We start from the raw sequence: 288,358 nt of genomic DNA on the forward strand, positions 1-288,358 counted from the left end.
GGACGTGAGTCTGAGTGAACTCCGGGAGTTGGTGATGGACAGGGAGGCCTGGCGTGCTGCGATACATGGGGTCGCAAAGAGTCGGACACGACTGCGCGACTGGACTGGACTGAGCTGAGCTGAGCTGAGCTGAGCTGAGCTGAGTTGCAGAGCCCTTGCTCTGATGTTGGTCTCTGACCCAGTCATGTTCCCCTTTGGCTCTGCTGGCTATGCTATGGGATTTGAAGGAAGGTATTGCTACATGCTTATGACGTAGACAGTAACTTTTCTGCTTTGTCATGATGTATCAGGACATCCTAAAAGCCTTTTTAATAGCTTATTTCACCTTTTAATACTAATTGGCTATTTTCCTTTTCTAGAAAGAGCTTGTTTACCTGATTACTTTTTAAAGTTAGATTACTTCTTTCCCTTATTAACAAGGAGTTCATTTTATATTCTAATTACTAGTCCTTTGTCAATTAGATATATTGCGAAATCTTCTCCTCCTTTATTCAGTGGCAACCCACTCCAGTACTCTTGCCTGGAAAATCACATGGATGGAGGAGCCTGGTAGGCTGCAGTCCATGGGGTTGCAAGAGTCAGACATGACTGAGTGACTTCACTTTCACTTTTCCTTTCATGCATTGAAGAAGGAAATGGCAACCTGCTCCAGTACTCTTGCCTGGAGAATCCCAGCAACGGGGGAGCCTGGTGGGCTGCTGTCTATGGGATCACACAGAGTCGGACACGACTGAAGCAACTTAGCAGCAGCAGCAGTTCCTCATTTATTAATTGTCTTTCATTATTTTTCCTTAATGAAAAAGAACTGCTTAATTTTAATGTAGGCATATTTATCAGCATTTGTCATTTGTTTTGTGGTTTTGTTTTTTGTTTAGAAATTCTTCCCAACTCTAGTTCATAAACACATTCTCAAAAGTACTCTTCCAAAAGTTGAAAATGTTGCATTTCACATTTAGATCTGTACTGCAACTGAAATTGAATTTGAAAGTGAAAGTGAAGTCGCTCAGTCATGTCCTACTCTTTGTGCCCCATGGACTATAGCCTACTGGGCTCCTCCATCCATGGGATTCTCCAGGCAAGAGTACTGGAGTGGGTTGCCATTTCCTTCTCCATGGGATCTGCCCCACCCAGGAATCGAACCCAGGTCTTCTTCATTCCAGGCAGATGCTTTAACCTCTGAGCCACTAAGATCTCAATTTTTTTCCATATTGACGTCAATTGCTCCCAAATAATTTATTGAAAAAAATCATTTTTCCCACTTATCGTTAGTAAAACCTCTATAATATATCAAACATCCTTATTTGTGTGGTCTGTTTTTAAGTCCCCTATTCTGTACCATTTACCCATTTGACACTGAACCTGTATCTCACTGTATTAATAACTGTAGCTTTATAATGAAATCTGGATATTAAGTAGAACAAATACCCTTGATGTTCTTCTTATTTACAGTATGTTAATCATTCTCAGCTTTGGCATTTCTACATAAAATTTAGAATCAACTTGTTACATTTATAACAACCTCCTCCCTCTCCAAACAGAAACCCTACTCAGAAATGTATTGGACTTTCATTTAAGTCACAGACCAATAGTGGAAGAACTGACACCTTTAAAATATTGTCTTCCAAATAATTAATATGGTATATCTCTTTATACAACTCTTCTTTAATAACAAATTAAACTTTTTTATTTTTCTTCGTGAAGGTGATACCCATACACGATTATATTTATTCCTTTATAGTGTATGTTTTAATGATGCTATTGATAGTATCGTTTGTAAAAGTTCATTTTCTAAACTTTTTCTTTGTCGTGCCAAACTTCAATTAATATTTTATATTGATCTTTAGATCTAGAAATCTTGCTAAATGAGTATATAAACTCCAATATATTTTTAGTATATTATTTGTGCTTTTCTTCACAATTTTCTGAAACTTATGACAACTTATTTTTCACTTTGTAATATGCATGCCTTTTTTCCCTTGAGTTTTTGTACTGTTTCCCTGTTAGTCACTCAGTCATGTCTTACTCTTTGTGACCCTGTAAACTGTAGTCAGCCAGACTCCTCTGTCATGAGATTTTCTAGGCAAGAATACTGGGATGGGTTGCCATTCCCTTTCCGTTTGTACTGGTTAGGCTTTTCATAATCATACTGAGTACAAGTAAAAACAGGGGGCATCTTTATTCCCAGTCTCAAAGGGAAAAGTTTTAAGATTCTATTAAAAATCTTTTAAGATTAAAAACATTAAAAAATTGTCTCTGCTGTTTGGTTTTTAAAAACAGATATCTCTTATCATGGTAAGGAAGTTCATTCTGTTGCTAGTAGAGAAGATTTTGATTTTACTTAAGTTATGAATCGGAGTTGATTTTATCACTTCCTGTTTGTGTACCTATTGAAGTCATCACATGATTCCCTCCTCTAATCTATGAATATGATAAATTACATTAACTGACTTTCTATTTTTACACAAACTTGTCGTTCCTGGGATAAATCCAAGTTGATTATTCATTCATTCCACAAGTATACACTTTACTCCCATTTTGCCAGGGGCTATTCTGGACATTATATAAATAACCTTGTAAGAGTACCACAGAGAGAAAACTGTAAAAAGAGAAAACAGCAATGAGAAACTGGGATGTTTGAAACTGAGAATTCTCTAAGTATTAACAGAGATTCTGAAAAGGACTGAGGTATGCTATGATAATTAAGTTATTGAGGTTAGGTAAGGAACATGGATCATTAAAAAAGAGGAGGTCAAGGAACTGAGACAGCAAGGTCTCAAAGTGAGTACCTGTGTGAGCATTAAAATCTTCAAACAGTATGATAGAAATAAGGTTGGAGAGAGTGAGTGTAAGCCAGGAGCCAAAATTTTAGGGACTGAGGGTAAATGATCCAGGTCTCATTAAATGACTGCAAAAAGAAGGGATTATGCAGACTGATAATTTGAAATGAAAAGCTTAGGTAGACAGCTGGGAGAAGAGGGAAAGATTGACCTGGAACAGCAGTGAGTCTCAAGGTCCATTTCTGGGGGTAGGGAAAAGTGTGGGAGGAAAAACAGCCACCATTGAAGAAGGCTGGATGGGGAGCAACGTCCTCTGGAGAAAGCCACTTTTCCGCTGAAGTGAGAAAGTGAAGAAAAGTGTTCAGACAAAAAGAGTGGGAAAAAAGGAGTTTCACAAGTGATTGAATGTCAGTTCCAGAAGATGCAGTGGAAAGTTTTCAGATGTTAGGAAGAAGAGAATGTTCAGCTATATGGGGAAAGATGGTTGGAGATGAAATAGTTCTGGGAATAGGGGGTTTCTTGTGAAACAAGAATAGCGAGGGAGATTGGACATAATGAAATTGACTCTGACGAGCTCTAGGTAGAGAGATGAGGCTGAGTTTAGGAGAGCAGAGAGCAAAGTAGAGGGGTCTGGGCTACCTTCTTCACCAATGTTTATGAAAACCTTAGAGACTGGAGAACTGCAGACTTATTCCAATGCAGGGGAAGCTCTCTCCTGACCTAGCCAATAGAAAGGGGTCAAAGCATACTCTCTCTTTTAAGCATATTTATATGTGTGTGTGCTAAGTCATTTCAGTAATGCCTGACTCTGTGCAACCCTATGGACTGCAGCCTACCAGGCTCCTCTGTCCATATTCTTCAGGTAAGAGTTCTGGAGTGGGTTGCCATGCTCTCCTCCAGGGGATCTTCCTAACCCAGGGATCGAACCTGTGTCTCTTAGGTCTAACCTGCCTATCACTAGCGCTACCTGGGAAGCCCCCACACACAAACACACATACATATTTTTTATATATAGATATATAATATTTAGCCATATATCAGTTCAGTTCAGTTCAGTTCAGTTCAGTCGCTCAGTCGTGTCCGACTCTTTGCGACCCCATGAATGGCAGCATGCCAGACCTCCCTGTCCATCACCAACTCCCAGAGTTCACTCAGACTCATGTCCGTTAAGTCAGTGATACCATCCAGCCATCTCATCCTTGGTCGTCCCCTTCTCCTCCTGCCCCCAATCCCTCCCAGCATCAGAGTCTTTTCCAATGAGTCAACCCTTCCCATGAGGTGGCCAAAGTACTGGAGTTTCAGCTTTAGCATCATTCCTTCCAAAGAAATCCCAGGGCTGATCTTCAGAATGGACTGGTTGGATCTCCTTGCAGTCCAAGGGACTCTCAAGAGTCTTCTCCAACACCACAATTCAAAATATGGGACTTCCCTGGTGACTCAGACTATAAAGCGTCTGTCTATAATGCGGGAGACCCGTTTGATCCCTGGTCAGGAAGATTCCCTGGAGGAGGAAATGGCAATCCACTTCAATACTATTGCCTGGAAAATCCCATGGACAGAGAGCCTGGTAGGCTATAGTCCATGGGGTCGCAAAGAGTCAGACACGACTGAGTGACTTCACTTTCATATATATATATAGCTGATTTTGTTTGCTAATATTGTTTTTAAGATTTTTCCATTTGTGCATGTATGTGAAAATATCCTGTAACTGTTCTCATTCAGGTGGGTTTTTTTCTTTTTAGTCTATATTATGGACTGAATGTGTCCCAAAATTTATACATTGAAGCCCTAAACCCCCATGTGACTGTATTTGGAGACAAAGCCTCTAAGGAGGTAAGAAAGCTTAAAATGAGATCATAAGGATAAGGCCCTAATTTGATGGGGTTAGTGCCTTTATAAGAAGAGAAAGGGACCCAGACCTATCTCTGCCACCTGAGAACACATAGAAATGGAAATCATCCGCAAGCCAGGAAAAAGGTCCTCATCAGACACCTAATGAGCTGGCACCTCGATCTTGCATTCCCAGACTCCAGAACTGTGAGAAATAAAATTCTGTTATTTAAGCCACCAGTCTAAGATACTCTGTTAGGGTGACACAAGCTGACTGCTGCTGCTAAGTCGCTTCAGTCGTGTCCGACTCTGTGCGACCCCAGAGACGGCAGCCCACCAGGTTCCCCCGTCCCTAGGATTCTCCAGGCAAGAACACTGGAGTGGGTTGCCATTTCCTTCTCCAATGCATGAAAGTGAAAAGTGAAAGTGAAGTCATTCAGTCGTGTCTGACCCTCAGCGACCCCATGGACTGCAGCCTACCAGGCTCCTCCATCCATGGGATTTTCCAGGCAAGAGTACTGGAGTGGATTGCCATTGCCTTCTCTGACAAGCTGACTAATAATAGTCTATTAACATGCTGAATTGACTTCATTAATTTTTAAAAAATGTTTTTAATTGGATTTTTAAAAATCAGCTGTTTGTTTTTGCTGGTCACACCATTCAACATGTGGGATATTAGTTCCCCAACCAGGGATCGAACCCACACTACCTGCATGGGAAGTGTGGCACTCTTAACCACTGGACCACCAGGGAAACCATGAGTTCATTAATTTTTAAAAATTAAGGTTGGTTTAACTCTTGCACTCCTGGGACAAATACCAGTTGGGCATGATGTATTATCATTTTTATATATTGTTTGATTCAATTGGCTGAAATTTTGCTATGAATATTTTCATCTGTGTTCATGATGAATATTACAGTTTTCTTCTCTTGTTATAGATTTGCCTGCTTTGGGTTTCAAAATAGTATTATCCTTGGGATGAGCTGGGAACTCCCCTCCAATTTTCTGGAAGAATTTTTAATGGATTTTGTATTATTCCTTCTCTAAATGTATGGTGGAATGCATCTGTGAAGATGTCTGGGCCAGGCAAGAATTTACCTTTTGGAAAGTTTTAAACTACAAATTCATTTTTAAAATGGATTTAGGAGTTTTTCAGGTTTTCTGTTCTTCTTGAGTGAATTTTGGTAGTTGTATCTTTCAAGGGATTTGAACAGTTCATCTCGATGGTCAACTGTATTGCCACAAACTTCTACCTGTGGAATCTATACTGATATTAATTCTTACTCTCCTGGAGTTTATATCTTCTCTTAATAATTTTGATCAGTCTAACTTAAGATACCATTGATTTTCTCTCTTTTATCTATTATCTAATTCTTTGATTTCTAATCTTTCTAATCTCTAATCTTTTTCTTTCTCCCATTATATATGTGTTTCATTTACTCTTAGCTGAGGTCATTGATTTGAGCTATTATTTTTTTATCTAGCATAAATATTTTGTACCAGAAATTTCCATCCATATATATTAGCTGTATCCCACAGCTTTTTACTGGATATTTTTATTTTATTCAGTTCAAGATACTTTCTGTTTCCTTTTTTGATTTCTCCTTTGGTCCAAGGTGATATATATAGAGGGGTGTTATTTACTTTCCAAACATTTCGAGATTTCCATGAGTATCTTCCTGTTTCTATTTCTAATTAAACTTTATTCTGGCCATAAACAAGCTTTGTATGACTCTAATGCTTTTAAATTTATGGAGAGTTGTTTTACAGCTCAGAACACAGTCAATCTTGGTAAGTATTCTATGCATTTGAAAAGAATGTGTGTTCTGTTGTAGATTGAAGAGTTATGTAAGTAAGTAGATCAAATTGATTAATAGTGTTGCTCTAGACTTTTATATATTTTCTAATTCTCTATTTTGTTCTATCAATTACTGAAAGAGGACTTAAGATATCTGTCTATAATTATAGATTTGTCTATTTTTTGTAGTACTATCAGTGTTTTTCTTTTTAATGTATTTTGAGGTTTTGTCAGGAGGGGCAGCAGTGAGGAGATACCCCTCATCCAAGATGAGGAGCAGCAACTGCGCTTTGCTGAGGCAGCCATGAAGAGATACCCCACGCCCAAGGTAAGAGAAATCCAAGTAAGATGGTAGGTGTTGCAAGAGGGCATCAGAGGGCAGACACACTGAAACCATACTCACAGAAATCTAGCCAATCTGATCACACGGACCGCAGCCTTGTCTAACTCAATGAAACTAAGCCATGCCATGTGGGGCCACCCAAGATGGGCAGGTCATGGTGGATTGGTCTGACAGAATGTGGTCCACTGGAGAAGGGAATGGCAAACCACTTCAGTATTCTCACCTTGAGAACCCCATGAACAGTATGAAAAGGCAAAATGATAGGATACTGAAAGAGGAACTCCCCAGGTCGGTAGGTGCCCAATATGCTACTGGAGATCAGTGGAGAAATAACTCCAGAAAGAATGAAGGGATGGAGCCAAAGCAAAAACAACACCCAGTTGTGGATGTGACTGGTGATAGAAGCAAGGTCCGATGCTGTAAAGAGCAATATTGCATAAAACCTGAATGTTATGTCCATGAATCAAGGCAAATTGGAAGTGGTCAAACAGGAGATGGCAAGAGTGAACATCGACATTCTAGGAATCAGCAAACTAAAATGGACCGGAATGGGTGAATTTAACTCAGATGACTATTATATCTACTACTGTGGGCAGGAATCCCTTAGAGAAATTGGGTAGCCATCATGGTCAACAAGAGTCTGAAATGCAATACTCAGATACAATCTCAAAAACAACTGAATGATCTCTGTTCGTTTACAAGGCAAACCATGAATCTGAGTAAGCTCTGGGAGTTGGTGATGGACTGAGAGGCCTGGCGTGCTGCGATTCATAGGGTTGCAGAGTCAGACACGACTGAGTGACTGAATTGAACTGAACTGAACTGAATCATATACACAAGCATTTCAGTTTCTTGTATCTTCTTGGTAAATTGACACTTTATCTTTGTGAAATGATCTTCTCTATCCTTCATAATAGTTCTTGCTCTGAATCTACTTTATCTGAAATAATATAGCTAGTTCAGATTTCTTTTGATTTGTAATTTTCATGTTTTATCTTTCCATCATTCTCCATTCAACCCATTCCTGTCTTTATGTTTAAAATGGGTTTTGTGGGAATTCCCTGGTGGTCCATTGATTAGGGCTCAACATTTTCATTGTCAGGGGCCAGGATTGAATCCCTGGCTGGGGATCCTGAAACCCACGCAGCATGTCCAATAAATAAAAATAAAGCAAAATGTGTTTTTGTAAGACACATATAATTGGGTCTTTTTATCTGATCATCTGCCTTTAATTGGATATTCAGATCATTTACATTTAATGATTATTGATATCAGTTCAGTTCAGTTCAGGTTAGTTGCTCAGGTGTGTACAACTCTTTGCGACCCCATGAATCGTAGCATGCCAGGCCTCCCCGGAGTTCACTCAAACTCATATCCATCGAGTCCGTGATGCCATCCAGCCATCTCATCCTCTGTCCTCCCCTTCTCCTCCTGCCCCCAATCCCTCCCAGCATCAGGGTCTTTTCCAATGACTCAACTCTTCTCATGAGATGGCCAAAGTATTGGAGTTTCAGCTTCAGCTTCATTCCTTCCAAAGAACACCGAGGACTGATCTCCTTTAGAATGGACTGGTTGGATCTCCTTGCAGTCCAAGGGACTCTCAAGAGTCTTCTCCAACACCGCAGTTCAAAAGCATCATCAATTCTTCGGCACTCAGCTTTCTTCAGTCCAACTCTCACATCCATACATGATCACTGGAAAAACCAAAGCCTTGACTAGATGAAACTTGGCTGGCAAAGTAATGTCTCTGCTTTTCAATATGCTATCTAGCTTGGTCATAACTTTTCTTCCGAGGAGTAAGCGTCTTTTAATTTCATGGCTGTAGTCACCCTCTGCAGTGATTTTGGAGCCCAAAAAAGAAAGTCTGACACTGTTTCCACTGTTTCCCCATCTATTTCCCATGAAGTGATGGGACCAGATGCCATGATCTTCGTTTTCTGAATGTTGAGCTTTAAGCCAACTTTTCACTCTCCTCTTTCACTTTCATCAAGAAGCTTTTTAGTTCCTCTTCACTTTCTGCCATAAGGGTGGTGTCATCTGCATATCTGAGGTGATTGATATTTCTCCTGGCAATCTTGATTCCAGCCTGTGCTTCCTCAAGCCTAGCGTTTCTCATGATGTACTCTGCATAGAAGTTAAATAAGCAGGGTACAATATACAGCCTTGAAGTACTCCTTTTCCTATTTGGAACCAGTCTGTTGTTCCATGTCCAGTTCTAACCGTTGCTTCCTGACCTGCATATAGGTTTCTCAAGAGGCAGGTCAGGTGGTCTTGTATTCCCATCTCTTTCAGAATTCACAGTTTCTTGTTATCCACACAGTCAAAGGCTTTGGCATAGTCAATAAAGCAGAAATAGATGTTTTTCTGGAACTTTCTTGCTTTTTCCATGATCCAGCAGATGTTGGCAATTTGATCTTTGGTTCCTCTGCCATTTCTAAAACCAGCTTGAACATCTGGAAGTTCATGGTTCACATATTGCTGAAGCTTCGCTTGGAGAATTTTGAGCATTCCTTTACTAGCGTGTGAGATGAGTGCAATTATGCAGTAGTTTGAGCATTCTTTGGCATTACCTTTCTTTGGAATTGGAATGAAAACTGACCTTTTCCAGTCCTGTGGCCACTGCTGAATTATCCAAATTTGCTGGCATATTGAGTGCAGCACTTTCACAGCATCATCTTTCAGGATTTGAAACAGCTCAACTGGAATTCCATCACCTCCACTAGCTTTTTTCAGTGATGCTTTCTAAGGCCCACTTGACTTCACATTCCAAATTCACATTGATATGAGTGGGTTTAAATCTACCATATTGCTATTTGTTTTCTATTTTTCGCATCTGTTGTTTGTTCCCTTCTCTTGGCCTTTTTTTGAACTAATTATGTTATGGTTCCATTGTTTCTCCTTTGCTGACCTATTAGCTATACTTTTCTGTTATTTTAGTGATTTTTATAGTTTATATTATACATCTTTAATTGTCAATTTCCCTCAACTAATATTTTAGCATTTCACATGTAATATAATAATTTTATAACTATACTTTTATTTTTCTTCTCCCTACCTTTGTGCCTTTGTTGACATATGATTTGCCTCTATGTGTTATTAACTCTCTATTTTTTTTAAAGAGTCAATTGTCTTTTTGAGACATTTAAACGCAAGGAAAATAAACTATTTTATATGTAGCACATAGTTACCATTTCCAGTGCTCTGTATTTTTCTGTATAGATTCAAATTTCCATCTGCTATAATTTTTCTTTTGCCAGAAGATCTTCTTTTACAAATGTAAATCTGATAATGTCACTCCTCCGCAAAAACTCTCTAATGAATTCCAATCACACTTAATACAAAATCGAAAATCCTAACCCATGATCTGTTACATTCTATATGATCTGATCCTAAGTTACCTTTCTGATTTAATGTCTCCTCCCACTCATACCTTAATTCTTCCCCAGCCACACTGGCCTCCGACCAAACACATGCTCCCCTTAAAGCTCTTGTACTTGTTCTACCCTTTAGTCACACAGCTCTTTGCCCAAATTATCACTTGTCCCCCTCATTTTATGAAAATCTTTCCTCCAGCATCACGTCATCAGAAAGGACACATATACACTTCATTTCATATGCTTTATCTTACTTTCTTTTCAGAGTTCTTAATGTTGCTTGAAATCATATTGTTTTTGTCGATTATCACTTGTCTCCATCATTAGAATGAAGCTCTATGAAGGCAAGCGTTTTGTTTTATTCACCCGTGTATCTCCAGCACCTTGACAGTGGCATCGGGCATATAGAACTAGCCGAGATAGAAAATTGCTTTCCAATAACTACCTGAGTTAATTTTGATAATCACTATTGTTCTGCATGAAACAAATTCTGAAAAACAGGAAGGCTGGATTCTGGAAAGAATTCAAAAATAATCCACAAGTTTGGCAATCTTGAATTTGGAGTTTCTTTTCTATTAATCTAAATTAGCTAACTTTTAATTTCAAAGCTATAATTAGGATTGTGCCTCAGGGCAATAGAGGGTAAAGAACAAAGGACAAGAGAAGCTTTTTTTCTTCTTAATTATCCTTCATCCTCCCCAAACCCCCAGGTTTACTGAGTACACAGAGGCCTGAGGAAGGAGGAAAGGGAGAGGATGAAGGGCTAAACTTCCCTGGGAGATGAAGGAGCTGCCCATCCCTCCTCCCTCCATCATAACCTACCAGGTTCAATCAGGTTTTAGAGTCCAAGACTTTGGAAGTAGATAAATCTATGAAGCTGTTCCACCTTGAGTGGCTTGTTCAATTATTTTATCCACTCAGTTGACTGGAAATTGAGTGATGGTCAGAAACCTGTACTGTTGGACGCAACCAAGGGACCCAGGGTCAAGGTCTTCTGTCCATGGCCACTCCGCTCAGCTTTTCTGCACCTTGCTAGGACTAAAGGTTCTCACTTGGCATTACACTGCATATCTGCTTAGTTGCTCAGTTGTGCGACCCTGTGGACGGTAGCCCACCAGACTCCTTTGTCCATGGGATTCAGGCAAGAATACTGGAGTGGGTTGCCATTTCCTGCTCCAGGGGATCTTCCTGACCCAGAGATTGAACCTGTGTCTTCTGTGTCTCCTGCACTTCAGGTGGAGTCATAAGGTAACCTCTTGGAATTACATTACTAATATTGGTCCCTAATTTATACCCTAATTAATTTTGGCTTATACCGTACTTAGTCATCATTTCCTGTGACTTATGGAGGTGAATTTATGCTACATAAATTCTGTTGAATGCAAATAACTGCACATTTTATGTTTTTCATCCACAAAAATATCCATAATTATAATCTGAGAAGAAACAATTATAAACTGTTATGGTACTAAATTTTGGATGGGGTTCCATAAGTAAGAATTATCTCCCAAACTCCTTTTATTACACCATGTTATCATAATTTATATATTTTAGAAGTATTATGCAAAATAAATGCAGGAAATAAAAAAGCACTTCACCTGGGATCCATTCTTTTCCATGACCCTGTAATCCACGACTACAATAAGAGCTAGATATTTTGACTACCCTGGTCTTTTACTTACATATAAATTGTCTAAAACCATTTTTATATAGTCCACAGTCCACATTTTTCTCAATAGATTATTTCAAAGATTAAAAAATAATTTATATGAAGCATTTGACATATACTCATCAATAATAAATATTAGTTTGTATTGATTAATAAGTGATGGTATTATATTTACATAGACTTATCCAAAAACTGTAAAATGATTCTCAAGACAATCCTTCCGGTTTTCACAGACCTGAATTATAAGAAATCTCTAGCCAAAAGTACATGTGCTGGAAGATATAGAGTGAAGTAATATTTTTTTGGAAACAACAGTAATTTGATGATTTCCTCAATCTCTTTTACCATCAAAGTATGATAGAAACAGCTTTTATTCGACCACTAAATGTGATTTGGGCCTCCATTATGAGTCAGGTGCTGGAAGTTAGCAGCAAAAACACAGTAGTCTCCCTGATCCCGTTGAGCTTGCAAACTGTCATGAAAGAGAAGTATTAAGCACATGACTTACAAATATGAAGACTATTAAAAATGCAAGTAAGTAACAAACCCCTAAACTAAAGGTGATTTTAGTCAAGAAAGACTTTTTGAGGAAGTAAGATGACTTTTCATTTTATTGATATATATATATTTGTGAGATCTCATTCATTAGAGATTTTGAAATCCTGGGAAACGAAATTTCAAACTTTCATATGTGGTTATGATAATTGTAGTAAAGTCATTTTAAGCAGGGGTTAGATTCTACAGTTACCACCTGATTATTGTATGTAGTTAAAATTACTTTTAGAAATTCATTAAACTACCCCCCAAATTCAGTATATGTGCTAATGCTGCTGCTGCTAAGTCACTTCAGTCGTGTCCAACTCTGTGCGACCCCATAGACAGCAGCCCACCGGGCTCTGCTGTCCCTGGGATTCTCCAGGCAAGAACACTGGAGTGGGTTGCCATTTCCTTCTCCAATGCATGAAAGTGAAAAGTGAAAGTGAAGTCATTCAGTCATGCCCAACTCTTCGCGACCCCATGGACTGTAGCCTGTGGAGATTTTGGAAATCCATGAGATTTTCCAGGCAAGAGTACTGGAGTGGGGTGCCATTGCCTTCTCCATATGTGCTAATATTTATATACTATTGTCAATGTTGAATTTTAACTGTATTCTGTGCTATTGGAAAATAACAAAGGTTAAGAAATTCCCACACACACGCTCCTTTTTGTAAACATTATAAAAAAAAATGACCTTTAGATGAGAATGATACCCTCCGTCAACCTAAATAAAGAAGTAAAGTGAGACAAGCTCAAATTACCAGAAATTGAGCTTGTTCAGGAATAGCAGAGGAGCTGCAACTCGGGAAACACATGCTGTAGCAAAGTTATAGGCAAGTCTGTTGAGGGCTTGGAGGCAAGGAGTACAATGAGGGGGAAGTCCAGCCAGGGTTCGGCAGTAAGTTCTTTGGCATGGGGCAGGATTCTATGCAAACAGTCATCAGTCAGGAGATAGGTCTCCTTCTTCTGTAAATCAGGCCTTTGGGGAAAATCAGCCTCTCAGTTCTAAGTTCCATTTTTGTAAGGACACGTGTGAGATTCTGCATTTCGTAGTCTCCAATTCCATTTTACTTTATTTATTTTTCTTTTTAATGTTTGTTTTTGGGGTTTTTTTTTTTTTTGGCTGTGCATTCAGCTTGCAGGATCTTAATTCCCCCCAGGGATTGAATCCAGTAAAATAAGTAGAATGTAAAAGCACTGAACCCTGAATGACAGTAAAAGCACTGAGTCCTAACCACTGGACCGCCAGGAAATTCCCTCTCCAGTTTCATTTTAGATTGAAATCCTTTCACACCCCCTAGTTACTTATGATGAGACCAAACATAGTCCCTCCAAATTCCCATTCTTTGCTTCATAAATGATTTTTTTAATTGGAGTTTAGTTGCTTTACAATGTTGTGTTACTGCAGAGCAGTTTCTACTGCAGAGCAAAGTGAATCAGCTTTCATAAATGGTTAGACAAAAGGCTCATCCCCACTGATCAATGTGAACAAAACTCTTCTTAACCAAACTTTAGTAATTTTTCTCTTTCCCCCAAGGTTCCTGAACTTTGGCTCACCCTCAGCCAGAGCCAACACACAACCCACCTAAACAGATAGGTCTCAGAATTAAACATCCTCTGAACTACTATCCAATCATACTATACTGTTATCTCGTTTCACTTCTCCCAACCTGGTTCCTTCTAGCCTTGTTTACTCCTCTCCATAAAAGTAAAATCAATTCCTTTTCCTTCACTCTTGAGATGCTCGCCCTTTCCTCATCTTAAACCTTTCGAATACAGTCTCTCCTTACTAAGTCTGGATTTGTTTTTTGTTTGACACCAAACACTGGAAACCAACTCAGTACCTCTCAATAAGTACAATCCAATGGACATGAGTATGAACAAGCTTCAGGAGATAGCGAAGGACAGGGAAGCCTGACGTGCTGCAGTCCATGGGAGCGCAAAGAGTTGGACACAACTGAGCGACTAAACAACACAAATCACGTTTTACCAGCATCTGAAGAGTTTAATGTTTTTTCTCCATTGTTCAACGGATAAAACATGTATTTGGTAATAGAGCACAAAAAATACACGCTTTCAAACATGACAATCACAAGGAAGATGCAGGGATCATGAGAGTCCCAAGAGTAACCAAGACTGAAATAAGAGCAAAGGCCTGTCCTCCATCCCAAGCTCCAGAAAATATGCGCTCACTGATGGAATGGCTGATGGAAATGCCACCGTGATTTTTTTCTTCCTTTTCTTTCCTTTTTTCCTTTTTTTTTGTTCTGGATATATACATATATATATAAAGTCAGGTGTGAGATTCAAGTGTGATATGTCTTCTCCATACTCTAAAACACTATAATAGAAAGGGAGACAAAAGAAAGAAAATACAAGAAAATCTCATCTATCAGGAATCCTTAGAGGATGTGTCACTCTGATATGTTGGAGATTTGCTCACTTAAATCTCTTTGTAGAAACCTTTCTGAATTGCATTGCATATTTTACTGCTTTCTTCAAAAGGTACTCTAAATATAACTTAACCTTTTCTTGGATGATGTACAATCACTGTTATTTTAAAATAAAATTCCACTCTAGTGTATTGCAGCGATGAATGCATGACCTACTGTGGTGCATAAGACTATGTAAGGCTGAGCTTTCTGAGCTCTCTTCTTCCTTTTCATCTTCCTTCCCCTCGCCTCCTCCTTCCTCTTTTCTTTCTCCATTTTTTATAGTAACTGTATCCTTTCTACTGTAAAAAAAATCCAGTATTTTTTCCCTCTGTCACTGTATGTGCCTGTGACAGGAACTCTTCTCCTTCCAAATGCTTCTTGTTATATGCTTTAGCTTTGGGTTGGGGACAGGAGGGAGAATGACAGAAATTTCCATACTTCTAGGACCTGTACCAGAGTATTCCGGCTCTAGGGGAGGGCTCTGGGAGCTTTTCTACAGAAGCGACTGTTCACCTGTGAGCAAACTACATAAGCTTTAGCATTTTGGATCTTTTTGTTCCCACCTTGGTTGTGCAGAGCTCTCTTTATTTCCTGACTTCCAGCCATGTTCCAAACATTGAAAAAGTAAGATATACAGAAAAGAACATCTTAGAAAAACATGGATGATGACAGTCAGGATGAAGCCTTTTGTTTGGAGAATTTGAAGGGACAGGCTAACATATCATGTGAAAATGATTTCATTGGAAAGACCAGTTCCCTTTCAAGTAATATAATTTCCAAACCGGTCATTTTTTAATAGAAAGAAGGATCTGGAAGTATAATTTGGTGAAAAAAAAACTTGACTTGAGGCAGAGTACTTGGTTCAAACTAAAGACCTGACATGCATTAGTTGTGTGCCCTTAAATAAATGATTTATCTATACTAATTTTCAGTTTCTCAACTATAAAATGGAACTAGAAAGACTTGCCCTACCTATACAATGATATTTATGTCAAGAAAAAAAAAGTAATATATTTTTGATGTGGTTATAAGCTGTAAAATATTCAAGTGAGTGGACTAACTAAATATCATCCACCATGAACAAAGAATCTATCCACAAGTTTTCTGTGAGTCTGTTGTAGCCTCCATGGAAGTTTCCCTCCTAATTTTCTGATGATTCAAAGTACCTAGAATAGTGTTTCTCCAATACTGATTGACATGGATTGTGTTAAATTGCACTGTTAATTCCAGATTCCAATTTGGACCCCTGGGGATCAGATGGACATTTTATATTTCTAACAAGTACAACTCACCTGGAGGCAGTTTGCTACTAACCTATCAGTTTGTTAGAACTGCAGAAATCCCTAGACCTACAGAATCAGAATCTACATTTAACAAAATGACCAGGAATTAGTATGCATTTTAATGTTTGAGAGGCCCTTTGCTAGCTTATAGAAATGATGTTCAAAGGTAAAAATGCAAATTCTCAAACCCTACTCCACCCAAACTGCTGAGGTCTCAGACAAAAATGAGGAAGAGGGTTTTAGAAACTGAAAGAAAATTCCTTCTTATAAAGTGGCAGAGAACTTGCTGAATTATGCTCTAGAGTTTTGTGGAAGGTAGAACTTTCAAGCAATGAATTTGGATCTTAGCAGAGGAGATTTTCAACCAAAGTATTAAAGGAGCCACTTGGGTCCTCCTTACTGTTTTAGTAAAATGTGAGAGGAAAAAGTTGAATTAAGAAAGCAATTGGTAAGCATAAAGGAACCGGAACTTGAAAATTTGGAACACGCTAAGCCTGACCATACTGCCAAAAAAATAAAAAGGGAGGGAGGGGGGAGGCTTGTCCTAAAGACAACTCTAGAGGTATGGCTCAACAGTTTCTGGTAAAGGATGTGACTCATGGATTGCAATCAACCATCTCAGCAGAGGCTTGGAAAAGAGATGCAATTATATCAGTGGTGACACTACCAGTTTGGACCGAAGGAGGGGCTGAGAAAGTGGCACAGAATGAAGGAAGCTGTCACCTTGAATTTTACAGGATGGAACCATAGAAGTTTTTGGCTGTGCACGTGCTTTACCCTTCAATAAAAAGGAAGAATGACCCCAAAGTTCATTCAGAGATCATCAGGGCTACCAACTCAGTTTCAACAGGCCTTATGGCCTGCCTAACATGAGGTTGTGACCCTGCCTAAGGGCCCCCAAGACAGGGCCACCACCCTAGTAGGTCCAGAAGGCAGGGCATCAAACCGAAGAGGATTATTCGCAAGCTTTCAGCTCTAACGGTATTTGCCTTGTTAGGTTTTGAACTTGGTTGGGATCCATCATCCCTTTTTCCTTTCCCATCTCTCCCTTTTGGTATAGCAATGTCTATCTTATGCCTGTCCCATCATTGTATTTTGGAAACACCTAGTTTGTCTGATTTCACAGGTTCACAGCTAGAGAGGAATTTTGCCTTAGGATGAGTCATACCTCTAGTCTCACTCATATCCGATTTAGATGATATTTAGATGAAACTTATAGAGTTGATGCTGGAATCAGTTAAGATTTTGGCGGCTGTTGGGATAAAATAAATGTGCGTTGCATGCAATAAGGACATTAATTTGGGGATACCAGGGGCAGAATGGTATGGACTGAATTGTGTCCCCCCAAATTCATCTGTTGATGTCAGTCAGTGTGTGACTGTGTTTGAGGATAAGGTAAAGAGGTAATTAAGGCTAACCAAGGTTGTACGAGTGGGGCCCTAATCTGATGAATGGTTTTATAAGAAGAGGAAGAGATCCTTTGACCTCACATAACTTGAGGCCTATGCACTCGGGAAAGGCCATGGAAGAACACAATGAAAAGTCAACTGTCTGAAAGCTAGGAAGCAGGCCCTCACCAGAAACACTGTGTAACATGATCAGATTTTACATTTAGAATGGATTAGAGGAGAAGAACAAAAAGCAAGTGGACCAAAGAGAATGTTGTAGTCCAGGTGAAATATGACAGTGGCTTAGACTAGGGTGTTGATATTGATAGGGGGTAGAGCTGTGGAGAGGTGGATAGACTCAATGGATATTTAGGAGGAAAAATCTTAATGATGGATTAGATGAGGATTGTCAGGGCTGGCTATTGGCTTGTTCAGCTGAATAAATGATGGTGTCATTTACTGAGATGAGATAATAGAAGAGGACCAGGATTATGGAGGAAAGAACATTCCCTTTAAATTCTGTGTTTACTAGGATGCAAACAACATACACAAGGGGGGCTTTCCTGGTAGCTCAATGGTAAAGAATCCACCAGCAATGCAGGAGACATGAAAGATTCGGGTTTGATCCCTGGGTCAGGAAGATCCCCTGAAGAAGGGCATGGCAACCCACTCCAGTATTCTTGCCTGCAGGATCCCATGGACTGAGGAGCCTGGTGCAATAAGCTGAACATAACTGAAGTGACTGACCTCAGCACAGCATCATACACAAGTAATGCAAATGAATTCTGACTATTTAAGCGCAAGAAAATGGAGAATAAATGCTATCAAGAGCTCACCAAATCAAAAAATTCTGAACCACAAGCCCTTGTAACCAGGCAGGAATCAAAGCAGGTCCAGAAGTTAAAGAACCAGGGGTCATAAGAAATCTTTTAACAAGAATCATCTGACCAGAACACCCTGACACTACAAGAATTATTCCATTATACCACCAAAGTTGAAACCTCATCCTATCTTTATGTATGTACTCCATATTAAAACTTACAGTCCAAGGTATCAGTGTCTAATTGGCTAGTTATATGATCAAGCCTGTCTTCCAGGGCAGACAAAAAGAGGAGCTGACATCTTTAATGTCAGTAGTGGGAGGTGAGGCACTTATCCTTTCCAAGAGAATATTCACTGAGGAATTCCCCAAATAGAAATATGGCTAGATACTAGACAGTCAGAAATAAAATGAAAAATGTACGGTCCACACCTTTGGAAGACAAACATTTATTCATATCCTTTTTCCCAAAATCACACTTCCCCCAGAATTGTTCTTCGTAATACAATTCATTACTTGTACCACAAATACACACTCCTTTTCCAAATGAAGACAGTCCCAAATCTCATCAGTTACTCTATAAAATCACAAGTCTGCAAACTCTGGGTAATGTCCCCTCCTCCTCTAGTTTTATTGTGATATGTATTCTGCTGTTTTTCAGTCGCTCAGTTCTGTCCGACTCTTTGAGACCCTGGACTACAGCACACCAAGGCTTCCCTGTCCTTCACTGTCTCCCAGAATTTGCTCAAACCCATGTCCATTGAGTCAGTGATGCCATCCAACCATCTCATCCTCTATCATCCCCCTCTCCTCCTACCCTCGATCTTTCCCAGCACCAGGGTCTTTTCCACTCTTTGCGTCAGGTGGCTAAAGTATTGGAGTTTCAGCTTTAGCATGAGTCCCTCCCATGAATATTCAGGCTTGATTTTCTTTAGGATTGACTGGTTTGATCTCCTCAGCCTCAAAAGTAAATTTTAGAGTTAACCACTATTATTTTATAATGGAGCTTCCCTAGTAGCTCAGATGATAAAGAATCTGCCTACAATGTAGGAGACCTGGGTTTGATCCCTGGGTCAGGAAGATCCCCTGGGTAAGGAAGTGGCTACTGTTTTATAATAAGCCATACATATTATGCTCTAGAATAAAGCATAGAGGAATTAATTCCACCAGACCTGCAGTTTAGGGCTAGAGAAATAAAATGTGACCTTAAAGGATTGTTTTTCTATTTCAACCCCAAGGATTCCATGACCACTGGCAATAATGCCATTGCAGTCAGCCCATTTCATTCCCTGCTGTCATTACAGTAACCAGGCCCACCAGGCCTCCAGTGGTAAGTGACCTATATGGGTTCTGCTGCCTTAAAGACTCACTGTTCCTACTGAAATCAGGAAATTCATTTCTATTTCAGCTTCTCCTACACACTCCAGAGAACTACTACACTACTTTTGTAATAAGCCAGAGATCCAATCACAAGGTATGTCTCAAAGTCCTAGTGAATAGAATGTCTTCAGGGCCTGCTGGAGGAACATATTTATTGGATGAGTGGACAAGACATCTATAATAAATCAAATCCAGTATTCCAATCTCCCAATTCTTTGAATTATTTTCTTTACCTTATTCTAAGACATGTCTGACACCTCCGTTCATTTGTAAGTCTAGGGTAGTGCTCACCAGCCCAGTTCTTTACCTTCTCATGCCATCAGGAATCTCTGACAAGTGAACTCATATCAATAAATTCAGTCTAATATAAAATTATGGTTCTCCATCTTTGGTTCTATACCTTAAATTTCTATTCTTCCATACGTTTTGCAAATGACTGCTGAAGTAAATTGATCAAGTCCCACAGTCTTTTGATATCTAAGCCTTCTTCTCCCAGATTTCACTTTTATAACTGGTGCCCTGGGGCTTTCTGGGCTTTAACTCTGGATACAAGTCTGCAAATAATTCTGGTTCCCACTAGCAGCATAACTGCCTCATTTAAGGGCTTAGTAGTCACACATTGGGGTTTCCCTGGTGGCTTAATGGTAAAGAATCTGCCTGCAATGCAGGAGTTCGATCCCAGGTTCAATCCTTGGATCCAGAAGATCCCCTGGAGAAGTGGAGAAGGAAATGGCAACCCACTCCAGTATTCTTGCCTGGGAAATCCTGTGGACAGAGGAGCCAGGCGGGCTACAGTCCATCGGGTTGCAAAGAGTCAGACACGACTTAGCGACTAAACAACAACAATCACGTGTTCATTGCATGAATCCTCTGCATCCTCTGATAAATCCCTTCACTTTAATTTATTGTTGGCTGAAGGAAGCCAGTATTGCTTTCTGTTATCTGCAGTCAAAATTTGGAACCAGGAATTAGAAACCAGAAAAGCCATGAACGCCTTTATCATGTTATAGGAAGATAACCCAGAAATCTATGGTATACAGTGACCAAAAAGTAGTCAACTATCATCTTTGGTCACCTGCATCAAGTATGTCCAGTAGGGGTAAAGCTCTGGGGGACAATGTTGCCAGTACCAGTGACTTATTCAACAAATTCAGTGACTGCCAGCGGAAGTTAGGGCTTTTGACAGCATTAGAAATCTTAAAGAAAGAGATGATTAAATACAAATACCTAAAGCTTTGGTCACAGTATGAATTAAAACCTAGGAAATTCCAGTGACTATTCCAGAAGTGACTGTTCCAGTCTGACTAACAGAATCTCTCATCTCTGGCGAAACCTAAGCCAAAATCAGACTTCCACCGTTCCCAATGTGAATTCCTTGGGTGTTGCTACTTTTCAATGTCCATCTATCCAGTTCTCACATGAAAATAAGAGTTGCTTGTTTGCAAGTGGTACCAAAAGAATTTGGATCCTGTTGGGAGACCTCCCCTAAATGCACCTTTGTCCTCAGAAGCAATCCTTACTTCTCTGACTATTCAGGATTGGAAAATAAATAAGAACTGAGGTCACCCTTGAGCTCTTAGAACCACAAAGGACCATAAACAGAAGGAATGATCTGGTCAGAACATAAAAACCACTGCTGCAGAATACCAGTATTGCCATCTAAGGCAATAGGTCTATAAATTGTTTGAGCAGGGCTCAAAGACTTGTGAGTTCATGATTCTCAGCAGACTAGTGTGGACTTTGCTATGGGTCCCCTATATAAAAACCAGTGGAGGTTCTCCTTTCATCTTGTTCTAAGTGCTGAGAGTGTGGCTCTGTGACCAGTGAGAATATTTTCTCTGGTCTCCAGAATTCAGAAGGTCGTTTACCAGTGTGTGTCTGGTGGCCGGTTGAATAGACTCAAAGTCACAAGCAGCATTCTCTTTGTCTGATTGTGCTAGCTCTCAGGGGAGTTAGTCATAAGGGATCCTTGTCCATAAGAGGTCTTTGTCATCTCAACCTTTGTGACTTTGTTAGTACTGGGAAAGTCTCATCCTACTAGCACCTGCCCAGTGTCAAAGACTAGCCAGTGTGTAACTAGAGGTGTTTCCCATCCCATGACAGACTGGAGTCACTGTTTTCACTGCACAAGTCCTACTGCTTAATTTTCTGGATGTTATAAGGGTGTTTTGCACCCTCTTTGGGGGTACCTCTTGCATCCTTGGTAAAGCTATAAATAGGCTTATTAGTTTGAGTTGCTATTGAGATTGGAGTTCCCTCATTCTCAGATGGTAAATAATCTGCCTGCAAAGCAGGAGACCTGGGTTCGATTCCTGGGGTGGGAAGATCCTCTGGAGAAGGGAAGGGCTATTCATTCCAGTATTCTGGCCTGGAGAATTCCATGGACAGAGGAACCTGGCAGGGGATGGTCCATGGAGTCGCAAAGAGTCCACATAACTGAGCAATTACGCACAGCATAGTATTAAGATTAACATAAGACCCTATTGTCAGTGCCCAAATGATGGATTCTTTCAAGTGATCATACTTAAAGGAGGAAAAAAAAAAATAGGGCTCTCTGTCCTAAACAGTTGTCTTGAAGATACCTGTAGAAAGACCAAGTTGAAAAGTGAATACAAAGGAATATAACACTAGCCTGAGGGATTCCCCTAACAAGATGAAATAATAGAAATTAAAACAAAATTAAAGTCCACATACAATGTGAATTCCCCCATTTCCTCAATGAATCCCTTAACAGCTCAAATCCTCCAGCTTTCTCAGAAAATTCCTTAAACATCCAGCTGCTTATTTTAACTTTCCTTCTCCTACAAGACTTACAAGGAGCACTCAAGTCACTCTAGCGCCTCTAGTCCCAAAGCATACAAGTTACTCAGGTAAATGTTAAAAGCCAGTAAGTGAATTTAGCAGAAGCACCCAAGACAGACAGTAAAGCTTGCTTTGCTATCCCTTAAAAACAGCTCCTGCTTTCCAGGGCTCCTCCTGCTTTTAGGCTCTGCCAGCTTCAGGTTTTCTTAAGCAATGTCCTTTGCAGATATGACCTAGACCACACCCCCACCACCAGCACCAGCACCAAAGAGTTCATGTTGCCTAAACCACAACAAGTCTTTTGAATTATAAGACCCTTTTACCTCCACTTTCAGAAGATCCTACCAAATTTAAAGAGGAATTAAAAAGATTAATGGCCATTTGCAACCCTACTCACAAGAACCTTGTTTGGCTGCTAAGGGGTGTTCTTCCCACTCATGATTATACTGTAGTTATCAGACAAGCCAGATGGCCCCCTGGAAAAAACCCTCCTCTCAGAGGAAACAGATGGCCAAAAATTCTCCCAGGCCCTTCTGCAAATGATCAGGAAATGGCTTAACTGGAAGCTGATATTCAGGGACAAATAGAAATACAAGAAGAGGTTTTCTCCTGGAAGGTGAATTGGTTTGAGGTTAAACTGTGCACTCAAACAGAAGCACAGACAAACACCTTTGTTGAATGCTTTGTACAAACTTTTCAAAGCCACACTGCACTAAACCCTAAAGCTCTAGAACATAAAAATCCTCTAATTTCCACCTTGGTAGAAAATTTTCTCCCTGATATAAAATGACAAATTCAAATAGTGTGGTTCAGTGGGTTAACCCACCTCTGAGCATTATGATAAAAGCAGCTCCCCAATTCTTTGAAGATAGATTATAGAAAAGAGAAGAGTTAAAGTCAGTAATTCTTGATTTGCAACTTGAATCTTTAGGGAAACAAAAGCACAACTCTGAGAGCACCTCAAAATCCACTCATACCACTTCTTATTTGCCTTCAGACATTTGCAGGTCTAAAAAATCTAGACAATGACTGTGCAATTGTCCTGCACAGGAGAAAAAATAAGAAAAAATGGAAATAGCAATTGCCCTAGACTTTTGATAATAGATGAATAGACTCCAAAACTCCTAAGAAAAAGCTTACATTCTTTCCCTATCCTATGAAATTATAAATCTTACCAAGTCTTTGAAATAGTAACACCTCAGGAAATAAATACAACACAGCCCCCACTTAATAGGGACTAAAAACAAAGAGGGGAGGCTTTTTAAAATACAGACTGCTCTAGAAACTCCCTTGCCCCAAATCTAGCCCACAGAGCCTCCATAAGATCACTTGTCAAGGGCAAATATAAATCTTAAAAACCTTCTCCATAAATGTTAATAAGAAGCTTTAGCCATCTCAGCAAGGTAACCTTAACTTATTCTGTCCGGCAGAGATATAACTTGAATTCAACTGCTATTTATAAACTAGCAAGTTTTATATTGTTATATTTGATTCATGACTAACTTTTTAGAATAAAAGTTATTTTTTAAAACATTTTCTTTCTTTTTATAAAGTTTATTTGTTATTTATTTGCTTGGCTGTGTTGGGTCTTCATTGCTGTGAGCAGCCTTTCTCTCTAGTTATAGTGTGTAGGCTTCTCATCTCAGTGACTTTTCTTGCAAAGCATGGGCTCTTAGGCACCAAGGGCTCAGGATTGTGGTAGGAGATCTCAGGAATTGTGGCTGGTGGGCTCAAGAATTGTGGCTGATGGGCTGCAGAGCTCAGGTTCAATAGCTGTAGCGTGCAGGCTTAGTTGCCCCCATGTTCTGTGGAATCTTCCCAGGCCAGGGATCGAACACTTGTCCCTGGCATTAGCAGATGGATTCTTAACCACTGGACCACCAGGGAACTCCTAGAATAAAAGCTTAGATCTCTGTGCCCATATGTTTATGTATGTACATTACAGATATGGCATTTTTCTCTATTTTCCAGATGATATTGTCAATTAATTTGTAAAAGAACTCTATTTAATTGGCTTAAATTAAGTGTTTATGAACTAAATGTATAAAATTCTCCAAGCCAGGCTTCAGCAATACGTGAACCATGAAATTTCAGATGTTCAAGTTGGTTTTAGAAAAGGCAGATGAACCAGAGATCAAATTGGCAACATCCGCTGAGTCATCAAAAAAGCAAGAGAGTTCCAGAAAAACATCTATTTCTGCTTTATTGACCATGCCAAAGCCTTTGCCTGTGTGGATCACAAGAAACTGTGGAAAATTCTGAAAGAGATGGGAATACAAGACCACCTGACCTGCCTCTTGAGAAACCTATATGCAGGTCAGGAAGCAACAGTTAGAACTGGACATGGAACAACAGACTGGTTCCAAATAGGAAAAGGAGTACGTCAAGGCTGTATATTGTCACCCTGCTTATTTAACTTCTATGCAGAGTACATCATGAGAAACGCTAGGCTGGAAGAAGCACAAGCTGGAATCAAGATTGCTGGGAGAAATATCAATAAGCTCAGATATGCAGATGACACCACCCTTATGGCAGAAAGTGAAGAGGAACTAAAAAGCCTCTTGATGAAAGTGAAAGAAGAGAGTGAAAAAGTTGGCTTAAAGCTCAATATTCAGAAAACGAAGATTATGGCATCTGGTCCCATCACTTCATGGGAAATAGATGGGGAAACAGTAGAAACAGTGTCAGACTATTTTTGGGGGCTCCAAATTCACTGCAGATGGTGATTGCAGCCATGAAATTAAAAGACGCTTGCTCCTTGGAAGAAAAGTTATGACCAACCTAAACAGCATATTAAAACGCAGAGACATTACTTTGCCAACAATGGTCTGTCTAGTCAAGGCTATGGTATTTCCAGTGGTCATGTATGGATGTGAGAGGGACTATAAAGAAAGCTGAGCACCAAAGAATTGATGCTTTTGAACTGTGGTGTTGGAGAAGACTCTTGAGAGTACCTTGGACTACAAGGAGATCCAACCAGTCCATCCTAAAGGAGATCAGTCCTGGGTGTTCATTGGAAGGACTGATGTTGAAGCTGAAGCTCCAGTACTTTGGCCCCCTGATGCAAAGAGCTGACTGTTTGGAAAAGACCCTTATGCTGGGAAAGACTGAGGGCAAGAGGAGAAGGGGACGACAGAGGATGAGATGGTTGGATGATATCACCAACTCAATGGATATGGGTTTGAGTGGACTCCGAGAGTTGGTGATGGACAGGGAGGCCTGGCGTGCTGCAGTTCATGAGGTTGCAAAGAGTCGGACACAACCAAGCGACTGAACTGAACTGAAACTAAACATACCTAAAACTCAGAAATAGAGAAAATAAAATATGTTTCAAGTTTATATGATTTGGGATAATCTTTGGTAAATAGAAACTAATTTAAGTTGATTTGATTAAAATAGACATGTCTTCAGAGTTATTAAGCATAATGCAGACATACAATTTTATTTTGTCAAAGAAGAGAATAGTACTAGGCTTTCTTCACGTTGTATTTGTATAGGCATATGTCTTAAGTGCTCCAGAAATAGTACAACATACTTCCAAATCCAATATGTTCTAGCATGATGTTATCACTTATAACTCTTAATTACTATCTTAAAATGTATGTCACAGAAATAACTAAAATTTCCTTGACAAGAACCTTGTCATGAACTTTCATCAGATCTTTAATCGTGGGCATTTTAAAGTCTTCTGCATTTAGTATTTTACCCTGATGATTTTGCAAAAATGTTTCATCTTCAGAGAGATTCATGGAAAGGACTCTGACAAGTACTGTAGAATACTGATAACTTACAGATCATACCACCGAATTGGGTAAGAATTTACAAAACTCTAATGGAGAAACTAATGGCTTCATAAAACTGCTAACAAAAGATCAAGATCAACAAGGAATAATTATATGGGACTGAATGAACTGATGAGGATGATTATAATTTTCATGAATTTTTGTTTGAAAAGTTGTTGGCTCCTTTATTTATTTATTTTTTTCTGATTTAAGAAAACATTTCTCTGTTTTCTTTCAGGCTATGGCTAACTTAAAGCAGCTTGGTAAAGTATACTCTTGAGAACAAAGAAAACAATTACTTTTTCTCTCTACCTGATCACTCTAGAATTTTAAAGTTCTCAATGAGCATTCCTATTTTCATTGCAATATAGTTATTTGCATAAGCTCAATTAAGAATCTCTTCTCTTTGCAACAGGACACAATTGAAAACATTAGTCATATTATCAAGGCTTTGACCAGAATGTCACATATAAGAGAGATATGCATAGACTTAAAATTTGACCACACAGCTTTAAGAAACTAAGATAGAATTAATGAAGTCAATAAAGTCACTTGGAAAAACAATCTGATATCTTGCCTACAGGGTTCCTAGAGCTTTATCAGGTGAGGAAGGAAGTTTCAGGAAGTGACAGTTTTAGGAAGCTCAGGATTTGGGGGACCTTAAGAAGAGAGGAATGTACCCATATCTATAGGTACTGCACGCAAAGTCCAGTTTGGCTCTTAGCCGCAAGAGGCTTTATAGAGTTCAATATGAGTCTTTTTATTAAAAGTTCCAGCATATTCCAAGAGCCTATATGGTCATTCACCATTCTTGCTACACATATGTAAACAAGCAGGTCAAGTTTATTAAACTAGAATTATTTGCAAGTGAATTAGTCTTATTGTGGTTCTCTTTGATAGAAATGGAGTGATGATAGGGAGAAAAATTATGTTTTAGTACTACATCTTTGTGGATATCAAAGATCAGTGCTATTAATTGTCTTTGAGGTTTTGTTTTCTACCTGTAAACTGGACTGAATCCTGAATTTTCATTTTCTCCAATATTTGACTACAGCTCTCCAAACTATTATTTCCAAATTGTTCCCCCACCTTTCTGACTTGAAATCATTGAAACCTAAAACTGCCCTTTTTCCTGAAGCCATGCAAGCTAACGTAGGACAACTTGATATAAACTTCAGAGAAATTACCACAACAGCTCATATATGGACAGTCTTTGCACCTGCTGCTTTGTGAACCATTCAGATCATCACAGATATTCAATCCACAAACCAGGAAAATTTATCAAATTGCCACTACTTGCCCTCATCTATCTGAAAATGCTTCGAGTTTGATATCTAGAAATCTTCTTTATTAGTTTTCTGCAGAACTCAGAAACTAGATGTATGATCTACTTCAGTCATTAATCATTGTTTTTCTTTTGTTTCCATAGACATGCCTTCTATTAAATGCCTGAGAGCTAGCACAATATAGGTCTAATTTGGGGCTCCCATTGCAGGAGATGAAAGAGATGCAGAGATGCAGGTTCGAGTCCTGGGTTGGAAAAATTCCCTGGAGTAGGAAAGGGCAACCCACTCCAGTATCCTTGCCTAGAAAATTCCATGGACGGTGGAGCCTGGCGAGCTACAGTCCATGGGATCACACAGAGTCAGACACTAGTGAGCAGGCATACACGTGTTGCATCACCAGTTCCTGAAATGAATTTATCTGAACCAACCTATTCTTAGGAATAGAAGACAGGTTCAATGAGATGGAACAATCTACCAGCACAACTTATGAGAGTGAAACTTCTTGAGAAAGTTTCAAAGGCAGGATTGAAGGTGAACAAAATAGGCTACATCAAAATATGGCACTTTGGCATGTTGATTATTCTTAATTAAAATTATTCAAGAAATAGCCAGTGCAAGAAGAACACTCTGACTCTCTTTGTCTCCCTGAATGCCAGAAATAAATGTCCCATGTGAAAGTGTCCTCCTATACCAGGAAGGTAGAAGGCATTTTTATCACCAGAGATAGGAAATTCAAGGCTGAGAAAGCTATATAAAGAAAGCTTATTACTTCTTTATTAAATTGCTACCCCAAGCCTAAACCCCTTCATTCTGTCAAATCTTCACAAATAATAGTTTATCTAAAAAGTATAAGTTGCTTGCACTGGTTAGTCTCATATTTTTACGAGCTCCTATAAATATGAAATTAAATTTGCTTTTCTCCTGTTAATCTTATCTCAAGTCAATTTAATTATTAAACCTGCCAAAGAAGCTAGAAAGGAAAAGGGAACAGTTTTCCTTCTCTACATAAGAGATGTACAAAAGTGTCATTGTGGTAAAAATTTTAATCTTTTTCCTTTTTGTTGACCTATAACACATGTATTATACTTGTGATAAGCTTATAAAACTATAAAAATGCAAAAGGTAAAAACAATTTGAGTAGAAAATATATAGTTAATAGGTGTATGAATAGTATATGAAAGCAGAAAAACAGAAAATTTTTCAGAATGTCTGGGTGTTTTTTTTTTGAAGAAATACTGTTTTCTGTTTTGGTAGAATTAACGGAACATAGAAGAATCAGATACAGATTCTGCTACAAATTTTATAACACATCCTATTAAATACTTCTGAGTTCTTTAAAAAATTATAATAGTAGTCAATTCTTTAAAATAGTTGAGCTTTTTGAGTTAAAGATCTTGAAGATAGATGATAGGGGAAAGAAAGAAAGGGAGAAAGAAAGAAATAATATAATAGATACAAATTTTACCCTGTTAGTCTTCTCAATGACATTGTGTTAGAATCTGATGCTAGATGATTCTCCAGTTCAGTTCAGTTCAGTCGCTCAGTCGTGTTCGACTCTTTGCAACTCCATGAATCGCAGCACGCCAGGCCTCCCTGTCCATCACCAATTCCCAGAGTTCATTCAGACTCAGGTCCATCGAGTCGGTGATGCCATCCAACCATCTCATCCTCTGTCGTCCCCTTGTCCTCCTGCCCCCAATCCCTCCCAGCATCAGAGTCTTTTCCAAGGAGTCAACTCTTTGCATGAGGTGGCCAAAGTACTGGAGTTTCAGTCTCAGCATCATTCCCTCCAAAGAAATCCCAGGGCTGATCTCCTTCAGAATGGACTGGTTGGATCTCCTTGCAGTCCAAGGGACTCTCAAGGGTCTTCTCCAACACCACAGTTCAAAAGCATCAATTCTTTGGTGCTCAGCTTTCTTCACAGTCTAACTCTCACATCCATACATGACTACTGGAAAAACCATAGCCTTGACTAGACAGACCTTTGTTGGCAAAGCAATGTCTCTGCTTTTGAATATGCTATCTAGGTTGGTCATAACTTTTCTTCCAAGGAGTAAGCGTCTTTTAATTTCATGGCTGTAGTCACCATCTGCACTGATTTTGGAGCCCAAAAAAATAAAGTCTGACACTGTTTCCACTGTTTCCCCATCTATTTGCCATGAAGTGATGGGACCAGATGCCATGATCTTAGTTTTCTGAATGTTGAGCTTTAAGCCAACTTTTTCACTCTCCACTTTCACTTTCATCAAGAGGCTTATTAGTTCCTCTTCACTTTCTGCCATAAGGGTGGTGTCAGCTGCATATCTGAGGTTATTGGTACGTGATTAACAATAATAATTATCTACTATTAATGTATGTTATTGTGTTACTAATATAATTGTATGTTATTGTGTTAATAATATTATTAATAGCTGTTATAATACCTTATACTCATAGAACATTCTCTGATAGACAAACAGTATCTAATTTAATCATCATAACAACTCTTTCAATTAGGAGTCCCCATTATTTTACAGGAAAAAAAAATGGAAGCTAAGTGTTTAAAAATCCACAGAAATCAGAGCTAGTTTTAAAGATAGGTCTTCTGATTCCTAATCCAGCTCTCTTGCCCCTGCATCATTTTGCTTAGTATAAAGTGCTCCTCTAAGCAGTTAACTTCTGGAAACATTTTGGTCACTATAGTGCTGTGAAGTACAGTTAATTTAATAGCAATTTTCCATGTATACAAAAAAATATGAATGATATTACTTATCCATGTTTTACTTAATAGGAAAAAGTGTAGAGTGTAGAAGTGATTCAGAATTTTAAAATCTTACTTTGGTTTGACTACTCAGTAAAAATATATACTTCTCAAGCTGAGAATTTATAGCATTTTCCTCTAGGTACTTGAAAATCTTTTTTGACTTTATACTCTCCACTTACTACTTTTCAAATATTTAATACCATTTTGTACAATGTCAGCTTCATCCTTTTATTTTTACCTTTTTTTTTTTTTTTTTTTGCTTAAGGTATTCCAAGTTCTCAAGATTCTTATAAATGAGTTCTGAAAGGAAAACTTTTTTTTATAATAAATTTATTCAAATATAGTTCACATACCATAAAAGCCACCCATTTAGTGTGTACAATTGTAGTATATTCAGAGTCATGCAGCTATCACCACAATCATGCCCTCAAAAGAAACCTCATATCCTTCAGCAGTGACCTTTCATTATCTCAGGACCCCAGACTAAGGCAATCAATTACTTCTTAAGTAAACTAAATTCTTACTTTAAAAACACTGAAATTAATTTCTTGGTATATATATAATAGAGAGAGAAAGAGAGAGATGGGCTTTAATGCTAAGAATTTTTTTAAAGGAATGGCATGTTAAGGCACCTGATATTTTCATTGTTTGTTGGTTGCTGTTCAGGTTATAATACATCATAATAGTAAAATACATCATGCCCATTTAATATTTGGGAGAAACTGGAGAATCAAATGATTTCAGTGGACGCTCAAAAGCTGTTTATAATCTAACAGCCAGATTGCGTATCTCAAGCTCAACACATTTTAAGCCCAGTAATTTGTAGAAACCCTATATGAGACCCAGTCAGTTTCAGACCATTAAGTCTAATCGATATATGGGTCAGTGGTTTGGAAATCTTCCCTTCTCTTTTCCTATGTTAATTTGAGTATGTCCCTCCCATTCCCACGGTCTCAGTTCAGTTCAGTCGCTCAGTCGTGTCCGACTCTTTGTGACCCCATGAATCGCAGCACGCCAGGCCTCCCTGTCCATCACCAGCTCCCGGAGTTCACTCAGACTCATGTCCATTGAGTCAGTGATGCCATCCAACCATCTCATCCTCTGTCGTCCCCTTCTCCTCCTGCCCCCAATCCCTCCCAGCATCAGAGTCTTTGCCAATGAGTCAACTCTTCGCATGAGGTGGCCAAAGTACTGGAGTTTCAGCTTTAGCATCATTCCTTCCAAAGAAATCCCAGGGCTGATCTACTTCAGAATGGACTGGTTTCATCTCCTTGCAGTCCAAGGGACTCTCAAGAGTCTTCTCCAACACCACAATTCAAAAGCATCAATTCTTCGGCGCTCAGCTTTCTTCACAGTCCAACTCTCACATCCATACATGACCACAGGAAAAACCATAGCCTCGACTAGACGAACCTTAGACCACTATTAATTATACCAAACAATCAGACTACCAGTCACACACTCAATAGATATAATTTGTTCAGGTCCTCTGTGCAACAAATCTGCTTCAACTTTAGCCCCTAAATGAAACTATATGTTGCAAGAGAGTGCTTCAAGTGAATTTTGTTCTATGGACAAAGAACCACAAGTGAACTCCTATTCATTTATAGAGACCAAGAGCTAAGAAAAAGTTCTGCCCTGAAGGGCAATATGAAAGACCAAATATGTAGTGCAAAGAGCACATTTATAATGCAATAAAATTGGGAAGACAAGTGCTGTCGTGTCATAGCTGCAGAGAGTTTCTCCAAAATAGGAATAGGAACAAGCACATGTGGTTTCATTTCACTTTATTTCAAAGTCCAGAGTGCTAACCATTACACCATGGGACCTGCTTTTTTCGCTTTATTTCATGAAAAAGTTTTCACTTTGGCAGAGTAACATATCATAATTTTTCTCATTTTCTGAGTTTGATCTGTCTGGGGAAAATTGTGATCTTTATGGAATATGGAATGGAGAGGAAAAAAACTATTTTTGAAAAAGAAAATAAAGCTATTTTTTAAAATAAATTTCCTGAAAGATGATGCTGTGAAAGTGCTGCACTCAATATGCCAGCAAATTTGGAAAACTCAGCAGTGGCCACAGGACTGGAAAGGTCAGTTTCACTCCAATCCCAAAGAAAGGCAATGCCAAAAAATGCTCAAACTACCCCACCATTGCACTCATCTCACACGCTAGTAAAGGAATGCTCAAAATTCTCCAAGCCAGGCCTCAAGAGTATGTGAACCGTGAACTTCCAGGTGTTCAAGCTGGTTTTCGAAAAGGCAGAGGAACCAGAGATCAAATTGCCAACATCTGCTGGATCATGGGAAAAGCAGGAGAGTTCCAGAAAAACATCTATTTCTGCTTTATTGACTATGACAAAGCCTTTGACTGTGTGGATCACAAGAAACTGTGGAAAATTCTGAAAGAGATGGGCATACCAGACCACCTGACCTGCCTCTTGAGAAACCTGTATGCAGGTCAGGAAGCAACAGTTAGAACTGGACATGGAACAACAGACTGGTTCCAAATAGGAAAAGGAATACGTCAAGGCTGTATATTGTCACCCTGCTTATTTAACTTCTATGCAGAGTACATCATGAGAAACGCTGGGCTGGAGGAAGCACAGGCTGAAATCAAGATTGCCAGGAGAAATATCAATCACCTCAGATATGCAGATGACACCACCCTTATGGCAGAAAGTGAAGAGGAACTAAAAAGCCTCTTGATGAAAGTGAAAGAGGAAAGTGAAAAGGTGGCTTAAAGCTCAATATTCAGAAAACTAAGATCATGGCATCTGGTCCCACCACTTCATGGGAAATAGATGGGGAAACAGTGGAAACAGTGTCAGACTTTATTTTTGGGGGCTCCAAAATCAGTGCAGATGGTGACTGCAACCATGAAATTAAAAGACCCTTACTCCTTGGAAGGAAAGTTATGACCAACCTAGATGGCATATGGAAAAGCAGAGATATTACTTTGCCAACAAAGGTCTGTCTAGTCAAGGCTATGGTTTTTCCAGTGGTCATGTATGGATGTGAGCGTTGGACTGTGAAGAAAGATGAGCGACAAAGAATTGATGCTTTTGAACTGTGGTGTTGGAGAAGACTCTTGAGAGTCCTTTGGACTGCAAAGAGATCCAACCAGTCCATTCTAAATGAGATCAGTCCTGGGTGTTCATTGGAAGGACTGATGCTGAGACTGAAGCTCCAATACTTTGGCCACCTCATGTGAAGAGCTGACTCCTTGGAAAAGACTCTGATGCTGGGAGGGATTGGCGGCAGGAGGAGAAGGGGACAACGGAGGATGAGATGGCTGGATGGCATCACTGACTCAATGGACATGAGTCTGAGTGAACTCCTGGAGCTGGTGATGGACAGGGAGGCCTGGCGTGCTGTAATTTATGGGGTCACAAAGAGTTGGACACGACTGAGGGACTGAACTGAACTGAATTTAAAATTAAGGAAAACTCTTTCTCTAGTCATAGGAAGAAAACTTTTTTCCTTCAGTTTCACTCAGTCAAGAGTATATCTTCTAAAAAAATAAAAGGTTATCTCTTCAAGTTATAAAATTCAAATATATATATACCAGAGTTCTGAAACACCATTGTTGGCCTTCTCTAGCCAGGCTTTCTGCCTGAATTGTTCTTTTCCTGATTCTTCAAGCACTGAGCAGTAATAACACTCTCCTTACATTCAGACTCTGCCATCACTCATCTTTTCTCAAGTTTAAGAAATATAAAGTTGATTCTTTCGTAACCCTTTTGGTCCTATTTTTATAGAGTGAGGAAACACTGTAGGACTCTCTCCCGAAAACCTGGGGCTCTTTCCCCCACTTTTCCTCTGGTGGATATTATTATTATTGGTAGAAATGAAAGTTTTTCCCATTTTATTTTTTTAAATTGGAATATAGTTGATCTACAACATTGTGTTTCTGCTGCACAACAACGTGAATCAGCTATGTGTATACATATAGTCCTCCCGCTTAAGCCTTCCTCTCTCCCCGACTCTCCTGTTCCACACCTACAGGTCATCACAGAACACCGAATTCAGCTTCCTGTGCTATGCAGAAGATCCCCACTAGCTTTCTATTTTACACATGGTAGTGTCAGTTCTGGTCAGTTCAGGTCAGTCATGTCTGACTCTTTGTAACCCCATGGACTGCAGCACACCAGGCCTCCCTGTCCATCACCATCTCCCGGAGTTCACTCAGACTCACGTCCATGGAGTCAGTGATGCCATCCAGCCATCTCATCCTCTGTCGTCCCCCTCTCCTCCTGCCCCAAATCCCTCCCAGCATCAAAGTCTTTGCCAATGAGTCAGCTCTTCACATGAGGTGGCCAAAATATTGGCGTTTCAGCTGCAGCATCATTCCCTCCAAAGAAATTCCAGGGTTGATCTCCTTCAGAATGGACTGGTTGGATCTCCTTGCAGTCCAAGGGACTCTCAAGAGTCTTCTCCAACACCACAGTTCAAAAGCATCAATTCTTCGGTGCTTAGCTTTCTTCACAGTTCAACTCTCAGATCCTATACATGACCACAGGAAAAACCATAGCCTTGACTAGACGGACCTTAGTCGGCAAAGTAATGTCTCTGCTTTTGAATATGCTGTTTAGGTTGGTCATAACTTTTCTTCCAAGGAGTAAGCGTCTTTTAATTTCATGGCTGTAGTCACCATCTGCAGTGATTTTGGAGCCAAAAAAAATAAAGTCTGACATTGTTTCTACTGTTTCCCTATCTATTTGCCATGAAGTGATGGGACCAGATGCCATGATCTTAGTTTTCTGAATGTTGAGCTTTAAGCCACCTTTTTCACTTTCCTCTTTCACTTTCATCAAGAGGCTTTTTAGTTCCTCCTCACTTTTTGCCATAAGGGTGGTGTCATCTGCATATCTGAGGTGATTGATATTTCTCCCGGCAATCTTGATTCCAGCTTGTGCTTCTTCCAGTCCAGCATTTCTTATGATGTACTCTGCATAGAAGTTAAATAAGCAGGGTGACAATATACAGCCTTGACGTATTCCTTTTCCTATTTGGAAACAGTCTGTTGTTCCATGTCCACCTCTAACTGTTGCTTCCTGACCTGCATACAGGTTTCTCAAGAGGCAGGTCAGGTGGTCTGGTATGCCCATCTCTTTCAGAATTTTCCACAGTTTCTTGTGATCCACACAGTCAAAGGCTTTGTCATAGTCAATAAAGCAGAAATAGATGTTTTTCTGGAACTCTCTTGCTTTTTCCATGATCCAGCGGATGTTGGCAATTTGATCTCTGGTTCCTCTGCCTTTTCGAAAACCAGCTTGAACATTTGGAAGTTCACGGTTCACATACTCTTGAGGCCTGGCTTGGAGAATTTTGAGCATTCCTTTACTAGCGTGTGAGATGAGTGCAATGGTGGGGTAGTTTGAGCATTCTTTGGCATTGCCTTTCTTTGGGATTGGAATGAAAACTGACCTTTTCAGTCCTGTGGCCACTGCTGAGTTTTCCAAATTGACTGGCATATTGAGTGCAGCACTTTCACAGCATCATCTTTCAGGATTTGAAACAGCTCCACTGGAATTCCATCACCTCCACTAGCTTTGTTCATAGTGATGCTTTCTAAGGCCCACTTCACTTCACATTCCAGGATGTCTGGCTCTAGGTGAGTGATCACACCATCATGATTATCTTGGTCTTGAAGATCTTTTTTATACAATTCTTCTGTGTATTCTTGCCACCTCTTCTTAATATCTTCTGCTTCTGTTAGGTCCATACCATTTCTGTCCTTTAGCGAGCCCATCTTTGCCTGAAATGTTCCTTTGGTATCTCTAATTTCCTTGAAGAGATCTCTAGTCTTCCCCATTCTGTTGTTTTCCTCTATTTCTTCGCGTTGATTCCTGGGGAAGGCTTTCTTATCTCTTCTCAAACTCGTGCTCAATTACTTCAGGAAAACCTCTCCAGGAACTTATTTATCTCTTTTAGTTCCTTTGTTAATCAAATCAAAAGAAAACAGAAACAAAACACCCTAAGGGTAGCACTAGTGATACACTTGAAATGGAAAGGAATCTACTTGGAGGAAAACTATACCTAAGAGCTTCTACAAACCTTACAACCTTGCAAGTTAGTTTAGAATCTTCCTGAAACAATCATTATATTGCTGCTTCTTCCAGACAAATCTGTCCTGAGGCTCCAACAGTCTCGATAAATAAAACAGTTTCTAATTTAATGCTACTTTGATTACTAGCATTGCAACATTATTTTTTCCAATGTTTTATTCTTCCCTAGGGTTTTAGATCTTCAAAGACTAGCACCAAAGCACCATTTACAACTTTATTTCTATGGAGAGAAATGCTCTAAAATTTCCAAGAGCTATGCCCAAATACTTTGTAGAACACAATGTTTTTCAGTTGGAAACTGCTAATATTGATGAAATGAGTTTTGAAAACAAAAACATTTTTCAACAGGAGCATGTAGGGACAGAGGGGGCTCCTTGATTCAGCCTCTTATTCCTGCCTACCCCTCACCCAACCTTGGCCCCAAACACACACAAAGGTGATTGAAGTTCTATAAAAATAATCTACTACTCAAGCTGTTCCAAAGTAATCTGAGGAGGAGAATAAAAAAGGGCCAGATATATGACTGTAACTCCTCAAATAATTAAGAATATTATTGATAGCTTATTTTATACTTTGGTTTATTCTCATCATAATACATTTCATGTAAAATTCAGCATTGCCAATTGAATTATTGAAATTTCAAGATTAATGTTCACAAATGAACAATTTTTTCATATTTATGTTTTGGTTTTTTAAAAATAAAAGTAAAAACTTATTCTGAACTGGAATTTGAAGACAATTAGAAAATCAGCTATAGGAAGATTTATTTTTATCAAAAATCTAACTTGTTGGAACATCTTAGTATTAGTTATACATATGTTAAATTCTTTCATTAGATTACATTATATTTTTAAATTAGAGAACAAAGAATGTCAAAAAGATTTTTCCATAAAACAAGAAGCACCTTCTAGGAGCTTCCTAGTCAGAAAAGATTTTCGCAATTTAATTTTTGAGAACTTATAGCTTTACAAAAACATTTATTCACCACAGTTTTCATAAAAATATTGTCTATTTTCCTTTGTAATCCTGTTTATAATTATCATTATATTTAATTTTAGCACATCTGTGTAAAAATTAAATCTACCCTTTGCTAAAAATGTTATTTTAGAAACAGAGAAATTCAAGCAGTCAAATAAACTGGAGATTTTTTGTACTTTGGAGGATGTCTCCAACCAAAATCAAGTTTTAAAAAATTACTTGATGCTAAAGATTTTATCTTGAAACATTTTACAAATTGTCAAAGATACAGAGATATAAGCTCTAGAAAAGGAAAAATTAAGAATTAAGTTTGCAAGCAAACTTGCAAGAAGTACAAGGGAGTTGCTTCAGGACTAGCTGGCCATGTAAGAAAACACAGCAAACATCTGAACAGAAAAACTGCACAAAATTCCTAAGGATGCTAAGTTTACATTAGACTATTCATAATGAGAAAACAGCAACTTTATTACAATCACTGCATTCACAAAGATCATCAGTCTTCAGGTAGGCAAGGCAGGGAGTCTGGATTTACAGGAAGTTTTATTATTTGGAGACCAGAACAGTCTCCTTTATTTTTGCTATACACAAGGATACAAAGTATTGTGATTCCAACTGTAGAGTGTGTATGGTTTTGAAATCAGGGCAAAGTCTTATATTTCACTTCTACAAAATGTACATTTTTACTTATTGAACATTCTGTCCTCCTTCCTTACCATGAATACACATGGTTGGTTTTCAGGGTTTTAATGTTGTTGATTTAGTTGGTATGTCTCTTCAAATACCTTCTCTGTGAATTTTTTTAAAACTTGCTTTAGCCCAAATGTGAGCATTCCCACATGTTTTTCTCCTACCTAACACGGACTGGCACCCTTTAATATGTATCCCATAATCAAGCACCCATGCTAATTTCTTGGTTTAACTAGTCATTAAAAGCAGGCTTCACTCTTAATAAATCTGTTTCATAAGAAAAATATATAGTAAGAAAGCAGTCTTAAAATAAGCTATATAAAGGTAAACACAAATGAATAATAATCTTTTAAAAGATTTAAACACAATATTGCTCAGTCATGTCTGACTTTTTGTGACCCTATGGATTATAACCCACCAAGCTTCTCTGTCCATGGGATTCTCCAGGCAAGAATACTGGAGTAGGTTGTCATTTTCTCCTCCAGGGGAATCTTCCCCACCCAAGGATTGAACCCACCTCTCCTGCATCTCCTGCACTGCAGGCAAATTCTTTACCACTGAGCCACTGGGGAAACCCTAAACACAGTATCAGTTTAGTTCAGTTCAGTCGCTCAGTCGTGTCCAACTCTTTGCCACCCCATGAATCGCAATATAGATAAATAAAATTTAAGGTGTTTAAGGGAAAAAATCATCTTTAAGTCCATACACTAAATTTTAAATGTTTCCACTACAGGATATGGGTTAAACTCAAACTGGTTTGATATCAAAATTAAAGAAATGGCGTTAGATTTATAACTTCCTTTCTTCATCACTTTAACATGCACTTAAAAGATTTTATTGCTTCTCTAAAATACTTAGTAACATTAATCTTAATGTTTCTAAATATTTTGTGGTTACAAGAAATAATTCAATAGTTGAAATAATAAAGCATTCCACAAAAGATGATGATAAAGAGACCTTAATTCCCAATGATTTAACTTTCCAACCTATCTACAAGTTGTAGTTTGAAACAAAAATTACCCTTCCATCATTAAAAATGAAAATTACTGTTTTCTTTTTCAGTCCTTCTAAACTTTGTTACCCTGCTTGGATATGCTGCACTCTTCTGGGCATAGAATTTCACAGCAGTTATCCAAAAAAAGAGCCATACAGTTGGCTTTATCGAACAATAATTTCCCATTAACAAAAACTTTCGTTTTACACAAAACAAATACTGTAATGGTGGTTAAAATGAATACTAAAATGAAATCTGTAATAAGGATTTTTAAATTTTATTTTAGATTTTCTCACACAGCCTAAATCCTGAGAAAAACTATGCTGTGGGCACCTTCCTGAAAGGTGTCAGCTGTTTCCTTTCTTCTAAAGACAACAAGCAGAAACATCTAAAATCACCTTTCTAGAGAAGCATGCGGGATAGAAGATAAGCCTGCTATCAACTAGCTTTCAGAAGTAGGAAATGGGAAGGTAGTCAACTTTCTTCTCTTTGATAACCCTTTATTTGCAGAGCAACAGGGGAATTACAAACACGTTTTGCAAAATAATGCTGTCTAAAAGACAATCTCTATTGGACCAACTCCTTATTTCCCTGGAAGTAGTCAAATCCAAGTCAATTTCAACAATGTTGAAATTTATTACTTGAAGCTATGGCAGCATAAAACTTCTTCTTTAAGTGGAAAATATGACCAACTTGTATGAGGTAGGTGACTTTTGAAAGTGGGGGTGGGTGGGGGAGCTACACCACTTTTTTTTTTTTTTAAGGGGAAGAGGATTCAGTCGAAGATTTCGGAGCAACCACAGAACCATTAAGGCTCTTAGGTGATAGGATGTTCGACCAAAGAGCTCAAAAGCTGAGCTCAAGAGCTCTCCAAATCACAGCCTCTCATCAAGGGACTTTTGGGTTAACTGCTACCGAGCACTGGCGGAATCCCTGCTTTGGGTAAAGAAGAGAAACCATGCTTCATAGAGATCTGGCAATTCTTGGCAAGACCCCGTCCTTCTCGGCCCTCCTGGAGCGGGCCCCGCACTGCCAGGCGCAGGTCCGAGGGGGCAGCAAGGAGGTCCTGCATCAGCCCAGGCGCCACCCCCGCAACTCGAGACCAGCCATCCTCTGGGACCCGGGCCCGAGGCCAGAGCGGGATAAACTCCCGGACCCCGGGTCCTGCCCGCCGCCTCCGGCCCATGGCCTCAGTGGAGGGTCAGGCTGCCCGGCTTCCCGCCGCCTCTCCCGCCCGCCTCGTGCCTCAGGGGCCCCGGCAACCTCCCCGCCCCCGGCCGGGCCCCCGCGAGGCTGCGCTTCCCGTAAACTCCCCTCCCGGCGCGGCCCCCCTCCCCGCCTCGGCCCCGCCCCCGGGGGGCCCTGAGCGGCGCGTGATTGGCCCGACCGCGCCGTCACTCTCCGGCCGCGTCACCGCCCTCGTTTCCGACCGCCCGGAGACCGGCAGTGGTGTTAGTGCTCGCCGGGCCGCGGCGGAGGGTGTCGCGCTGCCCTGTTAGCTCCGACTCGCCCGCGGGTCGGCGCGCTAGCCCAGCCGCGCGGTGCTCGGGGCTGCGGGGAGGCACGCTCAGACGCCACCTGGGAAGCGGAGAGACAGCCGGTCCCATCTTCGGGATGAGGAGCAGGCGAAGTTGACGAGTCCCCCACCGTTACCCCTGCTGCGCCTCTCCCGCGCTGCCCTCTGCAAGGAGGTGACCGCGCGCGGCCCTGCTCCAGGTGTGCGCGGGACACCCCGCCCCCGAGACCCGCCAACTTCACCCCTAAGTCCAAAGAGTGGGCTCCGAGGGCGGTGCAGGCAGCTGGACTCCGGACTCCGTGCCGGGGGAGCTGTCCTGGCGGCTCTCGCGGCCGTCGGAGGGTGGAGACCGGTGGAAACTTTATCACCATCCCGGTTAATTACTGTGTTTTTACTGTTTCTCTCCCCGCAGGGGCTGCAGCGAGAGGTCTGTCGCGCGCGCGTCGTTTGCCAAAGGAGCCGCCTCGGGGAGAAGACCCTGAGGGGAGCTGTCTCCCCGGGGGATACCTGCAGCCCGGGCGGGGGGTTTGGGCGGCCTGGATGCCCAGGACGCAGCCCCGCGGCCGCTGACGCCCGGCGGCGGCGAAGTTTGGCTGCTGAGCGGCGCGGCGCGAGGCCACTGGACAGCGGGCGACCCGGCGGCCGGGGCGGCGGGCGCGATGCCCGTGGGGGGCCTCCTGCCGCTCTTCAGTAGTCCGGCGGGCGGCGGCCTGGGCGGGGGGCTTGGCGGCGGCGGCGGCGGCGGCGGCGGCGGCAGGAAGGGCTCGGGCCCCGCCGCCTTCCGCCTGACGGAGAAGTTCGTGCTGCTGTTGGTGTTCAGCGCCTTCATCACGCTCTGCTTCGGGGCAATCTTCTTCCTGCCCGACTCTTCCAAGCTGCTCAGCGGGGTCCTGTTCCACTCCAGCCCCGCCCTGCAGCCTGCCGCCGACCACAAGCCCGGACCCGGGGCGCGCGCCGAGGACGCGGCGGAGGGGCGCGCCCGGCGCGGCGAGGAGGGCGCTCCGGGAGACCCCGCGGCCTCCCTAGAGGACAACTTGGCCAGGATCCGCGAAAACCACGAGCGGGCTCTGAGGGAAGCCAAGGAGACCCTGCAGAAGCTGCCCGAGGAGATCCAGAGAGACATCCTGATGGAGAAGGAGAAGGTGGCCCAGGACCAGCTGAGTAACAGGGCGGGGTTCAGAAGGCTGCCCCCCGTGTACTTAGCACCCCTGAATACAATCGGGGCGATTGACCGGGAACCCGCCGACGCCGCCATCCGCGAGAAAAGGGAAAAGATCAAAGAGGTGAGTGCGCCCAGCTAGAAATCCCTCCAGACCCGCGGTGTTTTTCTGGGAGAAATGACAGACCTTTGAAACTCTTAACTGTGTGATATTACAGTGCGGGGGGTGGGGAGGGGGGCGGAGGGCAGGTCTGTAACATCAGTGTGGGGAAGACAGGGAGGTTTTCCACTTCCACCAGATGCAGTGTCAAAGGCTCTTTCACTTCCCTTTTATTGTCAGAGTAGATGTGACCAATTAGGATCTGAGGTTGAATCCCGTTGTTTTTAACTTGCATGCTCCAGTGAGCATAAACCACACGAAGTAGGTATTAAATACATGGGCAGATCCTGTGCAGACTTCCTCTTCCACTGGCCAATAGGTGGTTAAACGTCCCTGAAAACAGCAACAGTGAAGGTTCCAAACAGCCTTCTAATAAAGCTTGGACGTGGGTTTGGAATGAAGCTTGAATGTAAACGCAAAGCATCAATCACGCATCACAGAAATGTTCCAACAGCAGGCCAGCCCAGCCCGCGTTCAGTCACGTGGCCCCATTTCGCCAGGTGGCATCCTGTGTGTACTTACAGACTATAAAGGTGAAACTTGAGAACTTGTTATCATAGAGGGCACACTGTTGTTTACTTTTCACAAAAAAAAAAAAAAAAAAGATGTAAAAAGCCAGCCTGCTGCTTCTTGCGTTTCTAGTGTAGCTGGAAAGAGTATTCCATGTGATGCAACAGGTTTTCCTCCACAGCAGCACAATGACGACAGACTTAATCTCGGGCAAACATGGACTTTAAGTCTTTCATAATTTCTTTCCTGTAATTTTCGGTTGGAACTGGAAACATATGGTCAGTTTGTGCTTAGCTTGAAGCTGAAGAGGACCTTAAAAATCGTTTCAGACTATCATTTGAAAAATGAACGTTGAAAGGCCCAGAGCCCCAGAACCAGCTAGTGACTGAGTCAGGACTTGAAGCCCAGACTTCTTGTCACCAGGCCGTCTGTGGACAAGCCTCCTTTCTCAGCTACTCTTCCCTGTGAAACTATACCATTCTGGATTTTTTGCACAATCCAACAACTGTAGAAACCATGTTAAAAGCATGTTACCCCAAATTTTGATTCCAATTTCTGAAATACACTATGAATTTTCATTTTTTTTAAGTTTCACAGGGTTTGAAAATAAATGCTGTGTTTTGACATTGGACCAGGTACTCAGGAAAGGAAGCTTCCTGGGTCCCCCCTCCCCCATTTTCAGAGCATAAAAAGAGTTTTGAGGTTGTGAAGAGGTACTTAGCTGAAGTGGCTGCAGATTGGAGGTAGCTTGATCGTTGTAGAATTTGTGATTTTAATATGACTACCAGATGAATTTGGTTAAGCTGTAATTGAGCAAGTTAAGGTGGATTTGGGTCCCTTTCAGGTTATCCTAGGCAGACTGCCTGTAGTCATCCCTCCTGTACCATAGCCCATCAGCCTGTTAACTATGGGACCCTTCCTCAGGCATAAAACCTTCCCAGACTTGGGGAAGTGGATTGTACTCCCTGTGACAACTTCTTTCTAGTTCGCCTTCTCCATGAAACTCTTCTCCCACTCTCCAGGAAGATGGAAAAAAGCTCTGCTTTCACCAGTCATCTCCCTCTCCTTTTCATCTCTCAGCCTCCTTGAAAATATCCCACCAAAACCCATAGATAAATTAGCCCCAAATCTGTATCTGCTTATGTTTTCCTTAAGTTTGAAGCAGTGTAATTCACATTTCATGCTTCTGAATTCCTATGAACTGACAGTACAGATCACAATTGTCCCAGGATATTATTTTAAATATTATAGATCTGTGGATGTGAAAAAGCTATTGGTACCGATTAGTACAGAGTAAAAGTGCATTTAGATCAGAAGCACTGGGGTGGTAGCAGTCAATCCAGGACAGAATATTAACAGTACATGTTCCTCACGTATCTGTTGCTATTAGATCCAGCATTATCTTTGTCTGTAGATCAAAAGATCTTAATTAACCATGTAAAGGAAATTTATGTAGCCTTCTGTATCAGTGTGATGCTAACATCTTTGTACCTGGATGTTTTGAAACTGCCCAGTCTTGCATAAAGTGGTGGAACTAAATGGATTCTTTAAAATTTCATGTTGCCCAAGGGGGTTGTGGAGGTGGGCATAGAAAGCCAACATGATTAGCTTTAGTATTTAGTCAAAGACTAATGGGAAGAAATGGATTATGGTTTTCCACCAGATTAGTTCAGGCAGATGTGTTCGTTTGTAAACCAAAAAAAAGGTTAACTCATGCTATTATAAAACTGTGCTGTAAACATTCAGTTTTAGAGAGGGAAGAGTGGTTGCCCATTATGAATGGACTTCAACTTGATACATTTAGATTCAGTTTCAGATACTATGTATGCCTTGTCAGGAACCAATGGATCTTTGCCTTGATCTTTATTTTTATTGTTCCTGTTTTTTCTAGTTCTTTTTATTTACTTAGGTTCTCTATCACACCTGGAGGTACTAACAGTGTTATAGGTAAAATTTAGAAAGTATTGATATAAGCAAGTCTTGTAACATATTGGGAGCTTGGACTATAATTTCTGAGCCAAACTTTCATTTTGTAAATTTGGTTTAAAAACAGCCAGTGCTTTTTTGTTTTGCCAACGCAGTTGTGTTACTGGTATTGTGGTAAATTTTTTAAAAAATTTGTGTTAAGGGGAAACAGTCTTTAATTTCAAATAGGATGTTTATTGCCTAGCACTCTTCACAAAAGGTGCTAGCTACATGCTTTCTAGTACTGACTGGATGGATGGTAAATATTTGTCATAAAACTTAAAACTGAAATTAGGACATATACCACCCATGAAAACTTCATAAATAAATGAACTCTGGGACTTCCATGAAATTTATAATACATACATAGTACGTATTCCCAGGAGGCTGATCTTTAAGTTGCCCTTAACTGTAAAAAGCAAATGAAGCACAGAAGTGAAAGAGCACCATGGAATTTTTAGAAAAATAGTAATTTCTTTTTCTACCCCAACATTTTTTTAAAAATCAGGAAGCTTTTAGGGGGAGTCTACACAAAGCATCCACGCTATCCTTTAGAATTAGAACCTTAATCCTAATTTAGAGTATGAACTTTCCCCCCCATTTTTGTGTAATTATGGGGAGGGTCTCTGAGTAATAGGGCCTGAAGACAGTCAAACTATCAATGTGATCCCTCCCTTCTTAGACTGGAACCCCCACCAGTCTAAATGGGATGGGAGTGGGGAGGCTGACAGCCAGGTTTGGGCCTATCAAGTATGGTTTTAGGACCAGTTAACTGTTGGGTCACAGTTTTCTTCTCTAGGTTTCTCAAAACAGGCTTTAGTTTTTAATTCCAGAACTGTTACATAATTAAAAGTTGAAAGAAAATTTTCATATTGATAGCTAATGGTGAAGATATATTTTTATGCCTGACACACTAGCCTTAGGTTGTTCATGAGTCTATAATTTATGTTAACTACTGACAACTTTTATTAAAAATCAGACATAGGAATAATCTACCTTGACATATTAAAACAAGGCATTTTTATTTTGAAACTTATTTGTATGAGTAGTAGTATGGAAAATAATATTTGCAAAATAATAAAGGCCACCATTTGAAGACCTGACTCTGAAGGAGCTTGGAAGGCCTTGGGTTACCTTGCCTGTTCAGCTTACCAAGTTCTGAAACACACCAGACATTGAACAGGAGCAAATGCAAGATTTTCCCACTCTTAGGACCTTCCTCAGAGCAAGTAGGTCACGGAGCATTTGTAAAAATTTCTCTCTTTAACAAGTAAATGAATAAATTTAAGATTTCAGCAGTGTAAGTATTAGAGTAGATGCTGAGTGTTGAACATTAATATATGTACAAATGCAGGAAAAGATTGTTAATGGATAATCAGTTATGCTCAGCTCAATTTTCTGTAAGCTACTGATAATTTCTCTGGGAGGAGTATTTTCCTCTTACTGGGTAACTTAACATTCATATAAAGGAGCTCTATATAGGATCTAGAACCTAGTTAATTCAGTGGAAAAGAGGTTAAAAAATGTATTTTCAAGTAAATGCATCTTTATTTCTTAAGTGAGCTAATAAACCACTCTGAGAAATTTATGCTGATGATTCACATTTGTAAAAAGTGTCTTTGAATGAGTGAATTTGTTGGACTTAAGCAGCTTAGTTAACTTATTTGTATTAAATTATATAATAAGCTATGGTAATACAAATTCATTATCAGAACAAGTTTAAAGCATGGGTCTAAAGGTCAGACAGGAGGAAACCCAACAGGTCAGTATGAGTGATGAGGGCTGTATATACATGGGTAGATCAGCACTGCATAGGACCCTTATATCTCATAACCCAGTAGAGAACTTGTGGCCTTTTAAGTCCTTTATAACCTACAAAAACCACAAAAATGTGTTTGTCAAAGGTGAGTTTTGGTTGGTCACTATAGGAGTAGCTCCCCTGCTGGGCTCTGTGGATACCATGAGATGCCTTTCCCCTAAGGAGGCAGAAATGATAAAGGACAAGCCAGTGTTTGGTATTTTAAGAGATTCTTTGGGGAAACTAAGCCTTGACTTTTCCCTCAATGTTCTTTGTCTAATGTCTTGTGCAGTATTTAATAATTGAGCTACCTCTAGTCCCCCACCCTTTACTATTAAATACATTTAAAGGTCCTTTAAACAAGTCTGCCAAATTTTTTCCTATTATCAAAAAATGCTATAAAAATAACTCTGATTTTTGAAAGTAAATGTGCAGTTTAGTTCAGTCACTCAGTTGTGTCAGGCTCTTTGTGACCCCACGGACTGCAGCATGCCAGGCTTCCCTGTCCATCACCAACTCCCGGAGACTTGCTCAAACTCATGTCCATCGAGTCAGTGATGCCATCCAACCATCTCATCTTCTGTCATCCCCTTCTCCTCCTGGCGTCAATCTTTCCAATGTACTCGAAGCCATAAAATATTGTATCTGAATGAGACGTTAGAGATAGCTACCATAAAGGCAGCTGAGACACAAAGATTGCCCTGAAAATCATTTTACTAGTTAGTTAGTGGTAGAGTTGAGCATGGAAGTCCAGTTCTGGTGAATGTTGCTCATTATCTGGACATGACTTGCCTCCTAAGTAAAATGTCAAGGAGGTGTATAAATTGACTCTCAGATTCATTATTTGCAGACACTAATGTCAAGTAACTGCAAAACATGTACAATCCTGTAGTATTATAACTTTGGTCTCATATGAATTACGTTAACTATTGTAATTTTAAAAAAGATCTTACTAGGGTCATGGTTAAGAAGGCCTCTTCCTTTTAAAGCCATCCTGGGAAATTTGATGATATCTTTTTCTCCTATGAAGATACTTGCAGGGAGACAGAGGAATTAGTAATTACTCAATTGGGCATTCTTTTCAAAGAGAGCTAGGGGAGAAAAAAAAAAAAACAGAGGAAAGGGGTGTACCAGCGTGGAAGAGTTCTTTCAAACCAGAAATGTAGGTGCTCTTTTGACATTGCACAATGCATAACAGAAGAATTGAAAGCTAACCTGAAGAAGTATATATTTTTTCTAAATTGTGAATATGTTAACACATTTACAGAGACTTGGAAAATAAAGAGCAATTATATATAGTTCCACTATGTATTATAATTATTTCTAAAAGTAGATAAATTAAGATTTTTAGTTGGTGTTTCAATATCAAACTCTCAAAAATTAATAGAATGGATAGACGGAAAATTAGGATATAGTAGAACTGAAAAAGCGCTATGAATCAATTCAACGTAATTAAGATTTACATAATTTTCACACAACAGAGTACAAATTCTATTCTAGTTCCCATAGACTATAAACCTGGAGACACTGGGACATATCCAGGGACATAAAACAAGATGCAAAAATTTCATGGTCTAAAGGCTTGAAATCATATAGTCTGTTCTCTTATCACTATGGAATTATGTTAGAAATCAATATCGAAAGATACTTGAAAATAACCCACATATTTTCATGTGCAATGTGACAGTTACCAAGAGCATCTTTACTTAGCCAAGTAAAAAGCTTCAATAAAGTCATAAGGTTGAAAAAATGAAGCGGGTGATTGCAGAGAAAAAAGGATTTAAATGAGAAATGAATATCAAAATGAGAAATTAACATAAAAAATACTTAACCCCATGTGTTTGGAAATTAAATGTCTATTTTTAAATAAGTGTATCAAAGAAACCATAACAAGGGAAATTAGAAAGTATTTGTGACAGAATAAAAATGAAAAGAGAAGTTATCAGAATTTGTTGCATGAGGCTGAAGCTGCTCAATGCAACTAAATGCAGTATGGAATCTTGTATAAGGTATGAAAACAAATAATGGATACTAATATAAAGTTTTTTGATATTTGAACAAAATCTTCACTTTATAATACAATGTGATACAATAATACTGTATCACATGTTACTTTCCTGGTTTTTTCTTTTTGCAACATAGTATGTATTTATATTCTCAGAATTGGATTAGAAGTTTCAAGCCTCATTGAAAAAAAATGTTTTTTTTAAAATCACCAAGATAATAAGCTTTCTAGACTATTAGCAGTGATACTAGGTGCCAGAATAAATGGAACTATATCAAAGTTTTGAGTGAATGTAAATTAGAAATCTAGCACTCTGTTCATAGTCAAACAAGCAGAATCAAAATGTAAATTTTTTAGCAAGGCAAAAATTCATAATTTTCTAAATTAAATATATTGTGCATGCTATTTTTGTACATATATGTATACTTTTGTATGTATATATGTATATGTATGTATACATATATGTATGTATATATGTATGTATACATATATGTGTGTGTGTATATATATATGTGTGTATACATATATGTAGCGTCGGACACGACTGAGTGACTTCACTGTCACTTTTCACTATCATGCATTGGAGAAGGAAATGGCAACCCACTCCAGTGTTCTTGCCTGGAGAATCCCAGGGACAGGGGAGCCTGGTGGGCTGCCATGTATGGGGTCACACAGAGTCCGGACACGACTGAAGTGACTTAGCAGCAGCAGCAGCAGCAGCATGTGTACAAAAGCTTTCTGTTACACTTCATGAAGGCTTGAGAAAGAACAACAAAAAAGAGAGATGGAGAAATTGGAAAACATAAACAAAATAGCACTGAATGTGAAATAGAAAAAAATGAAACAAACTACATAGTACTAAAACATAATCTGTAGTCCAGTAGTTTTAAACATGGCTGCTCGTTAGAATCAGGTCTGGAGCTTTGAAGAAAAAAACAACACCTGTGCATTTGTATTTTTCAAAATATTCCAAGATAATTCTAGTGTGCATCTGGATTTAAAAAAGCAAGTACAGGTTTTTCTCTTAAATGGTAGTTTTGGGGATATAGAATTTTACTGATTTCTGTTGATATGGTCTTCCCGGGTGGCACTGGTGATAAAGAATCTGCCTGCCAATGCAGGAGATGCAAGAGATGTGGGTTCGATCCCTGATTCAGGAAGATCTCCTGGAGGAGGAAATGGCAACCTGCTCCACTATTCTTGCCTGGAAAATTCCATGGACAGAGGAGGCTGGCAGGCTATAGTTTATAGAGTCACAAAAAGTGGGACATGAGTGAGCAACTGAGCACACAGTCATGATACAGTGGTATTAAATGAATAATAATGACTCGATGGACGTGAGTCTGAGTGAACTCCGGGAGTTGGTGATGGATGGGAGGCCTGGTGTGCTGCAATTCATAGGGTCGCAAAGAATCTGACATGACTGAGGAGCTGAACTGAACTGAATCACAATAGTGTGATGGGACCAGAAGCCATGATCTTAGTTTTCTGAATGTTGAGCTTTAAGCCACCTTTTTCACTCTCCTCTTTTACTTTCATCAAGAGGCTTTTTAGTTCCTCCTCACTTTCTGCCATAAGGGTGGTGTCATCTGCATATCTGAGGTGATTGATATTTCTCCCAGCAATCTTGATTCCAGCTTGTGCTTCTTCCAGCCCAGCGTTTCTTATGATGTTCTCTGCATATAAGTTAAATAAGCAGGGTGACAATATACAGCCTTGACGTACTCCTTTTCCTATTTGGAAACAGTCTGTTGTTCCATGTCCACCTCTAACTGTTGCTTCCTGACCTGCATACAGGTTTCTCAAGAGGCAGGTCAGGTGGTCTGGTATGCCCATCTCTTTCAGAATTTTCCACAGTTTCTTGTGATCCACACAGTCAAAGGCTTTGGCATAGTCAATAAAGCAGAAATAGATGTTTTTCTGGAACTCTCTTGCTTTTTCCATGATCCAGCAGACGTTGGCAATTTGACCTCTGGTTCGTCTGCCTTTTCTAAAACCACCTTGAACAGCTGGAAGTTCACGGTTCACGTATTGCTGAAGCCTGGCTTGGAGAATTTTGAGCATTCCTTTACTAGCGTGTGAGATGAGTGCAATGGTGCAGTAGTTTGAGCATTCTTTGGCATTGCCTTTCTTTGGGATTGGAATGAAACCTGACCTTTCCAGTCCTGTGGCCACTGCTGAATTTTCCAAATTTGCTGGCAGATTGAGTGCAGCACTTTCATAGCACCATCTTTGAGGATTTGAAACAGCTCAACTGGAATTCCATCACCTCCACTAGCTTTGTTCATAGTGATGCTTTCTAAGGCCCACTTGACTTCACATTCCAGGATATCTGGCTCTAGGTGAGTGATCACACCATCGTGATTATCTGGGTCATGAAGATCTTTTTTGTACAGTTCTTCTGTGTATTCTTGCCACCTCTTCTTAATATCTTCTGCTTCTGTTAGGTCCATACCATTTCTATCCTTTATCGAGCCCATCTTTGCAGTCCATTCTAAAGGAGATCAGTCCTGGGTGTTCTTTGGAAGGACTGATGCTAAAGCTGAAACTCCAGTACTTTGGCCACTTCATGCGAAGAGTTGACTCATTGGAAAGGACTCATGCTGGGAGGGATTGGGGGCAGGAGGAGAAGAGGACGACCGAGGATGAGATGGCTGGATGCCGTCACCGACTCGATGGACATGAGTTTGGGTGAACTTCGGGGGTTGGTGATGGACAGGGAAGCCTGGCGTGCTGCAATTCATGGGGTCACAAAGAGTCAGACATGACTGAGTGACTGAACTCAACTGAATCACAATAGTAAAAGATGTTTATCAGTTTTCACAATCAATAGTAGCCAGACCAAAGGAAAAAAACCCAGATAATTACAGCTGCAAGCCATGATGGAAACATGATTAACCTAACAATATAAAATAATCACATACAATTTGTGGGATTCATCTACCCCGCAGTCTGTGTCTCTTGGTTGGTACATTTTTTACATTTACATTACCTTTAAGGTAATTATCGATATGTGTGATCCTGTTAGCATTTTATTAATTGTTTGGGGTTTATTTTTTGTGGGTCCTTTCCTTCTCTGTGTTTCCTGCCTAGAGAAGTTCCTTTGGCATTCATTGTAAAGCTGGTTTGGTGGTGCTGAATTCTCTTAGCTTTCGCTTGTGTGTAAAGCTTTTGATTTCTCCATCAGATGTGAATCAGAGTCTTGCTGGGTAGAGTATTCTTGGTTGTAGGTTCTTCCCTTTCATCGCTTTCAATATATCATGCCATTCCCTGACGGAGTATATATTTTTTAAAGTAGACATATTTAATAATAGCACTTATCTGTGGGATTCATGAAGTATGACAAAAATGAAGCAGACTCGCAGGTATAGAGAACAAACTAGTGGTTACCAGTGATGAGAGGGAAGGGGGAAGGGGAAATCTAGGGATAGGGAATTAAGAGACGCAAACTGTTAGGTATGAAATAAGCTGCAAGGAGATACTGTGCAACATGAGGAATATAACCAATATTTTATAATAACAATACATGGAGTATAACTTTTAAAAATTGTGAATCACTGTATTGTTCACTGTAACTTATATAATTTTGCATGTTAACTATACTTACCTTAAAAAAACAAAAAGTAGACATACATTTAAAAAGCACCAATCTGGGATCTCTTCACCCAAGAAGGTTCTGGAGATTCTCCGGATGCTTTTACCTGCCCCTGCTACATTCTTTTATAGCAACATGGTATGGTGAGAAGGGCTAGTTTTGGAGTCAGACAAGTTGGGCCTGAATCTAGCTTTTACCGTATATTAGTTGTTGTGACCTTAAGCAAGTTGCTTAATCTGTCAGAGCTTCAGTTTTCTCATTTGTAAAATGGCAGTGATAATCAAGTACGCACTTTCTTGGATCAGAAAGCTTAAATGTGAGCATCCACACAAAGCACTTAAAATGGTATTATTATTATACATGGGTTTCCCAGGTGGCACCAGTGGTAAAGAACTCGCCTGCCAGTACAGGATCCGTTAGACACTCGGGTTCAATCCCTGGGTCAGGAAGATCCCCTGGAATAGGAAATGGCAACCCACTCTAGTATTCTTGACTGGGAAGTCCCATGGACAGAGGAGCCTGGAAAGCTACGGTCCATGGGGTTACAAAGAGTCAGACATGACTGACGTGACTTAGCACACATTATTATAAAGCACAGGGAGTGTATAATACATGTTGCTTGCTGTTGTTACTGTTAGTAGTCACTACCTGAAGCCATCAAGCCAAGATTACATTGTTTCAGACACTGTTTAATGCATCAGGAAAGTGGGTAATGGTGTTTCAAAAAGTTTTCAAAAACAAAGTTCAAAGTAGGTTTGCTTAAAGGGTACATTTCCAGTTCAGGATGATCTTTCAGACAGCTATGATTTTACTGTGTTACTGTCAACTCTGATTTTCTCATGTTCCTGCCAAGTCCAAAAAACTTTTGGTATCCTTAAAAATTGCATGCTTTTTCAGCTTCTGTACTTCAGAATATGTGTGAAAGAATTCATTTGTCTCTTTCTCACAGTCTCATGTGCTTGTTCCTGAAGCACCATCTTCTCAGAATGAGCGCAGTTCTCGAGTTGCCTCCTTAAGCCTTGAAATTGTTCTCCAAGGTGGAGAAGAAGAGGGATGAAGTAAAATGCATTTTAACCCATTTTGTCTTTGGAGGAATATTTTTAAGAAGTGTGAAGAAAATTGTTTTAGATGTAGCAAAAATGTATGTAATTATGATCAATTCTATAATCAGAGCTCAGTGTGTTACCTGGTAGTCAAAATTCACATAAATCAGGTCTAGTTTGTAACTAGATCGTGGCCTTTTTGAGAGCTTTGAATTTAGATTTATTAAGGTATCTGGCCCAGAAGGACCTCGGAGATCCTGAAGCCCATACTCACTTAACATATGAAAAATAGGGCTCTGTGAGCCCTGAGCTCCTGAGATTCCCCAAGTGGGTTTACTACAGAGCTGGGAACTGCCTCTTTAGTTCTCAGGCCGGCTCCGCCTACGATGTCTTGACTCTAATGAGAACATATGCTTTGGAGGCTGGCTGGCCTGGCCCTCCCTCCTCTTCAGCCCTGAATAGCAGGCCGGCAGCTAGAAACCCCACTGAGAGTATCCTAGAAGGAGATGGAAGATCTTTGCTTGGTGAGGCATTGCCTGAGAAAGCAATCCTGGCTAGTTTCTTTGCTCTGCAGAATGCAGAGGTGCTGCCCCACCCCCACTGAGTCCTGTAAAGACTTCTGTGATCATTACATACTTGAAAGAAAACCAAATGAGATTAAGGCTTAAGAGCATTTAGAAGTCACAGCCCTCATTTCTGTCATGTATACTCTGGCAGTTGCTTTAGGCACATTAGAGCCTAGCAGACCTGCAGATAATCCAGACTAGAGATAATGAGATTAAAAAGCCCATGTAGCCTTTGTATTTGCTTGACTTTTGTAACTATCAGTAAAATGCCGCCGTCACTTCCTTTTTAAAAATTGTTAGTCTCTTAGTCTCCCTCCCTCTTAAGCTTAGCAGCAACCTGGTCCCTCATTTGCTCCGATGCACTCTGGTTCCCCTTGTTCTGCATCCTTCCATACAATGATATGCAGGCATACTGTATTAATTTTTATTTGCATTTTTTAATGTAATTATTAGTCGGTCTCCCATTCGATTGTCCTATCTCCAGTGTCTAGTATGAAGGGGCTTAGTATGAGAGTGGGCCTGTAAAGGGAGGGGATAAAAACATGGTCAAGAGCGCCAAGCTCTGCAGGGGTCCTCTGTCCATGAAATTGTTCAGGCAAGGATACTGGAGTAGGTTGCCATTCCCTTCTCCAGGGGATCTTCCCAACCAAGGTATCAAACCTGATCTCCTGCATTGCAGGCAGATTCTTTACCAGCTGAGCCACCAGGGAAGCTCAATAATACAGCACACTACACCCTGAAACAACCTTTGTTGCAACGCTGTTGGGGATATCTGTTTGCCAAGGCCAGGAGTTTATGAGAGAAGGCACAACAGTAATAATGATGGACCTGTGAATAACTGGTTGAGACATGAACTTGGGCCATCCAGAGATCATGAGCTGTTGCTGGGGTCTTTGTACCTGTCAAATCCTTCTTCATGGAAAGGTCTTTGTAAAGTCCTGTGAAGAGCACTTGTTTCTTGTAAGGGATGAGAGGATTCAGACATAGGAGTCCGGGACTCGTGGCTCACACTCGGGGTGGCCACGTCCACCTTCTCTGAGCTGATGTTCGGGGCAAGATTAACTCTAGTTCCTCTTTCACAAGAATATGTGCTGCAACTGCTAAAAGATTGCATTTCCTCACTGTCTGTCTGTCTGTTGGGGCACAAGACAAAAGGACAGATCTGTGGAATGATGAAGGCAGCATAGGGTGTATACCTGTCTCAAAAATCTCATTCCCAGCTGCCTGAAATTTCACCATCACTGCCTCCCTTTCAATCATGTATTACTTCTTAAAGGCTCCTGTTAAAACGATATCACTAAATTTGCCCAGCAGAAATTATTATTCTTTGAGGTTTATCTTAGCAAGGGTGAGAATGAGTTTGTAAAACAAGCAAGTATCTTCCATTGTGTTATTTCATTGTAAAGTAATACCAGCTTAGGAAAGAACATTTTGAAAGTACACAGGAGTAGAAAAAAGGGGGGGAAAATTCTTCATAGTTCAATCACCCAGTCCCAAGCAATGTCAACACTTCCCACCCTAGCATATGTGTTATTTTTTCTTACAATTAAAACCGCACTATGGATACATTTTTTTTAATTTTTCTTTTAAAGTATCATTTTATGATAGCATAATATATGAAATAGAATCATCATAGTTTATTTAACCCTCCCCTGGGACCTGAACATTTAGATTATTTCCAGTTTTTTGTTTTTATCTTAGGTTGGGATAAACATCTTTGTCCATTAAGATTCCAGCTGGTTTTTCATTGCCCTTACCCCATAAGTAGGATTTTTAGTCTTAAATTTCTTATAGGGGAAATGAATAGGTCAAAGAATCATAGTACATTTTGAGGGGTGATTTTTCTTATACTTCCACCTGTAATGTAATGAACCTAGTCTTGACTCTTTTTGATTTTCATGGGTGATGAAACAGTATCACGTGTATTTAGTTTACCCTTGTTTGAGCAGCACTTTTCCCTGTGTTGGTTGACTAGTTGGATTTCCTCATTGTGAAATGTACAGGACAAGGAAGTTTTTAAAGGAGCAGGCTTGGGAATGAAGACAGAGCTTGGAGACCTAAGAAGTGGGACATCAGAGAAGATGGATCCAACAAGCTGGCTAGAGACACATGGGCTCCTGAAGGAGGCAAAGTCCTGAAAGGCAGTAGACAGCATTTTATTTAAAAAAACAACAACAAAATTTGCTTCTTTCCTGGGCTAGATCCCTAGAATTATAAGTAGTCTTTACTGATATGAGTATCTGCCAAGCACACTAGAACAGCCCACTTGCGGTCAGCCAAGACCCAGCCCGCCAACTCGCATTGGCTCCTCTTCACTGTTATCATTGGGTTTTTGCATCAGATATTTGAGGAAGATGCTGGGGAAAGAGAGAGGGAATCTTCTATTTTAGAATTCACCAGGATGGCTTCCTAATATTTTTAAGGTCATAATTGAAGCTCAAAAATAATCCAGATAGAACTTCAGAAGTGACCTTTTCCCCCTAGTGGTTCCAGAAGATGGCAAGTCTTACAAAGCTGAATTCTTACAGAAGAAAAATTAACCGAAGGGAAATTGTTGATAAAATTTCAAAGCAACATACATTTTTATGTTTGAAGGAGCAGGCTGATCTTTTGTATATTAGAGGCCTTTGGTGACTTAAGTAGGATAAATCCACATTTTGTCTAAGGTATTTTGTTTATAGTATAAAAGCAAAGCATGATTATGAAGTTTAGTTTGGGTTTTTTCTTTCTTATTTTTGGCCAATTTCTTTAAATAAATGTGTTTTTAGCCATGCTTTTTTGATATAGTGAGGAGCTGCACATCTCAAAATGTTATTTGTCCTCTAACCTTGATTAGTTCATAAAAGTCTTCCAAATGCCAGAACTGTTTAAATTTCGCTTTGAGTTAACATGGTGAATAACGATGGACATAAACATACTATATTATTTTTATAAATTGTGGTTTGAGATGATAGTAATTTTAGACTGTTTAGGATGCTGTTCTCTGAGACATGTTATTTCTGTAGTCAGCTAGCAGTGTGGAGTGTTATAATGTGTCTAGTCAACTGCAAGTTTTCATCCCATGGTTAGAACTACAGGTTTTCATCTCATGATTAGAAGTGCTTCAGCAGTCCATGTTGTGATTTCAAGAGTTAGCCTGAGTCAGCAATTCTATAAGGCATTCTTAGTAAGTTTATGTAGTAAAAAATGTACTTTATAATTGATGTGCATTTAATACATGGTATATGTTCACTCATATTAAGTATTTGGCTATTCTTCATTATTTAATCCTCCTAGGGGCTTAGTTAGGCTTCCAAGGTGGCCCAGTGGTAAAGACTCCGCCTGCCAATGCAGGAAACACAGGTTCTATCCCTGGGTCGAAAAGTTCCTTTGCAGTAGGAAGTTGTAACCTACTCCAGTATTCTTGCATGAGAAATCCCATGGACAGAGGAGCCTGGCGGGCTACAGTCCACAGGGTCACAAAGAGTTGGATATGACTGGGCAGCTGAGCACGCACACACACAGGGCTCGCTTAACTTAGAATGCGTGATGAAGAGAACAAAGCAGGTGGGGTGGGAGGGGTACAATTGGAGGAGCATAAAGAAACGAAGATGGTTTATTAACTACTGTTGAAAAGCTGCTCTAGCAGTTAGGGCGAGTAAAAATTATGATTTATTAAGTGTTCTATTAGTAATAAGATACCACAGAGGCTGGAAATACTCCTGTTTTCACTTACTCTGAGAGTGCAGAGTCTTTGTGATGTTGACCCTTCATAGTCATGAACCTGCAGCAGGACTGTCCTGTTGAGAGCAGGACAAAGTGCTTCCCCGAATTCATCCACCTGAGTAGCTAACCCTGGGCCTCACCCATAATAGAACCAGTAAATATGTGTTGAATGAATGCACCTTTTTAAACAAGCGTACCAGGAGGAATTGCTTCCCTAGTGGCTCGCTTGTAAAGAATCTATCTGCCAGTGAAGGAGATGCAGGTTTGATCCCTGGGTCAGGAAGATCCCTTGGAGTAGGAAATGGCAACTCACTCCAGTATTCTTGCTGGGGAATCCCATGGACAGAGGAGCCTGGTGGGCTAACGGGGTCCCAGAGAGTCGGACACGACTTAGTGACTAAATGACAACCAAGAGGGGTTACTTAGGTTAAGTGTGACACCCGCCCCTGTTTAATCATGTATTCCAAAAGTGGTGTCCTTGCATCTTTGGAACCTTTGCTACCTGTTCTCAGGGGCTACAGGCCCTTGTCTGGAGGGGAGTTGTGATATTTTAATAATAGTCAAAAGTCATACAGAAGCAGTTCTAAAAAGGGAAACAGCTCTTCTAGTTTCAAAGTTTTTAGAATGATTTATAAAATGAAAAGCTGTATTCATTTCGTTATGTGACTTGTAACTGGCTGGGAAGGAGGTTCATAAAAAAATCTTTTAAGCAGATGTAACATCACTGAAATAAATGTAGATATCTGTAAGATTTTTTGAAGGTCAACACTTGAATATAAAAAGTTCTCTTTTGCTTAAAAGTTAATCTACTTTACATTTACAACCCAGCATTTTGTTTTTCAGGTCTGTGATTTTTAAATTAGGAAATCCTTGTTCATTTGTGTTCTTTATTATCTAAAGTTGTGGACTACATTTAATAAGAGTTGTCATTTTTCTTACATTTCAATTTTATACATGTTACACCCTAATAAAGTTGTTGTGGATTTTTTTTTTTCTATCTCTGCAAAAAATGTTGAGAGACAATGGTGTTTTTATAAATAGTGCCTACAATATCACATTGAAATGAAAACTCATGGGTTAAATATCATTTCCTCTAGAGAAGTTAGAATTTAATAAAACTTTCTCTGTAAGAGGTGTAGTATTTTGAGAAAGAACCTTACTCTTCTGTTTCCCAGTTTCATGTTATATCTCCTGAAAAGTGTTATCTCATATAAATAATTGCATGGTAGAGGCTTTGTGAATTTCATGAATTTGTACACGGTCGCTTTTCCAATTCATTCTGCATATTAGATTCATCTTCCAAAAATATCCCTTCCCTCCTGTTGCCCAAGTCAGAGGTTTTAGTGGGCTTCATTTCCTATGAAGCACTGATTCAGACTTTAGACAGCTTAAAGTCACCTGGAAAGCACATTAGCACTCAGATTGCAAGTTGGTGCTTCCAAAATTTTTAATTCACTAGATCTGGGTGGGCCACATCGAATTTGCATTTTTAACATATTCCTGTGGGTGATGCTGATACTTCTGGTTCCTTAACTAACTAAAGTTTAAAAAACATTGTTCTAGCTGGCATTCATTATCTTCTACAAATCTAGCTCCGTTTGCTGGAGTCACATCCCTTAAATTAGGAAGGATTCTGTGTTTGCTGAAAAGCAAAACTTGCATAGTTACTGTCTCCAAACCACACTCTATTTTATCCTTCTCAAATGGAATGTCTTTTCATTTTCTCAAATTCTATGCCACCATGGAGCTCTCTCACATTCCCAACTTTTACTGGTCTCTGCTATCTCCAGAATCACGTGGCTTTGATAGTTTCTGTCATTGACCTGTGTGTTGCTAATTTCATGGGCTTGGTTAGCTTCCAACTAGAGTCTAAACTCCTCCTCTGTATGGAGACACCTTTTTTTATTGCATAGGTTCATGGCCCAGAATTTAACAGTGGAAGACAGTGTGTCTTAAATATAACCAAAGTAAGAAACAAGTGTATCACCAAAATTCTTTACAGTCTACTCAGATGGTGAGGCTCGATGTCAGAGTAGAAACCCTTCTGAGCTTCCCTTTCCACCTGTGAAATGGAAATGGCGGGTCGTTGCCTTTTGCAGATTTCTTCTAAGAATTAAAGTAGAAGATGAATCTCTACATGATTCCTGGTACATAGCATTAGTCAATAATAGTATTTACTGGCAAGTAGGGATTGATTCAAGGAATGGGTTGAGAAAAGAGGTTGTTGGTGAGAACTGGTTTTGAGAAGCCCCTTCCAGGAAAGAAAAGGAAGCTTGAACTGCAGTATTGCCGTGTTAACCCATAGCTTGTATTTTCTGTTGTTACCTCCCTTCTTAGATGTTATTGCCAAAATCCTTGCTTCCTGTCGTGGGGAAGAAAGCATTCTTTTCCTCTTTTCAATTGTTATCTCACAGAAGTGATACCCATGCTTAGGAAAACCAGGGAGAGGACATCCATTCAGTAGTGGCCAGTTACCTCTGGTTCCTGGTCTGGTGTCACACAAACACTCAGATTTGCGGGGAGGAAAAAAGGCGGAGGAGAAGAATGAAATCTAAAATGCCTTAAAGGCATAGAAAGAAATGTTTTGTGAGCTGAAGAAGCTGAAAATGTTTCATTCAGAGATAGCTACGGGTATAAATTTAGCTCAATAATTAGGCATATGGTGCTTTCATTTAGAAAGTATCTACACCCTGTGTGATAAGATTCGTTGATTATTAGAGCTGCTGCAGCTTTAACTACATCAGCAGCAGAGATTCCTAGAGCATTTAAGACAAGAATTGAAGAGTGAAATGGAAAACGGAATTAATAACTTATTCCTGGTTAGTTTTAATCTGCTCTTTATTAACTTTGTAGTTTATGCCTGGAGGATTAGATTTGGAAACAGAATACCAACTAGTGTTCTTACATTTTACTTTTTTTTATTGGAACATTATATTAAAGACTTTCTGAAGAGTGTTTTGGCTGAATTTAGTTTTAACATAAGCAGTGATATCTAAGTTCTAATGATTCAACCTACAACAATAGAAAACTTTCGATCTATGATATCTATAAGTTTTTTTTATGTTAGATTTTCAAAGCAGAATCTGTTTAATAAAAACAATTGAGAAGTAAAGGTATGCTTGTTTGCCATAAGTCTATTTACTCTACTTTTTTTTCTAGCTTTCCTTTTTTCATGCCACCCCCACCTCCCAGGCCATCTGTTTTTCCCTATCTTAGAATTTAAACCTGTTTGCCATTGGTAGAAAGGAAAATAGGAAAAGTTAAAATCAAGAGGCATTTGCATTGCCCATGCCTTGTCAAATGCTTCTAAAATTGAAAACCAATAAATAATCCTAATTTTATAAATAGGAAAGAGTCCTATTCCAAGATATAACATGGTGTGATAAGCTTAAATACAGAAGTTTAGGAACAGCTGCCCTTAGTGGAGTAGGGAAGAGGGACGCTATTCATCTCTTTCTTTCTTAATGCTTTTTTAATGCAGTTTCTCTAGAATATGCCTGTAAATTGGGGTTTCTGTGTATGTGTTTCTGTGGTTGTAGCTCTCCACCCACCTGTGATCTGGAGAATTACACTCTAGGTTTTTGTAAGGGACAGGCACTAGAATTTGGACATTTAGAAGGGACTTCTGTGGGGACTAGGAAGAAGTTTGATAAACTGTAATACCAGGGTGAGTTAACTAGTTGCAGATTCCTGATCAGGAAAACTACTCTCTGCATGTATGTGTTTTTGATAAGCGAAGGTTTTGACCTAAATCCCCTACTTTGACTTTGATATGGTAATAGAGTTTTAGGATTTTAGGGCTAAGTACACCATACAAGTACTCAGGTATTCGTGTTAGCTGTCTTAACTGAGCTTAACATAGCTGTGTTTTTCTGTCATCCTTTTAACCCGTGCTGTTCATCGTCATCCATCCTTTATTGTTTCCCTCGGAGAGGTGATGCCGATGACGCGGAAGCAGAGGGTAGCGCAAATAGGATTACACATAGTACATGTCACATTACTAGTGCCCTTACTAATCCGGAAGGGACTGTGCTTATCAGCCAGGTCCAAGGAGCACTCTGGCTTCTTGGAACCTTAAGAAGTGGATTCCAGACATTAGCACTGCACACAGACAGATCACCTTTTCCCTGACCTGCCGGCACTCGCTGCTAGGTTTTAGAATTCCTGAGGGAGAAAGCTGTCCAGTTATATGATTGGTTAACATGTTTGTGGGTCTTTGGCTCTCAATGGAATTGCTTGGAAGCTATCTCAAGAAGCAATGCCTTTGATTGATTTGAAATCTAAGGCATCATCATAGTGTTGCTTGAATTTTCCAACACACTGGAGGATTTTTGCAGACAGCACTTTCAGGAGCTGATGTGAAGGCGGTAAACTAAACTGGCATGGAGGGAAGATTCTTCCTCTACTTCCAGGTAGATTACAGCACCTGTACCTCACCTGGAGTATCCTGTCTTCACAAACCCCAGGGGCACAGCACACATTAGTGATCCTAAAAGAAGAGTGTCTGTATATAATGCACTCTGGTTTTCTATCCTCACATAACAAGACCCCAAGTTAGCTATTTCTTTATTAAACCAAATTTTGCCTTAATCCTGGAGGAGGAAATGGCAACCCACTCCAGTATTCTTGCCTGGAAAATTCCACGGACAGAGGAGCCTGGAAGGCTACAAAAAGTCCATGTGGCCGCAAAAGAGTCAGACACGACAGAGTGACGAACACTTTGCCTTAATATTTAAAATGAGATTTTCTTTTTTTAATTGCGTAGTTGACTCAAACCTTAGCTATTAGTTTGCAGGTATGTTTTTGTTGTTGTTGTTGTTGGGTCACTCAGTCGTGTCCGACTCTTTGTGACCCCATGGACTGCAAGTACGCCAGGCTTCGCTGTCCTTCACCAGCTCCCGGAGCTGGCTCAAACTCATGTCCATTGAGTCAGTAATGCCATCCAACCATCTCGTCCTCTGTCATCCCCTTCTCCTGCCTCAATCTTTCCCAGCATCAGGGTCTTTTCTAAGTAAGACCCTGATGTATAAAACTGAACAGTGTGAAAAGGTATGTTTTCCTTATGAATAGCAATAACAACTGTAACATAGCTGATAATTTTCACTTTTTCTCTAGATTTAAAATTGTAATGGCAGTCAAGACTAAATATTTAATAAAAAATACAGCTTCTCAGTTATATTCTAAAAGATGCTCCCTTCTTTCTCCCAATAGAATGCATGTGTTAACTTTCCTTGTTCTGAGAACATTCTCTCCGTAAGTGATTTTCTGTGTAGCTTGATCTATATATAATTAAAACAACCAGTAACTAGATTTTTATAGTCTTCATCTTTGTGTAGATTGTCTCTCCTTTATCTGCTATTTTAATTCTAGAGTGGTGAGATATATGAAAGTAAATTGCATGATACCATTTGTGGAGTATTTACTTCTTGTTAGGCACAGCGCTAACCACTTTCCATGCATAAACTCATTTAATTCTCAGAACAGCCCTGTGAGTTCAGTATTATTTTCCCAGTTTTAGATACAGGAAGTTGAGGGAGACAAGGTCAAGCAGGTTGCCCAGGGTTACAGAGCTCTTGGGTCCCTACCTGGCATTGGACGTGACTCATCTGGCTATCCGGGCACACGTCCCACTCTCGCTGTGCTCCCCACAGTCAGTGGCCCTCAGCCTCCCCACCCCGACCCCCATGCCTTGAGACCCTTGAGGATCTTACCCAGGACTAAAGCCCTGGAACACCTGTGGCAGAGTCACTCCTCTGCCTGAGAAGTATGGAGGGGGAGGCAGGAGTGTGAAGCTTGACACTGTTTCCATCTCAGCTTGTGGCAAAAAGCACGCTGGGGTTCAGGGGATTTTTGTTTTTGTTTGGGTTTTTTATATTTAATTCTCAAAGTAAAACCCATGATCAGTTCATTTGGAAATGCTTTTCTTAAGAGTAATATTATATCCGACATTAAGCATAAGTTAATTAGTGTGTATTAATGTATGTGTGTAGATATTAATAATATGTATATGCACAATATATATAAATACATGATGATGTATGTGTATGTATATAATTATCTAAATAATACTTGACGCACTAATGGAAGAAATTGGGAGTTCTGGAAAGTTGTTTAAATCAAAGTGGAGAGGAAAAGTGGTCCCTGAAAGAAAGTCTGAACTTGCTTCCTTCCTCACTCTCATCTTGGGGCAACTATGACTCCTATAGTTTATTTCTTTTAAGTTTTTTTGGATGTGGTGATGATGTGGTCGTTTCTTTATATTTATTTTGGCTGCCCTGGATCTTCATTGTAGCACATAGGCTTTCTCTAGTTGCAGTGAGTGGGGGCTACTCTCTGGTTGGGGTGGGAGGGTTTCTCATTTCAGTGGCTTCTCCCGTCACAGAGCATGGCCTGTAGGCTCATGGGCTTCAGTAGTTGTGGTGCTTGAACTTAGTAGTTGCGGCTCTCGGACTTAGTTGCTCTGTGGGCTGGGTAGCTGGGGCTTGTGGGCTTTAGAGCTCAGCCTTGGTGGTTGTGGCACACAGGTTTAGTTGTACCACGGCATGTGGGATCTTCCCAGACCAGGGATCAAACCTGTGTCCCCTGCATTGCAAGGCATATTCTTAACCGCTGAACCACCAGACAAATCTTAAATTTTAGAATGAATAATCTTGCAATAACTTACTTTTCAAGAGAGACTTTCCATTGTGACAATATTAAATGAGATGTGAATTTTAAATTCACAATGAGGTTTATTGCCAAAACAGATCTGTGAGTCAGAGTAACACAACACATCATTACTGACTTGACACTCAAGTTTTATATAGGAATGATCACAAAGACTTATTTAATTGATTCTGTGATGATACACCAGGTCCTAGAACACTTTCTAAAAGTATATGCAAGTGGGTCAATGCAGTAATCATACACATGTGAATGTTTTTTTTAACAAATAACCTTAATATCATTTTCCTTTAATAAACTAAGAAATGTTAGCCAACAATGTCCTCATAGAACTATTTAGGAGTACCATGCTGTGCAAGGCATTGGAGAAACAGCAGTAAGCAGGACAGATGGAACCACTGTGTGTCTGGAATCCAGAGGGATAAAGAGCAAGGATAAATGCTTTGGGTGGGGGGGGGGGGGGGACGGATTGCAGAGTGTGGTGGGGGATCTGATAGGGACAGTAAGCTCAGGTTTGGGGGGTTCAGGAATTCTTTCTAAAAGTAGGAAAGGATTAGAGAAACCTGATCATGAGTAGGACCTAGCCCGCTGAAGGGCTGTTTCCTTGTAGAAAATAGCTATTAGGTCCAGCCAAGGAGCTGAATCTGGGACATGGCAGTTGAGAAGAGAATGCTAAGAAGTGGTCCAGAGAAGTAAAACAGAGAATGGATCTTGAAAGGTGTTCAGACTTTATCCTGAGATCACTGGGAGCCATGGGAAGTTTTAAGTTGGGGAAATAATATCAAATTTGCATTTTTGGATAAGACTGGAGTCAGGGGCAAGTGTTAGAAGACTCTGCGGCAATCTAGGTGAGAGGTAACAATGGCCTAAATGCGCAAAAGTAGTGAGGATAGAGTGAACAGGTCCTTGAGATATATTTTTTAATATTTACAGAACATTGTATTTATATTGGGGGTGGGGGGCGGGGAACAGGGTCAAAAATGGTTCTCAGGTTCCTGGCTTGCACAAGAGTTTTGGTGACGGTGATTTGATTTCGGGTGTTCTGCATTAAATGGGAAAGATATCCATGTGGAGAAGGTCTCACAGGCAGTTGGAAGCACCCAGTAAGCCCTGCAAAGAGAGGGGTAAACTAGAGTTATCAATCTTAAGAGCATCAATCTGTGGAAGTAAATAAGTTCCGTTGAGGGTAGAGAGTCCTGTTAGAGTTCAGGGCCTGAAGTCTGAAGAACACAACATGTAAGGGATGCAGAGAGAAAGAGGCAACAGAAAACCTTAGCCATAAACTAGGGTATGACACCCTCGAGCGTTTTTGGATATTTTCTGTTTTAAGTGGTGAGTCTCAGCAGTGTCAAATGTTGCTGAAAGGCAAGAGGGCTGAGAATTTGGGTTTGGTAACAAGCAGGTAGAAGGCTGGAGTGTCTGCAGTGGCCTGTTTGGGGTGGGAGCCTTGTTGTAATGGAGGTAAAGAAGGACAGAGACAGGAAGGCTGCCGTGAGCAGGACAGAGAGATGGGATGGCAGCTGCGAGATGACAACGGGCAAGGGGAAGGCTGAGGAGAGAAACGAAGTAGCCTGCTGGGCCCTGCTGAGCACACATGTGGGGCTAGCGGCCGTGGATTTGTTATGGCCCCATCTGCTCACTTGGTGGGTTTTTCTCTTTTTTGTCCTTTAGCAGGATTCAGCCACTCTGCCATATTTGGGGAAGGTGGGCAAAACAGATTGACCTAGTCTTGGGGTTTCCCTAAGTGTTTGAAACAGAAGATGCATGGTCCCAAGTGCTTTTTTAGAGAATCTGTTAGAGTCTCATGTTTATAAGGATATTAATTCAGTCACCTTAGGTTAGAGAAAATAAGGAGAGAGATATATTATAAAGATAAGAGGAATAACCTCATGGATCCAGGTCAGGTGGTGCACCAAAACCTCAGAGGGCCTGAAATTATGAATCTGCAGGACACTTGAAACCAAGTCTGTTATTCCTCCTGGGCTGCTTGATCGTTTGCAGACATACCTGCTTTATTCTTTCCTCTGCAAACAAATTTACATGGCCAGTGGGTTAAAGGACTGATAGAGGTTCTAAAAAGCATCTCAGAGATTCAGTTCCAAATTTCCAGAATAGAGAATCAGATCTAGCTATAATCAGCTGTGGCCAGGGGGCAGAGAATTGGTTTTTAGCCCCAGCACAGCCAGGGTGCAGAGCCTCTTGAGCGTTGGGGAGAAGAGGGTTGCCTGGCTACACGGAGATCTCCATCATCTCTGCTGCACCCAGCTGCATTTTTCTTATTGGAAGTTTCTCTGTTGTGGGACTGCTTGTTAGAGGCAGATTGGATTTCTGCTGTGTATTCACTACAGAAAGTTCTACTGTCATGAAATTACAGTTCACCAGTATTAGTATCACCGGGACTTCCCCAGCTTCCCCAGTGGCTCAGCAGTAAAGAATCCAGAGACACGGGTTCAATCCCTGGATCAGGAAGATACCCTGGAGGAGCAAATGGCAACCCACTCCCAGTATTCTTGCCTAGGAAATACCATGGACAGAGAAGCCTGGCCAGGCTACAGTTTATAGGGTCGCAAAGAGTCAGACAGGACTTAGAAACTGAGCACACACACAAGTATTAGTATCTTCATATTGTTCCAGTAACTGTGATATAAACCTGCCTGAAAAATACCAGTTCATGAGCCAAACCTTCCCTGAGATGTTCATTCTTTAATAGCCTACCATACTGCTGCCTTGATTCCAAGTTTACAGTAACAAGAAAAAGTCCTAATAGTCATCTTCTTTTGAAATCCTACCTGCCCATCAAAATACAACTTAAATGTTATCAGTTCCACAAATTCTAACCTGTTCCTATCCCCCTTCAGCCGAAAATCATTTGTGTTACTGTGCTCTGATGACCTGCTTTGTTTAATTCTCTATACTATGTTTATTACACTTTTACTGTTAAAAGCAGCACATGCAAGAGAGTGAGATGAAGGAGCTCGTGGCTATGTCACTTATGGACAGCCTTACCCTATGTTAAGTACACAACTCGTTGAGCCTTTCTCATCTGTAAAAGGGAGGATAATGCCTGCCTTCCTTGGATGTTAGGACCCAGTGATGAGTGGATGCAAAACTGTTTGCCTCCACTATGATGCAGATATTGATTATTTAAGGAAATAGTTTGGAGGTTGAAGAACCAGGTTTCTAAAACCCCTATCTACCGCTTGGTAATTTGTGGCATAGAAGTGGGTGGATTACTGTTCTTTCTTGTCTCCAGCGTATCCTGTGCAATTAGGTTTCTTGCAGCTCTGCAACAAATTATCACAAACATAGCAACTTAGAACAATACGAGTCACTCTCACAGAGCCTGAGTGGGCTTGTTTTGGGGTTTCTCTGCACTGGGTCTCATAAGGCCAAAATCAAGGCGCCAGGGTCTTATCTGCAGACGTTAGAGGAGGAGCCTCTCAGAGCTTCATTCAAATTTGTTGCAAAATTCAGTTCCTTGTAACTGTAGCGCTGAGGTCCCCACTTTCTTGCTTGGCTGTCAGCCAGGAGCCTCTCAGCTTCTAGAGGCTGCCTGCCTTCACATTGAGATAACCCCCCATCTTCAAACTGGCGATGTCACATTGAGTGTGGCGAATCTCTCACTGAACCTCTGACTTGTCCCTTTGCAGTATGTATCTCCTCAGTCTCCAGCTGAAAAATGTTTTTGGCTTCTAAGGGCTCAGGTGACTAGATTAGGTGTGCCCAAATACTGTGTATTTTAAGGTTGCTCATCTCTGTATTTTAAGGTTGTCTTAACTATCATTACTATAACTATCATTACATCTGCACTTTCTTTTTGCCATGTGAAACAACATATTTACAGGCCAAGGGAATGAGCCTCTTTGGGGGATTTCTTCTAACCACCCATGGGTATTATGTGTGATCCTGTATGTGGCACTAACTGCATGCAGCCCCTTACATACAAAAGTTACTCACAGCCATTGCTGAATTGCCTGTTGCTATGGTTTGTGATCAACCAAGCTGTTACCTCGGAGATACTTTGTGCCTCAGGTTACGGGTAGAGGAAAGCAAACCAAAAGAAACCAGGTTTTATAGTTGTTTTGTGTATGTTGCTATTGTTTAGTCACTAAGTCGTGTCCAGTTCTTTGCAACCCCATGGACTGTAAAGCCTGCCAGGCTCCTCTGCCCATGGGATTCTCCAGGCAAGAATACTGGAGTGGGTTGCCATTTCCTTCTCCAATGGATCTTCCTGACCCAGGGGTCAAATCCACATCTCCAGCCCTTGTCTCCTGCATTGCAGGCAGATTCTTTACTGCTGAGCCACCAGGTATACCCAACTCTAATTGCTGTATGCAGGTAAACAGGAAAAAGAAACCAGAGATGCATCCACATGTAAAAGAGTATTGGTAAATAAGAAAAATATTCTACTCTTTATTCTTAGAGCTTTTCTTGAAGCCTTTGATAAAGTACCTTATTTTAATTTCATTATCGTTATTTTACGAATGAGTATTCTGAACTCGGATATGTGTAGTACCCAACGTTATAGACTTAAAAATCTTGAGTGAAAAGTATTTCTGATTTGTGTCTGTTCTCCATATGTCATAGCAAGTGTAGTATACGAGTTAGGAGCACAGACTCTGGAGCCAGACTCCTTGGGCTTGACTTCCTTGTTTGCCCCTTATGTGTCCAGTGACCTTGGGAAACTCACTTAACCTCTCTGTAAACTAACTTAACTCTGAAACTAACTTAACCTCTTGGTTTCCTCATCTGTAAAATAAGCCCTACTTCATAGAGTTGTCATTGATGGTCAGATGGAGTTGAGCCTAGTACACGTGCTGTGTAACTATTAGGATTATTGTTCTAATCAAACAGTTTGTTATAATCATTGCTTCTCAACCAAGGATATTTTGTCCTCTCCCCCAAGACAGTGGCTGTCACAGTGGGATTATGTGCTCCAGGCATCTAGTGGATAGAGGCCAGGGATCCTGCTAGAAACATCCTGCAATGCACAGAAAAGCCCCCCTGCAACATAGAACTCTGTCTTCCCAAAATGTCAGTAAAACAGAGACTGAAACCCTGTTTTAAACCAGTGACCTTATATGGTTTTAGTAACACCTTCATTTGCAAATGAGATACTCATGTTTCATTAGTGACTTTTAACACTGAATATCTTCATCCTTGACAGCCATGGAGCTCTGAGTTCTACAGTAAAATAATAATAATAATAGTGTGTTTAAAAAAGATCTTAATCTACTTGTCTATTTTTATATGTAACACAAAGTTTACAAGAATGTGCTTAACCTCTGAATACACAATTAGGTATAAGATATACTTTGTTCTTGTGAAGAAATTGACAGAATTTCTAATTTGCCTAATTTACAAATTTTCCAGTGAGCTTTTTTTCTGGAGATTATAGGAAAGAAATTACTTGAATTTGACTTGAATTTGGATATTAGCTGTTACTATGTATGTTGAACGGAGAAGGCAATGGCAACCCACTCCAGTACTCTTGCCTGGAAAATCCCATGGATGGAGGAGCCTGGTGGGCTGCAGTCCGTGGGGTCTCACAGAGTGGGACATGACTGAAGCGACTTAGCAGCAGCAGCATGTATGTTGAAACAGAGTACAGACAAGATAAATACCCATTATAGCTACCAGTGTAGAATTTACCTGCACTGTAGTGTATGGTCTAGAAAGGCCAGAAACAGTTGCGCCACTGTCATTTTTATTTCTGACTGTGACATAGAGCTTGTGTGCTGTCTTCACTCCCCACCTCCCTCTTACATATGTTGGATGACTTAGAATATGCTTCAGCTAGTCCTTCCTCTCCGTTACCCCCCAACCTTGTTACCTTTACCCCAAGTTTGGCTACTTAAGCCATCTTTCTCACTATCCAGGACTATATTTATCCATTCTCCCTTTTCACAGAATTTGTCCTTTTGATGACTGGGTCAGTTAGTCTTCAACATCTGCGCTGCAACTAGGGTGCAGGGAACTACGGAAACTGACCTCCAGGAGGGAAAGCAAAGAATCTGGGTGCGTTCCCTTAGCCTCCTCTCTGTTGTCTGCCTGACGAAATTGAGAACCACAGGACAGAAACACAACAACCTGCAGCTGTAAATCATTACGGTCATGCTGGGCACCAAGTAGGTACTAGTAGGTGCTCAGAAATACTTGATTACATGATGTGATATACATGCTAAGTATTGGTAAAACTTGTGGTTGTATGTAATAGAAATAGATTTTTCTTGTTGCAATTAACAATTTCTTGGCTCATAAGTGTCAGCAAAAGGAGTGTTCCTTGCAGTGAGGATGACATCCGCTCTGTCCTTTTTTGGGTCATTACATTATGTATTAGGCTTCCCTGGTGGCTCAAACAGTAAAGAATCTGCCTGCAGTGCAGGAGACTTCAGTTCAATCCCTGGGTCAAGAAGATTCCCCTAGAGAGGAAATGGTTACCCACTCCAGTATTCTTGGCTGGAGAATTCCATGGCAGGCTACAGTCCATGGGGTCGCAAAGAATTGGACACAACTGTGTGACTAACGCTTTCACATATTAGGTATTTTGTACCTGTAGAGGTTCAAAGAGAAACACCCAGACACTTCATTTAAAAGGAACAAACAAAATGTTTTTGAATATACACCGTATCAGCCATATTTTGTCTTCAGGGCTAGAAACTGGAAAAAGCAGTTTACAGCAGAATTACACTTTTTAACGTGGTCTTTTGTTAAACTTCAAAACTTCGTTTTTATAACACTCTTTAGAAGTGGTAGAACTGTGATAACTAATTCTTCACAGACTTCATGATGAAGAGGGATTAGTGTTAGGAGTAACTGGCATCCTTCAAGGCTTTGGATCATCTCTGTGACCTCAGACTGTTAGAACGGAGAGCTTTATCCGTCGGAGGCCACCTCGCTATGGACTTAGCTGCATCTTTGAACCTTAAAAGATCAAACTACACAGCAGTTGAAAATGCATTAAGGCCTTCCTTCATTCAGTTTTGAAATGACTGTTACCTGAATCTTATTTGGCCACTTCATAATTTAGAGCCTTGTGATGAAGACATTGTGGAAAAACTCTTTAACAGCTTTACCAGTGAAACTGGTAATAGGGAAATACTTAAGTTTCTCCCTGGAGAATTAGTTGATCTGGGGGAGGGAGACCTTGGATTACAATGAATCAGCATTTACACGTATTCTTCTACGGAAAGGACTGGTAAACAGGCTTAGCTCCACAGCAGATGTCACAGGACCATGCCTCTTGCTCGTGTAGTGTGGAGAATGGCATTTTTTTTGTGATAGACCAGGCCAGTGGCTTGAGGGGTAGAGACAGAGATGAAGATCTCTATCTGGGCTGAAGATAGAGATCATGCTAGGAAGGCAGTTCAAGAACTGTCTACCATTAGTCCCAAGGGTGGAGCTAAGCTGTGAATCCAGGTTTCAAGAAGAATGCCAGCATCGAGGCATATGATAGTAGTCCTGGGTCTAAGCTAAGCAGAGCCTGGGACCCAGAAGTCCAAGTCAGAGGAGAAAACAGCAGGACCAGAATTCCAGCAATTACTAACACTGATAAGACTTAAAACATGACAGACAGCTGTGTACTGGTTAGCCCCTTGTGGACAGGAAGTGAACGAAGCATTGGTCGTGTAGCCATAGGCACGAAGATGCTCGTGAAAGAAATGAGCAGTTCAGCCTGTCTCTAAGGAAACAGGTGGGAATGAAGTTGGGACTTGGCATCCAGAGAGTCTTGTATGGGAGCGGTTGCACCCCGCTGCCCCACTGTATCTGTTCTGGAGTTTGCTCTCTGCCTGGCTGACAGGGGTTGGGTCTGCTTCCTTCTCTGTGAGCACGTCCTACAGGAGCCGGCTAGCGGCTAGCATGGTAAGGCTAAGACTACTGCACCGCCCTCACTATTGCCCAGGGTACCTGTTTACCGGTTATGTGTTTGACCTCTTACTATGTTCCAAGACCTCAGATCTTTGCCAGTAAAATTTTAAAGTGAGTAGTTAGTTCCTAGGAAGGTATCCTTCTAAGACAGGGCTGAGGGAACAGGCAGGAGGGACACATCCCTCACAAGTCCTGACAGAGCATCCTGGGAGAACGTAGAATATTCTCCTGGTTCTGAGATGCATTTTAAACAAGGATATTCTAAATCATAGTAGAGAGTCCTAAGCCAAGGACAGTGTTTTATATTCAGTGCTAGGAAGGTATTTTCTGTCCACAGTAGAAGGTCATACTTCTCTATTTGGAACAACAGTCTTGTTTCCAGAAATGAAGGATATGGAATTCTAATATTGTTCAAACAATGAGAAGAAAATACACAGTATAAAACAGTTGGTTTATATGGAAATTGATAGTTGAAGATCACAAATACATGACCTATTTTAAATAAGTTTTGGTGTAGTTATAATAGGAAAAAGCTGTATTCTTTCATATACACACATATATTTGAGGGCGATGAGATAAATTTTATATTTGAGAGAAAGAAATTGTAACTCAGCTATGATACTCCATAAAAGTAGATAAAAATTAAACATTCCAACTAGTATTGTTAGTTTTACTCACAAAAGCACAATATTTAGTGAAAATACTATATTATGTATTAATCAGAGCCCTTTTCAAGATAAGAATGTGATGCAACTATTAAGGTAATTCAGTTTTTACCACTGTGGATAAATTCTATTATAGAAGATGCCTGAACTAATATTTTGGGATTTTCATCCAAAAATATAATCATCTTCTTTGATAACAGTATTTACTTGAACAGTTTATCCCATTTTGAACAGATATTTTATTTTTTTCAAGGAAGGTGGATGAAAACAACTCAGATTGCCCCTTGAAGTTATTGTCTTCTGGGTAAATCCCGGAACCCTGACTACATAATTTTTCTTTTTTAAACTATTTATGCATGTCCCCCTACTGGTATTTTAAACCTTGAACAAAGGACTCAAGCTGCCATAATTTCTTTGACAAATCATACTATTTACTATTGTGCAACTTTTCTGAACAAACCTTCAGAATAGTTTCAGCTAGGAAACAATATTATGAAAAGAAATAATGCAGAGAAAAACTTCCTATTTCCCCAGATTGGGGGTATGGTATAAGTCCAATTTTGATCTGATCACTCAGGTTTTTAAAACGGTAGTTACTCACATGTTAAATTCATCAGTGATTGGTAATCAGTGAGGTAAGTGACAAAATAACCTTAGTTTGAATTTGAAACATAACAGGGGACTTTCCTAGTGGTCCACTGGTGAAGAATCCACTTGCCAATTCATGGGACACAGGTTTGATCCCTAGTTTGGGAGGATTCCATATGCTGCAAAACAGCTCAGCCCGTGTATCACAACTTCTGAGTCTGTACTGTGGAGCCCTCGAGCTGCAGCTTCTGATCCTACGCACCCTAGAGTCTGTGCTCCACAACACAAGGACCTACCACAATGAGAAACCCACCCACCCCAACTAGAGAGTAGCCCCTGCTCGCCACAACTAGAGAGAGCCTGTGTGCAGCCATGAAGACCCAGCACAGCCAAAAATAAAATTAATTTTAAAAATAAATAAAACATAATGAGGCAGGCTATCGCCATCTCCTCTTCAGGACGATGCCCTGTAGTACGGGATTTACACTCATTTATGGTAGCAGAACAGCCACAGTGGCAGCGCGTCGGCCTGCCTCACACCTCCATTCAAGACAGAAAGAAGGGGAGCAGCAGGGCTGTTGGTCAGCCTTGACTCACGTCTCATTGGCCTGAGCTTTGTCCCATAGCCATCTCTAGCTGTAGAGAGATTAGGGAAACACACATTCAGCTTCTGTAGCTTCTGGACAAGCAGGTAGAAGGAGATTGGGGTGTGGGGTGAGTCAGTCTGCAATAGATAGAATATATATTCATCATTTTCCTGTTTTATTATTGTTTTGTAGTTTAATGAACAATGAAATAAGTTGACCTCTGCTGATAAACTTGGCACTGTTTTTGTTTTTTTTTCCTTCTTAAATCTATGAAGGTCTTTGCCCAATTTTTTAAGCCGTGAAATAGCTGAACAAAATTGGAAGTCATTGTACCCAAAGCTAATACTAAGTAATACCATCTACTTTAACAGGTCACTGAATCTGGTGTACATTTAATTCTGGGCACTTGCCATCCAGCAACTGTAGAATGAATGATGATTATCTCCTTCCAAAAAAAAAAAAAAATCTAGCCTTACCAGAATTTAGAGTTCTAACAGAATGGTTAGAGTAATGCATTTTTAAGCCCAGGGAAATACTGCCATCACTTGCAAAACATCACAGATGATCTTCAACCCATAGAAAATATGGCTTATCGGATGGTAAGGATACGACCGTATTATATGTTAATGCTTGCCTTCACAGTGGTACCACATATAGTCCAAAGTCATTGTTTGCCATATTCAGTATTAGAAACATAGCAGAAGTCTAAATAAACCTGTAATCGAGCATTGGAAAATAATCAGTATTGCTATACTTTTTTGGTAGGTGTTTGGGCAAAAACCTGATGTTTCCAATTTAGGGGAAATTTATAGAATGGTATTGACATTTAAACTCATTCTGAGCAAAACATGTTTTTTCAGTTCTCAATAAACAAAATTACCAGGGTTTTGTTGGTGACAAAATGTTGTATACTGTGAAACCAAGAATAAAGATTATGACCTAACACTGTAGGATGTACAGAAGGAAATAAACTAATATTGTCACTGGAAGGAAATTTTAGATACTACAATAATATGTAGAGCAAAAGTCTTTTTCTGTGTATATAAGGTATCTTTTCCCACAGGGCGTCAGAAGCAAGAGATATTCTCATTTTTATACTAGTTTCTCAATCTGCCAATATATTTAATGTTGCTCTCCTGTGTCAGCAAGGTTTTTAAAAATGGAAAACCTGGAAGATGGTTTTGCATAGCCTGTTTCTGAAGTCTCACTACTGGAAGTTGAATTTATCCAGGATAATTAAATAACTAATAGAAAGCATGCATTATATGTGTCAATAACACATGAGTTAACAGTTTGTTTGGAAACTTATTTGTAAGGCATATTCCCCAGATTTCCTGGGTCACATGTTTAACTCAGGACACTGTACAGGCTTCAGAGTCAGCCTGAATTCAGAGCCTCCACCCTGATGGAGGGCTGACCTTGGAAAAATTACTTAACCTCTTGATTTCTTCATCTGTGTTGATGGGACTCTCAGTGGAGAGACTACTTTCCTTGTAGGATTGTTGTGAAGGACTGGGAGAATATGTAAATGTTTCACATATTTCTTGACATATAAGTGTTCAATGAATGCTGGCCCTTTCTATTATTAAGGATGTTAAGAAAATACCTTTTTGTGACACATCAATTATGAATTTTATGTCTTGCAGAAGCTGCAAGACTAGCTGCTACTTCAAGATTATACTTAGGAACCAGCGTTTTTGATATTTAATATATATAGCTGACATTTCATAGGTAATTTATAAAATAGAACATTTTTATTGGTATACTAGATACTAATGTTTAAAATGGTTATCTGTAGTATACAAAAATTACTTTCATAATATTATATTGTAGACTCTCAAATGACAAGGAGTATCCCAGCTATTTATTAACAATGGACAGTCTTAAGGGTAATTGTTTCAGAAATTTAAAAAAAAATTTCCCTATAATATGTGACATTTTTATAAGCAATATAGTGTGAATTCTACCTTCAAGAAGTAATAATTTACAAAATTATACCAATAATTTGTAATCCTTTAGTTAAGATAGTGATTTCTAGTTTTAATTTGAAAAGGGAACAGTTGTGCCCTGCAATTCTCCTACTGATAACAGCTTTATTCATAATTGCCAAAACTTGGAAGCAACCAAGATGTCCTTCAGAAGGTGAATAGATAGACTGATACATGCAGACACTGGAGTACTATTCACTGGGAGGGATGGGGCTTGGAGGGGAGGGGAGGGAGGCTGGAGGGGGAAGGGATGTATGTATAATTATGGCTGATTTGTGTTGTTGTAGGGCTGAAACAACAACATTGTAAAAATTTGAATGTATATTTAAATTAAAAAAAGAAATGAGGTACTAAGTCATAAAAATTGAGACATAGAGGAACCTTAAGTATATATTTACCAAGTGGAAGAAGTCATTCTGAAAGACTATGTACTATATGATTCCAACTGTATGATATTCTGGACAGTGAAAAACTATAGCGACAGTGAAAAGATCAGTGGTTGTAGGGTGGGGTGGAGGAGAAGGAAAAATAGTGGAGGCCAGAGGATTTTGGGTCAACGAAACTATTCTGTGTGATGATATAATGATGGATACAAAGTCACTATACATTTGCCAAAACTCATAGAATGTACAATAACCAGAGTGAACCTTAACGTAAACTATGGACTTCTGGTGATGGGACATGTCAGTTTAGGCTCACTAATGTAACAAATGTATCATTCAGAAACATCATATTATTAGTATTACTACACGTGTGTGCATAGGGAGTATATGGAAAATCTATACTGTCCTTTTAATTTTGCTGTGAACCGAAAACTGCTCTAAAAAATTGTCTATTAAAAACACATACATATAAAAGAAAAAAAAGAAATGCTGTGTCCTGCAACTCTCCTCTTGATAACTGAAGCAGAACAGGACTCTCTCAGGCAACTCTGCTTGCTTAAGAAAATAAGAAGAAAAGAATGTACATTTTAAAAGGCAGCTATCTCTAACTTTTGCTCATTTTTAGAAAAATTTTGCTTATTTTTTATTATTTATGTATTCTTTCTCATTAATTATATTCTAACTTCATAGTATTTGTAACATTTTAAAAAAGGAGTATTAAAAGAACCAATAAAAAGTTTATTAGTCTTCATGAACTTGACAAATCTTATAAACAGATCCCTTAAAGAGCATATTTATTCTAAAACATTGTGTCACACCTGCAGAAAGATAAATGGAGTGAAAATTTGAAGCTATAGAGTGACACGCATGAGTTAAAAGGATGTTTGGATTGCTTTGTTGTTGTTGTTTAGTTAGTCACTTGCTAAGTCGTGTCCGACTCTTTTGCAACACCGTAGACTGCAGCTCTCCAGGCTCCTCTGTCTATGGGATTTCCCAGGCAAGAGTACTAGAGTTGGTTGCCATTTCCTCCTCCAGGGGATCTTCCCAATCCAGGGATTGAACTCACATTTTCTGCATTGGCAGGTGGGTTCTTTACTACTGAGCCACCAGGGAAACTTATTTTATTACAAATATTAAAACTAAAATTTTTTTTAAAATGTCTTTTGAGAGAAGAGATTCACTGAGAATAGGTTTGTTTTTGAGACCTTCTAGAATAAAACAAAGGTCCGTGGTATCCCTGCAGGGAGTATCGTTTTCTCTTGCCTGCTAAAAGCTCTGTGCTGCTGCTGCTGCTGCTGCTAAGTCACTTCAGTTGTGTCCGACTCTGTGTGACCCCATAGACGGCAGCCCGCCAGGCTCCCCCGTCCCTGAGATTCTCCAGGCAAGAACACTGGAGTGGGTTGCCATTTCCTTCTCCAATGCATGAAAGGGAAAAGTGAAAGTGAAGTCGCTCAGTCATATCCGACTCTTGGCGACCCCATGGACTGCAGCCTACCAGGCTCCTCCATCTGTAGGATTTTCCAGGCAGGAGTACTGGAGTGGGGTGCCATTGCCTTGTAGTCACTGATGATTCCCAGGTTTGGAAAAGCACTCACTACTAGGCCTTTGCCTGGGAACTGCGCAGGGAAGATCAGTTGGCATCTGGCCTGCAAAGGACCACTTGCTAGCCTCCCATTGACCACAAAGGTCTTACTTAGCAAGGATAATTAATGGAAGCAGATTTAGATCAATTTAAAATCAACCAAAGAAAAACCAAGAACTCTGATGCTGCATGTTTGAACTCTGTGGGAAGAGACCACAGTCACTGACCACAAGACAGATATTTTTGAGAAGGGAATAACTACAAGTCATAGACCCTCAGCTGATCCAGAGCTTGTCTGTATAAAGAAAATATTCTCACTAATAAATACTTTTTTCCAAAAAAAAGGAGTGTACTAGATAGTCATATATGAACAAATCTTTTTCTAGCAGCCAACTTTTCAGATGCGAAATTACTATTTCTTAGAATATTTATATTGTAGTCAAGTTTGGAGGGGGCTTGAAAGGGGTGTCCTCTACCCTCTTTCATTTGGTAATAGCACAGACATTTTATAAAAGAGTATCAGAATTTGGTCACAGAGAAAGAACCATTAAATAGCTTATAACCCAGTTCTCTGGGCTAGACATAGAAAAACTGGGTTTTTCTTAGGATATGAGATACTTCTTAGAAACAGGACAATCTGTCCTCTATAAGTGGTGATTAACTGGACTTCTCATTTTTTAAAACTGACTTTATCAGGCATTCCGAGTCTTTTTCAGAAGAGATTGCTGCTCTAACTGCTGTTTCAATTCGAGGAATTAATGTTTAGTAGCCCATTAGGATTCATACAATAGTAGCATTAATAATTACTCTTCCTTTATGTATCTCCTGCTTTCTTAAAAAAAGAAACAACAACACTAAATCGGCTGTAGGAGAATTCAGGACATCTGAATCTGAAGAAAATGTGGTCACACATCTATCCACTCCTTGGTTATAAGGCAGCCTGGGGTGCCTGGTGACTAATTGCACACACTGGGACAAGGAAGAAGAAGTCAGCTTGTGGAGAGGAGGAAAGAAGAGTGGCCACCTTTAGCCCTAGAGGTGGTGATAAAGCTCACGAAATACTGCAGCTGAAAAGATCAGGGGTCAGCGCAGTTGGCAGCTCAGTGTGATGAAGAAGAGTTCACGGTTCTCCATAAATCCAGGGACAGGCAGGGTCGGAGGAGGGCAGAGCCATCTTGTCCACCCTAGTAGCCTACACAGTGGGAGGAGAGGAGTTGGGCTTCAGAGCTGGAGAGAGAGCTGAAGCAGAGGGAACGAAGGTCCTGAGGGTTGAAGGATTCAATGCAGATGAGAAAAACTGGTGCTACTAGGACCCGTCCTGGAGCCAGCTTACAAGTCCAGTTTGGTGTGTGCCCTTCTGCTGCGAGACCCGGCCGTGTCCCTTTGGATCCCAGGTAGGGCTGCCCCCTGTGCCTGGAGCAGCAGGGGAGCTCAGTCTTAAGGTTTGCAAGCAGCAAAAAGTCACGGCATTCTAAGTGATGCAAAAGAAAGAATCAGAATGGGAGAGTTCGCAACCTTGCTCTTTCTCTGTGCTATGCTGGGCCTCTGCTTCCTACTCTGTAAAATGGGGTTAATAGTACCCCAGAGGCATTGCTGCTGCTGCTGCTGCTAAGTCGCTTCAGTTGTGTCCGACTCTGTGCGACCCCATAGGCGGCAGCCCACCAGGCTCCTCCGTCCCTGGGATTCTCCAGGCAAGAGCACTGGAGTGGGTTGCCATTTCCTTCTCCAATGCATGAAAGGGAAAAGTGAAAGTGAAGTCGCTCAGTTGTGTCTGCCTCTTAGCGACCCCATGGACTGCAGCGTACCAGGCTCCTCCACCCATGGGATTTTCCAGGCAAGAGTACTAGAGTGGGGTGCCATTGCCTTCTCTGACCCCAGAGGTGTTAAGGAGGATTAAGTGTGTGGCAGAGCATTACCAGGCTCCTCCCCCAGTGCCTGTAGGTGTGGGACAAAGTTAAGTCACTTTCTTTTTACAGCTTCTGCACTTGTATTTGTGGAATGGTGTAGGATTTAGAATTACAAATGCTTTCTGAAATGGCAGCTTACCTCTCATTCAGCAAGAAGAGAATTGCTGAGAGGTATGTGCATAGTGCTTTATACATCTCAGGTCTTGAGGACTCACTAATTCTGGGCAGAGTCAACACCGATGTCCTGACAGGCCCTGAACGGTCAAGAGCAGGCACTGAGGCAACGTGGGCTGGAAGTGGGCCAGGCACTGCTCCCTGAGCTGGGGGGGGGGGGCAGCCTGGAGGGAAGCGTCATGCCCACAGGCCTGAGAACAGAGTAGTCAGGTCTAGACATGTGCCCTTAAACCTGGGGTTGCAGTGCAGACCGCTGGTCTGTGGGCCATCTGTGGCTCACAGATATTTTTTCCCTTTCACTAGTATACTGTTTTTATTCTAGACCCCTGGAAAACCTAGCTCAAACCTTGAAAGCAAGCTTAGTATTTTTTTTTTTTAAGAGTATTTCTTTAAATGGCTTTAGCCAGGGCCTTCACTCTTGTTTGGCTAAATTCCCCCATCATTTTCAGTTGCCCTAAACCTGGCCATTCTATTTCTGTCTGGCCCTTGAATTTTCAATCCTTCTTCGGAGCCCAAAGCAGAGCAGGGCACAAGCCAGGGAGCTGGCCCTGGACCCAGAACCAACAACTGAATGTATTCTATCCCTCTGTCCAGGGGCTGCTGGGTGAAGTACAGGACTGTGTTGAATTTGGAGTGGGCTACAGTCCATGGGGTCACAAAGAGTCAGATGGATACAGCTGAGCACAGCCACACAAACAGCCTTGTGGAAAGGGAGAAAGCAAGTGTTAGTCGCTCAGTCATGTCCAGCTCTTTGCTACCCCGTGGACTGGAGCCTGCCAGGTTCTTCTGTCCATGGGGATTCTTGAGGCAAGAATACTGGAGTGGGTTGCCATTTCCTTCTGCAGGGAATCTTCCTGATCCAGAGATCAAACCCAGGTCTCCTGCATTGCAGGTGGATTCTTTACTGTCCGATGGAAAGGGAGAGAGAACTGATGTATTTCAGTTTTGGAAAGAGATAAATTGAGCAAAGTGCTGAATGAGTGTTTTAATCTGATACAGGGTGAATTTGGAAGCTCTCATGGCTGGGAGGGTTCTTTGTGCAGAGCGAGGACAGATAGAAGGTGGGTGGACTCGGACCTTGCCCAGTATACCGTCTTAAGGGGAGAATCTTCCCAGGACTGTCTTAGGCGGCATCCTGGTTCCATTTAGGGTAACAGGGTGCCAAATGCAGTAATTGTGGTAGACTCCAGGCCTGCATGTCTGTGAGTGCCGAGTCATACCGTGCTCTGAGTTCTGTGACCTCTCAGTGACACTGACCTCTTCCCTCCCCTGTGAATTTCCCTCCCGCTGAATTGCCCTGTCTGCTGTGTGCGTAGCTCCGTGTCCACTTTCCTTTGCGCTGTTCTTGCTTATCTCTGTTTAAACTCCTGCACCAGGTGGGGCAGTGAGGTGGAGGTCGGCCTGAAAGCCAGGAACACTCTTCAGATGTCTCCCTGTAGCCAGACGTTATCAGATCTGATCTCCTGACCATGATGTGAGGAAGATAATTCTATTCATTTAATTTTTTCATGTAGACGGTAATTTTTAGAGCAGCTTTAGGTTCACAGCAAAACTGAGTGGAAAGTATGGCATATTCTCATAGATCCCTGCCCTAGCACAACCCAATCCTCCCACACAGTTAACATCCTGCACTGCAGTGGGATGTTTGTTTCCTTCGATTGTTGTTTTTAAAGGTGAGAAACTGAGGGTCTGAGAGGTCTGACCGTTAGACAACAGGGCTCCAGCTCCCCCAGCTGAAGCCCGCCTGCCTTGCTCCCTGTGACGGCATCCACAGCACAGAGTCTTCTGGGGGCTCAGTGCTCCTTCTGGTCCTCAGCCTTCTTCCCGCAGGAATGTAGGGAGCCAGGCTGCACCAGGTGAGAGGCAGGGCCGGCTCGATTGTTGTCTCGTGTTCACGAATCTAGACGTTGTTTTCCAGTGGGTGAGCAGGGTTTGGCCAAGCTGTGACTTGATTTCTTGAAGTTTACTTTTTATCTTGTTTCCCTGCTGCCGTGTCCCTGTTCCACCAAAGATTAAAGACTGAGAGAGTGATCCTAAAAACGTTTTCAGTTGAGATTTTGATCTGGATGTTTCAGAAGTTACTTTCATGTGACAAGTAATGTCAAAGTTTGGTGGAAATTACTGACAGGCTTTTAAAATCAGTTTGTTCAAAGCATCGATTGTAAATGTAAATTTAAGAGCGAAGGCCATCAATTTCTACCTTATCAGGGCGGTAGATTCAACACCCTCCCCCTTTCTCCGCTAGTCCTCAGCTGAACCAAGTGTAGCCTTCCATGTCCTTTGAAATAGCTGGAATGTGAGTGTCTCTGAACTGGTTGTTGTTGTTCAGTCGCTCAGTCGTATCCAAGTCTTTGCAACCCCATGGACTGCAGCACGTCAGGTCTCCCTGTCCCTCACCATTTCCCCGAGTTTGTCCAAGTTCATGTCCATTGCATCAACGATACCGTCCAGCCATCTCATCCTCTGACACCCTCTTCTCCTTCTGCCCTCAATTGTTCCCAGCATCAGGGACTTTTCCAATAAGTCAGCTGTTCATATCAGGGGACCAAAATCCTGGAACTTCAGCTTCAGCATCAGTCCTTCCAAAGAGTACTTGGGGTTGACTTCCTTTAAGGTTGACGGGTTTGATCTCCTTGCTGTCTACTGGACTGGTACGTTTGTTTGTTTACACTTAATGGGTATGGAAAGTGGACTCAGATTAATTGCCTCACTTGGAGTCACACCAATGATGGCAGAGCTCAGATATGAACCCATTTTTTAAAATGCTTGTACCTGTGACCTGCTCTTATACATTCCTCCGCAGTAAACAAGAGGATTTTTCTATGAGGACATACCACTGGGCAGTAAGTAAACAGTCTCAGCAGGAAAAGAACCTCATGGAGGAGAGGAAGATAATTCATCAACATTGAGCATTCAGCAGCATTGTTTGCAGTTCTGTAATCCCATGGGCGGAGGAGCCTGGTGGGCTGCAGTCCATGGGGTCACTCAGAGTCAGACATGACTGAGCGACTTCACTTTCACTTTTCACTTTCATGCATTGGAGAAGGAAATGGCAGCCCACTCCAGTGTTCTTGCCTGGAGAATCCCAGGGAAGGGGGAGCCTGGTGGGCTGCCGTCTCTGGGGTCGCACAGAGTCAGACACGACTGAAGTGACTTAGCAGCAGCAGCTCTACAAGCTTGACATAATTCCCCTGGGCACCATGCAAATAACTGACCACCCCCCCACTCCCCCACCCCCGCCCCCGCCGTCTGCTTCCCAGTCTCTCTCTCTCTCCTTGCCTTTCACCTCCCTCATGGTTTCACCCCAGGTGACCAACCACTGGAATCCTTTAACGGGATGGCTCTTCCTCTTTATTTCACAGATTCCTGGAGAAACCGATATTAGAGCTCCATACAGGGCACTTTGACCACACTGTTTTCTCTTTCTTTTCTAACTTTAACGCATAGAAAATCCCATGGGATGAGGAACCCATTTTGAGAAATGGGTCACAGCAGCTTTTGAAATACAGGCAGATAAGCAATTAGTGTCTGATTTTCCCTTAGGGAAAAAAAGATAAGGAAAGTTCATATATATTACAGTAGTAACTCAGTGAGGTTCTATGCCAGTGGTACATTGTATAAATGGTCATGTTTGGCTAAAAAACAGTCTTCTATAGGAAAGCTTTATGCTGTCTTTGAGTCATTAGTAGTACATGGCACAGATTTCCATTCAGACCTGGAGTGGAAACAAATCATCGTAACAATTTTTTTTTTTCTGTTCTTGTATTAGGTGTATTCCAAAAGCTTTTGGATTTATAAAGTATCTTTGAAACAGGAATAAAGAGTTTACCAAATACAGTGCATTTAATGGGAAGACCAAATCGAACTGAGATGTAATCTCAAGGTGTTTCTGTACCTAGTGTTCATGTACCCTGTCTTTTCAGAGGCTCATTGGTTTCTATTTGTGTGACGTGAGTTTAATTGGGCTCAATATAGACTTAAATTCAGTAGGTGTGCGATTATTCACCCTGTGCGCAGGGTGCCACCACACAGGTCATGCTCATGTAATCCTTACATGCATCCTGTGAGGAATTATCCCAGATTTTCCCATAAAGAAAGCCTGACTCATCCATGATCGTGTGAGTAATTGGTAGTCATTGTAAATCAAGTTATTTTCCCTTCAAACCTAGTATACTTTTCAACAAAATTAATTTATAAGGAGGAAAATCTCTAAAACACCATCGTATACACATTCTGTTGATGGTTAGAAGATCAACAATCTGGTTCATCATAGGAAGGGTCTGTTGCTGACTCATCAAAGGAAGTTTATACAGTGTATGATTAATGCCACTGGCTTTGAAGTCAGGCCAACACAGGGATGAACCCTGGCTCCACAGCTGTGTAGAAATGGCATGACTCTGAGCAAACATGTTTGTGTTGTAACTTCTCAAAGTCTCAATTTTTTCGTCTAGCAAACAGTGACAATACAACGTCATTCAAAGAGTGGTAACGAGAATTGAATACAATACTGAACATAGAGCATTTAGTGGAGTACCCAGCAGACAGTACAGATGTTTTGGTAGCTGTTATTACTAACAGTAGTGGTGAGTTAGGAAGATACTTTACTGATATAGAGTGATTGAAGATAGTGCTTTATTATTTGGGGGGACATAGGAAGACTTTCTTATTAATAAAATCGTACTGATCTCACTGAAGATTTTTAGTGATAAACAGCCTGTATATAATATGTATGACTTTAGTGATGCTTTTTAAGATATTTAAAAATACAGAGCCAGATTAGAATATTTCCCCATTATGTTCATATTTTAGTTACTGTTGCTAATGGATTGGGGATAGTGGCATGAATAAATTCTGAACAGGTGAGGGGTCCTCAACCCTTTTAAAAAAATGTATACAAAAACAGGTGCAGTGTATTCTTAGAGTCATTAAAAACATCTGTACAACTATTCTATAATAGTTATACAACTGTTTTGATAAGCTCTTAGAGAATAATTTATTTCCTTGACTATTATTCACTTTCTGCTATAGTTAATATCTAGCATAATAGGTCAGAGCTTAGTTTCTAAGCCAGGAAAAAGTGATTGATTTTCATTATATGTAAGTAAACTAATTTTGTTAAAATTAATAAAATTTGAAAATGAAAAACATATACAACTAATTTACGGCAGAGAGTTTTGGACTTTAAAAACATTTCTAGTACAAGACATCTAGGTTGGGAATATATAGAATTAGCTTCTTTTTTTCATTTCCTATATTTATTTAAAAATACTTCTCCATATAGTCTTGGTCAAGGTACATCAGTGTTTAAAGTAATAACTTTGGATGTCTGTACACTAAGTACAGAGAACTTTTTGCAAGAAAAGGGGGAATTTTAAGTATACAATCCTTATAGATTTTATACATTATGAGGATGAAATAGATAAATGAATGATTTATCTACTTAGACTTATCTATTAAGAATGATTCACCCTTTTATGATAAACTGTCTGTTGCTGGGAACTGACTTTTGAAAATGATATGTATTAATATGTGAAATAAGATTAAATGGATTTAAAAAGTCTCGTTTTGTAGACATACAGGGATGATGTGTATTTGTATGTTATGTGTGTGTTCCAGCTTATTCATACCATTGTCCCCCTTTTAATTATCATCATCCTTTTAACTGAGCAGTGAGTTTTAGTGTATTAACCTTTAGATCTTCGATGTATGATCTATCTTGCAGCAAAAACATCTCAAATTCAAATTATAATCCCATTTTTATTTCTTTTCTCAGATGATGAAACATGCTTGGAAAAATTATAAACGTTATGCCTGGGGTAAAAATGAACTGAAGCCTGTATCAAAAGGAGGCCATTCAAGCAGTTTGTTTGGTGAGTACTATGTGCTTTGGCTCATTCCTGGCAGTAACTTCTCTCCAATCGACTGCACTTGTGGGTGGTGGAGAAAGTCTGTGTGACCCTCCAGATTGTGTTGCTAGGAGACTTGTACACCTGATGGAGTTGTCTGCAGGGGTTGTGCGTAGTGTGTCCTTCAGACATAGCACTGACTGCACTTTGGAACCACCTGCGTCCCTTAAAAAATACTGATGCCTGGGGCACACTTCCAGAGATCCTTATTTAATGGGCATGGGCACAGTATCCTGATTTTTAGCTCCCATGTGGTACATAGCAGAGGAGTATTTGTTGGCTGCATTAACTGCTTCCTGTCAGATAAAAGCTGTGTCTTTATCAATAAGCTGGCCGAGGCAGCCAGCCGCGGTGACCTTCACTGTGTCTCAGTGACTCTCAGCTTTGGCTCTGAATTTCTCTTGTTTGTGAGAGAAAGGGAGGATGGAGTCATCTGTTACATGAACTTCCATTCATCCACTTTGGCATCATTTTATTGCTTTGGGTCCTCACAGCCTGCTTCTGTGATTAATACCTTCTCCACGTATTAATAACATTCACATTGTGGAGGTGCAGAAGCTAAGTAACAGAAGTGTTAGATGGATTCCTTGGGTCACAGAGCTCCCCAGCGCCCTTCTCCCTGAACTCCATTCCTCTTCAGTTCTCACAGTTTCGTCTGTAAGTAACAGGATGAAAGGCGGGGGGAGGATGTGAATCTTGGTCTGATACTTCTGAAATCACCATGGAAAAGGTGATGTTCTATCTTTTAACTGAAGCTGTTATATCGTGTGTGCTGAGTCACTTCAGTTGTGTCTGACTCTTTGCCACCCTGTGGACTTGTAGCCCACCAGGCTTCTCTGTCTATGGGGTTCTCCAGGCAAGAATACTGGAGTGGGTTGCCATGCTCTCCTCCAGGGGATCTTTCTGACCCAGGGATCAGACCTGCATCTCTCACATCTCCTGCACTGGCAGGCAGGTTCTTTACCACTAGCGCCACCCGGGAAGCCCCCTGTTAAATAGATCACATTCTGTAACAACAGTATCAGCTGACCCTAGGTGCCACAGTGCCATTTGTGCATCTTCTCATTTGATCCCTGTTATTACGTGCATTTTATAGATGAGAAATATGAAACTGAGAGAACAGCTTGCCCAGTGCTAGCCATCTACTAACTGGCTGAACTGGTACTTGAACCCACATGTGACTGGCTAAGGTCAGAGTCTGCTCCTAATCACCCCACTATACTTTTCCATTTATTTAGGACTTTGCATTTGTTTGGCTCCCTTTCCAGCACTGTTATTAGTAAACACAAATCTTTGCAAAGTTTATGACCTAGTGCAGAAGACGTATGTACAGATAGTGAATTACCAAAGGACTGGGTGGATTCTTTGAATTGTGGTGTTGGAGAAGACTCTTCAGAGTCCCTTGGACTACAAGGAGATCCATCCAAACCATTCTAAAGGAAATCAGTCCTGAATATTCATTGGAAGGACTGATGCTAAAGCTGAAACTCCAATACTTTGGCCACCTGAGGCAAAGAACTGACTCGTTTTGAAAAAGCTCTGATGCTAGGAAAGATTGAAGACGGGAGAAGGGGACGACAGAGGATGAGATGGTTGGATGGCATCACTGACTCAATGGACACAAGTTTGAGTAAACTCCAGGAGTTAGTGATGGACGGGGAGGCCTGGCATGCTGCAGTCCATGGGGTTGCAAAGATTCAGACACGACTGAGCAACTGAACTGGACTGGGTAGATTCAGTAGATAATCATTGGAAGTTGTGAAAAACAGTGGACACTCTGGTAGGGAGAAGGACATTGCAGGAACAGTTAGGGAGCACTGGATGAGTAGGGGGAAAGGCTGGTTGGTTCATCACAGCAACTCACTTTAGACGTGAAAAGAATCAAACCTGGAGTGGTAGCAGTACATGTGGCTTCAGATAATTCTAAAGTATGTTTGAGGACGTAGTGACCAGTTAACATGGGTGATGGTAAATAAAGAGAGAAACCCAGACACTTTATGCAGACTCAGAGTTCTTAATTTTTTTAATTGCTTACTATAACTTAAAAAAAAATAATTCCAGTTTTGCTTTTATCTCTATGAAAGTTGTTCATACCATTAAGAAGTCTTTTAGTTGTAAATTTGCCATAATCTTTATCGAAGAGATTCTGTAGTTCTGTGTTAATACAGTGATGATTTTTAAATTTATTGTTAAGCCTTAAAAACATTCTGAGTCTTTCAGCATGGAATGCGGAGGTGAATAAGACATGACTTCTCTATTTTGAGGAACTTCACAGACTGAAAGGAGATGCATATATGTAGGAACAGTGGGAGATAGAAAGTGATGAGTGAAAGAGCAATGTAAAGTCTTCCTGCTGAGGGAGTTGAGAGGAAATAAATGAGAGTCAGGCCTGGTTAGGACATGGGAGGAGAGGTTAGGATCAGTCAGAGCTACAGAGAGGGGGTTGAATTCCAGTTTTGAGTAATGGTTTTTTAGAGCTATCACTAAACAATTTTAGATCTAATTATAATTAAAACAGTTTTGTGCAGGTGCACTTTGATGTAATTACATTAAAATTAATATGTGTATTGCTCCTTGGTTTCAGGTCTTTTTTTTTTTTTTTTTGCTAGAGAATGTGATCACAAATGAAATTTCTAAGAGATTTATTTTCTGCAACTCAGAAAAGACTTTAAAGATTAGTGTACCAGTCTATAGCCTGTGATAATTTTTAGTTTGGTTTGATACAACTTTTAGATTGTCTTTCACTGAAGGAACTTTAGACTGTGTTCAATATTCTTATTTACTAATAAATTCAGTATTACTCACTTCCTGTCCAAGGTATGCTCAGTGTGGATGTATGGATCTGTCAAAGGTGTTTTATTGAGTAAATATTTTTCTGATATTTTCAGGTAATATCCAAGGAGCAACAATAGTAGATGCCCTGGATACACTTTTTATTATGAATATGAAAGATGAATTTGAAGAGGCTCAAGCATGGGTTGAAGAAAATCTAAATTTTAATGTGGTAAGTTAAACAAAAGCTGCCTATTCAGTTCTTAAATCTCAGTTAACATGGATAAATTCTCCTGTGGGGCAAATTATTGTGTTGTACCCTAGCAGAAACAAATAATGCAATTTTAAATAGTATCATACTATATTCTTAACTTTCTCTCCCTTCCTTACTACACAGATACTTTTTTTTTTTTGGCAAATTAAGAGTAAGAATGAAGAAATTAATATTTATTAAGACCTACACGTGCCAAGTATTCTTATTCAAGTCCCACAGTAACCCCAAGAAATGAGTATTATTTTCACACCTTCACAGATTAGAAATAAGAGCCTCAGGGCTTCTCTAGACCACACAGATAGTTGTACATCAGAGCTGTGAGCCCCACAAAAGCCTTGTGCTTCTGCGCTGCGCCATGGTGCAATATTGCGACTTTGTTAGATGAACCTTTGTTAGCTAGAACCCAGGGTTTTATATGGTAAGCTGCAGTTCAATGAAAGACCACAAGAGAAATTGAAATAGAGAGGTTTATTACTTAACAGGTCCTGAAAAGGTACATGACTCACCTCCAGGGGCCACACAGGGAGGCCGAGTATGGACAGAGAGGACCTGGGGCACATGCCTTTGTGACGGTAGATCGAGTGCTTCAGGGTTCCGAAGATAAGGCCGAATTGGTCAATTCAAACCAACTTAGTAGGCTCCAGCAAGGTCTTTTCTGAAGGGCACACAGAGGGCGGGCCCTGGGGGTGGGGGAAACATGATCACAAGAGGGAGTCCTACCAGGAACTGACATTTACTTGTGACCCTGGGGCTGTTATCAAGGGCACACTCTTGCCTGAGGGACTGCTGCTGCTGCTAAGTCACTTCAGTCGTGTCTGACTCTGTGCAACCCCATAGACGGCAGCCCACCAGGCTCCCCCATCCCTGGGATTCTCCTGAGGGGCCAGTGTTCATTTAAAGCCCCTGCCAGCCACTTAGCCGAACAAAATGGATGCCGAGTCAGTAATACCGTGAAGAAGCTTATCTGACCACACCATATGCATCCAGCAGCAGCTGCGTCCACTTTCCCGTAAATAAGGCTTTAAACTTTGTTGATTGTAGACCCGTTTTTTTGGCTGTACCACGGGGCTTGCAGGAACTTAGTACCCAGACCAGGGATCTAACCTGTGCCCACTGCCGTGGATGCACGGAGTCCTAGTCACTGGATGGCCAGGGAATTCCCCAAATAAACTTTTATCAGTTTCTATATGAAATATTTTTAAAATTTTGTACACATGCTATCATTTTTAGTAAATCTTAGTACCCACTGTACATCAAGGAAAAGGTTCATAATTATGGGTAGTGAACATTTCGTGATAGTTTGGGACTACATCTTGTCAGAGCAAATCTTATTCCACAGTCCCTCCTTTACCCTCGTAATGAGATTAACAAAGAACTTGTTTTCAGAACAGGAAAAGTTGGCCCTGGTGATTTTTAGTCATTCACTTACATTTGCATCATCGGTATGTTTTTAAGTTGAGTTACATGCGCATACCCACACACATACTTTTTTCCAGATTCCTTTCCATTATAGTTTATTACAAAATACTAAAAAGAGTTCCCTGGGCTATACAGTAAGTCCTTGTTGTTTTTTTTATATACAGTAGTATGTGTCTCTTAATCCCAAATTCCTAGTTTATCCCTCCCCCTTTCTCCTTTGATAACTAGAAGTTTGTTTTCTGTGTCTGTGAGTCTGTTTCTGATTCATAAGTTCATTTGTATCATTTTTTTAGATTCCACATATAAATGATATCATGTGGTATTTGACTTATTTCACTGTATTATGTTTAATCTGAGATTACTTTGCAGAAATTCTTATAAGTCTCTTTCTATCTGCTAAGCATTTGCTAATATCTGTAAATCCCCGTAGCCAGGCACGAGTACCATGCTGTATGTTGAGAATGGACAGAGAAAGAGTGTCTCCCTGCTGACCTCTCTGCATTGTGGAGCTCTTCTCACCAGCACCATCCAGAGTATTAAAGGCAGCATAACACTGAGTCCTTTTCCTGCCTCTTTGAATTAAAAACATATTCCTGTCCCTCTAATTAATTGCCATAAATAGCCCACTTTGGAAATCACTGAGTTAAAGAATCAGATGAGTCTGTGTTTAGTCTGCCTATAACTAAATTTAGAATATAAAAGACACAGTATTCCAACATAAAGGGACCTTGGAAATTGACGTGTTCTGTCTTTTTAATTTAAATATGAAAAAACAAGCTCAAGGATTGAGTGATTTTGTAAGATTCTATGGCTTTTTGGTTGGATATGACCTGTGGTAGCTCAGATATAACCAATAGACCTGAGTTTGAAAAATTAAGGCAATGAACCAAAAGGTTTCTTTCTGAGGATTTTTCCAGTAGTCCTATATGAATGTGAGAGTTGGACCACAAAGAAGGCTGAGCACCAAAGAATTGATGCTTTTAAACTGTGGTGCTAGAGAAGACTCTTGAAAGTCCCTTGGACAGCAAGGAGATCAAATCAATGAATCCTAAAGGAGATCAACCCTGAATAATCATTGGAAGGACTGATGTTAAAGCTCCAGTACTTTGCCCACCTGATGCTAAAAGCTGACTCATTGGAAAAGACCCTGATGCTGGGAAAGACTGAAGGCAGGAGGAGAAGGGGACGACAGAGGATGAGATGGTTCGATGGCATCACCGATTCAATGGACGTGAGTTGGAGCAAACTCCAGGAGATGGTGAAGGACAGGGAGGCCTGTTGTGCTTCAGTTCATGGGGCTGCAAAGAGTCGGATACACCTTAGCAACTGAACAACAAAAGCAGTTCTTTCTTAATAGTATTTTTGCCCTGCCACGTTATTTTTGCGTAAACTCAGCTACCTACTGGTAAAGAACTATGGACTGTCTTCGACTATATATGGAGGAGAGAATGGAGAATGTATTCCCTCCCCATCCTCTCTTCCGGAAAAGGAGGAGAATGAGACCTCGATTTTTCCAGAAGAGTAGACCTTAGTGACATAGGCTAAAGAGTGTCCAGGTTCCTTGTTTGGCACTTATGCCTTTGCTGCCCAAAAGTTTCCCCGAACACTGCAGCAGTTCTTTGCTTTTCCTGTCCAGTGGTAGTCTGAGAAACTCTGAAATCATTTATTTAAAAGGATGAAGCACAAAAGCCTCACACAGTAATAGTCAAGGTAACAGAAGGCAGTTGGCTAGCCTCAGACCATGACCAGGTGACATGAATGTGCTCCATGGACCGTAGGAGCCTGTGAGGAGGCAAAGGGAATCTAATAGGGGCTATCAGGCTATTTAGAACTTACGAAGAGCAAATTCTTTGACTTCCTTGCTTGTCAGGTAAAGGAATTAGACTATCAGTTGAATGATGCCTAAGATACTGTGCTTTGTTTCTTTAAAATTGTATTTTTGTATTTCTGTAAGATTTTCTTTAATGACTTCACAGACTTTTATATAAAATATAATTTAGAACTGTTATTGATAATCTTGGGCTATACCCTTCAAAATATACTTTAAAAACCATAGCCACGGGTCTCAAATTTCAGTTTATTTTACTATTCCTAATGTGAGAGGTCTTGAAACGTATTTTTTGCAGTTCTCTCTTTGAGTATTCAGTCTATGGCGTTGCAAAGAGTTGGACACAACTGGGTGACTGAACAACAACTTTGGGTATTGCTATATTTTTCTTTAAAAATATAAAAGTGTATCAGTAACATCCAAATGATAATACTTCCCATATTAAAATTAATAACACATATAAATTCAGGACAACTATATTGATTTAAAGTGCTCCAGCTGCAGTCTTCTAGTTGGTTTTATTATGTCCCATAAAAGAATCTTTCCTGTATTCAGTTGTTCTACCCAGAGATTCTGGCAATTGTGTCAACAATTATAGTTTTCTTTCTGAAAATGCTGAAAACATTGTTCCATTTATGTAAAGGAAGGAGAAATTGGAAAAGTTAGACAGAAAACTTATTTTTATGGATAGCATATAGTATCATTCCAGCCTGGATAAATTATTGCTTGTTTTCAAATTAATGCTTTTTCCTGATAAGGTATTTTAATTGACAGTATAAAGGTAATGCAAAAAAAAAGTTAATGCATCCAAATTTATTGCAAGGGAAAAATAAGAACGAAACTGAAATAGAACCACTGTTGTTGAGAGTTGTTTTATCTTGTGGTGCTCCTGAGTATAAACAAATCTTACAGTCAAGAATAAATTTCTTTATATGTGAAATATTCAATTTGCATCACTTACAGGTATAAAGTACATGTTTTTTTATTGGTTTATACTGTCATTAACCAAAACTCATTTTCTTTTAATTAAGGCATAGCAAGTTGATGAATCTGCATACTTGGTAGTACAAAGTTCAAATGGCTGTAACAACTGACTTAAATCACTGAGATAATCTATAGGATCGAGGGCTTCAGGTAGAGCTTTGTATTTATTCCAGTTGTCTAAAGGCACAAAGGTCTGGGAAGAAAACTATAAGGGTAGACTCTGGTGGCTGAGTTTTCTGGTTTTAATTCAAAGTAATCCTAAGACAAGGAATCTGAAGCAGATCCTCGGCTACTTATTACTCATTCATTAATTCATGCATGTATTAATTATATACTAATTACCTTTTAAAAAACCTTTTAGTTTGTGTTGGAGAATAGCTCATTAACAATGTTGTGATATTTTCAGGTGAACCCCCAAAGGCATTCAGCCTTATATATACATGTATACATTTTTCCCGAAACTCCCCTCCCATCCATGCTGCCACGTAACATTGAACAGAGTTCCATGTGCTATACAGTAGGTTCTTTTTAGTTATCCATTTTAAATATAGCTATAGTAATTACCTTTTAATTGTCAAGTTCTTACCCTAATGAAGCTTATAGTCTAGCAGGAATAATAGTCAAATTACCTAGCTCAGGCCAGGTTTTTTAGGAAATGAAGAAAGGACAAAGGAAATTACTATTTAAAGAGTACTGAGACATACAGAGTATTAATGCGAGGTGATTTAATCTTTGTGACACATTACAGGGGGTAAGTGGTGTTTTCCCTATTTTTATAGATGAAGAGGTAACTAATTAATCTGCTGCAAATCATGCATTAAGACCTGTGCTTTTTAATAAGATCTGCCTAACTCAGTACCCTGTTTTTAGCGGAAAGGAACTGCCAAGAGTTGAGAAACATAGGCAGCCAAAGAATTTGAGTCCCTCAAAAGTAGGCATGTAATCTTGATATCTCAGTACTCATTAGGATGTATCATTCCATAGGTATTCACTAAAGATTAATGAAATGATGAGATGTTGTTACCTTGTCCTACTTGCTGACAAACTGTGCCAGACTCAGCTAGGAGAGAGTCTGACGTGGAACATGGGTAGAACATGGAATATGACACTGTGCTGTGTCATATTTTTAAATAGTTAGAAATGATCCGCAGTTCAGGTGCAAGTGATGTGCTTGTTTTTCCCTAACCTACTTCCAGAACAGGTTTTTGGTGGCTCCTGATACGGAAGGATCATTAACCTAAGAACAAATGATCAGGAGTTTCATATTTAGGCCTTTGCAAACTCAGTTCTGAACTTCCTCCTCTCTGCTGCTGCTAAGTCGCTTCAGTCATGTCTGACTCTGTGCGACCCTATAGACGGCAGCTCACCAGGCTGCCCCGTCCCTGGGATTCTCCAGGCAAGATCACTGGAGTGGGTTGCCATTTCCTTCTCCAATGCATGAAAGGGAAAAGTGAAAGTGAAGTCGCTCAGTCGTGTCTGACTCTTAGCGACCCCATGGACTGCAGCCTACCAGGCTCCTCCACCCATGGGATTTCCCAGGCAAGAGTACTGGAGTGGGGTGCCATTGCCTTCCCCTTCCTCCTCTCTACTGTGACTTTAAAGAAGTATTGATCACCTAGATCCTTCCATGAGGAATATTGAAAACTGACTTCCATAATGAATTTTATGTCATAGACATTTTCTCCATATAACAATTTCTTATATAAACCCTCAGTAAAAATCAAAACTATATTAAAATTATTATTAAAAAGGCTTTTCCTGCATTGAGGTAAAGTGATATATCTGTATGAGAGGATGAGCTTTGAGAATGACAAAGCTAATGATTAGCTTGTTCCAGACCCTAACTAGCAACACAGTGAGACTGATCTTTGGCAAACACTTGAATTGTGCTTTTTAATTGTAATGAACACCATATGTTTTAGATAACAGAGGTATTGGTAGCAACAGTGACTGTATTTTTTAAAGATCCAGATTATTCTCTTACACAATTGGAATGCCATCCTACTTTTTAGAAAATAAGCTGTAGGGTTCTCTATCTGAAGGTTGTAAATTGACCTCAAGAAGCAAATTGGGATCTCTTCAAGTGCCTGAATGAGTCCTTGGCTTAGGTCCAGAGCTCCATACCATGGAGTATAAGAGAAGTGACCTTTGCCTTAGTATTGCTTTTATAAAAGCTCTGTTTTCGAGCAGCCTTTACAGCCGATGGTGTAGATAACTGAGTTAATTATCCTGTCAAATGGAGCTGTTCAGTGTTTTCTCTCTGAACGCTAATCACTGTCTGCCAGAGGAGATGATTTCGATTTTGGCTATAAGGATACTGAGCTATGATCCCTCTGACAGTAATCAGTGATAGAGTGGACTGCTACTTGAGGGCCTTTCTGGACCTGCTTGGTAAAACTAACCTATTAACAGAGAGAAGAAGGTGATTTGCCTATCTTTGTTGCCCAAAGAATTTGTACTTTGTTCATCTTAAGAGGTCTATCATGTTACTTAAACATGAAGTTAAAAGCTGCTTGGACACATATTTTACTAAGCTATACTGTTTAATATTGTAATTTAATCTATTAAGAGGAAATGTAATCTTTAAGATGTTACTACAACACACACTTTGAAGTACCACATACAAGTGAATGTGTATGCTAAGCCTAAACATAGACAAAGCTTATGGGTAGTTACCTGTCTTGAAAAGTCTAATGCTGTTTCCACTGTAAGTGGATAAAGCATAGTTGATCAGATAAACATAAATATAAGATAAAGCATAGTTGTTCAGTTGCTCAGCCTGTCCCACTCTTTGTGACCCCATGGACTGCAGCATGCCAGGCTTCTCTGTCCTTCACTATCTTTGTGAGTTTGTTCAAACTCATGCCCATTGAGTCAGTGATGCCATCCAACCATCACATCCTCTGTTGCCCCCTTCTCCTCCTCTCCTCAATATTTTCCAGCATCAGCGATTTTTCCAGTGAGTTAGCTCTTCGTATCAGGTGGCCAAAGTACTGGAGCTTGAGCTTCAGCTTCAGCATCTGTCCTTCCAACGAATATTCAGGGTTGATTTCCTTTAGGATTGACTGGTTTAATCTCCTTGCTGTCCAGAGGACTCTCAAGAGTCTTCTCTAACACCACAGTTCAAAAGCATCAATTTCTTGGTGCTCAGCCTTCTTGGGCTCTGAGAGCCTTCTCAGCTCGCACATCCATACATGACTACTGGAAAAAACATGGTTTTGATTATATGGAAAGTGAAAGTGAAGTCACTCAGTCGTGTCCGACTTTGCGATCCCATGGACTGTAGTCTACCAGGCTTCTCTGTCCATGGGATTTTCCAGGCAAGAGTACTGGAGTGGGTTGCCATTTCCTTCTCCAGGGGGTCTTCCTGACCCAGGGATCGAACCCAGGTCTTCTGCATTGCAGGCAGACGCTTTACCCTCTGAGCCACCAGGGAAGCCCACGATTATATGGAAATGTGTCAGCAAAATGACGTCTCTGCTTTTTAATACGCTGTCTAGGTTAGCACATGTTAGTATTAATTAATACTTGCTTGTTCCTTGCTTATAGTTCATTGAGTAGAAAACTGACAGGAAGTTTAGAGGAATAGCTAGGAGAGAAGTATTCTCTGATATTAAGGCTCAGAGTATTAGTCTAAAAAAAACCTAATAATTGGAATCGAGAATAGGATTAAGATATTTAAAATTAAGATATTTCTGGAAATAAAAATTCTTTTCTAAGAAGTCTTTTTCAGTTTAAAGCAATCCAGTCTGTCCTGCTGTATGGAACATAAGTTAAGAATTAAGGAGAATTCCTTAAACTTGATGCAGGTTTGATTCTAAATAATTATCTTAAAGCCTGAAGGTGCAAAGGAGCAATGTATCTATCAAGGAAAATCTGTGCCTCTATAATTCCTCAATCAAAATCCATAGCTGAATCTGTTCTACAACCTTAATTTGTTATTCAAATGGGCAAGCCTGTTATTTTATTTATTAAAATCTATCATCTTCAGTTCAGTTCAGTCACTCAGTCATATCCAACTCTTTGAGACCCCATGAATTGCAGCACGCCAGGCCTCCCTGTCCATCACCATCTCCCAGAGTTCACTCAGACTCACGTCCATTGAGTCAGCGATGCCATCCAGCCATCTCATCCTCTGTTGTCCCCTTCTCCTCCTGCCCCCAATCCCTCCCAGCATCAGAGTCGTTTCCAATGAGTCAACTCTTCACATGAGGTGGCCAAAGTACTGGAGTTTCAGCTTCAGCATCATTCCTTCCAAAGAAATCCCAGGGTTGATCTCCTTCAAAATGGACTGGTTGGATCTCCTTGCAGTCCAAGGGACTCTCAAGAGTCTTCTCCAACACCACAGTTCAAAAGCATCAATTCTTCGGCGCTCAGCTTTCTTCACAGTCCAACTCTTACATCCATACATCATCTTATAATTTGCTTATAAAAGTGAATAAGTTGCTTATAAAAAATGCAACCTAATAAGTTTCTTTGAGTTATTTAAGATACCATCCTGTCTTATAGGAGGAGGTTGAAATATATATGTGTGGATCAGAGACCCTCAATATGAGTGTTAGGAGAATATGTTGCCTCACCAATTTAGGTACAATGCCCCTTATCAGCGCAGAAGCAGTTACGGAACGAGAACACCCCTTTCCCTTGGCAACATAATTCTCGTAAAAGAAAAGGGGAGAATGAGAGGCTAACAGGCAGGAAGGCTAGGGGCCCCCAAACGGAGAAAATAGGCTGCAAGTGTCAGACGTTTTTATCTTTCTCTTAAGCTGCAGGGCTTCCCTTGTAGCTCAGCTGGTAAAGAATCCACCTGCAATGCGGGAGACCTAAGTTCAATCCCTGGGTTGGGAAGACCCCCTGAAGAAGGGAAAGGCTACCCATTCCAGTATTCTGGCCTAGAGAATTACGTGGACTATATAGTCCATGGGGTCGCATAGAGTCGGACACAACTGACTGACTTTCACTTTATTTATATTTGTATATAGCAAGCACATATACACATACTTAGTATGCCAGAGAACAGCAATACTAAGGAAAGGGGTTAACTTAATGTGGAAATTACCAGTCTAAGACACCCTGGGCAATATGAGACTTTAGTAGGGAAGCCTAGTTTTTGCATGATTTTACCTCTTGATTTTAGTTGCAAACTTAATTATACTACATATTTTATTTAATTTATGTGTGATTCTGGTTAAGTGTGTTCTTTGATTCAACAGCTGTTGGTAGAGGAAAGTCAAAGTGAAAGAGCAGTTTTCTAGCCCACATAGTTTTGTGGGTAGACTTTAAGCCGAAAATGTCCAGCTTCCCCTTGCTCATCCATTGTGCATGCAGTTAACAAAGACTGGATCTACTTCTCAAACTGGCACTCACCTGTGTACACTCACTGTGTACTGGACACCATAGAATACACAGGGCGTGTTCCTGAAATGTGACCTTACTTAAAGATTTAGGGAATTTAGTCTCATTTAAAATAAACACAAGCTTCTGTATAGCACAGGGAACTCAGCTTGATGCTCTGTGATGATGTGGAGGGGTGGGATGGGGTCGGGAGGTGGGAGGAGGCTCAAGAGGGAGGGGATATACGGATACATGTAGCTGATTCGTGATGTTGTACAGAAAAAACTAGCACAACATTTAAAGCACTTATACTCCCGTTTTTAAGATTTTTTAAAGATTACATATGTAAAAAAAAAAATTTAGATTAAAAGAGATTACAAAATCTACATTGTTAAGATAAATCACACAAAATTCTAGTGTTACAGGCTGTTTGGGGCTCCCATCCTTCACCTACTGTTCTTTCCCTGCCCAGACCCCTCTTCTGTCATTAGAGTGAATCACTGGAGAAGTTTTAGAGCATCTGAAAAGATGCTGCATTAATATTAATAGGATGCGTATCTTCATTCAAATTTAATAAGTTTATTCTCATGTAAATTAGAATCAAGACATTTATAAAATTGGCCTTAAACCCACAGATTGTAGAAGCTCACTTTGGAAAATCCAGATATTGTATAAAGTACTTTAAGCACAAAAGGAAGTTTGGTCAGGATACTATATTTCAAAAAGAGGATTTGAAACATAACTCACTTATACGGGTATGGGACATGACTCCCAAAAGGATCAGTTTGCATTCTAGTATTTAGAAGATTATGATTCTGCAGTTTCTGATTTGCTATTCATCCCTGAAGAAGCGAGGCCTTATTGGTTTACTTCAGCTGAGGTTTGTCCGGTGTAAGGGCATCAACTCTTTACTGAGTACTTTCACCTGTGCCAGGCAGTGCGTGCAGTGCATGGACTAATAGTGCCCTGTAAGAAGTGCATGGTCCCTTTTTACAAATGAGAAAACCAAGACTCAGAATATGTGGTTTGCCTGGGATCTCACATTTAGCTGTCTCCTGAACCAACCTTTGATACCAGGTCTTTCTGCCTCTAGAGCAGTGTTTTTATAGTCTTTGCCCCCACTATAGCCAAGCAAGATGTTATGTTTTTATCTTCTTAGTCCTTTTCATCTACAGATCTGTAAAGAGTGACCTAAAGTATGTAAATTTCATTCTTCTTACCTAAAGCATAGTAAACCCCCAAATGTTAAAAGCTCTCAAACTTAGGTTTCAAATAAGTTGGATTTAACTTTGTGGGGAAAAAAAGGATGAAAAATTATATATTGGGAATTCAAATGTAGTTTTGGCCCCCAAAAGAAGGTAAATATGATAACTATTGTGTATGACTAATGGTGATTTGACATTCCTGAATGAGAACTTTAAAGACAGGAACACAAGGAACTAGGAACCTGCATGGATTCACTAACAAGCCAGATTTGCTTCTTGGACGGGCTCACCAAACTATTAGATCTGAGAAATTCAAAAGACAAAGCACTGACCTTGAGCAGGGCACTTTGCAAAACCATCTCTCAATATCTTCGGACAGAGGAAGATAAATAGAATTTAGGTTCTAGAACACATTGCTGGATCAATAACTGGTTGAACAGCTGTACCCTGTAAGTGACGGATGTCTTGCTGAAGATATATTTATGATGGTGTTTGACATGGCTCAGTCCTCTACTTTGCAATACGTTATATCAGATATTTATATGAAAGTCCCAGTTATCCAAAGTTTTCAAAGGAGGAAAAGGAAATGTATAGCAAATGAACCCAAAGCTAGAATAAGAATATAAAATCAGCATGCTTCAATAGGCAGAAATGTGGATGACTGTTCTTAGGCTTAAAAACTAAAATCCACAAGTTCAAATTGAGAGTGATAAGATTTGAGGGTTTTATTTATTAGATTTTATTATTAGACATTATTACCTTTAGACATAAGTGGGGCTGTGTGAGCAAAAATAAATTAATAATTTCCTTCCTTTTTCCTTATCAGGAATTTTGTTTAATATTAAAGCTTCTACCAATGTTTGTATGATACTCATTTAGAGGGATACACATCACAGATAAATTATTACTATGTAAAGTTCTCTAATCAAATTATATTAGGTTTTAGGTACATATTACAAATTAGGGAATACAACTAAATGAACTCACCAGAGAGTCATATATTATGGTGGTTTTCCCTAACTCTAACCTAGTTATTGTCTAAGTAATTTTCATGATCTTCCTTTTGCAAGAAATTTTTTGGAAAACAAAGTTGTAACTTAAGCAATTACTTAGCTTTAATTTGTGAGACCCTTACACCTTTTTAGAGAGAACATGTGGAAATTAAACGAAATCACATACCCTTTTTTTTCTGAAAATGTAGACTCCCACTAAAATGTAGACTCCATAATTTGAGGACCTGAGGTTTCATTGCTGTGTCCCTAGAACCTAGGACAGTGCCTGGCACATAGTAGTTGCTTAATAAATGTTTGTTAAGGGAAATAATTTCTCCGAAAATTGTGACTAAGCTCATCTGCTGGATATTGACTCCATATATTAGTTTGCTATTAGCCTTTGTGATTTCGGTGACTGATTTGATGTTAGGCAAAAGTGAACAATTATCACATAGGCCCAATGACCATGTAAAGAAGCTAACGAAAGCTTGGAGTTGAAGCAACATACAAGCCCCTGTGTTCCTATCCTGTTTTTTTATTTTTAATTTTTATTTTTACTTTATTTTACTTTACAATACTGTATTGGTTTTGCCATACATTGACATGAATCCACCACGGGTGTACATGCAGTCTCCTTTGAAGCAAAAGACTTTTGCTTTAGTCTTCCAGGCCTCTCTTGAGTCTCAAAAGGCTGGCTCAAGAGTTAATGATTAGGAAATGTGAAAATGTAGAAGCAAAAAATAGCTATTGGGCCTGGAATGTGGTAGCTATTTAGATTATAAATCTGCCACATAGCATAATCACTGAACTCCCAGTGTCCCTGAAAGATACAGATAAAGGCCTGGCACACATTCTCACATTATTTTTACAGGAAACAGACCCATCCCAGATGAAAACTGCTGACTGTAAGCACATACACCCTAGTCTAGTTGAAACCAGAATATTGATGATGCTTGAAATTTTACCTTGATGCCATCCAATCCTGAGAATGATGCATGAGCTGATCATGCACCCTGCAGTCCCCTCCCTCACACTGCCTTTAAAACCCCTCCCCTCAGAGCCATCGAAAGTTCAGGTCTTTTGAGCATGAGCTGCCCTTGTTCTCAGTAGCATCGTGCAGTAAACACTGTACTTCCCTTCACTGCAACCCAGTGTCAGTGGACTGGCTTTGTTGTGTGGGCAAGCAGACCCAAAGTTTGGTTGGATAACAAAGTGTATCTAACTTTTATTGTAGGTTAGCTGGGCTAAATTATCTATAATAGAATGTAATAGTCAAATATTATGCAACAGTTGTTGGCAATAATTACTAATTATATGCCAGAATTATATGACCATTAATAAAGATACCTGATGCATTATCATGTGAGGTGACAGGAGTGAGGATAACAGAGACCACGAATCAGAGTACTCAAGTTTAAATCCTGATTCAACCACTTACTAGTTGTCTGACCTTAAAATAGTCACAGTAACCACTATAATTTTGTTTCTCCATTTGTAAAATGGACAAAAGAATAGCAGTTATTTCATACAGTTGATGTGAGGATTAAAAGTCATATAAAGAGACTATATGACTCTATAATGCAGGATATAGTACTTCATAAATAATAAAAGCAAGCTATTATTGGTGTATATAACAGCTAATTTAACAAGGTTCAACATATATTATCGCTCAGTGCTCAGTCACTCAGTTGTGTCTGACTCTTTGCAACCTCATGGACTATATAGCCCACCAGGCTCCTCTGTCCATGGCATTTTTCATGCAAGAATACTGGAGTGGGTTGCCGTTTCCTACTTGAGGGCATCATCCCAATCCAGGGATCAAACCCACATCTCCTGCGTCTCCTGCACCGGCAGGAAGATTCTTTACCACTGAGTCACCTGGGAAGTCCAACATATAATCCTCTACTTAGAGATGAAACTTACTCTCAAAGAAATATGACCATCCCAGATCAAAAGCAGTATATTTGAGATCCAACACTAGAACCCAAGCCACTCCAACTTCAGATCCTATTTAACATTCTAGCTGTGCTATTAATACCTAAAATGATGCGGGAAGAGTTATAGAATAATGTTGAACTACCAGCCAGTGTATAAAGAGCCTTTATGGCCAAACAGGAAAATGAGTAAAATAAAAGAACACAGAACAGAATACTAGAATACCCTGAGCCTGTCACATCTGCTAAAGAGCCTCTTGTGGTGAAGGTAAAAGAGGAGAGTGAAAAAGTTGGCTTAAAGTTCAGCATTCAGAAAACTAAGATCATGACATCTGCTCCCATCACTTCATGGCAAATAGATGGGGAAACAGTGGCTGACTTTATTTTGGGGGGCTCCCAAATCACTGCAGATGGTTACTGCAGCCATGAAATTAAAAGACGCTTGCTCCTTGGAAGGAAAGTTATGACCAACCTAGACAGCAGAGACATTACTTTGCCAACAAAAGTCTGTCTAGTCAAGGCTATGGTTTTCCAGTGGTCATGTATGGATGTGAGAGTTGGACAATAAAGAAAGCTGAGCACCAAAGAATTGATGCTTTTGAACTGTGGTGTTAGAGAAGACTCTTGAGAGTCCCTTCAACTGCAAGGAAATCCAACCAGTCCATCCTAAAGGAGATCAGTCCTGGGTGTTCATTGAAAGGACTGATGTTGAAGCTGAAACTCCAATACTTTGTTACCTGATGCGAAGAGCTGACTCATTGGAAAAGACCCTGATGCTGGGAAAGATTGAAGATGGGAGGAGAAGGGGATGACAGAGAATGAGATGGTTGGATGGCATCACCGACTCAATGGGCATGGGTTTGAGTGAACTCCGGGAGTTGTTGATGGACAGGGAGGCCTGCTGTGCTGCAGTCCATGGGGGTCACAAAGAGTTGGACACGACCGAGCGACTGAACTGAACTGAACCTCTACTGAATAGAAGGAGGAAATAACTTCATTTTATAAATATTTTTATAATTGGTATTTAAGAGTCAAAATTACCTATAATATTTACATATATTTGACAGTTAAAAGACAAAGCTTTTTCCTCTTGTGTATAAATTTCTCTGAGCAAGCATATAGGATTGAACAAAATTTAAATGTTTCATGCACTTTTCATGGTGATATTTTTCTCAATTGTATCGTACCATTTACATATGAACATCCTTTATTCTGTTTCCCACAGAATGCTGAAGTTTCTGTTTTTGAAGTAAATATACGCTTTGTTGGTGGACTAATCTCAGCCTACTATCTGTCTGGAGCAGAGGTAAGATGGAAAGTGGCTTATAAATGGGAATTATGAAGTGTCTTAAAATCATATTTTCTATATGGCTTTTGTGGTATCCATTAAATTTTCACATTTTGATTGGCCTCTAGCATATACTGAATTTCTTTTATTATGTACTAATTAAGTGACCACACTGGGAAAGTTCAGCAGAACATGCATGTCAAAAAATGTTAAACAATGCCTTTAAAAAAGCCTGGCTCCATTAGGTTACGTATCATGTGATTAAAACTACAAATTATATATGCCTGTGGACAAAGTCATCAGGTTTAGTAGAGTGGCAAGCTTGTGGATTTCTTTCTTTAAAAATTATTTTAATTTTAGTATATATCCCTGTCACTGAGTCATGTCTGACTCTTTGTGACCCCATGGACTGTAGCCTGCCAGGCTCCTCTGTCCGTGGGATCCTCCAGGCAAGAATGCTGGAGTGGATTGCCATTTCCTTCTCCAGAGGATCTTCCCAGCCTAGGGATCGAACCCCTGTCTCCTATGTTTCCTGCATTTCAGGCAGATTCTTTACCCACTGAGCCATCAGACATGTTAGTATAATGTTAGCTTAACTAAAAAAAATCTGAAATAAAGAAAGCTTGGCAAGTGAGATATAAAAACTAGTATTTAAGAAAATGAGTGAGATATTCTGCTTCCCAGTTAGAAGTCCTGTAGGCCAGTAAGTCCTTGTAAAGTGTTTTGCAGCTCTTCCTAGGTTAAGCTTCATTAATTATCTGCTACTCAGAGCAAAGAAGAAATTTTTCATTTTTAGCTGCTTTTTATCAGTAGATTAAGAAGAGATTTTTATATCATGCTCATGAAAAGCATAGATGCTATTTCCTCAAGAGGCTTTGGGCAACTTTATGAATAACAACCTAAGTGTCCACTAAGAGTCATTAGTGGACCTCACTTTCAATGTCAACAGTGTTAGAAGCTGACATCAAGGAAGAACAGTCACATATTTCCTTTGCGTATCAATCAGCTTTGTGTTAGTCTCAGCAGTCTGGCTGGGGCAGGAGTGGATCTGACCTAGTATACTAGTCCACGTGGTTCTGTGCTCCTTCACACAAGCAGAAGCAGAGCAGTAAACGCTTAATGAGAAAGGCTGCGTTCCTTTGTTCTGTCTCTCAGGCACTTTCCTAGTAATAGCAAAACAGCTTGCCATTCACTTTAGATTTTATTCTGCCATAGAGGTCTTCAAAGTATAGAGAAGGCTTCTACACTTCTCTTAACCTGTCCTCTTTGTGTTAAATCCTGTTCTTCGTTATCCCTTTTCTTCCCTTTTTCTAGTCCCCAATAACTTCAGTTGTTCATTGTGGTTTAGGATGTTCTAAACACTAAGCAAGGGAATCCATAATTTTTAAAACTCCTACTTAAAATTAGCTACTGGTTTTTTACTGAACAAATTTCTGCTTTTAGCATTTGTGTCTTTGCGTACCCAGTGTCTGCATATTCTCTTCCTTTTGATGTGGCATACTTGGTTTTAACTCGTCCTCATTTCTGTGGGGGTGAGACAATTTGGAGGAAATAGGACTACTTCATTGTATCTGGACTCAGATAGGGTAATAAAGCATGCAAAGAGAAGCAGTTATGTATTTCTTCTAAATATTTATCATGTAAATTGGGATACTTTTTCACTCATAATAGTGTCTTCAGCTTATGTGTTTGTTTCTATATATGAGTATTCATATTAGAGACATATATTTATTTACTGATAAAAATATAATACCCACAGATAGTTTGCCTGGATAAAATCATTTGCCTAGGACCTTGTAAGAGTATTTTAAAATTCTATGCTTAGCTAACTGTAGTAAGCAAAAGACCTTAAAGAACACTTCCATTGAAAATAATTATTCTTTTAGTATATATGCTTTGTCCTTATTCATGTGCAAAAAACATTGTGTTAATTTTATCTATATTTTCTGTATTTTAATTTTATGGTAAAAATTAACTTAGCTTAACTTCCTTTCTTATATACTTCTGTGTGTTTATATAGAATATATTTTTAATTTTAGTTCTTAAAGATTCATCTTTAAGATGAATCTTTAACAGTTTTCACTGTTCCCTAAATGTTGGACAGTTGGGTTGTTTTCAGTATTCCTATAGTTTGAATAATGTAGCTATAATCAACCAGTAAATACATTTATTCTTTAAAGTGGGATTGCCAGATGAGAAACAATTAGTATTAAACTGTTTTACCATCATCTCCTGTTTTTTTCCTACCAGTTACCTCATCACTGATAGTTACCTTTCATTTGACCAATGCGCTCAGGAGAATTGGCTGTCAGGAACAAGATCAAGGAAAAATTATTTACCCTAAGTCTGAGCTTGATCTATTTGTTTCCATATCAAAATGAAAAATTAGGCATTCATTTAATAAAAAGAACATCAACATGGCCACATTATGAATTAGTTGGTTTTTGATTGTTGATAAAGTTCTATGCTACACACTTTTATGTAGATCAAGGTATTACTAAGATAGTCTAGGAAAATTCATCTTCCTAAATTATCTCATAGAGGGACTGCTAAATCACCATAATTTAACATTCTCCTTTCGTCGCTGAGGTTCAGGCGTATTCTGAGAACATCTTATAAATCACCTTCAGAAGTATATAGGCCTACATTGATATAAGCTCAAGATTCTTAAATTTATGCTGCAAAAACAGAAGAGAAACCACTGCTTTGGGTTACATGCCTCAGGAAAATTACAGTTAGAAACACTGAGCAATAGTGGAGAATGTCAATGAATTTCTAAACCTACCAAAAGAACGATAGACACATGAAATACATTTTCAAAACTGAAAATGCCCTAGCTCAGTTAAAATATGTTGTAGCATTTTTTTTAAAACCAAGTCACAGGATTTCCAGAGTCTATATAAGGGATACAGATAACCACAAAATGTATAAACCAGTGGGATAAGAATAAGATGAATACCAAACACTAAATAGTATTAAAAATAAAAGAGAGCATTGCTGTATTATTACAAGTTCGAGGGAAACTAAAGTCTTTATTGAAGATAGTAAATAGCCTCTAGAATAGCATTCCCCAAATTATATTCTACAGATCACCTTAGATATGGCAGGATAAATCTGTATCTGTATACATTCTAAAAAATAGGAAAAACTACATCCTATATTTTTTCTTAGAAATTCAAAGTCACAGAAAAAGAAACTAATTTTATTTATCTTTGTGTTTCCCATACTTACTTAACTACAAACTCTTTTTTTTTTTTTAATGTAACATCTGCTAACACTGAGTTACAAACATTGTTTCCCAGAACAAATTTTGGGAAATGTTGATTAAGAGTAACCAAAGCAAAAGTGACATTGAAGATCAGCAAATGCAAAACAAGGCATTTCAAGAGACAAGATACATGTAGAAAATAACATGTATGCCTATATCAAATATTATTGTTAGTTGTACCACAGAAATCAATGGTTGTGCTGAGCAGAAAGTTAAGTTAATGGGATACAGTCGTGTCGCAGACATGTAAAAAAAGGCTGAAGAACAAATTGAGCCTAACACTCTCAAGGTGCCAGAGAGGATCTTTATAGTTGAACAATCACTCTGGGACATCCTAGAAATAATAAATCACTGATTTTTTTCTACCCTTGTCAAGACACAAAGCCCTATCAGAAAGGTCAGTTGTCTGTTTTAGTTAATGTGGCCCCATGAGGGTCTTGGGAAATGAAAGAGAGGATATGATAGGAGTCTTCCATGCGGCTTGAATTCTGTATCCCATGAAGACCAAATATAGATAATTTCTAAACAGGAAATTGAGGCTCTGTTGGAAGGGTATGAACAAAAAATATTTGGGAGTTTTAAAAAAAAAAAAGGACATAATTTCACTATGGTGGATAAGAGGATCAGAGGAAATATACAAGCTCTATGGACACTGATAATTTAATAAAATACTTAGGAAGGCTTTTCCTGATTTGAAAAACTATAAATTGAGAGAGAACATTTAGTACTGACCAGGTATTTCGTTCTCAGAGGAAACATTCAGTTAATATGGTTTAAGTGTGTGAAGTAGAAAAAAAGTCAACTCATCAAAGCTAAAAAGATTGAATGAGCTTCCAGTGAATAAAAGAAAGAAGGGCATCTGCTCCAAGACTGGGGAAACATGTATAATGGATTTTTACATTAGATCAATTTACTCAGATAACCTTTATTTTGAAGGCTGCAAAAGAATGTTTTCCCAAATTAACCAAAAGAAATCCACTGCTCCAGACATACCAGTAGGAAAGATTGCTAAAGAGCTTCCTGAAAAAGAGAAGTAGCTAATATCACTAATTTTAAGAATATCAAGGGGGTAAACCTAAAGGAAGGGGGAAGGATTGTGGAGTGGGGAGGAGGGAAATTAGATTGAGAATGTGAATATAGTGGTAGAAAAATCTATTTTTTTTTTAATCTCATAATAGGATTCAGGCATTTGGGATGCTTACTGGGGCTAGACATCAATTTTGTAGAGTTTATTTAGTGATGTTCCTTACATATACTTTAGATATTAATTTACTATTGAAACTTATATAAAGGAGTATGATAAGCTGAATAAGTAATATTTTCATTTAAAAATGTTTAAGTTAGCAAAATGATACTAGATGACAGTAATTTTGCTTAAATGTGTCATTGTTTCCATGGTTAATGAGTTAAATTGTTTCATGTTGAATATTTTATTAAGATTGGAAGTTTATTTTATACTTTAAAAGGGATCTGGGAGTAGGTGGAATTGATTCTAAAATAATGTACACTTTACTCAAATGAAAATACTACTTTTTTTGTCCTACGTTGAGTTATAGAAATCATCCCTGCTGCTTAACTCAGGTTTGCTATATGTCTCACTCTGTACAGAGCTCTATCCTGTATTTATGATTGTTTTCAAAAGCACAGAAATTTTGTTAGCTATGAGAACTTTATCTCAGTAATTCATGAAAGCAATTCCACAGTGTGCCAATAATTTCAGCTCTAAAACTTATTCATGGCTAATATATAAATGCCCGAAGCTGGTATAGATTTGCATCTGATTGATAAAGATGATAGACCAAACAAGATGATAGGCTTGGCACCTAAAGGAGAGGGAAACTCAGAAAATTAACTTGTTTCTTTATGAAATAGGACTGCAAATTCACATCAGTTAGAAGAGACTAGAATGATACAGTAACAGCCTCAAGAATCCTAGTGGTTTAAAAGAATATGCTCTACCCACTTTCTGTCTGGTGCACGCCACATGGTCTGCCCACGACTCTGCTTCTCATCAACCTCCCTCTGGGGCCCAGACACAGATGGACCAGCTGCCATCTGAGTCATTTGCATTTGCCAAGACAGGAGTCAGGGTGTTGGAGGGTGGGGAGGTAGCAAAAGAAAACCTAGAAAACCACGCAGTGTCTTTTGATGCAGCTGTTGGAAAAACACCTGTTACTTCAGCTCTCTTCTCATTGGCCAAAGCAAGTCACTTGGTCACTGTAACTTAAAGGGTTGGGGGAGGGGATGCAGTGTTACCACCACATCAGTTCAGTTCAGTCATTCAGTCGCTCAGTTGTGTCCGACTCTGCGAACCCATGAATTGCAGCACGCCAGGCCTCCCTGTCCATCACCAACTCCCGGAATTCACCCAAACTCACGTGCATCGAGTCAGTGATGCCATCCAGCCATCTCATCCTCTGTTGTCCCCTTCTCCTGTCCCCAATCCCTCCCAGCATCAGGGTCTTTTCCAATGAGTCAACTCTTCGCATGAGGTGGCCAAAGTACCGGAGTTTCAGCTTTAGCATCAGTCCTTCCAGTGAACACCCAGGACTGGTCTCCTTTAGGATGGACTAATTGGATCTCCTTGCAGTCCAAGGGACTTTCAAGAGTCTTCTCCAACAGCATAGTTCAAAAGCATCAATTCTTCAGCACTCAGCTTTCTTCACAGTCCAACTCTCACATCCTATACATGACCACTGGAAAAACCATAGCCTTCACTAGATGGACCTTTGTTGGCAAAGTAATATCTCTGCTTTTGAATATGCTGTCTAGGTTGGTCATAACTTTCTTTCCAAGGAATAAGCATCTTTTAATTTCATGGCTGCAGTCACCATCTTCAGTGATTTTGGAGCCCCCAAAAATAGTCTGACACTGTTTCCACTGTTTCCCCATCTATTTCCCATGAAGTGATGGGTCCAGATGCCATGATCTTAGTTTTCTGGATGTTGAGCTTTAAGCCAACTTTTTCACTCTCCGCTTTCACTTTCATCAAGAGGCTCTTTAGTTCCTCTTCACTTTCTGCCATCAGGGTGATGTCATCTGCATATCTGAGGTTATTGATATTTCTCCCAGAAATCTTGATTCCAGCCTGTTCTTCCTCCAGCCCAGTGTTTCTCATGATGTACTCTGCATAGAAGTTAAATAAGCAGGTTGACAATATACAGCCTTGACATACTCCTTTTCCTGTTTTGGAACCAGTCTGTTGTTTCATGTCCACTTCTAACTGTTGCTTCCTGACCTGCATACAGGTTTCTCAAGAGGCAGGTCAGGTGGTCTGGTATTCCCATCTCTTTCAGAATTTTCCACAGTTTCTTGTGATCCACATAGTCAAAGCCTTTGACATAGTCAAAAAAGCAGAAATAGATGTTTTTTCTGAAACTGTCTTGCTTTTTCAATGATCCTGTGGATGTTGGCAATTTGATCTCTGGTTCCTCTGCCTGCCTGGGAGTAAATAGTGTTAATGACTGCCCCAGTGGCCACTGACTTGGGTTAAACTGTGTAGCCTTCCCAACTGCCAGGAGAAGCAGAAGATAGGAATTTGTGAGAAGGAGACCTGTTTCAAGGGTTCCCAAACTGGAATTAGCCTGCACCACAAGGAAAAGACTTCCATCCTGTGGCCCTCGGGTAATAAGTAGAGATAGGGATAGGAATAGGAATCATCATAGGATAGGAATACATATCTTCACTAACTTTTCAAGTAAAAGGCTACTCTTCTAGCACATGTGTGCAAAAATTCTGTTTCTCTAAGAAACATCTTCTTTCTAGACTTCTCCTCTAACTTTCCAAATTTCAAACAGCAAAGTTGAAAAACAGAGGTAAAGTACTTTATGGAACAGAAGCACCTGTCAGCAGCCCTGAGTCGTCTGGTGGGCGAGCGGATCGTTGCTCCTTGGCATCACCCTGCTGTGTTGAGCCCTCCTTGTGGACCTGGTGGTTTTCGTCCAGCCACTGTTCTCTTCCGTTAAAGTGTTTCATTAGGCCAGGTATTTCTTGTTTTATAAAACCTAATGTAAAAAATGAGGTAATATGTTTACATTTAGATTTATGTTGAAATGTTTCATAATTTATAATACCTGTTAAAACCAGTGCTTCAAATCAGTTTCATTGCCTGAATTACATTGACATGGATTTCTAATACTAAATTTGTATGTGTATATACGTGAAGTGAAGTCGCTCAGTCGTGTCCTATTCTTTGCAACCCCACGGACTGTAGCCTACAAGGCTCCTCTGTCCATGGAATTTTCCAACCAAGAGTACTGGAGTGGGTTGCCATTTCCTTCTCCAGAGGATCTTTCCCACCCAAGGATCGAACCCAGGTCTCCCACATTGAAAGCAGATGCTTTACCGTCTGAGCCACCAAGGAAACCTCAGATTATGTGTATATATGTGTGTGATTTAAACAAATGCTATATTTTTCCAGGAATATTTCCGTATATGTTTTTTCTTTGAAATTACTATGATGTCCTTTAGAAAGGTATCATGAGGTAGCTATAGCAAGGAATTTTAAATTTAATGGGACTGGTAGAAAATTCCTGAGAATTGGGATAATTTACCATCTGTTGAGTTCATGTATTGAGTGAATCAGCATATGCTATTGAATACCTACTTTGAGGCACTGCACTTGGTGCTGCAGAAACAGTGAACAAGGGAAGTAGTCTCCATTGACAAACATTAATCCAGATGTTACAACGGCCCTATAAAGTAAGAGTGGATATTGTTTTTATCCTCATTTTATATAGGAAGAAACAGAGCACTGAAAGTTAAGTAACTTACCCAAGGGCATACAAAATAGCAGAGCTGGCTTTCAGAGCTGGACAGTCTAGCTTTAGGATACCAAGTAGCAGCCAAACATTAGGGATCTCAAACATAGGCGCTAGAAGTAGGCTCTAGGCTTGAACTTATGAGTCATGCATGGGTGCCCAGTCATGTCTGTGCACCCTAGGACTGTATCCCTCCAGGCTCCTCTGACCATGGATGGAATTTTCCAGGCAAGAATACTGGAGTGGGTTGCCATTTCCTACTCCAGGGGATCTTCCTGACCCAGGGAACAAACCCACTTCTCCTGCAGCTCCTGCATCAGCATACGGGTTCTTTACCACTGTGCCACCTGGGAAGCCCAGACTTATGAGTCATCAACAGCTAAATGATAATTGAATGGATAGAAGGGAATGGGGCTGCTCAGAATATATATAGATTGAAAAGAGATAGCCTAAACATGTAGGCATTAGTGAGAGAAAGGAGCTAGAAAAGGAGACTAAGAAGTTGGAAGTTGTAATCCCAGAAGTAAGAGGAAAACCGATAAAATGTGATTATCACAGAAGCAAAGGGAAAGTGATATTTAAAAAATGAGGAAATATTCAGTTGTGTCAAAGGTTGCTGCTAGGGTAGGATGTCTCAGGACTGAAAAGTATCTTTGGACATAGCTATATAGAGGTCATGGATAACTCTACTGAAAGTACTTTTGGTAGAGTAATAGCATATAATCCAGATTGATTTTGATTGAAGAGGAGATCCTTAAGGTAGCAGAGGGGAGGATTCAGAGGACAACTTGATAGAGTGTTTCCATCTCCGCTGCAGTATGAGAGAACAGAGGAGAAGATAGGCATATGTGTGAGTGCCTCGGCAGATCTGGGGGCAAACATATGAGATATTTATTATCCAATGGTCCTTGTTAACTGTGTGAAGAAGAATTACCAGACAGGGTGTTGCTAAGGTTCACGAGAAGAGAGTAGACATTTCAGATGACTTTGTGTACTTTGAGACTGTCATCCTAGAGAGGGCTGACTAGAGAAACATGGTAGCGTTTCTGGACAGCATCTTGGTGGGAGACCGTGAATTCATGGTGGCATCAGTCCTCAGGAGTATGATACTTGTTTCTCCAGCAGTGCTCAGCAGTTCAGATACAAGCATGGAGAAGGTAGCTGGTTTGTTTTTGTTGAGTTTTGCTAGACGGATGAGACAGAGACATCAAAAAAAGGCATGGACTTTATATGGTATTGTCAAAAAAAAAAAGAGTATTAAAATTATAGACCATGAAGTCCAAGAACAAGTTTGACAGTATGAAAAAAAAAATCAGGTGATTGATAGAAAATCGACTGGTTAAACTGCCTATTTAGTTGAAGTAGGATAGCAGTAGTAGCAGTAATTTAGCAAATAACTAGACATTCTGGAAGTTAAGGCTGTACAGTGGAATGTATAAATAAGAGATCGAAAAAATAGGGCAGTTTTGAGTGATGTCATAATCCAGGATGACATCACAAGGATGAGTGACTAAGGAGATTTTGCCAGAAACTCTGCATGGCTTCCTGTGCAATGTATTTTAATTTAAAAACATAACTGGTCTTAAAAAGAAAAAAACCTTCCAAGCATCAGTGAACTTATTTTTAAATTTCCTAAGATATAAACACTTTACATAATATTTATAAATCCATATGGAAATATGTACTGAACAAAGGTCACTACTTAAACAAAAAGGAGAAGAATATTCGTGCAGTATGAAATTTAAATATATGATTGTTGGGTAAACATTCATGACTGTAGAGCCTTAAGTTAGTACAGATGATTGGAGTTGGCAGTAGAAATGTAAACAAATGCATATTAACTAGTCAGATTTAATGCAACTGTGTACCTGTGCAAAGCTATTTCTTTTCAGCTATAACTAGATGAGATTTTGTCTATGATAACTGTAGTAAATTTAATTGTAGTGATGTGAATTTGTTTTCAATTTCCTTTAGTCCATTCACAGTGCTATAGTGGTATGGTAGAATATCATAAACTAGGTGGCTTATAAACAAGAAACATTTATTTCTTATAGTTATGGTGGCTGGGAAATCCAGGATCAAGGTGCCAGAAGATTTTGGTGTCTTCTGATGGTCAGCTTCTTGTTTCAGAGATGGCCATCTTCTTTATGCGTCCTCATGTGGCAGAAGGGTTGAGAGAGGTCTTTAGGGTATCTTTTATGAAGGCACTAATCTCATCCAAAACCACCTCCAAAAGCCTCCACCTGTCTCCAAATTGTCATCGCATTAGGGATTAGTATTGCACGTATGAATTTTGGGAGGAGAGGACACATTCAGTGTATAGCAAGTGCCTTCTAAAGTAAGTCGTTGAAGATTTCATTTAAAAAGCTTTCTGTGTTACCACTTTATGATGCAGATGTATAGTTTTATGTATTTCTTTAAAGTTTTTCCTTTAAAACATTTTAGAAGATAGTTCATTGACAAATTTTAGGGTTAACTATCCTAGTAACTGCAGCCGTTTCTGCTACATCATGAAGTGTTTCTCCTAGAGAGATCTGTTTATGTATCCCAATCCAGGGATCAAACCCACATCTCTTATGTCTCCTGCTTTGGCAGGTGGGTTCTTTACCACTAGAGCCACTGGAGAAGCCCTTCTCTGGATATACCACCATTAATTTTGCATTTGGAAGTTCGTCTTATAATTTAGCTGAAAATTCTTTTCCATTGATAATAAAGAGAACCTAAGCCTTGAGGGTAATGTTTGTTTTTAACTTACTAATTGATCTTTATTTTAATTTGAGTTATCCAATTCTCCTGAAGCAGTACAAATAATGACTAACTCCAGGGTCCTGCAAAATAAGGAAATCCAAGAGATTTAATAATAGGGCAGAGAACCCAAGAATTTCCTCACAGCTCTTTGTTATAAACATTTTTGTTTTTCATTCATGCCATTAGGTAGACAGTTAGGGTTAGAACAGATAAGTAAAAGAGATTGTCACCTTTTCTTCTAAATTCTGTTTGGTTAATGCATTTATTTGTTTAATATTATTTTAACATATTTAAGTTCTTGATATAATAATAATCACAATTACTCTAATATATAAATTGCTGCTAACTTCTGTTTCAATTCTTACAGCTCACTTGGTATTAAAATTATTAAAAAAAAATTTTTTTAACCCACTGTGTCTCATGAACTTCCTCTGGTCAGGTAGAAAGTATACATATTATTCAATTTAGATTTAACTATTAAATCTAAATCTAAATAACAACCATAGTATGTGTGTTGAGTTTCTGCTATCTAGCCTTTATAGCTATAGAGTGCTATATAGTGCTATATAACTAGACTTTTCGTTACCATCTGAGCTACCAGGGAAACCCAGAATAATATTAACCTGGAGTTTAACTCTCAAAAATGAGATATAGTGAACTTTAAAGCTCTTTCATCTTGTCAGGCTTGCAGTTATTAACATGTTTAGTTGCTTATGGTTCACATCTTCATTCAGCAAATACTATGTGCCAGCTCTGATAATTTTGAGCATCTATTATGTGCCAAAGTGTGTTCTTATATCTGGAGGATTCAGTGATGCACAAATTAGACAAAGTCCCCGCTCTCGTGAAATGTGCATTCTAGTGAAATAAAATATTAAATAAGTTCACAGTATAATGTCAGATAACAGTAAGTGCTATGAAGAAAATACAATTCAATCATGGGATAAAGAGTGACAGAGATGGATGGGACAAGGACTACTTTAGCATGAAATGGATCTCAGATTGGAATGACACCATTGAAGATTGGGAGAAAATAACAATCTAAACAGAAGAACCTAAGAATTCAGTTTATAGTAGATTTCTCTCTTTTCTTTGGAACAGAGAAGAGGAGGAGGACAGTGGTAGTGATGATAATGGTGGTAGTAAGACCATTATCTTCGGGTTATTGTATGCCAGGTATACAGTATCAATACTGGAGAGATTTCATGAACTCCGTATTGTAGCTACACTGAAGGTCTGACTGGCTGATTCCTGAGTCATATAGTAAGTGAGAAAACTGGAATTAGACCCTGCTCTGTCTGCACAATGACCCTATCCACATATTCCCAAATCCAGAGTTACCACAATCTTCCTTTCTTATTTACTTGGTTATCAGTTCAGCATGTAATGAGCCAGCTGCAATCTTCTGAAACCCATGAAATCTTCCACTTTTCTGAGCAACAAGGAATAATTGATATATGAAAACTAAGCTATGATATGATCCAATCATATTTGAAAGTATGTGTTCATCATATTCATCTCTTTTTCCAAAACAAACTTTTCCTTGAATTTTTCCAAATAGTTCTTTGAGTTGCAAGTGTTCTCATTTCCTTCTCCGTGGTTTTATTCTTCACTCTCTCACCTTCTTCCTCAGAATAAAATATATTTTGAGAACCATAGTAGTTGAGAGCACTGAATGATGTACATATATACAATTTAGAAAAAAGAATAATTACTTTCAAGTTTTGAATCATATTTTTTGATAAAGAAATATGAAGGGAAAAGGTAGTACATTGTCATTTCAAATGAAATTAAAATAGTTTGGCTTTATTAACACATAAATTGTGAAGGTTTACCAATACAATTGAAATGCTTTTATATAATTAGAGGATTCCAAAAAGAACTTAGAAATAGCTCATAAATCTACCATATGTTGACAACACTTTAATAAATTTCTCCTGACTGAGAATAAAAATTTGGAATACAGTCGCCTACTTGCTTTTTATATTAGACAAAGAGAAGAAGGAAAGCTCATATTTATTGTCATATATCATAAAAGTAACTGCAAAAAATGATTAAAATATCTACTTCTCACAGTCATTAAAGATGTGCAGTGAACCGTTTTCTAGTAGGTTTTCCTTCCATTAAGTTAATTGTTGTCACAAGATAAGACTCAAAACCAGGGCCCTTGAGTTAAACTAAGATTAGATCCAGGGACCTGACATTTCTCCAGTTTTTCCTAGGAGTTCATTCCATTATGGAATTTCAGGATGCTACTTCAAATAATGGGGTTTAGCCAGTGCTCAGATAAATGGGTAGTTGCCACACTTTCAAAGATTGCCAGCCTCCTGTCACCACTGCCTGGCATGCACTTCCCTCCAGTATAGGTTACCTGTTCAATGCATTCTCCCCACTCACATATCCAGACAGATGCAGAATGATCACTGACTTCTCCCTATACAAAGTCACAATAAAGTAGCAACACTTCCAACTTCTTTCTCCCCCTCTTTCTTCCCTATCAAATTAGCAAAGACTAAAAACATGTTAATACTCAATTTGGTGAGAATAGGATAAAAATTGGCTCAACATTGCTGAAGGAAATGTAACTAGATTTAGTTGCTCCATAAAGCAATTAAGTACTATGCATAGAGGAAGATCCTTACTCTAAAGGCATTTATTTAGTTCCAGTTATTCAGCGTTGGGGAATCTACCAAAGGAAGTAATCCAAAATGTAATCTTATTATGCCAAAGCAGTTAATGAATGCATTTTATATAAACAGTAAAATAGGAAGAGACTCTGCAATATCCAACAGTAAAAAAATGGTGGAGCAGTTCATGGAATGCTCACATAATGTCATGTTGCGCAACCATTAAAATTTATGCTTGTTAATTTATTTGATGACAGATATTGACAAACAAAAGACAAAATTTAATGTGTATATGATTGTTTTTGATTCCCATCACCCATTTCTGGCAGCTACTATTCTGATCTCTATATTTGTGAACTTAGTGTTTTTGTTTGTTTCTTTGTTTTCAGCTATAAAAAGATAGAATAACTACATAGGGCATTATTCTTAAATGTAAACAATATTTGCTTATGATTGTTACGATCTTTCCCATGTCTTTTTGTGTTGCTAATCAGATTTTTCAGAGTGACCTAGTAGTAATCTTAGGATCAGAAAAATATTAAAAGAAAATTGCAATAAACTTGAAAAAAATCCTTACCAAACTTTTCCCCCTAAAGTTCTTCAGGATTCAGTTGTTCTAGCCTTTTTTTAAATTTGACTATTTTTAACTTTTCTTATAAGAATCCAGCCTGTGAAGTCTTGAAAGTCACCTTTCTCCCTTTCTGACATCTGTTTCATAAAGAAAATTACTTTACTCAGTGATAATTGAATTTCCTTCTTTATAGTCAATTTATAGATTTCCATTTCAGATGGTGGATTTATTTACAGCAACATCTATTAGATGCTAGTATCATCCTCAGTTCACATGGAAATGGAGGTAACACAAAGTTTAAGTAAACAGATTGGTCATCAATCCTTAATCTTTATATTTTCAAAAGCAGTTTAAAAAGACAAAAGCTGATTATAGTAGCAAGACTCTTTTGTTACACACGCCTATCTAAAGTGATACAAAATAGTATGTACAGTATTTCATACTCTTAAAAAAATTCATTCATGGGAAATCTCTGCATTTTCCATCCTCAACCATTTAAAAGTCAAAAGAGTGGAATTGCTTGTGATTATTATTATAGATTCAGTAATAAAGTTTGTGTTCATTACTAGCAAAGAAGGAAATCTGGAACTCCTGAGGCATTTGGCTCAATCTGTGACTTTGTCTTTCTCTACAGGATCTAATTGAAAGAAGGTATTAGGGAAGACAGAGCAGAGAGCCTTTTTCCTGTTGTTACAGCAGTAAATATCCTTAAGAAACTTCAAAAACATGCATGCTTGCTTGAAGAAGAGAGTAAGAGAAAAGCTGTTCAGTAATGAGCCAGGGAAAAAGGAAAACCTTGTCTGTGACGTAAAGAAAGTGACTATAAAAAGGGGAGCGTATAGACTACCAGACACTCGTGAGACTTCTCAGATCAAAACCTAGACTCGCTTTATGATGGAAACCCAAGGTAATTAGAAACTATTTCAAATTTGTAATATTTTCCTTTGTTTTTCAAAATCTAAAGCAAATGTGACTATATGAATTGATAGAACTTGCTTATGGGTACAGAGATACTGGCAGTTTCTATATTTTTAAAATACTTTTAAAAAATGTTTGGAGGAGTTTATAGATGTGATGAAAAGCCAGCTGTCTTCTTTCATTCACTCTCTCCTCACCCTAAAACTCTGCCTCTCCTTCCATTTATGAGGATTAGCTGCTCCCTGTGACCCTGTAATAGGAGTAGACGTCTGTGTAATGATCTGAGGCTCTCATTAGTTAAAATTGTATTTCTCAGGAAAGTTGCTACATTTGGCGCCTACAGGTAAACCATCTGTAAACAGGAGGCTACTTGAAATATTCATTGTTTGGGAGGCATCTACCAAGTAGGCTTAAGTAGCTCATATGGAGTGGAAGGAACGTTGCTCTTAGAATCTGGAATCCTGGCTTCTCAGACCCTGATTAGTGGTTGCCTCACTGCATTACCTTGAACAAGCCATTTTATCACTTTCAGATTTTTTTTTCATAAATTTGCTGTTATGGAATGGGAAATAAATGTCTTTTAAGTATCCTCTAAATGCAGTGTTCTGGAGCTATGAAACATGGATTTTTCAAGTTCATAGAATGTTGTAAATTGGAGGAGTGGGTGTGTGGGAGAAGTTTCCTCCTCATAACTCACAACTTCTTAACTTGTTTTGGGGTGTAAATTCAGTAACTCCTTCTGGTGAAATACAGATTTGTGCTTCGTAGGTTATCCAGATATGTAAATACCTGGGGGTGTAATAGAAATAGGAACGTTGGGCCTCTTTATGCTCTGGAAAAAGCTTGTGTCCTACGGAAGATGAATTGGCTGGTTGATAGTGGAAGGGAGATGCTAAGAATTAGAGAAGCTCTGCAAGGAAAACAAGAAACTTCTCTAGACACAGAAACAGTGAGGAATATGCGCTGGTTCTTATGAACACCCACAGTCTTAACTCCTCCCTTATGCAAAATTTGAATGCAGATTGCTTTTCATTATAAACAGAGCTCCCGTTTTAATGACAAACTCAAAGGCAGTTCTGGCAGCTGTAGCAAGAATGAGAAACAAGGATTTATACCCAGCAAAACTGACTTTTCAGGTGTAAAGGGCACTGACAGAGTATTATCTTCATGCAGAAACTTGGGGAGTATTGTTTCAAAGAGCCCTTCCTGACGAAATATACCAAGCAACAAGCTTCAGACAGCCGAAGAGCATGCATCATGAGTCCATTTTTGTGAAATGTCAGAAGTCGGCAAATCTGTAGAGACAGGAAGTAGATTAGAGGTTGCATGGGACTGAAGTGGTTGGAGGAAATGAGGAGTGACTGCTAAAGAACATGGTGCTTCTTTGGGATGGGTGATAAAAAATGTTCTAAAATTTGTTGTGGGAATCAATTTAGTATGACTATACTAAAACCACTGAAATGTATACTTTAATGGGTAAATTATATGATGAAAATGTTAAAAAGAAAAACACCATAGCTCTGAAATTTAATTGAAAATATTAGTAAGAACTTAGGAGATACTATAGCTTAAAATATATAAATATGTGTGTGTATCCCCTGAAAAGGCCTGGAAACAGTGAAGTATGCCCAGACTGGGTGTTGAATTCTGATTCCTTGCTAACCAGGGCTTCTGAGAAATGGCTGAAATAAAAAACGTACAGTATCATTCTGAAACATCAAACCATGTCGAACTTTGTCCATGACAAAGACACGGACAAAGACTACGAGAGCAATGTCAAAAGAACCCAGGGGCTAACTTAAAAGAGACTCCCTCCTTCAAAAGACGGACATTTTGAGTTTCGGTATAAATAAGAAATATAACAGATTAACACCCACCAAATACATTTAAGTCTGTAAGTTCTTAATGATATTAAAAATCAAAAACAATTGGTCACCTTCAAAGCATGAAAGGAAAGCAGTTTATTACCATGAAAATTGGTAAAAAGAACCAAGCCTTTGACTTGCCTTTCCTATGTGAACTGTATCACAGGAAACCGAGCGGTAGATAAGCCAAGTGTCTTAATAAAATTATTTCTGTTAATAAATGAAAGTGACCCATTTTTGCAACTCCTGATGAGTTAATGGATCCAGGCCATGATTATCAAAGCTGCTGACTTCTCGAAAGCAAACCACATACAAACCTCCTGATAAAAGAACGTATCACCTAGAACCTTGTCAAAGGAACCAAGACTCTGGATCCAGCTTGTAATTTGTCAGAAACACTGTGAGAAGAATGTATTGAACTGTACTATACATGTGCAGAATGAGGCTCCTAGATTTGCAATGACTTAAATTTGTCCAGATAAACTAAAAGAAATGAAAGGGGAAAGGGGGCAGCTTATGGTTTAAAAGAGACCCTTAAGTAGTTTGTGTGTGTGTTTTTTTTTAAGTGGGCAAGACTGACTATAGGGTCTAAGGATGTGCTGTTGGTTGATAAAGAAATGTTAAGAATAAATGCCAGGATGTGGTTACTTTTGGAGAGAGAGAAGGAGTAATGGTTGGAACAAGGTACACAGATAGATGGCTTTTAATGGGGCTCACAGAGCCCTGTTTCTTGACCTAGATGGTAATTACTAGGCTGTGTGTCTTTAGTTATGCATTCTGTAGGCATGTGTGTTGTGAGTGGGAAGATATGTTTACACCTCTGTGTATCTTTAGAATTTAAATATGCTTTAAACATATCAATAATAAAAGAGATTACCTAGAAGAACAGTCAAAGCTTGATGGAATCAATTTTGGATCTTGGGATCTATTTTGGATCTCTTTCTTAATTGAAAGAATATTCTTTATTTGAAAGAATATTTAATGTATTTGCATTAGCTTGATGTGTATACATTAGAGAGCATATTTCACATATAAAACAAGCATAATTCAAGTGTAAAGTAAATGTAAATGTTCTATACAGGCTTCCCTGGTGGCTCAGTGTTAAAGAACCCTCCTGCCAATGCAGTGCTGCTGCTGCTAAGTCACTTGAGTCATGTCCGACTCTGTGAGACCCCATAGACGGCAGCCCACCTGGCTCCCCCATCCCTGGGATTCTCCAGGCAAGAACACTGGAGTGGGTTGCCGTTTCCTTCTCCAATGCATGAAAGTGAAAAGTGAAAGTGAAGTTGCTCAGTCGTGTCTGACCCTCAGTGACCCCGTGGACTGCAGCCCACCAGGCTCCTCCGTCCATGGGATTTTCCAGGCGAGAGTACTGGAGTGGGGTGCCATTGCCTTCTCCGTGCCAATGCAGTAGGTGGGTTCAATCCCTCGGTTGGGAAGAGCCCCTGGAGAAAGAAATGGCAACAGACTCCAGTATTCTTGCCTGGAAAATCCCATGGACAGAGGAGCCTGGTGGGCTACAGTCTGCGGGGTTGCAAAGAGTAGGACATGACTTGGTTACTAAACAACAACAACAAATATTCATTCTATAATACTTGTCCTAAAGTGCTGATTGAACAGATACTTTGACTTACAGCATTCATCTTTTTATTTTATGAAACAGATTGTCCAAATAACTTGAAACAGTTTTTCATTTACCAGTTTTAGGTTTGGTAGTAAATTTTCTAGTCATAAACATACTATATACTTAACAGGATGTACTATGATATAAGGGCTTCCCTGATATCTCAGCTGGTAAAGAATCCATCTGCAATGCAGGAGACCCCAGTTTGATCTCTAGGTTGGGAAGATTCATTGGAGAAGGGATAGGCTACCCACTCCAGTATTCTTGGGCTTCCCTTGTGGCTCATCTGGTAAAGAATCCACCTGCAATGCCAGAGACCTGGGTTTGATCTCTGGGTTTGGAAGACCCCCTGGAAAAGGGAAAGGATACCCACTCCAGTATTCTGGCCTGGAGAATTCCATGGACTATATAGTCCATGGGGTCGCAAATAGACACGACTGATGACTTTCACTTTCACTATAACATATATAGAGAACACTGAACAATTTTTTAATTAATTCGTTTCTCATTCTACAACAAATGTGATTTTTTGTCCAGAATTGTGAACAACACTTAGTTTCAGCAGTGTGGAGAAGTGGTCAAGACCATAAACTCTGGGACCAGATTGTGCATTCCAGTCTCTTTCTCTGCTTCTTGCTGGCATTGTGTGAACATAATTAGGGATGATAACCTTTCCCACCTCAGAAGCCTTGTAGAAGGATAGAGCAACTTAGTAAATGCAGACATTCAGAAGCGTCCCTGGGATATAGTGAATTCTACATAGGCATCAGGTGTTTATTACTTGGCCAAGATCATTTATGCAGATCAGTCTTTGGGAAATTATATGGCTGAAGGCCCACTTAAACTTTCTCATTCCTAGCATCCCTGAACTTGAGAGTTCTTACTAAATGTGTTTTCTCAGAGGTTCGCATCCTACTTAAGTGACTTCTTACAGGACAGAAATATAAACAAAGCACTTTGTTCAGATTTTATCATCTATGTCTGCATATTTGCTTACAGTTAGCATGTTAGAGGTAAGTTGGGGTGAAACCTCTATATTCTTTTTATCGTGAAATGTTATCGATTCACAGTGTAAGTATATATTATTGCAAGAGCTATAAAAGAGGAAGATATTTAGGAAAGGAGGAAAAAGGCAAAAAGGAAAAAAGGGGGGAGGAAAGAAAACAACTCACGGGGAAAAGGAGTGGCCTTAAAACACTTGATTTGCAGTCTACTGAGATGCATGGGGTCCATGATCATAATTAGCTGTGTGATTCTTTTATTTAACTGTATTTGTATTTTTTAGTGAAAAATGTTTATCGTGATTTTTTTGAATGTAAGAAATTATTCAACCAGCACAAACCCAATATGTTTGATCCCTCCACCCCAATTCTACATTCTAACCAATCGTTGATAAGTAAAGCCTAGCCTTTGGAAAGGCCTTAGGAAACCTAAAAATATTTATATATTTAATTTTTCTAAGTTTTCTAAGGAATCTAGACATCAAGAAATATTTACATATGTTCCACTAGTTTTCATTTCTTTCTTGTTGATTTCCTTATTAAGAACTTTTTTTAAAAAGGCCCAAAATATATTTTGAGAAAGCTGAACGTAAATCTTCTTCCCGTTGTTCATATGCATTTTACAAACATTTTTCAATTATGTGATTTCAAATCTATGATATTGGCATAGTTCTCACAGTTGAAAAATAGTTATTTTATTGTTTTCTACTGTGTCTGACCTTGTATGACAAGTCTTACCCTAAAACGGGGATTTTTTTTAACCTGTGAACTACCAAAAACAGATACAAGAGCTATTTTACGTATAAATGACTCTTTAAAACAATACTATAGTGTGCTGATTTGCCTCAGAGTCTGTATGAAGAGAGAGAAAACTAATAAATGCTGTGTTGTTAACCAATAATTAGATTCTCAATGTGGTGTAAAGTACTCACAGGAGGTTCATTCTTGGCCTCATAAATTTGACCATATCTTTCCATTCTAATGCTATTAAGTGACTTAGAGACATGGCTTAACAGTAAAATAAGCTCCTAAACCACAGTGGCAAGCACATAAGACTGAAATTATGCCATGATGACTGCTATTCGTTTAGGAGTTGGCTGTCCCATTTGCTCTTAAATATCAGGCAAGCAGCAAATGGAGAATTGGCTATTAAACTGCAGATTCAGCATCACGTGGCTTAATACCTCTTCTGTTTGCTAAACTTGAAGATTATTAAAGATTTTTTTGCTTAGTTCACTACAGAAACAGTGTACATCATACCCATGGCAATAAATATTATTATTCATTCCAATCAATTTATTTCCCATTCTTATTGAATTACCAGAGTTCACCTAGTTCAGTGCTTCTTAAACTGTGCTATGTATCAGATTTCCCAGGAAACCTTATTAAAATGCAGATTTGTGGGCCCCACTGTTAGGGGAAGCACACTGATTGAAACCACCCACCCTGGCCAGGCACCATAGTAACTATTTGCATGAGTTGTTTTATGACAGGAGATCCTGATAAGTAATACGGAACTAATAAGCTACCACCAACTGGAAGAGTTCGGGAAAGGTCTAAAGGAGACACCTCATGTCCATCCACTTCCCAGAATCCCTCTCGCTGGCATCCATCGTGGCTGAACGATGCATGTGCCACCAGGAAAGTCTCTGAATTAGAATGATTGGCCAAAGACCGCCTGGAAACTAATCCCATCACCATAAAACCCGACATTGCGAGCCACGCAGCAGAGCAGTTCTCCTGGGTTCCCTTACCCTACTGCTCTCCACCCGGGTGCCCTTTTCCACTAAAATCTCTTGCTTGGTCAGCAGTGTCTCCTTGGACAGTTCTTTTACAAGTGTTAGACAAGAGCCCCCTCTTGAGGCCCTGTAGGGTCCCCCCTTCCCACAACACCACTATCAGAGTTTCCGATTCTGTAGATCTCAGTGCAGGGCTGCTAATTTGCCTTTCCCAGGCGATGCTAATGCTGCTGATTTGAGAACCTCTGACCCCTTGCAATTAATAGGATTCCTCTTTTTCAAAAAAATCAACTAAGAAAATAGACATCCAAATTTGGCCTTCACCATTGGTAAGGAAACCATGTCCTAATTTGCTAGATAAAGAATTGGTAAAGATAAAGAATTATAATAAAGCTTTTTTTTCCTGAAATCTGATAAGCATCGTATCAAAGGAAGCATAAGCTATTTGGGTTTTCGTTTATATTAAGGACAACTCTACTTGAATAAAGCAAGCAGAAGAACCCTGTTATAATCCCCGTGGAATATGTGACACTAATTTCTATCATTACTCTAATTTATAATGAAGATCTTTTAAGAGCCTTTTGAAATCTTATTTCCTCAAAGTCCAAGATCTGTGTTGGACCTGGCCAGAATTTTTGTTTTTCTTCATCTATCTCTAAGAAAGAAATAGTTTCTGTTTTCTAACCCTTTAAAAGAGACATTTGTTTTTTCCTAGGATTCTCAGTCTTTTGTCTTCAACAGTACTGCCTCTTAAGTGACTCAGGAATGTCCCACTCTTACTGTTTTGTTACAGATGAAATTTTCAACATAGATGTCAAGTTTTTTTTTCTTTTGAACTTTTTATTTTGTGTTGGGGTGTAGCCAGTTAACAATGTTGTGATAACTTCAGGTGAACAGTGAAGGAACTCAGCCACACATACACATGTATCCATTCTCATGTTGGGTTTCTCTCATAGCTCAGTTGGTAAAGAATCTGCCTACAATGCAGGAGACCTGGGTTCGATCCCTGGTTCAGGAAGATCCCCTGGAGAAGGAAATGGCAACCCACTCCAGTATTCTTAGAGAATCCCATGGACAGAGGAGCTTGGTAGGCTACGGTCCGTGGGGTTGCAGGAGTCAGACACGGCTTAGCAACTAAACTACTATTCTCATGTCAAGTTTCAACCCACTGCATTGTTCTTTGTTGTTTAGTCACTAAGTCATGTCTGACTCTTTTGGGGATTGCTTTTGTTTCATGTTAAATGAACTTGACTCCATTTCCTTTGCATCTTGATTCTGTGGGTCTGCTGCATGGCCCTTCAACTGGACTGCTTTATTCCTCTTTTATCTTTTGATTGCCGTGTTTTCTCCACGGTGCTTTCTCAGAACTTTGAGTCTCACTTGTTTTCCAGCTTCTTCGAGATATTGTTTAACATTGTGTAAATTTAAGATGTACAAAGTGTTGATTTGATCATTTATATATTGCAAAATGATTACTACAGTAGGATTAGTTAACACCTACATTCCATCACATAATTATCATTTTTTTGTGGTGAGAATATTCAGCATGTTTCTTAGCATGTTTCAAGTATATATTAATAATATTGTGTTGTTAACCATAATCACCATACCATACACTAGACCTCCAGAACTTACTCATCTTGTATGCCCTTTGATCAGCATTTTCCCACTTTCCCATCATCCCACCTGCCCCCTTCCTCTGTTGCTCTGAGTTCAGCTCTGTAACATTCCACACATAAATGATATATAGTCTTTCCCTGTCCATGAGTCTCTCTAAAAGACTATTTCAATGTTTTCTGTTGGAGCTAGTTCTTTTTACAGATCTAATAGGTCAATTCTTAACTCCTGTAGGTGATTCCCATCTAAATGATAACCTTCAAGTTGTTGACTAGTCACACAGACACACAAACGTATGTGTTCAGTTTAGTCTAAAGCTGAATTTGAGGTCTTCAAAAACACCTAAATGGTAGCCTTCTCTACAGTTTTGTACAGTAGTTTTTCCACATATCTGATACCTTTGCCAATTTTGCATGGTCAGACGAATGGCAAGGATTTGTCTGATTACTTTGTGAAGTAATGCAACAGTATTGTACTTGTCTTCATTGTCTTTTTTATTTGGAAAGGAAAGTTTATTTTGGATGCCAGCAACTGGGGAGGAGGGCAGACTCCTGCCCAAAAGCCAACTGCCCTGCCTCCACCCACCACCAAGAAAACAAAAAATCACGGGCAAGCGCTCTTACAGATGGAGGGGGAGGGGGCTACACGTAGAAACAGTACACTCAGCTCTAACAGTAATCTTGAAAAATTGGTCATGCAGGTGCTGGTTTGCCCAGTGTCGTCTTGATTGTTTTAAGTGTAATTAATCTTCAGTTCCAGGGTCAGTTTGTTCCCTTATCTTCGAGGCCAGTTCTCGTAATGGTGGTGCCTTCCATCGTGGCCACAGTCTGAACATTGTGTAGTTAACCTCCTCCACCTGTTGGGGGTTTCAGTATCTTTACAAGACAACTCACAGGATATGGCTCGGAATATTATTAGCCTTTGTGAAGATACTAAAAGTCCCTGACTATGCTTAATGACTAAACTATTATTATTTGGCATCCTTTGACTATTTTCCTTTATTTCTGCATTTTCATAATTCTCTGGTAAAGCTTATCCTTCGGCTAATGATTTTCCCCTAAAGACAGGTGGAGGACATGCTGAGGCAGGACCATAGCCTTCTGCTCTGCTTCACATTCTTGAAGCACAGCTTCTGCCATTAATACCTTTAAAATATGTATCCATTTTCTGTTTGAAGAAGAAATAGAAGTTATTACTTTAGCCTCCCCTGTGTATCAGAAAATACTACTCTGAATATTTTTCGACTGTCACTCTTCAAAAGCAAGTGTCCGAGTCACTGACCACAGCTTTCTTGTTTAGTTTTGTGTTCCATACCTTGTGAAACTTGACATGTAGTTCATAGGCGTTTAATAGCTATTTGTTGAATAAATGACTTGACATCTCTAAAAGGTCAAAATTATAGTACAGGTTCCTTTTAGAATGCTCATAATTTAGAAAGTTTAAACTATGTTGAAGTGTGTATCTGTGTGTGTGTCTATGTGTGTAATCATTTTTAAAACATTCACATGGTACAAGAGTGGCCACAATTCACAAGATGAATTATGTTTTGTAGTGTTATTATTTATGCTCATATTTTAAAGAGGAAGTGCCTCCCAAATTATTTCAGTTTATATATTCAAAAGTCTTCTAATAAGAAAACTGTTGAGTTACGTGGCATTTTGTATTCTGATCTGTTAATACAAGACATTTCATTGAATTATTTATGGTACTGTAAGAATATAACACTGATCTATTAAAAACACAGTAGTGTTGTCCTGAAGTAGGATTTATAAATATATTTTTAAATCTCTTCATTTAAATGAAAATTATTTAATGCTTGATGCTTTCAGTCAAGTTAGTATAATCCGGGGATTGGCAAACTATAGACATGCTCATTCATTTACATTTTGTCCATGGCTGCTTTGACCCTACAACTAGAGTTAATGAGTAAATGAAGGAGCACATGCCCTCTGACCAGAAACTCCACATGCAAATATTTAACCTGAGGAAATAATCGTGCATATAGATAAGTATGTACAGGGATGTTTATTCACTACTGTTTGCAACATCTAGACAGTGGAAACCTAAGTGTCAAATGGTATGGGACTTGTATCTAAGTTCTGACATATCCATACACCTGTATACAGAAATCTATTCATTGATATAGAACAAAAGTCAACAACCTACAGCACAAATTCACTCTGAGACTTGTTTTGTACTACCAGAGTTAAGAATGGTTTTACATTTTTAATGATTATTTTAAAAAATCACGACATGAGATATGTGCCTGGCAAAGCCTGAAATACTTACTGTCTGACCCTCTACAGAAAATGTTTGCTGACCTCTGATGTTGAATGATGTATTTAATGTTGATTAAGTTGCTGGGGATGAATTTAAAACATTACAAAATAGTGTATATGGAAAGATGCCATTTCTCAAAAGAAATGCAATCAATTTAGAAGAGAGATAGTTAAGATGTTAACAATAATTGTGTTTGGGTGGATAGGAATGTGGTTATTCAGTCACTAAGTCATGTCCAGCTCTTTGCAGATAGGATTAATGGGGCTCTATTTTTTGTTTATTTGTCTAATTTTATGATTTTTCAATAATAAAGATAGTTTTATTGCATGATAAGAAAATTAAAATTTTAGATTTTGGCATGGGAAAAGGAATAGAAAAAAGAAATTCTCTTGAGTTCTAGAATGCAATTGTATATTTCTCTATTTCGTAGACAAGGAAACTGAGGTTAAAAGAGATTAATCACCTTGCTTTGAGGGACGCAAGCATAAGACAAAAATAGCACTGCTTCCAAATCTTGTACCCTTTGATAAGTTAAAATGTTCATCGATCAACTGACATGAAATTATGCACTCTGTGCCCACAGGTACTGTGGAGGTATCCATGTATAATAAATAAAGGCAGGTCATGCAGAAATCAAAAAACACTAGATTAATGAGAATAGATGCACAACCAGATAGGTTTACATTTGCTTAGATAAAATGAAAAAGGAGTGGCTTCCATTTTGCACTTTTTTTTTTTAACCAAAAGCAAAACAAAATCTATGGAGATATGGGTGTTTAGTTTACTTTGCAAACTTGTAAACTATTACTCCTAAATAATATACTAATTAATTGCTTTTTCATACCTGTAGAGTTAGTAGTTCAAATGTAGTCATCTGACAAAGAAGAGGGCATGTTTCCTGAAATTCACACCCTGCACCATAAGAAGAGACGTTTGACTTATCCTTAAGCCCTGGTACAGACAGCTGTTTACAAAAATTAGTCTGCAACTTAGGGGAAAGCAGACAGTTACTGTTGCAGGCTGTTGTAGTAAGAAGTCTTCATTGTAATTAATGGATATCTAATAACAAAAGAAACAGTAGAGTTATAGAAAGCAGACAAAAGCTCAGCAGTTTTTTGGACCATTTAGTGTGTGGGCAAAAAGTCTAATACGCTTCCATTTTCCTGAAGGAACCAGTGTCTAGAGTGAAGAACAATGATAATGGTAACTATTATGCTCTTTAAAAAGCATTTATGCATTTAATCATATTTAATCATCTTGTGATCTGCAAGAATGATCCTTACTCATATACTTAGAAACTAAGGCAAAGAGGGGGTTAAGTGAGTTTTCCAGCTCAGAGGTCCCCAACCTCTAGGATCTAATGCCTGATGATTTGAAGTGGAGCTGATGTAATAATAATAGAAATAAAGTGCATGATAAATGTAATGTGGCTTGAATTATCCTGAAACCATCCTCCTCCTCTCCCCTCCCCCAGTCTGTGGAAAAATTTTCTTCCATGAAACCAGTCCCTGGTGCCAAAAAGGTTAGGGACTGCTGCTCGAGATCATACAGCTCAGTCAGCTGATGACCAAGAATTAGATCTTCTAGCCTCAACTCATGTGATGCTGATGCTGAGTCATCAAGACAGGATTTGTGTAATTGCACTAAATCAAAAGAGCAGATAAACATGTTTATAAAACTGAGACAAAAAGGTTAAACTATAAATATTTCAATGCTCTTTAGAAGTAAGATTCAGTATCTGGAAAAACTCACTAGCAGAGAATGCCTCATAACTCAAAAATGCCAGAAAATCACAATGTATTTACTTGGATGAGGCTCTCATTTTCTTTCTCTTTTCTTTCTTTGGAACAAAGGTTTCTAAGCCTGGATTTTGTATATTTCAAGTGATTTGTGAGGTTTACCTATAAACATAATAGTAAACCAAACAGTTCCTATTTTAACACTATGATTTTACATGTTAACAACCTTTGTGTGATGGTTCACACAAATTCTTTTAGAAATAATAACCAGATAGGGTTCATGTTTTCATAATTTCCTGTCTCTCTGTTTTCTTTAAAAAAATTTTTTCTTCTTGATGCAAAATAGTTCAGGAACTATTTGACATGCTTCTCCTTGACATGCTTACCTAATATTAAATACACAATAAACTGTGTATTTTCCAAACATTATGTTGGCAGCTTGCCGATTTTTTAAACTTAAATTGAGTTGGAAAGATCAGCTCAGAAATCTATCTTTAAGCCCTATGTAATGGCTCGGACTGTTATACTGTTATTTATAACAGTTCCTGGGCCAGTGCTTTAGGAGTTAGAACATCTAGATAACACAATCTGTCGTACACCTCACAATAATTCTAAGTGTGAGAACTATCTAGCCATTGATTTTCTTCTCCTTTACTGTGCATTTTTAACTTTCATACTGAGTGTATGTTAGAACATATACCTTTTGATTATCACACTATTTCCTCTTTCCCAGTCCCTGCCACATTTATCTCTACAACACATGTATACTTTCTTCTTAAGAAAACATTATTTTAAAAGGACCCTAATTACTTCTCAAGGTCTTTCCTTCACACAGACAATGTAACGTTTCTCGATGTTGTCATTTATGTATCTTTGCCCTTACAACTAAAAAAAGCTCCCAGTGAGAACCACCGCCATTCTCTCTGCCCTGTCTCTCAGAACCCTGATGACTGAGAAGTCCTTCCACTTGTAAATGGGAGGAACCAAGATCAGAAGTGTTGGGACTTTCTTGACCCAACTGATGTGCCCTTTTAACCACCCTTTAACTTCTGTCCCTGACAGTTAAGGTCATTAGCCTGCCTGCTTTCATCCGTTTCTGTCTTCTCATTTTCTAGACCCTGTTAATCTTCGCCTCTGGTCAGACTCCTTCCTCTCCCCTTCTGCTGTATCTCCCGTCCTCCACGATATTAACCCAGAGTGTGCACAAATATGTGCATACCAGCCCCCGAATGAATCCACATCTGCACCCACAGAAGCACCATCTTCAGTCTTCTCTCCCCATGACCTAACTCAGTCTTTTTTATTCCCCTAGTTACAGCCTATATCACTGAGTTTATTCTCTACTTCTGTGTTGGTTTGTACGGTTGTTTTCTGGTGTGTATTTTATGTTTATCTAGTTTTATATAACTGACTTGCCTTTCTGGATTTAAGCTTCTTGGAATCAGGGGTCTTATTTTTTCTTGTGTATCTCCCTTATCGCCCTTACCACACTGAGAAGCATGTAGTAAGTTCTTCTTAAGTTTTAAACCCACTTCCTGTGGAGCAGAAAAGTACCTTAGAAAGTGTCTTATCTAGTGCCCGCATTTTACAAAAAAAAAAAAAACTAACTAGAGAACTGAAATGATGCATCTTTACTGTGACAGAGCAGGTAAGTAGTAGGCCCTGAGCTAGAACTCAGGCCCTGTTCAGTGTGTCTGCTACCAGGCCACCCTGACTATGGCTTACGCTCAAGAAAAATACAGGACCACTTCTATGAGTAGGTGGCATTGGTTTCTGCCAGCATGGATGCTAGTGACGTCTACCTTGAACAATAGCCTGAAGTTCTTCCAGTATGTCTCCCCATTTTTCATCTTGCTCTCTCAACTTTGTAAAACCTTCCGTGCTAGAGAATGAGATTGAACCTTCAGGAAAAAATCAGTATCAGGATGCAATTTTGTTAATTCATTTATCAACATTTATTTCATTTTGACAAGGGGATAGTATAAAAGCAAACTTTAAAAAGTTTCACTAGCTGTTACTATTTCATAATAATGATCTTTTAAAAGCTGGCTCAGCTGGTAAAGAATACGCCTGCAGTGTGGGAGACCTGCATTCTATCCCTGGGTTGGGAAGATCCCCTGGAGAAGAGAACGGCTACCCACTCCAGTATTCTGGCCTGGAGAATTCCATGGACTGTACAGTCACAGAGAGTCAGACATGATTAAGCGACTTCACTTGCAAGTCTAAAAATGCCTGTTCAGTAAGAGCATTCTATGGCTAGATTTTTTTTTAATTTATCAGAAAATTTTTCTTTTCACTCAAACTTTGTGCTTTAGAAAGTCAAGTCTAAGATAGAGTTATTCTTTTTTGTTTTAACCTGTGATTATAACCTGTTAAAACCTGTGGTTCTTCTTTGTTATAACCTGTGATTATTGGTAGGTTAGTATGCATATCCTTGTTATATTCAGTACACAAGTTGGGAAGATGTTAGTGCTTTAATTCTGCAGAAGAATGAAGAAGTGAAGAATACATTTTTCATCTAATGGCCTAGAGGCTAAAAATTGAATTGTACTGAATCACAGGGAAGAAAGAACAGTTGATAACAATTTTAATCTAATTAAATTTATAAATTTTAACAATGAAGTTCAAAGTACAGTTTGACAAATACAACAAATAATTTAGAAAAACTTCAGTTTAGTGTTTTGCTTAATTGTAGAGAGAATGCAAAGATTAGAAAGAGGCAATGAAAGATGTGTACACACTGATACATAAGGGACTCACAGGGGCGATCCCCCCAGATCAGAAGAATTACATGTACCTGGGATGGCATGAAACTGGCATTCACTTGCCTGTAGTTCTAACCAAGCCATCCCACTTTCGAACATTTAATTAGGGGAATGGGGCCTCTCTGAACCTCAGTTTCCACATCTGGAAGCCAAGATTATGTAACTAGATGACCTTTGATGTCCCTCTCAGCTCTAAATTTCTCCTGGATTAACTATTTTTATATCTTTATTCAAATATTTAAACCTTTCCATGTTCCACTCTAAATTCAAAAGCCAGAGTAGCTCAACACAGTAGCTTATTGGTTGAGTGATTAAATTTGGCCCATATTATATGTGTTAATCAACTCAGCTAATGATATGTGGGTTATTTCAGTTATTTTAAGCCAAAGATATTTATGAGATCAACGGCATCTTGTGCTGAAAGCTTTATGTAGCAGAAATGAGTAATAGGTAAACTCTGCTTGTACTAATGGGGAATTAGTGTTTGATCTTTTAACAGTGAAGTTTGCAGCCGGAGCTTTTAAAGAAAGGCTTTTATATTAATTGTACATTTCAAATCGAAGCATGTCTGAACTGAAACTGGTTCTTTCTAGAGCCGTCTGTTGTTACTCATTTCTTCTTTCCTTATTCTTTGCTCTGGTGTGTAAATATTCTTGTGCAGTTCTTCAGGGATCTGCAAACTAGAAAGGCAAAGAAAGCCATACATCTTGTTTACAGCCTGTCTAATCCTATCTGTAAGGGTAAAGTAAAAAGATAAATGTTTTTATTTGATAGATTCTAAAATCTGAAATTTTCTAGCAATAAGACTGTGATGATGTTATTTAAGCATAATGAAAATATACAGTTTGGTTGTAGTTATTTTGAAATTCTTAACTTTAGACCATAAATGTTTTTATTTAAATCTATTTTTTAGTTACATGCTTGAAAGATTATTTCAGAAGCTACTTCATAATATTTTACCACCCTTCTAGTAAATTTTATTAGTTTTGAATTTTTTGATGTGAATATAATCAGAGTCTCTATAATGCAGAATCTTTTTGAAGATTCCTTTTGGGTCATTAGATATCTGCCCGTTTCAAGCTGATTGCTGCAGGTTACCCAAGGACATATTTAGTTTTAATGGTCTTTTTTTTTTTTAAGAGTATGTCTTCTATTATCAGCACAGATTACATTTTATTACCTGTCATTTTTCATCTTTCCCTCTTAACTTTATAAAATCCACCCTACCCAATGTAAGTACCAACAAACCAAGATTGACTAAGAATTGGGTGGCACATTAATACTTTCTATCTTTATAAAAAAAATTATGATAGTTTTGCTTTTTTGCCAGTTTCATTTTAATATTAGCTTTGTGACTTCTGATGCTAGTTTTTTCAGGAATAAGTCCAAACTAGAAGTTACCAACCGCGCTCTCTTATTTCGGGAAACTGAGATCAAAATGGTTAAGTGGCAGGCCCAGGCCTGCTACTGAGCCATAGTAAAACCCGTCCTGGGACCTAGTGCGGGCCTGGGTCCAGCGCACCCTCCATCGTGCCTGCCGCCTGGGAAGAGGCACTGAAGTACCATTTAGTGTGCTTTCTGTGGTCTTTTACTCTTGAGCACATTAACTAAGACGTGCTAGTTAAAACTTAACTGCCCTTCAGGATGATTTGTGACATTGCTCCTTCATTCTTTTAACAGTGTTAACTTTGTAAGCTAAATTGGAATTTTATTAGTCACCATTTTGGGTAGAAAGATATTCTCTTTGAGAATCTGGATTCCTCCTCCAAGTAACTAACCTCTCTTCATGTCTCAAGAGGAGGTAACAAATCAAACGTTAAGAATTGGAATTAATTTAGGCTCACATATGATTTCATTTAAAGTATCAATAGGTTAATTAATGTTTTCATCCAAAAACTATTTTGTAATTGTGCCCAACATAGAGACTGCAGAGTACTTGATATAATTACTTGTAGACATTGAAGATGATAGAAATTCATGGAATAGGACAGACACTTTGCAGACACTATAATATTAGTGGTTTCTCATTAGAGTGCTCCAGATATATTTAATATTTGATTGATTCTTTCCTTTATTAAATGAACATTCATTGAGGACCAGCCACGTTGCTGGATACTAGGTGTATACGTACAGCAAGGAGGAACCAGACAGAAGTCCTGCCCTCATGACATTTACATCTAGTGGGGTTGTCAGTCAACCAATCAGCAAGCAAATAAGATAATTAGAGTGTGATAGTGGGATCAAAATAAGGTGATATGATAAATGATGAGAATGGCCAGCTTTATTTGGGGTTTTTAAGAAAGACTTCTCTTAAAAGGGGACTTTCAAGCAGTTTCCTGAAGTTAAGGATGAAACAGGTATACAAAGAGCTAGGAAACGGGCATTGCTGCCAGAGAAAACAGCAAAGGCAAAAACCTTGGGATGGGGAAGGTTGCTGTTTCCTTCCTGTATGTTAACTAAGATTATAAATGTCTTCCCACCTACTACTCATAGGAATACTGTGGCGATATCAATAACTTGAATTTGGGTTGGATATGTATAATAGGTAGTGAAGGAGAAACGGAGATTTTTTTCTCTGCTTTTGAAGAAGAAAAGTACTTGAGGATATAAGAGAGTAACACAGGAAAACAGAGATCTTGCCTTCTGTAATCAAATGCTGCACTGGCTGATGCCAGTTGTCAAGCAGAAGTTCACTGAAGGTGTTAGAGAATTGGGTGAGTTTGGATTAGCCAACTGGAGGCAGCACTGCATGTTTTAGGATGAGAAAACCGTGTAAATAAATATATTAAGCTGGCATGATACATGCATATGGAAGATAGTTATGCAAGAGGATGAGAGTGGTAACTGACCTCATTATGGTAATCATCTCACAATATCTACATGTATCAAATAATCATGTGTTACATCTTAAACTTATACAACGTTGTATGTCAATTATATCTCACTAGATCTGAAGGAAAAAAAAAATTTTTTTTAAAGATACTAAGGTAGACTGAACTTGAATGAGTACTTGAGACCCTGAAGACTCAAGCTGGAGCCAGGATGGCCTTTGTAAAAACGGAAGATAATAGATGGTCGGATTCATAGAGGTCAGTAGATTAGCCAGTACATTAGTTTTTGAATTGATGTTTTACACGACAGAGGGAATCATGATAGTTTCTTGAATAAGAAAATCACATGGTAAAAAGAAAAACATGGTAAAATAGATAGAGGCTAATGGCGATAGGATGAAATCCTAGAGAATGGGGACCTAGGTAGGAAGACCTTTGCTGCCATGCCCCTGCATTGTGCCTGGTGATGAAAATATGGACTGTGTTCACATCACGGAAAGGAAATGAGCCATAAATGAGATGTTTCTGGGAACTTCGATGTTGATGTTTAATAACCGAAAGGTGATGAAAGTCAGAATGTGTGCTCTCTCATGCCCCAGGGACTGGCCCAACAGTAGTGTCAGTGATGGAACTAGGGAAGCTGGCCTTGGACATGGCTATCCCCATTTTATAGATGGAGAAGTTTAGGCATAGGTAGATTAAGCAGTTTGCCCAAGATTACCCCATTTGAAGAAGCAGAACTGAGATTCCTGCACAGGCATTGTGTTTTCAAAGCCCGAGCCCTTAACTCCCAAGCCATATGGCTATAATATCCGTGATGGTGTTTTAATTACAAGTCTGACTTCCAGTCTTATGTAAGTTTCTTGTAAAGGAGTTAATTAATTAACAGTTTTAAAAGTTGGGTGGAAACTAGAAAGTTGGCAGATGGCTGGGCAGTGATTGGATAATTCCTTACAGCAGAAGAGAACTTGGAATTCTCCAGACTAAGAGACTGGAAATAAAGAATATACCTTTTGGCTTATTTTCTTTCTCTTCCTCTCCCATTCACTGTCAGCTGTTGAAACAGGAAATTGTCCACTTGAAAGAGTTACAATATTCTATGGGGAAAATGATATCTCTATTTCTTTAGTGCCTTATATACTACAAATGTCTTTGTCCTCATTTGTATTCCAAGAATGCTAGTTTACCTAAACTGACTGTCAGCCAAATTCTTACATTAAAACTCATTATTTTCTCAACTTTCATTACAGAGTAGGAGTTAGTTTCCAAAAGAGTAGGGTTTCAGAAGCAGCATCGATATTGATATCACTGGATTCTTCTCCGTCCGGAAGCCCCAGTGCCTAGACTTCTCTGTGGGGGGCTTAGGTCTTGCAGCAGGAGTTCCAAGGACTGGAACCCTTGCCTCTGGAGAAGCCATAAAACGCTTCCTTGACCATGGCTTTAACGAACCCCTTCCCAGGCTGGGAGAGGACTTGGCTCATCCTCCATGCTTTTCAGGGTTCCCGCAGCTTTTCTCACATCTCTCTTGTTTGAGGAAGAGACAGAAGGAAATAGTAAGTTCCCAGCCCACCACACTCAGTCATACAGCGTGGCAGGGAGAAGGGACAGGGCATCTGCTAGCGGCCACAGCTCGAGCAGGGAATGCTGCAGCAGTCCTTCCTTCAGTGAATAAATTAACTCGGTGCTTTTCTTTGGACCTAAAACTGTGACTGGCTGTCGTTTAATCAATCTTCCTAAAGCACAGTTCTGATTAAGTGAACTGGCTGCTCAAAACTTTCAATATTTTTCCGTTTTAATGGAATAAGACTCTTAGCCTTATATTTATGACCCTTTGTGATTTGGGCCCATGCTGTGCATACCAGACCTCATTTACCAGTATTCCCTCTTGGCTCTGGACAGGGAAGAGAGCCTGGTCCATTTCTTCTGCAGGCCCCCCACTTGGCTGCATCAGTGCTTAATACTGATGCCTTCACAATGCTCGCTCTCCTTCTCAGCCTGTCTCTAGAATTATGAACCCCCCATCACATGCTGCATACAATCCTCATCTAAATGGCATGCAGCCTTGCTGAACTCATCGGAACTCTAAGACGACTTTATGTCAGGGTCTGTGTGTCAGATATCTGTTCATACATTGCTTTCTTTACTAAATTCTGAGCAGAATTTGTATCTATTTTAACTTTGTATTTTCCATGTCACCTGCACTTAACCATAAGAGGAAGTTAAAACTGCAGAGGGCTAAGAGGACTTAGAGATTATTTGTAGGATAATATATCTTTTTACAACTTCTCCCTTCTCTGTGCCCTAGTAAATAAGTGAAACCAGAACAGGACCAGAACGTCTGATGGTTCTCCCCTGGGTATGCACATTGGAATCACTTGACGTCACAGGTGGTGCTTTAAAAAGTTCTGATCTGGGAGCCCCCAAGCCATAGAAATTAGAATATCAGGAGTACTACCAAGACATCAGTATTATTCAGATCTCCTCACATGAGTCTAATGTGCAACCAGCATTAGTAATAAATACTCCACAGCACAGTGGCCCCTGGACCATTCTTACTTTCCTGGGTAATTCATTAAGTTCAGAAACTTTTTTTTTTTAATGTTAAGTAGAAATATACTCAATGTGGGGAAGTAGAATAGCACATTTTGTTTTTCTTACAACAGTAGCTTACTTAACTGTTTAACTTTTCAGATATTTCGAAAGAAAGCAGTGGAACTTGGGGTAAAATTGCTACCTGCATTTCAAACACCCTCTGGAATACCTTGGGCACTGCTGAATATAAAAAGGTAAAACTCTTCATTTCAACAACATGTTTTAAGTTGAAATAGTCAAGATTGTGGTCTAACAAACATACATCAGATGGATATTTACTTGAATGGTGTTGGTGACTGATACCATTGTAAGTCTTGGCATACGTCCTTGTGTTGGAAGTTATTAGTGTTTTTCAGTGTTCCATGGGTTCCCATCATGGGATCAAATGACCTCAAGAAAGTCATCCACATGAGACATGATTCAAGGTTTTCACTGTTTCATGGTGACATTCTATCACTGATACTGTCTCTCCATAAATTCCAAAAACATCGCTTTATCATCAAAGCATTTCACTCTCAAAAGAAGCCAGTTCCTAGATCACTTCCATCAATTAAGCTGCTGGTCAGAGGCATTGCTAAGATAGAACGTGTAGATCAGTCAGCATAATACAAGGTGTAGATCAGCACATACAAGTGGAACAACCACGCGACGAGCTAAGTGTAACTGAGACTGGATACATCTGAGGCTGCTCACCCACAGTTGTAAGGAGGGAAGGGAACTACTCCACTGACCCAGATCAATCCATCCTCCTCATCCCATGTGCGTGGAGAACCCTGGCATGCCAAGTTCATAGGAACGTGGCCCCAAGAAAAACTTGGGCTAAACCGAATTTCTTATATTCTCCCAGGAAGTATTAATAGTTTGAATTTTCATGATAGCCTGAGCATTTTGTAAATAGTTTTATCTTAAGCTCCCTTCCAACTCCTTCTTCCCCATAAGTAAGTAATTGCATGTGTCTCTTTGTGATGATGATAATGACAGCTGTTTGTTCATCATAAAATATGAAGTGTTGTGTAGACACTTTACCACATTTAATCCTCGCAGCAACCCAATAAGGTCAGTACTACTGTTATCTCCATTTCACTAATCAGGAACTTGAGTCACAGAGACAGTTATTTGCCTAACACCATGCCGTGTGTAAATGGTAGAGCCAGAGTACTCAGATGCATGGATTCATAGGCAAAAGTTAAATGGCTTTCTTATGTTAGAAAAGCCAAGAGGATGCACAGGGCAACTTGGCAAGATTAATGCACCTTTTTCCTTAATTATTTATTTTAGTGACATTCCTTCCTAAAATTAATCATGGAAAATCATGAAATTAATTGGCTAATGTATCAGTTAAATGTCATGCTCTGTCTGTATGTTATATCTGTACCTTGAAATCACCCCGTACCTGTCTATAATTTTATGTATGTGTGTGTGTCTCTGTCTGTGTAAGTGCATGTGTTTGCGGCAGAGGCAAAGGTGTCGAGGTGATGAGACGGGCAGAGTTCACGCCCCTGGGCCATGTTAAGTTGAAGTTGCTTTCTGTTGTATAACGTGGTATCTCAGGATTCATTCTTCCCTTTGGGTTCCTCCGGTTTTCTCTGTTAGCTTGGGGATCATGGCACATGTTCCAGTGTCTTAAGGTGGAAGTGGGTATATATGCTTGGCTTGAGCAGCATGGTATTAGAGATCTGTGAGCTTTTTATTTGGCTCATGTAGATCACCTATAATACTGTCTGTATCCTCAGACTTTGTATTCAGATAGTATACAGATAGTATTCAGACCTAGAAACTTCTCTGATACTTGAAAATACGACCTAGTTATGAAAACTTGGTGCACATTTAACACATGTTTTCTGTACCCTCTGAGAGGAATGATATGGGCACAATAACCCACTAACTTAACTGGTTACCAAGAGACCTGGTTCTAAGTATGTACATGGATACTAAGTCGCTCCAGTTGTATCTGACTCTGCGACTTCATGGACTGTATCCCACCAGGCTCCTCTGTCCGTGGGATTTCCTAGGCAAGAATACTGGAGTGGGTTGCCGTTTCCTTCTCCAGGGCCTCTTCCTGACCCAGGGATTGAACCTGCATCTCTTGTGTCTCCTGCGTTGCAGGGAGGTTCTTTACCCGTTGAGCTGTCGGGAAGCCCAGGATGCTATAAGGGTAGTTCTTATTGCTTTGTGGAAGATAATGGAATTAGATAAAGGCTCTTAAAACTAATTGAGGTGTGGGCCTACATCTTTGCAAAAGTTAAGTCAATTATTATAAGGTGCTGATATCATTTAATTAGTTCTAGCCTCTCTTGAAATACTTATAAGAAATTAGATTATTTTAAAACATATTTAACTTAGTGTCTCTTTTTATAGCCAAGAGGATTTTTTTCCTTAGTTAAATCTATCTTTTGTGTACAGTGGAGATATTTTTCAATGCATAAAGGAATATTTCTAAAAACTATTCAGTACTGAATCCTTTGTTATCTTTATATCACCTGAAAATTCATTAACTGGGGCTTTACCTTTTTTTATCAGAACTTATTTCAAATTTACAGTATTGTACATTATTTTACAGTATTGTACTTTAGAACTTATGTTTGATTTTTAAGTATTACAGGAAAATTATTTTGATTCAGAAATAATGTGCCATTTCATTTATGTATTCTGTGATGTTTTCATGTTGAACTAGAGGAAATTAGGTAACCATTTTACAGCTGACAGGAACACTCTTAACTTCTTCCTGGCAACCTGTATGAAATTTTTATTATTTTATCCACTCTCAATCTCATTTACTAAATAGCAGTGACTTACCCAAATTTACACAAGAAGTCTTGGCAAAATTAATAGTAATACCAACCCCTGAAATTCATCCTACCCTTTGCCCAATCAGCTTCATTTATCGTCTTGAAGAATTTTCTCTCTATGGAACAAAAACAGCATTTGATATTTATCTGCAATAATTACATTTCAGGATGTGTTACTGATATCACCCAGTGCATATCTGCTGTTTTCTCTGAATCTCTGTATTTTCACAATATGGGCCAGAGGACAAAGGACAGCAGGTTTGGGGCTTATTTTCTAGTTTTTTGCAGCCTGTCACCAGTGAAGTTTCAAAAGAGGTGGGAAAAATATATCTGGCAAAATAATATTTTCTTAATTACCTTCTTAAACTTAGGGAGTATCAATGGAAGGACGCTCAAGAGGAAATAAAGTGTTCAAGAATGCTGTTTAGAATAGCTATTCTCATATTCTGATATTCACAATATTCACTATTGACTGGCTTTGAAACTCTCGGCAATAATTATGATGGGAGAGGCACAATGTGCTGTCTGTAACATAATTCTGCTCTTCCATCTCAGTTTTGAAAGTAGTTATGGAGGCTACTCTTTGCCAGAACCTATAGGTTAACAGAAATGTGAACTTACTGGTATTATCTGTTCACATTCCTCTAGTATTTAGGTTTTACCAGTTTGAACTTAAGGCAAGCAGTATTTTGAACTGGGGAGGTTTATGTATTTGGAGCCAAAACACCAATAAACCGAATTAGATTTCAGTATTTCTGCAAACTGAGAATACCAGAGAATCTAAATAATTTACGCATATCCTACATTAGAAAGTCTGTCCCAAAAAGTCTATTCACAAAAAAAAAAAATTAAATTATCTCTTCTGCTACATCTATAATGAATTCCTAATTCAAGAGTTGCTATATGAAGTTGTGAGTTAATTGAAACTATGAATTGATAGTAAGTGGTAATTTGATGGAGCAAACACCTGGGTGTTACACAGAGTACTTGATTAGAATAACATGCTTGCTTCACCAGTACAATAGTAGAATGAGAATGCATACATTATGTAACACCTCTGGTAAAAGGAAAACATTGCCTTTTTCACAGATTAGATTTTGGTAGAACTCAATTTCGCTACTGTGAAAATGTCAAAATTTGATGTTTGATCTTGTTAGTACTACTAGTAAGAGACTCTATGCATTTTTTTTTTCCCAACCTAAAGAAGAAAAATCACTTCTGTGGTTTGTAAAGTCAAATGTTTCACCATTTCCATATTTCTAGTTATAATTTAAGCCTAAATAGGATAAATGTAGTAGTTTGAAGTTTGAGTGTTCTTAATTTTAAAAAGTATGGTTAATATTCCTGTTACTCATTTATATCACAGAGCATATAGTTAGGGTGTTCCTAGTGATTATTCTGTCTTTCCTGCGAGTTAGTTTTAGTTTATGCTGTTCCCTCAGTTGTTTCTCTTTGTGGATTTTCCTGAACAGACACTTACCTGGTGGTTATATTAGGTTAGCAGGTCAGTCTACAGCATGCGCTTTTATTGCACACATCAGGGAAACGTGCTGGCGAGTGACTGATCTCTACTCCAGTTCTCATTAGTAAGCGAGGCTACATGTGTTAGTCACTCAGTCGTGTCCAGCTCTTTTTGACCCCATGGACTGTAGCCTGCCAGGCTCCTCTGTCCATGAGATTTTCCAGGCAAGAATACTGGAATGGATCTCCATTCCCTTCTCCAGGGGAGCTTCCCCATCCAGGGATTGAACCCAGGTCTCCTGCATAGCAGGCAGATTCTTCACTGTCTGAGCCGCCAGGGAAGCCCAAGCAAGGCCATGAATGAGCCGCAGCTCCCTCACCTGTTTTTATTTCCTGCTTTGTAAAGCTTTATTTACTGACTACTCTAATTATCCAGCACAAATGTATACTATGTCATTAGTTACATTTTAGCTTGTATTATAATAATTAAATTGCAAATTGCTTTACTTTAACAGAACTGGGGGCTTAATTAAGAATAGTACATAGCTTAATGTTTTCTAATAGTGAAACATTATCCTTTATGAAGTAGGTAGTTTGTGTAGGGTAATAAACCCCCATTTGGGGTTTCTTAATACTTTGGTGGTATAAAATGCTTGAATATTAAATCATAATTAGTTTTAATAGACACAAACTATGAAAGACAGACTAATCAGGTTAAATATTTTAAAAAGTATTTTCCATATATCTCCCTGCATTTTTACCTGACATTGATATATAAACATCTACATTTTAAATTTGCTAACCATTTTTTAAAGTATCTGGTTTTAGATTTGAAAGAGGTATATTGTTTTAAAATGAAGCAGAATACAATTCTATAGTTTAACATCATTAAAAAATTTTTTTAAATATCAAGAAACAAATTTTCTGCCCTGAGGAAATCAAACTTATTTAATGATTTGCTAATATTCTAAGAAGCAAAATAGTACTTAGTTATCCTAGACATGTTTTGTAGCAGTTATATATCCTAAGTATCAAATTAGAGCTATATCTTACAGTTTATCTTTTATATGTTTTATGGATCTGTTAAGAATTTGAAAATAAGTTCTACCAACTCTAGAAAAGTAAAAAAGAAGTTAGTCTTTCCAGGTATTTATGCTAAACTAGGTTTTTATTTTCTCTGATTGGATATTTTATTGGGTTTCCCTCTTTTATCTGTTTTAATTCATTTGGCCATTTATACTCATCTGCTTTTGAACTGTGGTGTTGGAGAAGACTCTTGAGAGTCCCCTGGACTGCAAGGAGATCCAACCAGTCCATCCTAAAGGAGATCAGCTCTGGGTGTTCATTGGAAGGACTGATGTTGAAGCTGAAACTCCAATCCTTTGGCCACCTTATGTGAAGAGTTGACTCATTGGAAAAGACCCTGATGCTGGGAGGGATTGGGGACAGGAGGAGAAGGGGACGACAGAGGATGAGATGGTTGGATGGCATCACCGACTCAACGGACATGGGTTTGGGTGAACTCCGGTAGTTGGTGATGGACAGGGAGGCCTGGCATGCTGCGGTTCACGGGGTCACAAGGAATCAGACACGACTGAGCGACTGAACTGAGCTCTTCTGAAAATAAAAATAACCATATTTTGAGGTTTGAAACTTACATGCATGAAGTTACTAATATCAGACATCAAAATATCAAAGTTAAAGTTGCTACTTGTTAAGATTGTCAGTATAGCTCTTCAGCTCAGTTCAGTTCAATTCAGTTGCTCAGTCGTGTCTGACTCTTTGCAACCCCATGGACTGGAGCACACCAAGCCTCCCTGTCCATCACCAACTCCAGGAGTTTAGTCAAACTCATGTCCATCAAGTCGGTGATGCCATCCAACCATCTCATCCTCTATGGTCCCCTTCTCCTCCTGCCTTCAATCTTTCCCAGCATGAGGGTCTTTTCAAATGAGTCAGTTCTTTGCACCAGGTTAGCCTTGGATAATTCATTTATTTGAGTTTCTCTTCTCTTAAGTAAAACTAAAATAGCCACAATAATAGTATCTGTCCTGATGATCTCATAAGGCATTTTTTGTGAAAATCTAGTGAATTAATATGTAAAAGATTAGTCATTGCAGAGTGCTGTGAAATAAATATAAATTGAAATTATTAATTTATGGCCTTGTTTTAAATGTTCATTATAAAATAATGTGTGTATAGAGCAATAAAATAATACATAACTAAAACTGACTTGGTTTTGATGCCTTTTTATGATAATCTTCTGTTTTTAAGTCATTCAGTGCTTCTAATCCATTCTCAAACTCGAGTCCCATTTTCTAGGTCAGAAATGGAATTGGTATTAGTAGAACCAGCTAGAAGTGTGGAATGTGTCCCCATAGTCCATGTAGGATTGTGGGGGCTTTATGCTCCAACATATATTATTTTGAAAATTATTTTAGAATCAGTCTATAGGGTCAAAACCCAGATACCTCTCTCAAATTATATTTATTGGTGAATTTTCTCTTCTAGAAAGAGGAACTGTTCAACCTATGAGGTTTAAGAAGCATGTGAGCCAATAAAATGTAATGTTATTTTCCCACGTCCCACATGCCAGTTAGTGCTTAATTAATATGACATGAGTCTATGAAAATGTGTATATATTTCTGCTAGAAACATCCACATAGCCCTATTTTCTAGTTCTTAGGCTGTCCTACTTCTAGTAAGGGTCTGACTACTGTAGTTATGTTCTCTCAGTGATTCTCAGCCTTCCCTGTGCTATAGACTAACCTGTGCATTTTTTAAATATCACTGCCTCTCTACCCTCCATTCTGTTTCAGTTGGCTTAGAGTAAGATCCTGGCATTTTTTAGGCTCTTCAGCCATTCCATTATTAATCTAGGTTTGAGAATTACTGTTGGAAGTCTAATATTTTTATCCTAAGTATAGATTCATTTCTGTTTTCAGTTACCTTTGGAAACCTTTCCTTCCCCATTGATGGCCAATTCAACTATTGAAATAAATAGACAATTGATTTGAAAACACCCAGCTGTAACAGAGCAATGATTCTCAACATTTAGAGTCTGTATTAATTGCTTAGCATGCATACGTGTTCAGTCTTATCCAGTTCTTTGCAGTCCTGTAGACTGTAGCACACCAGGCTCCTCTATGGGATTCTCCAGGCAAGAGTGCTGGAATGGGTTGCTATTTCCTCCTCCAGGGGATTTTCCTGACCCAGGAAACAAACCCACATCTCCTGCGTCTCCTGCATTCACAGGCAGATTCTTGACCACTGAGCCACCTGGGAAGCCTCAAGAATTGCTTAGAAGGCTTGTTAAAACTCTTGTTGCTGGGCCTCACCCACAGAGTTTCTGATTGGGCAGGTTTTTGGTCAGGTATGATAATTTACATTGGCATCACTGATGCAGTGGACATGAACTTGGGCAGACTCCAGGAGGTGGTGAGGGACAGGGAAGCGTGGCGTGCTGCAATCCATGGGGTTGCCATAATTTGGCAACTGAACAACAACCAGGTCTCAGCTGATGCAGAGGTTGACTGATGCTTCTGGTCAGAGACCACACTTTGAGAACCACTGTAATAGAAGAATTGACTGAGACATCCAAGCTGTTTAGATTCTTAAATCTCAGAGCTGCTCAGAGGGGCAGCCAATTCCAAATTTCCATAGGGTGAAAGTGAGGGATTGGGCCAGGAGGGCAGGGGCGGGGAGTTCTATGATTAATTAACTCTTGTTAATAATTGCCCAGTATTTTCACTTATCCCCAAGCAGTTTGTTGCTTCTTCTGGAAAACAGCTAATTCCAAACATTAATTACCAAAAAAGAGTTTATCGCCTGTGTCCTCTTGCAATATATATTTTTTAATCCTGTAAGACTACAAAGCAAGATTTGGGCCATTTTAGCATAGAAGGAGGAAAGAAAGGCATTTTTAATTAAGGAACTCAGGGCAACTGTAAAAAGAAGAACCTTCTTGTTGCTTCAAGGCAAAGCAACTTTATTAACAGCAGCTGGCAACCAGTTCTTGTACCTGAGGACATTCCACACCCATGAAAAGAGGCTAAGGTTATCCTTCCACCAAAGGAAGAGGGAGTCTAGGCTTTTTCTGAATCATTTAATCCTCTCAGCTTCAGATCACTAAGTCCATGCCAGGTACTCAGTGGCTTGACCAAGCTCAAGGCATTTATTTATTGCAAGTGGACAATAAGGGTGGCAGCACTTAATTTAAATGCACTTTGTGTATAGCCTCATTTATTGGGACTTAAGGGACAAGCAATCCTGAGCAAAAGATGCTTTGCTGTTTCTTAGTCACACATTCATTGTGAGGCAGACGGAATTCGAAGAGCCTAAAGGAAGGCAGACTGTTCCCTTTTATCCCATTCCTCTGGTCATAATTGAAGTTAATGCCCAGGTAAATGGGGTTTTCAGTGTCTTTTGTTCCCTGGAGGAAGAAGCAGGTGTAATCTGTCTCTAAACACAGGCGCTAACAGTCCTCCTAAGCTCTCCACATCACCCACCCTCTTTCTCCATGAATCTGCATCTGCTATAGACCGCCTCTGTGTGCTTCTGGTAGGACAGGAACAGAAAAATAACCTGTGAATGGAATAAACTGGCTATTTTACCCAACCACGGTAAGAGACACAGGTTCAGCCCCTGGGTCGGTTGGGAAGATCCCCTGGAGAAGGACATGGCAACCCATTCCGATATTCTTGCCCGAGAATTCCATGGACAGAGGAGGCTGGCGGGCTATGAGTCCATACAGTTGCAAAGAGTTGGACATAGCAGAAGTGACTTCGCATGCACGCACGCATGGATCAGATATTGAAAAAATATTTTTTGTCTATTTTCATAATGTCCTGCCTCTAAAGCTCAATTACAGCAAATGCGTAAAGTCCAGAAATGTATCAGAGGTGATGTGTAGGCAATTTAGAGACAATCTATCCTACGAGGATTGCTTAAAGCCCTTAAAAAAATGACTTGTGGTGTGTAGGAAGTCTGTTAAGAGACCTTCCTCACTCTTCTATTTTAGGCAGATAGATTATTGGTAAAAATCCATGGAATTGGATGGTTAAATATGACCATGACTTTCCCCATAGCATCTCCACCATTTAAGTGGTTAACGCACCAGGAAATTTTTGTTTAAGGGCAATTATAGTTATTTGAATGCAACAAACTCAAAGCGCCTTTCATCTCAAGATTTTCAAATGCACAGAACTAGTGTTTTGCAGATTCAGCTTTGTTCACTGTGTTCACACAATTGGTGGCAAATCAGCTTTGGCAATTTGAAATGTATTCTGTGTACAGAACTTAGATTAGGAACAAGTCAGAACACATAATTCATAGGGTGCCTTTACAAGTCAGCAGTGGAATAGTTTTCTCAAGGAGTTACAATCCCAGGTTTTTAATGAAGCAGCAATCAATTTTCTTGTGATGAATCTCAAGACCAGGCTCATGTTGTTAGTGTGGGGCAGACCTTTCAAATATCTAATAAAGTTTAATTTAAAAGTTATGAAATTGTTTGAATAGGTATTTGAAAATCAGCCTAGGTCTCAAGGTACTTTCTTAGACCTTATAATTGTTAGTCACTGTAGATATTCAACTGACCACATTGAATCTTTGAGTCGAAATTGGAAGATCAATATAAAATATTTATGCTACAGCCAATAATTTTTAAAGAACTCGCAATCTTGGTGGATACATTAACCACTCCAGGTTTCTTGCTTATGCAGTAATAGCTGTAGGTTGATCTGTTCTGAAAACAGGGATGAACAATAATTAATTGAAGTCTCTTTTATTAAATGGAAAAGTGATGGAGCAATAGTAAGAATTAATTGTAATTTACTAATCTAGAAATTAATATGCAGCTGGGCCTGAGTAGAGGCAGTGCAATTTGGAGATTTAGCAATCATGACAAATTATCTTCATCCATAAGGTGTAGAGTTGCTAGCTTTCCATTATTTGATTTTTAGTAACAGACCCAGTTTCAGGAAGACTTTATATGAATGCTCATGTTGCCCTTTTATCCTGGAAATGTCAATTGGAGTCTGGCATTATTAATTAAATCTCACTCTCCCTCTTTGTCATGTCATGCTATAGTTTTTATGGAACATTTGTACGAAACAGTGATTACTGGTAATTGACCTGCATATGTTGAATAATCTTAAGATGCTACTGAGTTTAATGTACCTTGTAAATTGAGAGGCTTCCAATTAAGTCTAGTTCTTAAGATAATCACTTTCAAAACTAATCAAGTAATAGGACATTAGTAAAGCTCTTATTGACTTAATTGTGACAAATTAATAAACAGACCCAGTGCAATTACTATAATGGCTTTATCAGTGAGCAGTTTTTCCAAAAATTTAAGCATAAATCTATTCCATCCCCCTGGAAGTACAATAAAAGTTACATAAGCTATTTTAAGGTGGGTATCATTCATATAGCTGTGTGTGAGTACACTGTACAAAGAGCTTGGATTTTTTGTGTTTCTTTCTTTTAAAATATGATTGCATTTATTTCAAAGGTCAGTGAATCTACTTGCCAAACCCTTAAAGCATATGATTTTATAAATGATCTTCTATATGCTTTGGACAAACCTATTACACGTTCTTGTGTTCTCTCACTTCTATTTTCTGTGCCTAGACCCTGGGGTTGGTACTCTCTCTCCTTGGAGAGCTAGGGAATGTCCTGTCCCACTCTCTCTGTCCCAAACTGCTGTCAGAGTGGTGATTTTTTTTGGCTAGCACTCTGCAAATGGACTCTGAAAATAAATGAATTATGAATTACATATGTGCCATAATTTTTTAGTATCTGACACTGCGTTTCTAGAACTTGGCTGATTGTGTGTAAGAAAATGGCAGCAGAAGGAATAGGAACCTAAGTCCCAATTCTGCTACATTAACAGTGTGATTTATTTCTCAAAAATACATCAAACTATATGTTTAAGATGCTGTGTTTACTGAGTATATTTTTATTACAAAATAATGGGATCACATCTCTTCTTTCTCTCAGCCTTGGCTTTCTCATTTCTTAAATGCAGTTAATAAATAGTTTCAATTTTACAAGGATAATGTTTATGACAGGCCCTTAGACTTTTGAGAAGTTGGGGGTCTTTTAGATACAAAAGAGGGGATCATTATGGAATTTCAGAACCCTGACATCTTTATGGTAGCTGTCCATGTCACTTGTGTTTAAGTTAGGAGAGAAGAATGGATTTTCAAGTAAACGAGTGTATGTCTTTTTATGTGTGTGAGTATAATATGTGTATATCTGTGTGTGTGTAGTTGCTAGGTCATGTCTGACTTTTTGCGACCCCATGGACTATAGAGTCCATGGAATTCTCCAGGCCAGAATACTGGAGTGGGCAGCCTTTTCCCTTCTCCAGGGGATCTTCCCAACCTAGGGATCAAACAGAGGATAGAGGATGCATCACCAGATTGGGTTTTGACCAACATCCAGACTTAATCAGCACGGGGAAGTCCAGTGTCAAAGCGCATCTGGAGTTCTGATTGGGAAGACAGTTCCCAGGCAGCTCATCCGCTCCCTGGGTGAGACTTCTCCCCACAGAACCCATCCATGCATGTGTGCTAAGTTGCTTTAGTCATGTCTGACTCTGTGTAACCCCGTGGACTGTAGCCTTCCAGGCTCCTCTGTCCATGGGGTTTCCCAGGCAAGAATACTGGAATGGGTTGCCACACCCTCCTCCAGGGGATCTTGCTGACCCAGGGATCTAGCCCATGTCTCTTATATCTCCTAAACTGGCAGGCAGGTTCTTTACCACTAGTGTCCCCTGGGAATCCCTTAAAATTCATCAGTTCAGTTCAGTTCAGATGCTCAGTCATATCCAACTCTTTGTGACCCCATGAATTGCAGCACGCCAGGCCTCCCTGTCCATCACCAACCCCTGGAGTTTACTCAAACCCATGTCCATCGAGTCAGTGATGCCATCCAGCCATCTCATTCTCTGTCGTCCCCTTCTCCTCCTGTCCCCAATCCCTCCCAGCATCAGAGTCTTTTCCAATGAGTCAACTCTTCCCATGAGGTGGCCAAAGGATTGGAGTTTCAGCTTTAGCATCAGTCTTTCCAGTGAACACCCATGACTAATCTTCTTTAGAATGGACTGGTTGGATCTCCTTGCAGTCCAAGGGACTCTCAAGAGTCTTCTCCAACACTCTCCAACAGTTCAAAAACATCAATTCTTCAGCGCTCAGCTTTCTTCATAGTCCAACTCTCACATCCATACATGACCACTGGAAAAACCATAGCCTTGACTAGACGGACCTTTGTTGGCAACGTATTGTCTCTGCTTTTTAATATGCTATCTAGGTTGGTCATAACTTTCCTTCCAAGGAGTAAGCATCTTTTAATTTGATGGCTGCAATCATCATCTGCAGTGATTTTGGAGCCCAAAAGAATAAAGTCTGACACTGTTTCCACTGTTTCCCCATCTATTTCCCATGGAGTGATGCCATGATCTTCGTTTTCTGAATGTTGAGCTTTAAGCCAACTTTTTCACTCTTCTCTTTCACTTTCATCAAGAGGCTTTCTAGTTCCTCTTCACTTTCTGCCATTCCTCAAACAAGGGAAATATTAATAAGGCTTCATAATAATTGTCATAATCTGGGACCACAAAGCGGAGAAGGCAAAAGCAACCCACTCCAGTAATCTTGTCTGGAAAATCCCAAGGACAGAGGAGCCTGGTAGGCTGCAGTCCATGGAGTCACTAAGAGTCGGGCATGACTGAGCAACTTCACTTTCACTTTTCACTTTCATGCATTGGAGAAGGAAATGGCAACCCACTCCAGTGTTCTTGCCTGGAGAATCCCAGGGGCAGGGAGCCTGATGGGCTGCCGTCTAAGGGGTCACACAGAGTCGGACACGACTGAAGTGACTTAGCAGCAGCAGCAGCAGCAGGGACCACAAAGGGAAGTACACAGTGGAACTGCCCAGCTGAAGAAAGGTTATTTTTAAGTTATGGGATACTATAAAATAAGGGCTAAAATTAGGGCTAAAATTGTGGCAGTTTCATTCATCATGAGGTATAAAAATTATGGTTCCTTAATGAGAAAAATTAATGTGAATGATATATAAATATATCACTTTTAGCCATTTATTTACATGTAATTTTGTACTGCACAATTATGTCTGTACCATAAGTCCATGGTTTTTAAGCTTTTCTGCTCTCTTATCAGTAATATATTTTTGAGCACTTACCCCAGAGCATGTATTTTTACTTATAAATTTTATTTGCAAATACCAGCATATTAATGTCCTGATCACTTTAAAACACTCCAAAAAATAAAATTGTAAAAAGATACAGATGAGGAAATAAATTTTTAGTTATTTTTAGTGAGTCATATGATTTTTTTAATTCAGTTTAATGCTTGTGATACAGTAAGTGATTCAAAGTTCTTGTTCTGTGTTTATTTCAACTTGGTTTTAATTTTGTCCAGATGGAAAAGATTTAAAGTTGTGTTGATGAGAGAAGTGTGGTATTGGCTGATCTAAAAACATGATGCTTGTTTTAAATCCTATTCTTTAATTATGCAAAGAATATTCTTGTAACTCTGCTGGAAAATTTCAGTATTTCTTGTTATCTTTTCTTGCAAACTAATAGAAAATAAGAAAAACCTCTGGAACTCTTCCTTTGGAAGATTCTAAAGCAGGATAGCAAATTCCATTCTCAAGTTTGACACAAATTTTGATCAATTTGTATAAATTTGCTGTATTTTTTTATGAATTTTAAAGGTGAGTCACAGTCACACATTTTCATAAATTTCCAATTTCAAGATGATCTTTTCTTAGAAAAACTTTCTTTCAAATTCCGATTTTTTTAAATTCACGTCAAATGTTACTTTTATCTTCAAATGATGGGTTAAGCATGTTTTCTATTTCTTTTCTTCCATTTTCTTTCTTTCTGTTTTTTAATTATCTGGTAGGTAGCAAACTGCAAACAGCTACTTATACTAGAAAACATCAGCAAATAGGGACACGTTTCTTTTGTGAAATGTCGACTCTTGATTAAATACTTTGCCTCAAGACAATCAAAAAAATCTCTTGTTTAGTGTGGAATATTTGTGTGGTCGCTTTCCATCCTTTTACAAACTGTTATGATATTATCATTTTTCTACTGTGTAGAGATCTCGAATTTTAAAATTAACTGCATCAATGTCATTCTGTGCTCATAAATCCCACTACACCCACAGTCCCTGAAAGCTGTAGGACAAGCAAAGGACCCACTGCCGACCTCTCCTCATTTTGGAGTCTCTATGGAAACCCCTGAAAATCTCTTATATGAAACCTTTTACATATGCACCAAGGGAGGGGAATAGTGTATATCTGAATATTTAATTTAATAAAGCTTTTTTCTTTTAGATAAAAAATTTAGAAACAGCAGCTTTGATAGTTTCTTCCTGCACTCTAATTAAGAGTTTTGCATTCTGCTTCAAAGGCCGCTGCCATAAACAATAAATGTCTAAATGCCATTTGCCTTTATCAAGCCTGGACCAATGTCCTATCATTTGGCAGTTTATAATGGGCATATTGTCTTAATATATTAAGTGGACTTTGATCCTGTTTAGATTACTGTTGAGAATATTTTTAAAATTGGCTTCAAGAGAAGTTCTAAATTGCTTTAACTAGATCTAAATATTATAAGACTATATAATCTTGTGGTATTAATTTTCTCCACTTTAAAGTGGGCCAACCATGGAAGTGTGCCTGAAAAAGTTGTTAATTAGATCAAGAGCTTTTCTTAGGTGAGTTATTGGTTTTAAGATGAAATAGGTCAGAAAGTGCTTAAAGACATTAATCTTTAATATTGATTAGCTATGCAACAAAATGGCTGAAGGTATAAGTCTGTACTGACAGAGTGGTATTTTTAAATGAAAAACATATATAGTGCTAGTATCCAAAATTTTTACAAGAGTCAAAGGACTTCGAATTATAGATTTCACTCATGCGAGTTTCTGAGGATTATAAGGAGAAATGATTTCGTGTTTATATTTTTTAAAGAAATTTTTAACATTGGAATTTATAGATCTATTAAGAATAATACATTTGCTTTTTCAAGTTTTTCCAAAGACAGTAAAGCCTAGGGTCTCTTTTCAAACTAAAGGTGCTACAAAATTCATTTATTATTTTGTTGATCCTAAAGGAAAAGATGTAAAGGGGAGGAGATGGGAAGCAAGAGGCATTATGAGTGTATAAGCTACAGGCCACCGGACAAGCTAATATTAATGCCTTATGCTTCTGCAGTTCTAAGTAGTCTACAGAGGAGTCCCAAACAAGATGTATGTTTTAAATTTTTCACTAATGTGATTTAATCTAGTCTGGCACAGACATAAATATCCAATTCTATAATTCAGATTTCTTTTTGAAATAGTTAACAATTGGAATAAAAAGAATTTTTTTTTTTTCAGGAAAAAAGAAATAATTTCACGCTTTCAGAAAGACAGGGAATAGAAAACTGTCCTGATATTTTACTGCCATTATAGGCTATCACCGTGTTTGTCTGTTTGTGCTGTATTGATCATTGAGCACTTCCTGGCTATTAAAAGTGTATTCATTGGGTCTGATAGAATTCCACATACCTCCCAGAATGAAATTTCACCAGTACCCTACTATTAGAACTATATCTTTTGTTAAACTCACTTTCACTATTTAAAGATAAAAGTAAATGTAAATAAATATAATCTTCTTTCTAAAGAGTTAAAATGGAAAATTATATGCATAGCATCTTTCTTACGTGGATGAAAGAGCTAGGATTATGTAAATCTTCCCTCAATCCTCTTTTAGAGTAAAGAATCTGTATTCTTTTTTTCCCAAAGAAAAGAAATTATGTTGCAAGTAGAATCAACTGAAAGACATACTTTGATAAATTACAGGAATATATTTTTAAGTCTTAGGTAGAACCTGAATTCTTTTCAACCCTTTTTGTTACAAATACACTTTCTTCTCTTCTACCATCTTAGTTACTCTTCTCCTGTATGTCCTCCTCATCTTTGTGATAATGTCAAAATAATCAGAATTTGGAACTACATTCATTGAAAGTCTTAGGGGTGTAGAAAGGGTGGAAGCATTTTTCTGTGGCTCAGTCTCTCCCTGCCTCTCTTAGTACAGTGTCCAGGCCCTCCGTGCAGTGAAAGAAGTCTTTGCGTCCTCTCTTACATTGTCTCTTCAAGGCAACAGTCTTTTCCTCTTCATCTTTCGCACCACCTACTTATTTACACCTCACCCTCCCCACTCCGTTGAGATGTTATGATACTTGCCTATGAGCCTTCTCTGGATAGAAACATCTGGATATTCTATTGGTAAGCCGTAGATTTATGGCAGTAGCCATCCTTTGATCCACATCTCTAGCCCAGTCCTCCCTACAGAATGTAATCCCTATATCCTGCTGAGTGCCAGATAGCTCCTAAACTTAAATGTTGAAAGTCATCTGCATTATTTCCCTACACCAGTGTCCCTTCCAGACTGACCTTTTGTTACACCAGTAACCTCAGTGCATCCCGAGGACATCTTGAAATACTTATTCTGATGGTTAGTCTGTCATCAGATCCCATGTACTCTATTTCTGTAATATTTCTGACCCCTCTCACAGCCAGGTTCCCTTCCCATTATTTCATCCCCGCCCCCCTGCCCACTCTCACCAGCGCTCGGTCAGTTCAGTTCTGGTCTGGAGCAATAGGTTTGGAAATACTCTCCTGGCTGACAGTCTCTCTTCCCTCTAATTAGAGTGCATGCATGTTATCTATCATAGCTAGAGGAATCTTCCCAAACTGTTATCCGTCTACTCTCCACACTTTCTCCCCTTACTCAAGAATCTTTAACAGCTTCCCAAGAACCGTTCAGTTCAGTTCAGTTCAGTCACTCAGTCATGTCCGACTCATTGCGACCCCATGCACTGCAGCACACTAGTCTTCCCTGTCCATCACCAACTCCCGGAGCTTGCTCAAACTCATGTCCATCAAGTCAGTGATGCCGTGCAACCACCTCATCCTCTGTCATCCCCTTTTCCTCCTTCCTTCAGTCTTTCCCAGCATCAGGATCTTTCCCAGTGAATCAGTTCTCATCAGGTGGCCAAAGTATTGGAGCTGCAGCTTCAGCATCAGTCTTTCCAATGAATATTCAGGACTGATTTCCTTTAGGATTGACTGGTTGGATCTTCTTACTGTCCAAGGGACTCTCAAGAGCCTTCTCCAATACCACAGTTCAAAAGCATCAGTTCTTCGGTGTTCAGCTTTCTTTATGGTTCAACTCTCACATCCATACATGACTACTAGAAAAACCATAGCTTTGACTATACAGACCTTTGTCGGCAAAGTAATGTATCTGCTTTATAATATGCTGTCGAGGTTTGTCATAGCTTTCTTCCAAGGAGCAAGCATCTTTTAATTTCAAGAGCTGTAGAGCTTTTCTTCAAATAGGTATTGTGCTTTCAGACCCCCATGTTTATGTATATTTCCCCTTTGCCCGAAAGGGCCCTCTTACCCTCAACAAAACTCTTGACATTTAAAAAATTTTACTGAAATATTGTTGATTAGCAATATTGTGTTAATTTCTGCTGTACAACAAAGTGGCTCAGTTATACATATGTGTATTTTCCTTAGTCTTTTCCATTGTGACTTCTATCACAGAATACTGAATATAGCTCCTTGTGTTACACAGTAGGATCTTGTTGCTTATCCATTCTACATATACTAGCTTGCATCTGCTAATCTCCACACTCTCAATCCGTCCTTCCTCCCACTTTTCCTGCCCCTTGGCAACCACACATCTATTCTCTATGTCTGTAGGTCTGTTTCTGTTCAATAGATACATTTATTTGTGTTGTATTTTATATTCCATATATAAATGCTGTCATACAGAATTTATGTTCCTCTTTCTGACTTACTTCACTTAGTATAATAATCCCTAGGTCCATCCATGTTGCTGCAAATGGCATTATTTCATTCTTTTTATGGCTGAGTAGTACCCCGTTTATATGTATACTGTGTCTTCTTTGTTCAGTCGTCTGTTGATGGACATTTAGGTTGTTTCCAAGTCTTGGCTATTGTAAACAGTGCTGTCATAAGCAGAGAGGTGCATGTATCTTTTTGAGTTATACTTTTGCCTAGGTATGTGCCCAGGAGTGGGATTGATGGATCATGTGTCTGCAGTTTTTAAAGGGCCAGTTACATTACTTATTCTGGGGAAGATTTTTTTTTTTTTTTTTTTTTTGGTTCCTTTCTACCTTGTCCCTTCCCCACCCTGGACAAGTTTAATCACATTCCTTTCTTTGTTCTCCTAACATTTTGTTTCTTTCTACAAATACAAGCTATACCACTTAGTTGTGAGATTTCTAATAGTTCTGCCTGTGTGCTGAATGCATAGAGATGAAGGCTCCACAGTGAACTAAGAAGTAATATGATCATTTTCCTCCCCTAAAACAAAAAATGGTACATAGAGGTATAATTACCAAAAGTGTCTTTTTGGTCGATCTCTATTGTGTAAATATGACATTAATTATGTAGTGAAAAATAGTGTAGGCAGCTTTTTACAAAATGGTGTTTCACTGTGTACTTTTTTTCCTGTTTTACATAGCTAGAGAAGAGATTGAGGCCATCCCACCATCTAAACCTTAAAAACTGGTATACCAAGTTCAGTGATTTATCTAAATAACGTTTAGATTCTCTTATTCTGGCATGATCAGAAAACAGGACTCATAGGAAGGATTTAAATTATATCTGCATACTTCAAGGATATAAGAAGAATGGGATGGAAGATATTTGGTTCAGTTAGGCTGATTTTAAAAGCTCAAAAGAGAGGGGATATGTGTATACATATGCCTGATTCATGATGTTGTACAACACAAACTAACACAACATTGTAAAGCAAAAGCAATTATAGTCCATTTCTAAGAAAATAATAAAATCTGTGGAAAAAAGTAGAGAGACTGCCTTGCAAAAATATTCTTCATAATTTTTTAGTGGGAAAGCATTTTTAATTAGAAGATGAGGTAGAAAGTAAGTTCTGTTAAGAATATGTATAGGCATGAATCTGGCCCAGTGCATCTGAAATGATCAAAGTGGAATATCACAGTGCAGTGTGGCAATACTCACTGTTAATCACTGTGCCCAGACTGTGGTCCAGCACAACATTTCTCTTGCCTTTGCCTTTCATATGAAAAATTAAGACTCAAAAATACCATCTTATTTCTTTATCCAGTAAGACTCTACTTTTCATGAGCATTTTGATAGGCTGTTTCTAGGGTTCATGATCAGGTGAAATAAGTTCAGTAATGCTTTGGCAAGACAAGAAAGTAAGCAGGCTGGTGCTGAGCAAGCACAGAATTGTAGAATCAGCAGAAGGACCATGTGGTCCAAGAAATATCCTTGTGCTTGTTATCTGAGGTCCAGTTATATATTTGTCATAGTCACTATAGTCATATTAAACCAGGGCAGCACTGGTGCAGAGAACCTGCTCCAGGAAAGTGGTCTGAGAACTAGACCTGTGCTTCCATTGCGGTGAGTTAAAGGAACCTGCTCACTTACTCAGCAATCATCAAGTGACCATCCTCTTCATTATAGATCCTGGGCTAGGTGTGAGTGATGGATTGGTAAACACAAACACATTCCTGGTGACTCTTAACAGAATTTACAGTCTATGGGACCAACAAGCATTAATTAATCACAAACACAATTAAATTTCAGGGAGATCGGAGACAGTTATCCTGAAGAAGTGATTTTCAAGGTGAGATCGAGGGGATGTGTAGATGAAATCTAGGGGAAGAGGAAAGAGTGGACCATCCAGGTAGTGGGGCCCATGATGGAGAATCTCCATGTCAGAAAGGAGCAGGGTAAGGCTGAGATGCAGAACAAAGGCAAGGCTGCCTGGAACCCAGAGCAGCATCTGGAAAGGAGCAACAGCAGGCTCCTCGTGGGAGTTTCATGTTTCTCTTGATGTCAGTGGGAAGCTGTGGAAGATTTTAAGCAGGATGAGCTACATAATGGGGCTTGAGCTTAGCTGAGTTAGATTTACTGCTCTCCTTGTCTTGAAAGCCATAAAACATAGGACCAAATCGTGCCCACTTACAGGAGCTGATAGTTTGGGATCTCTATATTTTCCCTCTTTCGTATTTAACTTTTCCCCAGAACACAAACCTGTGAAGTAAGTCCTGCATGTGGAGGTTCACAGTCAGTCACGTGTTAGTCACTCAGTCATGTCCGACTTTGCAACCCCATGGACTGTAGCCTGCCAGGCTCCTCTGTCCATGGAATTCTCCAGGCAAGGATACTGGAGTAGGTTGCCAGTCCTTAAAATGCTGGGAACAATTTTAAACTTGATCTTTTGTCATTAGTTTAGCCATCAAGCAACAGTCTCCAAGATTTCCATTCAGTTGAAATAATCTGTGAAATCAGGTTATTTACAAGGGACTGCTACCAAAAACGACTTGACTTGAGAGAAAAAGCCTGTGTTTGACACCACTAGCGAATTTGTATTTTTCAGTTCTGTTTACTCGTTTCGGTTAGTCAAAAATGAAGACTGAAAAAAGGAACCTGTTCCATTTATTTGTAGAAGAAACCACCATAGTGGGTTCAGATTCAAAACTGCTGTAGCTTAGGATGAGTCCTGCTACCAAAAGCCTAAACTCAGAAGGTGCAGGTCTATATGCATATCTTTATCAGCTCATCTTACATATGTTTAAAATAGATAAAGAAGAGGGAATTACATGAGTTGAGAATGTGGCAGAGAAGTAGGACTGCAGAAAAATGAGTGAAAGGTTTATAAAAGATGTAGCATTCTTTTCTGGTATTGGTAAAGCACTTTTCCTCAGAGACCGTAAGTGTGTGCTGTTGATTATCAATCAAAACTGCTTGCAACTCAGCCACATTTGTGAAATTTATATCTTTATATCAGCACAGCAGAATTTATTGATGTTATGTTGATAGTAATATCAAACTGTGTTTCACAGAATATAATGTCGTGAGATATTAATAGGTGATCTGTGAAGAGAAAACAGCTCTGTAGGTGAATGTAAGCAGTATGTTACACAGCCTTCCTCGCTGTAAACTTCTCAGAGCAGTTAACTAGGGTTCAGGCTTTTTATAACGTTGTTTCCCAGACTTCTTTCACTTGGAACCTCTTTTATCCAGAACAACTATTGCCATTTCTGATCTACATTTCCTGTCTCCAGAATGCACTTTCGTAAATTAGTGATTCAGATGAATGTTGTTACATGTTCCTCACATAGTCATCTTGATAAATATATCATTACTCTAGTATGATAAACTTATTGCCCAGAATATATTTGGAAATGAATTGAAATGTCATGTACTATTCATTTATGTTAACTACTAATGAAAGTAACATGTGTTTAGCAATATGAAATCTTAATCTCAAAAAGTACCCACTGTAGAAAATTAGCCTTATTGCTTATATTTATGATGCTTTCTAATTAAAAAGGAACAGACTCATATGTTTGCCCTCAGTGAGAGGTTTGAACCCTGGAGGTTAAAAGGTATAAGATTGATACAAACTATATTTCATTTTCGTCTATGAGTAGGTAAAGCATCTGTATTTTTATTTAGAAAAAATGTAGTATTGCCTCCATGTTTGTTTTTTAAAACTCTTTAGATTTATTCTCAGTTTCCAGTAATCCTGTGACTAAGATATTAGTTTAACAATTAGTTTTCTAAGAGTCTTGAGCTTCCCAAAAAAATCTGACTTATTTTATAAGAAAAATTTAAGGTGTATTGTTCCAGAAACTCTTCTTCTGAATTACAGTTACTTTTTGTGTGCTAGTAATTTATTCCATGATGCATTTTTGAATGGTCAGTTAAGATAGTTGAGTTTCTCAGCAAAAAAGAAAAAAAAAAAGGTATTAAAAGTGTCATTAAAAATTGTTTGGGAATTATCAATATATATTAAAGAAAATCCTAAGTCAATACCACAATATCATGATATTTTCAAAGTGTAATCATTTTTATTGACCAGAGCTTTGGATTCATTGTAAACACATGAAATACCAGTAGTGTTAGAATGAAGTTAATCAGATTCTTTGCTTCTGAACTAAAGATAAAACTTTCTTCAATTAAGTTATCAAGGGATAAATATGCTGGCAAACAATCAATAAGTAATTACCCCAGAGCTATATTACAAGGGTCTCTCTGAACCATGTCACTTACACAAGTCTAGTACGTTTAGTATTCCAACATTGTCTAACATTCAGTTGAATATGTTAACCTAAGAGCGAGAAAATCAAGCCGTTTTTCTTGTCTCCTTTTTTAGTCCAATAGGTATTTTTGCATATTTAGAAAAATTTTTTCTAAACATTAGATTCATGTCACGTGCTCAGTTGCTCAGCAGTGTCTGACTTTTTGTGACCCCATGGACTGACTGTAGCCCACCAGGCTCCTCTGCACATGGGATTCTCCAGGCAAGAATCCAGGAGTGGGGTGCCATTTCCTTCTCCAAGAGATCTTCCTGACTTCAGGAATCAAACCTGTGTCTCTTGTGTCTTCTGCACTGGCAGGCGGCTTCTTTACCACTAGTGCCATTGCAGTGAAATACTATAGGTGTTTTTCTCTCTAGATAACATATTTTTAAATAATTTTAATTAGTAAAATAATCTTTGGTAAGCCTGTTGTTTTTAATAAACTATATTTTCTTTTTCTCTTATTATGAAAAAACTGAATTAATTGGAGAAAATATAGAAAAAATAAAATAATCACAATTTCAATCCAGTGTAAATAAATACTTTAAAAAATCATTCAGTTCTCATTTTCAAGGAGTCAACACTGAAATCCGGAGAAGGCAATGGCACCCCACTCCAGTACTCTTGCCTGGAAAATCCCATGGGTGGAGGAGCCTGGTAGGCTGCAGTCCATGGGGTCGCTAAGAGTTGGACACGACTGAGCAACTTCACTTTCACTTTTCACTTGCATGCACTGGAGAAGGAAATGGCAACCCACTCCAGTGTTCTTGCCTCGAGAATCCCAGGAATGGTGAAGCCTGATGGCCTGCCATCTGTGGGGTCGCACAGAGTCAGACACAACTGAAGCGACTTAGCAGCAGCAACACTGAAATCTTGTACTTTTTTCTCTTATTCTTTTTCCTTTTCATGTACTTTTTTGAGATATAATTTATAGGCAAAAATGTACCCACTTTAACTATAAATTTCAATGAATTTGGACAAATATATATACTTTGTAACTACCACAATCAAGGCATACAGCATTTCATCACTCATAAAACTCTCCTTGTGACCTTTGCTGTCATCACTCCCCTTCATCTGACCATCAACAACCACTGATACATTGCTGTCACCATAGATGACTTTTGCCCTTTCTAGAATTTTATACAAAGGGAATCATACAATAAATGCTCTTTTCTCATTTCTTTCATATAGCATAGTATTTGAGGTTCATTAATATTATTCTGTGTATAATAGTTCCTTTTGATTGCTGAATAGTGTCTTATGGATGTACTATGGTTTTATCCATTCTGTAGTTTATGGACATTTATGATATTTCCAATGTTTGGTTATCATGGATAAAGCTGTTTATGAAAGTTGAAGTCTTTACATGAACATGTTATTTAGTTTTCTTAGGGTAAATACCTAGGAATGGAATTGTTGAATCATACCAGTTTTTGTTCCTGGCTCTGTTTTCAAAGATCTTTTCAACAACCTTAGAAGATAAAGTATCTAACGTGTCTTCTAGGGTAGTGGGCTGTTCTGTTTGTACGGTTTTGTTGTGGTTTTTGCTGTTCAGGATAGCAAAGATAATGTCTTGTTCTGGAGCAAACGTTGAGCAAGCTTATTAGGTTAAAGCTCCTTGACAGGAATACAAGCCAACCACATGTGTAGCATCCACTCGGGTTTCTGCGTGTCACCCCTGTGGAACGTGAAGACAGAGGAACTGATGTCCCTATTGAAGTGCATGCTGCCTGCTGTCCCTCCTGTTCCCCTTTCCTGTATTATTATATGTGAACATATATTTTTATACATTGGTATATAATCTGTTTATCTAGATATCATGTATATTGCTCTAAGAATTACAATCTACTTAGAGTTAATATTCTATTTCAGGTAAAATATAGGAACTTTCCAACAGTATATAGTCAGCTCTTGGTATCCAACGGCATCCTCCTCAGATACCAAAATCTGAGGTCCTTTTCATGCTCAAGTACTTTACATAAAATGGCATAGTGTAGTTGGCCCTTCATAATCACTGAGTGTGATTTTTGTTTTAGGGTTTTTTTTGTTTGTTTTTGCTACTGGCCACAAACAATCTGTTTCTTATCTGAAAATACCTATTTCTCTTTTACCTTTGGAGAAAGTCTTCATCAGATATAGAATTTTTACTTTTCAAATCTTACTAACATTTTGAATATCATTCATTCAGCTTGTGGCCTCCACTGGTTCTGATAATAAGTCAGCTATTACCTTGTCACTGTTGCCCGTTATGTAATTTGCTGTTTATTTTCTGACTGCTTTTAATTTTTTCTCGTTATCTTTGGCTGTTATAAGTTTGACCCTAATGTACCTAGCTAGGTATAGATTTCTTTGTAGTTATCCTGCTTGTGTTCAATGCATTTTTTAGATTCGCAAATCATGCTTTTCAAAAAAAGTTGGGACGTTTTCAACCATTATTTCTTCAGATATTTTTTCCACTCTTCTCTCTTTTACGCTTGTTTGACCTCTAAATGTTCTCCTCTGGACTCCGAAATTTATGTTTAGATGTCTTCTTTCTGTTCGACAGATGAATTTTTATTAATAATTTCAAGTTTTCTGTTTCTTCTGACCATTTATTTGGCAAGTTTCTCTCTAGTTCTTTGAATATATTTAAATGGTCGCTTTGGAGTCATTGCTAAATCCAGCATCTAGATCCTTCTTTTGAGTATGAATCATATTTTCCTATTTCTTTTGCATATCTAGTGAATTGGGGTTGAGAACTAGATATTGTGGATATGATCTTTGACATTTTATGTCCTTCTGAGAATGGTTTTGTCGTTTAGTAAGCAGCTAGCTCCTTTGCATTCAAACCGTAAACTATCTACCCTGCAGTGTACAACAGCTGAGATTTCTGCTCAGTTCTTTTAGTTTCCAGATGTTATTGTTTTCAATCTGGCCTCCCGGGGAACTTTCTTGTACCTGTGCAATTTAGCATTCAGTCAGGTTTGGGGCAAAGTTTGTGGTAGGCCACCAGTAATCTCTGTCCGCTGACACTTGAAATCAGTGAGGCTTTAGCTTTCTGCTTCCCAAGTCAGGCATAGATTCAGGAGTCAGACAAAGCCAGGAACTCACAGATCGCATGCAGAGAGATCTCACAGATCTAGTGCAGTTCTGCCTTTCAGTGGTAAATGTCCCTCTGGTTTCTGTTAGCTGTTTTCCTGGTGACCCAGTGCCATCTTATTTAGTGGTCCAGCAGGGATTTGGGCAGACAGTATACTCAGATTTTTAGTCCCACATCCTCTATGGCATCTATGGACTAGGCCCCCACACCCGCAGAGACACAGACACACAAATTTTCAGCAGCTCTACCAACCTTTAACTCAGCCCACCAGGCTCCTCTGTCCATGGAATTTTCCAGGCAAGAATACTAGAGTGGGTTGCTATTTCCTCCTCCAGAGGATCTTCCTGACCCAGGAATCAAATCTCCTGCACTGGGAGGTGGATTCTTTACCACTGCGCCCCCTGGGAAACGCCATGCGATCTGGGGGAAAGCCACTGACCTGAACCCTAGCTCATTGCAGTGGTGTCTTGCAGTGGTCAGCTTTTCCTTTATATTAAGCCTGCTTTTGGTGACTTTCTGGAGCCTTTAATAGACAGATAGGTAACATGATTTTATAATTGTTACTTACTGGAGGATTTGCCAATCAGCTCCCTTCACCATTGCTGGAAGTCAGAAGTCCTTTCATGTAAAAAAAATATATTAAAAAGGGTCCTCCATGTTATTAGACATTTTCTTAACAACATAGCTGCATACTATAAGATCTTCTATAGTTTTTAAACTTTTCCTCGTTGTTAGATAGCCAAGCTCATTTCAGTCTTATATTAGTATAAATAGTACCTGAATATACAAGTCATTTATTCATATTTGGGGATATAAGTGTTTATATTTGACAATAAAATTATTTCTTCAGGATAAGTTTCTGGAAATGGAATTATTAGGGAGTATGACTATTATAAATATTTGTCATATATTTTGACAAACACCCGTGCAGAATGATTGTACCAATTGTCAGTGTTACCTGTGAAAATAAGATTACTTACTTCCTTTCAAGTCACACAGCTTTAAAGATTGTTTCTAACTGTACTTTTTTTTATGGACTTCCCTTGTGGCTAGAAGAATCTGCCTGCCAGTGCAGGAGACTCAGGTTACATCCCTGGGTTGGGAAGATCCCTGATGAAGGAAGGGGCAACCCACTCCAGTATCCTTGCCTGGGAAATCCCATGGACAGAGGAGCCTGGCGGGCTATAGTCCATGGAGTCCCAAAGAGTCAGACACAACTTAGCAGCTAAACAACAATACTTTTATAAACTGTCTCCGCATACTATGCCTACATTTGTAAGAATCATAGTTATAATATGGTTACATAATCAAAATAGTAGAATAAATAGGAACTTTAGTTCATTTAGTTTAATTATTAGGCTTCTTTTTAGTACTAAGAATATACATAGAAAAATCCTGAATTTCACTTTAGGGAAGTAATTCTGTTTAGCACATACTTTAGAATAAATTGTACATATATTCCCTCTCTTTTTAAAACTGCTTTAATGAACATACAATTTACGTACCATACAATTCACCCATATAAAGTATACAAAGTTTTTTAGTATATATACACAGAGCTGTGCAGATTTCACCACCACTAATCACTCTTCCTGTTGATTAATAAATTGAGAATGTAAGATAAATTCCCTGCAAGGTCAATGAGTAGAGAATTTGTGGAAGAGAGAGAAGGAAGATTCTGCCACAAGAGCAACTGGGCTTTCTCCTTTGCACTTCCTATTGCTGCTCAGGATGTTAGCTATGATTATATAAATAACATTTTTAAGGCAATTTTGTGCATGTCAAACTGCAGAAGACTAAATATGGTGAGGACAGCTTCCTATGTCAATGTCAAAGTGAAGTTTAGACAGTACTTTTTTAATAGAGATGAAAAGTGCTAATAAAAATAAATTGACAACAACAACCAAAATGAAAAATAAACACTGTAAACTTTTGGTATTAGATGAAGACTGTAATATTTCTCTTATGCCAGCAGTACTGCAGGCAAAAAGAGCTCTTTAAAAAGTAATGGTTCTTTACACGTTGAGGTCAGTTTGTTGATGAGATTGGATAATGACTAGGCATTACATGATTTGAAGAAAAATGTCCCTTCTCTTTAGAGATGAATATTGAACTATTTTGTGACTAGATATCTATAATTTTATTAAAATAATTCCCCAAAAGAACACTAATATGCTTACATATAGGTAGATAAGTAAAGCAAAATAACAATATGAATATTAATAGTATTATATCTAGGTGGTGGGCATACAGATAAATCTATGTGCTTATTGAACTTTTGCTTTACCTTGTCTTTGTATTCAACATTTTTTGTTAAAAATTAAGTTTTAAAAGTAGAGCAGTGAGTATTCTAAATATGAAACAAGAGTATGGTCTTGTAAAAGTGAAAGTCACTCAGTCATGTCCCCCAGGCCAGAATACTGGAGTAGCCGTTCCCTTCTTCAGGGGACCTTCCCAACCCAGAGATCAAACGCAGGTCTCCCACATTGCAGGCGGATTCTTTACCAGCTGAGCCACCAGGGAAGTCCAGGAATACTGGAGTGGGTAGCCTGTCCCTTCTCCAGAGAATCTTCCTGACCCAGGAATCAAACCAGGGTCTCCTGAATTGCAGGCAGATTATTTACCAGCTGAGCTACTGGGGAAGCTCTATTTCTGTTAAAAGGAATGAATATTTATTCATATTTGCTGGCATATGCAAAAAATTTCTGTAAAAGTGATTCAGCAGACAGGAGTGATTCTCTGTGGAGGAGAAAGAGTAGGAAAAGAGAAGATGAGGCACAAATTGAAAGTCAAACTTTTCATTTTTAATGCTTTTCAGTATTTTGAAACATTTTATATCTAACAAAAATATACATTAAAAGAGAGAGATTATGTCCTAAATTGCCGTTAAGAATTGGATCCTAAAAAAAATTTAAACATTTTTTCATGCCCAAAAGACTTTTTAGATTTTGGCAAAGCATTAGGCTTATAGATCTAGTAACTGTCATTGACCTGGACATTTAGTTTACTTTGGAGTCATTAAAAAACTGAACTTGTTTTATTTTGTTGCAAGATATCAACGTCATTTTTCTCTGTATCTCTATAGTATATTTGTACTGGGGAGTCTTATTTTAAAGAAAAAGTATATTATGAGTCATCTTGTAGGTATTATTTTCTCTTTTAAAACACTGTCTTGTTTCAGATAAATGAATACTGATTGGTCATTCCTCAATTTTCACTTAATAAATTCCTTTTGCTGTCCTAGACACAGGTAATTTGCTTATTTTCATGGCCCTACCATTTTTAGCAGCATGAAAAATGACATGATGTATTATGTGAAATGAGTTGAAATACACGCTGTAGAAATAGACCTGGCTTAGAAACCCACCCATTCCTGCCACTTAACTGAAAGCCTTAGAGAAGTCTCTTAATCTTACCAGTTTCCTTTGGTAAACAGTAGGGTAACATTACCTATGTGGTTGTAGTGAAGATTAACTCAATTATATAAACAACCTCCTTCCAGTCTGCCCTCATTTAAAGGTAGCGCCCATTGCCTATTTTTATTTTTTTTTTAAACAAACAAGTAAGGACCACTTTTTAAAAATTCAAATAAACAGAACAATTACAATTTGATAACATGAAGCTTTCAAGGAATTTTTACAGCCAGCACCTCATTTAGCTTTTTAGGATATGAGTTAGGATCCTCATATTATTTCATTTTTCTGTGAATAAAAATTTAATTAACATATTGTAGCATTACTCTTTTGGACAACAAAAGAGTCCAAAATGCAGTATTTGGATGCAGTCTCAAAAAAGACAGAATGATCTCTGTTCGTTTCCAAGGCAAACCATTCAATATCACAGTAATCCAAGTCTATGCCCCAACCAGTAATGCTGAAGAAGCTGAAGTTGAACAGTTCTACAGTTCTATGAAGCCCTACAAGACCTTTTAGAACTAACACCCAAAAAAGATGTCCTTTTCATTATAGGGGACTGGAATGCAAAAGTAGGAAGTCAAGAAACACCTGGAGTAACAGGCAAATTTGGCCTTGGAATGTGGAATGAAGCTGGGCAAAGACTAATAGAGTTTTGCCAAGAAAACGCACTGGTCATAGCAAACACCCTCTTCCAACAACACAAGAGAAGACTCTACACATGGACATCACCAGATGGTCAACACCAAAATCAGACTGATTATATTCTTTGCAGCCAAAGATGGAGAAGCTCTATACAGTCAACAAAAACAAGACCAGGAGCTGACTGTGGCTCAGATCATGAACTCCTTATTGCCAAATTCAGACTTAAATTGAAGAAAGTAGGGAAAACCACTAGACCATTCAGGTATGACCTAAATCAAATCCCTTATTATACAGTGGAAGTGAGAAATAAATTTAAGGGCCTAGATCTGATAGAGTGCCTGATGAACTATGGAATGAGGTTCGTGACATTGTACAGGAGACAGGGATCAAGACCATCCCCATGGAAAAGAAAAGCAAAAAAAGCAAAAGGGCTGTCTGGGAAGGCCTTACAATAGCTGTGAAAAGAAGAGAAGCCAAAAGCAAAGGAGAAAAGGAAAGATATAAACATCTGAATGCAGAGTTCCAAAGAATAGCAAGAAGATATAAGAAAACCTTCCTCAGCGATCAATGCAAAGAAATAGAGAAAAACAACAGAATGGGAAAAACTAGAGATCTCTTCAAAAAAATTAGAGATACCAAAGGACCATTTCACACAAGGATGGGCTCGATAAAGGACAGAAATGGTATGGACCTAACAGAAGCAGAAGATATTAAGAAGAGGTGGCAAGAATACACAGAAGAACTGGGCAAAAAAATCTTCAAGACCAAGATAATCACGGTGGTGTGATCACTCACCTAGAGCCAGACATCCTAGAATGTGAAGTCCAGTGGACATTAGAAAGCTTCACTACGAACAAAGCTAGTGGAGGTGATGGAATTCCAGTTGAGCTGTTTCAAATCCTAAAAGATTATGCTGTGAAAGTGCTACACTCAATATGCAAGCTATTTTGGAAAACTCAGCAGTGGTCACAGGACTGGAAAAGGTCAGTTTTCATTCCAATCCCAAAGAAAGGCAATCACAAAGAATGCTCAAACTACCACACAAATTGCTCTCATCTCACACGCTAGTAAAGTAATGCTCAAAGTTCTCCAAGACAGGCATCAGCAATACGTAAACCGTGAACTTCCAGATGTTCAAGCTGGTTTTAGAAAAGGCAGAGGAACCAGAGATCAAATTGCCAACATCTGCTGGATCACCGAAAAAGCAAGAGAGTTCCAGAAAAACATCTATTTCTGCTTTATTGGCTATGCCAAAGCCTTTGACTGTGTAGGTCACAATAAACTGTGGAAAATTCTGAAAGAGATGGGAATACCAGACCACCTGACGTGCCTCTTGAGAAATCTATGTGCAGCTCAGGAAGCAACAGTTAGAACTGGACATGGAACAACAGACTGGTTCCAAACAGGAAAAGGAGTATGTCAAGGCTGTATATTGTCACCCTGCTTATTTAACTTATATGCAGAGTACATCATGAGAAACACTGGGCTGGAGGAAGAACAGGCTGGAATCAAGATTTCCGGGAGAAAGATCAATAACCTCAGACATGCAGATGACACCACGCTTATGGCAGAAAGTGAAGAGGAACTAAAAAGTCTCTTGATGAAAGTGAAAGAGGAGAATGAAAATGTTGGCTTAAAGCTCAACATTCAGAAAACAAAGATCATGTCTACTGGTCCCATCACTTCATGGCAAATAGTTGGGGAAACAGTGGAAACGGTGTCAGACTTTATTTTGGGGGGCTCTGAAAAAGATGGTGACTGCAGCCATGAAATTAAAAGATGCTTACTCCTTGGAAGGAAAGTTATGACCAACCTAGACAGCATATTCAAAAGCAGAGACATTACTTTGTCAACAAAGGTCTGTCTAGTCAAGGCTATGGTTTTTCCAGTGGTCATGTATGGATGTGAAAGTTGGACTGTGAAGAGGGCTGAGGACCAAAGAATCGATGCTTTTGAACTGTGGTGTTGGAGAAGACTCTTGAGAGTCCCTTGGACTGCAAGGAGATCCAACCAGTCCATTCTGAAGGAGATCAGTCCTGGGCGTTCATTGGAAGGACTGATGCTAAAGCTGAAACTCCAGTACTTTGGCCACCTCATGGGAAGAGTTGACTCATTGGAAAAGACTCTGATGCTGGGAGGGATTGGGGGCAGGAGGAGAAGGGGACGACAGAGGATGAGATGGCTGGATGGCATCACCGACTCAATGGACTTGAGTCTGAGTGAACTCCGGGAGCTGGTGATGGACAGGGAGGCCTGGCGTGCTGCGATTCATGGGATCGCAAAGAGTCAGACATGACTGAGCGACTGAACTGAGCATTACCAGAGTCTCGTCGTCTTTCCACAGGTGAAGTTGATTACCCCTTGTCTGATACGTTTGCTTTTGTTTTTTTTTTTACTGTGAATTACCGATATGTCTGTGAAGCAGTGTAACCAATGTCAAAAATAAAAGTCTGTGAAAGGCTGTTGTTTTTGACATTGATTGCAGTGCTTTATTATTTACAGATACTTCTAACAAGAATGAAATTTAAACTGTTTTGCTTGCAAAGTTAAGTTTAATGAAAGTAAGTTTAATTAAATTAAAAATTGATGTTAACTTCAAAAAATTATTTATACCAATGACTCTTCAAGCTTGCCAAGTAAAATAAATTTTTGAGTTATCAAATCTTTACCCTTTAAAATTAAGCTTTAAACTTTCTAATGGGTTTAACCCACTGATTCACAGTTGATTAGATCAGCAGATCTAGAAATCATAATACTCTTTACAGACATTACACATTACTATATAGTAAAGTAGTTAGCATAATGAGCAAGTTTGGGCCTAAGAAAGATTTTTCTTGTAAGCTTTTGGAAATCATTCTAAAATGGATATTGTTATATAAGTTCTGTTTTGGCAGGGGATAATTTATGAGAATAATCTTTAATAATTTGCTGTGTATATGGATATTTATAAATATGTGAATTTTTAAAATGATGATTCCTTAAAGACTCATAATTGATTATTTATCCAGCTTGCAGAAGGGATATACTGTGCCTGTCCAGAACAAATGAAGATTTCTCACCTTTGGCTGGGGCTGGAGTAGGGGTGGAGGAATCACTCAGGGATTTTCATGTTTTCTTATATATATGTCATAGGTCTGTGCAGTTGTCTCTTACTCCTGGAAATATTTTTGGAATTCCCTTTTTCTAGAGGACTTGCAACATATAAGAGCTTTCTTAAAGTGCTGCTTATTTGGTAGCTTTACAGCAATTAAGTTGCTTTAAGGAAGTTGAGTGTTAATGGTTATAATTTGTTACATTTTTAAGTTTTGGGAATGCCTTATTTTGTTTCCTTATTACTTGTGTTATAGTTTCTATCTCCAAGTGAACATTTGGTTAATTTATTTTTATTGAGTACATATCTCTAAAATTGAAGAGAAAAAAACCCCAAACAGATTTCATTTGGTTAGCTAAATGTCAGTTGCTTAATGCAAAAGATAAAAATACTTTTCTGGGCTAAACCCTATGTTTTCTATGTACTTTCATGTGTATTATCTCATGTGATCCCACTGAAATCATAGGAGGTGGGTTGTACAGGTGTTACTTTGTTTTAAAAAACAAAAGATGGCTGCCTTAGAGAGTTTAAGGGCCTTGGCTATGGTTACACCTGCAAATTCTCTAAATACATAAGGTTTAAAGATTTTGTGGCCCATTCTCTGATTTACCTATAGCCTCTCTGTTGTTTTCCTGGATAAAATGTTCTCCATTACATTTAAATGCAGCTTTTTTCTCTTTATTAATGAGGAAATATTGATGAAACTACTAAATCTCTATAGGGAGGAAATAAATCACTAAATTTGCAGTAGGATCCAAAAAAATACTGAAGAAAATTAACTTTAGAAACTTAAATATTCAACAGCTATAATTAGCTAAGCTATTGAACAGGTGACCCTATTACAGTTTTTCTAAAGTATTACATGACCTAAGAAGCAAAAATATTTATAGTTTTAAAATGTAAATTTTATGCTTACTTATATACAATAATACTTTGGTTTTCACTGTTGAATCTAACTTTTTTAAAAAAGGATTTATTGCCCAGATTTTCAGGATTTTTAAAGCATAATTTTGGAGTGAGAAGACTTTATAAATAGGGCACAGAAGCCAGAACTTATTGAATATATAGGGAAAAAATTGAAAATGTTACCAAATAAAAATAATATAGAAAAAAAAAAGGCCAAATCAAATGACAAACAGTAACTTGGGGAAAAATTAGCAAAACACATGCTAGATAAAAAGCAAGTTTTCCTAATGTGTAAAAAGCTATTCCTATAAGCATGAGTATGAGTATGGATGGTTAACATGGCATAACTGCAGTATTTAAAAATTTGAAGAGCTCTACCTGTTTTATCAGTAGAGGACTGGCTTAATGAAATGTGATTATCCATTCTATGGAATATTATTATGCAGCTGTTAAAAATGATTATCCCAGAAAGTGTCTGTGATAAGCTGTTAATTAAGACAGGTACCTCACAAAGTAGTTTATGTAAAAGTAATCTCTTTTATTGAAAAGCACAAATCCTTGAGAGACATATATCTGTATAGATATATATCTGTATGTTTGTATGCATGTGGTTGGAAGACACTGGTTAACTAGGATTCACAGGTGGGAAACATTACAAGGGGGTAGAGATTCAGTGGGCTTCCCTGGTAGCTCAGCTAGTCAAGAATCTACCTTTAATGCAGGAGACCCCGGTTTGATTCCTGCACCAGGAAGATCCCTGGAGAAGGGATAGGCTACCCACTCCAGTGTTGTTGGGCTTCCCTGGTGGCTCAGATGGTAAAGAATCCGCCTGCAATGTGGGAGACCTGGGTTCGATCCCTGGGTTGGGAAGATCCTCTGGAGGAGAGCATGCATTCCAGTATTCTTGTCTGGAGAATCTCCTGGACAGAGGAGACTGGTGGCTACAGTCCATGGGGTCACAAAGAGTCAGATAGGACTGAGCAACTAAGCATAGGGATTCAATGTTTAACTGTTTCTCAATTCATTTTTACATTGTTTCTTATATAATACTTGTATTTTTTTTAATTTCTAAAAAGTAACAGAAATAGAGGCAGCAACTAAACTATTAAACTATTTAGTAGTTTCATCAATATTTCCCCATTAATACAGGAGAAAAAAAGCTGCATTTAAATGATAATGGAGAACATTTTGTCCAATCTGTACATGAAACAATTTCATAAACATGTGTTTCTCAGAGAAAGATGCAATTGTCCATTGAACATCAGAAGCTCATAAATAAAGAAATGCAAATTAAAATAGCATTAAGATGTTACTTTTCACCTAGCAAATTTACCAAGTTTCAAAATTTTGATAAATGCCCAGAGTTAGTAGCTAGAATGTTCTCATGCACGCTTAAAGGGAATATGTGTTGGGACAATTTGTTAGAAGGTAATTGGGTAGTGTTCATTAAATTTTAAACATACTCTTTATGACCTGGAAATTCCATTTGTAAGATTTTATTCTTTAGACCTACTGATGAATGTGCAACATTGTTTATAATAGCAAAACTTGAGACCAAAGACAAATGATTGAATAAGTAACTATATACCCATACCCTGGAATACTATGCAGCTGTAACATGGTAGAACACCAAGATACTTAAATCTTCCGTGAAGCACAGTGTATAGTAATATGTATAGCATACTTCCCGGAGAAGGCAATGGCACCCCACTCCAGTACTCTTGCCTGGAAAATCCCATGGATGGAGGAGCCTGGTGGGGATGGAGGAGCCTCGCTAAGAGTCGGACACGACTGAGCAACTTCACTTTCACTTTTCACTCGCATGCACTGGAGAAGGAAATGGCAACCCACTCCAGTGTTCTTGCCTGGAGAATCCCAGGGAAGGGGGAGCCTAGTGGGCTGCTGTCTGTGGGGTCGCACAGAGTCAGACACGACTGACGTGACTTAGCAGTAGCAGTAGCAGATAGCATACTTCCACTTATACTTTTAAAAAGTTTGTCTAGTGACCATGCATTAGGAAATTTGGGGCGAGATTTCAGTAAATTCCTGATGGTGTTTTCTCTGAAAAATAATTAGTGGAAATGAAGGTGTTATTGCTCAGTCGTGTCTGACTCTGTGACCCCATGGACTGCAGCCTGCCAGGCTGCTCCATCCATTAGGATTATGACTTAGAAGATGATGCAGATTTTGTTTTGATTACATATTCTTTTCTATGTTTTCAACTTTTTGCCATATTCATGTTATTTCCACAATTTTTAGAGTTCAGGAAAAGCATTGTAAAAGTTCCTTAAATTGATCTTTATAAAAAAACTAAAAAAGGAAAGTTAAAATGATCAAATTTGGCTTTGTCCTTCTAATTATAAATGATGATTATTATAGCAAACTCCAAAAAAGAGAACTCATGCTTTATCATGGCTTCTCCTATGTCAGTCTTTTGCATCTTCTTAAGTGGCATCAATACTCCCTCAGCTGCTAAATCCAAAAAATTAAAAATCTGCCTTAATTCTGGTCTTCACTCATCCCCAAATCCATTTCCTCCTCCAGACATAGCCAGAATCCCTCGTCTGTCCATGCCCACTGCCAGCACCCGTGCAGGCCACCAGCTTGATCTTGCCTGAACACCTGCACTTGCTTGCTTACTTCCAGTCTTGGCTTCACATAGTGGCCAGCGTGAACTTTAATAATGCAAGTCACTTCCTATTTAAAACCCTAAGTGAGTTCCCATTGCACTTAGAATAAGGCCCTGCTTGCTTGTCCTACCAGTCCTGGGTGATCTGCCACTACAGCCACACAACCTGTTTTCACGCTTTGCAGAGTCATGTCCCCGTTTAGGGCACTTGCAGAAACCATTCCCAGGTCCTCACTGACAGATTGATTTTTATCTTGCTCATCTGCACTTGAAAATCTCCTCTTTAATGTGCTCTTCCCAAAAAACCCATCTAAAACGGCTCCCCATCAGACTCTGTCTCATCAGCTTGTTTTATTCTCTTCTTGGTACTTAACATTACATGATAATTGTGCCGTTTTCCACATTGGAATCCTACCCTTAACTGAAGTCGGTCATCTTAAATTCCAAGAAAGTACGTTTTCCCCAAGGACCTTAGGAGAGCATGTTCATTTTGAATGAGGGAGGCAGGGAAGAGAGCATAAACATTGTGATTGTTTTTAAATTGGCATTCATGGAACAAGACGACACTCATCAGAGCTCTAAGACTTATTTTATACCAAGAGTAACCCCAATCCGTAAAACCTGGAATCCCCCTACTAGTTCATTGCTTTATTTCACAACAGCTCATTTCAGGCCAGATCTACCTGGAAAGTGTGGTCTTAACCTTAGTCTAATATTGATTGTCCTAAGTCTTGTCTCTCCCCTTCATTCCAGATTCCTCTGTTTCTTATATATTCTTTTCATAACATCACCAAACCCTATCCTCAGTGGGTTAAGAACAGCAGTATTTGGTTGTGATTTAGTCACTAAGTCCAGCTCTTGAGGCCCCATGGACTATATAGCCTGCCAGGCTCCTCTGTCCTTGGGATTCTCCAAGCAGTAATACTGGAGTGGGTTGCCAGTTCCTTCTCCAGGGGATCTTCCCGACCTGGGTCTCCTGCGTTGCAGGCATATTGTTTACCAACTGAGCTACAGGGGAAGATCCAAAAAGCAGTGTTTGGGGCCTATTAATTACATAAAATTCTCTGAGCCATCATATTTGCACTGAACTTTATATGAAATATAAAGCCTAACCATTCCTGGGTCGGGAAGATCCCCTAGAGAAGGGATAGGCTACCCACTCCAGTATTCTTGGGCTTCCTTGGTGGCTCAGATGTTAAAGAATCTGCCTGAAATGTGGGAGACCTGGGTTTGATCCCTGGATTGGGAAGATCCCCTGGAAGAGGGCATGGCAACCAGTATTCCTGCCTGAAGAATCCCTTGAACAGGGGAGCCTGGCAGGCTACAGTTCATGGGGTTGCAAAGAGTTGGACATGACTTAGCAACTACAGAAATAGATAAAATGAGGGTGGCTATTATTTCTAACTTTGAAATGTTATTTTGATATTTTCATTTTAGCATTTTATAATGTTTTCTACCGTTAAAGTTATCAAAAGCTACATTTTTGTGATGGCACTCATTTATCTGATTATTTCCTTAATGGTAAAACAAATATGACTGAATGGTCTCAAAATATTATACTCATGTATTCATTGTGGAATTTTACAGAACTAACACACATTATAGATTTTAAAAGTTAGTTGTGTTTGTCAGTGCTCATATTTTGAATATTCTACTGGGAAACAGGCAGTTTTACTATCAAAGTTCCACCAACTATTTGCTTAGTATTTTGAAATATTTTGTGAATGTTCGTATCAGGATTAGGAGACTACCAAAGGTTCAGACCATGTAGTTTACCCATTTTGATTATTTTTACTTTGTGAAAGTTTTTAGGAGATTACTTTTTTTTAGTATCTTTTTCCTATAATAAAAAGAATCTCAATTACTGAAAATATTCACACTTGTAAATTAAAGGTAAACATAAACTGAAAGTATCAATACATATAAATATTTTAATTATAATAAACCTTACTCAGAATTTTAATTACAGTAATATTAGAAGCAAATTTGTTACCCTAATATATAAATGCATCAAACATCAAATTATGGCCTATACTATGTGAGTATCTCTTTGAAGGAGGAGTGGTGGTTAAAAAAAAAAAAGATTTTTCTCTCCCCCTGTAGATCTTATTCTCTGGTTAGAGAGATGAATTTCAGCATGTGGAAAAATAAATAACAAAGAAGATGTCACCAGGCAGCATACAGCTAATTATATACAGATGATTCTTTAGCACAATTCTATTTTATATAAGGATGTCAGTGAGAGTCAGAACAGAACAGACGATGATTTTATTGTAGTAGGTAATGTTCCGTTGAGGACACCTGTCTTTATTGCTGAATTTTCCTCAACAATTTATGCTTCCTCTTTATTTGTATTGTCCTCTTTATTCTTTTGTCTTAATTTTTCCTTATCTTTATGTTTTCAAACCTTTAGTTGCCACACTATTTCATAACACCGTTTTCCACAGTCTTGGAAGCATACGTTGTAGGCAGAAGGCAGGAAAATGAGAATGCAGTAGCTGGTAGCTTTATTCTCCAGCATCTGTTCAGAGTAATCCCATAGTCTGTTTGTTCTTCCCACAAGCTATACACACATTTTTGTTTGTGTGATACTTCTTATGCAAAAATTCAAAACTAAGAAAACTACCATTTCCAATGATAAAGCAGTTTAACTAACCATCTAGTTTCTTTGGGCTGGTTAGATTTCCATTAGATGGTAAGAAAAATATCTAAATTTACCTAATGTTGCTTAAAAGAATGCATTGGTTATTAGCCCTGATTACCTCGATATCATCCATTTTTTGGTGTAACTGATAGTGAGCTTTCCAGTAGTAATTGCTGTGTAGCTTTGACTGTATCTTACAATTAGTGGTGCCAGATTTTTAGCTTTCATGGACCTGGTAAAATTTCCCCAGTTATTGAGAGACCAGCCTTACATTGCCACCATTTTTTTTTTTCATTTAAAAAAAAAAAAAAAAAGATGCTCAAGAAAACAAAAAGGAAAACTACCTCCTATCATCATTATTCCATTTGGGAAGAAAAAGATAAGCTTAACATCACAAAAATAGGAAAGACATAGATTCAGAATTAAAAAGTCATTAAATTGAATAAAATTTAGCCTTCATAAAATTTACCATTCTTTGCATATTTTCCTCATTTCACCTCTAAGTTCTTGGAAATCACAACCTCAGGCTACCTCAAGTATATGGTAGAAAACTATATGATTAATCCAGCGACTATGTTTTTTCTTAACTTGGCTTTGAGCAGGCAGGTATATGGTGACATTAATGTAGGATTATATAAATTAGGGGGAGGAGGCAATATAAACACCTTTTGTTAATTTTTTTTTCAATTTTATTACATGAAGCTTGAACTGAGCACCTCTCTTTCTTGGCAGTGCCTTAGACATTGAGGTTGCACAGGTGCATAAAGCAGAATCTGTCTCCCTAAGGATTTAGAATCAGGTAGAAGGGAGAAATCCTGGCCATTCTGGTTATGGAAAGAGACTATTGTATAGCATACAGAGAATCAAAGACTTGGGGTCTGTGCTGATTTCATTGGTCTTGATCTGTAGATGAGCCATAAGTAAGTGTTAGTCACTCAGTCGTGCCCGACTCTTTGCAACCCCATGGACTGCAGCCCACCAGGCTCCTTTGTCCATGAGATTTTCCAGGCAAGGATACTGGAGTGGGTTGCCATTTCCTTCTCCAGGAGATCTTCCCAACCCAGGGATCGAACCCAGGTTTCCTGCACTGCAGGCAGATTCTTTACCAACTGAGCTACAAGGGAAGCCCCAAGATGAGCCATAGACCCATACAATGCAAGGCAGAAAAAGAGGGCAGTGTCAAAGAATGTTCCAACTACCATACATTTGCACTCATTTCACATGCTCTCAAGGTAATGTCCAAAATCCTTCAAGCTCAGCTTCAACGGTATGTGAACCAGGAACTTCTGGAGGTACAAGCTAGATTTAGAAAATGCAGGGGAACCAGAGATCCAATTGCCAATATTCACTGGATCATAGAAAAGCAAGGGAATTGCAACGCAACATCGGCTTCACTGACTATGCTAAAGCCTTTGTCTAGATCACAGCAAACTGTGGAGAATTCTTAAAGAGATGGGAGTACTAAACCATCTTACCTGTCTCCTGAGAAACCTGTGTATAGAACAAGAAGCAACAGGTAGAACCGGTAGAAACAACAAACTGGTTCAAAATTGGAAAAGGAGTATGTGAAGGCCATATACTGTCACCCTGCTGATTTAACTTCTGTGCAGAGTACATCATGTGAAATGCCAGACTGGATGACTCACAAGCTGGAATCAAGATTGCCGGGTGAAATATCAACAACCTCAGATATGCAGATGATACCACCCTTATGGCAGAAAGTGAAGAGGAACTAAAGAACTTCTGGGTGAGGGTGAAAGAGGAGAGTAAAAACCTGGCTTAAAACTCAGCATTCAGAAAATTAAGATCATGGCATCTGGTCCCATCACTTCATGGCAAACAGATGGGGAAAAAGTGGAAACAGTGACAGACTTTATTTTCTTGGGCTCCAAAATCACTGCAGATGATGACTGCAGGCATGAAATTAACAGACACTTGCTCCTTGGAAGAAAAGCTATGACAAACCTAGACAGCATATTAAAAAGCAGAGACATTACTTTGCCAACTAAGGTCCGTCTAGTCAAAGCTATGGTTTTCCCAGTAGTCATGTACCAGATGGGAGAGTTGGACCATAAAGAAGAATGAGCACCAAAGAATTGATGCTTTCAAACTGTGATGCTGGAGAAGACTCTTGAGAGTCCCTTGGACTGCAAAGAGATCAACCCAGTCAATCCTAAAGGACTTCAACCCTGAAGATTCATTGGAAAGACTGATGCTTAAGCTGAAGCTCCAACCACCTGTTGCGAAGAGCTGTCTTATTAGAAAAGACCCTGATACTGAGAAAGATTGAGGGCAGGAGGAGGACGAGGTGGCAGAGGATGGGACAGTTGGATGGCATCACCAACTCAGTAGACATAAGTTTGAGCAAACTCCACGAGAGAGTGAAAGACAGCGAAGTGTGGCGTGCTGCTGTGAACAGTGGACATATATGCCTCCAGTATACATTCCCAAGCCTATCCTCATTATCAGTTCAGACAAGCTAACAGCTTCCAGCTGGAATTGATGTCAACATTTTTTATGTAAAAGTAAGTTAGCTTTATCAAAGGTCTGTACTTATCAGCAAATTATTTATAGTGGTAAAATCATAAATAAAAAATAAATTAGCTTCAGTGTCCATCAGTAGGGACCTGTCTTTCACTATCTCGTGGAGTTTGCTCAAACTTACGTCTACTGAGTTGGTGATGTCATCCAACTGTCCCATCCTCTGCCACCTCGTCCTCTTCCTGCCCTCAATCTTTCTCGGTATCAGGGTCTTTTGTTGTTGTTCAGTTGCTCAGTCATGTCCAACTCTTTGCAGCCCCATGGACTGCAGTACACCAGGCTTTCCTGTCCTTCACTATCTCCCGGAATTTGCTCAAACTCATGTCACTGAGTCAGTAAGTGTATATTTAAGTAAATTAGAATATATCCATTCAGTCAGATACTTTGCATTCAGTACTCCACAACAACAATGATGTACATTGATTGGCGTGGGAAATGTCTGTGAAAAAATATGTATATTTAAAGCAAACAAGTAGAATATGATTTTTTTAAGTATGATAAAGTAAATATATGAGCATGCTCACACATCCTAAAGTCACTGGAATATTTTCTCGTTAGTACTGCCTTTTGGTGGGGTTCCCTGACCTAATGGTAGGATATTCCATGTGCCCCATAATGGGGAAGAAAGTACATTCAGCTTATTTTCAGTCTGTTGAAAGTGGTTAGGAGGGGGGCCTTACCTAAAGAGCAGCTGGAAAACAGAGTTTTAGCATCTTTGAATCTTGGGAGCAAATCCGTTATGGAATTAGAGAGGACTTAACATCTCAGTCTTTGTAGCCCTGAGCTTATCCTCCAATCCAAGATGGTCAAGTACAAGGACAGCAGTATTGAGGGTGAGAATAAACTAAAATAATAACTATTCAGTTCCAATTCTGTCTAAACTAAATACCTGCAAAGTGGAACAAGATCTGGATAATTTTTAAAAAGTTATGTGGGCCCTTGGTTAAAAAATTTTAAGTATGAAAATTCTTTAGAGGTATAATCTACATGCTAGTATTCAGAAACAGTTAAGTACTGAATTATGAATTAATTCAGTCAAGTGACTGCCCTTTATTAAAACAGCTTTCCCTGGAAGGATAGCCCTCAGGAGATCAGTGCTCCCCAGTCAGAATTTCTGTGCATGAGCTACAGTGGAATCATGTCTAGTCTTAGTCCTTGGAATTGTAGTCCAAGTCTTAATAAGGTCTTAGGCTAGAAACTTGAAAGATTGGCACTGTGCGAACCTTTGCAGGAAGGAAGCATTTGTAATAAGTGAAGCTGAAATTGCTTAGTCTGGAAATCAATTAGCTTTGGGAATTCGTTTAAATGAAACAGTCATCATGAACTTTCTAATTATTTTTTCCTAATTTGTGCTAAAATCCAAAAGGAATAATATTGGATTATCTGCTGTTCTGAATTAAATATCCTCGTGTGCCCCTTCATTTGCAAACAGAAGTAAAGCTTTACAATGATATATAGAATATGGGAAGTTTTTTTTCTTCCAAAACTTGTTAACTCTATAGCCCCAAGGAATAAGCTGTATTTTGGACTGTGAACTTGAAAGAGTTTGTTTACTAATCAGCTAATCAGAAATTATTCAGGCAAGAATCCTCAAGAAATGTCTTTATTGGCCCATTTCCCATTTTATAAAGAAGAGCAGGCAGGAAGGAAGAGTAACTTTAAAGTCTGGAACAGGACTTTATAACCATTTAATGTTTTGCTTGTATATTCATCTGGCAGTTTTTTAGAATTGTTCAGGTCTATAAATTCTTTGTTACATTTGACGATATTAAGAAAACAGGTGTATTTGTTAATGTTCTAAATTGTATCTGGGAAGTAACTATAACATATAACTTCAGGTACCTGGATTTAAGATTAATTTGAGGGGGTATACCATCAATCCTGAACAATCCTCCAGCTACTTGATTCATTATAAGCTCTGGCAAAAGAGTTTGCATCTCTTTTGAGTTGAATCTCACAGGATTCAAACGTGAGTAGAATAGCATCATTACTACTGTACTTCCTTTCTTTGGTGCTGTTAACTATTCCCAAGAGAAAGAATGGAAACACATAACGCCCATTGCTTATCAGAGTTATAAGTTCAGTAAATAATTATACCTTCTTGCTTTTGAGTGCGATCGAATGAGGAAGTATATTACAGCTGCTAATAAACCACATTCAAATTACAGTCTCTAAAGCAACAAAACAGTAATCCATATTTTCAAAAGAATCATAGCAGCTCAGTTTTTTAAAAGACATGTTTCTAATTGCAGTTGCCAAAATCAGTTATTTTCTGATGTTTTATTTTCAAAGAATTATTACCTTTGTAGAATTGTGATGTTTTAAATTAAAAGTTGAGATGCATGTATTAAATAATACTCCACTTTAAAATGGAAGAACTGAAGATTGGAGGAAACAGAGATAAATGAAATTAGGATGATACCAAAGTTTGAAGTTCTATTCTAGGATTCTTTGAACCAAACACTTAGCAGCTCTTCACATCATGTTAATTGCCTTTCTGTATGTATTTCCATATGCTGAGTCATCATTTTGGCTTAATATGCAGTCACTATAACAAGATTGGCAGTATTTAAGTATTCTTTCCTTTCATGCTTGCCTTATGGAATTTATAGTTTCTGAGCACAAACTGTTATTTTATCTTTAAAACACTTTTCTAAAATATTAGTGCTTGTAAAATAAAAATAAGGAAGATGATTTCCTTTAAGATACTGTGACAACAGAACTAAAGGTAAAGATATTGAAAATCCCTTACGCTCTCAAATGAAATTCATTTTGACCTTATTTAATATAAAGATGTAATGATGCCTTATCTGATTTCTTGAAACCCTTTCAGGACTTACATTTACGAGCCAGTGTAACCATTGATCTTATAATTTTACTGAAATATATTAATTTTGTAGGTTGAAAGAATGGCAACCAAAACTATACTTTCATATAAGCATAATACATGCATTTGGAGCCCAGCTTCCTTTCTGTTCATATGACACATCCTTTGCTAGCACTTTTAATGTTTTGCTTCCTGTATAATTAGTGATACAGTACTGTTTTCCTTCTGATATGAATGAGTGCAAAGACAGAGAAAGACAGAACATATATATATGTGTGTGTATATATATATATAACCCTTTTAAAAATCTTTATTTTTTCACATATTGAAAAATTTTCAGTGTGTATGTGATATTCTCTTGATTAACCACATTAATAGCAGAGAGCAAATACCAGCATACAAAAGTAATTTGAATTTTATTTAGAACCTGCACTGCTTGTTTTGCATCTGAGTGCCCTCCCACACCCTCTGATACCCTGAATTTGAACTAGTCCCTGAAGATCTGGAAATGTGCCGTCCTCTTCCTTCTCTAGCACGGAGTCATTGTTCCCCCTTGCTTGATTTTGTGGCTTTGTTTTTTATAGATTCTCTGGAACATGGAAATTTGTAGTTTTGCTAAATAGGCTTATTGACTTTGGTCAGTGATGGAACGGTTAGAATAAAAAAATAATATGTCATGACAGCAAATTAATGACCAATTACTCTATGTATTTGCCATATGTTAATAAAACTTGAAAGTAGCTGTTCATCCTATTTGGATGGCTGGCCATTCCTTTTACCTAAGCCAACCATGAAAATAAAAACTGACTCTCAGTCCCAGAAGTTAGTAAGTGTAAGGCATTTTCTAAAATAAATATTTTCAGATCTCTGTCTTTTATTTCTTTTTATTAGGCTTACTATAAATCTGTGTTTTAGAAACAAAACCTAGATTTTTCTAAAAAGAAACAGGGAGTAAGAGGAAGGCATGCCATGTCAGATACCAGTTTGTCGTCATTATTTTCCTTTTCCTGAGTGTCCTTAGAAGCCCCGCGGCAGAAGCAGTGACGGAACAGAAGGGTTTACCCAGGGCTGTGAATGCCTCAGATGAAAAACAAAGCAGGTGGGAAACCTAGGGTCCACCAGGAGCAGGGTGTCAGTGGAGCCAACTTGGAAAGAGAGGAAAGGGACAAATCCACAAGCCTCCAGGTGTTGTTTTTGACCAGCTGCTGAGTTGTGTCTGACTCTTTGTGACCCTGTGGACTGCAGCATACCAGGTTTCCCTGTCCCTCACTATATCCTGGAGTTTGCTGAAAGCCATGTCCATTGAGTCGGTGATGCCATCCAACCATCTCATCCTCTGTCACCCACTTCTCCTCCTACCCTCAGTCTTTCCCAGCATCAGGGTTTTTTCCAGTGAGTCAGCTCTTTGCATCTGGTGGCCAAAGTATTGGAGCTTCAGCTTCAGCATCAGTCCTTCCAATGAGTATTCAGGGTTGATTTCCTTTAGGATGGACTGGTTTGATCTCCTTGCAGTCCAAGAGACTCTCAAGAGTCTTCTCTAGCACCACCGTTTGAAAGCATCAGTTCTTCAGTACTCAGCTTTCTTTATGGTCCAACTCTTAACATTCATACATGATTACTAGAAAAACCACAACTTTGACTAGACCTTTGTCAGGGAAGGGATTTCTTTGCTTTTTAATATGCTTGTCGTAGCTTTCCTTCCAAGGAGTGACTGTCTTTTAATTTCATACTTGCAGTCACTGTCCACAGTGATTTTGGAGCCCAAGAAAATAAAATCTGTCACTGCTTCCACTTTTTCCCCATCTATTTGTCATGAGGTGGTGGGACCAGATGCCATGATCTTAGTTTTTTGAATGTTGAGTTTTAAGCCAGCTTTTTCACTGTCCTCTTTCATCCTCATCAAGAGGCTCTCTAGCCTCCAAGATTTGGCTTCAACTTAGTAGCCTTCTCTCCTTCCCGCCTTCCCCTCCCCCCACTTACCAGTCTCTGGAGCTACCTCCAGTTCCTGGCTAGCCCTTCTGTTATGAGTCTCTCACTGTCTGGATTCTCTGTCCATTCTTCCCTCACTATTTCTTACTTACCTTTCAAGAATCAACTCAAGACTCTTCTTGAAGAAGCCATCTTGATCACTACCATGCTGAATTGCATGTCCTGGCTCTAGGCGCTCAGAACACTTCACACATTTAACTTAGTTTTTATCGTAAGTGATTAGAATTATTTATGCTTGGGTCTTTCTCTCCCATTATACTAGAAGGCAGTTAAGAGTGATTAGTTCACTATAAAAATCCTTTGAACCCAATGTCCTACTGTAGTCCCTGGCAAAGAGTTCAGTTCAGTTCAGTCGCTCAGTCATATCCAACTCTTTGCGACCCCATGAACTGCAGCACACCAGGCCTCCCTGTCCATCACCAACTCCTGGAGTTCACCCAAACCCACTGAGTCAGTGATGCCATCCAGCCATCTCATCCTCTGTCACCCTTTCTCCTCCTGCCTTCAGTCTTTCCCAGCATCAGGGTCTTTTCAAATGAGTCAGCTCTTCGCATCAGGTGGCCAAAGTATTAGAGTTTCAGCCTCAGCATCAGTCCTTCCGATGAATATTCAGGACTGATTTCCTTTAGGATGGACTGGTGGGATCTCCTTGCAGTCCAAGGGACTCGCAAGAGTCTTCTCCAACACCACAGTTCAAAAGCATTGATTCATCGGCGCTCAGCTTTCTTTATAGTCCAACTCTCACATTCATACATGATCACAGGAAAAACCATAGCCTTGACTAAACGGACCTTTGTTGACAAAGTAATGTCTCTGCTTTTCAATATTCTGTCTAGGTTGGTCATAACTTTCCTTCCAAGGAGTAAGCGCCTTTTAATTTCATGGCTGCAATCACCATCTGCAGTGATTTTGGAGCCCAGAAAAATAAAGTCAGCCACTGTTTCCCCATCTATTTCCCATGAAGTGATGGGACCAGATGCCATGATCTTCATTTTCTGAATGTTGAGCTTTAAGCCAACTTTTTCACTCTCCTCTTTCACTTTCATCAAGAGGCTCTTTAGTTCTTCTTCACTTTCTGCCATAAGGGTGGTGTCATCTGCATATTAGGCATACAATAAATGTGAACCTGAATGAAAACCAAAATATGGATTTTCAGCTTCTGCAAGGGAATTTATTGGTCAGTAGAGTCATTAGCGTTATTCTCTATTTGAATTATCACCTGTGTTTGACATTTTAAATAGCCTTCCCAAAATAAACTATACCCAAGGGTATGACCATGTCTCAAGAGTCGCTTATGCGTTTCTGTGTCAGTGTACGTTTGGGACTAACTCTTTCTAAAAGCATCTCACTAAGATAAACCACAACTTCTTTCTGACTTACATCAAAAGTAATTTTCCATCTGGAGATAAGGGTCAAAGCTTGAAACCAGTAGCCAAGGAAAATAGCAGTGAATATTTTAAAATATATAAAGTGATCTGTTAGCTGAAATGTTGTTATTCAAGAACTGTCTCTTTAGCTTCTGCTGCTTAGAGCTGCAAAAACATGGAATTAGTCTGACCCATAACTCTTCACTCTCTTCTCTTCTGTAGTGGGATTGGAAGGAACTGGCCCTGGGCCTCAGGAGGAAGCAGTATTTTGGCAGAATTTGGAACTCTGCACTTGGAGTTTATGCACTTGAGCTACTTATCGGGAAACCCCATCTTTGCTGATAAGGTGAGATTCTCCAGTCGAACCTGCATTGCAAAAGAGTACTTATAGAAAAATATCCTCTCTGGGGAGATTTAGGCATATGGAATGTGGAAAAGAACAACCAAGTCTAATGGAGCCCTTCGTGAATTTTTGTTACATGCAGCACTGCTTGTAACCAAACTATAAAGCACTATTTCATGGCACTATTCTAACAGTGCAAGAGGGCCTGAGTTACATGTCTGATTCTCTGCACCTCCAGTAAGTAACTTTACCTCTCTGAATTTTTTCCCTTTTCTCAAAAACAGTGTTTTGTGGACTATGTGAACCACACATGTGGAAGAATTTTTAAGCTCAGTTTTACAAATGCAAGGTAGCAATTGAATTGATTTTTAATTTTCAAGAAACACACCCACCACGCCACCACTCTGCCCTTATCTAGATTTCACCCCGCTTTGTCGGCTCCCCTTTACAGCAGCGTCCCTTGGGCGCATTGTCTGTGTCTGTTGTCGTCTCTGCCTGACTCCCACTCCCTGGAGCGCTTTCCTGCCGGGCTTTTCTCCAAGCCACACTGTTGCCACATCCAGGGACCTTTCTCGTCTCTCTCCGTCTTCCTCGCCCTCTCAGCGTTGATGCGCTGGATCACTTCCTTCTCGAGGAGGCTTTCTCTGGCCCTGGATGCAGACACACAGTACTCCCCTAGGTTGCTTCCTTCTCACTCTCTTCTGTTGGATCCTCCTTATCACCCCAACCTCTAAACACTGGAAAAGCCCAGAACTCAAACTGGGGGCTCTTCTTTTTACTTTCACTCTCTCCATTATTCTCCCCAGTCTCATGACTTGACATTTTATCTGTATGTTGACTGCCTCCACGTTTGTAAGTCCAGTCCCAACCTGGCGCCTGAACTCCAAGCTCTATAGCCAAGTACCTGTTCAACATCTGCACTGTGAGGTCGCTCAGACAAGTCCCACTTAAAACGCCTCACACCTGCTTCTACTCTAGTCTTTACTGTCTGGGAAAAGACACCTCAGTTTACCCAAGGGCTCAGACCAAGACTCTTGAAGTTATCATGGTTCTTCTCTTTCTATAAACCTCAGGTCCAAACCAGCAGGAAATCTTTTCTGTCCCATCCCCTGTGCATTACCCTGGCTCAGGGACCCATCATCTCTCACCTGGACTGTGCAGTAGCTGTCTGACTACCACTTCCTCTCATACCCTCAGTCACACTGATCCTGTAAAAATACAAGTTTTCAATGGCTTTGCATCTTCCTCAGATTAAGATATGATTTGAGAGGCCTGCACAGTGTGGGTCCTGGCTTCCTTTGCTTCCTCACCTTCAGCCTCGGTGGTCTTGCCAAACCCACTCTCTTCTCAGGGCTTTTGTGTACTTGCTCCTGCATTGCTCTGCACTGCTTCCTCTTTTATCCTTTAAATTTGTGCTTAAACACTCTCCCAGTGCCCTCCCCAGAGCACCCTAACCGAATGCAGCCTCACCACCTCCTATCTGTCCCATTACCCTTTTGTATTTTTTATAGATTTTATTACCACTTGACGTATTTGTTTCTTAGCTATCTCACTCCACTGGATGCAAACTCCAAAACAGTAATGACTTTGTTTATCCAGTGTATCCACTGATATATTCTACTTCTTTATATGGTATCTCACATATGGTAATCAGTGTGACTATATTCACTTACTGTAATTATTTGTAAGCTGGTGGCAACTATCTTTGTTCTAATACTGCATCATTTAAATCAACTTTTATTCTAACATGGAAAAAAGGTAATCAAGAAAGAGAAGAATGGCACCAAACTTTTTTCTTTAGATTTTTCATAGTAACATTTCATTTTCTATTGTAGGTAATGAATATTCGAACAGTACTGAACAACCTGGAAAAACCAGAAGGCCTTTACCCTAACTATCTGAATCCCAATAGTGGACAGTGGGCTCAATGTAAGTCAAGAGTTAAGCCTTGTTTTAGCTCTTTATAGTACCCAGCACTGTTCTAGTAACAGAGAGAAGGAACACCAAAATAGCCCAAATCTTGTTGGAGAATCCTTAGAAAAGAGGAAAGTTCCCTTCATAAATAAGCTTCTGTCATAAGGCAGACTATAACTGTTACCAGGGGAGCTATATTGTTTTATTTTTCATGCATAACTGTGAGCCTGATTATCTGTAAGCACATTTAAAGGTGTTAATCAGAAAGGCAGATCTGGTCAGGGTAGTGTTGGGATGATAGCCTCTAACAAACTGATTATGCAGATAAGAAAATTGTTCCTTTGTGCTAATGACTAGCAGGATTTTCCCAGAGTAGTTAGAGCATTCTATTTCATAACATTTTCTCTTTCTGCTTGGCTACAGGATGAAAGCGGAGCCTGAATCTTTCAGGGCTGAGAAATTGAAGGAGCAAACAGGGTACTTTTCTTTAGTCAGTGTTAAGGCGGCAGATAAAGGCTTCTCGCCAGGAGAGCTACCTTTACCATAGGAGAAAGTATTGTGCTAGAAGTCCTCACTTAAGATCTTTAGGGACTTTGACCAAGGCTATAAAGACTCAGAGTAGCTGAAAGAAATGCTCTCAGGCTGATTGGGGAAAACAGTGGTAGATTAAGCAGCACCTGAGAGCAAATGAAGACTCCTAAATGAGATGCCTGGCAGTGACAAGGATGCTAGCGACACCTTGAGATTTTACTCAAGATTGTTTTTTCTTTATATTTAAATAGGGTATTAGATGAGTATGCTTCACTGTTACTTCACAAGTATTTTTCTTAAAAAATAATTTAGTAGGAAAAAATGCGCTAAAATCTGTGTCTGCGTTAGTATTGTCTGTGGAAGGCTTGGCATTGACATCATAAGTCCACAATCAAGGTTGCCACTTACCCTAAGCATGGTCTGCTAGGTCATTAGAGGTTCTTTGGACCTCTCAGGGGATCTCCACAATCAAAGCTATTTTTATAATAACACTTTTCACCATGTTGACATTTGCAGTTATGTTGCAAAAGCAATAGTGGGTGAAACTGCTAAACCCATGGTGAGAATCATGCCAGAGACAGCAGATACTAACAGGCAAACCTCAGAAACATTGCCGGCTCCGTTTCAGGCCACTGCAGTAAATCAAATAGCACAATAAAGCAAGTGACACAAATTTTTTAATTTCCCAGTACATATAAAAGTCATGTTTATACTGCAGTCCATTAAGCTGTACAATATTATATCTAAAAAGCAATATACATTCCTTAATGTAAAAACGCTTTATTGGTAAAAAGTGCTAGCCATTTTCTGAGTTTTTAGCAAGTCACAGTAGCATCAAAGATCACTGATCACAGTTGACCATAAAAAATACAATAGTAGTGAAAGACTTAGAAATATTGGAAAATTACCAAACTATGATCCAGAGACAGGAAGTGAGCAAGTGGTGTTGGAATAATGATGCCGGACTTGATGAATGCAGGGTTTTCACAAACTTCCAACTTCTAACAAACTCAGGCAATAAAATGAAGGGCAGTAACTTGAGATTTGTCTGTGGTTATGTCCTTCACTACAGATAACCACAACAAATAAAAAGATGCCACTTTCGCTCATGAATGTTGTTAATGAAGTAAAACATTTACTGATTCTAGTAAATCTCAGTCACTGAGTAGATCACATCCTTGTAATATTCTGTATGATTAAATGAAAAATACACAAAACACTTCTGCTGCATGATGAAAAACCTCATAGAAAAGCACTTGTGTTGTGATTTGAGTTGCAAGCTGAACTAGCTGCCATGCTGTTTCATGAGTCATCATTTTTACTTGAAAGAAGTGCTGAAGACAAACTGATTATTCAGACTTGGGTAATTGGTAAATGTCACAAAAATGAGCATGTTTCTTCAAGGAAAATAAAGAGTGTCTCTACCAAAGATAAAACTTGAGCTTATAATTAGAATTTTGAAATTTTTCCACGTGCCACCATAAGCTTAATGCCTTTCACCAACACTAAAAGATTCTTCTGCTAAGATTGGTGATGATATAACAAATATGGGGGGTTTTTTTGATGCTATATAATCAAATGTATCATCATCTGGAAGCTGTGCATAATTCAGGGAACCAGTATGTCCCAAATGACCGTGCATGATGTTGCAAAATCATGTGTGAGAAAAAGTGCATTCAAAGTGCAGAATGGCCCAGTGCATTTTAATGTAATAGTGCAAAAATTCATTGATGTGATTTCTAACTCCACATTGTAACTGTTAAAAACTTTAACCACTCTTCAGTTTTGTTGTAGTACCAAAAAAATGATCTGCAGTTATCTGAAAAGACTATCAAAATACTCTTTGCTTTCCCACTACGTAAGTGTGTGAGGCTGCATTTTCTTCATATGTTTCAGCCAGACCAACACATAGCAACAGATTGAATGTACAGCAGATATGGAAATCCAATTGTCTTCTAGTACAGCAAACATTAAAGAGATTTGCAAAAATGTTAAACGGTGTCTGTCTTCCCACTAAGTATTTTTTTTGGGTAAAATATAGCATATTCTTCTGAAAAGCCTATATATTAACATACTGGGTATATTATTACTTTACTAAGATATTTTCAGTTCTGTTTTAATTTCCAATACGGTAAATATTGATATGCATGCATGCTAAGTTGCTTCAGTCATGTCCGACTCTACTGCATGGACTGTAGCCTGCCACGCTCTTCTCTCCATGGGATTCTGCAGGCAAGAATACTGGAGTGGGTTGCCCTCCAGGGGATCTTCCCAACCCAGGGATTGAACCTATGCCTCTTGTGTCTCCTGCATTGGCAGGTGGATTCTTTACCACTAGCACCACCTGGGAAGCCCAAATATTGATAGATATTACATAAACGGATTCTTCAGCATGTGTATTCATTTTTAAGATTGTTAAAGCATACTGAGGTTAAAAATGTGAAGGCCACCACAATATTTGGGGAAAATAGAACTTGAGTAACTTTCTCAATTCAAGATAACTAGATATGATTCTCTGAAAGGAAAAGTATTTTTAAAGTTATCCTCATGAAAGATTTCAAAATTTAAAGAAAAGTCTCTGTGAGTTGCTCTCTCCTTCCTGTGTTATAGGGTTTAGAGATCACTATGAAGAAGGACAAAAAGAGTCAGTTGTTCTGGAACATCTCAGTTTCACCTTCTGGGTCACCAGTGTACTATGTATTTGTCCATGCTTCCTGGTACAGAGGGCCCTTTGTAATTGAATTGCTTATGGGCCAGTTTCCTGATGGAAAAACAAATAGAGTTCATGCGTCTCCTGCCTCTCTTCCTCCATCCCCATCCAATGTTCCAGCCACGAGGAAGATGCACTTTTTTTTCTTCATTAATCAAGTTCTGCTTGGCCATATCTGGGTCTTGGCTTTTGTGCCTTTTCCCTGAAGCCCTTTTCCTGTTTTTCTAACTCTACCACGAGCCAACTCAATCACCCTTTCTTCTTCGTGGCCTTCTTCAAGACACTGTTTGGAAATTGTTCACCCACTCCTCCTCTGCTTGTCCCCATCTTCCTCCCCGATCCCAACACTTTCGGTACTTTCCTATCACAGTCCTTTTCCTAATGGCTCATATACATATCCATCTTCCTAGGGATCTAGAACTGTTGAGGACAGTGACTTCGTCATATTTGTTAAGCCAGCACATGGTGTCTTACAGCTAGTAGAAGTTTACTTGAATTTTGTGAATACTCATGCAGTATGTATCCAATCTAACTCCTGCCTCTCCTGTTAGTAATGGCTCTGTTTTTCTCTCTGAACCATTTGGCTCCTGCTCCTCAACTGTGGTTGAGAGGCAGCATCTAGTCCTGATCATTAATAATATGTCATGACTGTTGAGGCCAAAGATGGGTTCCATGTCTATAAACTGAACAACTGTCACCCTTCTTCAATTAATAGAGACAACATTGTGTGTGTTTAGTAACACCATATTATATATACATATAGTAACACAGTATTATATATATGGATAAAATGTGGTATTTTGTACATTTGAGCATCATTGGGGGATTGCTTTGAAGAGAGAAGTTCACATTCAGATGAAGTCTATAAAACTAAAGGGTTAAGATATTGAGTATATAATCCTTTTTGTCTGGATTCTTTTGATTTTTTTTTTTTCTCTTTTAAAGTAGCAGACATCCTTTTCTGGGACCTATTCCTATTGAAAAGAATAAATTACCCCTTTTATAGAAGAGCATAATATTTGAGTGGCTGTCATACACATTATGTTTAGAGCATTTGGGAATAAGAATACCATATATGTTCCTTCTAGTAGACAGTCCTTTCCTGCTGATAAAATGAGGCATGTTCTCTCTTACAGCCACTAAGATGTTTACACAGGACTTTGTTGCCAACACAAATAGTCATCCAGACATGGTCGGGGGGAGCTTAGTGAGTGAAATACTAAATTATTAAAAAAGAATTTTTCTTGTTTCTCTTCCATATTCCTTTATGTTCCTTTATTTTGATTCTTTCCAAATATAAAAATTTTATAGGTGAAAAAAATAGAAAACTAACTGGCATTAAAGCAAATATGTAAACCCTTTTCCTTTTTAAAAAAAATCACTAAATGTCCAAGTTTGCCTCTTCCTCCATTATAGAATCATAACCCAAGGGGGAAGAAAATGAAGCTGCTTCTGGCTGTTCGTTTTCAACTCTCATTGCTTTAACTCTAAAGGACATGTCTGAATCATGGCCATCATTTCCTATTACTTCATTTAGTCCCTGTTATTTTGAAAGTAACTGAACAGAGATTTGCTTTACCATGCCTCACTTGCATGTGTCTCCTGTGATCGTGTTTATAACAACAGGCTTCTTATTGATGAGATAGTACTTAGTCCGTTTAGTTTGTAAATGTCAGAGGTTTCTGTGGCTGTCTGTTTAGGAAGCTGTAAAGGTCATGTCAAACTGCTATTTTAAGAATCAGCCTTAGAATTATAAAAATACTAATCTTACAATAAAACAAACTGTAATTCTGGGCTTTCCGCAAAAGAAAATCACACATTAAAAATAAATCCCTTCTAGGTTTCATAGATGTAGTCCTTAATAAAATTAACTTAAAAGAATTTGGCTTTGTTTGTCAGTTATTTACTGAGTACCTACTATGTGCAAGATACTCCTTAGGGGTTGACGTGGACTGGAAAACATAACAGGTCTAGTCCCTGCCTTCCTGAACCATAATCTCATGGAGAAGACACACACACAATAAATGTCCCCATTTCATGAAAGCGTAGATGTGGCAAATGTGTGCTGTGAGAAAGTGCATGGAGAGCCTGGTGGGCAGTCTGATACATGAAATGTGAGTAAGGATTACCAAAGGAAGTGGAGAGGAGTCAGGGGGCACACTTCAGGCAGAGAGAACAATACCCTGAGAGACCCTGAGGTGGGAAGGAGTCTGATTGTTTTGAAAACCCGAAAGAAGGTCAGTATATCTAGAGGGTAGAGAGCAGGATTGATGACATAGGGAAGGCTGAGATCGTGCAGGGCCTCCCTGGTCTCCAGACACCCAGGATTTGAGTCTTCAACATTAAAGGCATCAGGAAAGGGATGATTCAATTCACATGTTACAAGGGCTGCTCTGGCATTTACGTGGAGGATAGACTGGAGTGGCGCTGGCGCTGGAACTTTGTGTGGTGGTGGAAATGTTCTGCATCTTCCTTCCAGTGCTGTGACCAAGGCCCCTTGTAGCTCTTGAGCACAAGTATGGCTGAGGAACTGATTTTTTAGTTAGCTTAAATAGCAAAATGCTGTCACAGTGCAGGAGACAAGATAATTTGCCATTGCAGACTCAGGCATAGTGGTAGCTCAGACCGAAATTGTATTAGTGAAGACAGGAAGGAGTGGATGGACTCCAGAGATACATCGGGGGTAAAATTAGTAGAGTTCAGTAACTCTGAATATGGGAGTGAGGGAGAGAAGTAAAGAATGACCATCTGATGTCTGACTTATGCTGACCTGGCAGTATGAAGGTGCCACTTAGTGAGATAGGGATCAAGGCTAAGATAAGGTTGAGGAGGGAAAGATAATATGTTCATTTTTATCACCTCTTCAATTTTAGGTCCCAGTGTCCAAGTTTCATTGTTGGGTGGGACTCAGGAGAAAATTGTTTGGATAGAGTTATAAAAATCAGTTTACTTTTTTGTAACTAATTCAACAAATAAAGATTTTTTTAATAGATACATAAAATTAGTTTTAAGTTTTGAAACTTCAAATGCGAATTTCCCAAATAAGATCATCTTATTAATGCTCAAATTGTCTGTGAACTCTAGGAATGATCTTTCAAAGAGAGTATGTCTCTGTTTTTGTAGGTAAATATGCTTGGAAAATGTATGTATTCAAGTAGTAGGCAAAAGAATACGTACGGTTGGTGTATATGTTGGAGAGCAAGTGATTACAAATTTGAGACCCTATGGGGGCTGGAGAGTCACCTGGCACCTACCAGTGTTAAAATCTCATTTAGCTCCTCTAAGCCTCTTATCTCACTTTTAAAGAGGATTACCTACCTACAAGTTACAAGATTGTTTGCAACATACATAGTGGATCTAGCATAATAAATGACCGTGGAGGGGGATTGTAGGAATGAAGTGCATTCCATCCTTCCTGTCTGTAGGGTATAGCTTCCAGGACTCCACAATACCAAAATTTACGGGTGCTCATCCCCTTATATAAAATGGCATAGTATATGCAAGTAACCTATGCGTATCCTCCAGATGCTTTAAATCATCTCTAGAGTACGTTTACTACCTGTGTGCGTGTGCGTGCTTCGTTGCTCAGTCATGTCGGCCTCTTTGTGATCCCATGGACTCTCGCCCACGAGGCTCCTCTCTCCACAAGAGTTTTCCAGCCGGAATACTGGAGTGGTTTCTCATTTCCTCCTGCAGGAGATCATCCCAACCCAGGGATCAAATCTGTGTCTCCTGCGCTGGCAGGAAGATTTTTTACCACTGCGCTACCTTTAATACATAACACCATGTAAATGCTATGTAAATACAGTATAAATGCTATTAAAATAATATTTGGCTGTGCGTGGCAAGTTCAAGTTTTGCTCTTTGGAACTTCCTTGAATGTTTTTTCCACATATTCAATCCACAGTTGATTGGATCTACTTACAGGGAGCCCACAGATACAGAGGAGTGACTGTATTAGGAAGAAAAACTTCTGCCCTGTCTTCTTTCTTACTGGCCTCCCCTGAAGAATTTTGAGCCTTCAGATTGATAATACTACAAAAGCTATCAAATAATAATAATAATTAGAAGAAACTGAGGAGTTTCTGGTTATATTTCAGGCCAGGGTGTTTTGTTTTTGTTTTTGTTTTTTGTAAGATATGATACTCATAGCTTTGACATGGTTTATTATCTTACTGAGAGATAAAGCAATTAAAATTTCTGTATATATATAGTGAAACATTTTAATTTAGTTTTTTCCTAGTGAAATAGAATTTTAGAATTAGGGTTGATTATTTTTTATCTACATATTTATAAAACTACACTGGTTATTATTTAAAGTATATCACATTAATTAACAGCACATCTGCTCATTTCAGAATATCTTTCTGCAAATAGGAGATTTGTTGGAATTTAAATGTAACATTGACTTGCTGTTGACTTGGGGTTTTGCATCCTACTTACTGTTGTGATTTTACTGCATTATCTGAATTAAAGTCTGAATCAGTCTAAAATTCATTTCCTTCTCTTTGCAGATCATGTATCAGTTGGAGGACTTGGAGACAGTTTTTATGAATATTTGCTAAAGGCATGGTTAATGTCTGACAAGACAGATCTCCAGGCTAAGAAAATGTATTTTGATGCTATTAAGGTAAACACAAATTTAAATCATTATTGGCACTCAACTAACTTATAACTTGCATATTAATCAAGCTTTAATGAAAAAATGAAATTCTACATGAGTGGGTTACAAAATATTTTCAGTTAGGTAGAATTCAATATGTGCTAGTATAATTATAACAATAATAATCATACTTGATATGGTTTAGTTCTAATAGGGCAGTTAGAAGTTTTTTCATGGTTCAAACCTCAGCTAAGATTCACACATCTGAAAACAAGGTATTTTTCTTAAACATGTGTGAGTTCCCTGTTAAAATCACAGTTGAAATTATTGTAAATCCTGAATTTATATTCTAAAAATTAAGTAAGTTAAAATTACCCACGATTACAGACAGTCCTAATGGCTACTTCCATTTAATTATGGACAGTACTTTGAAATAAAAACCTGAACTATCCAAACTAATCTGTAAGGGACGATTATTAATAGTTTTCAAAGGTCCTTGTGATAGAAGAGGAATAAGGGGGAACAAATATTTGTTGATTTACTGTGCAATAAGTAGTGTGTTAGATAAATATATAATATGTTTGTTTCCTTAAATAGTTTTTTGTTTTTATTTTCTATTGGAGTATAGCTGATTAACAATGTTGTGTTAGTTTAGGTTTTTTTTAAGTGAAATGTAGTTGATGTATGATATTATATTAGTCTCAAATGTAGTATATAATGATTCGACATTTGCGTATGTTACGAAATTATCACCCACAGTGAGTCTAGTAACCATCTGTCCCCATACAAAGTTATTGCAGTATTATCAACCATATTCTCTTCATATCCTCATCAGCATTTGCTGTTTGTTGTCTTTTTGATGATTGCCATTCTGACCGGTGTGAGGTGATAGCTCACTGTGGTTTTACCTTGCATTTCCCTGATAATTAGTGATGTTGAGCATCTTTTCATGTGATTGTTGGCCATCTCTCTGTATTCTCTCTTCTTTGGAAAAATGTCTATTCAGGCTTTCTGTCCATTTTAATTGGGTTGTTTGTTGTATGAGTTCCTTGTGGATTTTGTTTAATCCTTTATCAGATGCATTTTCGAATATCTTCACCCATTTAGTAGGTTTTCTGCTGTGCGCCCATTTCTTCTGTTGTTGTTGCTAGTTCCCTTCACTCTGCAAAAGCTCTTTAGTTTGATGTAGTCTCCCTTGTTTGCTTTTATTTTCCTTCCCTAAGGTGACAGATCAAAACCAATATATGGAATTCTCCAGGCAAGAATACTGGAGTGGATAGCCGTTCCCTTCTCAGGGGATATTCCCAGCCCACAGACTGAACCCAGGTTTCCTGCATCACAGGCAAATTCTTTACCATTTGCGCCACCAAGGAAGTCATATAAATATATATATGGTTCTAGGACCAGTGTCAAAGAATGCACTGCCAATATTTTCTTCTAGGAGCTCTATAGTTTCAGATTGTACTCAGAAGTCTTTAATCCACTTGAATTTATGTCTATATATGGTGTGAAAAAGTGGTCCAGTTTGAGTCTCTTGCATGTAGCTGTCCAGTTTTCCCATCACCACTTTTTAATTGGAATGTAATTGTTTTACTGTGTTGTGTCAGTTTCTGCTGTACAATGAAGTGAATCAGCCATATGCATACATATATCCCCTCTCTCTAGATTTAATATTACATTGGTTCCCTCCAAGGTCAATAGTGAGCTTTACTACACAGAGCAGATACAGCTCTTTAATATATCAGATGTTGGAACCAGACACCTTAGTTAGAACCGTGGCCTTCACTTCGCACAGCCTTTAAGACACATGGTAAACATTAAAAGCAGACTAGGATATGGTCCATATGCCCTCTTCCAGATTTATTTTTTCTTCATTCCTGTGAGGTTTCAGGTTTTAACTCAGGGAGTTCTCCATACAGTATGGTTTCCATTATATCATTTTTAATTACTGTCCTGGCAGACATTTTAATTATTCTAATCTTAAAATGGCCCCCTTAGATCTTGATGTTCCAGGAAAGACAACTTTCAAATACTTTTCCCTTGGTTTCTAGAACTATACCCACCCAGCTTTTAACATATTGTATTTAGACAAACCATTGACAGGAAAATCCATTAAGAACAAATGAAGTCAAAGTGTTTCCTCTTTCTCTTAATAGTAAAAACACTTCCAATCCATATTGTGTTTTTCAACTTAGAAAGCAAAGTTAGAACAGTTGCACTTTCGATTTGAAGAAGTAGTCATGTCTTACATATTAGAGTTTCCTTGTGCTGGTTATATCCGGCTGCTTGCATGCATGCTAAGTGGCTTCAGTCGTGTCTGATTCTTTGCCACTATGGACTGTAGCCCGCCAGGCTCCTCTGGCCATGGGATTCTCCAGGCAAGAATACTGGAGTGACTGGCCATGCCCTCCTCCAGGGGATCTTCCCGATCCAGGGATCGGACCCATGTCTCACACCTCCTGCATTGGCAAGCGAGTTTCTTAGCACTATCACCACCTGGTTGTACTGTAAAAGATCTTTGTTGTGAAGTAGAGGATCCCTTGCAATGTTGTTCTGGAGAGTTAATTTACTGGATGTGTAGTCCATCAGCTTTGGCTTCTAGTGCCTTTTGAAAATCATTTAATCCCAGAGTGGCGTGGTTTGTTTTATGTTTGTGTGTGTGTGTGTGTGTGTTAATAACAGATACTTTTGGGGTTTTACCTGGCTGTTATGTGGCCTCATCTGGAAGCCATACTAAGAATCCACGGTGGTAGGTTCTCATGCAGCCAGAAAGTCCTTTGGAGTGATTTGGACAGGTGATGGATTAGGCATTCAGGATTCTAGAATGCCTAAATTTTTTCAAATATAGAAGGATGAAATCACAAAACAGACAAGTGTTTTTTTTTTTCCTAATCAATTCTCTATAGGCGTGACACAACGTATCTTAAAACCACTGAAGACTAATTTTTCCTCCTTTATATTTATTTACATTTTCCCATTGCCACACAAACATTGTTTCAAAAGTCTTAGAACTTCACTGTAGTTTGTTTTGAGAGATAGTGACTTGGTCAGAATCATGCCAAAAATAATACAGTACTTTATTCAGGATCCATAACAGGGTAATAATGTTTCTCTAATGCGTGCTCAAAGCTATTACTCTTGCCATGTAGAAAGAATAATTTCTTGGGTGATGAACAAGTATCTGCTTGAAGGACTTTATTGCAATTTGTGCTATGAGAAGTGTAAATAACTAAGATGTTCAGTTGCATTAAGTAAGAATGAAATATTAATGTAATAACTAGACCATCAATAAAATTAGCTTAACCACAGTTAATGAGCACAGTAGCGTGTTCATTTATTTCCTGCCATCTTGGTTTCATTTGTTTATTTCCAATAAAGGTAAAAGAGGTTTTATCTACCTCTGCATTCATTTTCATTCATTCTCCTCTATCACAGTTTTGTCTGTATCTACTACAGGCATACCTCAGAGATATTGTGGGTTCAGTTCCAGACCACTGCAATAAAGCAAGTAACACAGTAAAGCGACTCACATGAAATTTTTGGTTGTCCCTTGCATATAAAGTTATATTTACCCTACACTCTAGGCTATTAAGTGTATAATAACAGTATGTATAAAGCAAACAATGTATATACTCTGGTTAAAAATATTAACCATCATCTGAGTCTTCAGTGAGTCATAATAGTAACATTAAAGATCATGGATACAAATCACCATAATGAATATAATAATATTAAAAAGTTTGAAGTGTTGCAAATTATCAAAATGGGACCCAGAGACATGAAAAGAGCAAATGCTGTTGGAAAAACAATGCTGATAGACTTTCTTAACACAGGGTCACAGCAAAATTTCAGTTTGTGGAAAATACAGTATCTGCAAAGTGTAATAAAGCAAAGCACAATTAAAAAAAGGTATGCTTGTATTCCGTGCTTCCTAAAATCTCTTTTTTGATGATACTATAGCAGTTATAGACACAGTCATAGCCCTTCTTCTTCCAAGAAGTATTAATAATTGAGGGTGTGGGGGATATTTCCTATTTAAGTAATAAAAATAGTCATGCCAAGCCCTTATACCACAACTTTGTTTTTTTCTAGTAAGGCTTATTTTGTTTATATACTCAGAAGAATATCAACAGTTCTGGGGCAGAAATAACCAAAGATGTTTAGTCATTTTTGTAAAATCATTTCTCCCAAATTTAAAGACCTTTATTCTTAAAAAAAAAAAAAACTTATTCATCATATATTAATATCCTTTTTAATAGAATTATTAGGGAGGAATTTAATTCATGTGTTACCACAGTGGTGATGTGATGATAATAAATGGTTTTTATCAACTGCTAATCACTATACTGACTGCTTTATAAACAAAATGTTGCAATTTTCTCAATGGATACTACTATTCCTATTTCATGGATAAGGATACTGAGATTTAAAGATGCAGTAAGCAAATTACCCACAAAGTTTACAGATAGTAAATGTCAGTGCTGGAATTTGAAGCCAAGAAATTGGGGCTTCCCAGACCAAGCAGTGGTAAAGATCTACCTGCCAGTGCAGGAGATGCAAGAGACACTGGTTTGATACCTGGGTCAGGAAGATCCCCTGGAGTAGGAAATGACAACCCACTATAGTATTCTTGCCTGGAAAATTCCATGAATAGAAGAGCCTGGCATGCTACAGTCCATGGCGTCGCAGAGTCAGACACGACTGAGCAACAAAGCACATACATACCCAAGATCTGACTGCCTGAAGAACAGCTCCTTTTTCTCCACTCTGTTTTGGCACCCTTTCAAGCCCAAGGGAGGGAAAGGAAGAGTAATAGCACTGGCCTGGGGTTTATACACAAATATGCTCTGTTCATTATTCAGAGCTGAGCCTGTGCTTTGTGTTATTTTTGAAAATGGAAATGCATTAAAGCAGCTCTCAACACTATACCAGTGGCCTGTCTTTGAAAAGGAGACAGCTTTTCTGGTCTGAGGACTACAACTGTTTGATCATGGAACCAAGAAAAACCCACGGGGCTGGCCCAACAGCATTAATTCCAACGAACCAAACTAACAAAGCATAGATTAGAGGAGATATACAAGAGCAATAAATGAAATCTCAAGTTGAATTGTATTTATGGAACCAAATTCAAATTGTGAGTGATGTTTTATTCTTTTAAATATATATATATATATATATATATATATATGTACACACTGTTGTGGTGAAAGTGAATATGTTAGTTGCTCAGTCGTATCCAACTGTTTGTGACCCCATAGACGGTAGCCCGCCAGGCTCCAGTGTCCATGGGATTTTCCAGGCAAGAATACTGGAGTAGGTTGCCATTCCCGACCCAGAGATCGATCCCTGGTCTCCTGCATTGCAGACTCTTTACCATCTGAGCCACAATGTGTTTTTAGTATAAATCTGAGAAAAGATGACAAAATGTTGAAAATAAGTATTATTTTCAGGCTATTGAGACTCACTTGATCCGGAAGTCCCGTAATGGACTGACTTACATCGCAGAGTGGAAAGGGGGCCTCCTGGAACACAAGATGGGCCACCTGACCTGCTTTGCTGGAGGCATGTTTGCACTCGGGGCAGATGACGCTCCTGAAGGAATGACCCAACACTACCTTCAACTTGGGGCTGAAATTGCCCGGACCTGTCACGAATCTTACAATCGCACCTGTGAGTCCCTGTTACTCTTCATATATAATCTTTGTGCTTTTTATGTCATTCAGTAAGTAACTTTGTCCATTTGTTGCCATCAAAAGAACATCTACTGTGCCTGATGAATATTTGATGATTATGATTAATATCTTAAAGGAATTTACATTTTTAATCTAAAAGGCATTGCTTTTCTACATAAAAATATTTACCTTTAGTTTACCAATAAACAAAAATCCAGGCCATAAAAGGTCAAGTCTAACTTATTGACCCTGCTTTATGTAAATAACAGTGGGCGAGAGTCCCTGTCCTAATACAGAAGAAATTTGGTATGTTATAAACCATTATTAATCTTCCCAGAATCTCCATGAAATATACAATGAATCTACATGTGTGCTAAGTTCCTTCGTTTGTATCTGACTCTGCAACCCTATGGGCTGTAACCCACAAGGCTCCCCTGTCCATGAGACTCTCCAGGCAAGAATACTGGAGCGGGTTGCCGTGCCCTCCTCCAGGGAACCTTTCAGACTCGGATCAAACCCACGTCTCTTAGGTCTCCCACATTGACAGGCAGGTTCTTTACCACTAGCACCACCTGGGAAGCCCCATGTGATGAGTCTAGCTGCCTTCTTATGAAAGTTTGATGCACAAATACTATGTAACCTTCATGCCATAATGACTTAGAATTCTCAAACACTAATTTTTTAGCTCACTAATACGGTGATGCTTTGCACTGACCCAGTGAGTACTCAGTAAATGGTGGTAAAATGAAAGAAAATAAAGGATTATTACCACTTTCTTAACTGTCCTCTTTTCAGTAGATAAATTTTAAATGTATATTGACTATTGCTTATTATACAGTGTATATAGCTATTCCTTAAAAGGGCATTTTGGCACCCCTCTTGAATGTTTTAAAGTATCTTTTATTTTCATTTAAGTTATAGACACTAAGCATTGTCAGAGACGATAACCCTTGTCCCCCACTGCATGTCTTTCAGTTGTGAAACTGGGACCAGAAGCTTTCAGATTTGATGGTGGTGTTGAAGCCATTGCTACGAGGCAAAATGAGAAATACTACATCTTACGGCCAGAAGTTGTTGAGACTTACATGTACATGTGGCGACTGACTCATGATCCAAAGTACAGGAAATGGGCCTGGGAAGCTGTGGAGGTGACGTTTTAGTTTGCTTATGTTTCTTATGGGAATATGTGTGTGGAAAAAATACTCAGTGATCCCTATCAATCTAGTATATTAACTCTCCTATGATGCTTAAAGCTTTGACCAGCCATCTTTCCATTCAAGACTGTTTTCAGTTAAGTCATCCCACATCCCTGCCTTCAGCTCTGTTTTTTGTATATAAATACACCTCCTCTGGTATTGAAGAATCTAGAAAGACCTATTATAAAATTAAGTTCTCACGTTTATAAAAGCATTGACCAGTTAATCCCACAAAGGGTATCTGGCAACTTGGGAATACTCACCCTTACCTGTTGTGTGTTTCAAGAAACCACTGTGTGATGTTTCTTTTAGTCCTTGAGCATCATAATGGTAATATATGCTTTTAATTAGAGCAAATTAGCTACTTATATATAACTTTTAGACAGTACCTATAGAAGAACTACTTTGTACACAAATGTTCCAACACGGGTCTCAGAATCCTTGGAATAGCTGTAAGCTTTCTATCTGTCCAGTGTGTTATTTGGATCATCTTGGCATTTCATGGATCTCTTCCTGCTGAATATGATGTATCATCTTCCTAAACGAATCTGTTAACACTTTGTGTGCTGAATGCCAGAGGAGGTGCACTTTAGGATATGCATCAAACAATGTCTAATTTTAAGAGCTATTATTTCAAAAGGAGTGGGAGGAAATTCAGGGGATAAGAACAGGCAAACACTTTAATTATCAATACATTCTCTTATTGTCTAGCACTCTTTGTTAGAAAGTTAGCTGTCTTTTAAAACCATTAGGAATAACTTCTCTTAGGAAATCTAAAATGAGCATTGCCTTTGTGTAAAATTTGACTAATATCTTAGGACACTGTTGATGAATCTTGCTTATTACTCTTTTCATTTGGTATGTATCTTATCACCAGTTGTCAGTTATTTTAAGTAATAACAATTCTTTATGCCTTTTTTTTTTTTGCAAAATTTTCTAATTATGGTTAGTCAGTTGTAATTCCAGTTTCTTTATGTTTTTTCCTCTGAATAAAAAGTATATTAAAATTGAGATTCAGCTAAGCTTTGGTAATTGGGAATTATTTTAGTCTTCAATCGGCCAGCAAGGAAATTAAGGTTAACACTCCCTTACAAGCATCAGTTTAAATTAAAAATTTCAGTAATAACATTTCATCAAATATGAAACACCATAATTGATAAGAAACCATTATTTTATATACTGTTAAGAAAATACAACAATACCAATTAAATTATGACATGCCAATTTTGGAGATGTTAAAGTGTGAAAAAAAATTGTATGACGGTAGTTTGTCGCGTGGGCAGAAAGCTTTGATTTGCTTGGTTCTTGGGGAGGGGGTTGTCTGCAGGGTATGAAGCTTGGTTTGTTGTGTTGGGGTTTTTATCTGCTGACTCCTTTTACTGTAGCATATGATGTCAGATTGTTTGCTTGTGTCGCAACTCAGGAATTCCCCTGTTTTTGCCTGTGGTACCTTCTGTTAGAACTTGAAATGTAGTGGAGGGTGGTAGTGCTGGGGCCTCTTGCCTTCTGTGAAAAACCGCGAAGATCATAGACTCAGAAGGTACGGCAGCACCTTTTGTTCCTCTTCTGCTGTGTCCCGTCCCATCAGCCCTCCCTGTGTGCTGGCTTCAGCTCCAGGGGACAACACCCTGGCCTGCTGGCCCTGTCATGTCCAGCGCCAGTGCTTCTCAGCTGTTCTGACTCAGAGGCTCTTCCGAGGCAGCTGGCGGAGGTCTGGGACGTGTGGGAGGCTGCAGCCCCAAGGGCCGCCCTCGGCCACCGATACATCACTATCCCAGAAGAGTTATTCCGAAGAATCATTCTGAGAGGCATTCTGTTTGGCTCTTCAGAGGGTTTCAGGCGGGAGTGAGCCCCCATGCACACAGCTGTGACCTGCCCCATGTGTATTTCACTGGCCCTCCTCCCTTCCTTCACTTTTCCCACCAGCTCGATCACTTCCTGATGTCATCTCTGTAAAAATCAAAGCTCCCTGCATCCAGCCCATGTCTCATGCTCTGTTTTTGGAGGAACCCATGTCCAGAGGCTGAGAGTCCCAAAGATGGTAGTGAAATGATGTTCTGATCAGACTAAGCATCCTGGGTACGTGGCCTCTTCCACTGTCGAGAAACAGTAAAGCCAGGGACTGTCATGGGGACCCAGGAGAGCTGCTTGTCCCCAGCTTCACATCTCTGAAGTCTTAAAATTTAGACTTGACATGAAGGCTTTTTTATTTTTTGAAAGTTAAAAATATTTCTTTGGCATTTCTCCCTGCCTTGTTTTTCTTTTTAATTTACCAAAAACCTCAAAATATTAAAGTAGCTAGGCCTCTCTAAGCTTCCCCGGTGGCCCTAGCGGTGAAGAGCCCACCTGCCAATGCCTGAGACATGAGAGGCGTGGGTTTAATCCCCGGGTTGGAAAGATCCCTGGAGGAGGACATGACAACCCACTCCAGTATTCTTGCCAGGAGAATCCCCATGGACAGAGGAGCCTGATACAGTCCATAGGGCCACAAGGAGGCAGACACTACTAAAGTGACCTAGCACACAGGCAGGCCTCTCTGAACTTCTGAAAGGCCCGCGCTGTGCTAGTAATAGTAAGTGTGTCATCTTGTTCTATTCTCAGGACAGCCTCACGTTGAGAAAAAGGATGCTCCCTGGATCCAGAAAACTGAGGCCACAATGAGGAAGTCTAGAGATGGGACTTAGCCCCCACCTCTAAAATGTCAGATTGTGTTCTTGACTACTCTGGTTCACTACATTAGGCATGGGAGAGAAAAAAGAATGAGCGGAAGTGAACTGAAAAGATGAAAAATGTTTGGGCAGCACCTGCCCCAAAACAACTCTTTTTTTCTACAACAAAAGAAGGAGCTTATAGAAATTTTGTATCCCTGGGTCGGGAAGATCCCCTGGAGATGGAAATGGCAACCCACTCCAGTATTCTTGCCTGGAAAATCCCATGGACAGAACAGTCCATGGGGTCGCAAAGAGTTGGACACAACTAAGCAACCAATACATTATCACATAGAAATTTCTATAGGAAGGAGGGTTAGCTGTTTATTATACCTGGTCCTCTCTTTAGTTTATCACAGTACCAAAGAACTTCAAGGGAAAAAAATCAAGAAAAATTTTTGTGGATAAATTCTTCTTTTAAGGAAATGTCTGGAAATAGGATTTCATTACGTTCAATGACAACAAATTTACCCACTTCTTCTGAATCTTTATTTTTTTACCCTTTTTTACAAATAATTTTTGGCCTACTCCATGTATCTGGCATTTGACTTTTTATCAAACAGAACAGTTATCAAAAAAGGAAGGAAGGAAAAATATAATAGAACCTGAAAGTCCCTTTCTTCAGGCTTTCCTTCCATTTAGTTCTTTGTCTGAAACTGAGAGTATAATCGAAGCTGCCTTTTTTTAAGTTGATTGTTCGTATGTTCCCTAGGGCTTTTAAAAAGTTCTACACTGGGAGACATGTTCATGTAGCCTGCCACTTAGATTTTCTTTCACCTGGTAATTAAATGCTTTTTCTGCCGACCGATGCTGTCTCCCTTCTGCCCTCCAGCCCTAGGGTGTGGAATCAATATCCTCATTATCAGTGTCTGCAGATGGAAATGGATCGCTCAGCACCACATTCCTGCTCCCTGCCTTTGCCTTCCACCTCACCTTTTCCAGGCTCCACATTCTTAGAGCCATACTTTCCTCCTAAACCCTTCTCTCGCTGATGAAGATTTTTCTCAATTAATATGGCAAGAGCTATGCCATATCCTCTTGGTAGTTGAGCTGAATAGGAGAAAAATGCAATATAATTATACAGTTTTTTTTAAAGGGACATGGTAGTGATCTGTAGAAGCAAACTGAAAAATAACCTGAAGAATAGCTTTATCTTATTCATGTTTCCTTTATCTCATTAAACATTGTAAGGGACTTAGTCTTACACTTCATTATTTTTGTCCACATTCTATGAATTAGAACCAGGTTTCCAGTAAGAGTTTGTATACAGTGGGAATCTTTATTTGACCATATAGTTATTAAAATCAATAGGATGTAGTGAGTAGAAAATAACTTTCTGGAGATGATTGTGCCTGGTAGCCAGTAAAGCAAACCAGTGTAATATCCAGATATCCACTACAAAGAGCAGTCAGGTTAGCAGTAACTGACACATGGAAAGCAAGTCATTTTAAAATTTTGTTGCCTAAATTTTCACTCCCACACTGCCCATCCCTTGCCTTTTCCCATCTCTGACTATAATACGCACTTGTAGTCAGTCAGCGGTAAGAATGTAGGATCCTTTCTCTCTGGGTAGTTAACCAGTGGTTTAATCCCGTCTTCTTCCATCTCAGTCTAAAGAAAAGAAAAATATATTTCAGAAATAGATGCCAGCCATGTTTTTTCCACTGGTTTTCATTTTCTCCTTTTATATCTGTCAGTCACCAATATCACTCATTAGTACTCTATCAATTTTTTAAAGATAAGATGTTCTGAGGACCGCGGCAGTCCCGCACACTCTCTCAACCAGTGGTTTAGAATCCTGGTTGACATCAAGTCTTTCCAGACCAGCTGTCAACAAACTTTCTGGAAGAGCCAAAGAGAATTAGGCTTGGGGGCCATAAGCATTTACTCAGCTCTGCCACTGTAGTGAAAAAATAGCCATACACAATATATAAATGAGTGTGTCTGTGGTTCCATAATACTGTATTTACAAAAACCAAAAGCAGGCTGGATGTACCTTGTGGTCTGTAGTTTGACGAATCTTGCTCTAGACCATAAGACGAAATGGTTAAAAAAAAAAAAAACACTGAAAAATTATTCCAAAATTCAATGTAAAAGTGTTTCCAGTTAGATGAGATATACTGTCCATGGGCTTCCCAGGTGGCGCTGGTGGAAAAAAAAAAAAAAAGGCCTCCTGCCAATGCAGGTAGACAGAAGAGACCTACCTGGGTTCTGTCCCTGGGTCGGGAAGATCCCCTGGAGGAGGCCATGGCAACCCACTGCGGTATTCTTGCCTGGAGACTCCCATGGGCAGAGGAGCCTGGTGGGCCTCAGTCCATGGGGTGGCACAGTCGATCAGCTTAAGTCCTTATTTTATGTAAACGTGAAGGTCTAGTAGTAAAACCCTATGACAGCCAGTTTCCTGAAATGTGACCATGTTTCCCCTCCTCTTTGCGGTTTAGGCCCTGGAGAAACACTGCAGAGTGAAAGGGGGCTATTCCGGCCTCAGGGATGTTTACTTCAACAAGGAGAGCTACGATGACGTGCAACAGAGCTTCTTCCTGGCAGAGACACTAAAGTGAGTAAAAGTTATTCTCAGTGCGTGTGCCCCAGATACCTGAGCACATCTTCCCAGTTGTCTTTATCATGAGCGCATATAAACACTATCGAGCATGACTGCTGCCGAAATCCATTCTGCACGCATGGCAGTAGCTGTGGGTGTGTTTTCATCCTTGTGTAAGTTTGGCGGCTGGGGACTGCCTTTTTTTTTTTAAGTTAACATTTTTACATGTTCTACCTCTTTAATTTTTAGTTGTATATATTTCTTTTTGGCTCTCCTGGGTCTTCGTTGCTGCCCAGGCTTTTCTCTAGTTGTGGTAAGGGGGGCTGCACTCTGGTTGCAGTGAGCAGGCTTCTCATCGCGGTGGCCTCTCTTGTTGCAGAGCACGAGCTCTCAGGCACCTGGGCTTCAGTCCTTGCAGCACACGGGCTCAGGGCTCTAGAGCACAGGCCCAATAGCTGTGGTGCACAGGCTCAGCTGTTCCAAGTGTGGGGTCTTCCCGGACCAGGGATTGGACCATGTCTCCTGTGCTGGCAGGTGGATTCTTTCCTCCTGAGCCACCAGGGAAGCCCCTTGGGACTGCTGTGTAGGGTTCTTGTCCAGGGGATCAAAGCACACAGCAGCTGCTTTTCCTCAGCATTAACGACCGCACTTCATAAGGTTTTGCTATGCTTGACTGATGTCCACACTTCTCCATAAGGGGAACGGAGACGCTGATGTGGTTTTTTTCTGTGTCTTTGTGGTTTCACTGACTAACCAGGTCCCTCAGGCCTCACATACCCATGTTTCTCTCTCCAGATACTTGTACTTAATATTTTCTGATGACGATCTACTTCCTCTGGAACATTGGATCTTCAACACCGAGGCACATCTTCTCCCTGTACTCTCTAGGAATTTAAAGAAAGTTGAAGACGATGGGAAATAAAAAGACATTTTGTATTTTACTCTCCTCCACCCCTTTCACTGCATACCTTAATAGTTCTTTTTCTGGTGATCAGGCACATGATGAGTTTTTATTAATAGATCTGTGATTATTCTAAGTTTTAAAATTGTTTTGCAGTCTTATATGTTTATTATCATATATATAGATGGACCTAAATTCCTCACTGTATCCTTTATTATTCAGCCAGTGAATCACAGGGTTTTTTTGTTGTTGTTTTTAAGTAATCTGTTATCTCTAGAGTTTATGAAGATGTAGTATTATTTTTAGTAAACTGAATAGAACGGTATACCTATGATCTCTTAATTACAATTTTGATTTGACTGCAAAACTTTTTCCTCCTCTATGAGGAGATGATGTCTGCTTTAAGCTGTAATGTTTTGCCATGTTGCAAAAAGCCATAATAATGAATTAAATAATAAAAAAGCTTTTTTCCTTTCCAATTTCATGTTAATCGGGTTTGTCTATCCACCAGAGACAGATCTTATAACTGTGACAGTGTCCTTATGCGGGTCTATCATTATTTGATAGAATATCTTCTAGAATACTTTACTCACATTGTAATTCAAATTAGAATATCATCCCCAAAGGATCATCTCCTGTCGACCTCATTTCATCAGATCCACGGTATATTTTTGTCAGTTAATTTTATTAGTGTTCCCTAATTTGGGAAATAGTTTTCAGATTTTATTTTAAACGCCCTGTGTCATCTCTGGATCATGTACTGGTTCATTTCTTCCATTCTCCACCACACAACAAAGTGAGCTTTTCGGTTTTGCAGAGCTCTGCTATTACCGAATTATATTTTTTAAAGGGAAACTGTATAACTTTTAGTGGGTTAGCTTTTGCTTTTATCTGAATATGTAAAGAAATCGGGGCTCACTCTCCGGAGAGAGGGTATTCCATATGGTTTTTTGTTTACATTTCATCTTTAATTTTTCTTGAAGAAAAGAAACTATTACATTTGTTTAGGTTTTCAGGTTTGAAAAGGGTCTTTTCTCAGACAGTACGTCATTCATTTCAGTTTATGAAAGCAGAATTTAACTCAAAGAATCTTTGGCAATGTGTCTATTCATGGTCAATTGAGGAAAAATCTAATAAACTTTCAGGCCAAATTAGGTTATAGTATACTTTGTCTGGTTAAGTTCAATGTAGCAATCTCCACTTGGAAGTAATGCATAGGAATGGACACTCCCAATTCTCCTCAGTCCTGTAGCAGATCAAAATAATTATAATTAAATGATTCTTCAAAACCTTTTTTGAGATTTGAATTGTTTTCCAGAAATAGATTAGGCTATCCTATTGGTTCATATTTTATATATATTCCTATGAAAGGGCTAATATGATGCATGTACTGAGGTACAGAGATTTTGACCATCTGTACTTTTCAATTACAGCGGTCACATAGATCAGTGCAACCCCATAGATTAGGTTGAAGTGTATGAAATTAAGGCATTTGTAGTTTAAAAATTGCTCAATATCAGCAATTTCATATGCTTCAGCCTAATAGTTTTTAAGACCGTTATTTTCTTAGATCTCAATAGACTTAGTTGTTTTAGCTATTTCAGCTTTTGAAAGCTTTTCAAAAGATTTCCACTGTCTGAAAGGCATATGACCTGCCCCTTTTTTCAATATTATTCATTGGTATATGTCAAAAAATAAATCAGTAAAGTTAGTAAGTGGAAAAGATCCTTTAGGACATCATGATTGCTATTTCCAAAACTTAAAGGCAAAGTATAGAAGATTCTCATCAAAATTGGGCCATATGTATTTAGATTATAACTTTCATATGAATGTCTTTGAACTAGCAATTTAAAATAATTTATTTTCTTTGCTTTTCAATCTGATTTGAAAGAGCACAAGCTGATAGGTATTTCTGCAGCAGATAGGATATTAAAGTCAGGTTGTATGAACACATAGAACTGTACTATGATGAACTTTTTGCTTTCTGATATAAATAGGCAAGAAGATTATACTACATGTTGCCCAGCCAATAGCAAGAACAAAGTTATTTCAACTCTAGAACTTGGATATTTTTAGCCTAGGACCCAAAATACCAATCATGTAAGCAAAATAAGAGATTACTATTATGGTGATATAATTTAATTAAAGTTATATTTTGTGTTAATTATTTTAAACAACTGAAGTCCTTAGGTAGAGGCTGTCTTTCATTCATTTTCAACAAAAACTGTGCAATTATGTTTACATATGTTTTCACATCCCAAAAGGTGAATAATTAAAATAGCACTTAATTTTGTTTCTGCACATGTTTGGTATACATTGTGTGATACACATATAAGTTACCTGGCAGTTTACAGAGCTTCAGTGATGTTCGTCATGACATCTTCATGTGTACTAGTAGTTCTTCCCATTGCTCTTTGTTTGTGCTTAAATCCACTGTGTCATTTTCAACTTTATATAAATCTCTAATGTAATGGGAAACATAATAGATTGACACATAATTTTTAAAGACTATATTTGTAAAATTTCTCTATTGTAAATAAAGTCTTTTGATATATCTCCTCATTTGTTATGTTTTTCTCCATTTAAGTAAGCTTTTGGGTGTTTGGGGATGAGTGTGTACCATGGCAAATGGACGTATTAAAACCTAACAGTGATTCCGTACCATACCCAGAGAACTGGGCCAAGGACAGTTTCCGCATTAAAAACTTTAGATTGCAGATAATGTTGCCTAACCCGCTTTGGTTAATCAGATACTTTTGGTCAGAATCTGACATATGTTGAACACCAGGGCAACATGGAGCAGAGACAGGGAGTTGGCATCAGAAATAACATGAAGTGTATTTCTCTTCTTTTTTTTTAAATTAGTATGTATGTATTTTTGGCTGCATGAGGCGTTCGTTGCTCGCATGGGCTTTCTCTAGCTGCAGCGAGCAAAAGCAAAAGAACTAGCTGCGGTGTGCTGGCTTCTCGCTGCAGTGGCCTCCCTTGCTGCGGAGCATGGGCGCCTAGCACAGGTTTCAGTAATTGCGGCCGACGGGATCAGGAGCTGTTGCATGGGGACTCAGCTGCCCCGAGACATGTAGGATCCCAGTTCCCAAACTAGGGATCAAACCCGTGTCCCCAGCCTGAGCAGGCAGACTGTCAACCACCAGACCACCGGGGAGACATCGGTGGTCCTTGTTCTTCAGTTGACAGGCCAGTTGAGATCAAACCCCACCACCACCACCACCAGTGAAACGAAACATTTCATTGTGTTAATGACAAGTTAAATTCTGCTATAGATGTTCAGAGGAGAAGGAGGTCACTAGGTTTTAGTGGTCAAAGAGGCTTAATTGAAAAGAATAACTTAAGCTACAGGAGAACGTCCAATATTTTTTAAAAGGCTAGGTTCTTCAGATTCAGGTTGTACTTTTTAAAATGTTTCAAACATGTGGGCTGCTGTTCTCTCTGCCCAGATCTCTCCTAGATGTTTTTCTGGCTCATCCTTACTTCATTCAGGCCTCTGCTTAATTAGCACCTTATCAGAGTGGATTCCTTGACAAATCAGTATAAAATTCCCAATCACCCTTTGCCCCTTACTGTGTTTTATCTCCTATTTAGATTTGTTATGTAACATATTTGTTTTCCTTATGTGTCTGTTGTCTACCTGACCTCTTAGAATTTAAGCTCCATATGAACAGAAAGTTATTGGGTCTTTCTCCCGCTGCCGTTTTCAGTGCTGGCGTGGCATCTCATACCTGGTGTACACAATGAATGTTTGGTTAACGGGTGAATGCATGAATGAAATTCTGCCTTGTATTCAGAGGCTTTGCTACAGCTATTTACAAATGTCTTAATAAGTAGTACATTAAAAAAAAATACTAATACCAGTATTACCTGCTATTGTTTTAAATAACTTATCACAAGAATGGGCAGCTTTTAAAACTGCTGTGGTAATGAATCCGCCTGCCAGTGCAGGAGATGTAAGAGACATGGGTTTGATCCGTGGGTTGGGAAGGTCCACTGGAAGAGGGCATGGCAACTCACTCCAGTATTCTTGCCTGGAGAATCCCATAGACAGAGGAGCCTGGCAGGCTACAGCCCATGGGGTCACAAAGAGCTGGACAGAACTGAAGCAACTTAGCACACACAGTAGTTTTAGGGAAATATAGAGTAAATTAGTATTTATGATTGAATAACCTTCAACCAACAGATGTATTTTTACACCGTTTATATCATTAAGGTACTGTGTATATATAGTCTTGTGTAAAATACATACCCAAAAAATTGTAAGTCACGATTTCTCCAATATTGAGTTTTCTTCAGTGTTTCTATTTGAATAGCCTACTATTGTTTTCTGTAACTTACTCTCCCAGTCACTATATCATAAAAAGAACCTATTTCAATAGCATCAAGCAAATAAATTGTTTTTTGTTTTTTTTACTTAACATAGAGTTAATCAAAAGGGAACCTTCTGAATTCAATTATTTGTAACACAAATGATGTTGGTTTTGTTTACTCTGTTGGTGACAGGATTACTTTAAAAGATTCTAAGCATGATTTTTTTTTTACACTAACATCAACCATCCATACAGAGATGACAACTTGGTAATCAATACATCTAATTTCTGATAATTATGTGTAGGTGGTGGTGGTGGTTTAGTCACTAAGTCGTGTCTGACTCTGTGACCCTATGGACTGTAGCCCAACAGGCTCTTCTTCCCAAGGGATTTCCCAGGCAAGAATACTGAAATGGGTTGCCATTTCCTTCTCCTGGGGATCTTCCTGACCCAAGGATCAAAACCAGGTCTCCTTCATTGCAGGCAGATTCTTTACCAACCAAGCTACCAGGGAAGTCCAATTATAAGTAGACTGTTGCTTAAATTTTTAAGAAAATAATATAGATCTTTTAATTTATTGAAGCCTAGAGTTCATATATCTAATTGCTATTCTAGCTCCTTAGGTTGTGCCTGACATCAGGGGGGTTCTCAGAAGGGGATGAAGAGAATTTTTTTTTAATCTTTTTAACTGATTTAATGGCCCAAAGACTGGTTTCTGTTTCTTCTGGTTCATTCCATCTACATTGGCCAATACATGAGTCATAATCTTTACGAAATATTTGCCAGGCATCAGATATGCACATAAAGTATTAGAACTACATAGGAGTCTAGACAGCATTTAGTCCAATTCTTTTATTTTAAATATGACGAAACTGGGAAATTCTCCCAAGGTCAGGAACTGTTTTCTATCCTGGCTCTGTGCTACCAGACACAGAGATTTAGTAAGATTTATGCTTATAAGAAAGAACAATATATGAGAGCGTACATTATATCCAACCAGCCCACTCCAAAATAAAGGTGTAAATTCAGAGTTCACTGTTGGAAACTGGTCTAAGGCTGTATTTCTCAAGGTGTCGGCTGCTGTTCACCTGTACCAGAATCTCTTGTAAGTCTTGTTAAACTGCAGATTCCAGAGCATTGGTCTAAACTAAGCAAATCAAAATTAGAGGGTGGCCTGGAATATCCATGTTTAGTGAGCTCTTTCTGTAATTCCCATCCATTCTAAATTCAAGAGCCACAATTTTAAGTTACAAGTAGGTGGAAGTCCTAAAACAGCAGAAGAAATAATGAATTAAGTAGCAAGTCATGACAAGCGTATGTACCTTCTGAATTTTTATTGCTACTTCAAGGTTTAAGCACAACAACAACAACCTGAGGCAAAATTTGGATCACTTTGGAAACATATCTTCGTCCTTTTACAAAAGCATTTCTAAGTAGTAAGCCATACACCTAAATCGTTGAGAAATAGATTTACATTGGATTTTTAAACAACTCTTTCTTATCGAAGGAATCTTAAAAGTATTAACTTCAATCACCCCAATTTTTAATTCAGTGACTGTTCCATTTGCTTTCTTCTCCCAATAGCTGCTTTTAAAGTCAATTCTTAAATTGTTTCTTCTGTTTTTCTTGAGATTTAACATGGCTGTCACTTGTGCAGAGTACACGGAATTCCTAGTGGGCCATGTGCGATGTAAATGTATAAGATGTTCTTGGAAATGACCTCTGAAAAGCACCTTCATTTCCATCCACACCCACCTTTGCCCCTCCCACCCGCCCTATTTTTACATTCATTGTAATGCTAATCACCAAAGATTTTTTTTGACTTGTCATTGTTACGATCACTTTGAATGCCCTTAAAACATTACTTACTAATAAATTAACGTAAACTTGTGTTCCAGATTCAGTTCATTCCCCAGTGAATGCAGATTAGCATGAAAGCCTAGAGAAGAACAGCGATGGATGCAGAGCAACTTTCCCACATCCTGGCTTATTTTGGCCTTAGGCTAGGAACACACATTAATTCATAATTCTGCACAAAGGGCCATAAAATGTACTGATTTTCAAGTAACATTTTCCCAAAAAATGACTGGCACCTAAGAGTTTTTTGTTTTGTTTGTTCTATTCTGTTTTGTTTTTTGACTCTCCTAGGAGAAATGATGATTCTCATTCGCCGAATTTTTAGGAACTTTGTTCCTGACTTTCAGTCTTTGTAGTTGTTGCTAGAAAGTAGAAACACATAGCATCAAATCGCCCCTTAGAACTAAGCTGAGAAGTCACCATACCAACTTCTTAAGGCAGGCACGGTGCTGTTGGCCCCATATCATGGGCATGACAGCTTTGACTCTTGGGACCCAAGGCATCTATTTAGTAAGTGACAGAAGGACTAGCAAGCTGTCTCTTCCTTCTTTGTGCAAAACCTCACCACCACCCTGCCAGTCCATACAACACTTTAGCCTCACTAGTTAAGTAAACCCGAAGTACATTTTAAGTACTGTTCACCTTGCTATCTATTTCCAGATGGATAACTTTGTGACTTAATGTACTCTTGGCCAGGAGCTGCAAAATTTTATATATTTTAAATACCACCACTGAAAACATCTAGTCTCTTTTCTTTATATAATGCAGTAGAGAAGAAGAACATAAGTATAGTTGGGCCAGTGGCAAGCAGATTCCACTAAGAATCAAGACAACTGAGTTCCAGACTTGGCTATAGCATGAACTTCCTGTATGATTTGAAACAAGTCTTTACATCTCAGTTTTCTCATCTGTAAAATGAGAGGAGTGGATCAGCCCAGGTGGAGCAGCTAGGCTGTACCTTCAGTAATGTCTGTTGTGGATGGTGGAGCAGGAAACGCAATACACAAACAAGGAATGTTCCATGCATGGACTTGAGACCACCACACCCAAATTATAAGACATCAAAACCTTAGTTTTCTCATCTGTAAAATGGGAATAATAACACCTACATCATGAGGACTAATAGAGCTCATATATGTACATGTTCTTATCTCTGTACCTGGTAGGATTATGCTTCAATCCCTGAATCCCAGTCCCTGTTTCTTGCTTTATAAAGAGCTAAAAAGAATCATCTCCTGCAAAAGAATCATCTCTCCTCTACCTTGGGAAGCCTCCAGCTTGTTTTGTTATGACAACACATTTGCTATTATTTTGCTTGCGGTTTCCAGCTACCCTAGGCTGTTCTGGATGCCGTCCTTCAATCAGACTGCTTCAAACACATGTTATTGCTCATCTTCCAAGGTCAGAGTGTAGCTCTTATTTTCTGAGATGAGGACAGAAATATCCAGCTCTTCCTTCACACCAGTGTGCTGCACTAATTGACTTTTCCACATACTTTCTATTAAAGAACAGGCGGTTTTCTTTGAGCATTTATAGAAGAAAAGAAATAGGGATCAACCTGCCTGACTGCTGCACTAGTAAGAGCACCATTATCAGCTGTGTCATTGATGTATTCAAATATTGCCGTGAAGGTAAACCAGTGACTGCAAGTTAAGAACTGCTTTTAAATTGACGTATAGTTTTGTTTTCATCCAAAAGTAGCTTTGGAAACCAACAAAATCAATTTTATGAACTAGGAAGGATTGCTGAAATAATTTCTGAAAGAGCCAGTATTGCTTCCAAGATCAGCTTACATGTTTGTGCCCTCCAAAATTCAAATCTGTTTCCCCCAGTTCCGTGGAAGTCATCAAACCCTGCTGGCCTTCACGGTCAGATTCCCTGGGGATTCCCAGTCCCTTTGCCAGATCCCCAGGCTGGGAAGCCTGGCTTGGCACCTAGAACCTTCACAGTGGGAGAACTTCTTTGGTGTTATTGTTCTCCAGCCTATGGGTCACCCACTTGGTGACTATGGGATTTCGCTTTATCGCGATTGTGCGCCTCCAACCATCTCGCTGCATCTTCTTGTCTTTGGACTGGGGTATCTTTTCTTCGTGGACTCTAGCACCCTCCTGTCAATGGTGGTTCAACAGCTGGCTGTGATTTTGTTGCTCTGGCAGAGAGAGATGAGCACGCTTCTTCTACTCTCCCATCTGGAACTGGAAGCCCTCAGCTTAAACGTTGGAAATGTACTTACAGCGATTTAAAACTAGTCACATCCTTTCAAAGACAAATGCATAAACTGATTTTTATTGAGAGTCCAGTTACCTGTCCCCCGCCTTCAAAAAGAAAAAAAAAAAAGAAACTGAGAGTTTCTGTAGCATTGAGAACATGAATTATGTCAGAGTGACACTTGCCTTTTCATCCAGTACTCCCCGCCAGTGAAGCAGACTGTTCACTTCTAAAGAGGGGCTTGCATTTCTGCCCTAGATTCTGCCTAACAAAGTATGCACAGTTCCCCTCTCCTCCCCTGCCACACCGCTGCTGACTTTTACTTTTCTGCACTCCACCTGAAATGGCCCTTCCTGTCTGTATTCTACTCTTCTTTGAAAAATGTCTATTCACCTTTTAAGTCTCAATTTACATGTTTGTGACCTATCTGCCTCTCTCTTCCCCCAATTTGTTCTTGCTTCTTATGAGTCGCCAAAGGACTTTATACAAACTCCTATTCACATGCATCACATTCTTGGGTCATTAGTTTTTACTCATTCATTCCACAGACATTTATTAAGCTCCCAGAGTGTTTCAGACACTATCCCAGGTTCCTAGGGATTCAGCAGAGAGCAAGTTAGACTTGCTTTTTGCTTGAACAGAGCTAGAAAATGGGGCAAATATGCAAAAATATATAACATTTTAAAAGGAAATTGCCATGGCTTATTAGTGAATAAAAATACAAGACAATGTGGCCTCTGGCATGTATTTGTCTTCAATCTGGTTACATCCTTCCATCCTGCACTAGAAGGCACTCAGAGAACATAAAGACTGAACGAAGTGTTAAAGGCTTCCCTGGTGGCGCTAGTGGTAAAGAGCCTGCTTGCCAGGGCAGGAGACATAGAGACCGGGGTTCGATCCCTGGGTTGGAAAGATCCCCTGGAGGAGGGCATGGCAACCCACTCCAATATTCTTGCTTGGAGAATCCCACGGACAGAGGAGCCTGGAGAACTACAGTCCAAAGGGTAGCGAAGAGTCAGGCACAACTTAGCACATACAAAGTATTATGAAAGAAAAGTCTCAAACTCTTGTTGAAAAAATAAAAACAGAATTTTCATCTTAAGTCTGCCTGCAACAGAACACAGCCTCTGCTAGGCCCTACTAACGCAAAGTGGTACTTCTATCTGCAAGATTGAATGCAGATTCTATTTTTAGTGGGTAATCTCATGTTTACCTTAACTGTGAGATACCTAATTATAAGCTGTCATTAGAAAATTCTCATCACTGTACTTGCAACAGTAAACTCACCAAAGATAGAACAGTTTTCTCATCGCTTAGCATGTTCAAACGGGGAAGGCCATGGCAACCCACTCCAGTACTCTTGCCTGTTTCCAGGCAAGGAATCCCATGGATGGAGGAGCCTGGTGGGCTGCAGTCCATGCGGTCGCTAAGAGTCGGACACGACTGAGCGACTTCACTTTCACACACTGGAGAAGGAAATGGCAACCCACTCCAGTGTTCTTGCCTGGAGAATCCCAGGGATGGCGGAGCCCGGCGGGCTGCCGTCTATGGGGTCACACAGAGTTGGACACGACTGAAGCGACTTAGCAGCAGCAGCAGCATGTTCAAAATATATCAGTTGTCTCAGGGAAAACCCACAGGAGCCTGAGCTGTATTCCTCCGTTTTAATTGATCTGGACTACACACTGCTGGTAAGATCAGCAGACACACCAGGTACTCTCTCATCATTAGGATTAGGCTTGCTTATTTTGTTTTAGAGGGGATGGGGGGTTTTTTGTTTGAGCCATCATAGTTAAAGGCTGCTCACACATCTGAGACTGGCTTCTTTTGGTCAGTGAAACACATGGGAGACACTGTCCGTGAGGTAAAGAACACCTCTTAGCTACTGCAGCCTTTTTGTAATCCTCTCTAGAAATAGGATCAAGGATTTTAGGAGTCAAGCAAATCCCTTAATAATTATATTGTTATATTCTTCCTAATAAGTTCATCTTCCTTTTCCCAAGCTGGCCTTTCTTCAGCAACAATAACAGGTGACAAAATGGCTAGCTAGAATGTTCAGTGTCATCAACCTTATCTTCTTGTCTTCTTTATTTCTGGTGGAAGTGCTAATATAAATGAGCAAAAATTGACAGGGAGAATAAACAAGAGATCTCAGAGAGATTAATCAGTCCCTGAAAATCTGAAAGCGACTTCTGTCGTTATTATCAATCAATAGACACAATTTCTTTTAAACATTAGATAAAAGCATCTAATACATCAAAAACATGATTAAAAGGTAAATAAATATAATGAATGTTCACAAGATCTTGGATTTATTTTTCTGTTGTAAAAACAGTATAGAATAGATTTAGTTTTCTTTCTGTCTCCTCATACAATGATGAGTGCATTAAGGAGAAGTTTCAAAGTTTCCACATTGTGTATCTGGGCTTTTAACCTCTCCCAAAGATCAGATAAAGACTGCCAAACCAAAAAGCATTCTTGGCTCATATACACAGCTCATTCTTTAAATAGGAGATTCAGCAAGTCTGAGCAAGAGCAAAGACTTCTCCAGAGTCTTTATCTATTGATTAACTGTAGAAGCTATTCTGTTTAAAATGAGTCTTGAATACGCTGTAAAATAAATTGTTTTATTCTATTTTGGAGTAAAAGGTGTGAAGGGAAAAATGAGACGTACATACTCCTCCCTTACCCTACAAATATATGCTGTATTACATTTTTGCCCATGATATTTTTATAAATAGCTGGAAGCAAGAAAAAAAATCCATTTGGCAATGAGATTGTATTTTACCTCGTGAGATAAAAATCCAAGACCAAGTGTCAATTATTGCTCCACTGTACAGAGGTTACCTGGTGGTTCCTCAGTACATTTCAGGAGCTTTCCTGAGAACTTTGGTGAAACTGCTGATATGCCCCACATCTCAAAGGAAGTTGGCAAAACCTTCTTTTTTCTGTGATTCTCATGGTTATAATACAAGATCCCTAGATTCTCAGAAGCAGGCATCACATTGTGAAGAGATTTGTTTAAAGTGAGAAATCCTCCAGGTTCTTCTATGGTCATTATCTTTGTAATTATTACAAGTGGGGTCAGCCAGGGAACCAGAAACAACTCAGTCTCAACAAGAAGAAATTTAACATGAAGAATGTGTTACATTGCTGATGGAAGAGCTGAGCCATCAAACGGTGGATGGTGAATTCTGATGGCAGTTCAGAAATCAGCAACTGCAATATGGCACTCTCTGGGCAGGAGGAGGAAAGACACAAGGTGAAGGCATTGCTGCAAGAGAGCAGAAAAGGCCAGAGCGTGAGCTAGATCAACAATGGGGGACTCAGCGGAAGCCGAGACCGCAGCGGGAAGGAATGGTCCAGGACAGGCTGGAATCATGAAGGTGGCACAGCAATGGCTAGGCAGTGCTGGAAGCACAATGAGCAGGAAAATGCCCTGGCTTCTTCCTTTCTCCTACCTCACAGTCTATTACCAATGCTTCCCATTGGCCAAGACGGCCAAGACTACCAGGAAAACAGAACAAGGGAGTCTGAGAACTGTAGTTCCCTGAAATGCAGAGTTAACCTTAAGAAGCTCAAGGAAGAGATAGGAGAGGAAACAGGTAAATGTCACCAAATTAGCTATAGCTAGACTCACCATTTGGAACCTCCGCTTAGCTTGAGAGATCCTCATTGAAAAAAAATAAGCCTTAAGACTACCAGCTGCTAGAAACTAATAGATTGAGAGCCTTGATTGCAACAATCCATGAGTCCTCCCTGAGCTGCAGAGCAAAAACATTGAATGTATTTTTGAGCCTTCATATCTCAGTGATGAACTTGCTGGTGAGAAGTCACATTTACCCATCCGTGAAAGATCCAAAAAGCTTAGCATGTGCTTTCAGTCAAAGACTAGGCTTCAGAGAAGGAAATACGTGAGTCCATGAAGCACCTGTTCTCAGAGAACAGAGGGACAGATGAACCTGAAATAAAACCTGAAAAAAGCTTGGCCATCAAAATGATTGTTTCAGATGTCAGTGATTAAACTTTGGCTACCCTGCTTTGGATCACAATTGATCTTAACTCCAGATTTTCACATGACTAATAGTAGCACTTTTCTAAGCCTTTATATGCCAACCCATATATATCAGCTTAGTTTTATATCCTACTTAGTGGAACATAAAAATGATGAAAGCTAAATGATCTTCCAAGAGAGAGAACTTAGATTTTTTTCACAACACTGACTCTATTAGTTTAATAATACTTCAGTTCAGTCGCTCAGTCGTGTCCGACTCTTTGTGACCCCCCCATGAATCGCAGCATGCCAGGCCTCCCTGTCCATCACCAACTCCTGGAGTTCACCCAAACTAATGTCCATCAAGTCAGTGATGCCATCTAGCCATCTCATTCTCTGTCATCCCCTTTGCCTCTGCCCCCAGTCCCTCCCACATCAGGGTCTTTTCCAATGAGTCAAATCTTCGCATGAGGTGGCCAAAGTATTGGAGTTTCAGCCTTAGCATCAGTCCTTCCAAAGAACACCCAGGACTGGTCTCCTTTAGGATGGACTGGTTGGATCTCCTTGCAGTCCAAGGGACTCACAATAGTCTTCTTCAGCACCACAGTTCAAAAGCATCAATTCTTTGGTCCTCAGCCTTCTTCACAGTCCAAATCTCACATCCATACATGACCACTGGAAAAACCATAGCCTTGACTAGACAGACCTTTGTTGACAAAGTAATGTCTCTGCTTTTTAATATGCTATCTAGGTTGGTCATAACTTTCCTTCCAAGGAGTAAGTGTCTTTTAATTTCATGGCTACAGTCACCATCTGCAGTGATTTTGGAGCCCAAAAAAATAAAGTCTGACACTGTTTCCACTGTTTCTCCATCTATTTCCCATGAAGTGATGGGACCAGATGCCATGATCTTCGTTTTCTGAATGTTGAGCTTTAAGCCAACATTTTCACTCTCCTCTTTCACTTTCATCAAGAGACTTTTTAGTTCCTCCTCACTTTCTGCCATAAGGGTGGTGTTGTCTGCATATCTGAGGTTATTGATATTTCTCCCAGCAATCTTGATTGCAGCTTGTGCTTCTTCCAGCCCAGCGTTTCTCATGATGTACTCTGCATATAAGTTAAATAAGCAGGGTGACAATATACAGCCTTGACATACTCCTTTTCCTATTTGGAACCACTTTTCCTATTTGGAACCAGTCTGTTGTTCCATGTCCAGTTCTAACTGTTGCTTCCTGACCTGTATATAGGTTTCTCAAGAGGCAGGTCAGGTGGTCTGGTATTCCCGTCTCTTTCAGAATTTTCCAGTTTCTTGTGATCCACACAGTCAAAGCTTTTGGCATAGTCGATAAAGCAGAAATAGATGCTTTTCTGGAACTCTTGCTTTTTCCATGATCCAGCGGATATTGGCAATTTGATCTCTGGTTCCCCTGCCTTTTCTAAAACCAGCAACAGAATGGGAAAGTCTAGAGATCTCTTCAAGAAATTAGAGATAAAGGACAGAAATTAATAATACTTAGCATCATAGAATCCTGTGATTAAAAAAATTATTTAGAGACATTTTGGAGTATTTTTCTCTGCATTCTTGGCTGGGTTTAGATGGAAATGCCTACTTTGCTAAGTCCAATTCAAATGTTACCTGTGACCCTCTCTAACCCTGTCTTCTTTCTTTTTGATGTATTAGCATCCTGGATAAGCCTAAAGGGGTGTACTTATTACATTATACTGCAGTTATTTGTGCCAGTCTCTCTCTCTCTACTAGTGATTTAGACCAAAATAATTTATCAAAAGCAATTAAGTCTGCATTATAATTTGGTCAAAAAAATAATATCCTCAGTCACTGTTGCCAAGTTTGATCATTTTCTTGTAGAACAGTGTTTTGGTTTTTTGGGAGGTTCTTTTGTTCTTTTTTTTTTTTCCTCCCAGAATTGGGAGTGGAGTTTTTCTCATTTTGCTAAATTATTTTCTCTGTTAGTTGCTATTCTGTGTTATTTATAAAAATTGAAACAACCAAAATACCAATTTAGGAGATTAAGTAAGACAAGTATCTGGCACTAGGCAACAAATTGAAACAACTTTGAAGTCCAAAATTGATTTCTAGAAAACAATATTTAAGATATGTTTTCCTTTTTATAGAAAATACTATAATGATGTATATTCATCTTTGACTCTAGCTCATAGTATATAATAAGTACCTAATAAATGAGTATGTGCTATAGACTGAATATGTGTCCCTCAAATTCATATGTTGAAACCTAATTCCCAATACAATAGTACTTGGAGGTGGGGCTTTGAGAAGTTATTAGGTCATAAGGGTGGAGCCCCTCATGACCTCTTATAAGGGCAAGTGTCCTTATAAGAAGAGATCCCAAGCCTCAGAGAGCTTTCTCATCTCTCCTACCAATGGAAGACACAGCAGTAAGGTCATCTGTGAACCAGGAGGAGGGCCTTCCTAAGACATCGAATCTTCAGAATCTCGAACAGCCCAGAACCGTGAGAAATGAATGTCCATGGTATTGTATTATAGCAGCCCCAATGGACTAACTGTAAATATGATTTTGTGTTTTTTCCTTCTAAATTCAATCCATATCTACAGATGGCGCCCACTCTTTCATGTATTCGACAAATATGTGTATTGAGAGGTCTTTCTTTCACAAAAACTTTTCATGAGTCCGTTAGTTCAAATTTGATTCTACTGAACTGTGATGCTATTTTTCAAAATAGGAAATATGTTTCTCTCCCTACTCTTCTCTGTGTATTTCTCCAACTCCCAGCTCCCCCTATTCAGTATCCCTCCTCCCCAAATATTAAGAAAAGTCTCACTCTCCATAAAACATATGCTGGAATAAAGTTATCCTTCTCGTAAGTTATTTTCCTCCCTACTCTAAGAATTTCATTGAGACAGCACTCTTGAGGGCTCTCCATATCAAAGCTATATATTACTGCTAAAGGCAAGGAGCAGAAAAAAAATTAGCAAGCTCATAAATTGTTCTTGAGTGGTTTATCTACTTCCAGAATCACATAAGAGAGTATGGTTACAACAGGCATTCTTTTTAACAGACCCTGTCAAAGTGTGAACTGGTGTTATTTCCAGTGTATAATGAAGAAGATGTGAAATCTAATTTGGTATATTAATGAACACTAATGTTCTATAATCAGTTTATAACAAGAAATCAGCAAAACAAACAAGCAATTGATCGATTACGTGTAATTAATAAGATTTCTAACTCAGGTCAGAATGTAATTGCTTTTGTCAGGACCTGTATTGGAGTTACAGTAACTCCAATCAGAGTAATGTGGAGAAGTGGGTTTTTTTTTTTTTTTTTTTTTTCACAAAATGAAAAAGACTTCATATACAGTACACACCCCCAAAAGTACCTGTTCCACAAAGATTGGTGAGCAGGTGTGTCATGACTTTTTAAATAATTGATTAGAGTGAAATAAAAATAAAGAGGCAGTCTGAATTATTAGAATGTAAAAGGTCATATGTTAGAGCAGTTTCCATAAAAGATACTGCCTGCTGCAATATGAAGCTAAAGTTTTGATGCTGAATTTTAAATGGCCAATTCAAATAATAATAACAATAATATCAACATTCTCAATTTGGCTTTTTATGATATATCTTTTCATATATTATTTCATTTATTCATTCTAATAGAGAAAATGTCATATATATATATAATCAAATTATAGAATCAGTAGAATCAAATTTGAACTAATGGACTCATGAAAAGTTTTTGTGAAAGAAAGACCTCTCAATATACATATTTGTCGAATACATGAAAGAGTGGGCGCCATCTGTAGATATGGATTGAATTTAGAAGGAAAAAAACAAAATTATATTTACAGTCACTTAGTTCAGTCACTAAGTCATATCCAACTCTTTGTGACCTCATGGACTGCAACACACTAGGCTTCCCTGTCCTTCACTATCTCCCAGAATTTGCTCAAACTCATGTCCTTTGAGTCGCTGAGGCCATACAACCATCTCATCCTCTGTTGCCCCCTTCTCTTCCTGCCTTCCCTCTTTCCCAGCATCAGGGTCTTTTCCAATGAGTTGGCTCTTTGCATCAGGTGGCCAAAGTATTGGAGCTTCAGCTTCACTATCAGTGCTTCCAATGAATATTCAGGATTGATATCCTTTAGGATTGATTGGTTTGATTTCCTTGCTATCCAAGGGACTCTCAAGTGTCTTCATGTATATATACATTTAGTATGTGTACATGTTTCAATATAAACAGCAAATTTTTGCACATTTCTAGAGAGCACACCAAAGAACATAAACACAAGAGATTTTTGGCATGGTGTCAGATGAGCAATTGTTGGCCTAGGAGTCTATGAATGGGGCCTGTTAGTGTATAGGATTCCCTGTTATCTGAAAAACCTTCTGTATGCCGAAATGGTGTAAGCAAAGAAGCAATTACCTTAGGAGGCATCTTGCTAATGGATACACAAACTGAGATAAAGCCCAGATGCTCACAGACACAGTTCAAAGCTATGGTGCCTGGATGCTGAGATGCTGAGCATGGAAAGGAGTTTGGGGGTGACATTGTTGCTGCTCAAGGTGTAAGCTGCCTCTATAACAGCACACTGCAAGACACGTGCTGAATGCTATTTTCACTTTCTGTCTTTTTTGTAAAATCAGAAATCCTCTTTGGATTTCTTCTGGTTAGTGAAAACAAGAACTGATGTAAGTCTTCGTTAAAATGGCCTAAAGTGAACTTTCAAACATGAGGGTATACCTCTATGTGCATTTTTCAGAAATGAGAATCTAAAACTTTAACCAGATTCCCAAAGTGGGAGAAAGAGAGTCTGTGACCTGAAAAAGACTAGAAACCACCGTTGCAGATAGATGCTACAGTTAACAAGTTAAAAATAAGCAGTTCAGTTAACCTAGGCACGCTCAAGCGTAGGTTCATTGCACTATTTGGATCTGGAGAATTCTGCTAAAATCGTTCAGTTTTCTTCTGTGATCCCAGTTAACATATGGTGAAGAAGTTGAGTCTCTTTTTTATTCATCTGGGAGCTTTTGTGAGAATACCAAGGAAGAGATGCTCAAATGAAGAAGGATATTGCCACCATGTCGACACCCTGGGTGCTTTCTGCTAGACCAGGCAGTCTGGGGCCAGGGGCAAACTGCATCCAGGTGAGCTATACACTTTAGGAAGCCAAGCAGATTTTCTCAGGTCACCAAGATGCTATTTTTAAAAACTATTTTCTTTACTTGTTAGGTCATCAAAAAGTGACAGTCTCAATCCGAAGATGCACTTCTGTTACAAAGTAACTCATGAACAGAAAATGTATATCCACTGGGAGCAAGACTAAATCACCCAGAATTACCCAGAACTGACTGAAATAATGACACACTCATTCCAAATACTGAGATTATCTGCAATGAAAAATCATAGAGAGGTGATTTATTTTCATTATAGTCCATTTTCTTTTTTTTTTTTAAGATTTTTTTTTTATGTGGGCCATTTTTAAAATCTGTTGATTTGTTACAATATTGCTTCTGTTCTGTGTTTTGGTCCTTCGGCTGCAGGCATATGGGATTTTAGCTCCCTGACCAGGGATTGAACCTACATCCCCTGCATTGAAAGGCAAAGTCTTAACCACTAGACCGCCAGGGAAGTTCCTAAGTCCATTTTCTAAATGCTGTTCCTGAGAACATGTATTAGCTGCCTGTATGTCATCAGCCAGGCCTGATTTGTGCTTCTGTTCTGATTTTCCTCATGATAATATTTCTCCCAATACTCTGTTTTATAGTTATATGTGCAATCGATCTCTATATAGAGATTTATGTTGAGATAGATGCCATAAGCAAGGAAATGGTAAATTAATTCCATTACTCTCTTTTGTGGGGAAGAAAATGCTTGTTGTTGACCAAATACCAGCCTAACTGGCAGTTCTCTAACTGGGTTAATATGTTCCAGAATGGTGTTCCTAGCAGTTAGAGTGTTCATTAAAACATTAATTCTGGGGCTATCCTAGAAACACTAACATAGCCAGTAAGTATGAGAATAAATACAAATGTTCCCTTTCACCCAGAATCCAAACCATGTGTAACTTTCTATTACCAAGCCACTGAGATTAGGAAGAAAACTGTCCTTAATGCCAACATAAACAAGGTCAGCTAATAACAGGAACAAAAACAAGAAAAAAGAAAATAGAAGCCAGAACCACAGCATAACAAGTAAAAGGACCAGGTAAATGGAGTTCAGGGGAGAATCTGTTCTGAGGAAACTGATTATGAAATGAGCAGGAAGATGTCTTCATCCTTTAAGCCAGTGGACCCCGACTGACCCAAGTCTACCCTCACGTTATAGTTTCTTCATGGTCTCCATCCCCAGACCCTCATTAAAAACAAAAACGGCAAAACCGTTGTCTCATCTCAGCCCTCTAGGCTCAGCTGCCTTTCTGCCCAGAGAGCAGCCTCTTGGGAGATACCTGGCACCCCTGCTCCACCGGCTTCTCCTCGCATCCTCTCTAGCTCTGTGCTGCCCTGATACCTCCAGCTCATGCCTTGCAAGCCCCAGCTGTTTCCCTCCATCATTTCCTAAAGAGCAAATCCTTCAAGCAAGGCCGGGAGCCAATCCTGGATTTGACAGGTGTCTGACTTGGAGAGATTGCAAGCTTGTGTCTTGAGCACGCAGCATGGGCCCAGCGGCTAGTATTGTTTGGAAGAGCTCATTCAGGACATTCCTGAGGACTGCAGAGCTTGGTGCCCTGTGACCAAGAGTGTGCCACCATCTCTGGATGCCAGCAAACCTGTCAACCAGGAAAAACAAGGCCAGGCCTTGTGTTTACAGCCTCTGATATCCCTGCTGTGGAGGAGTAGGGTCTGATGGGGAAATCCAGTTAACAGGCATCTCTTGACCAGCCAATAGTCTGCTTTCCACCTGGACAGGCTTTGGGTTCTGAGATGGAAGAGCAAGATGACACCTTTAGAGTTCGAATCCAGCTCTGTCTCTGTCTAGATCCAGGCGAGGATGACCTTTCATTAAACTGATTCCTCAGCCATGGACTGAATGCCTGCCACCTGCCAGTCACAATGCCAAGCACTTCAGAGACAGCAGTGGACAAACAGGCCACCAGCAGAAAATGATAAATTTCATAAATACAGAAATTATGATAAACCTAGACAGCATATTAAAAAGCAGAGATATCATTTTGCCAACAGAGGTCCGTCTAGTCAAAGCTATGATTTTTCCAGTGGTCATGTACAGACGTGAGAGTTGGACCATAAAAAAGGTTGAATGCTGAAGAATTGATGCTTTTGAACTGTGGTGCTGGAGAAGACTCTTGAGAGTCCCTTGGACAGCAAGGAGATCAAAGCAGTCGATCCTAAAAGAAATCAGCTGTGAATATTCAATGGAAGGACCAATGCTAAAGTTGAAGCTCTAATAGTTTGGCCACCTGAGGCAAAGAGCTGACTCTGAAAAAAAAAACCCTGCTGCTGGGAAAGACTGAGGGCAGGAGGAGAAGGAGACAACACAGGATGAGGTGGTTGGTTGGCATCACTGACTCAATGATGAATTTGAGCGGACTCCAGGAGATAGTGAAGGACACAGGGAAGCCTAGTGTGCTGAAGTTCATGGGGTCACAAAGAGTCAGACACTAGTTAGCAACTGATGGATGGGAGGATAGGAAAACATAAAGAAGATGAGGATAGGAAATGGGACAAGATTAAGACATCACAAGAGCCGGGGATGATACCTTCTGTACATGTTGTAGGATGAAGATCGGGTGGTCAGGGTGGACCACCATGGAGAATGGGAGACTGGTGGAAAAGCAGGAAGGATACGAAGAATTAGGCAGGGAGTTTTTTGGGTCATCCAGGAGAAGAGTGTTCCAGGAAGAGCAACTGGCTAGAGCAAAGGATTTCAGATACAATGGAGGAGGGAGGACATAACTTGGGAGCCTGGGATTGACACATATATACTAGTATGTACAAAGCAGATAACCAATGAGAATCCACTGTATAACAAGGAGGAAAAAGCTATCTGTCTGTAGGACAAGTTAACCTCAAAAATGCATTCCCAGCATACAGTAGGTGCAGATAGATACTGCTGGACTCCATTATACGGGTATCTAGAATAGAATAGTCCAATTCATAGTCAGAAAGTACACTGGAAAGTGCCAGGGGCTGAGGGGGAGAGGATGGGGGAATGGGGATTAGTGTTTAAAGGGGACAGAGTTTCAGTTTAGGAGGATGGAAAATTCAGGAGATGGACAATGGTGAGAGCTACACGATGTGAATGTACTTAGTGCCACTGAACTGTACAGTGAAATACGGTGAAAATAGTATGTTTTATTTATGTGACTTTTACCACAATAAAAATTATTTTTTAAAAAATATACAATGAAAAAAAAAAAGATACAACAGGGCATGAAGGTCAAGGAACAGTGAGGGGACAGGCCAGGAGGGGAGTGGGTGAGGGCACGAGCAAGAGGAGAGGCTGCAGGTGGGGCTTGGAGACCGCTGTGGGAGCAAGCCCCTCCCCTCGGCCCTTGTCTCCTCCTGAGTGTGATGGATACGAAACACCTTCTGTGAAGGGCTGTGAGAAGGCGATAAGGCTGAAGGGCTCCGCAGAGCACAAAGTGGAGCTCCATTAAGATCAGAAGAATTTCCTTCCACCTCTTTCACCTCAGGTGCAAAGCTCGTGTAAATGAGCCCAAAAGCAGGGGTGGGAAATGGAAGCTGTGCCCCAGAGCAGAGTAGCAGAGGGCAAACTTCTTAAAACAAGGTGTCTTTTTTGCAACAAATTTGAACATTTTCACCATCACCACCCCCCATACCCACCCTGCAGCCAGCAGTCCAAGCTCAGGCCCACCACAGGCCCCCTGGAGACCCAGGGTGGAGGGAGAGGGTCAGAAATGCAGACACTTTTGTTCACAGGGAGGGTCCCCTTCCCTGGCCGGGTCTCCCTCCCCGCTCCACTCGCATGCCTGACCAGGCCCTGAACTGGGACGTGGGTTCTATCCTGCAGCTCAGGGTCAGGGGCCCTGACCCTCGATTGGGTGTCACTGGGTACACTGAAGAGTGAGGTAGGTGTGGACCAGCAGGTCCCTGAGAAGGAGGGGGCAGACTGAAGAAGGGGCAACAAGCAGGTAGGTGGGGGCCTTCCCCAGAAGGACATGCTTGGCTGCCGCTCTCTGGCGCTTCCTGGGGGAGGGAGAACTAGTCGTCATTCCTCCCGCTGATGTCTCACTGCCAATGAGAGGAGGTGAGATGCTGATGTGAAGAGAGAGCAACACCCGCTTCCCACCACGGAGATGCAGTGCTTGGATGGGAGTCCACCGAAGCCAGGTTCCCACAGCACCGTCTCTTGCAGTAAGTGCCCCCTTCGCACGGACCTCCGCCTCCAGGGAGGAACCAACACAGAGAGGTGCTGGGGATTCCTTCCCAGCAGGACCGCAGGCCTGGGTTTCCTCTCCAGCCCCACCTTACCGCCTGGAGGGAAAAGAGACTAGGAACGACCAGAGGGGCAGGGGTGGCCACCCCAGGTCCTGTTCCACGGGCGTGTTACTGACTTCCAGGAATTGTTCATCCCACTCAGCGGCCAGCACAGCCTTGTTCCTCTTCCTCTTCCCAGAACGCGCTGTGCTCCCTGCCCCACGCAGGTCACAACTCTTAAGAGTTGGGTCTTGGCTCAGAGGCACAAGACCTGAACCCCAGCGAAAGCTCGCCCTTGTCTGTTTTGACTAATATGGGGCTTCAGAGACAGCAATTAGGCAGGGACTCTAGTAAGTAATGCTCAAAATTCTCCAAACCAGGCTTCAGCAATACGTGAACCATGAACTTCCAGATGTTCAAGCTGGTTTTAGAAAAGGCAGAGGAACCAGAGATCAAATGACCAACATCTGCTGGATCATGGAAAAAGCAAGAGAGTTCCAGAAAAACATCTATTTCTGCTTTATTGACTATGCCAAAGCCTTTGACTGTGTGGACCACAAGAAACTGTGGAAAATTCTGAAAGAGATGGGAATACCAGACCACCTGACCTGCCTCTTGAGAAAGCTGTATGCAGGCCAGGAAGCAACAGTTAGAACTGGACATGGAACAACAGACTGGTTCCAAATAGGAAAAGGAATACGTCAAGGCTGTATATTGTCACCCTGCTTATTTAACTTCTATGCAGAGTACATCATGAGAAATGCTGGACTGGAAGAAGCACAAGCTGGAATCAAGATTGCCAGGAGAAATATCAATAAGCTCAGATACGCAGATGCCACCACCCTTATGGCAGAAAGTGAAGAGGAACTAAAAAGCCTCTTGATGAAAGTGAAAGAGGAGAGTGAAAAGTTGGCTTAAAGCTCAACATTCAGAAAACAAAGATCATGGCATCTGGTCCCATCACTTCATGGGAAATAGATGGGGAAACAGTGGAAACAGTGGCTGACTTTACTTTTTTGGGCTCCAAATTCACTGTAGATGGTGACTGTAGCCATGAAATTAAAAGACGCTTACTCCTTGGAAGAAAAGTCATGACCAACCTAGATAGCATATTCAAAAGTAGAGACATTACTTTGTCAACAAAGGTCCATCTAGTCAAGGCTATGGTTTTTCCAGTAGTCATGTATGGATGTGAGAGTTGGACTGTGAAGAAAGCTGAGTGCCCTAGAATTGATGCTTTTGAACTGTGGTGTTGGAGAAGACTCTTGAGAGTCCCTTGGACTGCAAGGAGATCCAACCAGTCCATCCTAAAGGAGATCAGTCCTGGGTGTTCTTTGGAAGGAATGATGCTAAAGCTGAAACTCCAGTACTTTGGCCACCTCATGTGATGAGCTGACTCATTGGAAAAGACTCTGATGCTGGGAGGTATTGAGGGCAGGAGGAGAAGGGGACGACCAAGGATGAGATGGCTGGATGGCATCACTGACTCAATGGACGTGAGTCTGAGTGAACTCCAGGAGTTGGTGATGGGCAGGGAGGCTTGGCATGCTACAGTTCATTGGGTTGCAAAGAGTCGGACATGACTGAGTGACTGAACTGAACTGAACTGGCCTCGATGCATTTCTGAATGAACTGAGGGAGACAAAACTGACACCAGAGACCAGAGTGAGCTTTGGAAGAGTGTACAGTAAATGTGTGCCAAGCAGTGATCAGAAAGGAGGAGACCTGGGAGAGTCTACAGAAAATGAGGCATCTAAGAACAGGGCCAACAGGGCGACTGGACAAGAGGATGAGGTGTTAAGGGTGGATGAGTACAAAACACGTTGCGTAAGCAGGGTGGGGCCAGACTAAGCAGGATGATGGAAGTGGGAGAAAGAGTCTAACATTCCCCATTGAGAGCTGCGGGGTCACTGAAGGTTTCATGTGTTGGGCTGATGTGGCCAAGGAAAAAGACCAGCTCCACATTACACATAAGGCTGCCCCTCGCCCCCACCCCACTGCACCCCACCCACCAGACAGCACATCACATGCTCAGCTCCTCACTGGGAACAGTTTCTGCCCCAGCACCCGTGAGTAGGCAGCCACAGACAACGCCCTTCTTGAGTGGATCAGATATCTGGGGAAGCTTCTCGACCCTGAGACTTATTTCTGGCAGCCAAAGAAGGCTGCCAGGATATGAGAAGCTATGCCTATGAAAATAATATCAGTTGCCTCTGGAGGGGAGGCTGGAAGCAGAATCACTCAGAAAATTCACAGATGGCAAGCACAGACCTCAGGGCTCTGGCACCCTCCATTTTTGTTCTTTTATTTTGCGTTTCCAGCTTCCAACCAGAGTGGCCGGGGGAATATTTCATCACAGAGAGCTGGGCGGAGTTGGGGGGACAGTGAGGCGGGTTCCGGGTCTGTTACTACTTGAGAAATGCTGCCGAAGCCTCACCCACCAGCAGCAGATGGTGGCCAGACAGTCACAGCTGACCTTCGCCCTCCCCATCATGTCCTCTGTCACTTCCAAACCAACCCACGGAGGAAGGAGCTCTCTCCTCTCCTATTTCCATCTGGCAATGACTTCCTCCAGGTCAGGGCTTCTTCCTCAATTAGGTCATCCCAGCTTCAGTTCAGTTCATTTCAGTCGTGTCCGACTCTGCGACCCTATGAATCACAGCATGCCAAGCCTCCCTGTCCATCACCAGCTCCTGGAGTTCACCCAAACTCATGTTCATCAGGTCGGTGATGCCATCCAGCCATCTCATCCTCTGTCGTCCCCTTCTCCTCCTGCCCCCAATCCCTCCCAGCATCAGTCTTTTCCAATGAGTCAACTCTTCACATGAGGTGGCCAAAGTACTGGAGTTTCAGCTTTAGCATCATTCCTTCCAAAGAAATCCCAGGGCTGATCTCCTTCAGAATGGACTGGTTGGATCTCCTTGCAGTCCAAGGAACTCTCAAGAGTCTTCTCCAACATCACAGTTCAAAAGCATCAATTCTTTGGTGCTCATCTTTCTTCACAGTCCAACTCTCACATCCATACATGACCACTGGAAAAACCATAGCCTTGACTAGATGGACCTTTGTTGACAAAGTAATGTCTCTGCTTTTCAATATGCTACTTAGGTTGGTCATAACTTTCCTTCCAAGAAGTACGTGTCTTTTAATTTCATGGCTGCAGTCACCATCTGCAGTGAATTTGGAGCCCCAAAAAGTAAAGTCAGCCACTGTTTCCACTGTTTCCCCATCTATTTCCCATGAAGTGATGGGACCAGATGCCATGATCTTTGTTTTCTGAATGTTGAGCTTTAAGCCAACTTTTCACTCTCCTCTTTCACTTTCATCAAGAGACTTTTTAGTTTCTCTTCACTTTTTGCCATAAGGGTGATGGCATCTGCGTATCTGAGCTTATTGATATTTCTCCTGGCAATCTTGATTCCAGCTTGTGCTTCTTCCAGCCCAGCGTTTCTCATGATGTACTCTGCATAGAAGTTAAATAAGCACGGTGACAATATACAGCCTTAACATACTCCTTTTCCTATTTGGAACCAGTCTGTTGTTCCACATTCACTTCTAACTGTTGCTTCCTGACCTGCATATAAAGAGGCAGTTCAGGTGGTCTGGTATTCCCATCTCTTTCAGAATTTTCCACAGTTTCTTGTGGTCCACACAGTCAAAGGCTTTGGCATAGTCAATAAAGCAGAAATAGATGGTTTTCTGGAACTCTCTTGTTTTTTCGATGATCCAGCAGATGTTGGTCATTTGATCTCTGGTTCCTCTGCCTTTTCTAAAACCAGCTTGAACATCTGGAAGTTCACAGTTCACATATTGCTGAAGCCTGGTTTGGAGAATTTTGAGCATTACCTTACTAGTGTGTGAGATGAGTGCAATTGTGTGGTAGTTTGGGCATTCTTTGGCATTGCCTTTTTTAGGGATTGGAATGAAAACTGACCTTTTCCAGTCCTGTGGCCAGTGCCAAGTTTTCCAAATTTGCTGGCATATTGAATGCAGCACTTTCATAGCATCATCTTTCAGGATTTGAAACAGCTCAACTGGAATTCCATCACCTCCACCAGCTTTGTTCATAGTGATGCTTTCTAAGGCCCACTTGACTTCACATTCCAGGATGTCTGGCTCTAGGTGAGTGATCACTACATTGTGATTATCTTGGTCTTAAAGATCTTTTTTGTACAGTTCTTCTGTGTATTCTTGCCACCTCTTCTTAATATCTTCTGCTTCTGTTAGGTCCATACCATTTCTGTCTTTATCGAGCCCATCTTTGCATGAAATGTTCCCTTGGTATCTCTAATTTTCTTGAAGAGATCTCTAGTCTTTCCCATTCTGTTGTTTTCCTCTGTTTCTTTGCATTGATTGCTGAGGAAGGCTTTCTTATCTCTTCTTGCTATTATTGGAACTCTGCATTCAGATGCTTATGTCTTTCCTTTTCTCCTTTGCTTTTAGCTTCTCTTCTTTTCACAGCTATCTGTAAGGCCTCCCCAGACAGCCATTTTGCATCCCAGCTCAGTCTATCTTTATTTTCCAAATTTTTTTTTTTCATTCATTCGTTTGGCTGCACCAGGTCTTCGTTGCTGCACACAGCACCTTTAGTCGCAGCACTCCTACTCTCAGTCCCAGCAAGTAGGATCCAGCTCCCTGATCAGGGATCGCACCCCAGCCCCCTGCACTGGGAGTGCAGAGTCTTAACCAGTGGACCACCAGGGAAGTCCCCATCACAGCTTAGTCTAGAAAAACTACTGGAGAAGAAAGGAAAGGGACATGTTTTCCCATTACATATTCCATATTATACTTCTTGCAGAGGGTGAAGGTCTGGGTAGGGAAAGTGGTTGCTGCAGGGAAAAGAACTACTGTTTGTATGAAAAATACATCCCCTCTCCCTCTCCCTCAATGTTACCCGCTGTTGAGAACATTGCTGTCTTCTTGCAATGAATAGCTAGGATGCACATACTCCATGCTCCAAGGCAAGTGCTAGATGCTTGTGTTAATGGTCTGTGTGGTTGCTAAACCCCAAGAACTCTCATTGCCTTCACCCAGCTCTGGTCTGCCCATCTCTGCCAGCCCTGGGAGACCGTGTACTGCACAATAAACAACAGTCAGCTCTGCAGAGAACCTCTGAAAAGAGCCAGGAGTAAACAATCCACCTGCCCACTTAGCAGCCTCTCAGCTCTTATCTGGTTTGGTTACCAGGAGAATCTTAGCCAAACTCGCAGGCCTTGGCATCTCCTGTACTGAAATACAGACTGAACCGTGGCTTCTTCATTAGGCAGCTGGACTGAATGTCAGGGAATCCAGAGGAGCTCTGGTCAGACAGGCAGGAAGTCGGTCCTGTTGGAGGTGGGGGAAGCGGCACTGGTGAGGAAGGTAACCATTAAGGCAGCAGCAGGCCTGGCCTGGCCATGGATGCGGTGAGCATTTGGTGGATGCTGGGCCTGTTTGCAGGTCGATGACCTCAAGGAGACCTGCTCCAGGCTCCTGCAAGTGGAGCTCCAGCCAGCGCTCATGCTGATTGTTGGAAAACATCACTGGCTCCTTACCGGGTATCACACGCTAAGGCAAACATTAGGCCGGGAGAAGTTCCCAATTCTAGTTATGAGATACATGCTTGGGGTTTTAATAAACCAACACCAGGTCTTGGTTTCCCTGTCTCCGAGGAAGATGTCTCACTCAGCCTAACTCTCCACCCGCCCCACCATCAAAGGTAGGGAGCTGAGATGCTCTACACGAGGGCCTGGATCCCACCAGTGCCTTCTGGCCCCATGTACACATTCCTGAGTTATAGGGATTTGCTCCCCAGCTATCCAGTCTGTCACAAAAACACGGCATCATGCTCTGCACCACAATACCCCAGAGTAACTTGGCTCAGCATCACAGAGTGTTGGCAGTATTAACCACCTTGTAAAAATATATTGGCAGGGGTTGTTGGCCACGTGATATTTTTTTTAAACCACAGTGTTTGGGCTACCAGTTAAGTGTGTGTATCATCGGTTTAAAAGTTCATACTGTTAATTCATAAGTGTCTGCTTTAATCCTGCCTGTCATCTATTTCCAGATCGAATGTTTCTTTTGTTCTAAAACCAGAAATTGGCTATGGACTTGGGCGTGCTGACACTTACCTGCACCCTCCCTTGACCATGCTTCCTACGCTGTCCTTGCCTCTCTGCCTCTCTCATGCCTGGGACATGCAGCTTTCCAACACATGACCACAGATCCCCTGACTTTCTAAGGATTTCCTTTCTTCTGGACCAGCCAGTCTCTCAGGTATCGGTGATGGTGGTTTAGTGGCTAAGTTATATCTGACTCTCTGTGACTCTATGGACCATAGCCCACCAGACTCCTCTGTCCATGGGGTCCTCTGGGCAAGAATACCAGAGTGAGTTGCCATTTCCTTCTCCAGGGGAATCTTCCTGACTCAGGGATCAAACCTAGGTCTCCAGCGTTGCAGGCAGAGTCTTTTCTCACTGAGCCACCAGGGAATGGTAACCCAGAAAATGTCTAAAAGCAGAGGTGGGCACTCAGCCTTCTAACCTTCTTGACCCTCTCCTGACCCATGACCATCTTGAGGGCTATCATGTGCCAATAGCTGAGGCCTCTTATGCAGTCCACTAAGCCTCTAGCCCCGTGGCAGCTGGAGATCACAGGCCAGTCCTAGGGATTTACACAGGAGCTGCCCCAGTGCGGAGCTGGGGACCAGAACCAGCTCTGTGTCTTCAGCCTCATGGCAATTTCTGTTCAGTCCAGTTTAAAAATCTACTGTAGCTACTCAGGTTTTAGCCACAACAAGGCTACCTAGGGACAGTCCAGGTAGCTGCCTCTGCGACTATGGAGACTGGCATTCTTTATGTAATGTTTGGGGCTAAGGGGCACCCATCTGTTCTTCTAATGAGAGCTGCTGCCACACACTGTTGACAGAATCACCATGTCCTTGAGTTCGTGCTAGAGTCCAAAGTAGTCTTCAGAGGGTGACAAGGGGCATGAATGCAGGGGATTGGTGAGGTTAGTAGGTGCTCAGGGTGACTGAATGCTGTCATAAAAATGTCCTTACCTTCATCCTTTCTGTCCTGAAGAGGATACTCCTGAATGACCCCATCAATCTCAGGGTTTTCAAAACCCTTTTGTGGATGTTAAGGAAATGTCCAGGGCATTCAGACAGCCCTGGAAGGGGCAGAGGTGGGGTGCCAGAGCATTGTAAACATGGCTGAGATAATGATACAATTCGGTAGGTAGTCACAGGCTAGAGGAGTAGGAATTATTGGGTCTCTATCCTGAAGAAAGAACCATCTGCAGACTAATAGCTGGTAACAATGTTTCCGCTTACCCAAGGTCACTAATAAAAGGCAGAAAGTCCAAGTGTTTACTCAGATATACTGCCCTGAACAGCTTGGGAGAAAAAAAGATTTTTAGAAATCAATTCTAAGCACACAATCAGAAATGCAGACTGGAATTTATATTCAGTCCTCTTTGCAATGTTATTTATAATAGTGAAAAATCAAAACTGACCTACATTAGAATAAGAGAAACAGCTAAATAAAATAAGGCACATCAATTAGTTAGAATATCGCATAGCCATTAAAAAGGATGTTAACCCAAAAGACTTGACAGTGAAGGAAAATATTAAGTAAAGAGCAGAATAAAAATCTATGTGTGCTGTATGAATAAGGCTATATTAACAGTTCTTAATTTTCTGTGGGAGGATTCTGTGTCATTTATATTTTCTGCGTTTCCTAGGTTTTCAGTCCAGGGTACATATTACTTGTACAATCAGGAAAACCTAAAGACAAGACTAGAGATTTTAAGTGGATAAAAGAATCAATTAACACACAATATATTTAATGTGTCTCAAAGCAGTTAACTCCCGTATTGCATGAAAATATGATTTAATTTGGGCTTCCCCAGTGGCTCAGCGGTAAATGCAGGAGTCGCAGGAGACGTGGGTACAATCCCTGGGCCAGGAAGATCCCCTGAAGGAGGGCATGGCAACCCACTCCAGTATTCTTGCTTGGAGAACCTCATAGACAGAGAAGCCTGGGAGGCTACAGTCCAAAGGGTCGCAAAAAGTCAGACATGACTGAAGTGACTTAGCACAGCAGAGCATGATTTAATTTCCATGTACGATTCATTAATTGAATAAATATTTATTAATCCCTAAAATTTACTGAGTAATTTATGTATTCATGCAACAAATATTTATTGGAGACTGAGCAGGGGATAGAGAAGATAGCAAAATATATTCCCTGCCCTCTTGTAGCTAAAAATCTACTAGGAATTAGCGATACTCAGGTAAAGACAACACAAACACAAAAGTCTCCTCTCAGGCAACGCCAGAATCCAGAGAGAGACAGGTCAATAGAAGACGAGGATACTAGCACAGGACTAATGCTCTTCTGAGGATGCACAGGATGCAGTGTGAGATCTCCCAAGGAAAAGGAAAGAAAGCCTAACTGACTCTTGGTCAGGAACCCAGTCTTCAGCCCAAAAGCAGGTTTACTCCTGATGGTTCCCCCCACCCACCCCATTTTGGCTTATGTTACTTCCCTCACTGTCTTGTTATCCCTCCTATGCTAGCGGTTTCAAGTGTTCAAAAGGCAACTTCGAGTCCATTTTTCATTGAAAACAAAACAAAAAAAGAGATCTGAGTTCTCCATGTCTGTACCCACCTCACTGCCAATGGAGGAGTCTGCCCCTGCCATGGATGGAATGTTTTTGTTCCCCCAAAATTCAAGTGTTGAAATCCTGTCATGGTATTAGTAAGTAGGGTCTTCGAGAGGTGCTTGAATCATGAGGATGGAGCATTCATCAATGACATTCAGTTTCAGTTCAGTCGCTCAGTTGTGTCTGACTCTTAGCGACCCCATGGACTGCAGCAAGCCAGGCCTCTCTGTCCATCAAAACTCCCAGAGTTTACTCAAACTCATGTCCATTGAGTGGTGATGCCATCCAACGATCTCATCCTCTGTTGTCCCCTTCTCCTCTCGCCTTCAATCTTTCCCAGCATCAAGGTCTTTTCAAATGAGTCAGCTCTTCACATCAGGTGGCCAAAGTATTGGAGTTTCACCTTCAACATCAGTCCTTCCAATGAACACCCAGGACTGATTTCCTTTATGATAGACCGGTTGGATTCCCTTGCAGTCGAAGGGACTCTCAAGAGTCTTCTCCAACACCACAGTTCAAAAGCATCAATTCTTTGGCACTCAGCTTTCTTTATAGTCCAACTCTCACATCCATACATGATTACTGGAAAAACCATAGCCTTGACTAGACGGACTTTCTTGGCAAAGTAATGTCTCTAGTTTTTAATATGATCTCTAGGTTGGTCATAACTTTCCTTCCAAAGAATAAGCGTCTTTTTATTTCATGGCTGCAATCACCATCTGCAGTGATTTGGGAGCCCCCAAAATGAAATCTGCCACTGTTTCCACTGTTTCTCCATCTATTTCCCATGAAGTGATGAGACCAGATGCCATGACTTTGTTTTCTGAATGTTGAGCTTTAAGCCAACTTTTTCACTCTCTTCCTTCACTTTCATCAAGAGGCTCTTTAGTTCTTCTTCGCTTTCTGCCATAGGGGTGGTGTCATCTGCATATCTGAGCTTATTGATATTTCTCCCGGCAATCTTAATTCCAGCTTGAGCATCATCAAGCCCAACATTTCTTATGATGTACTCTGCATAGAAGTTAAATAAGCAGGGTAACAATATACAGCCTTGACTTACTCCTTTTCCTATTTGGAACCAGTCTGTTGTTCCATGTCCACTTCTAACTGTTGCTTCCTGACCTGCATACAGATTTCTCAAGAGGCAGGTCAGGTGGTCTGGTATTCCCATCTCTTTCAGAATTTTCCACAGTTTCTTGTGATCCACACAGTCAAAGGCTTTGGCACAGTCAATAAAGAAGAAATAGATGTTTTTCTGGAACTCTCTTCCTTTTTCTATGATCCAGTGGGCGTTGTCAAATTGATCTCTGGTTCCTCTGCCTTTTCTAAAACCAGCTTAAACATCTGGAAGTTCACAGTTCACATATTGCTGAAGCCTGGCTTGGAGAATTGTGAGCATTACTTTACTAGCATGTGAGATGAGTGCAATTGTGTGGTACTTTGGACATTCTTTGGGATTAGAATGAAAACTGACCTTTTCCAGTCCTGTGGCCACTGCTGAGTTTTCCAAATTTGCTGGTATATTGAATGCAGCACTTTCACAGCATCATCTTTCAGAATTTGAAATAACTCAACTGGAATTCCATCACCTCCACTAGCTTTGTTCATAGTGATGCTTCCTAAGGCCCACTTGACTTCACATTCCAGGATGTCTGGCTCTAGGTGAGTGATCACACCATCGTGATTATCTGGGTCATGAAGAACATTTCTGTGTATTCTTGCCACCTCTTCTTAATACCTTCTGCTTCTGTTATGTCCCTACCATTTCTGTCCTTTATTGAGCCCATCTTTGCATGAAATGTTCCCTTGGTATCTCTAATTTTCTTGAAGAGATCTCTACTCCTTCCCATTCTATTGTTTTCCTCTATTTCTTTGCACTGATCGCTGAGGAAGGCTTTCTTATCTCTCGCTGCTATTGTTTGGAACTCTGCATTCAAATGGGTATATCTTTCCTTTTCTCCTTTGCTTTTGGCTTCTCTTCTTTTCACAGCTATTTGTAAGGCCTCCTCGCACAGCCATTTTGCTTTTTTTGCAATTCTTTTTTGGGGGGATGGTCTTGCTCCCTGTCTCCTGTACAATGGCATGAACCTCCATCCATAGTTCATCAGATACTCTAACAGATCTGGTCCCTTGAATCTATTCTCACTTCCACTGTATTATCATTAGGGATTTGATCTAGGTCATTTGATCTAGACCTGAATGGTCTAGTGATTTTCCGTATTTTCTTCAATTTAAGTCTGAGTTTGGCAATAAGGAGTTCCTGATCTGAGCCACAGTCAGCTCCCAGTCTTGTTTTTGCTGACGGTATAGAGCTTCTCCATCTTTGGCTGCAAAGAATATAATCAACCTGATTTCAGTGTTGACCATCTGGTGATGTCCACTTGAAGAGTCTTCTCTTGTGTTGTTGGAAAAGGGTGTTTGCTATGACCAGTGCATTCTCTTGACAGAAGTCTATTAGCCTTTTCCCTGCTTCATTCTGTACTCCAAGGCCAAATTTGCCTGTTACCCCAGGTATTTCTTGCCTTCCTACTTTTGCATTCCAGTCCCGTATAGTGAACAGGACATCTTTTGGGGGTGTTCATTATAGAAGGTCTTGTAGGTCTTCACAGAACCAATCAACTTCAGCTTCTTCAGCAGTACTCGTTGGGGCATAGACTTGCGTTACCATGGTATTGAATGGTTTGCCTTGGAGATGAACAGAGATCATTCTGTCGTTTTTGAGACTGCATCCAAGCACTGCATTTCGGACTCCTTTGTTTACCATGACAGCCACTCTCTTTCTTCTGAGGGATTCTTGCCCACAATAGTAGATATAACGTGTTCTGAGTTAAACTCACCCATTCCAGTCTGATTCCTAAAATGTCGACGTTCACTCTTGCCATCTCCTGTTTGATCACTTCCAATTTGTGTTGATTCATGGACCTAACCCCACGAACAGTAAGAAAAGGCAAAATGATAGGATACTGAAAGAGGAACTCCCTAAGTCAGTAGGTGCCCAATATGCTACTGGAGATCAGTGGAGAAATAACTCCAGAAAGAATGAAGGGATGGAGCCAAAGCAAAAACAATACACAGGTGTGGGTGTGACTGGTGATAGAAGCAAGGTCTGATGCTATAAAGAACAATATTTTATAGGAACCAGGAATGTTAGGTCCATGAATCAAGGCAAATTGGAAGTGGTCAAACAGGAGATGGCAAGAGTGAACATCGACATTCTAGGAATCAGCGAACCAAAATGGACTGGAATGGGTGAATTTAACGCAGATGACTGTTATATCTACTACTGTGGGCAGGAATCCCTTAGAAGAAATGGAGTAGCCATCATGGTCAATAAAAGAGTCCAAAATGCAGTACTTGGATGCAGTCTCAAAAACAACAGAATGATCTCTGTTTGTTTCCAAGGCAAACCATTCAATATCACAGTAATCCAAGCCTATGCCCCAACCAGTTAACACTGAAGAAGCTGAAGATGAACACTGCTATGAAGACCTCCAAGACCTTTTAGAACTAACACCCAAAAAAGATGTCCTTTTCATTATAGGGGACTGGAGAGCAAAAGTAGGAAGTCAAGAAAAACTTGGAGTAACAGGCAAATTTGGCCTTGGAATACGGAATGAAGCAGGGCAAAGGCTAATAGAGTTTTGCCAAGAGAACACACTGGTCATAGCAAACACCCTCTTCCAACAACACAAGAGAAGACTCTACACATGGACATCACCAGATGGTCAGTGCTGAAATCAGATTGGTATATTCTTTGCAGGCAAAGATGGAGAAGCTCTATACAGTCAGCAAAAACAAGACTGGGAGCTGACTGTGGATCAGATCATGAACTCCTTATTGCCAAATTCAGACTTAAATTGAAGAAAGCAGGGAAAACCACTGGACCATTCAGGTATGACCTAAATCAAATTCCTTATGATTATACAGTGGAAGTGAGAAATAGATTTAAGGGCCTAGATCTGATAGATAGAGTGCCTGATGAATTATGGATGGAGGTTCGTGACATTGTACAGGAGACAGGGATCAAGACCATCCCCATGGAAAAGAAATGCAAAAAAGCAAAATGGCTGTCTGTGGAAGTGTTACAAATAGCTATGAAAAGAAGAGAAGCGAAAAGCAAAGGAGAAAAGGAAAGATAGGAAAGAAAAGGAAAGATCTGATTGCAGAGTTCCAAAGAATAGAAAGGAGAGAAAAGAAAGCCTTCCTCAGCAATCAATGCAAAGAAATAGAGGAAAACAACAGAATGGGAAAGACTCGAGATCTCTTCAAGAAAATTAGAGATACCAAGGGAACATTTCATGTAAAGATGGACTCGATAAAGACAGAAATGGTATGGACCTAACAGAAGCAGAAGATATAAAGAAGAGATGGCAAGAATACACAGAAGAACTGTAGAAAAAGATCTTCATGACCAAGATAATCATGATGGTGTGATCACTCACCTAGAGCCAGTCATCCTGGAATGTGAAGTTAAGTGGGCATTAGAAAGCATCACTATGAACAAAGCTAGTGGAGGTGATGGAATTCCAGTTGAGCTATTTCAAATCCTGGAAGATGATGCTATGAAAGTGCTGCACTCAATATGCCAGCAAATTTGGAAAACTCAGCAGTGGCCACAGGACTGGAAAAGGTCAGTTTTCATTCCAGTGCCAGAGAATGTCCTCAGTACCACACAACTGCACTCATCTCACACACTAGTAAATAATGCTCAAAATTCTCCAAGCCAGGCTTCAACAATACATGAACTGTGAACTTCCAGCTGTTCAAGCTGGTTTTAGAAAAGGCAGAGGAACCAGAGATCAAATTGGCAACGCCCACTGGATCATGGAAAAAGGAAGAGAGTTTCAGAAAAACATCTATTTCTGCTTTATTGACTATGCCAAAGCCTTTGACTATGTGGATCACAAGAAACTGTGGAAAATTCTGAAAGAGATAAGAACACCAGACCACCTGACCTGCCTCTTGAGAAATCTATATGCAGGTCAGGAAGCAACTGTTGGAAGTGGACATGGAACAACAGACTGGTTCCAAATAGGAAAAGGAGTATGTCAAGGCTGTATATTGTCACCCTGCTTATTTAACTTCTGTGCAGAGTATATCATGAGAAACGCTGGACTGGAAGAAACACAAGCTGCAATCAAGATTTCTGGGAGAAATATCAATAAGCTCAGATATGCAGATGACACCACCTTTATGGCAGAAAGTGAAGAGGAACTAAAAAGCCTCTTGATGAAAGTGAAAGTGGAGAGTGAAAAAGTTGGCTTAAAGCTCAACATTCAGAAAACGAAGATCATGGCATCTGGTCCCATCACTTCATGGGAAATAGATGGAGAAACAGTGGAAACAGTGTCAGACTTTATTTTTTTGGGCTCCAAAATCACTGCAGATGGTGACTGTAGCCATGAAATTAAAAGACACTTACTCCTTGGAAGGAAAGTTATGACCAACCTAGATAGCATATTCAAAAGTAGAGATATTACTTTGCCAACAAAGTCCATCCAGTCAAGGCTATGGTTTTTCCAGTGGTCATGTATGGATGTGGAAGTTGTACTGTGAAGAAAGCTGAGCACCAAAGAATTGATTCTTTTGAACTGTGGTATTGGAGAAGACTCTTGGGAGTCCCTTCAACTGCAAGGAGTTCCAACCCATCCATCCTAATGGAGATCCGTCCTTGGTGTTCATTGGAAGGACTGATGCTGAAGCTGAAACTTCAGTACTCTGGCCACCTCATGAGAAGTGTTGACTCATTGGAAAAGACTCTGATGCTGGGAGGGATTAGGGGCAGGAAGAGAAGGGGACGACAGAGGATGAGATGGCTGGATGGCATCACCAACTCAATGAACGTGAGTCTGAGTGAACTCTGGGAGTTGGTGATGGACAGGGAGGCCTGGCGTGCTGCGATTCATGGGCTCGCAGAGTCGGACACAACTGAGCGACTGAACTGATGGACCTAACATTCCAGGTTCTTATGCAGTATTGCTCTTCACAGCATCGGACTTTGCTTCTATCACCAGTCACATCCACATCCAACTGAATGAGCTGAAATTAGCATCCTTTATAAAAGAATGAGATTAGCATCCTTTATGAAAGAGACCCCAGAGAGGTCCCTCATCCCTTCCACCATGTGACGAGCTGTGTTTTGTGGTTCCTATTTTGTGTGCTGTTGTTGTTACTGTTTGCAAGGGTGACTGGAGACAGCATAGAGATGCAGGAAGTAGAGGAGAGCAGTAAGTGGAAGATAAGGGGCTAATATCAACAACCAGAAGTTATGGGTTGTGAATTATTCATGAAAACATGACCTCATTGCATCACATGCTGTTGGGGTAAGGACATTCAAGTTCCACACGTCATCTCTTAAAACCCTTATCTTCTCTGTGATCATAAAGATCATATAACTGACCCTTAACCCATGAATTCTCAAGAATCTAAGTTGTATTTAAAGCTTAATTTCAGGGATTTCCCTGGCAGTCCAGCAGTTTAGACTGTGTGCTTCCACTGCCGGGCACAGGGATTTCATCTTTGGTAGGAAAATTAAGGTCTCACATGCTGTACAGCCAAAAATATATATAATTAATTAAATAAATAAATAAAGCTTAATTACAGAAATTAGGTGGCCCAGCCCACCCCACCCCCCCAACATATTTTTCCTGACTCAATCTTGACTTTCTACTATCACATGTAATATCCTTATTTCATCCTTGTTTCTGGTTCCTTAATTTTATTTTGCCATTATTTTCTTGTATCATATGTGTGGTCAGCAGATAAAATCTTGCTTGCTGGAAAACTGAGTCTGTATCAATAGATACCTGAAAATACAATCTTCAGCAATAGTTCTGGGACATAGTTATCCTCATGGTGAGTCTCAGTTTCCCACATGAGGAAACTAAGGTGAAGGTGTGTCAAGTTGTGTAATATTGTGTTACCTTGAGTATTTGCATGTGGAAAGAGGGCAGTGCTTTCAGAAACAGGTGAGTTATGAAGTGGAATTTCTAACATCATGGGGGAGAATTTTATCTTTTTTATATGCCAATAAGCCTATTTCTGATGTCATGCTCTTCTTACTGAAATATAGCTGCTGCTGCTGCTGCTGCTGCTGCTAAGTCACTTCAGTCGTGTCCAACTCTGTGCGACCCCATAGACGGCAGCCCACCAGGCTCCCCCGTCCCTGGGATTCTCCAGACAAGAACACTGGAGTGGGTTGCCATTTCCTTCTCCAATGCATGAAAGTGAAAAGTGAAAGGGAAGTGGCTCAGACATGTCCAACTCCTAGCGACCCCATGGACTGCAGCCTACCAGGCTCCTCCATCCATGGGATTTTCCAGGCAAGAGTACTGGAGTGGGGTGCTGTCGCCTTCTCCAGAAATATAGCTAAATGATAAAAAAAACTAGATGGGAAAAGAACTATCAGGTGTTGGAGAAAGTAGTATTTGTCCTCCAAGGGCACACAGACAGGAGGACCAGCTATAGAACTGAAAAAGAAAGGGGTGAGGGAAAGCTGAGCCATTTCAAATGAAAAATTAAATTAATTTTAAAATCTAATTTAAAGCAAAATACAGCAACAGATGTGGAGGGAGTTAAAACTCCTCCTTGGATTGTATTCCCTAAACTTTCCTATTCTTTCATTCAGCCTGAACATCATCCTATTTATACCAAATAGCAAAACTGGATTAATTAAGAAATAAAATACTCCAGACAGTTCATTTCTAGGGATTGTTTGTATATTGTATGTATGAGAGGAAGAGAACGCTTGTAATTTTAATTTCTCTGGAAAGACAGACCATCGATGCTTTCCACCTGAAACTTTTATAGTGTGTTTCCAGTGAGACCATCCTAATGATCTTTAAGGTCAAGGATCAAGTATTAGTAAAATACATATTTATTTTTGCAGTTCATATTCTTCCAGCACATACATATTGTTGAACAGAGAGTAAGAAACTGTGTGAGCTTCTGTGCTATTTACGTGGTTTTAGATACAGTTTAAATGCCAAGGTACAAAACCAAGTCACAAGTCAGATCGGTCAAGACTCCTGAGTAGTTGTCATCAGCAAGACAGGTCATACCAAGAGATGAGAGAATAAAACTGCTTCTATTGTGCTGTCACAGGACAAGTGTAAAATAAAACAGCCACTGAGGAGCCCTGCTAGGAATCTTGTATTTTTCATGAGATGAACTTCCACTCCCTGGAAACGTGTGAATTGCAAGTCGAGATGCCTCATCCTCACTCTCTGAGCTGCTGATCTGTCCCCTGCTGGCCGTGGGCCTGACACCTGCCAAAATGCCTCACGATTTAATCAGGGATGTTTTCTGGTTCCACCCTCACCCTGTATAAAATCATTCTTTATACCCTGGGCTGTCTATTTAATGAAGCTCTGTTCATGGTGCTTGCATGTTTTAAAAATCCAAGCAACAGCTTGATTGAAATCTGCTGAAATTGATTGAAATTTGTATATCCCTTTCTGTACGTGTTTAAACATCACAATAAAATGCATGTTCTAGAAACCAAGCAGGGGAGAGCAGCTGGGAATATTTGTGTGCAAAGGAACTAATGTTAGAAAAGGTAAGACATGTCATTAGCCAACAACCACAGCAATCATATCTAAGATTTATTGAATGCTTACGAGGTACCAACCACTGGGTTAGTGCATACACACTGTGTTAGTCTGTAGGGGGGAGGGGCTCTTGTAACGAAGTGCCACAGACGGGCTGGCTTAACATCTCACAGCCCTGGAGGCTGGAAGTGTGAAATGGAGGTTTCAGCAGCGTTGGTTCCTTCCCAGGGCTGTGAAGGAGACTCTGTCCATGCCTCTCTCCTAGCTCTGGTGTTTGCTGGCAACCTTTGGCGCTCCTTGACTTGTAGGCACATCACCCTGATCTCTTCCTGCATGCTCACATGGTGCTCTCCCCATGTGAGCTTCTTTCTGGATTCAAATGTCCGCTTTCTGTAAGAACACCAGTTGTATTGGATTATGGCCCGTCCTAATGACCCTAATGTGCAGTCAAAACTACGGTTTTTCCAGGAGTCATGTATGGATGTAAGAGCTGGGTTATAAAGAAAGCTGAGCACAGAAGAACTGATGCTTTTGAACCGTGGTGTTAAGGAAGACTCTTGAGAGTCCCTTGGACTGCAAGGAGATCCAACCAGTCCATCCTAAAGGAAATCAGTCCTGAATATTCATGGGAAGGACTGATGCTGAAGCTGAAACTCCAATACTTTGGCCACCTGATTAGAAGAACTGACTCATTGGAAAATACCCTGATGCTGGGAAATATTGAAGGCGGGAGGAGAAGGGGACGGCAGAGGACGAGATGGTTGGATGGCATCACAACTCAATGGACATGAGTTTGAGTAAGCTCTGGGAGTTGGTGATGGACAGGGAGGCCTGGTGTGCTGCAGTCCATGGGGTCACGAAGAGTCAGACACAACTGAGCGACTGAACTGAAGTGAAATGAACTAAATGACCTCATCTTAAGCTGACCGTCTGCAAAGACACTATGACTAAATGAGGTTACCGTGGCAGGTCCTGAGTTAGGACTTCAGCATCTTTTTGGGGAACACAACTCAATCCACAATACAGGGATTATCTTGTTCAGTGCTACAACGGCTATAGCACAGTTACGATTACAAACTGTGACACTGAGGCTTCGAAAGCTTTTTATTTTGCCTTTGCCAAGCTCATCTGCTGCACAAATGGCAGAACCACGGTTTAAATCCAGACCTTTTGACTCAAGAGATCATGCTCTTGATCACCATGTGGCGTTTCAGGAGAAGCACGAGGCCGTCTCCTGACCTTTCAGCCGCTTGACCGTGGGTTAGGATCTGTGATCATCCAGCCTAATCACAGGAATGCTATTAATAGCTCCAAATGACTGAGTACCTTCTGTGCATATTTGCCTTATCTGATTTAATCCCCCCAAACAACTCCAGAAGTCAAATATTCTTTACCCCAGTTCGCAGATGAGCAAATTAAAGGTCAAAGAAACTGAGAACATTCGGCAAAGGCAGCAAAGAACTGAGCCAGGATTCAGCGGGTTCCCTTCCCCCTTCTAGATCCTGGAGATGTACTCCACTCCCCCCACCCCACTCTGTTTCGCTGTCTTTGATACAGAGCTCAGAGAACGTTAGGCTGTCAGTCAGCTCACCATTGCTGTTTTTAAGAGCATGCACAAAGCAAATCTCGATTCCTAAGAATCTGAATCAGCCAGGGAAGGTACAGGAAAAGAGCAAATGTTTGTATGATTACTCCGGTAACCTTGCCTGTGTTATGTAAATATGTAATGACTAATCAACCAGGGGCAGCCGAGGGATTTTTCTCAATGTGGGCAGTCTTCATTTGCGCGTGTTTGCCCAGCTCTGTTTGTGTAAAGGGAAAAGACATCTAACCATGTAGCATAATCGTGAACCAAAACAAAAGGAGAGAACAGTTCAGTCATGCTTAGGTGAGACATTTTAATCTTTCTTACATCTCTGTGTGTGTAATTTTGGGTTCACGGCAACTGGCAGACTATTTAGGACCGAAATGTATTGAGTGCAAAGAGAAGAGAGCCCTGGGCAGTGTGGCTGCATGCTGAGGAAGGAGGGTTGACGTTTGGCAAGTGTCAAACACCAATAACCATTGATTAGGAAGAGTGCTTGACGAAACAATATTAAGATTTTCCGGAGGCTGTTGACCATGACCAGTTTTCAGCTTTGTGACTTTCACAAAAACAGAAAAGCCCAGATCCCAACTCCCTGGTGCTTGGCAGTCGCCAACTCTGTAAGAGCATTGGCAACTTTCTAGTGCCATCATGTGGCCACTGAGTGTCTTCCAGAATTCAGCGAGAGCCAAGCCGGGCAGGGAGACTGACTGATTGTCGTGTTGGGGGGCCTGTGAGAGCAGGGCTGGCTGGTCCTCTGTCTGATAGATGCAGCAAGAGTGTGTGTGCTGGGGAAGGGAAAGTCAGGACGGAGAAGACCCCTGGAGGCAGAGCAGGGGTGGGCTGCTGGACTGCCACGTAGGCAGGCAGCAGCAGAGAGGCAATGTACCCAGAGTCAGGATACTTGCTGTCTTAGTCAGGATCGGATGAGGAACTTGAAAGAAACTTAAGCTTCGAGAGGAGGAAGTGGCGGTGGTGTTGATGGCAGTGGGGCTGATAGCGGCAGGGCGGCCCATCCTATGGGCCACTGAGGGAGGCAAGAGACGTGAAACAGAGCCTGCCACGGTTTCATAGGGTAACTTGGTTCCTCTATGAGAGTTTGGGGTCCTTGCTCTATCTTGGTAAGAAACTATATTTGATTTCCTACAAATGCAGTTGACCTCGTCAATGCAGCTGCTGGGCCTTTCATGTTAAAAATTCTAGTGGGTGAGTCAGAGAACCGAAGTATATCAATCAACTTTTGATTTGAGCTTTTTGTATTACCTGCCCTTTCCCAGCCCCTTGGTTCTCAGTGATAATATTCTTGTTTTCTCCTGACACTCACTGTATCAGGCAGAGTCTCAGCAGGAATTAGATGGTACCCAAAGGAGTCATGTAAGAGACCAGTAATAGAGCTGTTGATGGAGATGTGCCTGGACTTCCATGTACCCATAATGCAGTGTAGCCGTCATCCAATCCCCAAACACCAAGCCAATCTGGACTCTACTGCTACCGCTGCTGCTAAGTCACTTCAGTCGTGTCCGACTCTGTGTGACCCCAGAGACGGCAGCCGACCAGGCTCCCCCATCCCTGGGATTCCCCAGACAAGAACACTGGAGTGGGTTGCCATTTCCTTCTCCAATGCATGAAAGTCAAAAGTGAAAGTGAAGTCTCTCAGTCGTGTCCGACTCCTAGTGACCCCATGGACTGCAGCCCACCAGGCTCCTCCGTCCATGGGATTTTCCAGGCAAGAGTACTGGAGTGGGGTGCCATTGCCTTCTCCCTTATGTCCTATTCCCTTGACCTTTCTGAATAAGGTCAGATATGTAATTCCAGCCAATCATGCCCTGTTTCCAAGTTGCTTTTTCTAACACTCTGTAAAACTGGCTCTTGTTTAAATTCCCTCAAGAAGAGTGTGCCACTGTTTTGGAGGCATTGCATTCCCCCTAGCCCACCGACTGCTTTCTCTTGAATACAGGACATCAAACTCACGACTAGAATGTTTTAGTTGTGTTGTTAGGAGGAGGCTGTTCCTGGATCTCTGGGCGCTCCAAAGCCAAGAAGGGTCACCCCACTCTGCCCCCAGTGGGAGCTGTGGCCTTAGTGGAGGAATTCAGCCACGGGCCAGCAGTGAGGACGCAGACAGAATAAATACCTAGCGTGAATGACTCTCCTCCTGCCTGTCATCCCCTGCCAGTGCTTCCTGGGGGCTAAACCCAACTGGAAGCCAGAGGGCAAGGGGAGCACTGGACAGGTCATCCTTAGACATCAGCAGAGGAGTATGGGAAAAATATGCTGAGGACTGGATGCAGAGGAACCAACACGTTTACTAATATTGTGATGCTTATCTGTCTGCATGTGATAGTCCTTAAATCCTGCCCCTTAAATTCTCAGAAGAAATGCTAAGTGAATCAGACTGTAAATGTGTATGTCAACGACACAAACATAAGAGAACGCACAGACAAAATAGAGGCATGTACTACCCATCTAGAGCGCCCCCCACAGGCCAAGGGCCACCACCCAGGAACTCAGGAGCTCAGCCCTCGGCACCCATCCAGGAAACGGAACGGAGGCCATCTCCCAACCCTGGCCACAGCTCTGTTAGCGAGGACCACAAAGGAAACAAACCATGCAAAGGACCCCCACGCCTCCCTTCTACACCACAAACCAGCAAAATCAGGAAGCAGAGCAATGAAAATCCCCATCCTACTAACAAATTGAGGATGTGCAAGTCTTCTGAGAGAAGAACGTAACCCTGGGAGTCTCGGGAGCGGATAACCAGCACCTGCACACACCTGCAGGGCGAGGCCGGCACCCTCAGAGGGTGGGTTTCCAGGCCCCCTGGAGGGAGGCAGGTGACTCCCCCTTATTTGAAGCCTCCCTTAAGGTGGACGGCCTAGGCAGTGCGTGCTTAGTTGCTCAGTAGTGTCCGACTCTTTGCAACCCAATAGACTGTAGCCCACCAGGCTCTTCTGTGCATGGAGATCCTCCAGGCAAGAATACTGGAGTGGGTTGCCAAGCCCTCCTCCAAGGGATCTTCCCAACCCAGGGATCGAACCCAGGTCTCCTGCATTGCAGGTGGATTCTTTACCCTCTGAGCCACAAGGGAAATCCAAGAATATTGGAGTGAGTAGCCTATCCCTTCTTCAGGGGATCTGCCCAACCCAGAAATCGAACCAAAGTCTCCTGCATTGCAGGCAGATTCTTTACCAGCTGAGCTACCTAGGTGGAAGCAATATTTTCTTGAGGGAAGAAACCAGCCCTTTCAATCCAGCTGTCTGCTCACAGCAAATCCAATCGAACAATCCTGTTACCAAAATATGCTCCCTCCCTCTTTTTAAATTGTGGTAAAATACACATAAAATTTATCATATAATCATTTTTAAGTGTATAGTGCATGAGTGTTAAGTACATTTACTTGTTGTAATAATCTCCAGAATTTCATCTATCTTGTAAAACTGAACTCTATACCCATTAAACAACTCCCCTCTGCCCCCTTCCCTCAGCCTCTGGCAGCCAGGCTTCTACTTCCTGTCTCGGGGGATTTGACTGCTCTAGATCCCTCATATAAGTGGGATCATACAGTGTTTGTCCTTATGTGATCCATGTATTTCTGTTAGCAAAATGTCCCCAGGTTCATCCATGTTATAGTATGTGCGTGCATGCAAAATTGTGTCTGATTCTTTTGAGATCCCATGGACTATAGCCTGCTAGGCTCCACTGTCCATGGGATTTTCCAGGCAAGAATACTAGAGTGGGGTACCATTCCATTCTCCAGGGGATCTTCCCTACCCAGGGGTCAAATCCACATCTACATCTCCTGCATTGGAAGGTAGATTCTTGACCACTGAGCCACCTGGGAAGCCTCATCTGTGTTGTACTATAAGTCAGAATTTCCTTGTGTTCTAAGGCTGAATAACAGCCCATTGTTTATATATATACAGTCCACATTTTGCTTATCTATTCATCCATCAGTGAACATTATGGCTGCTTTCACCTTTTAGCCACTGTAATGCTGCTGTGAGTACAGGTGTATGAATATCACTTTGAGACTTTGCTTTCAATACTTTTGAGTATATAGCCAGAAATGAGCTATCTACACACCTCTTTTTTATTCTCCTTCATGTCAGTTGTTTCAGAGGCTGTGTTGAGGGAAGGGCTGAGGATTGAAAGTCATAAATCTGGGTTTTCAGTTTCCATTCTAACTCCATGTGCTATGCTGTGCTTAGTTGCTCAGTCATGTCAGAGTCTGGGACCACATGGACTGTGGCCTACTAGGTCCCTCTGTCCATGGGATTCTTCAGGCGAGAATACTGGAGTGAGTTGCTATGCCCTCCTCCAGGGGATCTTCCCAACCCAGGGATCGAACCCAGGTCTCCCGCATTGTGGGTGGATTCTTTACCAAATGAGCTGCCAGGAAAGCCCATACTAACCTCCTACTGACTATATAACCTTGAGTATGTTTCTTAACATCTCTGAAACCTGTGGGGTTTTTTTTCATACAACTGGAAATATATCACCCGCAGTATGAGTTTCTCATGGATACCATAACCAAGTACTGTAAACTAGATGCCTTAAAACCACAAGCATGTATTCTTTCTTCATTCTGGATGCTATAAAGTCCAAAGCAAGGTGTCAGCAAAGCTGGTTCCTTCCTGGTAGCTCAGAGGGAGAGTGTGTTCCATGTCTGTCCCCTAGCTCCTGTGGTTGCTCGCAGTCCTGGCCTCCCTGACTTCCGGCTGTGTCCATTGTCACATGGCTCCTTTATCACACGGCTATCTTGCCTCGTGTGTCTGTGTCTTTACACGACATTTTCTCCTCTCTGTGTGTCTAAATTTCCCCCATTTTACAAGGATACCAGTCACTGGATTAGGGCCCATTCTAATCCAGTATGACATCATCTTAAATTGATTATATCTGCAAAGACCCTACTTCCCTGGTGGCTCAGACGGTAAAGCATCTGCCTACAGTGCGGGAGACCTGGGTTCGATCCCTGGGTCAGGAAGATCCTCTGGAGAAGGAAATGGCAACCCACTCCAGTACTCTTGCCTGGAAAATCCCATGGACAGAGGAGCCTAGTAGGCTACAGTCCATGGGGTCGCAAAGAGTCAGACATGACTGAGCGACTTCACTTCACAGGTACTAGGACTTCCCTGGTGGGTCAGACAGTAAAGAGTCTGCCTGCAATGTGGGAGACCTGGGTCTGATCCCTGGGCAGGAAGATCCCCTGGGAAGGAAAATGGCAACCCACTCAAATATTCTTGCCTAGAAAATCCCATGGATGGAGTTGCCTGGCAGGGTACAGTCCATGGGATTGCAAAGAGCTGAACACAACTGAGCGACTTTCACATACATATATACATACACAAATACACAGGTACTAGGGCCAGGACTTGAACATTACCTTCAGGAAGACAATTCAACCCTCAACAGCTAGCCTCCAGGATCTCTGCGAGCATTCAGTGCATTTTGTAAATGCTGAAGAATCATACTGGGTGGGAGTATCATGTCTAAGCTGAGATTTAGCTTGTGTGCCTTCTGACTGTAAGGACCTCCTTCTCCCTTTGCCTCTTGGTCTGGCCTGCTGAGTTCATTCTTGCTTATTGAATGCCCCTCTGGTTCTAACTGGGACTGCCTTCGCTATGTGCTGTTAAATGTTCGATGTCATTTTCGTCCCTAAGAGAAGGAAGAACATTGAGGGTGGACTTCAGGAGGTCAAATCTTGTCTTCACACTTTGTATTTTTTGTATCTTTGGATCTCTGAAGAATACATTCTCTGCTGCTTTGCATTACCCACCTTGTCCCAAAGGACAGGCAAAAATGTTGTGCCTGGACGCTCTTGGGAAGCAAGACTTATAGGGACTGCAAGGTCATCATGTCCTTCCCTCCTTATCTAATTGTCACCACCTCCTTAAATACTGCACACCAGAGGAGCTTAGGCTGCCTAGCTGAAATATTATCTTCAGATGTTTGTCTGTGTCCTCTGCAATGTTCTTCAAGCTGAGACACACAAAACAGATTTACTGAGAGAGGGAACAGAAATTATTCACTCTCGGTACTTTAAATAACTATATTGCTGCTAAACAGCTTACTTACCCCTGAAACTTGTTCTCTAGAGGAATAACCATTTTCCAACATATGAAAATCAGCAATTCTAGAAGTACAATTAAGGGATGATTATTTGTGTTTATAAAGGATTTGTTATGTGATTCCTTAAATGAGACTATGAAAATAATTCCTTAACTGAAACTATACTAGCCGTAATAACAGCCGAGCGCCAAAGAATTGATGCTTTCGAACTGGAGAAGACTCTTGAGAATCCCTTGGATGGCAAACAGATCAAACCAGGTAACTCTAAAGGAAATAAACCCTGAATATTCACTGGACTGACACTGAAGCTGAAGCTCCAGTACTTTGGCCACCTGATGTGAAGAGCCAAATCATTGGAAAAAACCCTGATGCTGGGAAAGACTGAGGGCAGGAGAAGAGGGTGACAGAGGATCATATGGTTGGATGGCCTCAACGACTCAATGGACGTGAGTTTGAGCAAACTCTGGGAGATGGTAAAGGGCAAAAAGCCTGGCATGCTGTGCAGTCCATGGGCTCGCAAAGAGTCAGACACGACTGAGCAACTGAACAACCAGCCATAATAATAATAAAAGATTTCACTTAAAATTTTTCTGAGCTCATCTACTGAAAAAAGGGGCTACTGATATATCTATCCATAGACAATTCCAGATATGCAAGTCTGGGGTCCTGAACCAGACTTCTAAAGGAGTTCAGCTGATCTCCCTCATTCAACAGCTCAGCTGCCCTACAATCAGGGCCCACCCCACACCTGACTGTCGAAACTGCAGCAGACAGCAATTTCGACCAACACGGTGACACAAACTCCTCAGCTGCCTGGACAGGTCCACCTGGCAATTTACTTACAGAGGCAGTTTTGCTTTAAGATCAACACCAGGGAAATTTGACTAGGTAGGTTGCTAAATCCTAAGGCGACAAGCATACTGAGTCACTTCAGTCATGTCCGACTCTTTGCAACCCTATGGACTGTAGCCCGCCAGGTTTCTCTGTCCATGGGATTCTCAGGGAAGAATACTGGAGTGGGTTGCCATGCCTTCCTCCAGAGAACCTTCCCAAACCAGGAATCAAACCCACATCTCTTACGTCTCCTGTATTGGCAGACAAGTTCTTTCCACTAGCGTCACATGCGAAGCCCTAAAGCAAAGTCAGAATTTTAAAGTGTGTTTTTCATGCTCTCTGGGTCTAGTTGGCTTTAACATGCCATGCTTTCTAGTGAAAGAACGAGAGCAATACCCCGCAGGAACAAACCACGCTGGGAATCAGAGCCACAAACGGCCACATTTTCCTCTGACCCTGTCACCCACCTGAAGTCAGGTGAAGCCCTGGCTTTTACACATTGAGACAGACAGAACATCGGGGTAGCTTATCTCCAGTTGTAAAAGCTTGCTGAATGCTACTAATAGCATATGTAATTTCTCTGGGAAGCCTAGGGAGGAGTTTTCCATTCATTACCTAGTGAATCAATTCTAGCTTTAATAGAAAGGACACGGGCTGCAGTCCGCAATGCACAAGGAAGTACCGCATGGAAATCCTAGCAGGGTTTGATGCCAGGGTTTTGAAAACGAAAGAGAGGCCCTTCCTCACCTCCCTTTCACCCATTTCCCTGTTTGGAGTCTGGGAAAGGAGACTCAGCTCCCAGCAGAGGCAGCGTCTGTTCTCCGGCCGGTGCCCCTGAAAACCGATATCGCCGCTCGGGGAACAGAGGCCAACCAGCCACTGAAAGGCGCGGACAAGATGATGCAATTACAAGGACTGAAAGAAAGCAGAGAGTAGGGTTCAGACAGGGGCTGAGAAAGGAAGAAAGATGTGCACTGTGAGTCCAGGAGAGTGGACAGTGTGGATTGCGGGCCTCTCGTGGTTTTGTCTTTCAAAGACGTCCCTCCTGAAATTCATTTGTCTGCTTCTCCCAGGGGCCTTCCCAGAGGCTGGGGAAAATGAAGAATCTTGTTTACTGGAGAAGCAAATCTGACCAGAGGACCCATGAGTGTGGTGTATGGCAAGCAATAAAGACATGGGGCTGGGGGACTTCCCTGGTGGTCCAGTGGCTAAGACTCCACCCTCCTGATGCAGGAAACCTGGGTTCAATCCCTGGTCAGGGAACTAGATCCCACATGCCACAACTAAGACCCATGACGGCCAAAAAAAAAAATAGACACGGGCCCAGAAAGTTTATTTTCCTGCCCTCTATCTCAGTGTACCTTTCCACTGTCAGCTCCCATCCCTTGTCACACCGGGAACAACTCATGAGGGCAAATGGACCTGTTTTCCATTGGATAACAGCCTTGATTTCTGGCACCGCTCTAGTCCCCATCCTCCATCTCAAGCCCTTTTCATCCACATACTTGAAACCACTCTCTACTGCTGGCCCTTATACCCTCTCACTCACAGGAGCTGAGGATCCAAATCAAACTTGCCTGCAAAGTGCAGCCAAGGACCCTGCCGGGCACTGCGGCAGGCCCAGACCTCACTCCCACCTCTTACAACGTGTGCATCTGAAGCGGGTAACTTTTCACTTGCTGTTACTGAGTTGGCAGTTTCTTACTTGGAATCAGGAAACCCTAGTCATTTTCTTGAAGGGAGAAAAAAAGAGAACTTGAACTTCACCTTTTTTTAACTTAACCTTTTATTTCTTTTTCAGAGCTGCTCTTCTAACACAGCCATGGGAAAGATTCGTAAAATTACAGCCTGGTCCCTGATGAAGAAATGCCAATAAATCTCCCGGGGTGTTTTTCTCATCCCTTAATAGCAGCATTGCGGGAAAGTGTAATTCTTTAAGGAATTGGTTAGAATTGCTTCCCCCTTAAGGAAGCAAGTTCCAGAACTTTTCTTAATCAACTGAACCTTTTCCTACCTCTGTGCTGTAAAATGTGTCAGGGCATATTTTTTGTGTGTGTTAGTCGCTCAGTTGGGTCTGACTCTTTGTGACCCTATGGACTGTAGCCCTCCAGGCTCCTCTGTCCATGGGATTCTCCAGGCAAGAATACTAGAATTGCCATTCCCTTCTCCAGGGGATCTTCCCAACCTAGGGATTGAACCTGGGTCTTCTGCCTTGCACGCAGATTCTTTACCACCTGAGCCACCATCAGGGTACATTCTTGAGAGTGTTGTTTTCCCCCACTAGTAACCCTGTAGGAAGGACATTGTGCTCAAGAGACCACTCACAGTTAAAGATTTCCGGATACTGTCAGGAATAGTCTGAGAGCAGCAAGGCAGCGGAGATAACTAGGAACCACCCGCTCAGCCCTCCTCCCCAGCTGCACAGGCGAGGCCTGGGGTTTTGACACTAGATCCTCTTGTAAAGAGGGAACCTCCACGATTCTCTAAACCTCTCAGACACAGGAAAAAGGGACTGAACCAGCGTGGCTGTCCCTGTGATTCCCTTTACTGTTCCATAACACCCTGGGGACGTCACCAAAAAGAGAGATGAGAAAACGTGATTCCGTGTCATGACTTGGGCAGACTGCAACTGCACTGGGGAGTGGGGTCAGCAGAATAATGATCACTGCCAAAGGTGTCCACGTGCTGACCCCCAGCACCTTATGTGATAGAAGGGACTTCTCAAGTGTAATTAAGTGAAGGATCTTCAGATGGAGCCACTGAGATGCATTTCAGGTTTCTGACCTCCAGAACTGAAGGTAACGAAGGCGTGGTGTTTTAAGCCTCTGAGTCTGTGGTAATTTGTTACAGCAACCATAGTAAACTAATACTGGGGAAAAGCTGAAAACCAGTATTCTCTAGAAATCTGTGAGCTGGAGATCCCAAGGTAACCATTCACATTTGGGTAGTTTACCTATCTTATTTGGACTCTATAACAACCTCAGTAGAATGCAAGCCATTTTACTAGCAAAAAAGCTGTAAGAGGTCAAATTCTGTGTTTTGTTCACTGCTATGTCCTCAGCACCTAGAGAAGTGTCTAGTTCAATATACGCTGAATGTATTACTCAGTAAACATCACTCTAGGCCAATCAGGTAGAATTATGTAATCCGCAGGTAACTTAAACAGTGACCTTGTTTAGAAATGACTTCACAGGTTGAGACTTCCCAGTGGTCAAGATTCCAAGCTTCCAATGCAGGGGGTCACGGTTCAATCCCTAGTCAGGGAACTAGATCCCACATGCTTCAGCTAAGACCCGGTGCAGCTAAACATGTATATATTGAAAATGGAAAGAATTGACTAGTATGTTTATCTCTACTCTCCCCATTCTTTTCCAAACCACCATCCTCCCCAGCTGCTTCACTAGTCTTGCCTCAGCCACCTCTTAGCATTAGCCTCCCAGTCGCATCCAACTCTTTGCGACTGCATGGACTGAAGCCTGCCAAGCCCCACTGTCTATGGGATTCTCCAAGCAAGAGTACTGGAGTAGGTTGCCATTCCCTTCTCCAAGGGATCTTCCCAACTCAGGGATAGAGCCTGGTCTGTTGCTTTGCAGGCGGATTCTTTATCGTCTGATCCACCAGGGACGTCCATGCTCCTCTCTCAATACTTGGCCATATTCTAGACTAAGGGATTTTTTGAAAACACGCTGGAGTGTCCTTTACTCTCCCTGCTTCCCACCAGGCCCTGGAATAGAGAACAGAATCTCCAGCAGCCTGGCAGCTCCCTACTCTTGCCCCTGCATGCCTGCCCAGGCTCACCAGACATCACTCCTGCCGAGTCTCTCTCTGACCAGTCAGAAGTTCAGCGTGCCCAGTCGCTCCGGCCTCAGGGGCTGTACTCAGGCTGGTCCCTGAGTCTTAAGTGTTCCCTCCCCCACACTGCCCCCAGCCTGCTCCTAGGTAACTCCTGCTCATCCTGCATTTTTGTTATCATTTCCAGGAAGCCTTCTGCAACCTACACCACCAGATTCATTGTTCGCTCCTCACCCCGCCCACACGCTCTCACAGCATCCCACATTTTCCTTCATAGCATGTATATCTGACTTCTCAACACCTAGCTGCAGATTTGCAAGTAGGAAAGCAAGGCACATTTGTGGCACAGATGAATTTCCTGAAGGTAAGTGATTTCCCTAAAGTCACACAGCTTGAAGTGCTGGAGCTAGGAACAGACACAGGTGTTCCGACTTCCACACCTTTCCACGACTCCACATGGCCTCGCAAAAAAAACAGGAAAGTGATACCCAGACCAGTGCAGACAGTGCTCCAGAGCGGAAGTGCAGAAAAGGACTCAGACAAGTCAGTCTGGCATATGGACAGTAGGCACGAGCCTCTGGCTTTGAGCACAGTGTTTCCTGGTCTAGGAAGAGCAGAAGCAGGGTTTCCCACAAACCTCTGACAGATTACTTAGAAAACAGCAAGAGTTCACCAGAATTTACAATCAAATTTGTGCATGAGGACAAGAAGACTATCAAAGTGAGTTAGCAAATCGTGAATCCCATAGTGGTATCCGCCAAAAAAAACTGCTGTGTCTCCATAAAATTTATATGTTGAAGCCCCAACCCTCAGTATGACTGTATTTGGAGATAGGACTATTAAGACATAATTATCTACTTTCTACTTATTTGCACAACCGCATGGTACCCATCATATCGTAGGTTCACAACTTTTTAATAACAGAATCATTTCGCAAACACTCCTAAATAGTAACTGCTAAAATGAACTGAAACTTTCCAGGTCAATGGAAAAAAACAAGACAAGGTTGCATGAAGTCATCAGGGTGGGGTTCTAACCTGATAGGATTGGTAGCCTGAAGATAAAGAGACAGGAAGGACCATGTGAGGACAGGTGACCATTTGCAAGCAGGAAGAGCTCTCTCCGCAGAAGCCAACCATGCCGGCACCCTGATCTCAGACTTCTCACCTCCAAAACTGTGAGAAAATGTAATTCTGTTGTGCGAGCCACCCTATCTATTGGACTTATTTATTTATTTTTTGTGGCAGTCCAAGCAGACTAAGACAACGCACAAATGTTTATAGCATTAATTTAAATTGTGCAGTGGTTCCGGATAAGAAGATTACAGCAAAATTAATTTCTGTTAAGAGGGTTATAGTGGATATCTGCTGTTTGCCAGCTCAGCATCAGTACCCCCCATTCTTTTAGTAACAGCACCTGATTTTACTTTGGGAACTACTGAATCTTTTCCCACTACCACCCCAAACTTTTGACTGCAGCAGCCTGAGCGGAATTGTCAATTATGCCATACTTTCTACAGCCAAGACGTGGCCCAGACCAGATTATCACAGAAATGTGAAAATTGAGCACAGTGACATAAGGACTGAAATATATTGGAGCTAAATTTTTTTTTAATTGTGTTATCTTATTTATTTTTGGCGGTGCTGGGTCTTCGTTGCTCCCTGGGCTACTCTCTAGCTGCTGTGCACGAGCTACTCACTGTGGTGCCTTCTCGTTGCAGAGCACGGGCTGCAGGGTGCGTGGGCTTCAGTAACTGAGGCAAGTGGGCTCTAGAGCACAGCTTCAGTAGCTTTGGTGCACGGGCTTAGTTGCCCCGCTGCATGTGAGATCTTCCCAGATCAGGAATTGAGCCTGTGTCTCCTGCATTGACAGGTGGATTCTTCACCACTGAACCACAGAGAAGACCTGGAGCTAATTTGTTTTGATGACAGTACCTAGGGAAAAATACTGCCTAATAGTTTCTACTGTCTAGATTCTTGGAGCTACACTAAATCCTGCCATTTCCAAAGTCTGCTTGGTCAATTATGTCTTCACTTTGGTGACACCCCATATCCTCACAATAAATTACTTTCTAGTTTTAACCAGTCAGCATTGGTTTTGGTTGCTTGCAACCATGAAACTCTGACAGATACGTGGGTCTGTCAAATCTGTGCTGTTGATCTTATCTGAATGCCAGTGAATTATTTTTGTATAATTATGCAACTAAAATGCATATACTTTGAAAGCTACTCATGGTTTGGAAAGAATGTTATTTAAAAAAAAGAGTTTAGTGATTAACGTACTATAGAAAAATGTACTATGTTTCTGGAAATATTCTTCTGATTTTTTTTTAATGAACAAGAGTACCCTAATATTTAGGGCCATCTGGGTAACTCATCTGGAGTTGATGAAATGTTTATTCTGAAGTATTTACAAAACAGCGAGAATAAAGAGGGTCATATATGCTAGGTTTTTTTTTTTTCTTTTTTTCCTCTTATCTCTGGCTGTGCTGGGTCTTCACTGCTGTGCGTGGGCTTTCTCTAGTTGCAGTGAGTGGGGGCTACTCTTTGTGGCTCTGCTTGGGCTTCTCACTGTGGTGGGTTCTGTTGTTGCAGAGTACAGGATCTAGGCACTTGGGTTTCAGTAGCTGCAGCACTTTGGCTCAGTAGGTGTCACACAGGGACTTAGTTGCTCCGAGGCACGTGGAATCTTCTCAGACCAAGGACTGAACTCATCCCCTGCACTGGCAGGCAGATTCTTACCCACTAAGCCACCAGGGAAGTCCAAGTCACATATGTATATACATTTTAAAATTAAAATGCTGTGATGTCACAGACCTGAGGAATAAAAGAATCCACCTAGGACATCAATTTTAGTCAAATTCTAATTTTTCTTTTGCATGAAGTTGAATTTGGGCTTATTATTCTCAGTCTATTTTAGTGTTCTCCTGAAAACCCACATCAAAGATGTGGAGCCAGACAATGAATCAGAGGGAGCTCTGGGGGCAAATTACCATGACTTTTGTGGTAACATTTGCGAATTGAGGAAACTTGGTCCTCCTTGAAGGGCTTGATGCATTTATACTTTTCTCTTTTGATAAAGAGGCATGGAGGATGGGGAGATGCTTGATGTGTAATGATGAATATTTAAGAACAATTTGTTTGCTCACTGAAATAGCCCTGACATTTAAAATTATTTTTTAAGAACACTTTAATTTGCATTTTTATTGTGAAACATGTCCTTTTTACAAAAGGACTGTATAAAATGTATCAGTAGAATTTAAAGAACCATGGCCTTTGAGAGGTGGGACAATACCAAAACCCCCTTTTGAATTACTTCCTGATCCCCTTCCCACAGAAGTAGCCACCAGTCTATATTTTATATTGTCCATTCATTCTCTTGTTCTCTTGATAGTTTCATCTCATATGTATGGTCTCTAAAGAATATATTGAGCATATTCCTTATGACTTGTATCTTTTGTTCAATATTGTTTTTAGATTACTTAAAATTGAAGCATGTACCTTAGTTCATTCATTTTAAATTCAGTTCAGTTCAGTCGCTCAGTCATGTCTGACTCTTTGCAACCCCATGAATCACAGCAAGCCAGGCCTCCCTGTCCATCACCAACTCCCGGAGTTCACTCAGACTCATGTCCAACAAGTCGGTGATGCCATCCAGCCATCTCATCCTCTGTCATCCTCTTCTCCTCCTGCCCCCAATCGCTCCTTGCATCAGGGTCTTTTCCAGTGAATCAACTCTTCACATGAGGTGCCAAAGTATTGGAGTTTCAGCTTTAGCATCAGTCCTTCCAATGAACACCCAGGACTGATCTCCCTTAGAATGGACTGGTTGGATCTCCTTGCAGTCCAAGAGACTCTCAAGAGTCTTCTCCAACACCACAGTTCAAAAGCATCAATTCTTCGACACTCAGCTTTCTTCACAGTCCAACTCTCACATCCATACATGACCACTGGAAAAACCATAGCCTTGACTAGACGGAACTTTGTTGACAAAGTATTGTTACTACTTTTGAATATGCTATCTAGGTTGGTCATAACTTTGCATCCAAGGAGTAAGCATCTTTTAATTTCATGGCTGCAATCACCATCTGCAGTGATTTTGGAGCCCCCCAAAATAAAGTCTGACACTGTTTCCACTGTTTCCCCATCTATTTCCCATGAAGTGATGCCATGATCTTAGTTTTCTGAATGTTGAGCTTTAGGCCAACTTTTTCACTCTCCTCTTTCACTTTCATCAAGAGGGTCTTTAGTTCCTCTTCACTTATTACTATATCATTTTCTGCTTGATAAGTAACCATAATTTGTTTATCCTTTTATGGATTCTTTATAAATGTCTGGTCTTAAAAGTAGACTTCTGTGAACATGTTTTTCTATTGCATATGTGCAAAACTGTCTTTAAAGTACATACTGGGAATGGAATTGCTAGATCACAGGTTGCACAGAAGTTCAACTCTCCTAGGAAATCCAAATATTTTTGACATGTTTGTGCCAGTTTATATTCCCATGTGCGAGCAGGTGACAGTCTTTGATGCTCTAAACCCTTGGACTGAGAGAGACAGCATGGCTCAATGGCCCTAGTTCTTCTCTCTCACCAGTAGGATAAGAGGATAGGGGACACACAGGACATGATTAACTTTTCAGTCTTGAATCTTCCCCATGTGATCCTAGTGAGCATAACTGTGTCTTTTTTATGACAGAGAGTGATAGACTTAAAATTTTGTCAGTCTGTTAAATGTGCAATGGTAACCATAGTTACTTGTACCTAAGACGGTTCTCAATGAATCTTGACTCTCAATATTCTCCTCCTGATACACTGTACTCCCACGATAAATACAGCTGATCTCTGTAAACACCAAGATATTGCAAAAAATGGGGGATTATGATTTCTGAGGAAAGATCACAAAGGAAATCACTGTTTGGCTTCCCTTTCTTTTAGATCATTTTCTCTGAGAGAAGCCAGCTGCCATATTGTAAGGATGCTCAAGCAGTTTCTCCCCATGGCAACAGCCAACATCAGTTTGCTAGCCATGTGTGTCAGCCATCTTGGAAGTAGACCTTCTAGTCCCAGTCAAGCCTTTAGAAGACTACAGCTCAGCTACTTTCTTTTTTTTTTTCTTTTATTATGCATTTTATTTTCACATAAATTAACATCCTAGAAAAATTAAAATAGAAACACTAAATACAGTATTGCACATAGCAATCTCTGATAAATGCCCCATTATATCATTGAAGTTCATATACACATGGAGGGACTAAATGAGACAGGAAGATAGCAGAACAGCAACCCGAGAGCCACTGCTGTGTCTGTGCACATCAACTACAGACTGAAAGGTAAGGACAGTATTTTACACAAATAGAAACATAGTTACAATTTAGATTTTCTTTTTAAGTTACTTCCGTAATTGGTTTGCAATAGCAACAGATTCTCCCCTTTATTCATAGCCATACCTCAAGACATATCATTTTTAAAAATCTATTAATGTTAGACAAAGCCATCACAATGCTTCAGGAGTGACTTAAAGAAAACCCCAATCAGGTCACAATACTCAGACAGGTGGGTTTGATGAACAAGTCCTAGGTAGATATCAATCCATCTAAAAGTTACTCTTTTTTTTTTTTGCCAACAAACAGTCATGTTTGGCAATTTTATGAGGATCATTTAAATCTTTTTTAAATGCTCCTCTCTTTTTAAAATTGACATATGGTTAATCTACAATGTTGTGTAAGTTTTGGATGTACAACACAGTGATTCATAACTTTTTAAGGTTGCACTCCATTCATGGTTATTATAAAATATTGGCTATATTCCCTGGCTGTATGATATCCTTGTCTCATTAACTTCTTGAGTCTGACCTCATGACACATCCTAAGCAAGTATCACCTAGCTAAGCCACTCTCAAATTCCTCACCCACAGAAACTTTGAGATAATAAGTGTTTACTAAGTTTAGAGGCAAAGGAAAATGTAACTCACATGGCTTATTTTGGTTTTGATTTGTATTTCCCTATTCAGCTCAGTTCATTCACTCAGTCACGTCCGACTCTTTGCAACCCCATGAACTGCAGCATGCCAGGCCTCCCTGTCCATCACCAACTCCCAGAGTCCATCCAAACTCACGTCCATTGAGTTAGTGATGCCATCCAGCCATCTCATCCTCTGCCATCCCCTTCTTCTCCTGCCCTCAATCTTTCCCAGCATCAGGGTCTTTTCAAATGAGTCAGCTCTTCGCATCAGTGGCCAAAGTATTGTAGTTTCAGCTTCAACATCAGTCCTACCAATGAACACCCAGGACTGATTTCCTTTAGGATGGACTGGTTGGATCTCCTTGCAGTCCAAGGGACTCTCAAGAGTCTTCTCCAACACCACAGTTCAAAAGCATCAATTCTTCAGCACTCAGTTTACCTTATAGTCCAACTCTCACACCCATACATGACTACTGGAAAAACCATAGCCTTGACTAGATTGACCTTTGCTGACAAACTAATGTCTCTGATTTTCAATATGCTGTTACTGAGTTTAACACATTTTCTATGGTTCTGAACTTTTTGTATTCCTTTTCTGTTTAAGTATCTGGCTCATGTGTTTTCTCCATTTTTGTGTTGGTTTGTCTTTCCTTATGTTTTTCAAAGTTTATATATATGTTTCAGATACTAATTTTTTGTTAATAATAAAGGTTGCAAATATTATCTCCTAGTTTTGGGTTTTTTTAATTTTCTAATTTTGGGGTTTTTTATTGTGTCTTTTGACTATCTGAACTCTCATTTTTAATGTACTTGAGTGTATTCATCTTTTGCTGCATAATTTGTACTTTTGTGTCTTCTTCAAGAAACTTTACTTACTAAAGATTTTTAAGATAGTCCCTATACACTATGTCTAAAACTGTATGGTTGTGCCTTTTCCATTGTCTTTAACACCTAAGTTGACCTTATGATATAAGATTAGAATCAATTTTCAGGTTTTTAAAAGTATATGGGAACCTAATCATCCTTAAGCCATTAACAAAATAGTCTACTCTTTCCCAGTGATCTGTGAAAATCCCTTTTCTATTTGTGCATATATGGGGGTTTCCTTCTGGTCTCTGTTCTACTCGGTTTCACTTGTCAATTTATCCCTGCATCAACATCCTATTCTTAATAATGTAATCTGATAACAAGTCACTTTATCCAGTAATGCAAGTCTTTTCACTTTTCATTTTCCTTGGTCTTTTATGCTTCCCTGTAAATTTTCAAATCAGCTTGTCAAATTCCACAAACAACACGGTAGTATTTTTGCTTATTGGAGTTTCATATCTATCGATCAATTGGGGAAGATTTGAAATCTTTATAGAACAGAGTACTAGCCATAAACATCATATATTTATTTAACATATTCTTCAGTATCACACATTTTTGTTAGATTTATTTCAAGTTACTATATTTCTATGCCATTGTAAATGCCATTTATGAATAAGGTTTTCTAAATAATTATCTATAAAAATGGCATCAACACATATATGTATACACATTTATATACATTTGCTTTGCATCCAGCAATGCTGACTAGCTTTTTATTGTTATAATTCATTTGTAGGTTGTTTTCTTCATAGACAATCATATCACCTGCAAATCATATTGAAGGAGGAAACAGACAGAGCTGGACTCCGTCTTAGGCCAGGCTGTGAACATCAGGCTACGTGCAGGGTCACCCTCCCAATGGACTCTGAACTTTGTGCCCGGTGTCTATAGAAGTGGCACACCAATGGAAAACCAGACCCTCTGATAAAAGAGCCTCAGGACTTGGACTCACCTAAAAGAATATGCTAATTATCTCTCTAACCAAACAAAGTGGTAAATTCCATTATGTTTATCGGGATATGACCACAGGCCTGTTGATAAATGTCCACTGTTTGTCTAGTCTTGTGACCCATGAACCATGGGCTGACTTTGATCATACCTCTCTTTTACCTTGTCCAGACTAGTTTCAAGGAATCGGGGGAGGTGGGTTTGAGCAGCTACACTTAGGGTATACAAGGTTTTCACAAAAACTGGTCAGGGTCCTTGGCTAAGAGGAGACTCTGTCTTGGGCCCGCCAGCATAATAAACTGGACTCCATCTGCATTGTCCTTCTGAGTGAGTTTGTCTCCCGGAATATGTGGCTACAACAATATTCATTTTATTTCCATTTTAATCCTTAAACCTTCTGTTTATCCTGTCTCACCACACAGTGCTAAACAGAAGTGGTAATAATGGACTTCCTTGTCTTGTTTCTCATCTTGAAGGGAATGCTTTCCACATTTTAACATTAACTGTGGCATCGGATGTAGGCTTTTTGTACATGCCTGTAACAGACTCTGTGATGTGCCTCTGTGGTCCCTCGTTTCTGAGCTGAAGTAATTCTTCCAGCAGCTGGCGGTGCTACTGGCAAATAGCCCTTGACTGTCAGCCTTCTTCGGCTAAAGAGAGTCAACCTGCCCACATCACACCCACTTCCTGGGGTAGCTCACCTCGGGTGGCTGGTTGACACAAGGTGTAAAGGCCCACCTATCACCCCAAGTCAAACCAACTCCAAAGGGCTACGCTCATTTCAGCACTCTCTTTAGGGTTGGGTGAAGCTTTCCCTGAGTCTACACTGCAGCCTGACTTCTCCCTTCTCTGCCCCGTCTTACTTCCTGCTTTCTCTTTCAAAGATCCTAACCTTGGGAATACTCCCGAATCAGTTTCCTCCATGTTAACCTCCATCTCAGACACTTCTTCCTGAGAAACTCAAGCTATGACAGTGATTATTTTCAGTTTTCCAATTTTTCTAATCTAAGTGAATATCAAGTTTTTCTAATGTTTTTTCTGCATCAATTGGAATCATCATCTGATTTTTCTCTATTGTTTATGAGGCCATAGACAACTTAAAAGCAAACTGATAATTACATTTGTGGGATGAAGGCAAATTGATCATAATGTGCTATCTTTGTGCATTTTCAGATCCAATTTGCTAATATACATTTTGTTCAGAATTTTTATTTGTGGTCGTGATTGAGATTGGCTCATTTCAGGGTTTTCTGGGCTTCCATTTTGCTTGTAATGTTTTTGTCTAGATTTGACATCAAGATAATGTTGGCTTCATAAAATAAGTTGGGGAGTATTTCCCTCCGTTTCTGGTCTCTGAAAGGGTTGGAGAAGACTGGAATTATCTGAAGATCAAAATTGCTCTTTGCAAAGGTTTTTAACTATTTCGTTTCTTTAATGGTTATAAGACTGTTCGGGTTCTCTAAATCTTCTTGAAATAGATTTTACAATTTGTATTTCTATAAGAAATATTTTCATCCAGTTTGTAAAATAATTTACTCTTCTCATAACTTTGACATCTTTAGTCATAGCATTTTTTTTGTTCATGACATTTATTTTGAGACTACCCTCCCTTTTTTCCTTAATTTCCCCGAGTTTTTTTTTTTTTTTTTTTGTATTCTTTTTCAAAAAATCAGTTTTGAGACTATGACGATTTCTCTGTTGTATGTTTGTTTATTTTTCTATTTCATCATTTTCTTCTCAAATTGCATTACTTTTTTCTTTCACTTTATTCTCTTGTTCTTTTTTTAACTTCCTAAGATAGATATTTAACTTACTAATTTTGAACCCAGATTCTTCTTAATATAAATTTCCCCTAAATACCACTTTATTTGAATCCCCCCAAAATTGATGGGCAGTACTTTTATCATTGTTCAGAGCTTAACATTTTCTAATCTCTATGATCTTTTCTTTGACCCTTAGACATGAGTGGTTTTTTGAAGAGCTAAATATGTAGGATTTTCTTATCTCTAATTTAGTTGCCTCGTGTTAGAGAAGTGATCGGTATGACACCAGTCCTTTGACTTGAGGTTTTACACTGATGGGTGTGGAAACTTAATACCAGTTTTCAAAGTGTCAGTTTTCATACTGTTTCTTCTGTGCTTCAAAAAGATGTGCATGTTCCACTTTGGGGGTTAAGTTTTATTTTTCTCTTTGAATCATCTTTTATCTTCACAGATATTGTCAGCCTTATTATTTACTATGAGAGATATTGGAGATTCCCTGTCGCCCAGTGGTAAAGAATCCACCTGCAATGCAGGAAACCTGTGTTCGATCCCTGGGTCGAAGATTCCTTGGAGTAGGAAACGGCAACCCACTCCAGTATTTTTGCATGGAAAATTCCACGGACAGAGGAGCCTGGTGGGTTACAGCCCATGGGGTCACAAAGAGTTGGACATGACTGAGTATACACACACGAGAGAGATTTATTACTATGAGAGAGTTAATATTTCCAAGTATGCTTGCGGACTTACCAATTTATCTTCACAGGTCTATATTTGGTTTATATAATTTGAGACTTCATTAAGTACATACAAGTTTTGACTTGCATCATCCTGAGCAATTTAACTTTTCCCATCATAAAGTGACTTTAACCCTTAATTATACTTCGTCTAGTAATAATTTTGCTATGCCAGTTTTCATTTAGCTGTTTCCTGAGTATCTTTTCAATCCTTTGACTTCCAATCTTTCTGTGTTTTTTTATGTTTATGTATAGCTCTTATAGAGACCATACAGCAAAATTTTATTTATTTTGAAAAAACTTGCCTTTCACTAGAGAGTGGTTGTAATTATTTATATTGTTGTTGTTGTTCGGTCACTAAGTAATGTCTGACTCTTTGTGACCCCATGAGGTGCAGCACGCCAGGCTCCCTCTCCTTCACTGTACCACAGAGTTTGCTCAAATTCATGTCCATTGGGTCAATGGTGATATCTAACCATCTCATTCTCTGCTACGCCCTTCTTCTTTTGCCTTCTCTTTCCCAGCATCAGGGACTTTTACATATTTGCATTTATTTCTAGCACTGAATCATGTACTTTCTCTTTGTCTTAAATTTCTGTTTCTTTTTTCCTTCCTAGCTTTCTTGCCTTCTTTTAAACTGATTAAAATTGCTATATCTTTACCATCCCATTTTTCCTTCTCTGTTTCTTTAAGAGTTATACTATTTCTAGCCATTTAAAGGCAATTCAAGCTATTTTAATTCACATACCTAAAAATTATAGTTAATATCTTTATTCCCTTCCTGAAAGACATAAGAACCTTAAAAAACTTTTAACTCTCCTACCCGTATATCCTGACCCAACCTTATAAGTTTATTGCTGTCTATGTAGTCTTTTAGTTAATCTTAATGTTTTATCTGTGGGAAAAAATATTGTTTTATACAGTTCAGTTCAGTCACTCAGTCGTGTCTGACTCTTTTCGACCCCATGAACCACAGCACTCCAGGACTCCCTGTCCATCGCCAACTCCTGGAGTTTACCCAGACTTATGTCCATTGAGTCAGTGATCCCATACAACCATCTCATCCTCTGTTGTCCCCTTCTCCTCCTGCTTTCAATCTTTCCCAACATCAGCTCTTTGCATCAGGTGGCCAAAATATTGTAGTTTCAGCTTCAACATCAGTCCTTCCAATGAACACCCAGGACTGATCTCCTTTAGGATGGACTGGTTGGATCTCCTTGCAGTCCAAGGGACTCTCAAGAGTCTTCTCCAACACCACAGTTCAAAAGCATCAATTCTTCTGTACTCAGCTTTCTTTATAGTCCAACTCTCACATCCATACATGACTACTGGAAAAACCATAGCCTTGACTAGACGGACCTTTGTTAACAAAGTAATGTCTCTGGTTTTTAATATGCTGTCTAGGTTGGTCATAACTTTCCTTCCAAGGAGTGAGCAGGTTTTAATTTCATGGCTGCAATCGCCATCTGCAGTGATTTTGGAGCCCAACAAAATAAAGTCTGACACTGTTTCCACTGTTACCCCATCTATTTCCCATGAAGTGATGGGACCAGATGCCATGATCTTCGTTTTCTGAATGTTGAGCTTTAAGCCAACTTTTTCACTCTCCTCTTTCACTTTCATCAAGAGGCTCTTTAGTTCTTCTTCACTTTCTGCCATAAGGGTGGTGTCATCTGCATATCTGAGGTTATTGATATTTCTCCCGGCAATCTTGTTTGCATCTATCTACATATTTAGCAATATTTTAGCTCCCCATTCTTTCTTGCATCTCAGACCTTCCTTCTTCTCAGCAAAAATGGAAATTTCAGAGTTTCCTCTTGTTGTTCTGTTGCTCAGTCATGTCCAACTCTTTGCAACACCATGGACGGCACCACACAAGGCTTCCCTGTCCTTCACCATCTCCTGGAGTTTGCTTAAACTCGTGTCCTTTGAATCAGTGATGCCATCCAAACATCTCATCCTCTGTCGTCCCCTTTCCTCCTGCCTTTAACCTTTCCCAGCATCAGAGTATTTTCCAATGAGTAAGCTCTTTGCATCAGGTGGCCAAAGTATTGGAGCTTCAGCTTCAGCGTTAGTCCTTCCGATGAATATTCAGGACTGATTTCCTTTAGGATTGACTGGTTTGATCTCCTTACTATATAAAGGACTCTCAAGAGTCTTCTCTAGCAGCACAGTTTGAAAGCATCAATTTGTTGGCACTCTAATGAGGATCATTTCATGGCAACTTTCCATTTGTATTTGTTCGTAGCCTGAGTCTCTCCAGAGGCCATTTGTTTCTGCCAGTTATCCAGGGGCACCACCACCCTGAAACCACATTAGATTATATCCTACATGTAAGGCTTTCTGTGGCCACATGAGCAGAATGAATTAAAAACACACAGCCACTCAAGAACAGTGTAGGGTTATGAATTCTCCAGTTATTCCTTGCCCTTCCCTTGGTGCCAAAGTCAAGAGGCACATATTTTCTCACCTCCCCCTTCGATGCAAGGAGTTTCACTCATTCACTCTGAGACTGAGGGTGAAGCTCTTTGGGGACTCAGCTGTATGTGAGTGCCTCATATCAAGTTTTCCACTTGGAGCAGATGCTAGGTTTCATCTACTGCCCCCTACTCTCTGGCCTGATCAAACAGATATCAAAGTCTCAAAGGTCTGGCAGACAGTCTCAGAGTGAAGATTGGTTTGAACTTCCTTAGCTTTCAGAATTCTTCTTTTCTCTTCTGTTTGGGAGGTTTGGGGTTTTCTTACTTTAATGTCAGTTTACCAATGCAGGTAGGAAGGAAGAGAGACTTTGAAAAACTAAGATTTGACTGTTTCATATAGGAAAGTTATAGCTAATCTACCACATTATCTAACATTTATCGCATTATCTAACATTTTGAATCAATTAAGATAATTCAGAATAAATTAGTAAAACAATTTGGAATCAGTTAAAACTCATGTAAAAAAGCCTGTATAGGAACTGAGTTTTAGAATGCAGTTGGCAACAACCAATCAGAGTTGACTTTTGTGCCAAATACTTGCCAAGATTTCTCCCTTGAATACAGGTTCCCTCCTGAGACTTTATTAATTTGCAAACTTCTGATGAGTTTCTGATCTTCTGATCTCCACTCATTCAAGATAATTGTGGATCAAAAATATCCACAATTGAGCTGAAACAAGCATAATCAAACAAGATACATGTTACCCAGTTTCTCAACCCAGTGAGAAGCTCCAGGCCAGTAATATTTATGAACAAAGTCTGTCTTGCCAGGTTTGACTTTTGGTCCCCTGATATTTTCAACACTGTGTTGATTAAAATGAAAGGAGCATTGTATGAGCATTTCGTCCCAGTTGAACTCCTCCTCTAAGATCCTTACCACCAAGGGAAAAGCTAATTGGAACCTAATGTTTCTGAAAGATGTAACTTAAAGCCAGGGTAGTAAATAGATTTCACCGCAAGTGCCAACTTCCAGTAAAGGAAACTATGGATCACTGTGCTAGATGGGTTACAAGTCTACATCCCCATTCTGAGGGAAAAACAACTGTGATCCATTAAATATGCCTCTCAGGGGTGGGATAACTAAGGTAGGAGTGGAAAGTGATTAACATTTTTTAAAAAATCAGAGATTGAATAAGAAATTTGCAAATGAAAAAAATAATGGTATTTACTATTAAAATTACCTGTCTCTTCAACAATGTGGACTTGGTGTGTGGGTGTTGAACCTGGGACCTAGGCAGCTGTTGCAGACCAGCTGACAATTTTAATGATCTTGAAGGCCAGACTCTATATCAGAACCTCAAACAAGAGCTCGTTCTCTAGCCAAGCCAGCCTAGTAGGAATTGCCAAGTTTTGCAGCCAACTAACTTATTGTAAGATATATTTCATTTTTAACCAAAGGCTGATAGGAGAACAATATTTAGCTGGTAAGGGCAGACAGGGGACTGAAAATGATTCTGCAATCAAGGGAGTGAATAACAGTATAAATGTATTTATGTTTTATTATGAGGAAAATGGCACATAGTCTTATATTCAATCTCATTAAAATCCAGGAGGAATTTTTCATTCTTTTTTCGTTTTTGTTTTTTAGTCATACCTCAGAGCATGCAGGGTCATAGTTCCCTGAATTCCCTGTTACTCACTATTTTAAAACAAAAGATTTTTCCAAAAAAAATTTTTTATCCACAAAAATATTCCTTTAAAATTTTATTTTCAAAATGGAACATGATTATATAGAGGAAGGATATATAATCAAGTTAGCTAAAAAGAGTTTTATTCATTTGCATGATTTACTCAGAGTTGACTGTACATTACTAAATTGTTCTCCAACACATAACCTCCTTCTCCATCACATAACTTTCCTTTATTTCTGTGTAGAAATATATCAATAACATAAAATACAATTCTGTTACGCTTTATGATTGAGTAGATTCGGTTATAAAAGTATGAGGGCCCTCCTTACAGAGGAAAGAAACCTTTGAAGAAAAAATAATGAAGCCCTCTTAAGATAGTAGCCAACCTGCCCAGGTTTCTCGGGAAGAATCTTGTTTCCACACTTATCAGGGTCTGTTGGGCCAATTGAGCCTTGCCATTTTTCCTTTTAAAATTACTGTCGTATTTAATCTTTGAGGGAAAATATTTCAAGTTTGACTGTGCTCAGAATCTCTGTTTTTACATAGAGGCAAAAAGAGGTGTGCCCTTTTACTTCTTGACATTGGAAAGGCTTCATCATCAGGAGGGCACTTCTGACCCTGAGGTTGTAGTAGACACCCAGTAAGGGGGATGACCTGGAGGTCCAGCGGTGAAGACTGCCCTTCCCCTGCAGGGGCTGTGGATTCAATCTCTGGTTTGGGAACTAAGATCCCACATGCCAGGTGGTGTGGCCAAATAAATAAATTGAGATAAGAAAAAAGAAAACCTAGTTAGCTGGACCTTGGTGGGGTTGGTTAAAGCATTGCTCTGAGTTTTTGATATTCAAGTTAGGTTTCAGACACCGGTTATAAAGACCAATTCTTATCATAAGGATTCTGGCTATTTGATGTTGATTTAAACGAATCTATAAATATCCACAGGGCCAGCAGCATCCAAAGGGGCTGGATTGCTAATTGTCATCATACCACTTGGGTTTTCTAACACACTTTTCTATACATCAATCCGATTACTTTCATTTTATTTTAAATTTCTTTCTATGGGGACAGAATTTGTTAACTTCTCTCTGTTAATCCACGTGCCCTCTTTTCTTTCTTTAATTTTTTAAGCTGCTTGTGTCGGGGCCAGTGTGACAGATTGCGCTGGACACTGCGGGGGCATCTGGGTCTGGTAGCAATCGTACCTAGAGCAGTTATTTCTACTCCCTGGGTAAGAGCCGCAGGAATCGGGCAGTCTTTCATGAAATGCTTATTTCCGAAACAGTATACTCTTTACTGATTTGGGGGTCCCTAAAAATCTCATCTTGGAGCTTGGAAAACTTATCCTAATGGTAGTTCTCAGATTTTCCTTTGACTCTATGTAAGTCACATAGATTATATTTATTAATAACAGTTGAAATTAGAGAAATATACGACCCATAGTTTAAATATTGATAGCTTCTAAGTTTTTAATCTCTCTATTTTTTTGATATTTAAATCTTTGTGAGTCTTTGTTCCTATATCCTGCTGTGTATGCTACATAAAGTTCAGTGCGCTTCTGCCCCTGTGCTTGGTTTTAAGTTTGCATACATTTTTTTTATAAGCCAGACATTCTACCAACCCTTACAGTAGCGATTCCTCACCCCAAAGCTTCTGATGTTATAGATCTCAGACAGGGTCTGGAAATCTACATATTTTTAAAACTCCCCTCTAGATCAGCTTTGCTGTAAATCTAAAATTCTTAGTCTATTTTTTAACGCAAACAAGTTAAGAAGCAAAAACATAAAGCACCTCCCAGTAATACTGACAGTAAGCCCGCTTTGAGAAACCCTGGATATTTCTCTAAGTGTTTAAACGTCTAAATTTCTTAGACCTTAAGCAGCTTGATTGTCCCCTTTGTGCCGTTGTCTAAATCCCTCTGGCTCCCTCTAGTGGATTAAAATAAAACGCACATTCTACAATTCATCTAAGCCCTTGCTGCTAAGTCGCTTCAGTCCTGTCTGACTCTGTGAGACCCCATAGACAGCAGCCCACCAGGCCCCTCCGTCCCTGGGATTCTCCAGGCAAGAATAATGGAGTGGGTTACCATTCCCTTCTCCATCTAAGCCATTAGGAGAGTTAAATTAGATTAAAATACACAGAAAGACAAAGTATGAGATCCATTCACAAAAAGGCAATGTGCATCCAGTGAAATGAGTCTGGGTCTTAAAAGAGTGGAAATCTCCATCATCTCTGCCTCACAGCAGGTTTTGCTGGGAGAGCCCAGGTTGGCACTGGTAGTTTTAGCTGCAGACAGAATTTTCCCCTTGCCATCTTCAGCAGTGTGCATTCAGGCATTTCTGCCCAGGCATAGAACTCCACTGCTGATTGGAATCTCTGAGGACAGAGCAAAGTGAAGTTTATAAATGCAGTATGGAATTTACATATATATATGCATAAAATATAAATTTTATGCGCAATTCATGTCATTCACTGTACTCAATGCACCTTCTCCTACTGAGAGAGGAGAAATTAAAGGGAAATTGACAGTGATTAAATATTCCCATGTGCTCAGATGGATGACCCTGCTGTGTGACACACTGGGCAACTTTCAGAGGTATCAAGCTATGAAGCTAAATCTGTAGACCTGACTGTTTCTGGCTACTCTCTTTACGTTACTCCTGGGACTGGAGGAGTACAAAAGTTCAAAAGCAGCCCTTGATCCAGATATGCACTGTTCTCGGGGTACTGCCAATTCTGCTATTACTACAGCCAGAAACTCTGGCTAGCCTGGGTGGAAACAAGAGTGAGCCCAGTTCAGGGGTGTCAGTCCTAGAGTCAGCCTTTGAGGTTTACAATTCAGTCCTCTCATTGAGCAGACAAGGAAATAAAAGGCATGGCAATCCAGATCTTCTCTGTCCTGCTTAAAAACGTATTTCCAGTGCAATATTCCAAACCGATGGAACAAGTATTCCAAAGGTGGATGGAAGACATGCTGTCTTGTTGCAACCTAAAGATCTTGATAACAGAAAAGACACATCTTGAGTAGTATAAAGGGGCAACTGTGAATTCAAGTTCACGCAGTCACATTTAATCCTACAACTCCTATACTTGATAACATACAAATCATCACACAAGTCCAACCAAGCACTATGCATCTCTTCCAAATCTGCCTTCTCCTCTCCTCCCTCTCCTGGTCCCACCCATCTGCAGTCATCTCAATGACTCTGCTACGGCCACCCTCTTCAATAAATTTTTCACACTACAGCCTGGCTGATATTAATATCACTTAAGTGCCAATCTCTTCAAGTTACTCTTGCTTAAGTCCTTGCAGTGTCTTCCCATTGTGCTTAGGAGAAAAAATTCAAACTCATTAGCATGATTTGTATGGTGGGCTGAGACAATTCAGATCATAGTGGGCTAAGTATAGTTCCTTAAATGCGCCTTTAGTCATTAAAGCTTCCACCTTTCATCGGCGCTCTTTTCCTTTCCTGAAGGAAGTAAGGTCTCCACCTTTCCCACTCTGTTGCTCTTCCACCCTCTTCTCTTAGCTGATACCGAATCCTCAAGCATTAGTTCCTAAAGAGGACTCCTGCTCTCTCCCTCTTGGCATCTTGTGGTCCCCGCTCAGTAACATTTACCATCTTGCATCCACTTGCCTCTGTCTCTCTGGCTAGACAGGAAGCAGAGAGGCTGTCCGCTTGATTCTCTCTAGCTGCCCTTCTGTGTGTTTGGCACAAAGTAGGTGGTCTTACATGACTATCTGTGGAATGGATGGATGGATGAGGTAAGGAAAAATTCCACACTGCATGCTCATCTCCCCTCCTCGTCAGCCTTTCCCTTCCACCTCTCAGAACTGTGACTGCGAACATCTGCCCACTGTTCCCTGCCACATGACTCCTCCCTATTGACACACTCAGCAGCGGAGACCCTCCCTTCCATCACATCTCCCTCACGCTTTGGATCTCTTTCCAGAAAAAGTCAAATACCTTTAGTAACTTATCTGACTAGGTCAAGCTCACTAAGGATAATCTCCAAGGGTCCCAAATAAGTGACTTTCAAATAGGCAGTCCCTGGCAGCTGAGCAATGCCACCAGCAAAAGGTAGCAACCTCAGACAGACAACCACAAGCCACTGTATTCTGCCAATAACCTGAATAAGTTTGGAAGATGACTGCAAGCCTTAGATAAGCATCACAGCCCTGGCTGACACATTAATTTCAGTCTAGGAAGACGCTGAGCAGAGAACATAACCATGGCATGCCAATTTCTGATCTGTAGAACTGTGAGCCTATCAGAGATTGTTCTTGTAAGCCTTTAAGTTAACAGCAACTTGTTACATGGCAACAGAAAACTAGTCTACTCTCTACACTGAAATGGCAACAGGTCACATGGATGATATTATCTAAATCTGCTTTCAAGGTGAGAGTTAAGAACAGTCTTTGGTAAAACTCTGGGATATCACTTCCAGGTCTATCTTCTTTCCCAAATAAAGGCGAGCAGATACTGACCAGCTTTATCACAGGGATACTAAAGAAAGAGCTACATAAATCAGTCACGGTGAACAATTTGCTTTCAGCGTGACGAAGGCTAATAAACTGAGACTGAGAACAAAAGGTTGATGAGGGATAGCAATACTGTTTATGGTTCAGAGGTCCTGGAAAAATATCCATCCTTAGATGTTAGGTTTCTTCACTGGCAAAATAGGGTTATGGGAGGGACTAGTGAAGAGGATAAGGAAGTCCTGGGTCTTAGTCTTTCATTATCAGATTAATGCCTTGCAGGACTTCTTAATTTATAGTGAAGTGAAAGTGAAAGTGTTAATTGACTCTTCAGGACCCCATGGACTGTAGCCTGCCAGGCTCCTCTGTCCACAGGATTCTTCAGGCAAGAATATTGGAGTGGGTTGCCATTTCCTTCTCCAGGGGATCTTCCCAACCCAGGTATTGAACCCAGATCTCCTGCATTGCAGGCAGATTCTTAACCATCTGAGCCACCAGGGAAGCCTTTATTTGTAAGGTATTGATTAATTCTGGGGAGAGGCTTTGAGGGATCTATTTGGACTTCAGAAGAAGGTACGCTCTATCAATATCAGTTACAGATTTTGTTGATAAGGAATGTGGTAGCTGATCCAATGGGGACAAATGATTAGTGTTCCTAAAATTAGCTCTAATGTGTTCAGAGGCAGAGGAAAGAGGGGATGTTGAAGGGTTATTTGCTTTGCCTGTTTGGCTGTTTTGGTTGCTACTATCAAATCCTAGAATTATTTCCCCATTTTGGGAGAAAGATATCTCAGCATGACGTTTTTCTAAGAAATTTCTCCCCAATACATAAATAAGAGGTGGAAGAACTAAAGAGAAAGGGGTAAGAACGTCTTAGAGGGCCTAAACCAAAGGGGATGGGTTTAGAAACAATAACTTGTCCAAGTTTGAGACCCCGTACTATTTGAACCATTTTATTTAGCACTCGGAGGCAGGGACTTTCATAACAGCAGGGTTGAGCACCAAAGGTATACCTCCAGTGCCAATAAAGGCAGAGAAAGATTCATTCCCAATCTGGAGAGTGGTTTCTCCAAGTTGTTTAAGGGGAAGGATTGGGAAAAACCCCTATAGTTCTTCAGAGTCTCATCACTGGGGAGTCAGGAGGACATTGAAAAGTCTGAAGGCATCTGAAGCACTTAAGCCTATAACCATCTTTCCTCCAGTGCCCTGGATTTCTGCAATAATGGCAGAGACTAAGAGGGTTTTGGTTTGGTTTAGGGACCTCCATTTTTTGCAGTTGAAAATTAAAGACTTTAGTAATCTTCCTTTTGGTCTAATCTTCTAGGGTGTAGGTGAGCTGGTCTGCTAAATTAAATCTGGACAGGACATAGTTTCCTATTCCATCCTGGCCTTTTTAACTAGAAGAAAAAGATCTCGGTTCAGCCTGCTAATGATCTCAAGTGGATTCAACATACAAAAAAGAGTTTTCTTTAAAGACAGTTTGGAGCTGGCTTTAATGATCATGCATGAGCTCACTGGGGTTTTTAATAAAAGCCTGAATATTATTCCAATCAACTGGATTTGGGAAAGCCTTATAAACTGTCAGATGCAGTCACCTGCTGTTCTCCATACCTGATCATAGATAATATGATTACATCAAACAGTAAACAGCAGGGATTCCTTTGTATCCAAGATGTAATTCTAAAGACTTCTCAAGATCATCCCGGTTAGCAGCTTTCATCCACCACTGGGCCTGGCCTTCACAGAGAAGCACATGAACTAGCTGATAAAAGTCAGAGAAACCAGGTTGATAAGTTTAAATGACTATACTAGATTCCTCAGCAAATCCGTGGGGATCCTCAGTGACTTTGGGAAAATGTTTGAATATGGCTAATAGTTCAGGTTCAGTCTGGGAAGCATAGAAAATGAGGGGTTTATGCTTTGTATCCTCAGAGGGTCTGATTTTAAAGCAACTGGTTTTACTCGGTTCAGGAGAGGAAAAAGCAGGTTGAGGTTCAGAGAGAAAGGTCAGAACAGAAAAATTTTCTACCCCTATGGTATTTTCATAAATTTTTAAATACCATCAGTGATTGAAAAAGGAGGGCTTTCAGACGTCTTGCTTCTGGGTGGAAGAACATTCACTTTGCCCAAAAAGCCACTCTCCCCCTATTATCTGTTTTCACTCTCTGCCCCAGGAGGCTGACCAATAGGGATTTTTATTGTTGTCATTTAGTCACTGAGTCTTGTCCAACTGTTTGGTGACCCCATGGATAGTAGTCCCCTAGGATGCTCTGTCCATGGGATTTCCCAGGCAAGAATACTGGAGTGGGTTGCCATTTCCTTCTCCAAGCGATCTTCCCGACCCAGGGATCGAACCAGTGTCTCCTGCTTGGCAGGCGGGTTCTTTACCACTGAGCCACCTGGGAAACCCAGGGGGTTTTATTGGTTCTTGCTAAAAGAGAGCCCAACAAGAGATCAGAGGTGGGAGGAGAGTGACACAGAGATAGTTCCTTCTCTGTCTCCATCCCAGGAGGCCACTCTGGGCTGATGTGTCCCGAGACAGAGGTGACCTGAACTCCATCACGCTTTCCCTTCCAGCTCCTAGTAACCTCTTCCTCATCATGGGCCCTCAGACATAGGGCTGGGGACAGTCCCAGTTAGCGGTCCCAGGTTCCCGCACTATTGTAATAATTTCCCTACTCCACCTCTGTTTCTGGAACCATCTCTTTGTAAGTGGACCTCTCTCAAATTACCCTAATTTGAGTGTGCCATCCATTTCTTGTTGGGACCCTGAATGGTTCTCTCACCACTCAGAAACTCTTCAAGATAGCATCCTGACTTCCACTGTCAAACTTCCCGCGAGCTACATACTCCTGGGGAAAATCTCCCACTTGTTGGCTTGATGTTTGCTTTTTCCCTGTGGCACGTGCTATGAACAAGACTCTGAAAATTCCTCATCACAGAATATTGACTAATGGACACCCTGTAGAATTAGACCCAAATCTGAGCATTCAAAAGTAGCTTGCCAATTGTGGGTGCAAAGTTGTAGACATGTATTTGTTATGCCAGAAAATGCAAAAATCCCCAACACTGATGAGCAAATTGGTGTGTCCATCTAAGTGTATAACTAGCTCTTCAATGAATGTAAGAGAATACGCCTGAAGGAAATATTTCCTGTATTATCACTTCCTTATAGATGGCCACAACAGTAATTGTCAACCATACATTTTCTGACTGACTGAATGATAGAATAAAGCTGGCTCAAGTCTTAGACCAGGTGTGTATGCAAATTTTCTGAAGGTTTATCCTAAGAAAATATTAATAAATGTTATGGCCTGTGTATGAATTAAAATTTCTGAATATCAAGTCACAGCAATGTTTATAAAGAATCATTTATAAATCATACCTTTCAAAGCATTAGTAAAATTAACTCCACTTCATTTAATACTCTTTTCTATGCCTAACAGAATAGGATTTCTAGAGAGCTATGAATCCCAGGAATTTTTATGCAAAATTAGGTATGAATAGTCCTCAGATACATAACACCAAGAGAGCTAAAAACAACTTCAGTACTATAGAGGTCCTGAGGTTATATCTTTTTGGAACATAGAGATTAGTAATTGTTACCGAAAGTACTTTAAAGGTGTAAGATAAAATAAACCATTAGGGTCATGGATTATTTGATGTTCTAATTGGGCTATTAGTTTGTTCATGACTTAACATCTTTCAAGTATCATTAGATTTGCCAGATGGAAATAAGACCTCTACTGTCAGAGCGTAACCTGCATTTTGTACCCATTATCATTTAGATGGACCCCTTGTAAGCAATAATTTCAGCATGACTCATTTTAATAGCATATAAAACTATCATCTTTCTAATAGACTACGAGGTGTTTTTACACCCCCAGGTAAAATTTCATAAGTAAATGTAGGTTTTTTTATTATAATTGCAATCACTAGCACAAAGTTGAAGCCAATCGGCTAGGTATAATCATTTTTGTCTTGCTTTTAAAATTCAAGAGTTGTTATCATAAGTTCCAGCATAACTTAATCCAAAAATTTCATAAAATTTTGCCAGTCAATAAAAGTTGTTGAACTTATAAGATGGATTTTGATACTGTAAAGTTCTTTGCATCATTAATACACATAGATAAAAAGTCTTTAAGCAAGTGGCTAAGAACGGGAGTAATAGAAACTCTGCCAGAATTTAACTCGTCCATTTTTATTGTTGTTCAGTTGCTAAGTCGTGTCCAACTCTTTGCGACCCCATGGACTGCAGCACAGCAGGCTTCCCTATTCTTCACTATCTCCCAGAGTTTCCTCAAACTCATGTCCATTGAGTCAGTAATGCTATCCAACCATCTTATCCTCTGTCACCCTCTTCTCCTCCTGCCCTCAATCTTTCCCAGCATCAGGGGCTTTTTCAAAGAATTGGCTCCTTGCATCAGATGGTCAAATATTGGAGCTTCAGCATCAGTCCTTCCAATGAATATTCAGGGTTGATTTCTTTTAGGATTGACTGATTTGATCTCTTTGCTGTCCAAGGGACTCTCATGAGTCTTCTCCAGCACCGCAGTTCAAAAGCATCAATTCTTCAGCACTCAGCCTTCTTTACAGTCCAGCTCTCACATCTGTACATGACTGCTAACTTGTTCATTGGCCAGGCAATTAAACCAAACGAATGAAAAAGCAAGAATCTTTTTAATTAAAATTTTATTTGACTGTCATCTTTAATTCCATAAACACTGAATAGCTAAGGCTATGAATAGCCAAGAACATTTTCAATTTATAAAAGAAATAAAACGAAAAATTTCAAGACCAATTTTACTTATCAGTGACATGGGGTTCCATAAACAGCAATTGATAGTGAACATGCCTTGGGGTTCCCCGGTGCCTGAGATGGTAAAGAACCTGCCTGCAGTGCCGGAGACTTGGGTTCGATACCTGGTTTGGGAAGAAGCCCTGGAGAAGGAAATGGCAACCCATTCCAGTACTCTGGCCTGGAGAATTCCGTGGACAGAAGAGCCTGGCAGGCTATAGTCCATGGGGTTGCAAAGAGTCAGACACGACTGAGCAATCTTCACTTCACCTCAACCTCATGCTTTGGGGTGTGCTTTGTAAATGTTTGTCAGAACATCTACACCTGCATATTACAACTATAGTGAAAACCCACAAAAAATGGGTGACTCAGACAGAATTAAAACTAGAATAGGGAGGAACAGTGTTTCCAGATATATTTCTCTACAGTTTAAAAAAATAACTGCCTAGATTTATTTCCTAAATGCCAGTCTGTCTTACCAAAGATTATGTGGCCAAAACAGCTATGCATCTGGCAAACAGGGTGAACAGTAATCAACTTATCAATGTAAATAGCATAGGTTTAACAAAGGAGCTCTATCTTCCAGCAATACCTGAACTCCCCCGGAAGCCCTCTTCATGCAGGACGTGCCCTTAGGAGACTTCCCCCGCTTCTCTGACCACTGAGCCTGGGTGTTTCCATACAGGAGCGCTGCCCATCTGGTGTTTCTTTAATGATCCACAACCCAATACAGAAGAGCAATAGTCCTACTAGAGAATGGTCAATTAACTGTCAAAGAAAAAAAGTCACAGTAAAAAGTGACAGTCTACTTAGAAAGGATAATAAATAGAGCTAAATTCTGTTAGGGACTGCATAATTTTCTTAGCAAAGCAGCGTATACCACCATTCAGCTTCACTGACATTTCAGATCTTTGTGCCTTTTTGAGAAATCACTTTGCCTTAATCCACTTGACTTCCCTGGTGGCTCAGATGGTAACGCGTCTGCCTGCAATGTGGGAGACCCGAGTTCAGCCCCTGGGTTGGGAAGTTCTCCTGGAGAAGGAAATGACAACCCACTCCAGTATTCTCGCCTGGAAAATCCCATGGATGGAGGAGCCTGGTAGGCTACAGTCCATGGGGTTGCAAAGGGTCGGACACGACTGAGCGACTTCACTTAATCCATTTAGGCTTCTAATCTGTTGAGCATGAAGCCAGGTATAAGTGATATAGCTGATGAGTTAATTTACACTTAAATATCAAATAATCACTCAACTAAAGGCAAACAGTCGAATGAAAACACACACCCACACACCCATCCACACACACACCCACACCCACACCTACACCCACACCCACACCTACACCCACACCCACACAAACACACCCCTGCAGCAGTGGCAGATACTTAGTCTAATTCTTTCTTTTTACTTCCTGGGTCAATATGCCTTACAGTGAATATCAAGTTTAAACTGCAGGTGGCAGCAAACATCAATAAACTAAGCACAATGAGTGCCAAAAGGACAGCTGTTTTTTTCCTATTAATTTTTGACGCTTCAGAGTAGAATGAATATTTTTCTCTAGTCTCCTGCATTCAATATAAGGAACTCTTGAGGCATTTATTTGGGTTTAACTAATAAGGCGTCCTTTAATTGAGAAATGTCGAAGACTAATGAATCAGTGCAAGCAGTATCTGAAGGGCTGAGATTCTGCTCAGAGCTTTCAACAATCTTGCCTGAAATGTCTCAGCCAACCACACACACATGATAATCTCCTTGCCACAATGTCTTGGAACTTTGAAAGTAGGTTAAATCGTTCATGAGTGATTGCCTCTGGCTTTTCTGTGATAGACAGTGCTTGTTGCTTATCCAATATCCTTCTCACCTTCTTCCCTAATAATAAAAACCCCAGCTGACAGTGTACCCAACTAAAAAAACCTATAATTCCTTATCTCCACTACAGCCAGAGGAGGCCACATGACATAGTTCTATCCTTGACATGTAGCCTCAGATCTACTGCAGATCAAAAGTTTTATTTTCTTGATATAGGCTCTTCCTCCTTTCTGATTGTTTTCCTTGTTTCCTTTATTGTTTTATTTTTGCTTGATTTGTTGGCTTCCTACCTCAGAGTTGGATGGGAACAAAATGCGGGGCAGGTGTACTGTAACCATGAGACTATTAGGAAAACAAAAGGCACATGCTTGATATTTCAAAGTAGGAAAAGGCGCCTGGAGATGATGACCCAGGTGAGGTGGTAACCATCCCTGGGCTACCCTAGCTGGATTCTTGCTTTCCAGGAGGACTTCCTACTTCCTGTTATGTGAGAAAAATATTCCCCTATTTGTTTTAATCATCGTCGTCAAGTTTATGCCAGTGAAGCAGACCCAACCTCTTAGTCAGATGGATAGACATTCTGAGATGGGTAGATGAGTTAATGCCACCCCACTCCAGTACTCTTGCCTGGAAAATCCCATGGATGAAGGAACCTGGAAGGCTGCAGTCCATGGGGTCACTGAGGGTCAGACACGACTGAGCGACTTCACTTTCACTTTTCACTTTCATGCACTGGAGAAGGAAATGGTAACCCACTCCAGCTTTCTTGCCTGGAGAATCCCAGGGACAGGGGAGCCTGGTGGGCTGCCGTCTATGGGGTCGCACAGAGTCGGACATGACTGAAGTGACTTAGCAGATACGCCTCTAGAAATAATTGGCTAAGGCCAACATTGTGCAACATTAAAAGTAACAAGTTAGGAGACCTGTAGATAAATGAAGGAGTGGCATTTAGCCGTGGAAATAGTAGGAGAGAATGACATTTTTAAACAATAAATGTAGAGTTGAGTTTCTTAATATTTCTCGTAAAAATCCTCATGAATGTGGGAGTCCCTATTCATTAAAGAGTTCAACTTACCGGATTTTACCACATGCTATAACAACTCATTTGTGAAATGCCATAAGGCCAAGATAATGTTGTTCCCATCAATAATCTATTGTATTTTATAAGAACATGTGGTGGTCTATGTATGTAGCTAACACATCCATCCTGTGAAATGAACATTTATCAACATCCAAGAGAGAGAAAGAGAAGGAGTCATTTACAAAGCAAGATAAGAGAGTTTAGAGAAAACATTCCAGAATCAGAGCATCTGGTAGAATTAAACTGGAGAACTGGTGGAGGCTCACGTGCTAAAACCAGATCTAAATCTGGGACCTGAATTTCTTTTCTATGCTAAGAGCAGGGTTTTGCACTTGTAAAGTGAGAGATGTGAAAAGTCTCATGATACTTATAATTTAGTTGGAGAAAAAAAAATCTGAGACATGTTAATGCGAGAGCAAGCAATCTGGTGCAACATGTAATTAATGGTTAAATTACATGGTTCAGGGGATAAGTGCTACAGAAATTGACAATATAAGACCAACAATATTCAAGGTTTTATGGAAGAGATGGGAAAGGGGGAGAAACTGTGAAAGGAGCAGTTAGAAAAAAAAAAAAAAAAGAACTTCCCAAATAAAAGGGAAGGAAAGGCAAAGCGGTATGAACACAGTCAACTTCTCTGTGGGATGGAGAGGAAAATTGGTGAAAATAGATTTAGATTTGTAGTGTTGCATCAATTCATGGGTGCCCTCAAAAGCTAGGAAGGAAAAGCTTTGAAGGGGACTAGGAGGATGCAATCCTATCTCCTGAAAAACAGAGATTATCGGTTCTATCATTCCCAGCTCCATTCAAACCCTTGATCACTGGATAACCTAGCAGCATCCCAAGGTGCCCAAGTTTGTGCTGAACCTCAGCTCATGGACCAGCAGCTCTCTTCATTCTCCATCAAACCATCCATGAAGTCCTGGTTGATTCCTTCCAAAATAGAAACCAACCTAACCAACAGAGGAGATTGTCCTTTCCAATCCATGGTGAGGGGCTGGAAAACTAGCTAGTTTTTGCAATTTGAAGAGAAGTAGTGGCTCAGACTCTGCCTGCAATGTAGGAGACCTGGGTTCAATCCCTGGGTCAGGAAGATCCCCTGGAGGAGTGCGTGGCAACCCACTCCAGAGTTCTTGCCTGGCGAATCTTGCCTGGAGAATTCCATGGATAGAGGAGTCTGGCAGGCTACAATCCATGGGGTCGAAAAGAGTCAGGCACGACTGAGAGGCTTTCTTTCATACCATTTGAAAAGGTAAATGGAGTCCTAACAAAAATCCAAGAAAACAATCTCAAGAGTACAGCATTTCAGTAGACAGTAGAGACCTTCGGTCCCTGGCTATAAATGGTTCTACTCTGCTCTAGGCAAGTCCTCCAGTTCCTCCCACTTCCACATCCTTATTTGACAAAAAAGTAACTAGTAAGGGTGTCAAGGCAAATTCACCCATCCTATACCAAGGCATCAAAAGATCTGGATGAGCTACCTATCAGTTCAGTTCAGTTGCTCATTCGAGTCTGACTGTGTGTGATCCCATGGACTGCAGCACACCAGACTTCCCTGTCCATCACCAACTCCCAGAGCGTGCTCAA

The 288,358-nt window shown here is 39.9% G+C and overlaps 1 protein-coding gene across 1 annotated transcript; it reads left to right on the forward strand.

Moving 5' to 3' along the window:
- Nucleotides 1–40,398: 40,398 nt before the first annotated feature.
- MAN1A1 (mannosidase alpha class 1A member 1) lies at nt 40,399–211,536 on the forward strand. Its single transcript, XM_069599127.1, has 13 exons — nt 40,399–40,693; nt 40,906–41,776; nt 85,179–85,275; nt 88,200–88,315; nt 103,279–103,359; nt 138,386–138,480; nt 186,077–186,200; nt 188,033–188,126; nt 195,867–195,982; nt 201,406–201,625; nt 202,603–202,775; nt 207,973–208,088; nt 208,869–211,536. Exons 2-13 carry the CDS (start codon nt 41,153–41,155, stop codon nt 208,993–208,995), a joined length of 1,983 nt encoding a protein of 660 aa, XP_069455228.1. The 5' UTR covers nt 40,399–40,693; nt 40,906–41,152; the 3' UTR covers nt 208,996–211,536.
- Nucleotides 211,537–288,358: the final 76,822 nt, after the last annotated feature.

Source organism: Ovis canadensis, chromosome 8, assembly GCF_042477335.2.
Source record: "Ovis canadensis isolate MfBH-ARS-UI-01 breed Bighorn chromosome 8, ARS-UI_OviCan_v2, whole genome shotgun sequence".
Lineage (NCBI taxonomy): Eukaryota > Metazoa > Chordata > Mammalia > Artiodactyla > Bovidae > Ovis > Ovis canadensis.

What these genes read in the sequence shown, in the direction of transcription:
- MAN1A1 (XM_069599127.1), top strand. Translation starts at nt 41,153, where the DNA reads ATGCCCGTGGGGGGCCTCCTGCCGCTCTTCAGTAGTCCGGCGGGCGGC. An exon ending in GCACTGCTGAATATAAAAAG is followed by an intron (nt 138,481 to 186,076) that starts GTAAAACTCTTC and finishes TCTCTTCTGTAG; the next exon opens with TGGGATTGGAAGGAACTGGC. An exon ending in ACCCCATCTTTGCTGATAAG is followed by an intron (nt 186,201 to 188,032) that starts GTGAGATTCTCC and finishes TTTCTATTGTAG; the next exon opens with GTAATGAATATTCGAACAGT.